The following is a 288358-nucleotide window of genomic DNA, read 5'->3' as shown; positions in this document are numbered from 1 at the left end:
TTTATAACTCTGTGTGTGTGTGTGTGTGTGTGTGTGTGTGTGTGTGTGTGTGTGTGTGTGTTTCTAGTGGACTTTACTAGATTTTCGAAGTTTGGGGTGATGCTAAAGCATGTGGATTTAAAATTTCTTTAAACATGAACTAGGAGCGATTGATATTAAAATTATTAATCCTATACACTGTAGCAAGAATCTTAAAAGTTCTTATTAATGAAAACAAACCTGAGGCCAGTTATTGGGTGAATGCTGGAAGATCAGAGAAGCAGAACAAGCCACAGCTATCTCACTTTGCCAGTTCCTCAGCTGATCCTGTTTCTTCAGACTGGAAGCTTCTGAGTCCTCACTCAGAATGAATCTCAGCTGAACTGTGCTGCTCAAAAGCCTGAATGCTTAACCAGCCAAATGCTTCTAGTTTCTGGTCTCCACGCCTTATATATCTTTCTGTTTTTGCCATCACTCCCTGGGATTAAAGGCTCACTTCTTGGGATTAAAGGCGTGTGTCACCATGCCTGGCTGTTTCCAATGTGGCCTTGAACTCACAGAGATCCAGAAGGATTTCTACCTCTGGAATGCTAGGATTAAAGGTGTGAGTGCCACCATTTTCTAGCCTTTGTATCTAGTGGCTGTTCTGTCTCTGACCCCAGATAAGTTTATTAGGGTGCACAATATTTTGGGGAACACAATACCACCACAATATACCAAGCACACAATGATTATAGAAGATTCCAGTGGCCTTTATAATGTAGCCTTTCACTTCACATATGTGTTGGAGTTACTAGGAATAGAATAATATCTGCAGAACTGAGACAATAATGTTTAAAAGAAGCAGAGAGTAATAGTCAAGAGCAGGGGATATTTGCAATTCCCCAAGGACACATTTACACCCCCTTTGTTAAGAATACAACCTTCAGCCTCGAAGATCACTCCAGCTCCAGATGTGAATTTTAGATACATCTTTATAAGAATCTGAGTTCAAAGCTACTGTCCTGACAGTAAAATAAGAGGGGAAGTTTAGAGAAAATATTTTAGAAAGTTTTTGCTACAAAACTCTTCAAGGTTTCTGGAAACGAGTTTCAATTAAGGAGCAGGAAGGATGGATTCTTTGTGGAGGGTCGATGAGGTTCTCCTTTAACCTAAATGTGGTGACAAACTCCAGGACCAGCAGCAGTCATGGTGTCCACAGGGAGAGTGAGCAGGAAGACCATCACTCTGTTCAGCCATGTCTCCCCGTGTCTCTGTCTCCTCCAATCCTTTGCCACCTGCCTTGCTGAAATGAGCACAGGAAAGAAAGCGAACATGTCAAGAAAACCCAAACCCTGCAAAATATAGAATCAGCCTCATTATGTGTCTTTTATGACATACACCCATGCAGGAGTCATCTAAGAGATGCCTTTGAATATTCAAAAGTTTCAGCATAAGAAGAGGTTTTATGGTATTCTGTTCTCTCTTGGAACGTGATAGTTCTTTGCATATGTTTTATTTAAGAAAAGAAATACTAAAATGGAAAGTCATCCAACTGTGGAAGGGAAAGAGTGAGTCTTGGAATTGATTTTGGAACACAATTTGGAGAGGGTTAAGACAGTTTTGTTGCTTGGTAATTAACACCATTTTAAAAGAAAAAATTTACATGTGTAAATATTAATACATTTTGAAGGAGTAGTTACTTGACTATGAAGAGGTCAACAAAACATTCTACTCATCAGTTGTTCAGTTGTTTTAGATATTTCCTATTTCTTTTGAGCTTAAGCTGTGGGCTAAAGCCACTGATTTTTCTCTTTGTCATTATAGTTAGTGTGATTTTTGTGACATGTGATTCTGATGTAGCCCATATGTCACATAAGATATATTTAAAGCAGTTAGCATCTATCATATATTAAATGGCAGCAATGTTAAAAGGATTAAAGTACAATGAAGAACACCATTAGGAGCATCATGACTTAAACACAAACATGTGAGCTGCCCTCCACAAAATACAGAAATTGGGTTGGCACAATTATCTATTCATAAGGTCAAAGACAGAAAGGGCATGCATACAAACTGTATTCCAATTTCCCCTCAGCCATATGAGGTCTGTCTTACTGACTACATGACAGCCCATGTGAGAATGTGGATGGTATAGCATTCCCACTGTCACAGAATTAACAATATGTATCTTCAACTCCTTAGGGCTGAGATTTAGCAAATAGCAAACATCCTCCATAAGACCATGTCATCCATTCTGATCATATCAGAATTAATACTGTCAGTGATGAGAAAGTTGAAAGATTTTTTTAAATGAGAGATGTATGAGTAGTATGCTGTGTGGGTTGGGACTGGGTCTGGAAGGTGGAAAAGCAATTTACAGTCCATTGTTACTGTTAATTTAATATATATAATTATGTATGGAACTACAGCAATGAAAATGATATTTGGAAATTATTATTGTACAGCTATAGTCTTAAACCCATGGGAGTAATGCGTTTAATTGGGAAATGAATTCCATAGGGTGTAAATACTGTTTCAGCAAACTTTCTGATGCAGTATTCTTCTATAATAAGGATGAGGCTTCATAAGTCAATAGAGACTTCCTCAACATGAAATGCTATTGTTCTCTTAATTTGGAAGATGTGGAGAAAAGAGAAAAACTTAAAACTACTGTAAGATAATGGCATTTTTCTCAACAAAGTAGATTATTATTGGTCTCTATTTCCAACAAGAGCTTGATGTCTTAGTTAATTTTCTACTGTTGTGTTAAGATACCATAACCAAGGCAACTTATAAAAGAAGTGTTTATTTTAGGATTAGTGTTTTAAAGCAATGGTTTTCTACCTGAGAGTCACAAGCTCTTTAGAGGTTGAATGACCCTTTCATAGGAGTCCCCTAAGACCTTTGGAAAACACAGATATTCACATTATGATGCATAACAGTAGCAAAATTACCATTGTAAAGTAGCAACAAAAATAATTTTATGGTTAAGGGTCACCACTATATGAAGAACTGTAGTAAAGTGTCATAGCATTAGGAAGGTTGAGAACCACTGTTTTAATGGATTAGTTAGAGTCCATGATAGCAGAGCAAAGGCATGTTGGCAGGAACAATTGAGAGATTACATCATAATCCACAAGTACAAGGCAGAGAAAGACACTGAGAAGACCCCACCCAGTGTCACATCTCTTCCAACCAGGCCACACCTTCTAATCTTTCCTAAATAGTAGTACCAAACTAAGGATCAAGTATTCAAACATATGAGCCTATAAGGGCCATTCTCCCTCAACTACCACATTGGCTGGGGTGGTTCCAGAATGTCTCAGGAAAGTATTGCACACTAATATGAAATAATAGTATGACTTTAGGCTGCCATGTGGCACCACATGCCATATGATCTCTGCTCTGTGGATGGCTACTGAAGCCAAATGTCTGAGCTATATTTACCAACTTCACAAAAGTATAAATACTGCTTATGTATCAGGTTTAACCCTCATATCCTTAATACTCGTCTACTGGGAAATTCATGAAGCCTTGACATAAGGAAATGTAGACTTGATCAACACTTCACTCATAGCAATGTAGACTATGACATAAGTTTTTATATTTCTGTAGTTAATATTTTAAAAGAACAAATCTAAAAATTAGGATATTGTAATAGGGAAATTAGCAAAATAAATGTGACAGATATAATGTGGAAATGTAGATGTAGTGAGAATGATTATAAACACATAAAAGTTGATAGATTTTTCTTTCTAAGATGATTGGTTAAAGAAGAGGAAAACCCGAGCAATTCCACTAAAATCAGAAGCAAGACAAGGCTGTCCACTCTCTCCACATCTGTTCAATATCATAATTGAAGTTCTAGGGGGAGCGATAAGACAACAAAAGGAGGTCAAGGGGATACAAATTGGAAACGAAGAAGTCAAAGTATCATTATTTGCAGATGATGTGATAGTATACATAAGCTATTCCCAAAATTCTACCATGAACTTCTACAGCTGATAAAGACATTTAGTGAAGTGGATGAATACAAGATTAACTCAAAAGAAAATCAGTAGCCCTCCTATACACAAATGACAAACAGACTGAGGAAGAAATCAGGGAAAAGACACACTTCACAATAGCTGCAAGTAAAATAAAATATCTTGGGGTAACTCTAACCAGGCAAGTGAAAAACTTGTATGTCAAAAACTTCAAGTCTTTGAAGAAAGAAATAGAAGAAGATTAAAAGAAGATGGAAAGATCTCCCATGTTCATGGATTGGTAGGATTAATGTAGTAAAAATGGCCATACTACCAAAAACAATTCAATGCAATCCCTATAAAAATTAAAACACAATTCTTTACAGAACCTTGAAAGAACAATACTCAACTTCACATAGAAAAACAAATGAAAAAACCCAGAATAGCAAAACAATTTTGTACAATAAAAGAACTTCTGGAGGTATCACTATCCCTCATTTGAAGCTCTACTACAGAGATATTGTAATTAAAAACTGCATGGTACTGTCATAAAAATAAACAGGAATAAAATGGAATTGAAGACCCAGATGTAAATCCACACACCTATGGACACCTGGTTTTTGATAAAGAGGTGAGATACGTGATGGAAAAAGGAAAGCATCTTCAATAAATGGTGCTTGTCTAAGTGGATGTCAATGTGTAGAAGAATGCAAATAGATCCATGCACAAAACTCAAGTTTAAGTGGATCAAAAACCTCAACACAAAACCAGATACAATGAACCTAATAAAAAGAAAGTGGGAAATAGCTTTGAACGCATTGGCACAGGTGAACAGAATACTGACAGCACAGGCACTAAGAACAACAATCAATAAATGGGCCCTCATGAAACAGAAGCTTCTGTAAGGCAAAGAACACTGTCAATAGTACAAAACAACAGCCTAAGGAATGGAAAAAGATTTTCACCAACTCCACATCTGACAGAGAGCTAATATTCAAAATATATAAAGAACTCAAGAAACTAGACACCAACAAATCAAATAATCAAATTAAAAAATGAGGTCCAGATCTAAACAGAATTCTCAACAGAGGAATCTCAAATGGCTGAGAAACACTTAAAAAAATGTTCAACATACTTAGCTATCAGGGAAATGCAAATCCAAACTTAGTTTGAGATTCTATCTTACACTTGTCAGAATGGCTAGGATCAAAAACACCAGTGACAGTTTATGCTGGTGAACAAGGGATGTGAAACAAGGGGAACCCTCCTCCATTGCTGGTAAAAGTACAAAGTAGTACAGTTACTATGGAAATCAACATGGCGATTCCTCAGAAAGTTGGGAATTGATCTACCTCAAGACCCTACTATACCACTCTTGAGTATAAATCCAAAGGATGTTCTATCTTACCACAAGGACACTTGGTCAGCCATGTTCACTGAAACTTTATTCATAATAGCCAGAAATTGGAGACAACCTAGATGACCCTCAACCAAAGAATGGATAAAGATAATGTGATACATTTACACAATTACTCAGCTGTTAAAAACAATGACAGCATGAAATTTGCAGGCAAATGGATGGAATTAGAAAAGATCATCCTGAGAGAGGTAACCCAGACCCAGAAAGACAAACATAGATCTCCCTGGGAAGGGGAAATAGAATAGATTTTGTGGGTACACTGGGGGAAGGTAGGGATGGGAAGAGAAGGGATCAGATGGGAAGTGGTAGAGGCGGAGGGAAAGAGTACTGGAGTGATGACAGGAATTAGGGGGGTGATGTAGAAACCCATGGCAGTGGAACCTCCCTGGAATCTATGAGAGTGACCCTGTAGAGGTCTCCTAGTAATGAGGGCCCGAACTGGCCATCTTCTATAACCAGGCAAGGCTTCTAGTGGTGGGACTGGGACATCAACCCAACCACAAAACCTTCAAACTACAATCTGTCCTGGCTGCCAGATGTGCTGGGGGAAAAGTGCTCAGAGCTTGTGGGAGTGGCCAACCCATGACTGATCCAACTTGGGACCCATGTCACAAGAGGGAGCCTACCACATGACACTGCTTAGATGACCAGGAACCAGAGACCTAGGATAGAACTAAACACAGCTGGTGTGTGTGTGGGGAGCTAATTAAATGATTCCTAATGATACTCTACTATCCTCCTAGATCTGTGCCTCACCCATTCATCAGAAGGGCACCAGCCAGCAACAGATAGGAGCAGATGCAGAGACTCACAGCTAAACACTAGGTGGAGCCAGGGGAACCCTGTAGAAGATGGGGGAGGAAGGATTGTAGGAGACAGAGGCGTCATGGACACCACGAGAACACAGGCCATAGAAGCAATTAAGCATGGCTCATAGGGGCTCACAGAGACTGAAGCAACAAGCATGGAAGAGTATGAGCTAGGTCCTCTGCACACGCCTTGTGAATGTGTCGGTTGGTCTTGTGGGAATCCCAGCAATAGGAGCAGGGACTGTCTCTGACTCTTTTGCCTGTGCTTGGGATTTCCTCCTACTGGGTTGCCATGTCCAGACATGGTGCGAGGGTTTGTACCCAGTCTTACTATATCTTGTTAGGCCGTGTTCTGCTGATATCTCTGGGAGGCCTGCTCTTTTTTTTTTTTTTTTAAAGGGAAACAGAAGAGGAGTTGCTCTGGAGGAGAGTGAAGGTTGGGGAGGGGCTAGGAGGAATGGAGGGAAGGGAAACTGTGGTCTGGATGTGATGTATGAGAGAAGAAGAAAAGTTTTATTTTTATAGATGATGGAATGAACAGTAGACCAGCATGTCTGGAGAGAGCTATGACATATATCACATTTGCAAGAGGTATTCCTCCCCTCTTACACAAACCAACGTAAATAAAGTAATAGTCAAATATAAGTTTGCAGACCTGGAAGAAGAGAGACGTAGGGAAGAGGAAAAGAGGCTCTTCCTAGAGAGGCATTAGCGATGAAGGCATTGTGTAAGGCCAGCAGCCTCATTCTGAGGAGGCCCCCACCCCATACATCTTAAGATTAAAAGGTATGTTTACATCACACACTTACAGCAAACGATCCCTCATAAAAAATTAGAAGCAAACTTGAACGTTGGGTTAGTAAATTTCAGCTCTTAAAGCATGTGAACTACGTCAACATCTAGAAATCAAACAAAGCAGACCCAAGTGGAGAAAAGAACACAAGTAGCATAATTGCGGAGAACAACACAAATTTGAAGCAGACACACATATCTATGATGGCGAAAGCAGATAATAAGCAGCTAAGCTAGTGTCTTAACCTTTTTGTTATGTTCCGTTTTGAGACCAGGACCTCAAGACTCTGTAGCCCAGATTGGTCTGGAATCCACCCTGTGTGTGGCCCAGGCTGGCTTGAAGTTTCTGTGATTGTCTTGATGTAGCCTCCTTACTGGTGGATTATGGACCCGAGTCACCACACCCATCTTAGATAATGTTTTAAAGCTAAAATATAGACAATGGTGTTCTTTAAGAGAAAAAAAAGAAGTTGAAAGAACTAATACAAAAGATTATTTACTAACAATTCTAAATTTAAGTTCCTTTCATATAGAACAGGAGTCATCTTAAGATAGGATATTATAAGATAGACAAGGTAGAACATTGAAGTGAATGGCCAGTTTAATCCATTGCCTGTTTTTGGTGTGTGGTATATGCGTGTGCATCTACACATGTGGTTGAGTAGTGGAGGCCAGAAGTTTGTTTTTGGGATCTTCCCCTGTCACCTTATTTTTTAGAGACAAGGTTTCTCACTGACCCAGAACTCATTGATTGGCTAGCTGGACTGGCCAGCAAGCTCCAAGGAACTTCGTGTTTCTCTTTCTCCAGCCCTAGGATTATAAATACACTATGCCTGGCGTCTTACACCAGTTTTGTGGATCCAAATGCAGGTCCTCATGTGGCAAGTACTTTACTGACTGAATTGTCTCCCCAATCCTACTTAATCAATGTAAGAGGCTTGGGGTCAAGGGTAAATGTAATGTTTTCAAAAAAACCTATAAAATCTATAGCAGGACAAGTATGTTTCGCTGGAAAGCCTTAATTAAGCCAATCTAGATTAGTTAATTATTGTCTCTCCTTCTCTTCTCCTCTAGCTTTTGACATTATTAGACAGTTAAGATTTTGGTTCTAACATTTATCATGCAATTAAATGTATCTTCAAAGAATAGGTTAGCCTCATCCATCCCCATCCCCCTAAATTGATCATGGTCATCTGTGTGTCAGATCCTACTAACTTCCTGAGAAGATTGTGGCAGACTTTCTCAGGAAGCTTGCCCCCTCCAATCTCCCTTCTGTCTTGTCTGTCCATGTGTCCTGCCACTGTCAGAGAGTTGCTTTTTAAATCTTTACAAAGTATTATTTTTATTTTTTATTTTTTTATTTTTATTTTATTTTATTTTTTTGTTTGTTTTTCGAGACAGGGTTTCTCTGTGTAGCTTTGCGCCTTTCCTGGATCTCGCTCTGTAGACCAGGCTGGCCTCGAACTCACAAAGATCCGCCTGGCTCTGCCTCTCAAGTGCTGGGATTAAAGGCGTGAGCCACCACCTTAAGTGCATGTATATTTTGCTGGTCCATATGTCTGTCTGTGTACCATATATCTGGTACCTGAAGAGGGCAGAGAGGGCCTCAGATCCCTGGAACTGGAGTTACAGATGACTATGAGTTGCCTTGTGGCTGCTTGGGAATTGAACTCAGGTCTTCTGGAAGAGCACTAAGAACTCTTAACCACTGAACCATTTCTCCACCTCTAGAAATTCTCTTTTTAGAAACACAAATTTGGTAACAGCTGACAGAGGACTCTCAGGGGCCACCACCCAAATGTTGCCAAGAAGTTGTATTTATTTTATTTTATTTTTGAGATGGTCTTGCCCTGTTGCCTGGGCTCACTTCAAACTCTCCAAGCCTTGCTCTGTCTCACAATGCTGTGATTATTGGCATAAGTCAGCACACCTAGCCCAAAGAAGAGGTATTTTGTTGGGTTTATAGTGTTTAATTTTCTCCCCCTGAACTCTGAATGTCAAAGCTTTGTTACTGTGTTTTTCAGTTCATGGCAGCCACAGCATATGCACAGTTGGGTACTGCATACTTCTGAGTTCATTGCTATCCCCTCTATCTCCAAACAGTTCCAAAGCATCCACATCCTCTTCCTCGGTGATCTCTGAAGTAGTATTTCTATCACGAACACTCAAGGTCATACATCTTCTGATTTTTCTTATGTTTATTAACATTTCACAGAAGCAGTCTTATTCCTTAAACTGTAACTCCTTGAGGTAGTGAGCACTTTGGCAGCTTTTCCTGGGGCAATGTGAACACATGTCTCTTCATCTCAAATAGGAAACCAATGACAGACCAAAAAAATGATTCCACTCTAGCCTGGCTTGATAAATCATCTCTCTGTGGTTGTTTACAGGAGCATTGGTGAGGGGCACCTTTCAGGAGGATGGGGAAGGTTACTCAGAGGACCGTGGGTGAGGAATTACTTACAGGAGAATGATGGAGGGGTACCTTTCAGGAGGATGGGGAAGGTTACTCACAGGACCATGGGTGAGGGGTACCTTACAGGAGGATGGGGAAGGCTACTCTTAGGAATATAGATGAGGGATTACTTACAGGACCATGGGTGGTTCAAAGGCAGCTGAGGCACTGAGAAGCCCACCCCAGCCTGGGGACTCAGGGCAAGTTCTGTCCCTGGATCGTCATGCCTGATTTGCACACTGTCCACCAGAGAGTCCCCTTCCCCTAGCAGTTGTTTATGGCCTTTATAAGCTTGGGGAAGGGCCCTGTGAGTTTTGTAATTTTTGTGAGCTTCCTTAGCCACACCAGCCTCCTTTTTCCCTCCAGGGAATGTTACAGTTCGGGGGAGAGAGCTAAACAACACAGAGGCAGGTCTTAAACAGCTTTCCAAATGTCTCATCAAATTCCTTTTGTCTAGGTGCCTCTGTGACTATGAAATGGCTCCCTAATGCATGACTGAAGGTGAGTGCAGATCCCAATGCCAGATGGAACAGTATGGTTCTGTGTCTGCAGGTTTGCAGAGCATCGGGGTGATATCATTTGATTCTTCTCATCTGCCCTAGGCAAGAGTGGAACAGCGAGACAGCACAGATACCTGCATCTGAAGAAGAGAGAGAAACTAGGAGCAAGCATGCACATGTTTCTCCAAATGCATCCCAAGTTAGTGATTTGACCCTACATTTTAAGGCAGAATTGCCAGTTTGCTATTAGAAGCAGAATTCAGGAAGCAGACACTACTACTGCTTCACTGTATTTACGGTTATCTTTTGCTCTAGATAGGAATGCACTTCCCTTGCGCTGTGAAATTGGGCTTGACCATGAGACTGACTGTGGACAGAAGAGAGTTGTTGTCCAAATACACTGAATCGACAATTCAAGATATTAATCCATCTGCTTTCTCTGGAGCTGTCTTGGTAGTACATTTGTTGTAAAGGTGATGTAGGATGCACCGGAGACTGTCTTGTCATCCCATGGAGAACTGTATCTTGGAGGGTTGCTTGAACACACAGTGACTTTTGAGAGAGAAAGATGAGATTCTGGCTGTGTTAAGCTGATGTTGTTTGGAGGGTCTTTGCTGCAGTGTGACCTTGACTCTCTTAACACACCTGTTGGTGCCAAGGTCACCTGCAGTTTGAAGACTTTTAGAGTGATTTCACAGTGCAGTTGTCAACAGTTCTAGAGGTGTTGTGCCTGGGTTCCTATCCAATCACCACTGCTCCTTGGACATGTTCCTTAAGCTCTTTGGTTTCTTTATCAATAACATGGGATGTGAATTTCTAGTTTCATCTTAGTTGCTATGATGCAGCACCTTCAAGTAAGTGACTCTGGGGTAGAAGAGTTGATTGTAGTTCATAATCCCAGGTTGCAGTTCATCATTAGGGGGACGTCAAGGCAGGATCCTCTAATAGCTAATCACATCACATCCACAGTCAAGATCAGAGAAAAATGAATACATGCGTGCTTGCTTGTACTCAGCTCAATTTCTCTACTCTTACACAGTGTAGGACCTCTTGCCTATGGAATGGTGCTGCCCATAGTGGGCTAGGTTGTCTGACATTATGAATTTTATTAAGGCAACCTTCCCACAGATTACATCCACAGTTCAACCCAATGTGGACAATCCCTCATTGAGACTTTCTTCCCAGGTGATTGTAGGCTGTGTCAAGATAACAATTAAACTGACCACCACAGAGGCTAATAATACCTATTTGTTATGGTTGGAATGTAAAATATAGCCCACAGGCTCATGTGTTTGAACACTTATTCCCCAGATAGTGGTGCTTTTGGGGAGATGCTATGGAACCTTTATGAGGTAGAGTATAGTTGAAGGAAGTGGGCCACAGGAGGAAGTGGAGCAGGCATTTATGCTTTATATCCCCTTTTCTGAAGGCTCTCAGTTTTCTGGTAGACTGAGATGTGAGCATGTGAGATGTCACATGCTCCTATTACCATATTGCTTCCTGCTGCCATGCCATCCCTACCATCATGGTCTGTATCATCTCCAGATCAGGAACCAAAATAAACTTTTCCTATCTTATGTTGCATTAGCAAGGTATTTTATCACAGAGTCAAACCAAGCAATGGGTACACTACCTCATAATGTTGTGTGGACAGGTCAGTTGATGCCTAAACAGTGCTAACACAGTGCTCTAGGACAGTGCACAGCTGAAGTTGGCCATTATTAGTATTATTGCTAGACAGAAAGCTTATTAAACTCAACATGCTTGGGTTTTTACTTCCAAACTTGCTCATCCTATGTATACTATCTTGAAAGCATTATCCCACTTTAGTTAGTTGCATTGAAAAATGAATCTTATCCCACTCCATCAGTAGTTGTATTCAGTCAGTTACTGTATCACAACAATTTTACTTTAGCAGTTTAAATAAACAAGACTATAATAACTGGTTATACTTCCTGGTCTATTTTCTCACTTCCCTTGTCAACTTCATTATTCTTTTCCATGAGTGATAGCTTCCTGATTTTTGTCTCCCTGTATCAATGTTTGGGAGACAGAACAGAGGTATTAAAAAGAGCACACTTTTTTTTGAGACAGGGCTTCACTATGTATACTTGGCTTGCTTAGGACTCATGCCATAGATCAGGTTAGCCTTGAACTAGCAGAGATCTACCTGTCTCTGCCTCCTAAGAGCTGAGATTAAAGATGCACACCACTACTGCCAAACATCTCATGTTTTTGTCATATAAACTGACCTTGAACCCTGGCTCTATCTCTTGACAGAGGTAGAGTTTGAGGACAGTTGCTTAATCTCTGTTTATTTACTTCACCTTTAAAGGGGATACCAATATGTACTTGCATGGCTGTTAAGAGTTTGTAAGAGATCAATGTAAGGCAATGCTTTCTCTCAACATGTAGCTGGAAATCAACCATTCGATTTGAGTACTCTTTCCTACATTGGATGTGGCCCATATTATTGCCAATTTTAATTACAGGGTTAGACTAGGTCCTCCTCTGCAATCATGGATGTACAAGGAGGCATGATCCTTCATCCTGTCTCCTGTTGTTGCACTAACATCTCTCTGGAGTAACACCACCTTTCTTTCTCTGTTTGGAATGCCTAACTGCCCTCCACCAAAAGTTCAGAAACAGTACCACTTCCTCTGAGATCTGAGCTTTCCCTTGGTCTTCAGTGTATTAGTCAGACAGTGCCATAAGATTGATGTACAATAGATGCCTCTACAGTGCAGTGGATCAAAACAGCGAGTATTTATTCTTAAAGATCTGTAGGAGGCAAAGGTTACCCACAGGACGGTGTGTTCACCTGGAATGACTCAATTTCTCTCTTCTTTCCTCCTGCTGAGGCTGAAAATAAGGATGTTTTCTTAATTAGTATGACTTTGGTGATCAGAAAGAGGGTCTCAAGGTAAACTACCTATTTTTGGCCGTCCACTGTGATATGTCAGGAATTACATGGGGAGGAAACCATCAGTATCAAGAATAACTTGAGGGGTTAGGTGTGGGGGTGCACACCTATAATCCCAGCACTCAGATGGGGGCAAAATAATCTTGCATTCAAGGCTAGCTGTTAGCTAGAAAAACAGACAGACAGACAGGAAATAATGAATGTTCCTGTTGTTTGCAGAACTGAAAAGCACCTCATGATTAGTAGACTGGTGTTAGATGTGTGTCACCTGATTAAGGTAGGAAGGCACACATCAGTCTGGAAATAACTACATCTGCTCATATAAATGACTCCTCAACCAGCATTCTGGCAAGAGAACAGACAAGAATCTTCCATCTTCTTGAGTCAACTTTTGGAGATGAAGCAAGTCATCTTCCTTGCTTCAACTTAACCTGGGCTCTTTGCTTCACTGGCCCATTGGATGGTAAGCCTCCAAACTGGCATCCATTCACACAAGGACCAGCAGAACAGCCTAGACATGGTCTTCTCAGGACCGTGGCAGAAATGTGAAATCTTGTGCAGACATAGGCAGGCTTCTTGTTTATAGATATGGAACTAATGCTTCATAATCTCTGCTTCATTCTACTGGAGAAAGTAAGTCATATGGCCAAACCCAAAGCCAAGGTGTAGGGAAAAACACCCCTCCCAAGATACAGCATGCACGTCATATAGAGTCACAGAGGCAAACGTGGTTGTAGGAAGACACAAAGAATTCAGACCCAAAATGAAACCTTCCAAACTCTTGTTAGAGTAGATAACTCTGCTGAGGTCTTAGACTTTTCCTTCTATCTCTATAATAAACTGTTGTGAGAATTTTTTCCTGGGTGAGAATAGATAACTTCTGCCTCTGTCCTTCTAAGGTTCCAACAACAAGCCGAAGTTTGAATCCATCAAAGCTCCCCCTTGGGGAATCAATGGGTTTATGGGTTTCACTTACAGAGTGTGTAAGAGGTTACTAATAGAAACATGGGTGACTGCAAACCAGCTCTACTGGGCAGTCTTCACCCTGCGTGGATGGCTTCCCCATAGCTACACAGAGGAAGGCCTGTTCCTTTTGTCTGTAAAAAGAAACGTGTGGAGTGTTTTTGTCAAAAGAAATTCATAAATTGTTCCTAAATAGTCGTAATAGAATTTTCCCCTCTAAATAATCACAAAATTATATGTAAATTAGCGCTCATAGCAATCAACCAACAGGTAAGAGAGAAATTTTAGCTAAGAAGGAACTTTGAAAGGATTTGTAAGAAATGCTCCAGTAAAAATAGATCAAGTGGAAGGAAGATTTATTTTTCAAGACAGGGTTTCTGTGTAGCTTTTGAGCCTATCCTGGAACTTGCTCTGTAGACCAGGCTGGCCTCAAACTCAAAGAGATCCTCCTGGCTCTGCCTCCTGAGTGCTGGGATTAAAGGTGTGCGCCACCACTGTCCCGCATGGAAGGAAGATTTTTATTTGTCGGACATGAGGGAATATTCATCTCATTGTTTTAAGACAGGGGATGACAATTTTGTAGGTTATAGATGAGGTTGCAAGTGTACCTTGCTGAAGTTCATCATCAAACACCCATTTATTAGTACTTAATGACAGTCAGCCATCACACGAGGAGCTGTAAAATGGTCCTTTTCTAATTCTTCCATTCTTCCATCAGACAGTGAATGGAACATTTGTGCAGAACAAGTCTTCTCCCCTTTGTTCACCCTTGGAAGTTTCCATATGGACTGATAGATTCATTTTCAATCTTAATGGTCATGTATGTAAATATTATAATAGTGTCAAACTGACCTATGAGACCCACTAATCCCAGTCTTCACTCTCCTTTGGCACATTAAAAATTTTATTTAATTAACATTTTTTTTCATTTATTTTACATACTGACCACAGTTTCCCCTCCCTTGTCTCCCTAACTATTGGTCCAGAGTCCATGTGCTCCCACCAGCTAAGGTCAGCTGTCTCTGTGGGTTCCTCTGTCACTTTGGCACATTGTTATTGGTCTAAGAGAATGTCCCTGAGTCAAACAAGGCAATCTGTTTTTAGCTTACTAGTGGTCTGAGATTTGTTACATCCCCAAACATTCCTTGTTTTTTGTTTGTTTTTCACCAGAACTGTTACTTAGAAACCAGGATCTAGGCAGTCAGTGTGCCTATTGTCGCTGGAATGTCATTGCTTGTCGGTCTTTTCACTTGTATGTATATGTATGTATAAAACTTTCAGTATTGCCCACAACCGCTGCTCTAATACGACCGCCAACAACAGACGTACAGTCTGAAGCTTCATATCTCAGTCATCTCTTTCCTCAAGTTATCAGGCAACCAGGAACGTAGAACGTGGCCTCAAATTGTCACCCAATAGATGACTTGTTAATGAAAGGAAGAGGATTCTTTACAGTGCTGACACCTGGCAGTCACCTCCAAATCACCGATTGAAATTGGCATCATTAGTCATGGGACTAGCTTTGTACAACACCTGAAATGATGCACCAGGGAAGTTGGCAATATCTCCTTGCCAGAAAATATTATCCTTAATCTATTCATGAGGAAAAGAAATCAGGCAGGTCTGCCATATCCCATAATGTTGGCTGTGATGATTAATCTTGCCAACTTGGTGGCATTTAAAATCACCATGGAAACAAACCTCTCAGTATGTCTGGGAGGGAGCTTCCAGATTGGGTTAATTGAGGTGAGAAGACCCACCTTAAATGTAGGTGGCACCATTCTATGGGCTGGGGGTCCTATACTGAATAAAAGGAGAAAGGCAGTTGAGCATCCGTGTCCATCGGTCTCTGCTTCCTGATTGTGGACGCCTCACGCTCTTGCCGCCATGACTCCCACCATGACAGACGACAGTACCACCACCCACCTGTGCACCAGAATAAATCCTTCCTTAAGTTACTTCTCGTCATGTTGATGACAGCAATAAGGAAGGTAACCAATGACAATGTCGCCAGCTGTTCTGCCACATGCCAGTGATCCCAGCACTTTGAAGATGCAGGCAGCAGGCTGCAGATTCAAGGCCAGTCTGGATTATATATTGAGACTGTCTCAATAAAGCAAAGCAAAACAAAAGTTAATGCCACACAAAGAGTAAACCAGAGAGGAACTATTCTAGATGAAAATGGACTAAGGGGACAAGATAACCAAATAAAATACATGATAAAGGATGCTTGTGAAATAGTTGGAAACTATGCATATTGGTTATGATTATGATATTGTGTATTAGAGAGCATTGAGATGGGGAGATGTGCTTATCAAATACATTGGTCTGAGACAGGAAGCAGACCCCTCTTTTTGTAGATGTCAGCAGATAAAGAAATGACCTAAGAAGTTAGGTGGTAACAGAGTGTGTCATTTTTCATTGTGGGGGAGTCTAGCAGAAATTCTGATAGAGTTGCAAGCAGCCCTTCTAGAGTAAAAATGGAGGTGGTGGGGAGGTTAGGGGTACTGATGCCCAATGGTTTCCATTACTTTAGACTCTTCACTTGCACAATTTTGATAATATTAAAACAAAATAAAAAACAGTCTAGAAACAAAATTGAAAAGTGCAAGTGAGACAGACGGGAACCACATTGGGATTAGACTCTGAAGACCATCCCATCCTGGGAGAATCAGAACCAAAGCGGGGGATCCTGTGGAGAAGTTCAAGTAGGGTCACCACACCGCAGCAGCCACAGCATCACAGGAAAGCCTTCTTTAGATATTTACCGACCTCCTTCTTCAGGCCTCTAACAAGTCCTTCACTTATTCATCTGGACACCACTGGAGATGCTCAGAAGGTTTCAGCCACTCGTGTGGAGTTTCCATCACTTCCCTCTCCCAGCACTGGGTCTGGGTTAACGTGCGTGGACTGGGGATATGGTCTTCCACCATTTCAGATGGAAACCTTAGAATTCTCCCAGAGCACCAGGTGATGTCCTCCTCACACTCCAGGCTTGTTCACGGCCTGTCAGTCTCCCCATAGCCCCTCTTTCCCCCAGACTCAAGCAGGAGATCCGGAAGCTGCTTTGTTTATATTTCCTTTAACAGAGCTTCACATGAGTTCTGGCTGTCCATTGAGACTGAATGGTCAGATTTCCAGAAGTGAGCAGACATCATTATCAACAAAAGCTACTCTTGAGATGGGTTGACTTACCAGTGAGAGTTTGAAAAAGAGATGGTGTCTCCTTGGAGGATGATGCCAACTACTTTGAGAGTGAAGATCCACTTGGGAGGAGACAAATATTAAAAATATGGAAAAAATATATTGGTGTCATTGATACCACTTGGGGAGAAAATCCTGAAACGAGAGAAGGGATTTGAGCGCAGAGGGAGAAGGGAACTGGGAAGAGTTGAGGAGTCTAGTCCATCTCCATTTTGTCTCACTGTTTGCATCATTATCTGACAGCTTCTGCTAAGATGTTTCACATTTGCCTTCAGATAGGGATGACATCTCTCATCCATATTGTTGATGATGGGGAAAAAATAGGCCACATATCCTAAGGAGCTTGACTAATGTGATAGTAAATTTCTTCTCTGTGTAGTTGTGACAGTGAGATTGTTTTTGTCTTTTGATCACACACACACACACACATGCACACATACACATACACAGATATTTAGAGAGATGAAAGTTAAGATTCTAAGGGATTTCTACAAACAAACAAACAAACAAACAAACAATCAATCAATCAAACAAATGGCAGGAGAGATGGCTCAGCAGTGAAGAACACTGCTGACTCTTCCAGATGAGCTGGGTTTGATGCCCAGCATCCATATGGCAGCTCACTACTGTCTCTAAACTCTATTTCCAGGGGATCCACCGCTCCCTTCTGGCCTCCTCAGTCACTGTACACACATGGTGTACATACATACATACAGATGAAACACTCATAAACATGAAATAATTTTAAAAATTAAAAAACCCGACTAGTTGGGGCCAAATAGAGTGTTGTGTCTTTGCTATGTTAAGGGGTGGGGGAAGCCAACAATAAACAAAACAACGACAACAACAACAATAACAACAAAACAAGTAAGGCAAGGCCAACTCTAACTGTGCTCAATAGGGGGATGTTTCCATTTTTTCTGCAGGAGGTGACTGATTGTAGAACGCCCAGTGTGAATTCCCCACTCCTGAGGTCCACTGGACCCTTCCCATCACGCTACATCTTCCTCCTCTCTAGAGTCTACCTTCCTCTCTTGGTCTTCTTTATTTCCCCAACTCTGCTCTCTTGTATAAGTTTTCATTAAGGAGCAGGGTGTCACAGCAAGGCTCCATAAGAGGCACTGGGAAAGGAGTAATGTCTTCATGGTTGCAGGACAAGCAAGCCTTCGGACAAGGGGTGAGAGTTGTTTAACTATCCTTCTGAAAACGATTGTCTGGGTTAAATAATTAATATCATTATGATAAGAGCAAAATAGAGATTCTTTGAAAAGAGTTCTGACGGGAGGGGCAGTTACTTAGCATGCTCGGGAGAGGCATTAAAACCGAATGCTGTTTTCTGTGCTCTCCGAGAACAGCAAGCAAAGGAAGATGTGTTGGATTTAGCACAAAGCTCTTCTATGCATGCTATCAACTGAGCCTTTAACGAATTACTTTCTAAAAGATTTAAAAAAATCATTCAAGTGTTTTCATCAGAAACAAGAAGGCTGCTGTTTATTAGGTTAAGGAGCAGGGGTAGACTGACATTGGAGTGAGTGTAGCTTCATATCTACAGCTCCTCGGAAGCCATCCACCTTGTGTTTTGAACAGTGTCTCTCTCTCTCCCTCTCACTGGGACCAGCAGCTTGCCAATTAACCTAAGATGGCTGGTCAAGGGATCGGTAGGGATCTGACTATGTTCCCCCTCCCCAGGGTTTAGAGTACAAGCATGCACCATAATGGCTATGCCTGGTTTACAAAGTATCTGCTTTAGATTTATTTACTTATTTATTTACTGTTTGTATGTGTGAGTCTGCTTAAGTTGATATGCATCATGTATGTGCAGGGCCCATACAAGTCAGAAGAAGGCATTGGATTTCCTGGAACTGGAGTTACAGGTGGTTTTGAGCTTCCATGTGTGCGCTGGGAATAGAACTCAGGTCCTCTGTACGAGGATATAAGTAAGCACCCTTAATCACTGAGCCATGTCTTCCTTCCTCAAAGTATCTATTTTAAACATACTCAACAAATTAGAATTTTGTTTAAGAATCTGTCTGCAATGTTTCCCATTTGAAAGAGTCTCAAAAGTTTCAGAATGGGCTCATCAACACTAAATTTCTAAAAATTTTTATAGGCTTGGAATAGAAATCCAAATAAAGAAAGTTGAGTGAAGTTCACTGAAAGAATTCAAAGACTGATTGTGTTACTTCAAATATGATTTTGAAAGACACTTTTATAATAAAACAAGTGAGGACTCCAAGACTGTTGCTCGTCGGGCCATACTGAAAGAGTCCCTCTTTCCATTAGCTACATTTGCTTATTAAAGAACCAAGAGAAAAACCAGATGGAAATGAACTGAAAACAAAAGAGCTTAAGCTGAACACTGACATCAGCAGAAATTAATCTGACACAAGGAGACACTGCAGCCCTCCTCCAACACCATCACATAGAAACTGTAGTTCTTTAAGAAGAAAAGAGAATTTTGAATAGAAATAATGAGCAGACTCTGGCATTAGTTGATAATCTAATTAATGAGGAGGAGTGACTCATACGGACACCTAGGAAAAAAGATTTCAATTCTGTCTGATTTGAGACAAAATACTGACACTGGCAATGATAATGTAAAACTTATAACCCATTAAAAACTGGTACATGTCTTCAGTTCAAGATAATTTAAGGTTAGTTAAGTAAAGTTGAAATTCTTATAGCATTACAACTATATAAAACTGAAATTTGATGCTTTTTCTCAAACTTGACAACTCCCAAAAAGTGTATCTCGTGCTTACCAATAAGAAAGCCATTATTCCCAATTATCCTAACAGTGAAAAACAGCTGCCTGCCAACTGGCCGTGCTGAAGAATAGATCAGATCTTTTTGTTATTTGATTACTTTCATAGACATGTTACTTTATACCATTATGCAAAGAGATGCTCAGAGATATGTATTTTAAACATGAAAGCAAGTACTGCAGAAGTGTCAGGCTATTCCCTTACAAGAATTGTTATTTAAATTTTTGTTTCATAACATTTATGAATATTAAAGAATTTTAAATTGTTGTGATTTATTTCCACATTTTAAGTATTCACTTTTATGCCATTATTTTAGTTCTTTCTTTTAAATAGGCACTCTAAATTGTATAAGCTCTAGGCCCATCTTTTATTACCAGTGTTTGATCTGAAAGACATTGAGATCGCTATATGGGTGTGTATGTATATATAGTCCTGCAAGGTATGGGCTTTATGTCTGCCCATTGGGTTAAGGACAAATGTTGGCAGCATTTCCGGGACCCTCTCTTTGAGTCCAGCCAGCTGGCAGAATACTTTCAACTATGTCCTTAGCAGCCTGAGGCAAGAGATTTTCCTCAATAAACAATGTTTCAAAGAGCAATCCACCATTTTCTCCTAGAATATTGCTTCCTGTGCAGACTGAATAGGAATAAGCAAATGTCTTCCTTGCAAAGCAGAGAAATAGCATCACAAATTCATGAGTCTGGGTTGTCCCCAAGGTAGTTCTTTGGAGACGTTCGTGGACTTTTGTGAGAAACCCAAATATGAATGGGAGAAGTGTGGCTGGTTGGCACAGGTGTGTGATTCCAGTTCTTCAGGAGGCCGAGGCAGGATGATAGCAAGTTCGAGGTTTTCTGTGGAGTTCAAGGGCAGCCTGGGTGACTCAGTGAGACTGTCTCAAAATAAAAGTAGGAACATGGCTCGGGGTATAGCTTAGTGGTGGAACATTTGCTTGGCAAGTGCAGAGCCCTGGGTTCAACCCAGTTCCAAAAGGAAAGGAAAGAAACAAAGAGTGGATGCCAGGAAGTCTGAGAATGAGAGGGAGCTAACCCTCGGGCCCAGTGATCGGATGCTTTGGGGAAGGGCCTAGCACTTTCCACTACATAAGCCCTGTGGTTTCTAGGATGACTTAGTCCTATCATCATCATCATAAAAAAAAAAAAAAAACTGCACAGGAAAGTGACCTCAGAAAGGCCCTTATAATTACTAAGCACACATGTTAGGGAGCCAAGCAACAGGGAGGGCTGGAAACGTTATAAAGTACAGTAAGAAATTCTCAGAACTATTAATTTTTTAAAAAAAGAATTAAGCAACTAGTTGAGAGGACAGGAAATATACTAAAGAATATAATTCTCAGGTGAGCCTCGTGAAATTGCCTTTTTAGTACAGGTCTGCAATGGTTACTTCATGTGATTGAGAGTGTCATGAATGAATTGCCAATAGTACTGTATGGCTCAACACAAACAGCTACAGGGCTATTGTTTTTCTTTCTGACTGGCCAGTTCTTCACCCAGTGTGGTATTATGAATATGTTACATACTTGGATGATACATGCAAGAGGTATCTCTCAGTCACCGTGATAACCAGTGGAGTCAACTGTGTTATGCATTTCCACACACGGCAGGTAGAATCGGAGTGTGATGTTAAGCAAATGCCCCCTCTCACTCACAAATCCCTCAAATTGTTACAGAAATCAGTTCAGGCTTGGATCACTAAAAAGTATGCCCAGACGAGGAAGACCTTGAATTAGACTTCCAAAGGAGAGAGTGGGCTGCGTCAGGGGCAGAGGGTATGCGTATTTGGTATTTGCCCTCCACTAGCAGAAGTGGACAGGCTAAAATGAAAATGTTGGGTTTGGGCAAAGAGGAGAATGAAAGCAAAATGGAGCAAGACACACGTTTTAGGAAGAGGGGTGGGAAGGGAAGGTGGCCTATGGGGTAAAAAGTAAAAGAAGAGGAAATTTAGAAAAGCAGATTGACAGTCAGCCCTCAAGAAGTGCTTAAGTGGGTGTGGATCCCATGCTGAGGGAAATGACCATTTCTGGAAGACCCAGGGCAGAGTGCTTCTGAAGGGTGCACAGAGAGAGGTTGGGTTGGCTCTTGTGTGCCGCCAGAGCAATTGCAGAATTCTACAACTTTCCAAAGGGGTAGACGACCAACCTCACTCTGCGGAGAGAATCAAAACTGTCACAGGGAGAGTAATCTGCTTGTGAACACATGACATTTGTGTTTTCATCTGTGTGTCTTAAAAACGAGAGATTCTGAGAACAAGACTGCCGAAGTCCAGGGAGCATGGTCGCATCGCTGTTGAGAAGCAGCCTTAGGTCTATAGGCCAGCACACCCTCCCTCATACCAGAGGTCCCTGGCTGCTCCTCACACAGCAGTGTTTCCTGCGTGTTCAGGTCACACCCTCCCAGGGCTGTGACAGAGAAACCCATGTTACCCTGCTGTAGAAGTTCAACACTGCTGTAATATTCTGGACCATTGAAGACACAATGGGTGAGGATAACAAGGATGTTATCTACAAGGATATTAATATTGAAAAATAAATAATACTACAAGTGGTCACAAGGACTCCTGAAACATTCAGCAACTTAAGAGGGAGAGGAATGGATGCTATTTTCCTTTTTGGAGAAACTGCGTTCGTCAGTCCTGTAAAACAATTATGTATGGGGAACATTTGTCTATCATTTTTTCTGAAGATCTTTTAAAAATGCCATATGCTTCAAAAAAGAACCCCGAAGTCCTCAAGTCTTCCCTAGCAGCCAGAAAAATCACACACACACACACACACACACACACACACACACACACCACACACACCACACACACACACAAACACCCCACACACTCTATACTGTACAATTCAGCCTTTAATTGCATTTACCTGGTTCCCTATTGTTTTATCTTCCTGCATTGAAGACAGACCTTAAGCTCCCTGAAGGCAAGAATTCAGCCTTCAAGTTGTGTCCAGTGCCCAGAACGCAGGTACCCAGCAAAGGCTGCTGAGAGGAACCACCGGGGAGGAGGGGTTTCAGTGTCTGTCTGCAGCGCGGCCTTTGAGCTGTTTTGCGCAGCTCTGCCTGACGGTCCACGGGGGCCAGTGTCTCATCCCCTCACCCCTAAACCGCCCTACATCGCTGCCATTCCTCGCTGCGGCCAGAAGGAGGCGCCACGGACTCGGGTTAAGCTTTTCCCACCCCCTTGCTACCCCACTTCCCCCAGCTCATGACGTGAGAAGCAGCCTCAGCCAAGAGTCTTAGCAGTAGGAGTGAGGGGGTGATGGAGGGGGTTTGGGGGTGGGGAGGGGTGGGGGGTGGAGAGCAAGAGGACGCGTGTGCACACACATCCTGCCTCTTAGATTTCTCCTCCTGAGCCTGAGTGTGAGAGGTAGGGTGTGTGTGTGTGTGTGTGTGTGTGTGTGTGTGTGTGTTTGTGTGCGCGCGCGAGCGCGCGCCTGTGTGGCACGTTCCTGGGTGTGAGACCCAAATCAAGACCAAGACCTTTGATGTCCCCGCCCTCCTAGCGTCGCCGGTGATTAATACCCATTTTTCTTACTCTCCCCCTCCTCCCGTGCTTTTCCTCTCCTGCTGCCGAACGCTTGACTTGCCCCCGCCCGCTTCCCCTCCCCCGGCTCCCATCATCACCAACTGGAATCTGGGCTCTCCTGCCTCTCCACCCCCCCTTTTTTTTTTGAGAAAGGAAGGTCCTCCCCCACCCCCTTTCCAGCACCACTTCCTTGGGCTCCTTCACCTCTAGGAAATCTCGGGGCTTGGCTCTATGGAGAAGCGCTCCTCCTCGGGTCAGGCTGCTTCTCCGAACCCGGCATCCAGCGGTGCTGGCGTCCAAATGCATTTCCTTCTGCTCTGCAAAGAGTCGTAGTGAACTTCCCAACCCTGGAGACTGATCCATCCATCCTGCCTTGCAGGAAAGGGAACCCCTCAGACCCTCGACACCCGCCACCCCTCTCCGGACACTGCCATCGCGGAGGCGCTCAGAGCCGGTACGTAAATGCTCGCTTTGGAGTCTGAATTTTGGGGGTTTGGGGAAATCAGGCAGATAAAGGGTCGAAACCTTGGCACCATTAACCAACCTGGTGTTGGGTACAGCTTTCCGATCCAGTAGCACCGGGCACTTGGTATTTTGGATAGGGCTTTTTTTTTTTTTTAAACAAAAGGATATTTTTGGGGAGGGGGGTAGGGCTGCCTTTGATCTTTCTGAGGGGGTTAATCCCTTCTAGCGGGGAGGCTGGGCAGCAGTGCTCGCGGCAGGAGCCACGCGCTGCGACCCTCCAGTCCAATCCACTGGCTGCAGGTGCAGCCCGGTGCGCTGCACATCAGCGCGGCGGCGGCGTGAGTGTGCGCGGGGGGTGAGTGTGAGTGCGCGCGGGGGCGCGTGCGCGTCGGGGGCGTGTGTGCGCGCGTGTCAGTGTGCCCCTTCCAAGAAATGCCCAGTGTGCGGCCGGTGCACAATCAGAGCCCATTGAGCACGAGCCCGGGGTGGGAGGAGGCTCTGCTGCCGGCGGAGAGGAGGAGAGCGAGTCCGACATGTCAGCAGCACTGCAGATGGGGCTGGGGGCCGCACTCGCTGGCGAGTTAAGTGGGGATGGTGTGCGTGTGCGCGCGCGCGCGTGTGAGTGTGAACTGCTGTGTGGATCCTCCTCTCCCTGCCTTCCTCCTTGCTTCCCATTTCCCCCTTTCCCTCTCTTCCATTCAGGTTGGCTTTTCCCACCTCTCATCCATGCCTGTCCCAGGAATGGTATAGGCAGACCTTTTCTGAATTATTTATAGATTGGTGCCAGCTGTTTTCAATTCCTCTCGCGTGCGCTCTGTGGGAAATGCAGGGTTTCCTCCCCCTTTTTCTTATAACGACTTGATATATACATATATATTTTTCCGGCATGCATTTTGCTCACCCTCCGGGGGACACTCGAATCAAACCCTGACCTCCTCTTTTTTCCCCTTAGGAAGGGGACGCTTTGGGAATGACCATGCTCCACGGAGGGACGGAGCCGGCCCCCAGCCTCTCCACACAGAGACTCCTCTGCTAAAGCTCCAAAAATAAAACAAAAAACAAAAAACCGTAATTGCCAGAAGACTCCTTAAATGTATATATTCGGGCCACTAACCTCACATGCACATGGAATAATGACTCTGGATTCTGCATTGTGAGCTGCTTTCCACACCCTGAGATTCCCTTTTGCATTAATTTTTTTCTTTGAATTTGCCATCTCTTCAAGACACAAGATTCAAACCAAATTTACGCTACATTGGATTTTAAATCTCTTCCGTTCCTTTATTCTCCGTCTTTCTTATGTGGATATGCAAGCGAGAAGAGGACCCTGGATATTCCCAACATGCTCTCTCCCTTAATCTGTCCGCCTAGAGGTTTGGCTTCTACAAACCAAGGTAGGGCACATTCTATTTTATTCTTTTTTTTTTTTCTCACCTGGGGTAGGGATTCCTCATTTTTATCTGTCTTTTCCAGTCCCCCAGACGGTGTTTTTTTCTGGAAGAAAAAAATAGCATGATATCAAAATAATGCTGTTTTTGGGGAAAAGGTTTCTGTGACAAAGAAGGGAATCTCTGGGTTGTTTCTTTGCCCTGTCATCAAACAGGTTTTTTGTTTATGTTTTTTTTTTTTTTTTTTCCGGGAAGGTGGTGGGGGTGGGTGTATGCAGGCACACAAGATGTTGGAGGGCGTAAGGGGTGTATGTCTATATGCAGACACAGCCAGCCAGGACCTGTATGCCTCCCTCACTTAAGCAGCATCCTATTCACCCAGAGCTAGTGTTAGATCTTGGTGGGCATCTAGAGATTTTTCTCCAAGCTGAGTTTTTTTTTTCTTGCCATCTCCATTTCTCTCTCCTTGTCTCCTGTCTTTTCCTTTCCATGCGCTGTAAAAATAAATGAATAAATAAATAAACAAATAATAAGTAAATAAAAATAATGGTTGGGATTACTGTGGCTAGTGCCCTGGAACCTACTTGGTGTCTAAAGAGAGGGTTGACACTGGGCCCACGGATCCCAGGAGGCCTATTGCAGAGGGGCAGGTGTAGAGGGGGACTGGCTGGTGTTAGAACACCTGGATTCTGCAGGTTGAAGACTTCAACCTTAAGCTTGAAAAGAAGGGATTCTCTGTCAATATTCTGCTTTTCATTGTATCTTTTCCCCGTGAGCTATTATTTTTGAGCTGTAAATTTCTCCTTCTGTCCACACATCTATTTATACCCACACATCCTCCAAGCAAACTGTTACTTCCACACTCTGGCAAAATGGCTATCTTGCAGAGTTCTAAAGCGCCGTGCATGTGGAAGGGGTGCAGAATCCGACACGTGAGTCTTTGTGTTAAACAAAGAGATGTGCTGCTTGCATGTGTTCATCCTGTACCCTAAAAAAAGAATTGATATTTTAATTTTTATCCTCTCATCCATTTTAGCAATATTTGAGATTGTTATATATGTGAAATATATATAGCATATATAATGCCTAAAATATAACAATATGTGAACTATGCCCAATCTGTTGGGCAGCATTTGAAAAGAGAAATAGAAAGAGAAATGGAAACGACTTAGCTAACAGCCTTTCTGCTGGCCACTCAGGCAAGGCAAGACAACTCTTGAGAAAATCAGATCATCCCTGGCTTGAGGGCCAAGATGGGGGTCTGGCTGCTCAGTGCCTTTCTACACTGACCACATACCCTCCAAACTCTAAAGATATTCTCAGGCAGGAATGAGTTTGGGAAAAGGTCTTCAAAAACATGGAGTTGAACCATGAGCATTCAATAGTCCTTCTCCAAATACCACCCCCCTCAAAGTCACTTAAAAAATAATCATCCTTTAAAACAATCTAAAAATACTAAAGAATTGTAGGGGAGGTAATGGAAGGTCCTTGCCAGTCACTCCAAATGACAGTAGGCGATAGTTCTTTATTGTCCAGAAAGGATGGATAAGGATGCCATCCAAATTTTCTGTTCCTCTCCCCTAGGCCTCATTCTTTGAGCTTTCACTGCTGAAATACCAGTCTGTAACCATGGTGTAATGAGAGTGAGAGGGTGGGATCCCAATTTGAATCCTGTTCTCACCATGTCTACAAATAGCTGAGGTTATCTGGTGTGTGCTCACCTTAGAGACACCTGAGCTGGTTCCCTATCTCCATCTCATCCTTCAGTTGGGAGGATGAACTCTTACTTTTACTTCAAGACAGAACAGAGGGATGGATGAGGATGTCAGCTCAATGTGCGGAGAGTTCATATGCGCTGATGGACAAAGAGAGGTGGGCATCTGTAGGGCCCGTGGCTTCTTTTGCATCCTGGTTGCCTGTGACAGTGCTCTGCAACTGAGTGGGACTTGGGGATGTTCCTTGGTGATAAGATCAATAGGGGGCTTTGGGCAGGGTCTCAGTCAATTCATTCATCATGCATGCTAATAAGATTAAGTCAAGTTCTAAGCTGTCATTAGTTGGCCCAGGGACGAGGCAAAGGAGAAGAGGTTAAAAGAGCAGAGTATTGAGGAAGAGAAGGCAAAGGGGTCGAGAAAGTTAGAAATAAATGAGAAGTGATCCAGTGGAAAAGACTTGTTAGGGGTCAAGGAAGCCCTGCCACAGGTGGCCTGAGGCTATATGGAACTCAAAGCCATTTTGGGGACTCTGGTGAGGAAGCTGTGTGTCCCATCATTGTAAGCAGTGCCCATGATGCTGTGACTCAGTGGCATCCTGGGTCTTCCTGGGGCCATTGTTCTGGCCCTCTCTTCCCTGCCCATCATGAAGAGCTGAATGGGTTTTCCTTTGTTCTGGCCTTTTGCCATCACCCCTGTGGCGTGGGTGACGTGGGAAGTTAGTGGGACCGCTGGTGGGAGGAAGGACAAAGTGTATTGCAATCAAAGAGCCTGTGATTGGTAACTAAGGAAAAATTAATAGGAAATAATGAGTTCTCAGGGATGCATGGTTAAGGATGCGGCTCTAACGGGAGGAACCACATGTGGTTCTGTCCCTGTGTTTCAGGTATGATGGTGTGTGATGCGCCAGGGAAAAGGGATGGTGTGGCAGATGCCGGTGTGCAGGGAAAGAAGCAGGGCATGCCACTGAATTGTCTAATTTATCTCTCCTGTTGGTTCCAGGTCTAGGAAGCCTGCCCATCTGCAGATTCTTGCTTTGCTACTGGTTGTGTGTGATCTTTGTCAGGGGTGGATTTAGGCAGGGAGAATAAGTAAGGAGAGAAAATGACAGGGGAGGAGGGGGGAGAGAGAGAGAATTCCTTTAGTCACTACTTTGCATACCAGGTACTGTTTTTTAAAAAGACAGGTTCAGAAGAGCGACTTCTTCTGGAGGGAGGGTGAACAGCAAGGGACCTTATCATTGCTTCTGTTTCATGTTCAGGAAGATGGCTTTAGAACTCTGGCCGTTTTCTCAGACCTTCAACCCCATCCAGTCATGTATGGGGATGGGCTATGGTCACCTTTAAGAGAAGCACATGGACAGAGGTTAGCTGATGCAGGGATAGAGAAGTGCATGGCTGCTGTTTGATGGGGAGGAGCAGGACAGAGTGGATACTGGGACACATCATCACCTTTGAAGTGGTTTGCCATCTCCTGCATGGCTGTGATGAATTCAGGGGCGGGATTTCTTTCCTCTAATTTCTTCTTCAAGAATCAAATGAAGGTAACATCTTCACCAGTATTGACAAGCTACTGCAAAAATTTTGTTACTGCTTGTGGACTTGAAACACAGAAGGAAGCAGGGGGAAAGGAAGTTGGATGTGAAGGAACAACAGTCTCAAATGAACATCTAGAACCAGAGAAGAGAAGGAATCCAGGGCTGACCTGACCGTGGTGGAGGCTGGAAGCAGGTGTTCCAAATGATGGGCCTCTTTCTCTAACAGTGAAGATAGGAATGACCTCCAGCTCATCTCTGCTGTCTTGATGGGAGTCAAGAGTAGAGGCTGCAGAAATTAAGATCTCCTTTTTCCTTGCCATTTTACATTCTCCTTAAGAATTACTTCCTTTCAGTGAACTCCATTTCCAATCACCGTGACCCTGCCCATAACTGAGTACTTCAGTACTGTTCCTCTGTAAACAAATATAGATCACAAGAGTTGCTGGTGTAATGAATTGTTTACATTTATTAAAGTGCCTCTCCTCATCAGAGCCATAGAAGAAAGCTCCAGGGAGAGAAGATTAGTGGTTGAATTGGCGTTATCTTCCAGGAGGCTGGTAATGGGAAGAACAGAGTGCAGTCAGTAGAGGGAGCACACAGAACTCAGAGGAGGTGGGTTTCTGAGGTCTAGATGCAAGTTGATGCAATGCTAGCTGTCTGTCTGTGACTGTTACCCCCATCCACTGGGTGGATGAACTTTTTGGGATTTGTAGACCAGAGAGGTGTGTCTTCAGGGGCCTTTCTTCTTTGCTTTGTGTTCTAGTATCTTATTTCCATATTGTCACTTCCTGGTCCCGTCAGCTGAGGTTGTCAGGGAAGAAACCTAATGTTTATGTTGGCTCCTTGTAGCAATATCCATAGCTGCCCCAAACACCGTGGTTGTTTGCTCTTTCTGTGTCTTACTAGCCTGCATTTGAGGTTCAGAAGGCACCTTTTCCTTCTCTTATTTATGTGCCCTTGTTCCTTTTCTGAGAAGTTCACCAGCTCCTCAGGGGTAGGGGGAAGATGTGTATTCATCTTGGAATCATTGGTACTCATTGCAGAGACAAGCATGTGACAAATACCTGGAAAACACTAGGAGAAGGAGCAGGAGAGGACTCACACTATCGGTCAATGCCATTATTTGTTATTTTTTTTGTTTGGTGGTATAAAATGGGGTGAGGGTATGCTATGAGATGTAATCAAGAACTTGAGGCTTAGTGGTCACCTATTCTGTCCCTCTTATTTCATAGATGAAGAAGCTGGGATCTGGGGATGTGATTGTCCCAATGTTACGGAGTTCCTTATTGCCGAGGCTTCCTGCAATACACCATGGATTGCAGTGAGAGGTGGTGATTGTCTGTGGATTTCAGATGTCCACATCATTACCTCTCAAACTTTATTGCATATACAAGTCATGGGGTGGGGTGCTATTAAAATGCACATTCTGATTTGATAGGTCTGTGGGAGAGACCTGATATTCTGAGTCTATAGAGTTCTGTATGACAGGCTCAGGTCCACACCATTTGTACATCTCAAGGCCATCATAGTTAATATTGAATTTCTCTATATCCATTTTGTGGCCTCATAGCATCTTTTTTTATTTAGTAAGAAAACAACTATATGTTTAAGTTTACCTGTTTCTTATATCTTTTTGTTTATAATTCTTCTACCCATTTACACCTTTGGTCTCGTCTTTCATCGTGTGTGCTTTCTGACAATGCTTTCTTCTCATTTTATTCTGCTTCTTAATTTTTTTATTAACACCCATTTGTCTCTTCTCACTCACACTGCTGTTGACTTTTAATTTAATTTATCTTTATGATTTTTGTTCTTGTTCAGTTATTCAATAAATACTTGGTAAAAACCAATACTAATCAAGCTATGAGAAAGAATTGTCTCTGCATTTTCCCGTAGCAGATAACCTATATCCTGGAGGTCTAGAAGGACACAGCACGAGGAAACCATCAATTGCTTAAGACCTTTAAAGGCAAGAGTGGGATGGGATGAGGTGCAGAGGGATTCATGGAGGGGTTGATAGTTGAATTATTTCTTGAAGGATAAACAGGAGTTTTGGAGGCGAGGAGGGAAAGGCCATTTGAGGAGGATGCATGGGGTAGGACCACTGGTGTAGATATTCATCCTCCTTGTCTTGCATCCCTGAAGACCAGCACAGGAGTGTGCTGCTTCTCCAGCTATGAATCTCTGATCACAAGTGACCAAGGTAGAGTGAGGGCTGAGGCTTTCTAATTTCTGCTTCGGTGAGTCTATAGTTAATGAATCCTCACCCGATTTGTTAGACTTGCCTCTAGAATGAGCAAATGATGTAGTTTTCATTTTAGACCACTGGATTGCAACTAACTTTATTGATGGCCATTACAAAGAAAGGGACAGCTGTTAGCTGATTTGTGTCCAAGGAGAGAGTTGGATACCAGCCCAGGCCAGACTACTTGGAATGAAGGACCAGCCCGGCCCCATGCGTTTCTCGAGTAGTGAGGTAGAGTGCTGCACCATTCATCCACTAGCTGCGTTCTGTACCAGCACAGAAGGGCATTGAGAACAGAGGAGCCCATTATTCCCAGGCACCTCACAACACATTTTAGTTGCCTTATTGGAGTGGCCTGATACTGTAGAAATTTTTAGTTTGTTCGATGTGGGTGTAGGAACTATGGGAGACATCCTGGTCACCCCTTGGTTAAGCTGCAGCATGGGTGTTTAAAGGCAGATGAATTTGAACGGATTGTTCCTTAAATTATTTTCCGTCTGTTTGTGTTCCCCATCCTTCCACCTTTGAAAACTCTCACCATCTCTCTATACTTGGTGAAGTATATTCATTTTATTAGGAAAAGCTTGTTATTAAGCTCGGTCTGGGGATTTTTATTTTTATATTTGCAGTATTGGGGATTGAACCTAGGACCTTGTGTATGCTAGGTAAGCACTTTAGCACTGACATAATCCCGTCTCCCCCACCCATTAAATGAACTCATGACCTTTCCCCTTTAACCTCCTGAGTGGCTCAGATTAACAGGTAGTTGCCACCAAGACTAGCTTTCAGCTTGGAGACCTTCAGAGGGTCCACTGCATGTAGAGAGTACTGTGGGAATGAAGATGCAGGGGTGGATACATGGCCTGACTGAAGCGCATGCATTCTGAGGTGACTGGAGGGGCAGAGCAATAGAAGCAGAGCAGTGAAGCCGCCTTTTCCTGGGCAGGGGAGAGTGGAGCAGAGCGGAGTCTAGGCTGAGCCCGCGGAGTGCCAGACCTGGGAGGAGAGAGAAGTGATGGACCCAGTCTTCCTCGGGGATGGGTGTTTAAGGGAGAGGGAATCACCAAGGACAGAGTGATGAGGACAGTGTGTGTGTGTGATTCCTTCTCTCTGGCCCTGTCTTCCCGGGTCTGTGTTCACTGGCTCACCAGGCTGCAAATTCATAATCCATTTTTTTTCCCCAGAAAGAAACATCAAGTTTCAAGTTCTCATCTGTCTTGATGTAGACTTGCTCCTGACTTTAAATGGTTGTATATCTTCGGAAATTAGGTCTTGTTTCTTTTGAGTTGTGTGGGGCTTAGTGAAATAATGTTGTTTAAAAGCATTATACTGTTAACAAAATAGTGAGGACCATTCCTATGGTTTACACGGCATGTTTAATCCTTCCTCCCACAGCTCGTTCTCCTCTGTGAAAGCAACCAGACTTTCTAAAGTAAGGTTCCCACTTTCTGATGCTATGGTCTGCTCATACATATAGAATCTGGTTTAGAGATCAGAACACATTCACATCCCTCCCCAACCCCTACTCCACGTACTTATGTGCATTTGCTGCTCATCCAGCGGCCCAAATCACCAAATGCATCAAATGTGAAATACATTGAATGATGAAATTCATATACAGTGATGCGTATGATTTGTGGATTTTTGTGTGCATACATGCTTTTGGGGGGGATGACACACACACACAATCCTGATAGTCACCCCTGAGTTGGTTTTAGCTTCCTCTCCCACAACCAGTTACCATTTTAAAACATAAAAGTGGTCCCAAGGTTAGCAACAGGAGGAAACCCCATGGGTCTGCCCATTGAGTCTTATTTGTGTGCTTTGCAGTCTGGGCAGTCCTTCTCCACCAGTCACCTTGGAATGGGTGTCCCTTGAGTTAGCCAGTGATGGGCACTCACTGTAGCACACATCTTCAGAACTCAGGGTTCCCTTTGTAAGTTAGGAATATTTGTAAGGTTCAGTTTCCATTATCCTGGAGATGACGGAAGCGGTGGTCTCAGGGGTCAGAAGCTTATGTTAGTATCTGTGGTGCTCTTAGCTTCATGACTGTGTGCAAAGCTTTGACTTTGGGCTTTACTTACTCAGTCACAGAGGTGATAGTGGAATGCAGCTCTCCTTAACCTTGGTTCAGCAGCGGAGCTTAAGTGAAAACAAGTTTTAAAAGCTATACAGCTAAAAAGGAATTGAATCAAAACTCTCAGGAAGGGGCTGGGGAGATGGCTTAGCCACTAAAGTGTGAGAACCTGGGCTCCAGCGCCAGAACTCAAGTAATTAAAAACAGAGCTGGATGTGGTGACATGTGCTTGTCATCCCAGCACTGGGGAGACACAGACAAGGGAGTCCTGGGGCTCACTGGCCAGACAGCCTAGCCTGCTTGGTCAAAGCCATTGAAAGATCCTGCCTTGAAAAACAGGATGAACCATGTATAAGGAATGATATCTGGAATTGTCCTCTCACCTCCACATGCACCCAAGAGCGCATGCGCGCGCGCACACACACACACACACACACACACACACACACACACACACACACACGCACATCTCAGGAAGAATTCAAGCAGTGGCCATTTTTGAAAGTCTCATAGGGGAGTCTAATGTGTTGCCATTTTATTTTATTTTATTTTATTTTATTTTATTTTATTTTATTTTATTTTATTTTATTTTATTTTATTTTATTTTTATATGAAGTCTCACTGTGTAGCCCAGGATGGTCTCAAACTTGTTGTGTAGCCTAGGCTGGCCTCAAACTTGTGATATGCCTGCCTCCTAGGTGCTGGATTACAGGTGTGCACTATGACTAGGCTATGTGAGAGGCCATATTTGAGGCAAGCATTATCTCTCATCATGACACAATCTAGCATTTTGATTGTATGGTGAGACCCTGTTATGTGACTGGGAGAAAGTCCCGGAGCCTGGGATCTGAAGCGATTTAATGTATAGAATGCACACAGAGGGTGAAACCTTGGTTGAATTGAGCTCAGCGCTCCATTGACTCCATGACTGAGCTCTCCCAACACTGACACAGGCCTGGTATTTAAAGTTAGGAAACACAAGGCAAATGCTTTCCCTGACACCCTGGGACAGGTGTGGCTGTGAAGTAGGGCGAGCAGCCTTAGCTTCTGCCAGCACGGTACCCTCTGCTCCACTTATTTGGTATTGAGGATGCCCCATTTCTTGTTTCAGAGAGAAAGCCTCATTTTACTCCTTTGTACCACTGTAAATGCAGGAAAACTATTAATAAATGGGGCTGGATAAGCAGCCCCTGATTGACTGGTGAGGGCCCTGAATGGTGCAATTATTCCGGAGCAGTTGGAATTCACTAGGCCCTGTTGCCCTCCCTCCCTGTGCCTGAAGTGGGATATTAAAGGCACGGATGGAAGGCAGAGGGTAGGAGGCATTAAGACGTCGCCCTTCTCTGACTGTAACTTTAATCACCGATTATTAAGCTGGCTGGGCTAATAGTTTTCTCACATCCTTCCTTTTCGGCTTCCTCCCTTCCCTGTTTTAAAATAAATGTGAACCTAAATGTACAGTGGCAAGAGCAGAATCCAGATTTATGGGTCTGTTTTCTTTTCAAAGACAAACCATTGTTCTCTTTTGGACATCTGCTAATAGCCATTGGGGATGAGAGAAGAAAGACTGGGATACTAGTGGAGTTCAGTGGGCACTAAATGTTTAGGGAAAAAACAGTCAAGAGTCTGAATTTCAAAATATCTGCTGGGTGGTCTTTTATAGGCAGAACATTCTGAACTTGAAGACACTACAGCCCTAGCCCTGGAATTGGCTACCATGGGTTCAGGTCTCCTTTCTGTGAGTTCTGTAGGGCCAGAGTGGATGGCTCATGGTTTGTGGCTCCTGTCACCTTATTGCAGACCCCAGGATTGTTTGCAACTTCCTGGGGGATGGAGGAAATGTCAGTCCTTTGAAGATTTTGCTCCAGTCTAGATCCTGGCTTTTTTCAAGATGGGATTCAGAAAGACTCCACCCTGGGCAATGCAAGCACACATTTGTGAGATCCTTTGGATTGTGTTGACCTTTTGGGTATTTAAAGAAAGGAACATTTAGAGCTGACATGGAGAAGTGAAATTAGGTTTGTTTCTGAGTTTGTCATCGTGCCCCACCCCCATTATGACAAGGATGCTCGATGTCACTTTGTGTCCATAGTACTCAGGACAGGGATATTTGTACATGGCCAACACTTGGAAAATGTTGGTAAAAATGGCATGGATGATTAAGGTGCCATGCCCACACCTGTTATGTGTTGTTTCTTTGCTGTTTAAGCTGCTTTGTTGGGGGTTTGGCTGAAGCTGAGTGGACAAAATCATGCTTAGATACAGCTTAGGCTGAAGGAATAAAACACCCCCCCCCAGCACTTCACATTCAACAGACATGACAGCTCTCTTTAATGGTAGTCTTTAAATCCTTCCTCCAGGTCCACCTCACAGGGAGTGTCCACCACAAAGCCTTGCTCGGTCTTCCTCAATGGAAATAAACTCTGCTAGGTTGCTTGTCCCCAGACTCTTCTGTTTGTCTCACTCTTTTAAGATGGCTCTGGGAACACACTTCTTCAGGGGTTCTCCATACTATCCCCTGACACTGTCACCTTTTCCAACCCTGGGCTTTCTGGAACCTGTGGGATCATTGTCACTCAAGCTGACAACCTCTCCTTTTTATTGGGTACCTGTTCACAGAGATTCTTTGATTTCAGGATGAAGGCTGGCACTGAGATTCACGAATGATCCTTCAGTGACCATAGCAAGGAATCCATGTGATTCTAGTAATGAAGCTTGCATTGATATGACTGAGACAGACATTACAGGAAAGGACTGAGAAAGTTCTAGAATTAGGCAGCCAGGAATGGTAGGGTGTTTATAGAGAAATGGTGGGTTGAAAATGCTAAGATTGATAGCTGTCTGCCCAAATATGACAGTCACACACAAGGTCTTTCCATGTCTTCTCTTGAGACAGCTGTCTATGGAGATGGGGTCTTGAGTTGGCCAGAGATCCTCATGCTGTGCCCACGACATTATGAGTTCTGTTGACCTGGCTAATCTCATTTCATCCTTGTTCTAAGACCAGTGTTATTATTTTGGTGTCTTAGACAAACAGAGTGGGGATTAAAGAGTTAGATGATACCCAACTGTAAGCTGCGGCCAGATTTCCAAATTACGTCTTCCGAGTTTAACTAACCCCTGGTACTTAAATTACAGGGAGAGCTTCTGCTGTGTAATGATACAGGATTATGTGGCATGTAGAGGAACTCATTAACATGATAGACTCTGGTGTGTGTGTGTGTGTGTGTGTGTGTGTGTGTGTGTGTATTCATGTGTACACATGCCCAGGGAGGTCAGAATGTCATAATCACTCTCCGCTTTATTTTTAAGGCGGGTTCTGTCCCTAACCCTGGAGCTCATTGACTCAGCTGGACTGGCTACCCAGCAAGCTCTAGGGTCCTTCTGTCTCCTCCCTGAGTTGGAGTGTGATTGCAGGTTTTCTATGGTCGCTAGGGATTTGAACTCAGGTCCCTGCACCTGAGAGGTAAGCACACAGCTGAGCTACCTCTCCAACCCCTCACGTGGTAGACTTTGACACTCCAGCTGAAGCAAATGTCTTAGAATTTCTCTCTTTGGGCCTTGTTCTTGGCAAAAGGCAAAGTTGTTTTTAAAATGAGAACAAGAATTCCTACAAAATAGCCAGTTTCTGGACCTTAATGTAATTTGATAAGAATGAAAGTGAGACATTCATGATGTGGTCAGTCAGCGCCTTCTTCTTTCATATATAGATAGGGCTGGGCAGACTGTTTTCAGTCTCTTTCTATTCTGTAAATATACTCTACTCTGAACTTGAAGACTCCGGTTTCCCCAGCATGGAGTTGTCTCCTTCTCCCTACTCCTTCAATCATGGACATATTAAAGGACTTCCGTTTTCATGGGTATCTTTTATTCTGAAGCCCATGTTAAACTGCGAGTGGAGATTAGCGTTAGAACCAGAGAATGACAGCCAGGGATATCACGTCCATGTCGGGTTCTGCCACAAGTGTAAACATATTACTGAGACCAGCTCCCATTGGGTCCCGCCAGGCTGATCTGTGTGATTCTGGAAAGCTTTGCAACCACACAGAACTTGCTTCTGTGTCTGTAAAATGGCATCTTTAGGGCATAGAATTGTATTGTAGATCAAATGAGAACAGTATAAAAATCCTTTCAAACCGCAGGCTCAATATCTATACATGCAGTATCATTATTAAGAACTGTGTCCTGTTCTGGGTTTTCGATGCATCCTGGGGCCTCCCATGCGGCACGTCCACTCCCAGTGGACAAGAGAACAGAACACATTTAATGGGGAAGACAGACAACAGAGTCGAAGAAACTGACATTCTGAACACAGAGCAACGGCACCCAGGCATTGTGACCCGAGCTTCTTACTCTTTCCTCGGTGTCTACTTCCCAGGTTCTCTTTCACAGTATTTATCTAGAAAACTAAGTAAATGCTTGTCAGAAAGGAGAGCAAGACTAATCGTTCCAGCTTTATGTATGGAACTTTTTTCCCAGGCTTATCTTTCATCTTTACATGATCCAAGAATGGAAATGGTGACAGAAGCCGAGGATAGTCTGAAAGGCAGCCTCACCCCCTAGGCTTGTCACTCTGTGTGAGGTGTCCTCCCATCTCACCTCCTGTGGCTTGTGCCTAATCCATCTTCATGATCTGCCTTCTGGGACTTCCTGCCCCACCCCGACACCCCAGCTGAATCACCATGCCCTCTGTGTTCCTCAGCCCCCACTCGGGTATGGAAGTACTGTGTTGTGTCTGCATCCCACACATGCCAACTTCTGAAGGGCAGGAACAGCATCCAGCCTGGGTCCCTGTGCCTAACACAGTGCTGGCTGGCACCGTGCACATCGACCAGTGTTGCTGGTATGATGTGGGGGCTTTAGGAATCACCTAACGTAAACCTTCCAATCACCCCAGGAGGACTATGAAATGAGTCTCGCACCTGCATCTTACAGATAAGGCTACCTAGACACCAAGAAGTTAAAAGCCTGCTTAGCATAAGTGGCAGAGCCAGGCTCAGGGTCCAGAGTCAGGCGGGAGACACCTACTTTAGGCTCTCTTCTCTACAGCTTTGCAGTAAACGTTTCTGGGTGACTTGCAGTCACAGACTTAGGAAGGACGTAGTGTGTGCTCAGCTCTACATAATGAGGACAGTGGAAAGAGGGAAGGACGCACCATGGACTTTAACAGCGATCAGGGTTTGTTTGGGTGTTTGCAGACTTCTTCTTCCTGTGTGCTCCTCAGCACACGCCCAGGGCAGCCTTCTAGAAATGCTGTAACTGTCATGGAGATGAGCAGAGGGTAAAGTGTGCTGTGTTCCCCAGGTTCTTGCTGCCTCCTTTGGGCTTCCAATGTTCATAGCCACCATCACCATCATCCCTTCTCATTGCACATTCAGAAAGCAGAGGATGAGAGCAAGGCCTGAGGATTCAGGCTGCCAGGCTGCCAAGGATGATACCCTCACTTTTTCTGCGATACTGAATTCTCTGTCCATCATTCTGGCTAATCTGCAATTCTGCTTATTTCACTTGGAGCAGACCTTGTTGAGAGTGAGTCTTCCATGAGTCCTAACTGCCATGGCCACCTCTGCTCCTCATCTGGTACCACTCTAATCTGATCCAGTTTGGGTGATGGAGGGGTGATGCTCAAATGCCTCATAGATGGAGTCTGCAGTTGCCGCTAGAGTCCACAGGCTTCCAGATCTAATCTAGTGTTGACTTTCTGAGGGTTTCATCAGATTTTACCTGGAAAAATAAAACATGATGCAAAGTGATGTATTTTTTTTTATATAATATTTGGAAGACATGTTCCTAGTGCAGAAAAATGCAGAAGATAGCCACAAATAGGGACACATAAATTGAGGATTTGAAGGTTGAAGTAAACCTTGGGCAAATTCACTATGAACTGGTCTACTATGAATAAAATAAGAATAACTAAATAATGAATGACTAAAGAAGACTAAAAACAAAGTGCTAGAAAAGAAGGTTTTTCTAAGAATAAGTTAACAGGAGAAGACCAAACACGTTGGGTAGAGCAGTAGAACTCACTTGTGTTTTTCTGTATGCTCTGCAGCTTATTGAGGGCTTTCTTATAAATTTATTTCTCTGCACATTTTTTTTTATTTATAAGGAACCCTGGACATTAACTACTATTCCCATTTTACCCATGAGGAAACCGAGGTATGAAATCATGTTTGTGAAAGCTCTGTAGCCAAGGAGGAGGAAAGGCTGGATTTCATCCTCAGCTCTTTTGAATCTCAGGGCTGGTCCCTCTGCTTTGTCTGAGCCTGCAGCTGGTTTAAGAGAGTACTGTGCCACCATAGAGCAATGTGCTCGGTGGTGTCCACTCAGATGAACAAAGAACCTACTGGTAAAAGAAAAGCAACACTCGTGGGCTGGTGGACAAAGTCGGAAACGGTGAAGGCCATAAAACCTGCAAAGACAAGGTTAACAGTCCAGATGAAAGCTATAAGGCATTGGCTGCTAATCCTGGTGACACCAGTTCAAACCCCAGGGCCTGCACAGTGGAAGGGGAGAACTTACCCTAGCAGACTGTTCTCTGACCTCCACCTGCATGAGCCCCTGCAGTACTTACAGAGAAATAGAAAATTTAAAAATGTAAAGGAAAATTTAAAAGACAGAAAGGGCTAGGAACTAGATAATTATCATTTTACCTCTTCGTGATTTTCTTTATTTTACAAAATTTCTACAATACAGGATTGTTATTTTCATATTCAGAAAAGATAATTAGGAAATAAAAAAATCCTGTTAGCAGCTAAATAAAGGCAAAAACAGCTAATTCTGTCTCCACAGAGCAAGGGCAAGAAATACGCTATTGTTAATTTCTTAGAGATCTAATGGGGGGCTGGTGAGATGGTTCAGTGGGGACAGGCACTCACTGCTACGCCTGATGTGTTGAGTTCAGTCCTTAGGATCTATAAAGCAGAAGGATGGAACTAACCTCATACAAGTTGTTCTCTGACAAATTAAATAAATAAAACATAATAAAAATTGAAAAAGAAGTATAATTGAGAACTGGTTGCTGATATATAATGATGCCAGTGTGTGTGTGTGTGTGTGTGTGTGTGTGTGATGGTAATTTGGATTCTAGTTTGAACTAAGGAACAAAAAACCAATTTGATATTAGAGAGAATTTTAAAATATTCATTAAAGAGAAAATAATAAACAGCCTCAGGTCTTAATGACAGATGCTAAAACGTCTTAACAAAGAAACAGTCATGGCAGGGCCAAAGGAAGTCACTGGAGAGTATTGTATAGGACAGAGAAAACATCCAAAGGCCAGCTTGTCCTCTTTCTAAAAAGAGGTGGTGGCTGGAAATTACAGAATCATTAGCATAAATGGCTACTTGAGAATCTATGGAGCTAAACAGTCAGTTACCAACACCTTGAAGAACCCAGGGCATGGCAGCCATCAAAATGGCTTTTTAAAGGACAATATCCAGATGGATCCATGGCTCTGCAAGGAGGATGGGCCTTGGCAGGCTGTAGGAAACTGATCTATGTAACTAAGGGAAATAATGGCAGTTAGGTCTGGCTTCCCCTGAGCTACCTCTTAAACAGAGACAATGGGGCGTGGGAGTTCAATAGCTCAGCTCAGAATGCTATGAATGACACCCAGTAATAGATTGGTTCTTATCTTGGGGTGATGGGTGTTGGAGCCCAACCTCTCCTAATGTCTGCAGTGATATGGAACCCCTGAAGCAGTGCTCTCTCTCTGAATAGAAAGCTGAGTCCCCAGAATGGGGGAGTGTTCTGCTAGCCAGTCACACTGCTTAGTATATAGCCTATATGGGCTATTCTACCACCCCCAAACCTACCCCCACTCTGTCTTTGGCACCCCTCACTTCTACCATTGCCTCTGAGTCACACATCCAGTTGATCAGCAGTTCCTCAAATGAACGTTCTGGATCGTTTTTCCAGAAAAAAGCCGCTTACCCACCAGGCTCAGAAATTTATCCAGTTGGAATATTAAGAGATTTGGAATCCTTGAGGTTCATCCTTAAAGCCAGTGTGTGAAGTGTGGTTCTAGAACATGTGACCAGAGCACACCTGGTAGCTATGCATCTGGCTATGTGGGTGTAGAAAGTGAGGAGGGTCTTGAGCGACAGTTTCCCTTGGGACCACGACTTTTTTTTTTTTTTTGAAGTAGAACTAAGCAGCCTTGTGGCTTCCTTTATGGAATGTGTATGAATAGTGGCTCTGTTGAGGCAGGGTGGCTGGGCTTAATAAGGATCCTTCCAAGAGCTGACGGACCAGGAATGAGACTTGGGCAGAAATATCTAGAGGAGGAGGCATAATGGAAGGTGTCTTTCCAGTGGTGTACACTGAAGGATGGGAGGAAGGATACTGAAAGGGGCTAGTGTGGTTCAGATAATATGGGAATACACAGAATATTGGCCTTACTTACTCTCTTCCTGATGTCAGTGTTTCTTGCCTGAGGGCTTGAGAGCAAATTCTTGTCACAGATGAAGATTCATTTGTCATTGGGACCCCAGAGAGCGGGATTTTAAAACTTCTGATATATGCTTCCTTCCCTCCCCAAACCCAATATGCAGTAAAAACCCCTTTGGGATCCCGGCTGCCTCCTCACAATGGGAAATGATATGCCTCTCTTCTGCTGGGCCAGGCTGTGCCTTCCAAGGACAGTTCTAGTCCATGTCCGCAGAGCTTGCAGGCTGGGACTGCTACAGCTTTGGCAGCAAGGCAGACCTGGAATCTTAGAAGCTGGGGTCTAGAGCGCAAGATGACAAGGGACTACTCCCCAGAGAGAGCATCCTGAGCAGTCAGGAGCAGGGATTTGATGCCAAGAGGACTTCAGTTGGAACTCTTAGATCTGCTTTTTTTTTGCCTGTGAGTGACATCGGTAGGGCACCTGGTTCTTTGGCTTCCAGCCAAAGCAGGTTAGGTGACGGTTAGATGAGGTCAAGGGAGGTTAAGCACCTGGAGCTTGGTTCTGTTACCTCTCTTGTCCACCTCCAGTGAGTAATACTGCTGGGCTCTTAGTAGGGCCGGATAAAGGAATAATGGCCATTAAGGTGTTCTGCATTTTCTTTTCTTTCTCCATGTAAATGTGTCTTCTTGCGTATGACAGAGATGGTAAAGCCACAGAACTCTATTGTGTCAGGTGATGATGGAAGTATCTGGTCCTGTGCAAAGAGACTTGAGGCCTTGAATTATTAGACTATGTCAGAAATAAGGAAAGAGGGGGTTAGTTTAGGATGTTATATTCTTTTGCTTTTTCACCTTTTTTGTGGTAAGGTGGAAAAAATTAGGGAAGGGGAGAGAAAAGATAGAAGCGAGGGGGAGGTAAAAAGGTGGAGGGTGACTGAGCTGTCAGGAAACGTCCTCTTCCTAGACATCTGGAGGAGACCCCAGTGGCTAGAACGCCTGGCCAGCTGTGTTCCCCAGGGAGGGGCCATGTTGCTTCCCTACTGCTCAGTCCTCCCCTAGCAGAGGACAAGTCAGTGGCAGTGTTGGCACACTTCTGGGGGAGAGTCGGAATGCGACAGCTGCTCTGCCACCCTGGGAAGTTCAGTCTGGACTCCAGGGAGTTTTTGTAACCTCTTTGTGGAGGTCAGGCAGCCTGCCTGCTGCCAGCCCCTCCCTCCTGGACTTGCTTGGGTGTTACAGTCACTGGGACAATCCAGGGCAGCACTCTCCAGAGCAGATATTTGCTATGTGTAAATTCCTTTGTCTTACTTCTGCCTGTAAGTGGTGGCAAACAGACATTTTAGCAAAGAACGAAAGCTGATTCTTTTGTAAATCACTGAATGTCAAATATTCAAATGGCACACATTAAATCAATTCTTGAATTAATGCTCTGTTTCAGTGTATCTGTACCAGAGCATCTACTAGGAACACAGGCACTTCCGGGCTTATTCTATACAAAGTGAGTGTAGTTAGTTACAATCTGAGTTTAATAACCAGAGGCTGGGGGAAAATATTGGATTTGATCAAATCCTTCAACCTTTCTCTTTCCACTAGAGAGCAGGTGTTTAAGGCAATGAGTCCAGATCTCCCTTCATATCCAAACCAGGGGTGGGATTGAGGAGGGTGAAGAGCCTCGCTGTTAGCTTCCTTCATGCCTGTGGGCTCCAGCCCAGATGCAGCTGGAGGGCAATGTTTAAATGAAGTCTTGTTCCCTGTAGCTCTCTGTGAAGGAGCCAGTTCTACGCATGTGTGAGAGTGTGCATATGTGTGTATGTGTGTGTATGAAGATAGAGACTATGAAAACATGAATGAGAAGCCCTTTCTTTGCAGGATATGGGAAACTTACAGGATGTTCATGAATCTCTATGATACCAGCATATGTGCACCAGTTCGGACACACAGTCAGACTTGAGAATGACTCTTTAGATCTTCTTTACCTGCTCCTTGTCCTGGTGTGGATAAGTCATGCGTCATCTCTGTGCACACACTTGCATGTCTGTGATGGAGGACAGTCTCTGAGCTCCTGTAACTACCAGCCATACTTGGGCTCCATTCCACTAGACTCCTGTTTCTTGAAGATTTTGTGGATTGATTAAATAAATGCTCTTAGCACTGTAATTTTATGCACACAACTCCTCATGCTGTGGAAATAACTGTTCTTAGATTTTTCATCCTAAGTGGCTCGCCCAGCTTGCCTGGAGGGAAGGACTTTGTCTGATCTTAATAGAATGGGTATTTACTCAGTTATTCAGATAAAATGGTCAACAGTGTTGCTCCTTAGCTTGTTTTCTGACCTCAAAGAAGCGTTTCAATATTTCCAGTTCTTGAGTTCTTTCACACTTCTTTTGCACACCAGCCCCTTGCTGGCAAAGAAGTGTCTTCTCCTCATTGTGTTGCATATCCCTTCAGCTTTCCACCTGGGGTCTTTCCCTGAATTAAGGCTTCTCTCACCCTCCCTAGACCCCCTGATGCAAGCTCAAATTCATTTTCTTTCCTCAGCCTGACCTTCCTTTCTGGAGTCCATGTTTCTTACACAGGACCCCTGCTGTCCCAGTTCCTCAGACATGATGCTTCTGGGATCTCTCACATCCACCCAACACTCCCTACTCAGCCACCCTGAGGACTCTAGAGCCTGTCTTCACCCTGTGTTTGCATTTGATCCCTACCTTCAAAGAAAAGGCAGTAGAGTTTTTTTGTTTTACAAACAAACAAACACCAAACCAAACCATAGGCCATGGAGACAAACTGCCTTGCATGGCCAGATCCTGGTCTTTGGAACTTTAAGAAAACTCCTAAGCTCCGCGTCTTGGTTACCTCATTTGGGAATAATGAGGAATAATAACAGTTAGGGCTGCTTCAACATGCTGTTTTGAGAATTAAATAAATGAATACCTCTGAAACACTCAGAACAGTGCCTGGTACAAATGAATGCCATAATCACCTCTCCGTCAGTACATCTTAGCTGGGGTCCATTTGGCAATATTTGGAGACAGTTTTGGTTGTCACAACTGAGAGAGAGAGAGAGGACCATCACCTGGCAGATAGAGGCTAAAGATGGGGACAAACATCCTACTCTGCCCAGGGCAGTACCCTGCAGGAAGAGCTAACTAGCCCCAAAGGGTTATGGTGGGGTCCAGGAAGCCAGCAATACCTCCTGGCTCTCCCTCCATTGTTTTCTCAAGGCAGAATCTAGTTCCCTCTTCCCATTTGCTCAGCCCCCATTCCTTCGAGGGCTCATTTTCTCACATGGTTTCAGTTACAAACTGATTTTGATGGTTCTGAAATCTGCATTTCCAGCATGTGATTATGCCTCCAGTGGTTTATAGAAAAATCTCCCCTGGCACGTTATCTTTGTACTGAAAAATAGTAAAGGAGAAAAAAGACCCAGCATTCTCCTCCCTCCTCTGTTTCAATGGCCACACGTTCCCCAGCAGTTCTGCTGTTTTCAAAGGCACACTGTCCTGGCACCCACTCCCACTGGCTCGGTCTCCAAAAGCCCCTACTTCCGATCCAACCAGTCTTGGCCAGTTCCTCCTCAAAATGGGCTCCTCTGCTTCTCATTTTCATTTCTATGGTGCCCTGCCTAGTACAGAGCCCTTGCTGGTTTCCCTGCCTGCCTCTGTCTTCCATACAGCTGCTGGAGTTGTCTCCACTAAACACTGTTTTCCTCTGCTCAAGAATCCATAGTGGCTCTCCATTACTGCTTGTTAGGAATGGGAAATGGCCCCACCAAGCCCTCCTGCTTGACCACGCTCGCACACCTGGGCTTCACCCCAGCAGCTACCTGCCTGTGTGTTACCCCTATCATCTCCCAGCATTCACCAGTCTGAACTCCTCCTTCTCTCCTCTACTCTCCACTTTGAAGTGCTGTCATTTCTTCCTCCCCTCTTGTTCTGTCAAACCATACCCATCACATCTTTCAAAATCGGGCTCCGTGTTCAGTTTCCCTGGGAAAGTGTCCTGAGTAACAAACCAGATCCCTGTTGTTCTTCGGGATTACACTGAACTCCACTTAGCTGAATTTACTCTTCCAGATCCATATGAAGAAGCTCCACGTCTGTTATTTGTGTATTTACTACGTTGGAGACTGGATCCAGAACCTTACCCATGCTAGTCAAGCACTCTACCATTAACCGGCATCTCCAACTCCCTAAATATTTTTTAAAAAATGTCTCCAAGTATGTACATTTTATTTCCTCTCCACTTTTTTCTACTACCTCTCTTTTAAAGAAAAAATTAAATACAGTGTTCTTTATTAAGAATAAATAAATTCTTTATTTATTTATAAATAAATTAAGAATAAATAAAATAAAACAGGACTGCAGTAAGTGATGTCCTTGTAATTGTCCCTTTCCCTTCTCAAAGCCCAGGAAGAAGCCGTGGCCATTTCTTGAGCATCTTTGTAGTGGTGTTGTTGGCGGTGGGAGGAAGAAGAGCAGAAGTGGGTAAAGATCCAGGTCTGTGGAGCACAGGCAACAAGAGGACTCTGTTGAAGGGGATGCCAGCAGGAGCAGAGATGTGACAGGAGAAAAACAGCAGAGCTCCATTGTGTGTGCCTGTGGAGGGAGCCTCTTAGGGATAGGAGAGGAGTGACCGACCTTAGGAGCCAGTGCACTCTGCATGCTCGACCTGTGAGGGTAATGCTCTCACATTGGCCACAAGCAGCAATTTGAAGTGGAGCAGCTTGATTTATGAGATGGATGTTCTGATTCCATAATACAACCGAGGAAAGGAAGATCAGGGGAGATTGGCTGACTTGCTTTTGCGCCCCAGGACTATGCTGTGTTTGACTCAGCTCATGTGAACTCAGGGCCCCTGCTTTCCCACTGGACCTAGCTGCCTCTTCCTACTTTATCACCTGTCTCCTTCAATGCCAGTGTTTACAGATAGGGCGTCATTATTAGACCATTATTAGTAATGCTGGCCTGAAATTAATCCCAATTATGTTCTCTTCCATTTATTGCGAGCACTCTATTTTAGTCCTAATCTAAGGTGCAACTAGATCTTGTTGGCATAATCTAGAGACCAGTGCTGTCCAAGAGAATTTGTGCCACGATGGAACTACCCACTTATCTCTGCAGTCCAGTGTAATAGTTAGTCTCTGGCCATGGGAGACTACAGAGACTGGAGGACTTGAACTGACTGAAATGTCAACATTCACATGTAGCTGGTGGCTTCCACACCACACATAGCCATTCTAGACTCCTAGGGTTGTGAGAAGTAATTATTGGAGTCAGAAAGTTGCCTAATCCGGGTTCCCACGTTTTCCTTCCTGCTGGGGGACTAGGAAGTATCAGGGGATCTAGCAGACCCTTGTCAAAGTCACATCATACTCAAGATGGGCATCCGCAGGGCCAGGATCATCATGAGGAGAGAGGCATTCATCAGTGTTGCAAAAGACAGGATTACCTCTCCTCTCTTCTCTTTTCCTCCCCACCACAGCCTCTCCCCTCCCTCCCCTCCTCTTCCCACTCTCCATTTCCCCTCCCTTCTCCTCTTTTATCTTCTCCCTATCCTTCCCTCCCTGACCCCTCCCCTTCCCTCCCTGCCCCAGTCCCGTTCTCTCCTTGACCCCCTCCCCTCCCCTCCCTGACCCAGTCCCCTTCTCTCCCTGACCCCCTCCCCTCCCCATCTCTCCCTGACCCCCTCCCCTCCCCTTCTCTCCCTGACCCCCTCCCCTTCCCTCCCTGACCCCTCCCCTCCCCTTCTCTCCCTGACCCCCTCCCCATCTCTCCCTGCCCCCCTCCCCTCTCCTCTCTTCCCTTTCTTCCTTTCTTTCCCCTTTCCTTGTCCCATTCCATCCCCCCCCCCCGCTTCCTTCTCTCCTTTCTTCTCTTCCTCTCTGTGTTGTAGGTTAAACTTAGGGATTTTTATGTGCTACGTAGGTGCTGTACCACCAAGTCACCCCCCCCCCCCCAGCACCACCCCCTTCAGATTGTACTTGTTACAGGAACAAGTCAGGTGTGGAAAAAGAAACACTACGCAATTTCTTGATCCTGCAGAAGTCGAGAGTAGAACGGTGGTTGGTGGGGAGATGCTGGCCAAGGACATAACATTTCAGTCAGATGAGAGGAATAGGTTCAAGAGCTCATCATTCAGTATGATTACTGTAATTAATAACAACATATTGTATTGAAAAATGCAGAGTGGATCTTAAGTGTTCTCACCACAAAAATGGTAACCCAATGAAGTAATTCATATGTCAATTAGCTTAATTTAGCCATTCCATAATGGGTATATGCGTCAGAATATCATGCTGCATACAAATAAATGCATACAATCTCATCTGTCAATTAAAAAGTAATAAACAGTAACAAAAGGAAGTAGGGAGAGCTATTGCCACCTTGGGGACTTGGCACTGTGGGGGGCATCTGTGGGGCAGAGAGGGCCAGCTCCAGCCTCTGCTCTGCTGGCCCTCTCAAAGAAGGTCAGTTCCTGCACCTGTGTATGGACATCACCTCCACCTTCCCCGGAGAGACTGGAGGAAGGAGCCTGGCCCTGAGAAGGTGTGGATCTGCTTCTCCTAAGTCCACCTGGAGGAGGGTCTATGGTAGTGGTGAGACAGACAGCCTTCTCCATGGCCACAGCGGACAGTTATTAGCGAGTGTGGCTGAGGTCATTGGTTCTCTTCCTTGAGTTTCTATGGGGAGGGAACTCAGAAGCACCTTGTGGATGAACACATTTGTTCCCCCATTTTTCTCCCTGTGTTTGTGTGTATCAATGTGTGTACATATACACACATGTAGTATGTACCTCACATGCCCTTCTTCCTGTAGCTTACATGACTTCAGAAGTACTAATTACTGTGTGAAGTGGGGCTAGCTCGTCAGGAGAGGCTCTCATTGAGCAACCTGTTGCTACGTCAGAAAAGCAACAGAATGCAAAAGCCATAACTGATGGCAGGAACGGTCTGATGGTGTGGTGTGAGGTGCTTGACCTTTGCCTTTTCGGGTTTCTTCTCCTTTTTGGTTCACATATTCTGCTCAGCTGGAATTTTAATCTAGTTCATTTTTTATGTCTTCTAAAAACAAGAGCTGCTGAACTCTCCTTTGCCTGTGGGATGTCTTTACCCTAGATAAATCAAGTTTCTTCACACGCAACAATATAAGGGTAGAGGGAAGACGTCTTGGAAACTCAATCTTTACTTATGATATTGGCAGGAAGATTCTGGATGATGATTCTGTAAGTTCAGGAAACCCCAGAAGAAGATAACCTTGAAACTACTGTTTAAAGGACATAGATGCAATCCCCCCCCCACTTAATCCTGTCTCCTTTTGATTTTCATTGTCATGTGTGGGTCTATGAACGCAGAAGTTGGGTGGTTTGTGAACATGCTGGCAGGCCCTCAGGAGACTTTTGATTTTCATTGTCATGTGTGGGTCTATCAATGCAGAAGTTGGGTGGTTTGTGAACATGCCGGCAGGCCCTCAGGAGGCTTTCTAGGGTTGCTCCTAATGATGCAGCTCATTTCTGGGCAGACAGATGTGCTAGCACACAGGGTATCCAGAGTCCAAATGGAGTGAACAGTTGGAGGCAGCAGCCTGGAGAATTAAAGCACTTGTTTTCATGCCGAGGCATTTTAAAACAGAGGAAGGCTGGGCACATCCAGGGCAGCTAGGACAGGGAGAGTTATTGCCCTATAAGAGATCTTCTTTTTCTGTCTTTTTTTGCAAAATTTTCTCTGAGGAATATGGATTTGAAGAACATAACTCAAAGTGCCATGAGTTGTCTTCTAAATCAGAGATCTAATCATAGCTGTCTTCTCGGAAATCTTTAATAGCTCATCATTGCGTGTGTAGTGAAGTCCTGCTTCCCTCTGAGAGGTGCCTGGGTATTGCATTATGGCTCTGAGAGGCCTTTGCAACTCCCTGCACAGCGCTATCCCACCTCCTGCATTCTAGCTCATCTGTGCACTGTGCCCATGACCTTGACAGGCTCCCTTGGCTTTGCTCATGCCTTCAGTCAGGTATAGCCATTGTCAGTGCCTCTTCCCTGGCCTTGTCAGAGTGCTAGCCACTCTCTAAGTTTCAGCTGGAATTCCACTTCCTCAAAGAAGTTTCCTGTGCCCTTCAAACAGGACATACATTCCCATCTTGGACCTTTACCTACAACTCTGTGTTGTTTTTGGTATGCATCACCCTTCAGTCTCCTTTCCAAGTTAATAATATAAGTGTCTGACTCTATCGTACAATTATGGGTCCCCTTGAATTGGGCGTTGTCTCCTTCATCTTCATATTATGTTGGAATCTCTAAAAGACCATGACACACAGTGAGTGAACTGGATGGAATTGTCCTCTGCAAACTGAGCCCACTGTACTATCTGGTTACCTTTATCCCTTTGCAGGCTCAAGGGTGGGATTGAGATGAATTCTGCCCAGTTTAACTCAATATCATCTAGATGCATATCTGATGTTAGCTAAGTAGAAAAAGTGTGTTTTACTTCAGTGGAAAACAACTCATCATGTTTCTCACTTTTCCCCATCATCAGAGGAAAGCTTGGGATTTTGATGCCTCATGGGTTCTACTCTGTGTACAGACTGCCAAGGTGACTTAGACAAGACTCAGGCAGGCCTGCTGCAGGTACACCGTGAGAATCCAGCCCTTTTGCTAGATTTCTGGCATCCTTAGTGCACCTTCAAGGTTTTGAAATAGGCTTTCCTTAATTCTGTAGCTGAACAGGAGCTATGGTGTCTTTATATACCCTTAAATAATATACAGTTGAACATAAATTTTGGTCTTTATTTTAATTGCTATTAGTGTGTGTGTGTGTGTGTGTGTGTGTGTGTGTGTGTGTATGTGTGTGTGAGCATGGGCATGGGCATATGTGTGCCACGGTGTATGTGTGGAAGTCAGAGGACAGCTTTTGGGAGTTAGTGCTCTCCTCCTCTGTAGGTTCTTGGGAATTGAGTTCAGATCAGTCTTATGCATCAAGTGCTTTTACCTGCTGAGGCATCTTTCTCCCCTCAAGCACAAGTTTTGCACTTTCAAGTATATGCTCATATTATTACTAGTTGTGATAGTATTTCCTTTCCTTCAAATATCTTAAGATGCCCTGTTAAACTCCACAGTCAGTCTACAACCTAGAATAGGAAGGAGTCATAGGCTTTGGGGGCATGGGTAATTTGGGCAACAAGTCTCTCTCTGTCTCTGTTTCTGTCTCTGTCTCTGTCTGTCTCTCTGTCTGTCTCTCTCTGTCTGTCTGTCTGTCTCTCTCTGTCTCTCTCTCTGTTTGTCTCTCTCTGTCTCTCTGTCTCTGTCTCTGTCTCTGTCTCTCTCTCTCTCTCTGTTTGTCTCTCTCTCTCTCTGTCTCTCTGTCTCTGTCTCTGTCTCTCTCTGTCTGTCTCTCTCTCTCTCTCTCTCTCTCTCTCTGTCTCTCTCTCAGAACAGAAAAGGGACGCCAACATGAATTTTCTTCTCTGCATGTTGCCTACCATGATGGAACGGGCTGGCTCAATCGCACGAGTTTATTCCTGTAACAAGCTATGCTCTTCTATGTCTTAAGTTTTTTTCTTCCTGTCAAGAAGTTCCTTTTTGGGTGTGGTGTGGCAGTGCCTCAGTGGCAATCCTGACCTTGGGTGAGTCTCCACTGCAGATGGCAGGCTTGCAGATCACGCTTTTATCTGGCTCTGAGGCAACAGAGATTTCCAGTGGGTGAACGGAACTCTCATATGCTGGCCCTGCCCTCAGCTTCCACCTCAGGTGAAACATCAGAGACTAGCCATACCTATGGACCTGGCTCCAGTTCTGCCTAGCTTTGCCAACACCCTTTGTGATATCATGTAGCCAATTATGTTTGCTTGTTAGTGCTAAATGACTTTGAAGGCCAAGATGAGCTGTTCAGAAGTAAGGTCATGTAGGTTGGACCTGTATCTGGTGGACAGATTATATCTGAAGGCAGTCAGAGTGTGTCAGTGCCCAGAGATTCAACTCACCAGGTGGTTCAGGACACAAAGGCAGGCCCACGGGCTAAGCAATATCAAAGCACGTAGCTAATGCCTGCTCTATAGCCAGAGCTCAGGAAACCCAACTCCTGTTCTAGGCCTCTTTAAATTACATTACAGATCTGTATAATTCTTTATTCACCTATAATTTTCAATAAAACATTTTGGACTATTTATTCCCCATATGTTTTTTTTTTTTTTTTAATTAGGCAGCCAGGAAAGTGTTGGGGGATTTGTTCAATAAGGGACAGAAGAGTTCAAAAGCTAATGGTCAACCACATATGCAACCCCAGATCTGCAAAGCAAGGAGCCGCTGTGAACTTTTGGGTCAGAGAGAATAAGGCAGAAGCTGTCCATGGGGAGCTGGAGCAGATGGTGGCTGTTGAGCAAAGATGGATTTCATGAGGAAGACACAGTCACTGGGAAGACACTGACCAATCAGAGGGAAAGGGTGGCTTGTGTTCTAGCTTCCTTTGTTCTGTATCTCCTCAGCCCTGTTGGAATCCATCTGTTATTTAACATTACCAAGAATCTATTTGGCAAGCGAGCCTGGCAATGTGGTCTTTAGGGCCTTTGCTACCTGAGGGACAGAGCGATGAAGAGAAAGGGTGGGGGAACAGAACTCGGAGCAGACAGGCAAATTGGGGGCAGATGCATTTGTGGAGACAACAGCAACAGCACATCTCACCCCACATTTTCTTCTGTAATGTTACTTGACACTCCTCATCCTTGCGGTTGGGCGGCCTTGAAACGGCTTTGACTAGGAAAGTATAGAGAAAGTGATACTAAGTGACTTCTGAGCTCATGTCTCAAGAGGCTATGAAGTTCCCACCTTGTTCTCTCCATTTACTTGCCTGAGGATATTTCCCTTGCAGTGCTGTGAGATTCCACTTAGATGATCCTGTAAAGGTCTATAGTTGGTCTTAGTTGGGGCCAGATGTCAACTGTGTAAGTTGAAAGGTTCCAGCCATGTGTGGTTGGTTGCACACACCTTTAATATCATTTGGGAGATGGAGACAGGAGGATCAGGAGTTCAAAGTAAGCCTTGGCTACCTTACAAGTTAAAGGACAGCCTGGGCTACATGATAGTCTGTTTTAGTTCTTACCTTCATCCCTCGAAATAGCAGCAGATAATTCAGAACCCAGTTCTTGGAGTTACTGTGTTTTCAGACACTAGCTTTTTTACTTAAGGAAAAGTCAGGAAACTAATCAAGTTCACTTGGCTGTGTCCTCATCCAGATCCTAACTGCAGAATTGGTGAGCAGAAGAAGCTGGTATTTCATGTCACTGTTTCAAGGTTTATTTTTTTATGCATCCTTACAGAATTGTAGCCCCAGTGACCAGGATATTTGTTCAATGCCTAATTTTATATGTATATTGCCTAATAGACTGTGCATGCTACAAAAGCACACACAAAACAGATATCAAAAATAGATGTGCTAAAATTGAAAGTGAACAGAAATTCTCATTTGCTCTCTTCCATGACTAGCTCCAGTCATACTGGAGAGCACACACTATACACGTGAAATTTGTGGTCCACACAATGTCAATCAGTCAAGGATTGCTCTAGCAATATATCAGGATGGAAGATGGGAGGCAATGTTGGGGAAAGGCACACTGGGGAGGTGCTTTGTGAAGGAATGCTTCAAGGACAGGAAGGTAAACGTAGAGGATGGGAAGTTCTGTGAGGCAGACCAGGGGCTCCTCAGGAGAGTGCAGACTTTCCCAGGCCTTGAGAGCATGTTGGCTTTATCCAATGGTACTGTTCATGGGAACCACGACCAGATCTTAAATTTCAGGGTTTTCCTGTGGACACTATAAAGGTGAATGTGTAAAGGTGTTGTGTTGCAATTTTATTAGCACAACAGGACTGTTATTAAAGCTGGTTCTTTGATTGAGTGCCTCAGAGATATGCATATTTTTGGAAAGAGATGATGCTGAACTTTTTCCTCGTATTTCTCATTTACTTTGAGGAAGCTGTAGTCTGTTTCGTGTGCGTACCTGACATACACTTGTGAGTCTATCTTTGGGGCCATATTCATGCTTTATTTATTTCTTTTTATTTATTTGTTTGTTTTTTTCATTTTTTGTTTTTGTTTTCCAAGATAGGATTTCTCTGTGTAGTCCTGACTGTCCTGGAACTTTCTCTGTAGGCTGGCTTCGAACCATGCTTTACTTTTATCCTGTGGCATACATTTGGGCCTCTTCCTTTACCTGCCCCTTGAAAGAAAAAGAAAACCCAGCAATGCTCTTTGATGGCTTTTTCTTTCTTTCTTTCTTTTTCTTGCTGTATAATCTACTATTGTCGTAAAGAACGCTTTGGAGGCTGGGAAGATGGGTCAATGGATAAAGAACTTGTCGCCCATGCCTAAGTGAAAAGCTAAGCATGGCAGTGTGCATCTGTAATCCCAGAACTGGGGCAGGGTGCGGATCAGGGCTCGCTGGTCAGCCAGTTGAGCTGAAACAAAGAACTACAGGCTTATTGAGTGATCCCATATGAGAAAAGTATGAAGAAATGGCTAAAGAAGACATCTTGACATCAACTTCACAGGTCCATACAAGGAAGCATACCTATAAACATACATGCATACATACACCATGTAACATAAACATATATACGTGTATACAGTTATACCATCTAAACATGCATACACATGTATACCATATACACATGCATGCACACATACATACATATACCATATATACATGTATATGCTGTATAAAACTTGTACAGATAAACATACCTAATCTATTGAGGGGAATGAGTGAGAATGAGGTGCTCTCTCTTACTTTAATATATATATATAACAATATAAATATATATATATATATATATATATATATATATATATATATATATAATTTTTTCTCATGTGACCTTTCCCCAGTAAAGTCAATCTGGCAGCTTCTCACTGATGGATTGTGTAACAGCAAGACACAGGTAGGCCTGGAGTTTCACCGACAGGTGAGACACTGTCTTTTTTCTTGAGTGGCTTATAGTCTAGAAAGCCAGATGGACAGACCACTATTGTATCTTGGGTGATGGTGCTGTGATGGTGTAGTTAGTGTTCTGGGGAGCATGTGGTGTGTTAACTTAGTTTTTGTGAAGTCTTCTAGAGTTGTGACAAATGAGGTCAATTATGGAAATCTACGAACCATGAACGGCATGTGCTCAGCTTTTGACTATAGTCAGCCTTCCACAAACAGACTGGATTATTTGACTTGGGTATCTTTCTAACAAGACAAACTAATTTGCCCAAGGAGACCTCTCTACCCCTTTATAGTCAGGATACATGTTTTTTTGTATTGGATTTTCTTATTCAGGCCCCAGGCTTCTCATCTTTCCTTGTGATGAGTTCTTTTAGCCTGTCTACCAGGCAGAGACATTTTGGGGCTCACTCTGTCTTTTTTTTTCCTCTCAATATTTCAGTTTTATTACTGATCTTAAACAGCCAGCATTGAGGTTGTTACCTACCCCACACAAAAGGTCACCAGACTTAGTGAATTAAAGCACTCAGTTAAAATTGAATTTCTAATGACACTTTTTTTGGGGGTATGAGTTCATTGCAAATTGTAGCTGAAGTTTTCTGGTCGGGAGCCGGGACCTTGGGAGCCAGGACCAGGGAAACCTCAGCTACAGCAAATACTCTAACATTTGCATACTCGTCCTGAAATCCTCATTGGTTGTTCTCGTGGAAATTCAAAATTCAACTGGTCCTGCAGTTTTAACTGGCATATCCTGCAACTGCTCCTCTTGCTGTGCTCAGAAGGGAGTGGAAAGTGTTTGAAATTATTATCTTCAGGAACTACTTCTAAAGCAGAAATTCTGCCCTTCATTTTCTCTTTCCTTGCCAAGTTTAGACCCTCCCTCCAATCTCAGAGGCGGCCAGGCCCGTCAGTCACAGCCACCGTGCCAAGCTTGTTTCTGGGATTGGATAATGATAATACTAAAAATCTGACTTTTGTTTGGACCCAAGTGGTGTTGTACCTAAAATTTCTTTCTGTCCATAAATTTGAAGGGGAACCGCTTTATAAGGAATGATGGCTGGTAGCTTTAGGGAACAAAGGCATTTACTGTTATACTGGAGTCTTGGCACCCTGCTCACATATTTCTTCATTGTTGATTAATCTGGCAACTGGATCTCTAGGCAAATAACTTCTAGATGGAAAAGGGGTCAAATATGGGCAACAATAGTAACAATGATTCATGGAGCAATTTCCAAACATTAGCACTGGGCTTGATTTTCTACTTAAATGTTCTCAGTTAATCCTCATATCAATTAAATGAGGTGATTACTATTATCTATTATCACCCTTGTTTTTCAAAAGGAAAAACAAGCTACAAAGAGGTCAGATAATGTGCCTGAAGATATAGTGTATAGTCTACAAATGGGCAAGGTAGGATTTGAACCCATGATGGTCTGACAAAACACCTCCAACTTTCACACTATACTATACTGCATGGGGTTAGGCTTGGACTGGAGCTTCAGAAAACACTCATGGGTTGATTTATCTAGTCCGTTTCAATAATTATTTTTAACAAGCTGAGATGCTTCACCATCTCATTAATTAGTAACTTTCGGTGTGTGATGCTCTATTTCACAATCTGCTTCTCACATTTAATTATAATATTTTCTTCTATAGTACAAAACACCCCTTAGCCTTATTAGAAATCACAAACTGATCAATATATTCCTTTAGGATGATAACACCTATTTTTTTCTCTTGAGCCACCACTCAAATTTTCCACTTGGGCTCTGAAATCAGCATCATGATCAAAGATAATTCAAGTGCCTACTTCTTAACAGTTAGTGCCCTTTGTTGCTGTCTTCTGAGTTTCTCCTCAATTAATATAAGAATCATATGCCTTTCATGTAGAGAGTTCATAATAAATATGGATTTGATTGCTTTGGCTGTTATAGGCTTTTGTATTCAAGCAGTGTAGCCGGAAAACATCTACAGCCGAGCTACTCTTGTTGATTTCCTTTAGGTTGTATCTTGTTTCAGTGCCTATCTGTAGTCACTAGGCTGGATGAAAGCTGGTAGTTTGTGATCCTCCCATATAACACTAGAAGATGCATATTGGATAAAGAAATGTTGTTACTCTTGTATCCATTATTGGATGTCTGATACCCTATATGTAAAGGCTAATGCAGAAGACTAATACCATACAGCCCCCGGTAACCCCCAGGCACCCCATGTCCAAAGTTCTTGATCAGGGGCTGATTGCAGAATGTCCTTGCAGCTTTGAGACATCATGGGATCCTTTTGTGCTTCCTGCTGAGCCCAGCTTGAGGCTCAGAAACCTGCAGTTGCCCTGGTAAGAGGACAGGAAAGGGGTGAGAAGTTGTGGTATTGTGTTCCCCAAAATATTGTGCACCCTAATAAACTTATCTGGGGTCAGAGACAGAACAGCCACTAGATACAAAGGCTAGAAAATGGTGGCACTCACACCTTTAATCTTGGCACTCCAGAGGTAGAAATCCCTCTGGATCTCTGTGAGTTCAAGGCCACATTGGAAACGGCCAGGCATGGTGACACACGCCTTTAATCCCAGAAAGCGAGCCTTTAATCCCAGGGAGTGGTGGTAGAAAGCAGGAAGGTATATAAGACGTGAGGACCAGAAACTAGAAGCATTTGGCTGGTTAAGCTTTTAGCTGGTTAAGCTTTTAGCTGGTTAAGCTTTTAGCTGGTTAAGCTTCAGGCTTTCAAGCAGCAGTTCAGCTGAGAGCCATTGGGATGAGGACACAGAAGCTTCTAGTCTGAGGAAACAAGACCAGCTGAGAAGTTGGCCAGGTGAGGTTAGCTGTGGCTTGTTCTGTCTCTCTGACCATCCAGCATTTCACCCCAATAACTGGCCCCAGGTTTGATTTAATTAATATTACTCTCTAAGATTCCTGCTACAAAAGGTCTATACCATCATCTCAGAAGATGGGGAAGAATTTAGGAGGCATGGCAGACAACTACAAACACTTGGAGATTCCTCTGTGGCTGTTGGGTGCTTGAATGGTGTCTCTGCTATGTCTTTTTACCTCGCTGAGATTTGCTTGCTGTCTGGGATAAGAGATGAACCAGTGTCTCCTCTCTGTGCCCTAGAAATCTTGGGTTCATTAGCCAATGGCCTCAGTCCTGATTTGTATCCTAGAAGGCTCTTAGTGTGGAAGTAAGGACTTCACAAAGTCCCTCCACCACATAGACTTTCCTGTCACACTGCCTGCTGCAGGGACTAGATGTGAATTCATGCTGGGACCCTGAGATAGAGGAAAGGTAGTGGGGGGTCTGGGAGCGCCCTTCGAGGAGTGAGTTCACTGAACTCTCCTTTCCTGATCACTTAGGTCTTCCAAAGAAAACTGTAGTCTGCATTGCTCTGGCCAGTGTGTGGTCCTGGTTTCTTTAGGCACTCTCCATGAGTTTAAAGGAACCGAAGATGGGTGACTCTAAACAGTCCATCTGCCCAAAGAATTCCTACTACTCACCAGCAGCCTTCTTTACATCCTGATGCCTGAGGACCATGGCTTTTGAGTCTAAACCTAAGTGCATCATCTTCGGTGTGGGTGTGATGTAACCTTCATTCAGGGTGGATTTTTAGAAGGGCTGTAACTAGAGGAGCAGGTCTCCTTGTTGAATCCGGGTCTTCTCCCTTCAGAAATGTGGCTTTGGAATAAACACACTTTGTTAAGTCACCAGTGTTGGCTCTGCTGCCACCAACGGTGTTAAAATCTTTGGCATCAGAGCAGAACCGGATGACTTTGGCAAAAATGAATCTATATATCCCCCAAGATCCAAATCAGTAGGGCTGTGCTTTGTCTGCACACAAAGGAAAGTAGGACTCCTTTGCTATTTAGGGTGTTGTCTCAGCAAGGCACACACTTCAGCATCTTTCTTCCCCGGAGGGTGAACAAAGGTTTGTTGTTCTTTCATCGAGGTACGCTTTTGAATTCAGCATTTAAACATGTGGGGCACAGTTGGATTGATCCTTGTGAAAAGAAAGCACTTCACCTCCAAGGGTCCCCCCCGGCAGAGACTTTCTTCAGTTTTTAAAAAATTTTCCCTCTATGAGGCAATGTGGCTATATTTGCCCCAGAACACTATCTTTTTTCTTTGGTTATGTCCATTCAACAACAATTTGGCATTGGGCATTGCATTTGTCCATGTGCTAGTTCTAAATACCACCTCATCCTTCCCTAACAGTGCTTCAATAAATAGATTTCCTTAAATTCTTTTACTCAACCACCTACAAGAGCTACCTCAATCATGACCCCTGGTTCAGTTCTGATGGGAATCATCTGCTTGAGGATCTGAGGAGTGAGAGCGGTTGGTCAGTGTGTCACATATGTGTCTGTAGACAGAAGGCACCTACACCTTACAACCTTCACTAGAATGCTCTTTTCTCCAGGTGACCCTGCAAGTCTTGGTGAACTCTTCATTCATAAGCTTTTCCTGTGTGCGCCTCTGATCAAGTCAGCACAGGTCTTCAGGGATCTGGCCTTTGAGGCTACTTTAGTGATACTGTTTTCCTTTCTTCCTTCCTTCCTTCCTTCCTTCCTTCCTTCCTTCCTTCCTTCCTTCCTTCCTTCCTTCTCTCCTTCCCTCCTTCCCTCTCCCTCTTTCCTTCCTTCCTTTCCTTTCTTCTCTCTCTTCCTCTTTCTCCATTTCTTCTCTCCCTTGTCCCTCTCTCCCTCCTTCTTTCTTTCTCTCTCTTCCTCCCTCCCTCCCCTCCCTCCCCTCCCTCCCTCCCTCCCTCTCTCTCTCTCTTTCTTTCTTTCTTTCTTTCTTTCTTTCTTTCTTTCTTTCTTTCTTTCTTTCTTTCTTTCTTTCTTTCATCTCTAAAGGAGATGGTTTTGCTGTCTCCAGGGAGACCCAATAGACACAAATCACAAGTGAGAATAGACAGCCAAAGCTTCTGTGACTACATTTTCTTCAAGAAGCTCAATCATGATTTTTCTATAGTTAACTGAAATTCACTTGGCTTGTGTGTGTACATGTCTGTGCAGCTATGCATGCAAGCTTGTAGTGTGCGGAGGCCAGAGGTTAACAGCAGGTGTTCTCCACCTTAGTTTTTGAGACAGGGTTTCTCACTTAAACTAGAGCTCACTAATTGGGCTAGATAGACTGGCCATAGAGTTCTGGTGATCCATCTGTCTCTACCTCCCCAGTGCTGAGGTTTCAGTTTGAGCTTCTGTGCCCCATTTTTATTGTATGGATTCTAGAATACTGAATACAGGTAGTCACACTCAGGTAGCAAACATTTTACTAACTGAGCCATCTCCCTAGACTACGTTTGGCTTTTGAATTCATTGAGATGCAGTACTTCTAGGGTCTGTGGGATGTATGCAATGCCACCTCTGCCCAGATTTCTTTGTGGAACATTCTGGAGGAGAGTAAAAGAATTTCAACTGAGAACTGTATTGCTTCCCCGACTTTGGAAAGACCATACAGCCCAGGGAGGGTAGATTTCAGGACTTTAGTATCATGAAGTTGATTTGGAGAACTCTTGCTTCATTCTCCACCATGCAAGGTACACCAATGATAGTTGCCATGGTGACGTGTTTGGTGTCATCAGCAGGGGGTTTAGTCTGTGAGTGGGAAATGGAAAGGTCCTCAGATAGGGTACTATTGGACCAAGTGCCACTGATTGAAAATGAAATTGAGATGAAATCGTACTTTATAGTTCAGGATGTTCTGAGATTCATTATATAGTCTAGACTGGCTCCAAATTCACAATTCCCCTGCCTCAGCCTCTTGAGTGCCGGGATTACAGGTGTGAACTACTGGGCTTCCTGTGTGGTAAATTTTCAAGCTGAAAAAGGAGAACTGAGAACTGTTGATCATCAGACATTGAGTGGACAAGGTTGGGGAGATGTTGAAATTATTTTTCTAAGGTACTCATGTAGGAGCTACCTATAGTAATTTCCTTTTTTTTTTTTTTTTAGACATGAGCTCTCTATGTAACTGTCTTTATAGACCAAGTTGACCTTGAACTCACAGAGATCTGCCTACCTCTGCCTCCTGAGTGCTGGGATTAAAGGTATGAGCCAGCACATTTGGCCTAAATTTACTTCTAAACCTTCTTTTCCTTGATTCTTCTTTTGACTGACCAGTATTTGAGCCTATTCTCTTCTTGGAGTGGTCCACAGCATCCTCTGGAATGACCCACAGTGCTGCTGTCCTCATTCTGAAATTAGTTTTGGACATCACTTCCTTTGTACTGATGCATTATTACAATATGGTGTGTGGTGTCCTGGGCTGCCCTGCTTTGTGACTGTACCATCATTCCTTAGAATTAAGTGTAGCGAGAGATGGTTAACATCCAAGTGTGAATGCATCCTTCTGTGTTTCTGAAATCATACAGGCAAAGAACTCATGGCTTCTGGTCCCTCATATCTGCGTCTTCAGTGATAGTAACTGTCCTGTTTCTGCTGCCAGCTCAGAAGTAGAAAGGATAGCCTGATGACTCCCAGACAGCACATCTGGGGCAGCTGTTCTGGTGTGCCTCCCGGGCTCTGTAAAAGGGCTAATTCTAGAGAGAGAAAAGCAGAAAGGATGTAGAGAAAAATCTGCTGCCTTTGTGTTCACAGGGACTTACCCTTTGTTCTAGCAGATCTGATGCAGATGCTGGCTTTAGCAGCTGGTGTTAGTTCCTAAAACAGCCTTGCCAGGGTCACCCAGGCAGAGCCAGACTCCAGAAGCCACATGCAGGAGTGTAACAGGAACCTGTAGTGATACGGGAAACAGCCTTTAGAAGGGAGTGTAGGTCAGTTAAGTTATTGTAACACCTCCTGAGGATGCTTGCCACCCCGCCACTTCTCACTCTTCCTGCTGTCATAGAAACGATACTTTCGATGGGTGAAGCAGCTCGAACAAGCAGAGTAGCAGGTGCTTAGCAAACTCTGTAGATCTATTTTGTTTTGTTGTTAGACTTCTCTCTTGCCCCTGTTTGTTTAAAACCCAGTATTTGACCTGGGAAACTAAACTAAATCACTCTGTTCTTTAACACACACACACACACACACACACACACACACACACACACACACACACACCTAATGAGCAATCTATTCATCTAGTCACAGCCATCAGAGAAATGAAGTGATTGTGGACAAAGAACTCACTAGTTTAAAGGTACCATGTGAATGAGTCTGACCAAGAGCCCAGAGGTCTGTAAAAAAAAAAAACACACACACACACACAAAAAAAAAAAAAAACCATTGAGAGCATGTGAGAAAACAGACAGGTAAATGGATGGCCCTATCCCTCCTTCTCATATACCCCTCCCATAGTCTAGCTTGCAGGCTGTTTTTTTTTTTTTTTTTTTTTTTTTTTTGTTGTTGTTGTTAACTTACCACAGATAGAGTCATCTGTGAAGTGGATCTTAAATTGGGAAACTATGTCCATCAGATTGGCCTGTAGGCAAGTCTATGGGCCATTTTCTTGATTAATGATTGATGTAGGAGGATTCAGCCTATTGGAGGTGGTACCACTCCTGGGCATGTGATTTTGAGTTGTGTTAAAAAGCAAGGCAACCAAGTCAGTAACTAGTGCTCCTCCATGGCCTCTGTTTCATTTTCTGCCTTCAGGTTTGTAGGCAGACTTTTCTATCCCATCAGCCAGTTCTCAAATAACCAAACAGAGACTTATTATTAATTATAAATGCTTGGCTGATAGCTTAGGCTTGTTTTAAGCTATCTCTTATAACTTAAGCTAACCCATTTCTATTAATCTATGTGCTGCCTTAAGGCTCATTGACCTCACATATGTACTTCCCATTTTTCTTGTTCTGTGTCTTATGACATCTCCTCTGACTTTACCCTTCTTCTCCCCATCATTCTCTCTGCCCTGAAAATCCTGCCTAGCCATCAGCCAATCAGCTTTTTATTAACCATGAGAGTAATACATGTTTACAGTACACAAAGATTGTTCCACAGCACAGGTTCCTGCTTTGAGTTTTTGCCCCAACTTTCCTCAATGATGGAGTGTGACCTGAAATTGGGATTTTGTTCATGGTGTTCATCACAGTAAGAGAAACCAAACTACAATACATGTCATGTCCTTAGGCTCGTGGTTAGTTTATGGAAAAAAAACCCAATTTAATTATGTTGTGGAATATTCCTTTACACTGTGTGAAGGTGTGTCACCGTGATTGGTTTAATAAAGAGCTGAATGGCCAAGAGCTAGGCAGGAACAGGTATAGGTGGGACTTCAAGTCAGAGAGAGACTTTGGAGAGAAGAAAGCAGAGTCTTCAGTAAGATGGAGAGGAAGCAGGATGGAGAGTACAGAGTAAAGGTAACCATGTCACATAAAAGAACATAAATTAAAATATATGGGTTAGTTTAAGTTATAAGAAATAGTTAGGAACAAGCCTAAGGAAGGTCAAGTTTTCATAATTAATAAGTATTCATGTTGTTTTTTGTGAGCTGGTGGTACAGAGCTACAGGATTAGGAGAAAGACTTCATGTTTGCCTAAGACCATAAAAAATGTTTCTTCCTTGGATTCAAGTTAGATCTGAGTTCACTTCACTGTGTCTAAGTGATATGATGGTCTTTAAGTTTTCTGAGACTCAACTGTTATCATTTGTAGAGTGAAGGCTAGAAAGCCATAGTGCGAAGTTGGGAGGACTAAGGGAGACAGGTGTGTAATGGACAAAGCTCAGGACCAGGTGCTATTGTTGCCCCTTCTCTCAAGGACATTTTAGTGTTTTCCTATAACAAAGCCATGCTAGAGTCCAGCTGTGAAAATAAGAGGGAAAACATAAGTCTCTGTAAGAGGGCCGTAGAGCTGACTTGGGGTAGGGCCAAGAATTCCACCTGTAGCAACACAACACTGGTCATTTGGTTAACCCAGGTTGTGAAATGTTGGCTTCTGTGACTAAGACAATGACCTTGATATAACCATCTCTCCTCAGCACTCTGATGTAGGGAAGGGTTTTAGGGACTTGCTGGAGGCACTTACGGATACATGTGAGTTTGGAGCAGAGAGTTTGGGTTTTAGAGAATGGCAGAAAACATAAACGTGTGGAGAAAATGAATAATATGGGTAATGAGTAGGCTTATCTGCACAAGTCTGAGGTTTTCCTTCATAGGTTTGTTTTGCAAATGAACATCATAGAAAAGTGGGAAAATGTGAATACTTCATCCATTCATTCATAATTCAGCAGATATTTATTGTGGTCTACTATGGCTATAACCTGTTGTAGCAGCAGGGATACATCAGTGAGCAGAAGTTCAGGCATGGTAGTTATGGAGCTTTCCCTTCTATAGGAGAGACAGTAAACAAAGTAGATGATGATATGACAGCCTGAGAGAGACTGTGAATAAACATGACATCAGGTGAGAGTAAGACAGGGATGGACGATTCAGTTTTCCATAGATTTGTTGGGAAAGGCCTTTTGGATTGAGCAGAGAGGCATTGATGATGTGAGGATGAATGTCATGTAGATAGTGGCCATGAGTAACTCAAACACAGAAAACAATACAGGCAAAGACCTAAGCAAGAATGATTTTTTTTTTTTTGAAAAGCAAGGAGATTGTGTGTGGAGGGGTGCTTATGGAGGCAGGGGTGGCATGGTTGAGGTCCCACTAGCCTATGGAGAATATTGTGGGTCATAATAAGAACTTGGGAGTTTGAGTGGGGGTATAGCACAGCTGAGTCAGTGATCCTTTATCTAATCAATATCCCCAAAGTGCCTTCTTATGTACTTCCGGATGATTTGCATGGCAAGCCTGATTGGTTGATTCTAACTTAAAGAATGAACAGAGGAGGAAGTTCAGTAGATAACAGCCTGGCCTTGCAGCTCACTCTAACTGGCATTTGGGTCCTGTCACACTTCTTTGGATTTTGCAACTTTGAGTGCAATACTTACATTTTGAGCTCTTCTTTTTCCCCATATTTCAAATAGTGGAGTGATAGGATCTACCCAAGCTGGGCATGATACAACCTACTCATAACCTCAGGATCTGGGAGATGGAGACCTGGTGACCATGAGCTCCAGGCCAGCCCCAACTACATACTGAGCTGGAGTCACTGATGATAGCTAGTAAGACCTTATCTCAAAAAATAAACCCCAGATAAATAAATAACTAGATATACATAAATAAAGTATTGTGCTGGCTGGTTTTATGTCAACTTGACATAAGCTTGAGTTATCTGAAAGGAGGGAACCTCAATTGAGAAAAAGCCTCCGTAGGATCCAACTGTAAGGCATTTTCTTAATTAGTGAGTAAATGCAGGAGGGCCCAGCCCATGGTGGGTGGGGCTACCCCTGGGCTGGTGCTGGTCCTGGGTTCTGTAAGAAAGCAGGCTGAGCAAGCCATGAGGAACAAGCCAGTAAGCAACACCCCTCCATGGCCTTTCCATCAGCTGCTGCCTCCAGGTTCCTCCCTGCTTGAGTTCCTGTTCTGACCTTCTTCAGTGATGGACTAGGATGTTGAAGTGCAAGCCAAATAAATCCTTTCCTCTCCAACTTGCTTTTGATCATGATGTTTCATCATAGTGATATTAACTCTAACTATTACTATTATCAAGTATCAAGCAAAAAAAAATGCCCTAAGAGCACTATCAGGTTGAAATGAATATTCTTGAAGTGCTGGAGGCCACTGATCTATCAGAGTGAGAGCAGAGTGACCACTCCAGGATGAGAAGTCAGGTCCCTCCCCATGGCATCCCTTGCTCCACCCAATCTCACATTACTTGCTACTAAGGGGGATTTTTTCCCCCCTACAAAACATGATGGGAAGATCTCTGTAGTGACCAGAGGGTTTAGGGGTGTGATGCTCACAGTGCAGTCCAGGCAAGGGGACTCTGACAGCGGCTCCTAGGATGCTTTGTGATTTATCCTCAGAGGGATACATATAATGAGACTGCATTCTGTTTTCAGGGATAGTACTGTGTACTCGGCAGGCCCTGAGTAAATATTTGTTGAGGATGAAAGATTCTTTCAAGTTCTTATTGTATTTGTGAAAGACACTGTATTATAAATCCTCATTCCTTTTCTTTAAATTATATAAAATTGTGCTTGAACTTTATACTTTGACTGAAATGAAGAATGGGAAATAACTAATTTAGGCATATCAGGGCATTGTTAATTAATTTGCTTCATTTTACTTTACTTAATACTCTCATGTGTCTCTGTTTAAAGTGCTATTTGTATAGCTATTAAAAGTCATAAGATAATTACTTCCTATAGAATTGAGTTTGCACCGATTTTGACAGCATGGTCTAGCTCTTGAATATTCAAATAACAAAAGAACAACCAGCAAACCAAATGATTTAAATTTGATTATAAACATTTAGTTGCAGAGGTGGGTTTTCAGACGGCAAGTGCACGGGGCTATGGCTGCAAGCATTGTTTTACATGGTGGACACAGCTTGGGAATTTTTTACTCAGACACAGACGGACCGTTACAGGCTGAGAAACAATGAAAAGGGATGCTACATAAAACAGTAACTCTGGGGGCTGTTTTGGTGTGTGGGGGTGTGTTTGGCGTGTTGTCTTGACATCCATCCTGTCCACTTTCCCAGTGGAAACTTCAGGCTTTTCCCCATTCACTGTCCATCTCTAAAGACTGTGGTGGCCGAAGCCAGAGGGGAGCTAAAATGGGGAGGAGGCAGGGAGAGAGGTTTGCAAAGAGAAGATAGGGAAGGCAGATTAAAGACTGACCGCCTCGGGGCTCACGATCTTGATTTAGTTATGACTCACACGTCTGCGGATTTGACCTCTCGCCCAGGAGAGGGCAGTAATATGCTAGTGTTTAAGCTTTGCTTCTTGCCCTTCACCGAGGCTGTGTTGTATGAGCTGGCACAGAATTAGTCACAGCTGGCTTCACGTTCTCACCTGGTCAGCATTCCCTGTCGCGCTTGGTTCAATCTCCAGTGATTGTGGTCTGCACGCCAGACTTAGAAGTGATGTTTTTCCTTGACTCATAGGTACTTACTGGCTGCAGATCTGCAGCACCCCACCCCCGCTGCCATATTGCTGGAAATACTGTATGCTTTGAGGGCTACCTCCCTCCCAGTGGGCCAACTATAAGGACAGAGTATGCTGCTTCATCTCAGCCATTGAGGCAGCAGTCCTACACCTAACTTTTCTAGCCAAACAAAACACGCCAAGAGTTCACATTCTTTCACCTCCTGTAGGGATTTATACTTTCAACTTAGAAATAGAAAATCATACCTGAGCTGGAGAAATGGCTTAGTGGTTAAGAGTACAGACTGCTCTTCCAGAGGACAGGAGTTTGATTTCCAGCACCCATTTCAGGTGGCTCATAGATATCTGTAATTCCAGATGATTGACACCCCTGGCCTCCACGTGCACCTGTGTGCACACACATGCAATTGAAAGTTTTAAAAAACTAGGCTGAGCATGGTGGATATCTGTGAGTTCAAGGCCAGCCTGGTCCACATAGCATGTTCCATGCCAGCCAAGGATACACAGAGAGACCCTGTCTTAAGGGGAAAACATTCACACCTAGGTTCTTCATAGCACCTGCTTCAGCCTTGGCATCCCTGTGACCGAGGCTTTCCATGTCATTACAGGCAGGTTTAGTTTTTGCCTAGGCCCAATGTAGGAAGGCAACATGTCCAAAGGCACTAAAATAAGGGGAGATATTGACATAGACAATCCTCACTATCTGGCAACACTGGATCATCTGTGTAAATGCTCAACTTCAAGTGCCAATTCCCTGCTTGCCCTTCTGGCTTCTGCCTGCCCACTTTGATGTGTGTGTCTGCTCTCCCTGTGGACAGTGCCACCCAAGGTGGGGCATCTTCAAGAACTCAGTGGTTAATGGAAAAACCACAGAAGTAGAGGGAAAGTGAGAGAGAGGGTGGGCAGGACCAGTGGAAGATGAGAGGTGAATGGGGTGGTGGGTGCTAGGGAGAGAAAGAATGTGGTGTGGAGCCTGAATCCCTGCAAGCTGTGTGGGTAGTCACTTAATCTAGTCGGGGGTGGTAGTGGTGGAGGGTGACTAGAGATTATGAATGGGTGTGTGTGTGTGTGTGTGTGTGTGTGTGTGTGTGAGAGAGAGAGAGAGAGAGAGAGAGAGAGAGAGAGAGAGAGACAGAGAGAGAGAGAGAGAGAGAGAGAGAGAGAGAGAGAGAGAGAGAGAGAGAGAGAGAGAATAAAGAGAAGGAACACTTACCTCACAGGACGAGTTACTTAGGCTGTTCTAGCACTGTTCTAGTAGAATGCACATATCACATCTGCTACCTTCTTCCACGCCTAGCCAGGCCACCATCCCTTCTTTCCCTCATTGTTGAGAGTTTAATGATTTCCAGCTATAATACTTCTGGGGTTTCTCCTGGGACCTTGCTTCACACTCGGGTAAGTTTCTTGACACTCAATCCTCATTCCCCCCTCACAGTTTCACCCCATTATGTCTTTATACACCTTGTACCACCCTCAATAATAAATCAATCTCTTCTACTGCATAATGTGGTAGTTCGGAACCTAATTTCTGTCCCCCTCGTTCCCTCCCTTCCTTTCTCTCTCTCTCTCTCTCTCTCTCTCTCTCTCTCTCTCTCTCTCTCTCTCTCTCTCTCTCTCTCTCTGTAAGGGATGGGCTAGAAGGTAAAAGGGGAGGCTAGGAGAAATCCTATTCACACATCTGTCTGTGCCAGGAGAGCTGTTTAAGGGTGAGGAAGTTTCTCCATTCGCTTCTATAAATCATAGTGATCTGAGGTAAACCTCATGACATCTGGCTGAGTGGCTGCCCTGCAGGTTCTGTGAGTGAGGTGTTATCCAGTTGTCAAGAGGTGAGCAGCTCTGAATGGCTTGGGTTCATTTGTAACGGGGAGATGATAAACATGTTAGAAACTGGTGAAATTTACTGCTAGAACATGCAGACTTCTCCACCAATGTGTGAGCCTAAAATACAGGTTGGAATCAACTGTGAGTCTAAGCTTGAGGGTTTCCCACCTGAACAGTAGCTTCCCAGTCCCACCTTGAGGGTACACCCAGCATAGAGGTCAAGGGACCCATCCCATGTTCATATTCTGTGTACCTGTGTGGGGAGGATTAAGAACACATTGTGAAAAAAAAAAAAAAAAAAAAAGAACACATTGTGGGCTTTTGAGGTTCCTGGGGTCTACATGAGAATTTTTGAACCTAGACTTTTGGATAATTAAACTCCACCAGTGATCAATAAAGTTAAAAAGTAACAACAATAATGGAGTTGGCTGATAATTACCAAATGCCTTCAAAGTAGATGGGAGTTGGGTAGTTACACTCAATTGGAGTGGTTCTGTCATTTTAATGTTCTGTCATTTAATGTTATCTATGGTAGATAATTCAATTCCTTCTTTCCTAAGTGGCCATGAGTTAAATATATTTTATGTGAGGACAAAAAGTTTAATTGCTTTCACATTTAAGAAAAATTAAATAATCTTTGTTGAAGTAGAATTTATATAGAATGAAAGTTACATATTTTTAGTGTATCAATGACTTTTGACAGGTGTATGTAACCATGCACCCACCATTCAAATCAAGACAGAGCCTCTGCATCCCCTCAGAGTGGTCCCCTCCTCTGCATCCCCTCAGAGTGGTCCCCTCCTCTGCATCCCCTCAGAGTGGTCCCCTCTGCATCCTCTCAGAGTGGTCCCCTCCTCTGCATCCCCTCAGAGTGGTCCCCTCCTCTGCATCCCCTCAGAGTGGTCCCCTCCTCTGCATCCCCTCAGAGTGGTCCCCTCCTCTGCATCTCCTCAGAGTGGTCCCCTCCTCTGCATCTCCTCAGAGTGGTCCCCTCCTCTGCATCTCCTCAGAGTGGTCCCCTCCTCTGCATCCCCTCAGAGTGGTCCCCTCCTCTGCATCCCCTCAGAGTGGTCCCCTCCTCTGCATCTCCTCAGAGTGGTCCCCTCCTCTGCATCTCCTCAGAGTGGTCCCCTCCTCTGCATCTCCTCAGAATGGTCCCCTCTTCTGCATCCCCTCAGAGTATTCCCCTGTATCCTGTTTCACTCTTGAGCCTCCAGCCCAATGCAACCATCAGCCAGTTTTGTATCCCCCACAGTCTAGATAATTCTAGAATTTCATATAAATGGAATTACAGCACATAAATTTTAAGTCTAGTTTTATCTTTTGCTTAGGAAAATGTTTACGAGGCTTTTCCATTTTCCATCCCAGTGTGGTCCTTTGTTATTGAATATTGACTTTATGAATATATCACAATGTGTGCATCCATTGACCTGCTTATGACAGATGAATTATTTCTAGTTTTACACACTACAAGTAATTCATGCTCAGATATTTTTCTGGAAGTGTCTGGGAGTAGACTTGCTGGTTTATATAGTTATAGAGCTTTTCCATTTTTTTCCTTTAGCCTGTTCATTCCTTTGTATTAAAAATGTTTTCCTGAGCCGGGCGGTGGTGGCGCACGCCTTTAATCCCAGCACTCGGGAGGCAGAGCCAGGCGGATCTCTGTGAGTTCGAGGCCAGCCTGGACTACCAAGTGAGTTCCAGGAAAGGCGCAAAGCTACACAGAGAAACCCTGTCTCGAAAAACCAAAAAAAAAAAAAAAAAAAAAAGTTTTCCTGATAAACAGAGTATAATTGCTTTCTTAATCTACATGACACTCTGCCCTTTAATTGGAAGGTTGGTATACTATTCTGATATTTTCAGTTTGATGTCTATTGTCTTGTTATATGGATTTTGTCTCATAATTTTTAAAACTAATTTATTTATTTGCTTTTTGAGAATTTAATATGTGGTACTGTATTACACCATCTCCGTCTCCCTCTCCTCTTTCCAACTCCTCCCATGTTTACCCTTCCCAGATCCCTCTCAAATACATGACCCTTTAAATTAGTGTGTGTGTGTGTGTGTGTGTGTGTGTGTGTGTGTGTGTGTGTGTACTTGGAAACATGTAAATACAGTCTGTGAGTCCATCTAGTTGCTCCTATATACATGTGTTTAGGGGCTGACTACTTGTTAGTGGATAACCAGGTAGGGGGCTGACTACTTGATAGTGGATAACCAGGTAAGGGGCTGACTACTTGATAGTGGATAACCAGGTAGGGGGCTGACTACTTGATAGTGGATAACCAGGTAAGGGGCTGACTACTTGTTAGTGGATAACCAGGTAGGGGGCTGACTACTTGATAGTGGATAACCAGGTAAGGGGCTGACTACTTGTTAGTGGATAACCAGGTGAGGGCTCATCGCCAGGGAAGATGGACCCGCCCTCTCTCAGCAGTCATTAATTGCCTGTAGCTCTTCATCTAGGGTAGAAACCTTGTGGGATGTCGTGTTGATTTTCTCTCTATTGCTTCTTTCTTTTTATATTTTAACTTAATAAAGTGTATTTTCTATTCTAAAATATTATTTATACTATTTCCATTTTGTTTCTTCTTCTGACTTTAGCTTTGGGCTATTTTTTTGTGGTTGCTCTGTGGATAAAAGTATGCTTTCATACTTAGGGCTGCATATTTAGAAGTAATATTTGATCTCTTTACTCTTCATTTATTACTCTGCATAGTTTTTGTGTCTTACTTCCAATTTCTGATTACTTCCTAATTTCCTTCCTGCGTCCTGTGTCTTCTTCACAAACATTGTCACCACCTGACAGTGTGATTTCATTCGACTGATTGTTGAGTTTTTTGTATGAGTCTTTACTGGTTCATAGTGATGTATGCTATAACTTCTGGTACGACTGGGCTTTCATGTGGCATTATTTCCCTTCATCTTGAAGGCCATTCTTTCACTAAAGTTTTATTTATCTTAGAATGTATTTTCTCTCATTCTTGAAGTGTTAAAAAAATTTTTTTTTAGCACTTTACAGGTGTGATTCCACTATCTTTTGGTCAGCATTCACTTTTATTTTATCTTTGGGGTGTGTGTGTGTGTGTGTGTGTGTGTGTGTGTGTGTGTGTGTGTATCTGTATGTGTCTGTCTGTGTGAGTGCAGCCACACAATGCACATCCATCAGAACACAACCTCAGGTGATGATCCTTGCCTTGTGCCTCATTTGAGACAGGGTGTCTTATTGGTCTAATGAGTGTCTGGGCATTCTCCTATTTCTGCCTTCCTGCTCCCAGTGAAGTGCTGGGACTCCGAATGGGCATTGACACTCCATACTTGTATGTGGTCTGTGGGTTTGAACTCGGGTCCTCATGCTTGTGGCAAACACTTTATCCAGCTTTCACTTTTATCTTTGATTCCCTGTATTTAGTTTTCTTTTTCTTGTGCTATTTAAGTTTTCCTCCTTATCCCCGGCACATATTATGCAAGTTCTTTGCCCTGAGCTTTGCCCTCAGGTACATCCTCAGGTCTGTGCTGGCTGCTTCTCAAAATCTGTTTGACCAGGCCTTCAAAGTTTCATGATATAGCTAATTAGGTCTGATTCCCTTTATATTAATATTTTTTGGGGGGTTGTAAGCATTTTATATCTTGAAGTCTGTGTTTTTCACCATATTTGAGATGCTTTGGGTTGTGATTTCCTCATGTGTCCCCTTCACCTCAATCATACTCTTCTTGGAACATCCATTATGAGTATGTGGCATTTCCAGTTTTCCTTACCCCACCCCCACTGCTGTGCTGTGCTTGAGCACCAGGTCTTTTTTTACTGTAGTCAAGAAATTCTCTAGGCAGAGAGCCAAGGCAAACAAAATGAAAGGATAGATCAATGATATTATTAATCTGTCTGCAAGTTCACCAACTCTCTGTCACCTCCAATTTGCTGCTAAGCTTACAGAATGTTTTTTAAAATTCACAGTTATTGTATCTTTATAAACTTCTAGAACTATATTTGCATCTTTTCCTTTGAAATTTCTGTTTTTATTAAGATTTTTCCTTCACTCACTCGTTAAGGCAATAACAGCTTCTAATGGTCTTTTAGTTTTCATAGATGAAGTGTAAACCTGGATTTAATTTTCTTTGTAAGCGATTTTTCAGCTGAATACTGGGAAATTAGGCAAAATGTAGAGAATCTGGATTCTGTTGTTTTCCTTGGGAAAATATTTACTGGTAGTTTATCTTGAAGTTTAAATGCTATACAATCACCTTGAACTTGTTTTGGCATGGTTTTATACTTCACTGTTGCGTATTTATGGAAAATACATACAATGATGCTCTCTGAACCCGTAAACTCTGACTTCTGTGGCTGACACAGGGTCTCCTGTGTCGCAGACTGACCAGTTAGAACTCACCATGTTGCTGGGGATGACCTTGAACTTCTGATCCTCCTGCCTCTACCTCCCCAGAGCCAGGATGACAGACACACACCACCTGTTTTATGTGATGCTGTTGTGGAACCCAGAGTTTCATATGTACTAGCCAAACATTTGTGGCTTCTATTGGAGTTTGGATTTAGTGTTCATTGGAGATCTTCCTTTTGAGTGTAATTCTTAATCCTAAAGGTTAGCATTTCTGGAAACTCAGACTTGATGCTAGAGATATGACAAGATGTGGAAAAAGGTCATTCTTCTCTGGATGCGTTGGAAGTCCAACAAGACCCAGGACTAAGCTTCACTTTCAAATAGACTGGCCATTATCAGGAAAATCTTATTAATTGAGTCTCCCTCAATCATGTGCAACCAGAATTCATCTTGGATTTAGGTACCTCCTTTTTTAGGCACATCCCTCTGATACTCGACCTGCAGGTCCTATCATTCTTAAGATTTCTTTTCAGTTTTTAAAATTTCAATTTTTAAGTGAGTCCACAAAGTGATGGGCTCCCTTATGATGTGTTCATACACATATGTCATCTTACTTTGTCTTTAGCTATCTCCTCCCCCACTATTCTTCACCTTCCAACCCCCCTACTTCTTGCTGCTCCCCTTTCCTCCTGGAAATAGTTTTCTTTTGCATTCATGTCGTATGTATTCCCTTACCCTCTCTTTTCCCTCTTCCACTTTAAGTACTTGTAGCTGGAAGTTTCTCCTGTCCCACTCGCCCTGAGGTCCCGCAGCTGCTTATAAAATAATCACTCAGAGGCTTAATATCAATTATAAATTGTATGGCCTATGATAGCTCAAGCTCCTTGAGCCATAGCTAGTTCTTATAACTTAACTCACCCCTTTTCTATGAAATTGCCACATGTTCTATGGCTTTACCTGTGCCCCACTGCATGTTGCTACTTGGACAATGGGCTAGCATCTCCTCTCCTCCTCCCTTCTTCTCCCTGAATCTCCACTTGGATCTCCCACCTGCCTCTAAGCTGCCTTGCCATAGGCCAAAGCCGTTTTATTTATTAGTCAATGGGAGCAACACATATTCACAGAGTACAGAAAGACATCCCACAGCAAGTACTCTTTCTCCTTTCTTATGGTTGCTTTTCTACTTTCATCCCCCCTCCATCACATTTAAATAAAGATTCTTCATCTGAAAGCAAACGAGTGGTATTTTCTTTTCTGAATTGGAGTTCTTTCAATTAACATGATGACTTCCAATTCTGTCCATTCTCTTGAAAATGGAAATAATTCCGTTTTTCTTTGTGGCTGAAAAATTTCCATAGTGTCATTGTGTATAAGCACTGTTTCATTAATTTGGACATCTTAGCTATTGTGAACAGTCAGCAGGAAACATGGAAGAGTACATGCTTCTCTGTGGTATGTTGACTTAGAGTCCCTTGAGTGCATACCTAGGTGTGGTACAGCCAGATTATCTGGGAGTTCAGCTTTCAGTTTTATGAACACCGTCCACATGGACTTCCATAGTGGATATACCATTCTCCATCCAAATCCATAGTGTGTAAGTGGTCCTCTTTCTCCACATCCTAGCCAACATTTACTGCCATTTATTTCCTTGATGGTAGCTATTCTCTCTGGGGTGAGACAGGATCTCAAGCAATTTCATTTGCACTCCCCTGATAATGAAGGATGCTGAACACTTTTCAAATATTTATTTACCATTTGTATTTCTCAGGTCTTACCTCCTTAGCTGCAGGAACTCTGACCTCTGCCTTCTCAGCATTGTGGGGCTTCTGTGCTGTGCTGTGCTGTGCTTAGACTCTGGTTTACTGTATTCCAGCCAGGGAATTGTGTCTAGGCAAAAGGCCAGAATGGTCAGCGGCTTAGCTCATGAGTTTCAATTTCCTCAGTACTCAAAGTCTTAGGCTGTGTGTTAGTCACTGCCTGTGATGTTACTTTACAGAGTTAGTTCTGTTTTACATTTGCTTCTAATAGGAGGACTGGTGTGAAACCAACCATTCCATCAAGGTAGATAGCCTGCCCTCATCAACCTTGTAATTGATGATACCTTGTGCAAGGTGTTTTTCTATTGATTTAATGAATCCCATTCCTTAATTATCACAGTAATACCATGAAATAAATACTGTAGTGATCATAGGTTGGGAAATAGTTGTTCTAGGTGGCTAACTCAGTGGCTAGAAATTCCACAAATTTATATCAGAGTCTGAACTCAAATCCAGTCCGTCTGTCTCGAGAGCCTGTCTTTAAGTATATTCCCTGACTTGCTGATATCTAGGGCCCTGTGAATTGCCTTGAACATTAAGTCAGCATGGATAGACTGCTTTCCTAGGAAAAGATCAAGTCCTCCCTGGTCACACACGCTGGTGCCTTGGATAGCGGAGGCGGAGCTGAGCTCATTCAATCAGCCACAATTCTTCGAAACTCCAACTTTACCTTATGTCTCCATCTTTCATCCATGCTTCTGTTCCTCTGTCATCTTGAAAGGGCTAGAGCTTCCTGCCTCTTCATCCTTAGATATGTTGAGTTCTTTTTTTTAACAGAGAAAGTGGGAGCATGTATCCTGTCTGTTCAGATGAGGCAAGGACAGTAGAGATGCTGAGCGTCTGCCCCTGGTGAGTGTTTAACTCGAGATAAGGAGGACTTCCAGAGAAGACACTGTTCTGGCTGTGTCAGGTGATCGGGAGTGGAGATACATGAGTATACAGGCTCTGGTCACATCACAGCTGAGCCGGTGCTTTCCGTAGATGGTGCTGGTGGGTGTTACTCCTGGGTGTGTGCACCAGCAAGTAGAAGCCCAGGTTCAGAACTCAGCTGTGTGTATGAGGGTTGATGAAGCTGTGATTTATAGCTAAGGTGTCCTGTCATGTCTTACTGGTGTTCTAGAGTGTTAATTTAGGCACAGGGGAAGAGGTGTGTTGTTGGAGATATGCTGTGGAGTTGAAGATAAACACCGTGGTTCTAAGTTGAGTTAAAATGTTCTATAATCCTGAGTTAATTACTTAATCATTCTGAGCCTTGATTTCATTAATTCTAAAATAGGGACAATCCAATCTAACAGATTATTTGAGAAAATGAAATAATACATGGGAAAAGTGGACTATCTAATCTTGTTTCAGATAGTTTTATAGAAGTAATCAATAAAGCATAACTTCTGAGCATTTAATTAGTGTGTAATTTCTGATTTTTGGAAAAGACTAGATGGAAACAGGTGGCTGGGGAGGTGTTGAACACGGAGGAAGGGTACAGGACCATTGTGCTGTGACTACGTTTGTCTTCTCTGAAACCTATCGTGGAATTTAAGCTCTTTGGGAGATAGTAGAAGGTGGGTTTAGACGGGGCACTCAGGGAGGTGAATCAGCCTCTGTACTCATGGATGGATTAATCCAAGAAACTGTTGAGATGAGTCTCTTTTGAAAGCCAGATTTGACCAGATTCTGTCCCCTCCAGGCTGGAGGCTCTCACATGGGGAGGCTGCTCCACACTGGGGTCTGGGGAGGCTGCTCCACACTGGGGTCTGGCAAAGTGTAGACTTGGGCTGTCCACTTGGAGCTTTGCCTTCAGTTCCTACAGTGAATTTCCACCAGGGAACTCTATTTTACTTTCTTGATTTGCTTTGCAAATTCTCTGCTGAGTCAGGAACCCACTAGTGAATCTTAGCTGTTTTGTTCAGTATTTGGTAGTCTTCCTTTAGAGGTACCAGCAACACATGGCCTGTGCCAGAGAGGAGATGCTGATTACCTTTGGGAAGGCAGGTGGAGAGGAGATGCTGGTTACCTTTGGGAAGGCAGGTAGAGAGTGAAGTTAGGTCAGAACTTTAAGTGTAAGGACATTTAGGTGAAGCTATTTCAAGTAGAAATCTATCGTGCCATAGATGATCTAAGAGATACGATGCTAGAAACAAAATCAGGTTGTTGGTAACCTAACCCATAGGTTCTGTGGTTCAGACAGTGATTAATGAGAGAGATATGTAGCAGTCCCGTTAAGTTGATAGGATGGTAAGTCCTGCCCCAGGGAAGGAATCTATCTTTCAAGTCTTTGTTAGGGTTGTAGCAAGCACCTGGCAGGAACATAGTAAGGCACTCACAAGGACCGAGTGGAGGAGGGGCTGATTAACAGACTACAGATGTGGGAATAAATAAGGGACTCAACATGAGCCTGATGATCTAACAGGCCAGCAAGTATCAGCTTCCGGGAGCCTTTATCGCCCCTGGATGGAGGAGTGGGCAGTGTGTTTCATGAGCTTGGTAAGGGCTGCAGCCATGGAGGAACTGCTTCCCAGCAGAAGCTGTAGCCAACTTCTTTCTTGCCAAAGCCTTTTGAAGGGCCAGCTCCATGACGGACATCATACAGCACCCAAGCACCCACAGACAGGCTATCAGCTTCCAAGGTTCTATATCTGTCACTGCATTCTTTTTTCTAAAATTTTATTAAATTTTAAAATTTATTTTACATACCAACCACAGTTTCCCCTCCCATTATTGGTGAAATTATTAAGGCCACTCCACGTAGTTAAAAGGAGATTTATTTAATGGTGTAACTTACAAGTTAAGGGATAGGTAGGTCGCGGAGTCTGGGGAAGGTGTATCACAGTCCAGCAGTGTTCTCTGGAGCTCTGCTTTGTCCACCTCCACCATCCAGGGTCCTAGTGTCCGCCGATCCAGATCTCGGGTCCCCAGGCGCCTCCCTTGGCCCCGCCTTGTAGGCGTGACAGTTGCCGAAGTCTCAATGGGGGTTGGAACTTCCAGATCAAAGCTGGAATGGCTACCCACTACATCCCATCTCTCCTCCCATTCCCTCCCCTCATCTCCTTTCTACACCCCCTCATCTACTCCTCAGAAAGGGTAAGGCCTCCCATGGGAGTCCACAAAGCATGGCACATCAAGTTGAGGCAGGACCAAGCTCCTCCTCTCTGCATCAAGGTTGAGCAAATAACCTTGGGAATAAGTTCCAAAAAGCCAGCTTATGCACTAGGAACAGATCCTGGTCCCACTGCCAGGGGCTCCACAAACAGACCAAGTTACACAACTGTTACCCACATGCAGAGGGCCTAGGTCAGTCCCATGCAGGCTCCCTAGCTGTTGGTCTAGAGTCCATGAGCTCCCATGAGCTTGGATCAGCTGTCTCAGTGGGTTTCCCTGTCATGATCTTGACCACTCCTTGCTCATATAATCCCTCTCCCCTTACTTCAATTGGACTCCAGGAGCTCAGCCCAGTGCTTGGCTGTAGATCTCTGTATCTGCTTTCATCAGTTACTGAATCTGTCACTGTATTCTTGAAGAGGGTAGCTGAGAAGATAGGTCCTTGTGCTCTGAGGGGAAATCACATCCTACCCCATCCTGTATTTTACTGCCAGGTCTAAAACCAGAATTAACCATGCTCTTGGTTTTTAACTCAATGATATTGTGGACTCCTTCCTAGTTCTAGAAATTTCCTTGAAGTAGTTTTATTCTTTCTAGAAGAAACTTAGGGCATGCAACCTAGAAAGGGAACTCTTTCTCTCTCTACAACATCTCTGCTATGCTCCCACCATTAAAACAACAACAACAACAACAACAACAACAACAACAACAACAACAACAACATATTACATCTGAAATAAGTGCTATTAAATCTAACTAGAACAAACAACAAATACCAACAAAAGCTTCTTAGAGATTCATGACTGGCACATTCCATCTCTTCCTTATCTAACACATACCTTCCCCAGGTTCTCTGTCTCAGAGCCTGGCCATTTTTGGGCTAATTCTGCTGCTGGGGATCATGCACATGCAGCAGTCCTCAGTCCGTGTTCCTTTGATACACTTTCTCACTTTGTGCTCAGCTCTTCCTCCAGCCTCCTCCCTCTGGCTGTTTCCAAACATGCTTACGTAACCTGCCGAGCCCCTGTGATGCCGAACCTTTCCTTGTGACCTACTATGTTCACTCTCTATTTTCTTTCATCATCAAATCCCTATTTTGGCTGTGCATATTTATCAGTGCACACTCACCCAATAACTACAACTGGCTACAGTGCCTATTGTTAAAAATTGGGTGTTCCAATGAAGGAGATATGTTGATAGAGGGAGATATGGGGATAAGGAGAAACCTGGTGTGAGGGAAGTTCCCAGGAATCCACAAGGATGACCCCAGCTTAGATTACCCCGGTAATCAGATTGGTGAATGCCCTGTCATCATAGATCTTTCATCCAGTAACTGATGGAAATAGATGCAAAGAGCCATGGCAAAGCACCAGGCTGAGCTCCGGAAGTCCAGTCAAAGAGAGAGAAGAGGGAGTCTATGAGCAAGGGGCATCAAGACCGTGATGAGGAAACTTATAGGTACAACTGAACCAAGCCAGTAGGAACTTATGAACTTTGGATCAACTGCTGTGGAGCCTTCATGGGACTGAACTGGGCCCTCTGCATGGGCAAGACAGTTGTGTATCTTGGTCTGTTTGAGGGGCCCCTGACAGTGGGAATAGGATCTATTCCTGATGCATGAACTGGCTTTTTGGAGCCCATTGCCTATGGTAGGACACCTTGCACAGCCTTGATGTAGGGAGAGGGGCTTGGATCTGCCTCTGCCGAATGTTCTGGGCTTTGATGACTCTCTATGGGAGGCCATACCTTTTCGGAGGAGGGGATAGGGATGGGCCGGGAGGAAGGATGGAGGGTAGTGGGAGGAAGGATAAGGGGGTGATCTGTGTTTGGTATAGCGGGAGGAAGGATAAGGGGGTGATCTGTGTTTGGTATGTGGAGAGGATAAAAAATTTCTTAATAAAAAAAGAAATAAAAAAATTGGGTGCTTTATCTCTGGTGTCCCCCAGACATCAGGAACATCTCCTTATTCTCACTACATGCTACAGAGAATGAAGGTGTAACATCCTGAATGTGAGATAGCATCTAGTCCAACCTTCCGTCTGATACACAGGTCTGTTGTTTACACCTCGGGTAACTTACCATTCACCCTACACTTGAATACTCCAGAGATGGCAAGATCACTATCAATGCAATAGTGGTAACTGTTTGAGAATTCTATTTTAGATGGAGCCCGGATAGGCTTCTTTCCAAATTTAGTTCCCTTTAATAAACACTGAATACCTGTTGGATATGATAATCTGTGCTCTAGAAAGAGCGTGATCACAATGAGTCCCAAGAGGATTTTAGAGAGTAGAAGAAAATGCAATAATGAAACAGTTGCCACAAAGTTCAGGTGTTTGAAATACTAGGAAGACATCAGATAAATGAATTTGATCTTCCAGTCTGTGAGCTGGCTGATTCCCCATTGTACGTTAGCCAGACGTTTACTGCTGCTTAGCTGGGGAAAAAAAACAGACAAGAGCCATGCTGCTGTAGAATTGACCAACATTAACACGATTTGCTGTTAGAAGTTCAAGTGAAATAAAGGAGGCTGGAGTTTTTTTCAGATGATATTGTCCTGGAATGTCTCTGGAAGGAGGTGGCATTTGTGTAGCTGCCTGACGGATTAAAAAGTGTGGGGCATGAGGGGACCTGCAGCCAGGGCAAACTCTTAAAGAAAGGAACAGGTTTGGTGTGTTCCAGGAGCTGTGAGAGGGTTATGGGACAAGAGGGCAGGAAGTATTCAACTAAAAGAAGTCAGAGAGCAAGACAGAGGCCAAGGCTGGTAGGGCTTTCCAGACAGGACAGTTCTTGGATTTTTGTGCTAAGTGTGATAGAGCCTGGAAGCCTATGCTCTGACTTAGTAAAACTAACTAGATTATGGCTAGTCTGTAGGGGCAAGAAAGAGCCAGCTGGCTATTTCATAGTCCAGGTGAGAAATAGGTTAGGGGTGTGTGGACGTGGAGAGTTTGGATTTTGAGATAAATATTTACTGCCTATTGAACTTAACTCATGAGTGATTGCATGTGGCTGGAGAGGATGGAGGAGGGAAGCTTGGGTTTCTATGAATTGGGAGCGGGGTGGTACCCAAAACTGAGAAAGTGAAGGCTGGGGTATTGAATTAGTTTCAGCTATTTCTGACTTAGAAATCAATCAGATCATTGAGGTTGGAAGACTTCTGGGACTAGATACCTATGTGTAAGAGCCATCACTAAAGATGGAATTTCAAGGTCGATTTGGATGTGATCGTTTCAGATTTGAATAGCTATACAAATTATTCACCTGGTGAGTTGTGGAGTATTCCACTTTAAGGAGTTATAAGAGGGAAGAGAGACAGAAGAACATTACCACTGAACAAAGAAGAAACCAAGACATGATGATATCACTGGAACTAGCCAAGAAACTTACAAATCAGGCTGTAGAAGATCTGCAGGCAGTAGAGGATGGTGGAATGGTCAACTGTCTATTGGCCTTTTTTTTTTTTTTTTTTTTTTTTTGGTTTTTCAAGATAGGGTTTCTCTGTATAGGTTTGATCCCTGTCCTGGATCTTGCTCTGTAGATCAGGCTGGCCTCAGACTCACAGAGATCTGCCTGGCTCTGCCTCCTGAGTGCTGAGATTAAAGCATGTGCCACCGCTGCCCGGCTAATTGTCAATCTTTAACAAATCTTTAGGTTATATGTATCTGATATATAAATATATATATTCGCAGACATGTAGCCTAGGATGGCTTCAAACTCACAACCCACCTGTCTCAGTCTTTTGGGTGCTGTTATATTATCATATAAAAGCAGGACTTTTAGCCTGGGAAGATGGTATAGTTGGTAAAATGCTTGCCTTGAAAGCATGCAGACCTGAGTTCAGTCCCTGTAACTCACATGAAAAAGCTAGGCACATTGGTGTTTACTTACAACCCAGTGCTGGGGTGATGGAGACAGGCAGATCCCTGTGGCTCACTGGCAGCCAGCCTAGACTACTTGGTAGGTTCAAAGCCAATGAAAGGCACACACACACACACACACACACACACACACACACACACACACACATACACACACACATTAAACAGGCAGATGGTGCCTGAAGAATGATATTTGGGGTTGTCCTTGGCCTCAACATATACTCACACACATGTACACCTGAACATACACTAACATGCACACATATATATGCTTCAACACTTACACACACACACACACACACACACACACACACAGAGATTAAGACATTTGTGCTTTACATCCTTGAGTTCAAGACTGAACTTTATCTTTACAAACTGAGAACTTAGACTAGAATTTTAATTCCTTAGAGACTCATCCACGAAATGGGAAAAATGCTAGTACTTCCATGTGCAGTATTGTTCTGAGGACTCAACTGCTTCATGATTATTGAAGGTCTAATCACACTGCCTAGTTCACTGTAAATTAAGTTTACAGCTGCCATTGCGGCTTGGTGATGGTCACTGTCTTGGGACAGTACTGATGTATTTGTTGAGGTGACTGCCTCGTCACTGTTCATTTTCCACAGAGGACTCCAGCATCATCATAGCCTTGTCTGCCTGCCCCCTCCAGTCCACAGACCAGTCTCTCTGGTGGACAGAGGAAGAGGCAGATGACAGCCAGGAATGCCTGCTTTCCCTGCCATCTTCAGTTTACGTCATCACACAGAGCTGGTTTTATCATTTCCTGGGTCATTTTCCTTTGAGCATACCTTTAAAAAATTTTTATTTTTAACTAATTCCCTCAAGCTCTGGTCAATTTCCTTACAAGTTTATCTCTATATTTTTATTACCATCCTTTTTTTAAATATTACAACTGCAACTTCATCTTCTGTATATATTATTACATAATCTGACTTAGTCACAGATTTTATATGACAACCTGAATGCAATTGCTTATAATAGTGCTCCTCTTTTGAATCCCATTGTTTTCTTACTAATTACATCTCTTATGCCCCAAAGCATCGACTCTCTTATGATAAACCCTAGTAAGGTGTGGTTGTTAGTACATTGGAATATCCTTACTCTCTATGGCAGGAGTTGGCTAACTGTAACCTTTAGGCAGACATGTTTGATGTTTTTTTTTTTTGTTTTTCAAGACAGGGTTTCTCTGTATAGCTTTGCACCTTTCCTGGATCTCACTCTGTAGACCAGGCTGGCCTTGAACTCACAAAGATCCGGCTGCCTCTGCCTCTCGAGTGCTGAGATTAAAGGCATGCACCACCACCGCCTGGCTGATGTTTTTTTTTGTAAATAAAGTTTTATTGGGACACAACAACAGTCATCTGTTGACATGTTGTCTATGGCTGCTTTTGCACTCCAAAGACAAAGCTGACTAGCTGCATAGAGGCAAGGACCACAGCGCTCACAAGTGTCAGGTATTTACTATCATCTGACACTTTATAGGAAAAAAAAATACCAGATCTGCTGCAAGGGCTTTCTTGAGGTGCAAAATTAAACCCCAGGTAGCAGTTCTCCTCAAAGATTTCTTATTGGGAATGATACTGTTGGGAGGAAAACTCAAATGACCTGTTTTAAAAGAACAACACTTCTAGTGTGTCTCCATGTAAAAATCTCAGATCCATGTCTCCATATGATACCACTGATGGATCCTGCCATTCCCATGGTTTCTTTTTGGGAATTATTTTCAACATCCCCTGTCTGACTCTCAGGCTTGATGGTCTGAATCACTGCTGTGATATTATTTTCTGCCTTATTTTATCTTTCACCCAAATACTTTCAGCTATATATCCCAGTTTGTGAGTTTCCATATATCCAGGACTCTTTACATGACTTCTCTGTGGGTTTATCCTTTAAATACACAGGCTGGGGATATCTCAGGCATAAAAGTGCTTGCCACAGAGCATTAGGACTTCATTTGATCCCCAGAAGCCAAGTAAAACAGCAACAAACAGGTAATATGGTCTGATTTGTAATACTGTGCTGGGGAGGTGGAGACTGGAGGATCATGTAGTTTTGGGCCAGTCAGCCTAGTTTCTTTGATGAGCTCCAGGCCAGTGAGACACTGGTCTCCAAAATACAAGGTCGATGGCATTGGAGAAACAACACTTGAGGTTGGCCTCTGGCTTCCACATGAGCGCGCGCGCGCACACACGCACACACGCGCACACACACACACACACACACACACACACACACATTTTTAAAAATACAGGCAGAGTCAAGTAGGAGGCAAAGACTTTTGACTGTTGACTTACAGACTTATTTTGCTCTTTCTGCTTAAATGTTGGACCTTTTTGCCTTCTCTGATCTGGCTACTGCCTGTGGGGCAGAGTGGTGTGAGGGAGATGTTTCTTGTCCCAGGTGCAAGCTGTTAGATGGAGAAGGACCATCTAGTCAAGATGGTCCCATAGAAGAAAGGAATTCACTCTTTGCTTGTGGATGGCAACTTAAAGGCATAAGGACCAGATAAGGCCCAGTTGCTCCAGGACTAAGCAATATGCACAGAAAGATGAACTTGGAGGCACTATGTACAAATAGGGCTGGATATTGCATACTTTTGGTTGGATATTTATTACTGCTATAAGAAAGTATCTAAGATGATGGTCTGAGAAGTTCCCTGGCCTGATTTCCCCTCATATCCACAACTTTCTCATTGTCTGAATTTGCATGCTGCCCATCGCTGTTGCTCATTTGAGTATGCTCCTGCTGGATTCATCGCCCTCTAGACCTCAGCCTTATATAGACAGGCCGCAGCCTTTGTCTCAGAATCTTTCATGCATTCTCGCCTCTTCCTTTTGCCACTCTGGCTGTCAGTCACGGATATGTATTCTTTTGTGCACCTCTGTTAGTTTCTTTACCCATTAACTGTTCAAATGGGAAGGAAGGAAATGTTTTGGTCTAGGAAGAATGAGGAGAGGAGAAGAGTTAATGGATTAATGTAAAAACCAGTCACTCTCTATTTCAACAATGGGTCATTCACAGTATGTGTTGAGAGAACCATTAAAATCATCAACAGGTCATTAGTACTGACTTTGAACCAGCTCATCAGAATCTCATTATTAATAGCTTTAAGGGCTTTGAAAATTGTTTCAGAATGCTCGCACTTTTAATGGTCAAGAGTAAAATTGGCACAAGATTACTGGGCTGGGGTGGTTTTCAGGCTGCTAGGGACCTTCAGAATGTTAGTGGTCCCTCCCATCAGGACGAGGCTAATGTGGGAGAGGAGCATGCCTTGGGTTTGCTCATAAAGCATCTCTGGGTGCCAAAGTCAGAGCAAGAGGCACAGCGGAGGGAGGATGGGTCTGACCTGCTGAGCCAGACACATGGTCCTTCTCGAAATGGTGGAAATCAGAGGCTGCTGCCCTTTGAAGATGCTGTCAGCAAACATCTTGGGTTCTGACAGCTGGCCTACTTCCTTTGTAGTTCTTTCATGACATAACAGCTCTCATTTGTTAGAGCCTCTTCCAAGTTCTAAATGACTCCCCAGTTTCTTGATGTTCTCCTTGCTCTGTCCTGCTCTATATAGCAGGACTTTGTGGGAACCAGTCCTGGGGCTTCTATAGGAGGCCTTGGGCTTAGCCAGAGGCCTGGAGGTGGAGCCAGGCAAAGTGGAAGTCAGTCCCTGAGTCAAAAGTGGCCCTGCTGTTTCAGGCATTTTTAAAAACGCTTCTTCGTGTGGGGACAGTTCTTGCTTCAAGGAACCGCTTAAGGAAGTCGTGCGCTTCACCTTTCACTTGCTGCAACACAGACTTCCTTTGTCCTTTGACGTATTTGGGGCAATCAGCTTGTTCACCATTTCCTTTTAGGATTGCAGCCTTGGGAAGGTTTGTTCCATGTTTATGACTGAGAAGATGCTGGGAAATGGGGAGTACCACTGCTGAACACAGCACTTGTGTAACTGTAAAAATGAAGAAAAATGTGGTCTGATGCTAAGTGATGACAAAAGTCTGACTCAGATCTACATGAACAGCCTGGACATGAGTGTGGGTAGTGAAGGACAAGGGTCGAGGGAAAGAGAGCTTGGGGGAGCGGGAGATCCCAGCTGGATCAACAACAGAGAGGGAGAACAAGGAATAGGAGACCATGGTAAATGAAGACCACATGAGAATAGGAAGAAGCAAAGTGCTAGAGAGGCCCACAGAAATCCACAAAGATACCCCCACAACAGACTGCTGGCAATGGTCGAGAGACAGTCCAAACTGACCTACTCTGGTGATGGGATGGCCAAACACCCTAATTGTCGTGCTAGAAACCTCATCCAACTACTGAGGGATCTGGATACAGAGATCCATGACTAGGCCCCGGGTGGTTCTCTGGGAGTCCAATTAGCAAGAATGAGGAGGGTTTATATGAGCGAGAATTGTTGAGACCAAGGTTGGATAAAGCACAGGGACAAATAGCCAAACGAACAGAAACACATGAAATATGAACCAATGGCTGAGGGGTCACCAACTGGATCAGGCCCTCTGAGTGGGTGAGACAGTTGATTGGCCTGATCTGTTTGGGAGGCATCCAGGCAGTGGGACCGGGTCCTGTGCTCATTGCATGAGTTGGCTGTTTAAAACCTGGGGCCTATGCAGGGTCCCTTGGCTCGGCCTGGGAGGAGGGGACTGGACCTACCTGGACTGAGTCTACCAGGTTGATCTCAGTCCTGGAGGAGGCTTTGCCCTGGAGGAGATGGGAATGAGGGGCGGGCTGGGGGGAAGGTGAGGGGGGCGGGAGGGGGGAGAACAAGGGAATCTGTGGCTGATATGTAGAATTGAATTGTATTGCAAAATAAAAATTTAAAAAAAAAGTCTGACTCAGAAATGAAAGTTAAAAAGGGCATCATGCTAGGTCTCCAGCCATTCAGGAGGGACACTGAGGCAGGGAGATCACAAGTTCAAGGCCTTCCTGGGTACCTTTGTAAGACTGTCTCAAACTTGAAATTTTATTTTCAAAGGGACTGGAGATATGGCTTAGTGATAATGTGCTTGGGTAGCCTGTGTGTAGCAGTAAGCTCAATCCCAAGCATCCAAAAACACAAAACAAAACTAAGTCCCACTTACTTTGGAGGACTGTGAAGAGTTACTCTGGTGCGAGAGATGGAGGAATGTGGATATAGAGACAGATCTCTCTCCCATTCCTCACATGCTGTCTCCATTTTCAGACTGAACTCTACAATCAGCACACCCACTACTCATGTGCTAGAACTGGCCAGAGGAAAGCCTGGTGGCAGAGAGCACTCAAGAGGACATGGCTGCTTGTCTGTTCCCTTAGCTCCCCACATCTCTGCTGTGCTGTGGGTGGCGAATGTCTAACTTTGCCTGCCAACAGTCACAGCACCTCTGGGGTGATCCTGCTCTCAGATGCAATTCTTTAAGTTCTCTCATCTTCCTTCCTTTGCCGGGGGTGGGGAGTGGGGAGTGGGGGGTGGGGAGTGGGGGTGGGGGTGGGCTGTGGTAGGTAATCTTAGTGGTCAACCAGATAGAATTTAGAATTACCATGGATGTTTTTATGTCTTTATGCGTGTGTTTCTAGAGGGTTTAAATAAACAAGAAAGACCTACTCTGAGTGAGAAACATGAACATGAGCCCTGGGCTGGGGTCCCAGACTCAAGAAAAAGGAGAAACGGAGCTGAGCAGTTACATTCATCTCTCTCTGCTTCTTGGTGGTGGATGCAGTGGGAGCAGCTGCTTCACCCTCCTGGCTGTGAAGACCTGTCCCCCCTTACACCACGATCCAGAAATAAAGCTTCGTTCCTTACCTGTCCCCTGTCAGGTATTTGGTCACAGCAATACAGAGGCCATGATGGTAACAGCTCCGACTTAGCTTGTCCGTGGCATTTCGGTCCTCCCCATTGGTTTTGCCCCAATTGCTTACACTCTTTGAAATAATCTCTGTGTTAGGCTCTCAATTTCTCCATTTATAGTTGCCATTTGTTTTCTGTTTAGACCATGATTGACATGACTCTAGGTAGCTCCTCTAGTATGTGATGTATCTACTGTTATGCACCCTTATGTATACAGTGTGCAGTGGGTACTTTAGATCTTTTCAAAGCACCAGCCATTCAGTGGCGAAGGTGGGTTCCCCCATTGGCAGAGATGTTGAGGAGACCACAACAGGGGTAAGGTTCCTAGGCTAGGAGTTGGATATTTATTCTACCCAATACTGAGAAAGAGTTCTTCTTTCCAAAGCCTTCCTGAAAGAGAATGACCGTTGTCACAGTTGGGAAGTAGTTTTCTTCTCCTGGCCCCCAAAGTAGAGTAGGTGGGTTGTCCCAGAGACGGTGTGGGACATTTGTTCAGCGATAGCATCCCATTGGGCTCAGGGGAAGTTGGCCTCAGCTTTGGTCCTCATGTCTCCTTTTAAACTGGAGTAGCTGAGGCATTTGTCATCGGGAGTCTTCAGCCGTCAAAGCAGCTCTTGACCCTTCACCTCCATTTCTCCCAAAAGGGCAGAGCTATTGGAATCAAAACTAGTGTGTTTCCAACACTCATCCTATCTCCTTGAATAACCTGACTCATCTTTAGTACATTTCTCCAAACTCCACTGGACTTACTGTCTTGCAACTTTTTCTTTAAAAAAAAAAAAAAAAACCATGTGCTTCATAACTCAGGCAATGTCCTGTAGAGGTCACTTACAGCCCATGTCCCTGGCTGATGACTGATGTGTTATACTTTAGGTAATAGAGAATTTAAGTGGCTTTTGAAAGGACCTCAGCCTGGTATACACCTATATTCCCAGCCTTTTGGGAAGCTGATGCAAGGAGTGGGGCATGTGTTGAACAACATAGCAAGACTCTGACTAAAAAATACAGTGCTTAAAAAAAAAAAAAAAGTGTCTTAGCTCATTGCAGTCCTGTGCTGGATTCTCTGACTTTTTGACACTGATTCTATTGTGTAACTATGAAAATCCTTATCCCTACTACACATGCCCTGAAAACACCCATAGTAATGTTTTTCAAGTTAAAGGTAAATACTGATTTTTAAAAAAGTTTTCTTTATATACATAGCGGTTCTAAATTTTAAAGTCTGAGGTATTTTGGGGGGTTGTTTAGGGCTAGATAAATGTACTTATGCCTAGGTGTAGAAGCTATGTCTCTATTAGAATTGGTATTTATTTGTGTATGTACATATATATTGCCCTCCACACAATATGGCTTTTAATGACTTTTTTTCTTCTTCAAAGATAAACTGCTAGTTTAAGATTGTTGTGTGGAAACACTCTTGGTGAATGTGTGCTTGCGATCCAAATTTTAGTAACTTTTTTGACCCAACATGGGTCACTTTCCCATCCTCTGCAGAGAGATGGGGGTTGGACAACTTATTTAACTGTCCTAGGTAGATTTTATCCACCAAGCAAGAGCTGTGTCCCTAAGTACCACTGGACACCCACAGGAAGCATGATGACTGGCAGACAAAGCCAACAGATGCTCATTTCAGCATCTGTCTTCAGTCTTCTGTTTATCCCTCTTCCAGGTCATTAACTAAGATGTTAAATGAAACAGGGCTTACCATGGGTGCCCCAGGCTTCGCAGCAGGCATCCCTCTGCCTCCGTACATTAGCACTGATAATTGTCATTTGCCTTCCATCAGCTTTCAGCCTCTGTGATGTACTTCACACTCCTGCCAGCTTGCATTTCACGTAAAGGGTAGGATTCCATGAGCTATGGTGTCAGGTTCTTTCTTTCTTTTTTTTCATAGCCAGAATGTATTATTCCATTGGCTCTGTGCTCCTTGTTACTAATCTTGTAATCCTAACCCAGATAGCAGTTCTAGTTGGAAGCATGCCACGTGGCCCAAACCTTGTTTTCTTCTAGCCAACTTCCCCCGTGTCAATGAGGGCTTCCACTAGGACAAACAGGGGCACCCTGCTACCCACCATTCTAGCTAATGAACTGGAGATGCAATTTCTATGGTAAATGACCTGCCGAAGTACTTTAGTGCTCTCTGAACCATTGAGGAAAGATTGAATTAGATGCCCTCTAATTGCATAGCCTGAGCATATTTTAGACTATTCAAATCTAGTGAGCACTGGCAATGATAATAGCCGATATTTATGGGGAGCTTGCTATGGGCAGGGCACCTTGTTGAATAATCTGTCTCCCCATGTCACCCTAACTCTAAAAACCCTACAAAGTCAGTCCAATGATTGTTCTCAATTTCCTGGCAGAACCTAAGGCTTGGAGGCAAATGTAAATTGGCCACATTTACCCAGTTAACATCTGTACATATGTCATATGTTTTAGGCTCTATTCTACATGACTTCTCTGTGGACCTCTGTTAGATGTCCCCCACTTCACACAGTGTGAGCTCTGTGCTGCTTGTGCTTGTGACTGCTGTTCCCTTTTCCAGCTACCCCCTGACTCCTGACGGTGTACATAAGGTACATATTGAGTACTTACATTGGGTTGGGCACTGTTCCAAGTATTCAGAGTGGAGCACCTGACTGGCTAGGCCTGGTGTCTTCCCCGCCACAGAGGATCTGGCACTTTGGTGGGTAAGATAAGATGTACACAGAAATGTTCATTTAATTAAACCCTACCTGCTCCGTTACTAGAGAACGTACTGACTTTCAACCTGTTGGATATTGCTGTGCCGCCTAAAATCCCTTGTGAGTTTGAGCTTAGCTGAAAAGCTGAGAAGTGAGTAAAATCCCTTCGGGATTAGGGACACAGGAGAAACTTAGCTACAGAGATACAGTGACAGACAGGCATGTAGTGTGTCTCCAACTCTTTCACCAAGGCACAGAGGAGGGTGGAAACATCTCCTTCAGTGGCAAGAATGTGATGCAAAGTAGCCTTCTGCAAGAGAGCTTTTCTCGTGATACATATTTTAGCCCAGGGATTTATTTAAAGTGCCTTTATCCCCATAATGTTTTGCTGTCATCTTATTCTTTGGCAGTTTCCTAAATGTATGTAATAAACTTAAGTGATGTTCACCCCTTTCCCCCTTTCCTACTGAAGTTCTTTCTCCCCCAACAAATCCTCCTCCTCCTCTTTTCATGTCTTTTCACTTTAATGATTACTTAAATATCAAAATAAATTCCTGAAATTATCCGTTGTTGAGGAGAAAGGCTCAAGAACATGTATTATAAAGTATTTATGATTTTGCATACCCTTGAGAGGCATGAAAGATGAATATGCTAAGACTGATAGAAGCTACCATAGGTATTTTGAATGGGATGTAGTTTAATACTGGGGATTTGAGCCTTGGGAAACCCTTGGAAGTCTTGGAAGAGGAGAAGAAGAAAAGACCTATTCTGGAAGTGTGTAAGTGAAGGACTACAGTGAAGCCAGTGTGTGGCTCTGGGGAGGTACATGAGTCACTGGCAAAGTGACTATCTTTGTCACATGCTCCTGGGACGTACTGGCATCTTTTCTTCTGCCTTTCATATCTAACTCCAGTGTCCCTCCCTAGTGGAACCTAGTCAATTACCCACTGGAAAGAGCCTCTTAGGAGGAAGTTTCTAGGCTAAGTGAACCTGACTTGCAAAAGATAACCAAGAGAGGTGAGGATGGTGATAAAGACTGATAGATGATGTCCTCTACACGTACAAAGGGAGACTTCGGCCTAAGATAAAATGAAGTACCATTTCTTCTTCTCTTACTCAAACCAAAGTACCAAGGACTGATGCTTGGCGGGGAACTAGGGAAACTGGGTATTCTCTTGATTCTACCTTCTCACGTCCCCTTCCTGTTCTCTACCTTCTTGGCTCTTTGGTTCCCTCTCATGAAGAGAAAGGCATCGGTCCCAGTACTGGGACTGATTTCCTGTGGGAACTTCTTATCATGGGCCTCCTCAAAGATAATTTCATTTAAAAACAGTAAGATCTATTTATTATTTGAATCTCTTACAATATATTTTGACTATACTCAACCCCAGCTCCTCCCTCAATGTCTCCTGGACCCTCTCAGCTTCGTGTCCCCTTTTTAATTAAAAAAGCCACCAAATCCAATTTCTCCTGCTAATGTACTCACGAGTGTGGGACCATCCACTGGGGTATGGTCAACCTATCAGGGGCCACACCCTCAGAAGAAAGTGGGGTCTCTCTCCTTAGAAACTATCGACTGTCAGTAGTTCCTCAGCCCCTGCACGTTGCTGTTTTTCACTAGCAGACCAGGTGAGTAAGTTAAAGTTGATAGACTGTCTTCTATGACACACGTAAGCTTTTCCTTATTTTTAGAGTTGATATGTAAGATATGAACAAATAAAGAAAAATCCATGTGGGGTCTGCCTGGGATTTTTCATGTCAGATAGGGCCATTGCTTCCAAGTGCTGGGGCCATCCAGAAATGTGTGTTAAGGAATGATGGTTTAAAAAAAAGGAATTTTTAGAAAACTCAGGAGACAAACAATTATTTCAATTCGTGTGGGTGTTTCTTAGAATAGAGTCCCAGAGGGACAGGAGTTTTAAAGGCTTTTATTCACATTGTTTTCTTCCTACATGAACTATATATGGTGACTCCTAGACCCACAAACTCTAAACTAGATTTAAAAAGCCACTGGATGGCAAAACGTGAACCTCTGCATTTTGACCTAGAAGATGAGGGGCAACGAAAGCCAGGTCTGCGTTCGTATTTAGGGAAGGCTTGGTCTTCCGTGGATGATACATTGAAATCAGCCAGAAAAATGTAGACGCTCTTCTGGGATCGACATGTGGATGACAAAACAGCTCAGGCCCATCCTGAGAGTTTCTCAGAACAGAGATTTAGAAGCCCCAACGATGGGGCTGAAGCTCTTTATTCCCTTTGAGAACAAGACAGGGAGCAAGCGAGAAAGAGTCCAGAGGGGGCAATTTTCAAGCTAATTGCTAGAAAAAGAGACCCCTGAGAGTGAGGGGCAAAGAAGTCCTCTCCCCGTGTCGTCCTTGACATACACATTTATTTTAGACTCATCTTTAAAGAGGAGACTCCCCACATTCACAAGAAACATGTTATGAGTCAGTTATTCACAAGATTTTAGGGGAGAAAGTAAATAATTAGACTTTTATATTTCTTTACCCTACTCAGTGGCTTGTACAGAGTTTGGAACACACAGAAAAAGAACAGGGTGGGCATGAACGTTGTTGGTGATTAAATAAATGACTAGCCATCAGGACTTCTAGGAACTGTGTGGGATATTTTACTTGACATATCCAGATTTCAGAACATCAAACTCTTTCTAATGAACAAATGCATGGCATTGGATATCAAATTCAAGTGAATGGGATTTATTTAAATATTTATTTATTGTGTGTGTTGGGGAGCTATATGCATGAATGTCATGGTGCCTGTGTGGAGGACAGCTTGCGGGAGTTGGTTCTTTCCTTTTTACCATGTGGGACCTGGGGAACTCCTTTATCTTCTAAGTCGGCTCACTAGCCCCATGTCCAGCTTGTACATGGATTCTGGGGATCCAAACTAAGGTCCTCACGCCTGTGCAGCAAGCACCGACCGAGCCATCTCCCCGGCTCCTGAAGCAAGATTTAGTGACAGCTAGCTTCCACACACTTTCTGGAAATCCCAGGAGGCTCTAGTATTTCCCTTGGACAGTTCAGGAAACTGAGGCCTGGGGATGGAAAGACACTTGTCTTTTACAAAACGCACACAAGGAGAAAAGGGCAGAGCAGCTACTGAAAACCAGACTTGATGTGTGTCTGACACCAGGCTCTTTGGTCACTGCTTCCCCACGTGGTTCCAGTTTCTGGGGACCTCACTTCTATCACTGATATTGCCAACTGACCACTGTGATGTCTTTATTTGGGAAAATCCACCCAGCATGTCCAAAATTCCTGGTGAGGTGACCTAATTTATTAAAGGATAGTGGAAAAAAACCTAGAAAAAAAAACCCTCTGATATTCTTCTAGCATGTGGAATAATGAGAAAGCAGAGATGCATCTTTGGATATTTTAAAACTGTCACGTGGAAGGACATCGCTTGGCAAATGTTATTCATCCAAAAATTATAAGCTGGTTTTTGAACATAATAATTTTATCCATTTTCCATGAATAACCTAGCTTCTTCCTGCACCTTGGGGTAAGCCGTCCTTCTTAAACTTGCTTCCTTAAGCACAGCTCAGATGGCCAGTATTTTAAAATCTAAAGGTAGGATTGGCTCAGAAATAGTCCCAGACTTGCCTTGGTCCCCATGGTCTCTGTTTTCTTCTGAGCCACCCAGTTGACTTGCGCTTTGTGGTCACTTTCAGCCTTCTGACATCCCTCTCATTAACTGTAATTTGGTGTCTCTTATCGTTTCTCTTAAATACAGCAACCCGTGTCCACACCGCCAGCTCACACTAACGGGGCTCCAATTCCTCTAAAGCCTTTTGACTGCCCTTGAGTGGCTAGCTGGCACCTTACCACCACAGTGTGGAGCCTTCGTCTAGGTGCAGTAAACCCACATCTGTGGTGGGTTTGCTGAGACGCTGTTGAAGCAAGATCACCAGGTTTTGTTGGTGGATCTCAGTTTAGAACCTTCTCATAACAGAGTGTGGCCAGAGGGCCACTGTATGTTTGGATTGGTGGCATGTGTTTGGAAGAGGACCAAGGGGGCCAAGAAGGCTGAAAGCACCAAGAGGCTGCAAAATGGAGACAGAGCCTGTGTGCCTGACTCCTCCCTACTGTAGAAGACACATCCCTCCTTTTTGCTTTCATCCTCTTCCCGTGTTCTCTGCACATTCCTGTTCCCATTCTTGCTTGGGATATTTCTATTTCTTTGTCAAGGTTCCTACTTACAAGATATCTTGGTAAAGCCCCTGGTAAGGTCTTTTTTGACCCTTCCTCCCTCCCTCCTCCTCTTTCCTTCTTGTTCTCTTTCCCTCTCCCGTTCTTTCTCTTCCTTTTTTTGCTTATTTGTTTTTGAGACAGAGTTTCACACTGTAGTGCAGCCTGGCCTTGAACTCATGGTAATCCTGTCTCAGATTCCAGTGTGCTGGGATTATGGGTGTGAACCACCATTCCTGATGCTTTCTTGACTTCCCTGTGTCAGGGGCTGCTTCTTCTTGTGTGTGCTTCCAAGCATCTTTTGTGTCTCATGTAATTTAGATATGGTGGTTGTTATAAATTTGTTCTGAAATTCACTGATGCCCCATTGTTCTCTGTGCCATCCGGACATACCATAAAGATTTGGTAGATGTTCATCAAATAGCAGGTATGGTGCTTTGAAAGATAATAGCCCCCAAAGGCTCATATGTTTGAATACTTGGTCCCCAGTTGATGGAACTATTTTGGAAGGATTAGAAGGTGTGGCCTTATTGGAGGAGGTGTGTCACTGGGGTTGGTTTAGAAGGTTTCAAAAGCCCATGACATTCCCAGTTATCTCTCTCTGCCTCCTGTTTGTGGATCAAAATGTGAGCTCTCAGCTATTGCCCCAGCAGCACGCCTGCCTGCCTGCTGCCATGCTCCCTGCCATGATGGCCATAGATCCCAACCCTCTGGAATTGTGAGCCCCAAATCAAATGCTTTTCTTTTATAAGTTGCCTTAGTCACCATGTTTTGAAGCAGCAATAGGCAAGTAACTAAGCCAACAGGTGAGTCTGCTCTTCTATCCCCAACTTTCTCATACTTATGTTGAGATGGTTCCATTTTGTGTTAGTTTTGTCCGGAACAACTTGCTGAGACTAATCCACGAAACACACTTTACACACTGGAATGAAAGCCAAAGGGCTACAGGCAGGCTCTCTTTTCAGATGAGAAGATGAGCCTCTCTCCCAGGGCCAGTCTCAGTTAGGCAAACAAGATAATTTGTTTATGTTTTCAAACCTAACAAACTTACCGATTTAAAATGAAAGCTAACTTAATATTCTTTATTGCTTCTTGGAATCTGATCTTGGCAAGATTAAGATAAAAAATATTGTGATGTCAGGTAATTCTCGTGGAATTTTTGACCTCAGTTAAATGGAAACCCCCAGGGTTTAATTGTAAGAAACAGCCCCTCAGCCTTCATCTTGGGTTGGTGCATAGGAGTTTTAGTTGGGGGCCTAAGTTCTCTGTCCTTTGCTGAAGTGTCCTTCATAATAATCCTTCCATATGGAAACCTCTGGGACTGGTGCAGGGACACTTCAATTTATGAACATTCCTCAAATATAGTAACTAGAGGAATGTACTGATTCTCTCTGCTGTGCGTGTGTGTGTGTGTGTGTGTGTGTGTGTGTGTGTGTGTATACATATGTGGGGTGGCCTAAGGAAGACATTGGCTTTCTACTTTATCACTACACACCTTGTCCTTCTGAGACAATGCCTCTTACTAAACCTGAAGCTAGGCTGGCAATCAACAAGTCTCAATAGTCTCAATGATGGTTCTGTTTCCACCTCTGCTCCAAGAAGTGGGGTTGCAGGCATGTGTGAAGCCGTGCCCAGGTCTTTAGTGTGAGTGCTGGGGATCTGATATTAGGTCCCCTTGCTTCGCAGTAAATATTCTTACCCACTGAGCCATTTTTCTACCTCCTTGCATTTTAACAAACAGTTTTTCTAGTTGCTCAGGGATAGGAAATAGCCACGGAATGACTTTTCTTTTTCCTTTTGTGCTAACAGGCCAGTCTTGATAAGTATGCAAAGGCCATGTAGAGCAGACACAGGGTTGAAAGGTTCAGATGAATTGCTTGGGGTATATTGCCAGCACTGTGGCTGTAACTGGAGGCATCTCTAAAGCTTTGCTGTCCCATACAGTCACCACTGATCATAGATGGCTATTTTACATTTAAGTGTATTAAAATGAAATGGAATAAAATAATGAAAGTTGTGATTCTAAGTCACTAGACTACATCTCAGGTGCTCAGTGGCCACATGGCCACATCTGGGCACAGCAGATGAAAGTCCCATCCCTGCTGAAAGTCTTGTTGGACTTTCTCTGGCTGATTACTGGAAGCCTAAATGTTGCATCTTTAACAAAGATGCCTGACTTTCCCAGAATGGCCAGAAGCAGCCCCCGGGAAGTGCAGCTTAAAATAGAGAAGAAGATCAGCAGATAACTGTGGTCTGCCTGTGGCCAGGAGGGGGTGATACCCATGGGTACAACTAGCAGGCTTGAAACCCAGTAGACAGGGAAGACATGCAGTGACTTAGACTCAAATTTAGAATTTAATGAAGTACTGTGCTACAAACAAATGCCAGGAACTGTGCAGATTACCCTGGTCTCCATTATCCTGTGTGACAGTGAGGCAGAGTTTAAAAAAATATTTTTGTGTAATTTTTGAAAATTTCATACATTTATAAAATGCATTTTGATCACATGCATCCTTTACTACCTTTCTCCAGGGCCCACGAATGCTTCCCACCCTGTGTGCTTCACATCTCTGTGTCCTCTTTTATGTTTAAATTGTTATTAATAACCTCACAAGTCTCGTCAACACTCTAATACGTGCATGAGTTTGGGCCATCCATTGGCGCATGGACAACTAGCTTAGAAGGCTGAGATGCAGAGCATCAAGTAACATGTAAAAGGTCACACAGGGACGTTGGCTCTTAATTTGTATTTTTCTGGCTTTAAGAGGGGAAGGACATGGCGGGCAGGTGGGCACAGGGCACTAGTTCTAAGCTGAACCATTTCTGTAGACTCTGGCTGGTGTTCAGCTACCTGCTTAGGACCCGTTGTCAATTGCTGTCGTGTAAGGAGAGGATGTTTCAACAAGTGGCTTCATAAGGGGAGTGAGCATCAGGAACCAGAGGTTTAAATAAATGTGAGAGTGAAGATTGTTTGCTGTGTGTCAAGTCATTTCCTAAGCATTTTAACTCAGTTAACTCGTCTCATCCTCACAACTGACCTGGGAATGAATTAGACCCTGTCTTTGATGTTTGTTTGAGACAGGGTCTCACTTAGCAGCCTAGACTTGCCTGAAATTCTCTTTGAAGCTCTGGCTGTCTTTGAACTCCACATCCTCCTGCTTCGGAATCCTGAGTGCTGGAATTACAGGCACACACCACAGCATCTCGTCTGCTGGTGTAGTTTATAGACAAGAACCATATTTGGAGAGAGAAGTTGCCTAAGTTCACATGATACACGGAACGGTCCCTGAGGTGTTATCTCAGCTGACCCTGGATCAAGGTAGGCGATGCAGATATGTGAGGTACCTGAATGTTATCCCACAGGGAACAGAGGAACATGTGTCAACTCCATTGCTTCTGTATTCACCACAAACCACAGACACACCTTAAATAAAAACCTAGAAAAATAAAACTCACTTACAAGTGGCGTACTGTAGACTAGCAGAGAGTTTGCAAGTATTTGATTTTGAGATGGTGAACTGGAGGCCGAAGAGATGGAATGACTCACTCTGTTCTTCTCAGACAGCAGCCCCAGCAACCCATTACCTTTTATGATACCTTTCCTAACTTCCAGTGTTACAGTTGGAGCACCTCCGTGGAGTAGCTGCTGCTTGAAGGGAACAGCATTTGGAAACTTCTGGAGGCTCTCCTGTGTGAACTGGCAGCACATGAACTCCTGCCTGTCATTTTGCTTTGTGCATTCTGTGGGTGCATTGGGCTGGTCGCTGGGGTTGATACAGAGGAGGCATTGGGGCTTTGAGAACAGTCTTGCAATCAGGCTTCTCTTCTTCCTGTTTGCTTGTGATGGAGGCTCACACTATAGGCCCAGCTGGCCCATAGTTCACTGTGTAGCCCAGAGTTACCTCAACCTCAACAGAAATCCTCCCAGCTCAGCCTCCTGAATGCTGGGGTTACAGTGTGAGCTGCCACAGGTGGATGACTAAGGCTGTGCTTCATTGCTAACTCCATCCTATGCTTGCACAAGCCTTTTATTTCAGCCAAGAAAATCAAATGTGGTAAAGGTGACTCAAGGCAGTAAAGATACAAGAAGCTTCTCCATCCACACCACATGTCTTTTCCACATGGGATCAGAGATTCCCAGAGCCCCTGGACTCTATGATCAAGGGGAGCGTTTTCATTGCTTCCTGTGAGAAGGGAGGTGAGATATGTCTAACCCACTGGGGTCCAGAGCTACAAGCCTGGCTAGAAGGATGAGGAGTCTGTTTGCTCACCCCTCTTCTGTACAGAGACTGAGAGTGACCATAGAAATTTGTAATACACACCTCCATTCCCCAGCTCTTCTGTCTCTTGTATATTTATGAGTATGGTCTATGTGCATGTTTATGTAGGTATCCACAGGTGTCCAAGCACATATGTGCATGTGTATGCCTTGGGGTTTGAGACAGCACCTTCCATGGAATATGGAGATCATCTAACAGGCTAGTGTGGCTGGCCAATGAGTTCCAGTGATCCACCGGTCTCCACCCTGCAATTCCATTTTTGGGGTTATAGATGCATACCACCTTGTTTGTATTTTGTGTGGGTCCCTCAGATTCAAACTCTGCTCCTCATGCTTGTGTGGCAGTCATGTTATTAATTGAGTCATCTTTCCAGATCCTTCTTTGGCCTCTTGCTTCTCCAGGTTGAGAAGCACCAAAAGCTGATACTGTTTGTAGTTCAGCATTTGCACAGATGGGACATCTCCCCAAACAAATTTGTGAAGGCTATTACACTCACTTCTACTTTATATTGGGGATACCCATATTCCAGAATGCATATTAAATGGACTGGATGTGGTGGTACATGCCTAGAATCTCAGCCTTCTTGAATCTGTGGCAAGTGGATCTGGAGTTCAAGGCCAGACAGAGCTACATAAGCTATCCTGGGCTGTACAATGAGACCCTGTCCCAAACAAATAGACAGACAGACAGGCAGACAGACAGACATCTATGACATCAACTACCTCATAGGTTATTCATAAAGATTAATGGCTTGGAGAACAAGGGACCCTCGAGAAAGGCAGAAGATGGCATTTTGATATAATACCCAAGGTGAGCAGAAGCCAAGGACAACTGTGCAAAGCGTAATAAATATTGATAGAAATTGCACGAAGGCTGGGGGCTGGCTGCGGTTGCCCAGGATGTGAGAACAGAGCCTGCAGATGGAACTCAGCACCTCTAAATCCTAAGGCCATGCTCCTCTGTCCTGCAGCGGCTTTGGCTGTTGTAGAGGCCACTTAAGTTCAGACAGATCTAGGCCACCTCCTTACTCTGTGCCCAGGGTACAGAGCTCTGTACAGGAAGTGGGGCAGGGGTGTTTCTCATAGACCCAATATGCTCAGTCATAGTAAATTTGTAGCTCTGGTGGGATATTAATTCCTTATAATGTTGTTCATGCATTGTTTCCTCTAAATGCTAAACATTTGAAAAGTGATTCATTTTGCACCTCGGTTTCTATATCCCCAATTTCTTCTGTTCTTCTCTAACGTTGGCCTGCCTCCTCTTGAGTTTGCTCTTGATCCTGTTTCTCTGAGTGGTGACAGAACCCTCTTGGTTATCATTCACTGCATGTGGTTGATAAATGGTACCCAGAGGCATGTCAGCCTTCTGTGGAGCCGCAGCAGCATCACCTCCATCCTAAGGAATAGCCTGTGCTTCCAGGTTGGGAAGTACTGCCGACCTCATCATGACCAAATGCCTTCTTGGGGCAGCATCACCTTCCTGTTTGAGGGTGGCTGCAGAAGAGAAAGTGGATAGTGGGTCGAAGAAGGCTGGGTTAATTCCTGCTCATTCTCACTCCTTCATCTCTGTCTCCTGCACCAGCCAGCATAGCAGAGCTGCACTATGCTGACGGCATGGGCAGTCAAGCCTGCTGCTTTCCAGCTAAAAGAAGTTTTTGTTTTCATGGAGGAAATAGAGTGAAGAGATGGAAAAACCGAGGAGGAGATTGGAAGAATGTGACGCAAACAGGTCCTTGCATATCTTCCCAGGAGTATCTGTGACTCTGTTGCCTTCTGCAATGGACCAGCCTCTGTGACTGACTGGCAGTGATTTCCAGGACATCTCCCTCACTGAGCACTCATTCTGAGGTTCCCATGTGTATGCTAGGGTGAAGAGACAGCCTGAGGTCTAGATGGGGGGTCATGACAAGAGGGACAGGGAGAAATTGCCTTCCTTCCAAGACTCTGGAAAGGAAGAACATGGCAATTCAATCTACTGCTTGGTGGTGAGCAGGAAGCAAAGGAGAGCCATGGGAAACATAAAAAATATTGGCACATACTGCACAAGGGTTAGAGGATCTGAGCATCTTCTGGGTTCATGTGCTCATGGCTACTTGCTTCCTCAGACTCCACACAAGGCATTGCAGTCCGAGCTCTGACCTATACCCTTTGGTGGTCTCTCTTGGCTAAACACCTGGGGTGATCACTCACTTATGCATTCCTTTATTTAAAAATACCTCATCATTCCTTAGGCTCATTAGCTTTTGATTTTTCTTATGCATTCTGTGCCAAATGTCAGAAATACAAAAAAACAAATGGGTGCAATTGTTTCCCAAAAGGGACAGAGAAGACTCACTATGGAGTTAAGTGTCATAGCAGAGGTGTTTAATGGGTCTCATGGAGACACAGAATGACTTGGGGTCAGCTCCAGGAACAAAGAAAGACCTTTTGTATAATAACAACACATAGTGATTTGATGGCTGGGTGAGAAGGGAGGGGAAGAACGTCCCAACCGCCCTTCAGCATGACAGTTAGCAGAGGAACAAACAACCATGACAAACTTTGGAAGTCTTCAAGGAAAGAGAAATTCAATTGGGATAAATAGGATCCCAAGGGAGACTGTGAGATGAAAATAAAAATCTACAAAAGATGCAAATTGCAAAGAGCACTTTCTGTCATGCCAAGAGATTAATCTGACTTGTAGACCGAGAACTTTGAGAATCAACTGAGAAATTTATAAGCAGAAGAGTGACACAATGAGATGTATGTTTTATTCACATAAAAATTTCCTTGGACTTGGCATGGTGGTTCATGCCTGTAATCCCAGCACTAAATCCCAGAGCAACCTGAGTTCCAGACCAGCCTGGACTATAGAAAGATACTGTCTTAAGTAACAATCAAGCCAACAACATCAACTTTCCTTGAGAAATGTGCAAGAGAAAAACTTCCCCTGGGAAGCACAAAGGAGGGTCACTAAGACTGTTTGGAGCTGGTGGCAGAGTTCATTCAGAGGCCTCCAAATAATACAACCAGAAGAGACCCACGCCTGAGCCAGCACAGTGTCAGAGGTGATGAGGGAGGACTTATATGAAGGGATTAATTTTGGATGAGGTGACTGTGTGGTTCTGGGAGATGCAGGCTGCCACTAGCAAAGCTTAATCATAGCCAGGTCCATATGTTTTAACAAATTATTACTATTTTAAAATAATCCAAATTCAAAACTTTTTGTTTTATTTTATATGTTTGGGTGTTTACTGGCATGTTATGTCTGTGTACCATGTGCATGCAGTGCTCTTGAAGGCCAGAAAATGGCGACAGGTCCCTAGGACTGGAGTTACAGACGGTTGTCAGCTAGCATGTGGATGCTGGGAATTGAACCCTAGTCCTCTGGAAAAGCAGCCAGTGCTTTTACCTGCTGAGCCATCTCTTTAAGCACAAGGCTTTTTTAGTTTTTAATTTTATACAAACTGGTTCAATTTCCATTTCTGCAAAGCACTGAGACATCATTAAGACATGGACTCCTGTACACGTTCTTTGGAAAAAACTAAAGCGTGTAGACATGTGTATCCTGTGAGTTTTACCAGACTCTATACTCTCCAGCAGAGGGCATGCAGCATGTTTATCCATTACAATGTGTACTGTTTTCAGTACTCCAGGAATACTTACTAAGCATTTAAGAGTAATAAGATCCAACCCCCAGGATCACCATTTTAGTTGTCAGTAATGAAATAACTAGTTCTGGAAGTGGCTTGACTATGTTTAAATTTTATAAGAAAATCTTGATTTTTTTTCATCTTTTAAACATGGTGAAATCCTTTCTAAGCTAGAACAACAAAATGGCCTCTGCTCTCTGTTTCCCAAGTCAATATTTTAGTTGATTTAACTGGATATTTTAGTAAGTGGTGTTTCTTTACTGCTTATTCATCTCTGACAATCCATCAATCTTTTTAGAAACAGGAGTTTTATTATTGTTGTTGAAAATATGTTCTTCTTTCATACAATACATCCAGACCACAGTTCCCTCTCCCTCTACTCCTCCCAGCTCCCCTCCCTGCCAGACCCCCTCCCCCAACCTCCATTTCTCTTCAGAAAAGAGCAGGCCTCCAAGAGACAACAGCCAACCATGACAAAATAAGATACAATAAGATGAGGCAAAAGCCCTCGTATTGAGGCTGGATAAGGCCGCCCAGTTGGAGGAAAAGAGTCCCAAGAGCAAGCAAAGGAGTCAGGGATACACCCACTCCTCTTGTTAGGAGTCCCATGAAACAGCAAACTAACAACCATAACATATACAAAGAGGACCTAGTGTGGACCCATGCAGGTCCTGTGCTTGCTGCTTCAGTCTCTGTGATCTCATATTAACCATGCTTAGTTTATTCAGTAGACCCTGTTCTCCTGGTGTCCTCCATGCCCTCTGTCTCATATAATCTTTCTAAACCCTCTTCCACAAGATTCTCTGAGCTCCAAGGGAAGGAACCCAATGGTGACCTCCAACTTAGACTCTTTCTCTGCATAATGTCTGGCTGTGGGTTTCTGCACATGTTCCTATCTGCCGCCAGAGGAAGCCTCTCTGATGCCAATTGGACAAGGTACTGATCTATGAGTATAGCAGAACATCATTAGGAATCATTGCATTGATTTGGGGTGGGAGCGGGGGCGGAGGAGCAGTTGTTTTTGGTTCTACCCTAAGTCTGTGGACGATCCAGTCTCTGGTTTCTGACCATTCAGGCAATATAGGGCATGGGCTCCCTCTCAAGTTAAACTAGACATTGGTTGGCCAGTCCCACAAGTTCTGGGCCACCATTGCCCCAGCACACCTTGTAGGCAGTACAGATTGTAGGTGGAGAGTTTTGTGGCTAGGTTGGTGCCCAGGTTTCTCTTTCTGTAGTCTGCAAAGTGCCTTCCCATGCCAAAGAGACAAGAACGTAAGGTGAAGGCTCCATGTAGGCCCCAGCTTGACCTCTCCACATTCAATGAGCTGTGTGGATGTAGTCCTCACCAGTGAGGCCCCACTGTCAGTTTCTGGAGAGTGACTCTGTTCTGGCATCAGCCTGGGTTGTTTTGGGATCTCCATGGGACCCTCTCAGCCAACAACTCATCCGAATGCAATCCAGTCCCACCACTGGAAGCCTTGCCTGGCTACAAAAGATGACCAGTTCAGACTCCATATGCTCCTTTAAGAGGTCCTCACTAGAGTCACCCTCATAGATTCCAGGAAGTTTCCATTGCACTAGGCTTCCATATCACCCCCCAAGTGTCCCCCAATTCCAGTAGTCTCTCCCTTCCCCACCTGATCCTTCCTGCTCCTGTCCCCACAGGCCCCCAGTCCACCCATAAAATATTCTATTTCCCCTTTCCCAGAGAGATCCATACATTCCCATCTAGAGACTTCCTCTTTATATAACCTCATTGTGTCTGTGGATTATAGCTTGATTATCATTTACTTAACAGCTAGTATCTACTTATATGTGAATACATACCAGGTTTGTCTTTTTGGTTCTGGTTTACCTCACTCTGATTTTTTTTTCTCATTTTTTCATTTGCCTGCAAATTTCATGATGTCATTTTTTAATCAGCTGAGTAATACTCCGTTGTGTAAATGTACCACACTTTGTTTATCTATTTTTCTGTGGAGGGACCTCTAGGTTGTTTCCAGTTTCTGGCTATTATGAATAAAGCTGCTATGAACATAGAAGAGCGAGTGTCCTTGTGGTAGGATGGAGTGTCCTATGGGTATATGATCAAGAGCAGTTTTTCAGGTAGATCAATTCCTAATTTCCCGAGGAACCACCATATTGATTTCCACAGAAGCTATATCAGTTTGCACTCCCACCATCAGTGGGAGAGTGTTCCCCTTGATCTGTATCCTTGCCAGCATGAGCTGTCACTTGTAAATGGTGATGACTGATGCTTTCAGGTTTGGCTCCTTTTTCCCCTTTCTGGTACTTCTGTAAATCAGAATGGCTGCCACTAGTTTGTCACCTACTCCCAGCGCCCCTTTCTCCCTCCTATTTTGTTATTTGCATATTAATCTTTATCATTTGTAGGTATTTGTTTGCACCATTGGGTCCTTTATTCTTTCCCCTGCTGAATCTTACTAGTCTCTGTGACAATTTCAGAACAAGCAAACTATCAGCTTTCAGGCGTCTGTTACTTGAGGCAGTGTGCTTCCTGTGCATTAGGCATCACCCTGCCTTGCCCATGTCTGTGTCTGCTGTGGTCCATCCACTCGATGTCTTCCCCCAAGACTCAGAGGAGCCTGACCAAGAAGGTATTAATAACAGAGATCATTATTACCTGCTTAGCCACTCCACCTGCTGTCATGAGTGCCACGGTACATCTCTCTAATACTAACCATAGGGTGACTAGTAACCTTTGGATACTAACAATGGTTCTTGAGCTCTGTGTATTAGATGCAAGTATTCCTTAGCAAAGACAAGGGCCACCTAGGTGGTAGAGCTAATTGTGTCAACCTTGATTGCTCCACAGCCAATTCTGGGTTCCCAGCTGGACCTTTATACATCAAGTCTACTTAAAGTGATATTGTATTTAGCACGGTCTGCTTAGGCTATGGGATTTGGAGTTCTAATATGTTACCCTTTGCACTGTCCAAGGATCAGTGGCTTAGAAGAATGTGAGGAAGGCAATATTTATGTCAGTGTTTGAAACTTGCTTCTGTGACAGAGTGTGAACCAGTGGCTGTTTTTGCTGATATAGGGTGTACAGAGGGTCCCCGGGATCTTGTCACTCTGCTACTTACTGGGCACCTCTGAGCTCCACTGACACTCTAATGTAGTTGGTAAGTGTGCCACACAGAGCACACTCATGTTTCTCCACCCTAATGGAGTTTAGATGTTTAGGGAAGGAAGGTGTGTTGGGTCAAACACCGTGAGTTCAGAATAACGGGAGCAGGGAGAAGGCTGGGTGAGGATGCTCTACTGATTTGGTAAAAATTGAATAGTGTGTGTGTGTGTGTGTGTGTGTGTGTGTGTGTGTGTGTGTGTGTTTAAATAAAGAAACACTGTTTTAGGATTTTAAAATATTGTACACATTTCCAAGTGAGACTTTTGTGGTCAATAATAGGTTAAATAGGTTTTCCCTTTTCAAGAAAAAAAAGAATTACTTTATTTTGAATTTTATGAAGCAGTGAAAAAGTAAATCCATTAATTCCAGTTTCTTGAATCATTTCTACATTTCAAAAAGATACTTATGTCTTATGTATTTAGAAAGGTATACAAACCTTCTACACACAGCTCAGTGAATTTTTACATACAGACATGCACACATATATATATAAACATAAACATACATATATACCATATGACTGTACACATGTATACATACATGAGTACACATGAACATACATACACATACACACATATGAGTGTAACACACATACTCACACACACGCGTACGTATTCCTCCCTAACCAGAGACAATGATATAAAACACTTTCAATAACCCAGAGTGTTATTCCTCAGCTCTTCCAGTAAATGCCATTCCACATTCTGACAGAGCCGCCATGATTCAGACTCTGGTCAGCCTTAGATGACTTTTGTGTGTTCTTGAGCTTCATATAGAGGGAATCAGGCAAGGGCACCCTTGTGGATGAAGGAATTTGCTTAGCGTATTGCCTGTTTTTCCTGTTGTTTACATGACTAGTTTATGTGAGAGCTTCTTTCCAAACAAACGAAGTATCTGGTATTAAAGGGTATTGCTTAATTTGCACAGTTAACTACTGGGTGAGTGACATGGTGGATGGAGTGCAAAAATTGTCTTCTGTAAGAGTCATGTGCAGTGTCTGAATTAGACCCATAAGGTGAGTTGTTTGGAATCATAAATCACTATGATATTAGACAAGTTAATCCCATTCACTGGTGAATGGCTTTTTGTAGAATACACACGTTTTGACAATGCCATCTTTTGGATATGGAATCTTTAGTTATGGAATGCACTGTTACAATGCTCATTCACACAAGTCAGAAAAATGAAATACACACACACACACACACACACACACACACACACACACACACCCCACAAGCCCACAAGCACTACCTTTAATAGACCACATGAAAACTAACCTTTTGTTGGATCTAGCCAGTCACCCCTATGTTATCAAGTAGGCAGTTGTCTTTCTAAAGCCCTTTTCCCCTGGAATTCATAATTCAAAAGTTTTTTTGTTTTGTTTTGTTTTTTGTTTTTCGAGACAGGGTTTCTCTGTGTAGCTTTGCGCCTTTACTGGAACTCACTCTGTAACCCAGGTTGGCCTCGAACTCACAGAGATCTGCCTGGCTCTGCCTCCCGAGTGCTGGGATTAAAGGCGTGTGCCACCACCGCCTGGCTCAAAAGTTATTCTTGTAGTTGAGTGACAATTGCCAGGATCTGAGAGGAGATGGAAGAGTGCCCTTTGTGGCCAGCGCGCCATTTTGACACTAGAGATAAGGCTCTGACAGCTTGTGGGTATACGGACATTTTCCAGGCATAAAGGGGAATATATTAAGTGAAGGGAAAAAGGAAAGGCCATTTCACTTTTGGCCATACAGCTATTCAGTTTAACACTGGTAAAAATAAGTTAAAATACTGGATAAAAGGATGTTTTCTGAAAAACATCTAATCTTCATGCAATAACAAGGAATCCACGCGCAAGAGAACTATGAACTCTGCTTTCCTATGCCTTGGCTGGTGCTAAAAGTTCAACTGTAGTTTCATGACCTGAGTAAAGAGGTCAGAAATCAAGCTTGGGACTCAGCCCAAGTTGAGCCCAGAGGAACCCTCTATATCACGTTATAATCTCCGAGCGAGAAATGACCTGCAGTCACATCACCAGGCAACTTGGTGGAGAGTTGCCTGAGGCTGAACAGAAAGAGACCGAGAACAGGGAAGGGCAAGAAGCATCCCTCAGGAACTGTACTCATTCCCCCATTCAAGGGTAGTTTGCAGTCAGTCAGTCATAACTAGTACTTAAAAAACCCAGCAAGCCCTGCCTGAAATCATAAGCACAGAAGCAGAGTAGCCAAGTGTCCAGATGTCCAGATGTTAAAGACATCAGGAGTATCTTGCAAAGAAGAAACACACTTTAAAAGGAAAATATGAAAGTATTCTAGAATGTTTGTAAGGGAACCAGCTGTAACTGCTGGGAATGAAAATAAAGACCATTTTAGAAAAAGTTGTATGACTGATGGGTATATAGTTGAGGAGAGACTCTATGGACTGGAAGATTAGTCCTAAGAACTGTCCAGAAGGAAGTAGGGGGATACCTTTCCCCTATTCCTCCAGACACGTAGAGTTCTAAGACTTATACCAGAAAACACGCAAAACTACACTTGAAGAAATAATACCATAGAAATTTCCTTGACTACATCATGACTGGCAAGTTTTATTTGCCAGAAATACATGATCATTTTGAATTTATATGTGCTTAAATGCACGGCTTCAAAAATACCTATATCCATCTGGGTTGTATAGTTGTATTTATGAGTAGACATATCTATAAAAATAAAATCTATAGATCCAAAAATTCCAAGAATTACAAAGAAATAAATTTAGGAGTTATACCACAAAATTATTTCTACCTTAAAATTATATCAGACTATCATGTCTGAATATCAGCTAGATAGGCAACATCTTAATAGAAAGTAGAGAAAAAATATAATGAAATGGTGGAAAAAAATAAAAGAAACGGCAAGCAGAATGACTCTTGATGTCTCAATAGAAACACCAGAAGCCAGGTCGCAGAAACTATGTGAGGCAAACAGCTGGTATTCTAGAATTCATTACCAGTGAATATATTTGCTGAGCATGAATTAAACCTTGGAACTTTTCAGGGAAATGAAAAGCAAAATCTTCATCACCAGACTTTCACCAATGCATTTTTTTACTAGTCTGACTTAGGCAGAAGGAACCTAAGCCCAAGACACATCATCTGAGATACGAGACTGAGTGAAGAGTGGACAGAGACAGGTATGTGAGGGAACTTAATGTCAACCATTTTCAATACCAACAGAAATAACTGCTGAGAAACATGCATTAGAGATGGACATTTAAATGAGGCAAGGAAGTTCATGGACTATAAGTGCCCTACAATGCTTAGCATTCCTGAGATAAGGCTAATAGCATTTAGTCACTTTAAGATTTGATAAATTAAGCAGACATGTTTTAATTCACCATATAATCATTGAAACAATAGAAACCAAATATCTGATGTACATCTAGCAGATAGGAAATTAAAAATGATAAAAAGTATTCAGTCCCTCCAAAGAAAATGCTAAGAAAGACAGGATAAAAGGAAGAGAGAGGGGGCTCAAAGAGAAGACATGAGATAAAGGGGATAACTTTAATCCTTATAGTCACAGTAACTAAAACTGTTCAAGTTTAAAAAGTAATTACCAGACTAGCTTTATGAGAAAAACATCAAATGTTGTGTTATAGCTAAGTGACATATCTACAATGTGAAAGAATATTAAAGGAGTGAGCAAAAATATTTGGAGGGTCATGTATCAGTGGTTCTCCACCTGTGGGTTGTGACCCCACTGGAGTCACATATCAGACATCTGCATATCAGATATTTACATTACAATTCACAACAGTAGCAAAACTACACTTTAGAAGTAGCAACAAAGTAAATTTTATGTTGGGGATCACCTCAACATGAGGAACTGTGTTAAAGGGTCACAGCATTAGGAAGGGTGAGAACCACTGCAACAGCATTAAAATGCTAATCATAAATGTTGATATAAGTACACTAATATCAGACAAAGAATAATTTAGAGAGATGGGTCAATTCAAGTGGTCAGTGCTTTTAGGTTCCTAGAAAGATTTTAGACTATAGGAGTCTAGTAGCAAAATTGAAAATGCATGTCTAATAAATTGCCTTTATTCTTAACATACCTTGTTTTTAAAAAGGCTGAAAAATTAATGAACTGCATGTCTCCTCATAAAGTTAAAGGAAATTAAAATAACCTAAAAATGCAAAAGAGGAAATAATTAAAGAGTAGAAACTAAGTTGACGACAGACTATAAAGTAGAATGCTTTAGAAAAAGAAACACACTTTTATTTATAAGGCAGGGGAGCAGAAAGTAATATGAAACATAAATACTCCAAGGAATAAAAGGAGGCATCCTCATAAACAAGGAGATTAAAGATTATTGTAAATGTTTTTGCTGATATATTTAAAACAGTCAAAATGGCAAAACCCCACAAAAAACCAAAACAAAACTAGAAGATATGAATTGCCAACACCGATTCACAAATAAATAGAAAACCTAAACATTATGATAAAATCTTTAATTGCTAACAAAAGAAATTTCCCTTTAAAAACAAAGGCAGACATGATGACTTCATCAGCTGAAGTCGCCTAACATTAAAAGAAAGGACCTTTCATTTTAATACAGACTCATCAAGATAATAAAAAGAAAAGAAAATTTCTAGTGTTTGTTTTATTTCTTTATCTCTGAAGTGTTCAAGTAGCCTCGATACCAAAACTCAGGAAGAGCATATGAGAAAGAAAAATTATAGGCCAATTATACTCATAAATATAGATGGAGAAGTTCTTAGGAAAGTATCATAGCAAATGAAATCCAAAATCTTTGAAATTACTTATTTAGCATGACCAAGCATTTTCTCAGGAGCACAATCAAGGTTTCAAATATTAAAAAAATCAGATAGCATATTTCATCATGTTAAAAGTTTAAAAGACAAAATTATATTATTTCAATAGGTAAACTAAAGCATGGAAAGCATTAAAAATCTAATTATGAGTGACAAATTCTTTTTAAAAACCTTTGGGAAAGATTTTATTTTTTGTTTTTATCTTATGTGTGTTTTGCTTGCACCCATGTCCACGCACCACGTATGTATAGTACCCATGAAGACCAGAAGAGGGAGACAGATGCTTTGGGACTGGAGTGAAGTGTTGTTGTGCATTGATGTGGGTGTTGGGAACTGAACCCAGGTTGTGGGTGTTCTCTGTGTTTTCCTTACCATGAGGTAGAGAAATCCTTTACTACATAGTGGCACTGCAAAGATGCTCTGGCCAAGCTCATTGGGCCACTTAATTACAGGCTCAAACCTCAAGACTGAATGCCTGGTCAAACTTTACAATGGGTGTTTTGTCACAGTGATGGAGTCTGAGAAACACACACACACACACACACACACAAATGTGGGACTGGAGAGGTGGAGAGATTGTCACAACTAGACCTAACAGTGGTCTTTGAGTCTTTGGAGTTGGTTTCAGGAGGAAGTAGGAAAAGTTCAGAAGGTTAGAGAAGGCCTAGAATATGCCAAACAGAGGCGAATGGAATAATCTAACTGGGACTCCACTCAGAATGTTGGCAGGATGGGAATATGGACAGTCAGGACTGTGTTGATTGGCTTCAGATGAAGCAAGGACTTTTTTGGGAATGGGACCAGCAACTATTTGTGTAACACAAATTCCTAATAGGTCCTTTAATAAAAAACCCAGACCAGATATTGGGGTGAAAGCTGAAAGATCAGAGAGACAAAGGAAGAAGCCACCTCTTACCTCTAGGACTCCTCAGCCTGAAAAACCTTTAGTTCCTGTCTCCTCAAGCCTTATATACCTTTCTCTGCCCACCATAATACTTCCTTTTTAGTGCTGGGATTAAAGGCATGTGAATTCCCAAGCAAAGGCATGAGATCCCAAGTACCGGAATTAAAGGTGTGTACCACCACTGCCTGGCTCTGTTTATCTCCTAGACTGAGTCAATCTCATGTGGTCCAGGGTGGCTTTAAACTTACAGAGATCCAGATGGATCTGTGCCTCCCAAGTGCTAGGATTAAAGGTGTGTGTCACCACTGCCTGGCCTCTATGTTTAATCTAGTGGCTTGTGATCTTCAGGCAAATTTTACTAGGGTACACAATATATCACCACGTATTTGTGTTACAGTCAGGCAAGGAGCTTGCCTACATTTTGTTCATGTCTCACACTTTCTAAGGATGAGGTTAAAGGTGATGGACAAGTTAATTTTTCAGAAATTATTCTTTAAATAAATATTTTTATTAATTGAGAATTCCACACAATGTGTTTTGGTCATATCCACCTCAGCTCTGCCTCCCTTTCATTCTTCCTAGACTAATTCTCACCCCTACCAGACCTATTTTCTTTTTGTAAAATTTACAATTATCCATTGACTTTAATTTGCACTATTCATACACATCTGTTTGTGGGGCCTGGTCAACCAATCAGGAGTAACACCATTAAAGAAAACTGATTCTCTCTCTCCCTGAAGCTGTTAACTCTCCATAGCAGATCAATCAATGGTGGATGCTCAGGGCTCCTTGCCACTCCATGAGAGAATGTTAACAACTTGATCTTGTTCAGGTCTTGTGCAAGTAACCACGGCTACTCTGAGTTCATGAGTGCAGAAGACTCTATTCTGCTCTTGAATAAGAACTGTCTCACCAAGGAAGGCATCAGGCAGCAAAGCAAACACAGTCCAAGAAGATAGCAACTCCAAATGGCGTGGCATGGAAGGCAGGGCTTCCCAAGTGTTGTTAACAGTTTCCTGCAGGGAAGCTCTGTAAGCGAGTAGGTAAACAACTCAATAGCTTCAGGAAGTCCCTGAAATTGACCAGATTCACTAGGCTCCTCCTTCATAGAGGAAGTGATGAAAGCTGAAAGTCACTCTCAGATTAAGTCAAGTTGCGAAGAAGATAGACTCTGAGAACCGACTAGCTACCTGGAAGAAAGAGAAACCAGCTGATCTACCTGGAAGAGGTTTAGAGCAGTGAGGCACCTGGAAAGGACCCTCTCCAACCTGTTGAGCTTCCTGCAGCTGTGCAGTGTGCTCCAGGTTCCCAGCTTTGTGAGCTGTTACCAGTGCTGGGGTGGGCCTTGGTAATGCAACTAACTTTGAGTCATTTCTGCTCCTGTAAGTAGCCCCTAACCCATACTCTTGAAAGTAGCTTCCCAAACCTCATTGGTTCATCAAGTTGAAGTGTGGTAGTATCTGTGTTTGGTCTGTGATGTGATCCCTATCTGGGAGTGGGGTAGACCTGTGTATTACTTCTCCACAGGAAACATTTTGTCATATAACTCCAACTCCTTCAGAAGTCCCATCAAGCCACAAAATGCCCTACCTTCTGCTAGACATGAATCTAAAAGATTCAGTGTTTGCCCCACTTGCCTTGGATCTTGTTTTCATCTAATCTCTCTTACTGTTTCCCTTTGCAATGGAAATATTTACTTTGTGTAACTGTATCCTTGGAGTATGTAACTCTTTCTTGATTTTATGAAGGTTCATAGCTAAGAACTTGCTGTCACAGAGGGCCTTTAAACTGGGACTTTTGAAGACGACTGGAACAGTTAAGTCTATAGGAACTGTAGGTGTTGAGTTGAATGCACACTGCAATGTGAGATGGACATGCCCTTTGTGGGGCCCAGAAGGGGAGTATTATAGTTTAAATATATGTGTCTGAGTGTCAAGTGGACAACAGCTGATGTTTCATTTTGCTTGCCAATTTTATTGGATTGAGAAGTGCCTAGGAGATTTATAAAGCACACATTTGAGTGTGCTCATAAGGTTTTTTTTTTTCCAGAAAGGATTAGCTAAAAAGGAAGACACACCCTGAATGTGGACAATACAAACCCATACCTGAGGGTTCTGACGGACTAAAAAGGAAAGAAGAGAAAGCTCTTGTCACAGACTCCCTGTCTCCCTCCTCCTCTCTCCCTCTCTTTCTCCTGTTCCTAGCCATTATGAGGTGACCAACATTCTCTCTTGTACATTTCTACCACCATAAAATTCTGCCCAAGCTCATGGGGTCAAGCAGCCATAGACTAAGACCTCTGAAATTGTGACACCCCAATAAACCCTTCACCCTGTAGTTTGTTTCATCAGATATTTTGCCACAGTGGTAAAAAGTCTGACTAACAGAGTTCATTTGCCAATTAATTTCTTTATTATTCAATAAAGAAAATGAGAAGACAGATTTAAAAAAGGAAAATATATTTTAAATATATATAATAGACAGATTTAATATTTAATATTGTACTACTTGGCATGCTAGCCAGTAGCCACATGTAGCCATACAAATTTAAATAAATCTAATTTAACTTAAAGAAACAGTCCTTTATTTTCATTAACTGCATTTTAAGTGTTCCACTGGCCGCTGTGTTTGGACAGCATTGATTGGGTTTTATAAGCTAACATACATCCACAGTAAGTTGTGACTGCTCCTACTTTAGGTTAGTTTACATATATAATAAGTAACAATAATTACACGGAAATTGATATTCTTGTATAAGTAATAAGAATAAAGGAAGCAATTCTGTAGTAAAATGGCCAATAACTATATGAAAGGAACATTCAATCTCATTAGAAAGCAAAAAATTACAAATTAAAACTACCATACATTACTACTATACACTCAACTGATTGGATAAATTTTTAAAGTTTTAAGTTTATTTTTCATTGGGTGGGTCTGTATGTGGGTGTGTGCATGTGAGTGTAGTACCCTCTGAGGCCAGAAAAGGGCATCAGATTCTCTGAAGCTGCAGTTAAAGGTGGTTGTAAGTTGCCTAATGTGGGTGCTTAGAACTGAATTCAGGGCTTCTGAAGAACAGTATCTCTCTAGCCCCTAATTTTTTAAAATTAACAGTGCCAAGTTAAAAGATTGATTGAATGTATTTTGTTTTTACATTGTTGAGAATATAGAATTAGAAGACTACATCTACAGTGCTCTTGCAGGTATAATTGGACATATCAGAAGACCTCATATATTATTGTATGAGGGGTCTTGGACAAGAAATTGAGATGACATAATACACCCATCCTGGAGTCTGTCCATAGGTCTTATCTGCATTCTCATATAGATTCAGAAATTAAAGCACAACCTTAGAATGGAACAGAGTTTTGTAACAAAGGCAAATGAACTGTAACCAACAATGTGATCACCTCTCAGAAGTATAACATAGAGTAAGAGAAACCAAGAGGTGAAATAATACATGTGGTATGATTCTAGTCATGTAAGGTCATAAGACAAACAGTAAAGCATGCTACTTAGGCACATATCAGTTGTCTCTTAGTCTTTTGGCTAAGATGAAGTTTGGGGAATTATCATCAAGATAAAATTATGAAGAAAAGGAGAAAACAATAATTATAATATATGGTAGAAGAGGGATAGCATGAAAGACTTGAAGTTCCAGGATATGCTCTTTTGGGCCCTGGAGTAGTAGGAAGAGACCTTTTAGGAATTTGGTGGGAAATATGGCCTGTTGCCTGGCAAGTTTGTGGTATTTCATGTGAGGTCTTCAAAGGCTTGAAGACTGTTGTGAAATTATCCTTCAACTAAAACAAAAGCAAAAGAACTCTTGCTCTGGAGAGATGACCCAGTTAAGAGCATATAGTGCTCTTGCAGAGGACCCAGGTTCAGTTCACATCACCCACTTTTGGCAGCTCACAACCTGTAACTCCAGCTCTAAGGGATTTGATACCCATTTATAGACTCCATTGGCACACATCTCACGTGTACACATCCACACACATAGGTATACACATATACATATAACTAAAAATGAAATAAATCATTAAAATATATCTCTGTGGATGTTATCATCCACAAAGCATGTGTGTGGATTTCTTGAAAGAAAACATGATCACAGTTACATCTTTAGGTTTTTGGACTTAACAAAATAAGAAAAGTTTTCAACATCTTAGCAAGTGTGCTAGCCTTTTGTTTATATGCTCTAACAGGAAGTAGACAGTTAGAAATTTCCTCCTTTGACTTATTTAATTCCAGATGAATCATTTGGTTTAACTTATCATTTTGACATATAAAATAAGCAAATCTAATATTTATAGATTCCTTAATGTGTGTCTGGCACTTCTAACCACTACACTGTCTGCCTTCAAAGTACTCGGGACAAAGAAGAGACATTCCTTCGGACATCCCTGCCCATTTTCATTTTCATTTGGATTGAACATGGCTTATGTAAAGCACCTTCCTGATCGGCCTGTGATGAAAGTCTTCAGCTTGGCACTGACCCACTTACTTTGCCAAATCCTCATGTCTTGTCTTATTTCTGTTGAACCATACACAGTCCTTTTCGGTGAGGACCTTTTTACCAATTTAGGAAAGCTACTTTTCTTTTTGGCTTTGAGCAACTAGAGGTTCTTCATAAGTCAGTCTCCTACATCAGTTTTATTAATGTGGTCTTGATTCTAGTACCCAAATCTTTCCTGATGTATTTTGAGTTTATAATGCATTTTGATTCTATTGGCTTCTAGATTTGTTTCCACCTTATAAACTAGAACGACTTGAGGCAAACCACTGTGTTTTCTGAATTCTAAGTTTTCTCACATGTTAAATGGGGAAAATGATTCTTATATAAATTCAGTACAGTGTCTGATAAACCCAATTCCCAGTCAGTGGTTGTGGTGGCAGCATATTAAGTAATTATCGTTATCACTTTTATTTGCTTTTAGGAACATACCAGAAAGTATGAAAGACAGCCAAGAAAGGAACATCTTGGTTATATTCATTTCTTTAGGTGTATGTGTGTGTCAGTGTGAATGTATGTGTACATGGGCCTATGCACACATGCAGAGGTCCAAAGAGGGTATTGGGTATATTTATCACTCTCTGTCTATTCTTTTGAGGCAAGATCTCTTCTTGAACCCAAGGCTTAAATTTTCCTGGCTAGGCTGGAAAGTGAGAAAGTCCCCCTGTCTCTGTTTCCCTCAGATCTGAGTTACAGGTATTTGCTGGATTTCTGGCTTGTTACATGGGTGCTGGGTTCTGACTGCTTTCAACCACTGAGACATCTCTCCATCACTATAGCTTGCTTCTTAGGCACTCCTCACTTCTATAAGCAGAGTGTTCTGGCTACTATGGAAACCCAGAGAAGAGGTACACCTCTGCAGTTAAAAACCCCGTGCTGGGAGCTGGGTAATCCTGGGTTCAAATCCCTACTTTGCCATGAATGAGGGGTGTGGTGTTTGACAAGAAGTTTGACTTTGTAGTCAATTTTGAGTAGTAAATGAAAATATATGTATAAATGACATGGCATAGTGGCTTGTGTATAATTATTCAGCAAATTATATGATTTCCTCTAGTTCTATTTTGAATAATATTAGACTCTATCTTTAAAAATGAAGTAGAAAATGATACATTCCAGTATCAGATATTCATGGGTTCCGTTTGTTGATTGTGGATTTGATTAGCTCAAAAGGAAGGAGGGAAAATATTTAAGCTGTAGTATTTGTTGCCAGTGTTCTTTCTCTCTTGCCCCCCTCCCCATTTTCCCTCCTTTCCTCATCAATAAAAGCAACCCTTGTTGGTATAGCCAGTTTTGACTTAGGTAGTCTTTACTGTCAATATGATGGTATGAGGATGGAAGCAGAAAAGCATGATAAAGATCAAATTGCTAAGATAATCAAGTCCTGCAGCCTAATCCTTCAGCTGAACTGAAGAATTGAGTAATACTCATTTACTGTGGCCTTTTCAATAAAACTATGCTATCATTACGTATCTGTCATATACCCCTGTCTAAATACTTTTATCTATAAACCAGCTCTTTTTACGTTCTTAAGACACATATGTATATATTAAATAATCTTTAAAGACCTGTAGACTATTATTTCTGGCAGAAACTTTTGAGATTCTTATATGACATCCCAAGAGAAAAGCTCCTTGCTCAAGAGCCCATAGTTAATGATTTCCAAAGGTCCATGGGCTCTGGGCTCAGTTGGAGAGCCTGCCTCTTCTGTAGATTTAAACAGTTGGAATGCGTAAAGCCTCCGGAGATCTTTCTTGGGAAATGACAGGGAAAGAGGTTAACATTTTCATCTGCACTCCTTTCCAATGTTAAAGATTTGGGACTCTCCTGGTTGATCATCTCGAGCTCCTCTTATTGAGGTGTTTCTGTTTTGCACATGTTCCTTGGCAACTTTCATTTTGTGGTGCAATGGGAGTGAGACTGGGGAGCTTTTTAGTCAGGAGCTGCTCACTGGGTGGGCAACCCGTTAGGACAGATTCTCCAGGAAGCACCAGGTGTGCTTGGCCTCTGCTTCCCCTGCCTGTGCGAGGCCTGACTAAGACTCACTACAGGGAGGTGCACTGATAACGGGCTCAGCCGCTGAGAAACTTTCCCTAGTTCTGGTCCATTTCTTGGGATTGGATGAAGGAGGACAGGAGGGTAGAATGGTTGCCTCTTTAGAGTGATGGAAAAGCACCAGGAGAGAAGAGATTTACCTGTTGCCTTCATCATCATAACTGCGGTCATAACTAGTGTTTGCTATGAGCCATATGCTCTGGCCATATTTACATCTATCATCATTTAATTTTCACAAGGGCTCTGCAAGGTGGGTATTATCTCCATTTTACAGAGGAAAAAACTGTGACCCAAGACATTAAACAGCTTACTCAAGGTCACACTGATTCTGTATCAAAGTATTGGCAGACAGTAAAAAATCATGCATGTGTGTAAAATTAACTTGCTGAAGACATGTGGATCATCTCTGTGTTTAAAGACCAAATGCCCAGCCTCCCTGGTGCATTTTATATTCTGAACTTTGCTGAGGACGCCATCTGTCTACAGAGCTATGAGCTCACCATATGATGGGAATAAAAAAACAGCAGTTATTTTTTTTTAGCATGACTTACAGAAGTTATTACCATGTAGTGCACATTATATTCATTCTGGAGATGTATTTCAGAATTTCTAAATGTTACTGTGGCTTTAATAATCACACCCTTAAATTGTTCACATTTCCATAACTTCATCTAGATTGATGATTTCTATGGCCTCACTCATCGTGGTAATGCTGTAGACGTTTGTTCTTTTTGCTGGACACCCTATCCTCACCTTGATGCCGCTCCAAATATCTGCCCTGGTCTTTAATTACAATCCTCTAAGGGCTTGTCAGAGCCAAGCTCATCCTGCCCCTTAGCTTCCTCCGCTCTGCAGCCCGCTCCCCATCCACTATTACTCCTTGACCTGGTACTGCCCTGCGGCTCTCAGCTCTGAGCCCACTGCCAATTAAAAAAGCCTCCTCCTCGTCGGTAGCACCTTCTACTATCCTTACCCCTCCTCCCCTAAAAATCACACTATCATCTTTCATATGTGCACTTGATTCTTAATTCTATGATTATACTAAATTTCATAACTTACTAGTCAAAAACGTTAGCATATGAAGTGATAGGCTTTGTTGTGGCGTTTTCACACATGTGTGATTGTGTGTTGTTCTAATCTGCGCCCCTCCTCTATTGTCCTTTTCATTTTTCTGTCCCATTCTTGGTGACATCCTTCCTCTACCATATAGTTCACCCTAATCACCCTTCTGCTTTGATGACACATGTATTCTGTTACACCCCCTTCCCCTCTTTTCCTCCTCTCTTATGGTCTTCTTTCTATTTTACACACACACACACACACACACACACACACACACACACACACACACACGATTCCACATATGAGAGGAAACATGCAGGATTTTTCCCAAGTCTGGCTTAATGCATTTCACATAATGATCTTCAGTTCCATCCGTTTTCCTACAAATGCCGTGATTTCATTTTATTTATGGCTGAAAAATTCCACTGTAGAAAAGTATCATAGTTTCCTCATCAATTCATCTATTGATGGGCATATGGGCATGGGCTGGTTACATTTCTTAGTTATTGTGTATCACCTTGAGTTTCTGTATGCAGAAGATAATTGTATATTAAATTTTTAAGTAGTAATGACATAATATATAATTAATAGTGATATAATATACACATGTCCACGACAGTGCCCATTAGCTATAAAGGAAATTTAAGTATTACACCAATGTGTTTCAAGTCATGACTTAGTCAATTTATACTGTAGACAATATACCCACAAGGACTCTTAAGTCAACAGATACCTCCCAGGCTCCAAAGGTTAGAAGAATTATCTTAGAAAAAAAGGGGGAACTAAAGTTCTACATTTAAAATTTTTTCCTTCCTTCCTTCCTTCCTTCCTTTTCTCTCTCCGTTCACTTCTTCCTTTCCTCTCTCTCTTTCTTTCCCTCTCTCTCTGTGTCTGTCTCTTTCTTCCTTCCTTTTTTTTTTTTTTTTTTTTTGGAGGTAGGTTTTTCTGTATTCCTCAACTGGCCTCCAATTCACTATATAGTAGAGAATGACTTCAAACTTCTAATTCTCTTGCTTCCACCCCCAAGTGCTGGTGTTACAGATGTGTACCATAGTACCTAGTTTTATGTGGTGCTGGGATCAACCCATATATACTAAGCAAGCACACTCTCAACTGTGAACTTTATTCCCAGCCTACAAAACCTCTTTCCAAAGACCTCAGATCAAAAGCTTAACAAGTCATACTGTTAACCACAACAAGCAGAACTTAGAAAGCAGGTGGACACTTGTCAAGAGTTGGGTTTATGTTACTTATTTTTGTGTCATTTCTCCAGAGCTTCTGGAATTCTGGCCTTGCAAATTTTGGAAAGAGATATTCTTGTCTGGGAGTACCAGCAAAGTAGGCATTACTTTAGGCTTTGCTTTTAAATCTGCCTTTTCTCAATTTTGCTAATTGAGACCACTGACAACAGTTCCAAGCATTGAGGACAGCTCAGCCACAGAGTAGCTGGTCAAGTTCCTTTAATCAAGGGATATACAGCAATGTGTCAGTGAAGCTGCTTACTGGCTGGGGTAAGAACTGAGTATCATGGAGACATTACTTCAACTTCCCAGTTTCTCACAGTTACAGAACTCAGATGTAAATGTGATGTCTCTACCTCCAGATGGATAAGGGAGCTTGACAAAGCTTAGAGTTATGTAACTTCACTGGGATTCAATTTCTTCATGGGATGAGAGAGGGGGTATCTTAGTCAATGTTCTATTGCTGTGCAGAGACACCGTGGCCACAGCAACTCTTATAAAAGAAAGGATTTAATTGGGGCTGGCTTACAGTTTCAGAGGGTCATTCAATTATCCTCATGGCAGGAGCATGGCAGCATGCAGGCAGATATGGTAGGTGAGGATTCTACATCTGCATCCACAGGCAACAGGAAGAGAAAGACATTGGGCCTGGCTTGAGCATTTGAAATTCCAAAGTACACCCCCGGTGACACCCTTTCTCAAACACGGCCACACCTCCTAATCCCTGTCAAGTAGTACCTCTCTAATGACCAAGCATTCAAACATATGAGCCTTATGGGGGCCATTCCTATTCAAATCACCACAGGAGACTTGAATTAAGTCAAGCAGGACTACTCTTTAAATAAACTGGATAATCTAAATTTGGATCATGACTCTCATTCTACAGAGATGACTCTTGCCAACATGATCCATTGCATGACTCCTTTAAGTCATGAGTAGGAAATAGGAGACTCAAGACAGATTGATGAACTTAACTTAATTTTGCCCAGATAATGAGGTAAATATTTCATATGCTTGTAATTGCTAATCACAACATAGCCTTAAAAATTTAGTAGCATTACTGAAAGGGGGACAGAAATCTTCATTCATCTGGTTATTTGCCTCATTTCAACTTATCCTCCCTCTATTCTCTCTTTTCCTATTAAATGGCTGCTACACATACTTGAAATATGCATGATATATAACTAGCATTTTTTGTGATTATGAAGGTAACATATGTTCATTTGGGGATATTTTAGGGAGAAAAACAGAAAAGTTGGCAGAATGAAAACAAATCACTCAAGTTCTGACAAAGACAATTGGTATTGCCTTCTAGCACTTTCGTATGCAATTTTAAATAGATGAAACCACAGCATTTCTTCTGCTTCTGTTTTTTATTTAACTTCACAGCATAAACATAAGGATTATTCTGTGTTATTAAAAACTCCTGGTAAACATAATTTTTTAGGCTATTTAGCATTCTGTCATAGTGCTATAGCGTAATTTACTTAACCACCTTCTTAGTGTCAGCCTTTTAATTACTTTCAATTTTTCACTGTTATAAATGATGCTGCACCAAAGACTTCGGTGTATAAAGCTTTTCTGTCTGTATTTTGCATTATTTCCTTAGGAGACATTCCCAGAAACTGAATTATAGGGTCAGAGGTGTGAACATTTTTAAGGCTGCTTGGTCCATAATGCCAATTGGATTTTCCAAAATGATTTGTGTTCTTTTATGCTCCCTTGTGAAGATGTCATGTTTCATCTTACCCTTGTCTATTGCTCTTCACAAGTAAGTAATTTTTAGGGTAGTTAGGTAAAAATTGCATTTTAATGATGGGCTAATTTTTATTTCTGTAACTGATATTTTAATACTTTTCCATGTATGTTCATTATAATTTCTCTTGTGATATTTCTGTTCATATCTGAAGCAAATTTTAAATTACTTGGCATATCGGTAAACATAACATGCTATCAGTTAATAAGAAGAGAGATACAAACTCCGTTTTTCTCTTAAAAATGTTGGGTTGGCTTATGGCTAGTGAGATGACTCAATAGGTTTAGTTTTATTGCCAATTCCTGTGATAAAATACCCTGACAAAAGCAAATAAGAGAAGAAAAGGCTTATTGTGGTTCCTAGTTCCCAGTTATAGCCCATTATTGCAGGAAGTCACAGGGAGAGGCACTCAGGACAGCTGGTCACATCACACTCACAGTCAAGAGCCAGAGAGCAAGGAAAGCATACATGCTTGTACTCAGCTTGCTCTCTCCACTCTTACACAGTTCAGAATCCTTTGCCTAGGGAATGATGCCACCCATAGTGGGTCTTCTCACCTCAATTAACATACTCAAAATAGTCTCCCGTAGACAGGCCCATGGGCCAATCTGGTATAGAAAATCCTTGTTGAGACTACCTTCCCAGGTGATTCTAGATTGGGTCAAGTTGACAATTCAAAGAAACTACCACAAAAGGTAAAGATGCTTGCTGCCAAGCTTGAAAACCTGAGTTCTATTCCTAGGACCCACATGATAGAGAGAACTGATTTTTGCTTCTCTCTGACGTCTATGTGTCCCGTGATGCATATACCAACAAACACATAAATAAATGAATAAATAAATGTAATATCTTTTAAAAAAATTATTGGGCTGAGGTGAGAATTTGATGCACAATTAATTTCTAATATTTTATCTATATCTTCCTATTTTTTCCCAATGGAGTAGTTGATTTGAATGACAGTGGTTTATGATGTGTCTTTCCCTTGAAGTCACAGTTTGAAGACTTTCCTGTTACTAAAATTCTTCTGGGAATATTGTTAATGGTTCCTGTCACCCTTTGCCCCCCACCATCTGCCTTCCGCGTCATTCTCCACAGGCACAGGAGTAGCAGGAACACATATGGCCTCATCAAGTAGCCATGCAGTTAGAAATCAGTGTGTGTACACGTCCTATGAATATTTTATTGATAATATTGATGAAATAGTGTTTGCTGTTTTAAAATATGACTGTTTAGATGCAATTCAAAAGCTGTTCAGAATGACTTAATCAAATTTATTTGTACAGACGTACTTAGATACGGGCCAAGTGTGAGGCATTGATCAATGTTGATCAAGCCAATTTGAATATTGAACAAAGCCCAGAGCCAACAGAATGTTTCTCAAGGAAAATGGAGATGTTCCTGGTCAGAAACCCAGTCTGCCTCCAAGTCTTCCTTCCTACTCTCAGTTTGGAATCCTCCAGCTCCATCAATGAAAATATACCTGCAGGAGGTCAAGTGCATTATCATTTGTAACAAGTCTCAAGGCTCATTCTCTACAATTTCTGTTATTTCACATTGTCCTTGGGGGCTAGTTGAATACTGCTATTCCCCCAAAGTCTTCCAAAGAACTGAATCATATGGGCCATCATTGGTCCTTGGGATTCTTTTGGAAGTTTGGACCTTGCCATACAATGCTGGACTTTTGAGAATGTTTGGAATTTATGGAGAGAACTATTTTCATCCAGGGCGTCAATCTCTGCCTTACCTCTGTAACTTCTGATAAGCTAAAAGGAATAAATAAATCCTTGTAATTTAGAGAGAATGGCAGGTCCAGCTTTATTTTGTGCACAGTTCTAGTTCCAGGTTCTGGGAATCTGTGCCCCCTCCAGACTCTTGTGTCAATTAGGGAACTTCACTAACAGGGAGAAGATAGGTCTGTACAGTGTGATATATCATCGTAAGAACAAGGTAGTTTTAAAAGCAATATTCTTCACAAAGACAGTAGGGACAGAGAATGGTGTGAACATTTTATTGAACTTGATAAATAAGCATAAAATACAAATTAGAACTGGGCCATTGGGAGCTGGAGCTTGTAATTTCTTCCTTTTACTCTGTCATGATAACACTAGTGAAAACTATTTTTGAGAGTTAATTTGAGGGCTCTGTTGTTGAGGACACTCCTGTTAGCTCATGGAATCAGTTCTGTTCATCTCTACACTTCTATTTGCACAATCATGGGATGGTTTCATTGGTTTGGATCTAGCCTCTGCCATTTATTAATTATAGATCTTGGCAAGTATTGTTATCGTGAGGCTCAAATGAGAAACTGAGTGTGGTGCCTAGTGTAGAATAAGCGTTAATATTAGTTATCATCGTTATTTTTGGAAGCCTAGTTGAAGTTCATTAGAAGAGAAAGATTTTAAGAAATAGAGGTGTTTGGGAAGAAAGTGGTACACACCCAAGGATATGGGCGTGGGCTTCTCAAGGGACTGTCAATAGTTACCATCGCTTTATTTGACTCTTCACCACCAAAGAGCAAGGTAGCTCTTCACAGTTATACTTTTGATGATTTGGAAGAGCATTCTACACTCACTAGATTAATAATTATTGATTTGGTCAATTTCTTCAATAGTTTCTCTTGGGTCTATGTACCTCTTTGGTGTGGAAGGTAATGGGAGAGGTGACGGCATGGGCTGTCTGGATAAGATGCACGGAGTTCACTATCAAGGATAAATGGAGAATACAACTTTACAGTTGCCAGTCTGACACCTTTTCACCAGTGCCATTATAAATTTCACTTTAAAAGGCTTTGTAAACTGGTTTTTATTTCTTTAGAAGGGCGATGTAGCTCATCTGGATGGTAAGTGAGAACAGTTAAATTTAGAATCACTAAGGAGAATATCAACTTCCACAAGGTTAAGAATAAAATTCCAGATTGTCAGGGAAGTCGTGTGAACTCCATTTCATTTGTAACACACCTATTGAGAAGCACCTAGTAATGCCTTGAAATGGACATCATAGGTTTAAATGTAATTCATTGGACCCTATAATTCTTCCAGGGCTTAGTAACATTAACTCTGGTCAGGACCTTCATAGAAGGAGAGGGAGGGTACTGATGCAAGGGAGATGTTCTTCCTTCTTGAATTGGATTCACAGTCCCATCAGAAGAAAAATGCCAACATCTTGGCGGAAAACACCGATTTGCATATTATTCACAGACATTTGCATACCGAGTTCAAGAGGCTCTATCTTCAAGTATGTAAAATAAATAGTGTAATCTACTGCAATTGTGTTCCAATCCAGTATCCAGTGCATTCCACAAATGAAATACATAACACATTTAAAGATCACGTTCCAGAAGACGGAAGATGGCAATCAGAGGAAGGTGGTGGTGAATTGGTAATCCTGCCAGGGAGCCGGGCCTGTCTGGGGTGGCTGCAGTGTGAGATGGGTAAGCTGCTGCCTCAGATGTCCTCTGCAGAGGAAGTCTGCTTGGGTGGGTCTCACCCCTGCTGGAGTCTGCAGTGTCAGAGCGCTTGGTGCCAAGGTACTCCTCTGCCAAGGTGGAAAATATCACAGTCGTGTCTCAACAGTGCTGTCTTCTCTTAAATCCTCTGCGGGCTGGACAAAAGTCACACTGTGGCATCTGGGCATGGTGGTGCACACCTTTAATCCCAATGTGAGGAAGGCACAGGCAGGCGATGGCTATCAGTTTGAGGCCAGCCATGTCGACACAGTGAGTTCCAGGCCAGCAAGGGCTACATAGAGAGACCCTAACTCAAAAACAAAAAGAGTCACACTATGTGCAGGGAAAAGCCTGACACCTACATTCCATTACATCCTATGGATCTTCTGTGTCTGAGCCTAGAGCCCTAATTAACTGTGCTGGTACAGCATTGAGATAAGGGGTGACTGGGAGAAACCCAGTCAGTCCTAGCCTCACAGGCCTTCAAGAAGTACCCGTCTCCTCAATTCACATTGCACTACCAAAAATGGTTTTGCTCAGTAATGCTTCTTATAGTTAAGTCCCCTGGCTTCCTTCTGTAACTAGATCACCACCCTTAATCTTCTCCTAATGAAAATGCTTGAGCTGTTACTGGACAGGCTAATTATCAGGCTGTTCAGAGTACACTATCGCCTAACATAGTTTACTCCCTGAGAGATGATGTTAGGTGGGTAAACCTCATAGGATGTAAAAGCCTATGTCCCTCCAGTGTAGGGAGGATAGAGTTAGGTCAAGAAGACAATTTGAATGGTTCCTACTCATGTGAGGGTCCCACCCATTGCCTTGATCAAGCTTTAGGCATTTTTTCCCATTTTTCTTTTATTTTTGAGGTAATATAATTATGACATTTCTCCCTTCCCTTTCCTCCCTTGATAACTTTCCATATATCCCTCCTTGCTCTCTTAAAAATTCATTGTTTCTGCCAGGCGGTGGTGGTGCACGCCTTTAATCCCAGCACTTGGGAGGCAGAGCCGGGCGGATCTCTGTGAGTTTGAGGCCAGCCTGGGCTACCAAGTGAGTTCCAGGAAAAGGCGCAAAGCTACACAGAGAAACCCTGTCTCAAAAAACCAAAAAAAAAAATAAAATTCATTGTTTCTTTTTCATTAATTGTTGTTACATGCATATGTGCATGTACACATATATTCCTAAATCTAACCTACTCAGTCTGTATAAGGTTACTCGTATGTATATATTAGGGGCTGACCATTAGGTATTGGGTAACCAGTTCATGTACTTCCCTGGGGAAGATTTTCTCTCACTCTCTGTGTTCCTCAGTTGCCTGCAGTTCTTTGTATAGGGTTGAGATCTTGTGGGCTTTTCCCCGTCTACTTTGGCACACCCATTGGTGTGGTCCTTGTTCAGCTCATGTTTAAGCAGTCATGTTGCTAAGGCTTTTTAGGAGTAGTTTCTGACATTACTAGGAGACACAATCTCACAGCAAACTCCCCGATTCTTTAGCTCTTACAGTCTTTATTTCTTCTGAAATGTTCCCCAAGCCTTAGGTGTGGGAGTTTTTTGTAGACATCTCATTTGAGACTGGGCTCCACAACCCTGCATTTTGATTGACTGTGGTTTTCAGTAACAGTCTCTGTCTGTTGCAAAGAGAAGTCTCCTTGATGAGGGGTGAGGACTGAACTTACATCTGTAGCTAAGAGCTCAGATGAGAGAGAACACATAATGCTCACTTTTCTGAATCTGGGTTTCTTGACTCAATTTGCCTTGGTCAAGCTTTCCTTAGAGGCCTGAAGTAGACCAAGTCTTCTGATCCACCGCAACACTGACTGAAAGTGAGCTCTGTTCTGCTGATGGTATGTTTCTGTCTGCGACTGCCCAGTATCTTAGCTTCCTGGATTCAGATGTCCTTCTTCTTGTCACTTGAATGAAGGCCAGGTATATGCCAATCTTACCACTGCAAAAATGCAACCTTGGTGGCATCCCAGAAGAGCTTTGAGCTTGAGAGCTCAACTGTTTAGGAGGGTGGGGAATGGTTTGGCATAGTCTTGGGGAACAGATGGGCTTTACTGTGATTTTCATGCCAGCTCCCGCCACCCCCCATCTCTAGGTAAGTCACTTAACCTCCTGCACTTGCTTTTTCCATTTGCAAGATGGGTGTTTAATACGTACGTGCCTTGCAGAGGTTTTTGGAGAATTAATTAGGCAAAGGTTACAAAGTAGTTGGAAAATGAAGCACTAAATGTTATTAAGTTGGATAATTATTCTGTGCTAACTTAAAATTCCTTCAGCAGACTTGGATATAAAAGCAATTTTTGTGCCTTATCCCAGGCTAAATAGGTACATGACAATTTTGTTTTCTGTGCATCGATGTGTTATGTATATTAATTTAGTGGTTAATCACTGCCAATTGTCTCTTTTTTAAAATCTATATTTAAAAACAAAATGGGCGAGTTGGGGGAGGTGAAAACATGATTTTTTTTCAATAAAAAAACTCTTTGTATGCATCCACCAAAAAGATCTTTATTTTTATTTCATGTGTATGAGTGTTTGCCTACATGTATTATGTGCACTACATATATGCATGGTGCTTGTAGAGGCCAGAAGAACATGTTGGATAGCTTGGAACTGGAGTTGCAGACAGCTGTGAGCCACCATGTGGGCAGGGAATTGAACCTGGGTCCTTTGCAAGAGCCGTGAATGCTATTAAACGCTGAGCTATCTCTTCCACACTGAATTGACTCTCTTTAACGTTCTAATGATTTTACCAATTTCACCGTCTGCTTTCATTGTTTTTTACTTTCTATTTTTAATACCAACTCAGCTGTTTCATTGTTTGCTCAACTAAGTTGGATGTTCGTTTGTTCGTTTTGATGCTGGGGACCAACCCCGTGTGTGTGTGTGCTAAGCAAGTGTACTGCTATTGAGCTACACTACCCCAGCCTGCAGCTTACTTCTTACTGGGACAAAGGAGCCAGCAGATCTCTAGAATGGATGAAGGTGGTCTGGGCACCGTGTCAGGCCTGGGGGCTAGGCTCATGGCCATCATGACAGAGTCGATGTCATCATGTGTCAGAGGGTACAACACAGTTTTCCTTACACGTCCGAAAGAAGGTGGATGTACTCATGCCTGGCCATCAAAGCAGCTGCAGAAGTAAAAGACAGATCCAAGCCCAGTGAAGTATTTATTGGCCCTCTTCTCTTTCCAAGATGTGCCAAAGAAATAAAACCTATGAGATCCGCAACTTCCCATCCTTCGCTACTCATTTTCCATAATCGTTACTTGCCCTGGAAGACTGGCAAAGTGTGAGCCTGAAGAAAGTTCCCAAGTGCTCTGAAAGCAGGCCACACTGACTAAGCACAAGCCTGGCCTTTAGGGAGTCAGATTTCTTTTCCTGTTCCTATTCATGCTTTTGATGCTTTTTTTTTGGTAAGAGTTCCTTTGAATTCTCTGCCTTTCTCTCCCACCCTGACATATTAGTTTTCTTTTTTCTTTTTTTCTAAGCTTTGAGGAGAGACAGAACTTTTATTTCCATGAAGGTTTTATACCTATGAAGGTATTTAAAAACATCAATGGCAGTGTGTTTTATAAAATGTCTTTGAACTGTATGCTCACTTGTAAGGTATTTGTTTGTGTACATATTATCTGTTGCTGAAGAAAATTTCCAGAAGTCACTGATGCTATTCAAATGTTATAATCTATTATCTTTTTGTTTGTTTTTATTTTATGTGTCTTTGTGTGTGTGTGTGTGTGTGTGTGTGTGTGTGTGTGTTTCTAAGTTGTTTCTCCTCACCTTTGTAATTGTTTCCCAGATTGACAATTTACTTCCCAGTGCCTGCATTGCAGGAGTTGGGTAAATTGGTGATTAAAAAAGAACGAATCTGGAGATAGTTTTCCGGCTGTGTGTCTCAGCTCCTCCATCCAGTAGCTGTGCAGTCTGAGTTACCTTAAATCTTCTATACCTCAGTTTATTTTAATGTTAGATGGACTTGTAACCCAGCCTTACGCAATGAGTAACTGTATTACTGTGAAGAGCCCTTGAGGCATATCACATAATGAGTGATATGTATGTACCTAAGAGTAAGGGCTTGTCCTGTGGACCTCTGCTGTGCTGATGTCATAGGACATTTTCTTAGGAGACATTGAAGTCTGGAGCTGGCGTGTATCAGAAGATCAACGTTGGGGAAAGATGTGAGGGCATCTACTGCAGTGGTTCTCAACCTTCCCCCATCCTGCGATTTTTAATTCAGTTCCTCATGTTATAGTGACACCCCAGCCGTAAAATTATTTCATCGCTGCTTCATAACTATAGCTTTTTACTGTTATGAATCATAATGTAAATATTCTATATGTGGGGTATCTGCTATGCAACCCCAAAAGGGGTCTCACCCCACAGGTTGAGAACCACTGTTCTAGAGTTACCTGGTTTGAGTGGTGGATGAATAGTGGATAGCCAATGGGCAGCCAGCACCTGTTTTGATCAGGTTCTTCCCCTGGCCTGTGGGAAGGCTTGCCGCTCTGTCTCTATTTCTCCTTCACCTGGATGTCTATGCAAAAAAAAAAATCTATCACCCCAAACACCCACTCTAGTTTAGCCTCCCAAGTCCATTTTTTACAGTTGACTCCCTGTTAGCTTCTCTGCATTCTTATTTCTGTCCTCTTCATTGGTTGAGTAGGGTCTAGGACCCAACCTTGGTCCAGAGGCAGAACAAGTTGGGACATGTAGATCAGTAAAGAGGGTGACATAGAGGGTACTCCTTCTAAGGTAGCTTCTATATGACTTGTTTCAATTTTTAAATAAAATTTATAGTAAGAAATACATTTGAGCCGGGCGGTGGTGGTGCACGCCTTTAATCCCAGCACTTGGGAGGCAGAATCAGGCAGATCTCTGTGAGTTCGAGGCCATCCTTGTCTCCAAAGCGAGTTCCAGGAAAGGCGCAAAGCTACACAGAGAAACCCTGTCTCGAAAAAAACCAAAAAAAAAAAAAAAAAAGGAAATACATTTGATATCAAAATAGCACATACACCTATAAAAATAAAATTGAAAACAACTTTTAGCCTCTACCTTGTCAGGAACTGGGATATACTGATTTGTTCAATTAGAGAAAAATGCTACCTGTTACTGGCCTCAGGCTTATATGTGCTGGGATGGGGTGGAGTTCGTGGGTACCTCCACTTTTCTAATGAGGGCTTTTTTAGTGCATAATAGTGCCACCTTGAGCATCCATGAAAAGTACAGATTCCCCAATGTCATATCCAGTTACTGGGTGTCACCCGATTTAGGCCTAAGTATTGGCCAACTCTGCCCAGTATTCATGTACTTGTGGTTGAGGTTGACTACAATTATATTTTGGCAGTTCTGTGTTAGTTATGGACTTCTTCCTAAACGGTATACCTTACCCTCTTTTTTATCTTCCTTCATGCATAAGTGCTTTGTCTTATGAGTAGCTGGATTCCCAAAGGCAGTTCTTGAGACTTTAGGATTGAAAACAAGAACCAACTTTCAGGTTGTGAGAACTGAGATTCTTAGAGAAAAGCCGTGCACGTTTGTCAAATATTCCACAAGGTTGTGACTGATTAGAACTTTGTGATTATGGAATTGGAATGTTGCAGATACAGGGAAAATTATCTGGGCTATCTTTAGTCTCTTTAATAGCCATTCATTGCCCATATCTGTGTTTGACCTAATATCCTTTCCACTATCATGTAAAAGCTTTGACATGTACTAACCAATCAACCTCTACTAACCTGAAGAATGTCATCGGGTAATATCCAGACCTGTACCAGCCTTCCCTGCTTTGCTCTAATACAGCACAGTATTTGGAAAATGACCTAATTTATGACTTTCTTTTGTTCTGTATCTACAAAAAAAATTGTACAACCAATTCCATGTTAGAACATGTTATTCTGAGCAACTCAAACCCATGTTCCTGGGCCGTAGTGACTCATCTTTGACTCAGAACAAACAACCTCTTATTTCCTTTGAGGTGAGAGCTGTGTTTTGCTTTAGCAGTTGGTAGATTCCTAAAGCAGACTAAGGTTTCCTCCAGACACCCTCCCCTTCTCCACCTCTCAGACCTGGTGCTGGATGAATGATGTGGGATGAGGATGTGTGGTACAGGCAAGCATGGAAGATTCCACCCACAGAGTGGGAGACACCATTCACACAGAGGGTGAAGAAGAACAGAAGAACAAGGAGTGATGGTCATCCTGCTGATGTGGAGAAGTTTGCTGGGGAAGGATTCTAACTCACCTCGCTGGTGGCCAGTTCTTAGAGATGTACAGTAGTGCTCTGTACTTAGGGACAGGTGTCACGCCTGCGCCTTCTTTATTTGATTGAAACTCGGGTCACATTTTTGACTCCAGCTACTAGTTTTCTGTGGTTTACTATTTATATTTATAAAATATTTTCATTGTCCATTGGTTTTCCTATAATGCATTGGTGGCATCTAGAAATTGCTGTCAAAGGTACAGATCTTCTTCCCCATGTCAGGGATAATCACATCTCTTTTCTCTACATTGTGGTGCAGGGGACAGTTTTTAATGTGATTGTCCTCTTCCATCTTCTTACATGTTTTAGACCTATTATATGATTCTCTGCAAGACTTCTGTGGCTTGATGATGTTCTGTGGAAATAGACGTGACCTCCTCCAGGATGTCTTCTTGGTTTCTCTTAGCCAACTGTCACAAATCAGCTAAAATGACAGACTAGATAAACCTGAAGCTTATCTGTCTCAGTCAAGCTATACCCCCAGAACTCATGATTTATACATTTTTATCAAGCTAGAATGAGAAGAAATGCCCCCAGTTTGACAAAAGGCATCTGCAAAATCTCCCTGGATGGTATCTTAGCAGTGAAAGAGTAACTGCTCTAAGAACGGGACAAGGAGCTGGGTGGTGGTGTACACGCCTTTAATCCCAATACTCAGGAGGCAGAGGCAGGTGGAGTTCTGTGAGTTCAAGGCCAGCCTGGTGTACAGAGTGAATTCCAAGACAGCAAGAGCTACACAGAGGAACCCCATTTGAAAAACAAAACAAAACAAAACAAAAAAACAAAACAAAACAAAAAAATGGGACAAGGAAGTTCATCTGCGCACAGTTATCTTGGAGACCATTGCCAGGGCTGTAAACTGGAGAAGTAAAGAGAAAAGCAAACCTGTCTTTATTTACAGGCACCATAATTATAAAAAGGTTTAAAACACTGTGCCCAAGAAAGCCACAAAACAGAGTAGGTTAGTGTAGTGAGGTCACAAGGTGTAAGGTATTAATTCATAAATATATTAATACATTTATACAAAAAATTATATATTATTTACTACCAGTGGACAATTAGAAATTAGGACTAAATATAATATAAAATATACTTTACAGATATATTTTATGAAATTCTGCCTCAATAGACAACTTGTTTACTTTTTTCATATGTTTGCATAGATTTAACACTGCAAGTCCTGATAGACGTTCTCTGTAGAAATTAACGGTTAAAAGTTGTGTGAAAGATCAAAAAAGCCAAAATGATTTCAGCATAAAGGAATGAAGCTGTGGGCTGCACGTTGGCTATCAACAGGATTATCTCTACTGCAAAGCAGAGTAATGATGACAACGAAGGTGTGCTGTTGAATGAGGAGGGATGTAGGGGTGGATCCAAGTAGGAACCACTAGTAGACTCACATTCTCTCCATTCTGACAAAGACTCACATTCCTACCATTTTGACAACGCTGATGAGGTAGTGGAGGAAGAATCTTTTCAACAAATGGTGTGAGGACAGTAGTACATCCATGCACAGGGCACACAAACACTCATGAATCTTGATGCATTCCTTATGTAAACAATTAAAGTTTTAAACTTGATGATTATTATTGTAGAATTCTGAAACTAAATATGCTTTGGAAAAAGATCAGAGAAAAATCTCTCATGTTTTGATTGTAACAATGATTGCTTAGATACATGAAAAGTGCATGAACCATGCAAAATAATTGGCAAATTGAACTTCTAAAAAAAATAAGACTTCTGTTCTTGGAAGAGAATTGCTAAGGAAATTATAAGATAAATATGAAGTGGGAGAGAAATTTGAAAAATTCACATCATACATAAAGGTCTTATACCTAGACTATATAAATAACCTCAGTAAAACAAACACACAGAACACTTGAACATGGAGAAAAGACATGAGCAGACACTTTGCCAAAATAGAGAGACTAAGCTCTCGGGAAGAGCCTTGGCATCACTGGTTAGAAGAAAATTCAAATAAACACTACAAAGAGATACCACTAACTATGGGTGGTGGTGGTACATGTCTTTCATCCCAGCACTTTTTTGGGAGGCAAAGGCAGGGGGTTCTCTATGAGTTCAAGGCCAGCCTGGTCTACAGAGCCAGCTGCAGGACAACCAGGAATGTTACGCAGAGATACCACTAAATAAAGTAGACTTTTAAAAGGTAAAGGGGGTGGGGAGTAAGGAAGGAAGGGTGAAAGAAACGAGAGAAGGCAGAAAGAGAGAGGCAAAGAAGAGTCACAGACTTGGTAGGAGCACTCATGGGGGCTGAAGACATGGCTCAGCAGGTAACGTGCTTGCCACGCAAGAGTCAGGATGCAGTTTGGATCCTTAGAACCCACTTACAGCCAGATATGGTAGTGCGCTTCCATAGTTCCAGAATTCCCTGGGTGAGATATGAGAAACCCTGGAAACACGAAGGTCGCTGGTGTACACAATGTTGAAAAGCAAGGATTCTGTTTCAAATATGGTAGAAGGTAACAACAGACACCGGAAGTTGTCCTCATAAATCTTCACACATGTGTTGCAGGCTTATGCCTTCTTTCTTTCCTCTCTCTCTCTCTCTCTCTCTCTCTCTCTCTCTCTCTCTCTCTCTCACACACACACACACACACACACACACACACAGTCTTTTATAAAAAGAATAAGAACACAGAAGAGCAGTTGATAGGAACTCATAATGTTATAGCCACTTTGGAAAGATTTGCCTTTTTCTTGTAAAGGCTTAGCTTACCCAAAAACCTAGCTGTCACTCTGGCAGGACCTCCTTTTGAGGTATAAAAGCATTCATTTACACTAAGAACTGTATGTGAGTGTTCGGATAGCTCTATTCATGATCCCAGAAAGGGGAAATATTGAAATATCCATCAATAGTAAACTAGTAAACACATTGTGGTGTGTCTACACAAGGAACAAAAATCTTAATGTTTTAATACAGTAATATTGAAGAATATAAAAAGCCATTTTGTCAGATGATGAAGTTTAGACACAAAAAGGTGTCACACTGTTTTATTCTATGTATGGGGTGCTCTAGAATAGGAAAAATGTGAGAGAAATTAGATCAGTAGTTGCCAGGGGCAGCAGAGGGGTCAGGGACTGACCACAAGGAGCACAGGGTTCTCTTGAGGCCCTTCACTGTTATGGTCCTTACATCCTGCATACTTTTCTGTGTATGAATCTAAAAGGGTGAATTGTAATGTATGCAAATCATACCTCAGTAAACTGGACCTTAAAAAAAGATTTTGTTATTAGTCAAAATTTACATACTGAGATATGCATAAATGAATAATTTATTTGTCAGTTCCATTTAGCAATAATGAACCTGTACATTTGCATAGCACCTTCTTTTGATTTGTGAACTACTTTCTTATTTTTCCATGGACATCTTACAACCTCACAGAACAGGCAACATGCTCATGTTTCAATAATGATCTTTCCACTAAGGTTCGGAGTGGGGAAAGTGGTGTATTGAGGTCACATAGTAAATCTTTTTCAAATTGAGTTTTACCTCTTTATTTCAAGGAAGCAGAAAAAATGGAGACTGTTTGGGATGTGGAATGGGGCTGCGGACAAGTGCATGGGGTGAAAGAGGAATGGGGATTGATTAGGTGTGGGGTAGAGGCTCACCATCTCCTCGATTTACCTCCACAGAGCTGAGGTAGGCTCTCAGCTTCTTCTCTCAAGTTATGTGACGACATCTGCATATACATTAGGAGGGAAGACGAGAGGAGGAAAGATTCTGTGAGATGGTCAGGACTTTTTCCTCATTCTTATAGTGCAGGAGATGGAAACACCTTACACGTGTTAGCAAAGCTCTCTACCCTTGAGTGACAGCCCCGGCCACGAAGTTCAGCTTTAGGGGAATCAGAATGCAGTGTGGAAAGCATGAATGGGATCATTTTAACGGGGAATTTTGCTTTGGAATAAGAAAAGACCTCAGAGGAAACATGGTGGTAAAAACAATTCATGGCACTTTACCAGGCAATAATGGATTTGGTAGAAAAATGGAGAAAGCAGCCGGGTGGTGGTGGCGCACGCCTTTAATCCCAGCACTCCGGAAGCAGAGCCAGGCGGATCTCTGTGAGTTCGAGGCCAGCCTGGGCTACCAAGTGAGTTCCAGGAGAGGCGCAAAGCTACACAGAGAAACCCTGTCTCGAAAAACCAAAAAAAGAAAAAAAAAGAAAAGAAAAAGAAAAAAAAAGAAAAATGGAGAAAGCAACAAGGTTTGACTTACATCTGAACATAAATTAGACAAAGGAGCGGGATGTGGCAGCACACCTCTACTCCAGTACTCAAGAGGCGGGGTGAAGGGGAACGCGAGTTTCAGGACAGCCAGAGGTACATAGTGAGACCTATCTCAAAAATACCTAAATAAATAAGACAAAGACAAATGACCAGGACATGTGAAAGCATATGAAAATGTTTCAAACATGCTAGCCTTGAAGTGAGGCAGGTAACGCAACAAAGGTATGGAACTGTGCAACTAGACCTTTATGAGTTAAGAATGAGTAAGATCTGAGTCACCAGCTCGGCTGGGAGAGAGGAAGGCATGGGGGACATGGGTAAACCCCAGGTAGACATACAGTCCTGGAGATACAGAAAGACAAGAGAAGAGACAAGAATGGCCCAGAGAGGGTGAAAGAATAGAGGAGGGGGTGCCCACCGCCTGCCGGTAAGAGGATACCAGGAATGCAGAGGCTATACACAGAGAGATGCTACACACACAGCAGCAGGCCATTCATCCTGTCACTCACCACTGAGGAAACTTAGAACATCAAGAACAGAAGCAACTGCCGTGACTCTCACACATGTAGTAACAGGTGGTTTGGTAGAGCAGGATGCCTGAAAGGATGGAGACACGCAGAAAGAACTTCAATGAGGAAATTTTGTGACAGAGAACACAAGACGAGGAAGAGAAAAGACAGCTTGGAGTAAGACAGGCAGGCTACAAACAAGATTCTTCATGCACATGCACTTAACATGAAACACACACACACGGGCGCACACACACACACACACACACACACACACACACGCAGCCAAAATGAACCAAGAAAATCTAAAAACTGGAAAGTACTTGGTAAAACTGCAGGGTTTCAGGGACCCTGTAGAGAAGTCTATGTGGGTCAGGAGAAGCAATAGATGGAAATGGAGGTTTAGAAGGCACAGACCTAGGATGGAGGGAGGAAGGGAGAAGTCTCCAAACGTGGCCAGTTGGAAGCAGTAGCTCCGGGTCATTGTACTGATCTCATGTCACCACAAGGAAATGTTCGTGTTGAGAAGAAACTGCTTCCCTGCTGTTTATTATTTCAATCCAATCACCTCAGCGGATGTTCTCTCATAGGCACCTTGGTTTCTTAATCATTATAAAATTGGGATCTGAACTTTCCAACAGCAGTCGCTAGTGTCAGGAGGCCAGGAGGAACTGCCATTGCCAAAGTAAGCCAGTGCAGTTGGCCTTTGGAGCTCCTCTTAAAGGCAGATGCCGATCCCATTTGCCGTGGAGGCTGAGAATAGATGGGATTCCAGGGAGGCAGATACGATGCTTCCTCTCCGGTCCTTCCATCGGCCTGTGCCAGTCTCGCATGTCAAATCCTGGTTCCTTAGCTGAGCCCCATTTCTCCTCATCCCTTCACAGCTGTAGGTAACTGCTCTTCTTGAAAACCTGCTGCTGGCCAGGCTGCAGCCTCTGCCATGCCCGGACCGCCCCTGTGCCAGGCTGCAGCCTCTGCCATGCCCGGACCGCCCCTGTGCCAGGCTGCAGCCTCTGCCATGCCCGGACCGCCCCTGTGCCAGGCTGCAGCCTCTGCCATGCCCGGACCGCCCCTGTGCCAGGCTGCAGCCTCTGCCATGCCCGGACCGCCCCTGTGCCAGGCTGCAGCCTCTGCCATCCCCGGACCGCCCCTGTGCCAGGCTGCAGCCTCTGCCATGCCCGGACCGCCCCTGCGTCGGCTGCCTTTCCGACTCAACGCACCTTGCTGTAGTCTCACGGCTCAAACAAATGCCTCACCTTAGATCCACCAGATCTTCCTGACCTTAGCTCAAAGGCTGCTTCCTGGAGCTTGGCCGATGGCTCAGTTGGTGTAGTGCTTGAGGTACAATCCTGAGGATCTGCATTCCACCCCAGAGCCCATGTAAAAAACCTGGGCATGGTGGCATGGGCCTATCATCCTAGTACTGGGAAGGCAGAGAAAGTAGGCTCCCTGAGGCTCACAGACCAGCCATCTTAGCCTAATTAGTGAGCTCCAGGGCACAGTGAGAGACTGTCTCAAGATATGAGGTGGACAGTGCCTGAGTAACAGCTCCCACATTGGGCTCCTGACTCCACTCATACATAGATACAGTGCACATGTACTCACAGGCATGAACCACCCCAAAGCTGATTTCTGGTAGGTTCAGTATCTTCAGTACACAGTCCAAGAGCACTCTCCCCGATCCTTATTCTTATAACATATGCCCCTTTCGCACCACTCCAGTATTCTGCTAGGCCCTCCCGTATAGTGAAGTGTCCGTCCTGTGGTAGATGCCAAGCCTTGACCCTGACACATGCTGCTGAGCTCATGACCATGGGCACACAGCTAGAAACTGATGATGTTTTGGACTTCAGAGGAATTTTTGGTGTGTGAAGTTGTTTCTCAAGTTTTCTGTGCTCCGATTCTGGTTGACATGGGGAAATTGCATACCTCGATGGTACACCCTGGCCTAACAGAGGAGATTCCTGTCCATGGACTGTGGCACTCTGAGTGGCTGGGTCTGGTGAGGGAGTGAGGAGCTGAGTGTGGCCTCAGGAGTTTATGGGAAAGGAGGCATGGCCTGTGAAAGCCTGTTCTGTCCCCTTTCACTTCTGTGACGTTGGGTAGACATGGTAATCAGGCTCGAAGTACATACTGTCCCAACAGTGACAGAACATTGCATTTGGTGACAACAGCTTCTTGCCTTTTTGAAAAACAGTATGAAATGTTAGAGTGACCAGTTTGCAACTGTATTATTACTATGACATGAACAGATTCACATTTTCCCTTTTCTATTGATTTTAATTTGTTTTCTGTGTATTTAGAAAAATAGAGTCAATGTTATATGCTTCCTCGACACAGCACATCCATCCTTGCTTGTGTGGCTTTATTTCTTTCTGTGCACTGGTTTATCATTTGTGTCGTCTGGGACAATTAACTCCAAAGCCAGTTTTTCATGGAGTGTGTTCTAACCAAACTGTGGAGAAAAATGAAGAGAACGCTGGGTCCCAGGAAGCAGAGTGATTCTTAAGCAAGGGAAGTCCTACCCAGTGCTCACAAGTCTCTGAGTGAAAATGTCCTGCCTGCCCCTGGATTTTATCTTATAGCTATTTTGATAACTTCTGCATGCTTCCCTTGCCCCCGCTTTCCAGTGCTTTACATTTCTCATTCTCAAAATATTAGCTCCTAATGGCAATTCTCTGGGAATGTTCTTCAGAACTTTCTCCGTTCTTCACAGGGATCATGTACTCAGGGAACATTGCTGCTCAAAGCCTGCTGACCAGGGAGTGAGACGGCGCCTCAGGTATCATCAGGGGTCACTGTATCTTATTCTGTTATGGCTGATACCTGTGACATTCAGGCCTGGATTTTGCCAGTTTGAACTAGAGTCTTGTAGGCATGATTGTGGTGGCATGTATGTGGTTGATGGTTAGAGTAGGGAACAGATGGTACCTTCAATTTGTTTAATTGCAATAGCATCTAATAAAAGGATTTCTTGCCAAAGCATGGGCAATGTGCAGAGGCCACAAGAAATGGTGCACTGTGTTGGAGCAAGTAGGAGCTTCTTGAGTGATTAGCCTTGGGGATCCTGAAGGAGGATGGAGGGCATGATTCCTGGAATCCTGGGGTGGGGATGCGGCTGTATGGAACCCATGTGGAGATGATCTCTCAAGGGAAGCTGTGATCATCAGGGGAGGGATGCATGCAGCCAATGGTGAAGGATGGAGGAGGAGATAGGAGAGCCAGTACCTAGCCCTTGGGTTCCTTCCTTCTTTATTCTTCCCTATTGGAATAGGGGACACTGGGAAACTCTTTGAGCCAGTTCTTCTAGAGCTGTGGGGAGTGGAGAGCAGATCTTGAAGAGTGAGGGAAAGGAAGGCATTTAGAGCATATTCAGACTGGAAGAGGCTTTGAGGGGCCTATGGACATAACTCCTTCAACCTCCCCCCCCCCCCAGATCCCTGTGGTCTGGTGTATTGATGCATGTCTGTATCCCCAGCACTCTGGAGGCAGGAGGATCAAGTTCAAGGTCATCCTTGGCTACACATCTAATTTGAGGCCAGCCTGGGCTACATGAGATAAGACAAGCCTGGGCTGCAGGAGAACCTATCTCAAAACAAAAACAAAGTAATTTAAAAAGAAATACTGCAGGAGACTTTGAAGCAGCTAATTTCTATTTCACAGATGAGAAAACAGAGCCACGGGTCAGTTTGTGGCAGCACTGGAACAAGAGTAAAACCTCCTCATCCTCAGTCCTGTGCCTTCTACTCACACAGTAATGTGTAGGGAAGGAAAAAGAAGAGATACAGGGAAATTAGAGAGTTCAGTGCCAACTAACGATGGATGCTCTGATCCACATGACGTTAGAGGGATTTAAGCAAGCTCAGAACTTAATTATGATTGGCTGTGTGGTTAACAAATGTGTGTATTGATTGGAATAATAAAGACAGCATTTTATATTAGAGAGTGTCTGATTGTGCTTAGGCCTGACCCAGCCAGCTCTAATAGCATAGCTTCTATTTCTTATTGATTCTGGCCTGGCTGCTGGGCTCTCCGAGGTACAATCTCTGAGATTAATCATAAACGTAGGCTCTGTGGTGAAGACCATGTCATGTTTGGTTGCTGTGTTTCATTAGCACAGGCCAAGAAAGAGGTTTAATGTGTACACATACATATAATACTTATCTGGACATTGATTTACACATATGTGTACACATGTGCAAGTAACCCTAGATATACAGGTTTGTTATTGCCAGCAAAGAACATTGACCTTGGAATAATCCCCACATAATATCAAGAAGTCAGAAACAGTATTGATGCTTATTGTATTTCCTCTTCGTTTAAATACCTTGGGACATGAAGGTTCTAGACACTGCCTTTATTTGCTTGAGTATTGGTGGAGTTGGATTGTGGTGACTCATTATTTGTATTGTTCATTCATTCAATGCCATGAACAAGCACTTATTGAGCATTGATCTTATGTGTGTCACTTTGTGAAGTACTGGGGATGGAGAAAGGAGACAGATGTGGTCCATACGTCATTTCATTAGGGTTGGCACAAGAGTCATTTTAGTGACAAACACAGTGGGAACTAAGTCCTGCAGTACCGTATGCCCATCTCCTTTCCTGTGCAATTGATGACTGAAGATATGACTCTGAAATACGATGGATACCTATTTGGCTATACTTGAAGTTGTCTTATTACTTGGTATAAAATGCGGAGGCTATTTAGTGGCCGGTGAGGTGAGGAGGGAGCATTGCTGGTCAACTCTGAGATTTCGAGTCTATTTTCAATACAGCTCATGTTTGATTGTTCCTTGCAGACTTTAAAACAACCTATTTCTGAGGTCAGTGGAAATTGCACTCATGTTAGAGCAGGAGGAGGAGGGCAGAAACCCTTGGGTTGCTTTCTAAGTAATTTGAATCGAAAGAGACTCCTTATCTGCCTCTGAGCAGAGTAGATTCACATTCAATGAATAAATATCAGATGCCTGTTATTTGCTAGATGCTTTCAAGTAAATTGTTTAATATTCACAATGACCCTGTGAGAGAATGATAATCCCCCTTTTATAAGCAGGAAAATAAGGTCCAAGTGTTTTCTGTTTCTCCTGTTCTGTTCCTTTTCTCCCAAGATAAGCGAGTGTCTAAGCCAAGTTTCAACCCCAACTCCTTAGACCTTAGAGCATTGTTTGCTTCACTGTGTCTTAAAACCCTATTACATATTTCTATTTTGGTTGTATTAGTTAATTTTCTGTGACAAGTGCCCGACCAAAAGCTATGTGTGTTAATCGGGAAGGAGAGAGAGAGAGAGAGAGAGAGAGAGGGAGAGAGAGAGAGAGAGAAAGGAGAGAAAGAAATGTTCGTGTGTTCGTGTTTGGCCCTCTGTTTCCTTCCCCCTTTTTATTCAGCATAGGACCCCAGCCGATGGGATGAGGACATCTATATTCAGGTTGGATCTTCCATTCTCAGCTAATTCTGTCTGGAAACAACCTCATAGACACACCCAGGGGAGTGTCTCCTGGGTGATTCCAAATCCAGCCATGTTGACTATGAAAATGAGCTATCACATTTGTTTTCATTTCCTGATAGTCCCTGCTCACCTGTTAGCAGCAATATAGGAGTCCCACAACACACTGGGCATGCTCTTTGAGAGTCCTTAATATGTGACAGTGATTTCTGATTTGTCTGTCGTGGCTTCTGGAAGACTGGATCCCATTCCATGTTGGGTGTCCTCTGGCACGTAGAAAATTATGATTAATATTTGTCAGATAAGTCAATTTTCAGAGAAATTCTGACAAAGGGGGTTCGCTCACATTTTATGGATAAAAGAGCTGAGGAGTATAGAGCTAAAGAAAGTGATCCACTATCTTGCCATAGTTAAGAATGAAGGCTCTAGTGGCTTGGGATACATGCAGACCATAGAAACAGCCTTTCTCAAGGCTAGAGCTGGGAGAGGGTTTAGTTGGTAAAGTGCTTCTTCAAAAATATGGGCACTAGAGTTCAGATTCCCCAGCACCAATGTAAAAAGCCAAGCATGGCAGGATGTGCTGGAATCTCAGCACTGGGGAGGTGGGCACAGGGGGGTCCCTGGAGCCTGAGGGCCAGCCAGCCTTCCTGGATTGATAAGCTGTAGGCTCACTGAGCGACTCTAACTCCAAAAGTAAAGTGGCAAGTGATTGAGAGCAATACTTGTTATTGACCCCTGGTATGCATCTGCACCTGTACACATGCACACTTGCATGCACCCCTACACATGCATGCACATACATCTATGAACATGTACACACAAAAAAGAATAAGGGCTCAACACATGCCTATGAACTCTAAAGCTTTGTCCTTTCTGCTATAATCCAATGGTATGGGTTTTTCAGAGGTGCTCTGTTGGGGGCTTAGTGGCTTAGACTATACTCAGGCCATAGAAACAGCTATTCTCATCAATATCAATATTTTTGATTTAGTCCAGCACAGGCTGTTTATCTGCAGCCCAAAACTTAACTTTCTGAAAGATGCCTGAGGGTTGAATGATCCATCCCCTATCCTTGCTCTCTCTTGTCCTTCTAGAATCTTTGAGTTCCTTTCCAATTGAGTCTTTCCTGCTTCTCCACTCTTCTTTGATCATCCCATTTATTTTCCATACCCATCCCCCTCCTAATAGTCAGGCAGAAGCCAATAATTTTTATTAACACTTGAAAACGCCATTTGGCTGCTAAAGCACACAATTGCCTTAATCGGCTACAAAAGGGTAATAATCAGAATCAGGTTTCAAAAGGTTTGGCTTTCAGAGGGACTACCCACACTGTCCTTGGAGGCATATAAATTAATTATAATTAAGAACCATGTGCAGATGGTAGAAGAGAAACTTTGAACAATTTTTCTCTCTCTTCGTGCAGAATATTAAAGGGAAAAAATCATCAGTGGTTACTTACGGTGAGAATGCAGCTTGATCATCTGTGTTTGTCTTAAAACACAAGTGTGCAAAGTGATGTATGGTCCTTCATTAGTTATCTGTACAACTCTCTACTGAGAACTTGGGTACTGGCAGAATTGACACCTGTCTGTTCACAAAGCAGGGAAAGGCTCAGGTAGAAAACCCTTCATTTGGCTACTGGAAGTTCACGTAGTACAGGCTCCATGTGGTCAGATGAGCTGATGGAGTGAGGGCAAGAAGGCACTAACTCAGTAGAGCAAAGAAGGGCGTGGCAGAGATACCTCTGCAAACTCAGAGCCACTGTGTCCCTTGGCAGGGATGGGGCAGATTTTTGTGGGGTGTCTGAGGAGCTGGTGGCTCCTCTCCTGAAGTAGGAGGATTTGATTGTTTGCTTTCTGGGCATCTATTGCTTATATCTTTTCCTTCCTGTCCATCTTTGTTGCTGTTCTCCACCACATACTTCTCCAGAAGCAACTTGACTTAGGATCTGTTTTCACTTGTTTGCTAGTTCCATCGTTGGTATCTGTGGTGTCTGTGACCTGTTGACCCTCATTCCCCACAGGAGTATACCTATGTAAGTATGTTACCAGGCAGCAGTGAGTCCTGTTCATGGTCATGTAGGCCATACACTTTAAACACAGGTTTGGCATGTTTGTAAGATATCCGGGTCAACCTGGCATTCTCCACTGGCTTCAGAGGGGTTCAGTCTCAGTAGCTACCCACACTTCCCAGCTTCCCACCCTGTTACTCTCTGAAGACAAAGTAGGGTCAGGGAGTCCCAATCCCTAAAGAGAAATGGATGGTGGTAATACAGCAAGAAGAAAGAGACAGACAGAACTCAGACATAGCTCTGAAGGTTAGAGTCAACCCAAAACAAAAGTTGGCCCCCTTTATATCTTATTTGTGTATACTTAGCTGATTTTTAGTAGGCAGACGACCTAAGCACCTAACATTTTTACATCATCATCATCATCATCATCATCATCATCATCATCATCATCATCATCGTGTGAGTATGGGTTATGCATATATAATGGGCAGAGGACAACACTTTTGGTATGGGGCTCTCCCCATCATGGGTTCTGGAGATCAAACTCAGGTCATCAGGCTTGTATGGCAAGCACCTGTGCCCACTTAGCCATCTTGCTGGCCCCCTACATACATTTTAGAGACTGAAACTGAATTTGCAAACATGCAAAATATGTAGATGCCGTTGGAAATGGATGTTGGCCTTGTTCTTCATAATGGCATCTGACAGAGCAGGCTCACCATCTGTGCTACCCACACTGCCTGCTTCATATGCCTAGTGAACATATCTGTTGCCCAAACTGAGTATTCTGACTCATGAACATCAATTCATTGTCCTCTCTCTCTCTCTCTCTCTCTCTCTCTCTCTCTCTCTCTCTCTCTCTCTCTCTCTCTCTCTCTCTCTCTCACACACACACACACACACACACACACACACACACAGATGGGGAGGTCAATAGTTATTTTCATTGAAAGGCTCAGTTTTTGTTTGATTAGGTCGGTCCTTTGTTTCATACATTTTCTTTTTCAGTCTGGTCTCAAACTCACTAGGTAGTGGAGACTAACCTTGAACACCCGATCTTCTTGTACTATCTCCTCAATGTAAGGGATTATAGGTGTCTATCACCATGCCTGGTTTTACACTACTGAGGATTGAACCCAGATCTTCATGCATGCCAGACAAGCACTCTGCCAACTGAGCCACATCCCCATCCTTCTGGTCTAGATCCTTAAGATTTAAAATTCCAACTTAAGAAGCTGAAAGGAAGGCTCAGTGGTTAAGAGCACTTGTTGCTCTTGCATAGGACCACAGTTAAGTTTCCAACACACCACATGTTGGTACACAACTACCTATAACCCTAGTTTCAGGGGGATCCAGTGGCCTCTTCCCTCTGTGGATGCTACACGTATGTGGTGCATAGACATACATGCAAGCAAACACAAACATAGCAAAGATCTTCAAAAAAAATCTAACTTAAAACCCAAAATTAACTTGGAACTTAAAATTGCAGAAGTATGCTAATGAACAAATTCTTTTGGTTCCACTTTATAGACTTAGGTTAAAGATGCGTTGGGTCATGACTCACGTGAGTTATTGGTTCAGACAACAGTGTTTTCTGTCATCTTCTGCGACAGAATTTTCAAATTTTCTCTGTAGAGGTTTGCTTAGGACACTTCCTCATTAATTCTTAAAGAATTTACAGTTGTCTTTGCTGTTATGAATATTATGTTTTCTAGTTGGTTAGAAGAAAAGTATTGATTTTTTTTCTAATAGGACCATTTATCTACAAGCCCTGCTGAGCTCATAGTAATTCAAGTAATTCTTATGGTCTACCAGATTTTCTACGTAGATAACTATATTCTTAATGAAATGCCATTTTTCTTTTTTTTTCTCTCTTATTTTTGAAACCTAACCTTGTGATGCTGATGTGGGCACTGAGCATGATAGAGAAGCACTCTCCCACTGACCTACAGCTCTAGTGCTTTCAAAATCTTTTGAAACAGAGCCTCACTAAGTATCAGGCTGGCAATTGGATTTATGAAGTAGCCCAGACAAACCTTGAACTTGCAGTTCTCTGTAGTGGGCAGCCATTCCAGCTTTGATCTGGAATTTCCAACTCCCATTAAGGCTTTGGTAACTGTCATGCCTACAAGGGGGTGCCGAGAGAGGACCCTGAAGACCTGAGATCCGGATGCACCGGCTCTTTTGGCTCTTTTGGATGCTGGAGGTAGACCAAGCAGAGTTCTCCAGAGAACACTGCCGGACTGCACCACACCTTTACCAGACCCTGTAACCTATCCCTTCACTTGTGAGTTACCCCACAAAATAAACCTCCCTTTTAACTACGTGGGGTGGCCTTAATAATTTTACCAATAGTTCTCCTGCCTCAGGTTTCCAAGCAGCTGGAATTATAAGCTTGTACTGCCAGACCCAGCTAAACCTTTTGTTTTCTTGATTTATTTTATTGGTATTTCTAGTAACTCTAAAAAATTAACCTTGCACCTTCTCAGTGTCAAAGGGAAGGAGGTCAAAGGTTTTTGGTGTGTAGCTTTCAGGAGAAATCTTGGGATCTACTTTCTATCATCAAAGAATTTTCTTTGTTTAAATGTTTCATCTTTTCTGCTGTGGCTAGGTCTTCCAATTCATGTAATGTGCGTTCTTCATTGTTTTGAGATTATCATGTCTATGTCTTCTTTGATCTTTTAGTATAGAAATTGCTCTGATACGTAGTTCATGGTTAGTTGCCTCTTGTTATCAATCACATTTGATCATTGTTGTTATCATCATTGTTAGAAATACATCGTGTATTTGGCTAATATTTTATTTTTGCCTTTATGTTCATATGTGATAGATAGAAGCCTATAATCATCTTTCCTTTTTCTCTCTGAATCTTTAACTTTTTATCTTGGCAAGGGTGGAGTAGGGTTGGTAGAGGTTGCTGGGCTCAAACTGGAGGAGTTGGGATAAAGCTAGGTGTGATTTTGGTATGTTCTGATGTGGATCTCAATAACCAGTTGTTATTCTACTAAAAATATTCAGCATATTTTTGTACTCCTTTTCTCATTTGATATTTTATTAAATATTGTGCATTAAGTTTAAGAACAAGTAATTTTTCAGAATATTTTCTTTCATTATTTTATAATTTCTGCTTTATATCTTGTAATCACATTTTAAGATATATGTTTCCTTTATATTTTTTCATTTTTGTCTATTACTCATCTCACAACTTTGTCATTGTCATTTAAAGGTTCATTTTGGGTCTGGCTATGTCTGTGGCTATGTCTGGTTATGTCTGTGGTCATGTCTGTGGTTATGTCTGTGGTCATGTCTGTGGTCATGTCTGGTTATATCTTTGGTTATGTCTGTGGTCATGTCTGTGGTTATGTCTGTGGTTATGTCTGTGGTCATGTCTGTGGTTATGTCTGGTTATATTTATGGCTATGTCTGTGGTTATGTCTGTGGTCATGTCTGTGGTTATGTCTGTGGTCATGTCTGTGGTCATGTCTGTGGTTATGTCTGTGGTCATGTCTGTGGTTATGTCTGGTTATATCTTTGGTTATGTCTGTGGTCACGTCTGTGGTCATGTCTGTGGTTATGTCTGTGATCATGTCTGTGGTCATGTCTGTGGTTATGTCTGGTTATATCTTTGGTTATGTCTGTGGTCATGTCTGTGGTTATGTCTGTGGTCATGTCTGTGGTCATGTCTGTGGTTATGTCTGGTTATATTTATGGCTATGTCTGTGGTTATGTCTGTGATTATGTCTGTGGTTATGTCTGTCTTTTGTGCTGCATTTCATTAATTTTCTCATTCTTTCCTTTCTGTTGTCATTGGTTTTATTTTATTTTATTGAAAAATCATAAAATATATTCTGGTCATGGTTTCCCCTCCCACATCTCCTCCCATCTCCTCCCTACCCACCTGTCTGCCTCCATGCCTTCTTTCTCTCTCTAATTAGAAAACAAACAGGCAAAAAAAAGCAAACAAATCAGAATTTTAAAAGAATGAAAAAGCACAAGAAACACACACACAGTTGGAAATCATAATTTACAAGCAATATGAGACCAAAAAATCTACAAAAACCCATTTATTTGATTTATTCTTTGAGAATTTCATAGAATATATTTTGATGATATTCTTTGCTCTCTGTTAATTCCTTGGAGATCCTCTCCCACCTTCCTACCTACTCAACTTCATGCATGTTCTCTGTTCGAAGAAACAAACTTTAAGCCCAGGGAGCCCCATTTGTGTTGATGCTCCTGAGCACGAGGCCTGCCCTGGAGTGCAGTTCAAACACCTAGTGTCACTCCATTGAAGAAAGCTGAGCTCCTCCTCCCAGCAGCTGTAAACTGAAAATATGTTCATCCTAGGCATGGGACTTCATGCCCATGGCCCCTGCTCAGTGCTGGGAGTTTCTCTGGCCTGAACGTGTGTTCTATCACTGTCCCTGTGAGTTCACGTGTGTGTCTGCCCTGTGGTATCTCGAAAGGGCTGTTTCCTTGAAGTCATCCACCAACTCAGGCTCCCACAACTGTTCTTCTCAGGGTTAACTGAAATATTAGTTACAATTAATAACATTTTGTTTTCTTAGATATGTATTAAAACTATAGTTTTTTTCCAAATGCTCTTGAAATTTTGATACTCGGGATTTTCATTGTTATCCTGCCAAATGACTTGTATTTCAGTTTTCCTTTACTTTCTCTTTAACCTTAGTTAGTAAGTCTCTTTAAAAGTTTTAAATATGTGATTTAAAAAAGTATTTCAAAGCCAGGCATGGATAAATATCTGTGAGTTCAAGGCCAGTCTGGTCTAATGTAGTGAGTTCCAGGACAGCCAGGGCTATATAGAGAGCTCCTATCTCAAATAAATCAAATTAAAACATAACTTTATCTCTCATCGAAAAGCATTTTAAAAGTGACAATGTTACATTTTGATTCCATAGAATTTATTGGTGCATTGTAATTTAAGAATAGTATGTATTCTCTTAAGTACGTTTATAGATATTTGAATCAATTCAAGCTTTTTGCTCACACTTAAAAAATCTTTTATGTATTACTTAATAGGATATTTTATCTGTTGAATTTATGGTTTTTTCCTCATGGAAATTTTACCTGCACTTTTCTACATGTCAACTTGTATTTTTAGATTCATATGTACTCAGGATTGTGTATCATCCTGGTGCCCATGTGACAGTTATTATCTTTTGATGGTTTTTATTGTTGGCTTTTGTCTTGGTATCATAATGTTGAGATGCTCACATTGACCTTCAAAAAGGTTACACTCATGTTTTCCACAGTGAAGGCCACTATTTTTTTTTTTTTTTTTTTTTTTTTTTTGGTTTTTCGAGACAGGGTTTCTCTGTGTAGCTTTGCGCCTTTTCCTGGAACTCACTTGGTAGCCCAGGCTGGCCTCGAACTCACAGAGATTCGCCTGGCTCTGCCTCCCGAGTGCTGGGATTAAAGGCGTGCGCCACCACCGCCCGGCACTTTCCCTACCTTCTTAGGTGGTAGGTTTCAAAGCACCATAGCTCTTCAGCTTTATTCATAGCTTTGGAAGCATGGCTCTGATGCTCTTTTATTACACACAGTCTCCTTCTGTAGCCCAGGTTGGACTCGATCCTTTAGTCTTCCTATCTCAACTCCCTAAGTGCTGGGATGACAAGCATGTGCAATGACATCTGTCTAGTTCCCAAGCTTTTAATCCCTGGTTGACCACTGTCTGTCATATTCCCATCAAGGTCTCTTAACAGAGTGACTTCAGATAATATCCTGATTGGATAGTGCCTGGCAACTTTGGCTTAAATTTTCCTACAAAATCACATTTCATGCTTTCTATTAGAGTTATCCTGGGACTCAATTTTCTCTAAGGAAAATGTTGACCCATCTCCTCAACCAGATGTAGGTAGAGGCAGTTAGGAGCAAGTGTAGGCTGCCTCTTGTGAGCATCATGCACCGTAAAGCAGGAAGCCTTTGGCATGGCTCACCCAGACCAAATGCCAAGGAAGCAGAGGGCTGAAAGAGTGGATGGTCAATCTAATCCTGCTGCCTTCTTGCTGACTCTATTTGCACCTCTTTTATGCATGAATTTAAAACATGATTTGAGGACATTGAGCTTCAGGATATTCACTCATTATTGGCCCCTAGACTGAATGGCTCCTGAATTCAGCTATGTGACCAGGATGCTGTCAGTGAGGTCAGCTGTTACTCTGAGGACATGGTTTGACATCTTTTCAGAAAGTTGTATCTAAAGAGAGTGGATGTCTTTTGCCCCATGTACAGTCCCTCTGAACATTCCTCTTAGCCTCTGTCTGACATTCCCTCACCCGACCCCTCACATGCTCACTTTGTGCTGTCATAGTTAGGCTCCTTGAGCAGCTTCAAAAAGCGTCACAGTAACACCCTTTGCACCTGCAGAGTGAGTTCTTTATAGTCTTCAAAGGGCTTCCATATACACATTATCATTTGATCTTTGCAGCCCTTCCAGGGGTGTAGATTGGGCCCATTATCCTGATTTTACTAATGACAAAATAGACAACATCAGTTAGGTGACTATCTCACCCCAATGCACTTTGTTAATACGACACTAGTTTAAAGCCAGGTTAGTAATTTCATTCACTCACTCATTCATTTGTTCATTCTCTCTTTTATCTACCTGTACTGAGACACTCCCAGAATGGAAAAAGAAAGGCTTTTAGAGTCAGACAAACTTGGCTAGGAAGCTCAATTTGCTATATGATCTTGGTCATGTGTTTAACCTCTCCGGCCTCTTTTCTCACTTATAACTCACTTATAACATAAATTCTAACTTATGACTTACAGTATTTTTATAGGAATCAAGTAATGCATGAAAATCTTTTGTCAATCATAGTATCTGTCACACAGTAGGGTAACTATTTGAAATACAAACTGTTATATATGCCAGTTTTATGTATGATCTAATGAAATGGTAAAAGCCTATAATTGGCTATAATTGATAGAATCTATCCTGTTTATGGTATATGAGTCAGTGCTACATCCCAAGAATGTAAATAGAAATGAGACAAGACATTTCTTTTATGGCTGTAACTTCTCTTAGGTGATGAGGTACTCACTACAAGATGGCTAACCTCAGAGGTCTGTTTGTGAGGAGGTCACCTATTGGTTAAAATGGGCAGATGCACTGTCATATAAGTGTACTAAACCATCCCAAGCCTGAGGTAGACCTCATGGGCTTTGGTGAGAAGTCAAAGGAAGTGCTTTTCAGTTCTCCTTGGGAGGGTGAAATAAAATGGAGAAGAGGGAACAAACACCAAAGAGCAGGGCATTCAGTGTAGTCTTGGTCTGTCTGAAGACGAGCACGGCATTATTTATCTTGGACCACACACTTTCTCTCAACTGCCCCCCAACCCCTGTGTCTAAAATTGAGTTTGTATTCAGAGCTTTTTCTCTGTGCAGCTCCTGGTCTCTCTGTCACTGTTATCTCCCATAATGTATTACTTTGTAAAGAGCTCTGTTCTATCCCGAATATGAAGGAGACACTTGATAAAACTAGATCCTATTCACTGAATGTCACCACTAGCCATTGCGTAAAAGAATGTGAGAGAAAATGGAGGAACATGAGAGATGTTTAAAGAGAGCAAATAAAAGCATGAAACAGAAGAGCATCGGGTGCATTAAAGTTAATAAACTGTTGTGGCAGAGTGGGACACTTTTAAATGTGAAGAAATCTAATTTAGGGACTTGTAACTGTAGGATTAGGATCTCACTGGAATGAAGCTAGTGGATACATTTAGCCAAATTCTAAATGTCTGGGTTCTCATTGAAAATCAGCCCTTAGAATCGAGCATGTATATTTCCCATCTCTTTGAGATACTAAATCCAACTGTCTCCCACTGACTGTTTGGTGCTACTCAACCTCTGGATCCTATTGCCTTTCTTTAAACACTGAGAAGGAGGTGCTCAGTCCCCAGTTCTCCTGGCAGATCATCCGTAGCCCATCAGCATGGGCTTTCGGAACCTATGGAGTCATTCCTCATTTCTACAGGAACAGGGAGACCAGAAAGCTGTCAGGAGTGAGCTTTGGTGGGTGTGAACCATGGAGACACTCATATTATTTCTTTCGGGAGAAGCGAGGCAATCGACCCAGGTCTACTCTTGGCAACGCTGAAGGATGACTATAACAGCAAGAGTTCCAAAAGGTTTTCTGCCAAGAACTGGATTGGATTTTGTGCTTCCTCAGCCACAAAATGTCCCAGCATCTCACTCCCGAATCACTAACGCCCTTTGTGGTCAGTCTGCTCAGCTAGAATACTTCCTGATCTGTCTTTGTTCAATACCTTCATTATCATTTTTTTCTTTTTGTTAGCCAAATTCTCAAATTTTTAGGTGCCTAACATATCCCCTCCCTTTTTTTTTTCAGTCAAAAAAGCAGGAGAGATTAAACCATGTTTTCATGTTTGGTAGAGAAATAAGAGTCTCTTCTAGATCTGGGTACAACTGGTAAGCTGTTTCCTTGGAGAACAACGCTATATTAATCTATTTGCATTCTGGTATTGTAACATCATTGACCTTGGAGGATTATATAACCATCCTGAGCTTCAGTTTTTCCATTTGAGAAATGGGAATAAAATGTCTAATTTGTAGAATTTTCAGGAGAAGCAAAGAGATTGCACATGAGGAGAATGCCTTCCAGTGCACAGTGTCTAATACTGTACAATAAATGACCATTTAAAGCAAAGCAACACAGACAGAGCCCATTCTCGTAAAATAAGAGGCACTTAGAGCGAATGATGGGAAACATAAAGAGAAATGACCAGGCTTGTATTCTACAGAGTCCTGCATCTTTAGTCTGCTGTAGAATGTGTGATTTAGGAGCCTTTGTGGAAATAAAGAGGGAGGGGCTCTTTGTAGGAAGAAGGCAGTGAGTTGTACATAAACATATAGGCCATCCTTTCAGGAAGTTACAGCTACAGGCTGTCATCAGAAATAACATACAACTATCCTCAAGGTTGACACTCCGTGACTCTAACTGTGGGCAGTATTTGCTTGTTCGTGTATTTGGATGCATAAAAAGATGAGGATGATACTGTTTCTTGTAATACAGTAATCAATGATGCGGAAGGCAGTGTGGGGTGTATAGTGTCATAGAGTACAAGTCAGAACACGAATATCAGAAGATTGGGTTCAAGATTGCTTCAAGTGGGGCTAGAGACGTGGCTCAGCATTTATGGACACTTGCTGCTTTTGCAGAGGACTTGAGTTCAGTTTCCAGCACCCACATTGGCAGCTTACAATCATTTGTAGTAACTCCAGTTCCGTGAGATTTGATGCCTCTTCTGGACTCAGAGGGTACCTGTACACAAGTAGTATATACTCACAAAGACACACAGGCATACAGACACTCTCTCTTTCTCTCTCTCTCTTACACACACACATACACACACACACACACACACACACACACACAAAATGGAATCTAATTTTGTTAAGGGTTGCTTCACTTAATTTGTTAAGTCTTAGGTGGGTCCCTTAACTTCATTGACTCTTGGCATCAACATGTATAAAATGTGATACTAATATTCCTTTTATTTTTTCCCCGTTGGGTGATTGTGAAGATCAATTAAAATTGAGTACCCATGTGTTGCTTCTCTGATTTAATGTTAAGAAAGATTCTAAAAGGGAAACACTGAAGCGTTTCCAGGCTGTCACTCTCTGGGAAGCAAAGACGAGGTCCAGGCAACAAGAACACGGGGTCTCCATGCCTGGAACTTGCTGGATTCATCTTATCCAGGCCGTGTTTTGTGGCCAGCCTCTGTTGAGCCCCCTTTACAGATCACTTGGCCTGGTCTTTGCCAAGGGCAGCTCAAGGATGGTTATAACTAGAGTGCCAGGGGTCCCGGCAACAGCACGCCCCTCCTGCTGTCTCCAGTGTGCGTGTGCTTGGCTGGCCCCACACTCCTCAGCACATCCTCGTCTGCTTTATCGCTGTCTGTTGGCTGCCGATTTGTCTTGGTCAAAGATTTACTAGGCTTTTGAAAATTTCTTTTTCTCTCATCATGCCCAGAGAACATCAGAATTAAGAGACTGGGTTAGGGGAGAGAAATTGAGTTTCACGACCAGCAGATAGAGTTTCTTGACTCTCCAGCATTCAGATGCTGCAAAGGTGTATTCCGTAGCACACCTCATGGGTTAAACCATTCTCTCCTTTCTGTTTTCAGAAAGTGGACAAGCTGAAGATGAAGCCCAGCGCAGAGTGCTGTTCTCCCAAGTTCTGGTTGGTGTTGGCCGTCCTGGCCGTGTCCGGCAGCAAAGCTCGTTCCCAAAAGAGCCCCCCCAGCATCGGCATCGCGGTCATCCTCGTGGGCACTTCAGACGAAGTGGCCATAAAAGACGCCCACGAGAAAGATGACTTCCATCATCTCTCAGTAGTTCCCCGGGTGGAGCTGGTAGCCATGAACGAAACTGACCCAAAGAGCATCATCACCCGTATCTGCGATCTTATGTCCGACCGGAAGATCCAGGGGGTGGTGTTCGCTGACGACACTGACCAGGAAGCCATCGCCCAGATCCTCGATTTCATTTCTGCTCAGACTCTCACCCCTATCCTGGGCATCCATGGGGGCTCATCTATGATAATGGCAGATAAGGTAAAATGCGACTATTCTGAGGAGCAAATGATGCATTGTTTTTAAGGCAAAACTAAGTAGTTAAACATAGAAATTTACCAGGGCATCTAGAGTGAGTGAACAGATGAGAACTAGTCAGCTAGGCAACGAAAGTGGAAAAATGATCCTGGTTTAGAAGCGCCTAGAGCAGTGGTTCTCAACCTGGGGTCGAACAACACTCTCACAGGGGTTGCCTAAGACTGTCAGAAAACACAGATATTTGCATTATGATTCATAACAGCAACAAAATTACAGTTATGAAGTAGCAAAGAAAATAGTTTATGGAAGGCTGGGTTGAGGGTCACTACAACATGAGGAACTGTAGTAAAGGGTCGCAGCATTAGGAAGGTTGGGGACCACTGGTCTAGAGTTTAGGACAGGTTTATGTGTCTGTTCGTTTGTGACTGAGAGATATGAAAACTTGGAGTCTTGATAGATTTTTTTTTTCCAGATAGGTATGTGAGTAGATCCTCCAACACTATAAGGCATCTTCTGTTCTATCATGATTACTATGTTCTCCCCCACAATGGTCACAAGAATTTAAAAAGAAAAATGCCCAAAGCAGGTAGTTTCTGTCGTGAAGACCCAAATATCAGGAATAAGAAGGCATCCACTCACATCCACTCAGGATCTGCACAGTCAGAAGGATATTAGCCCCACAATGACAACATCCATGTTTTCTCCATTATTATGTTTGGAGGTAGTTTTAACTGTGGTTTCACACTGGAGTCACCTGGAGGGTTCTGAATGGCCCTGACGTCTGGTTCCATGATAGCCTGGGATTCTAGGGTCTGAAAACCTCCTCAGGTGATTCCAGAGTACAGTGAGAACGTTGCACCGGGCAGTGGTGGTGCATGGCTTTAATCGCAGCACTTGGGAGGCAGAGGCAGGTGGATCTCTGTGAGTTCAATGCCAGCCTGGTCTACAGAGCGAGTTCCAGAACAGGCTCCAAAGCTACGCAGAGAAACCCTGTCTCGAAAAAACCAAAAACCCAAAACAACAACAACAACAACGTCAATGAGAGAGAGAGAGAGAGAGAGAGAGAGAGAGAGAGAGAGAGAGAGAGAGAACATTACTTTGAAGCTTCTGAAAGGAAATGCCTGAACTCATGTTAGATTAAATGTCACGGACAGACAGTTTCCCACTTGACATTAGCACTGAGTCCGAAATCACAGAAAACATGATCTGCTTGGATTTTTGAGCTGTTGTTAGTTACTCAGTTGTTTTTGCCTCACTCCACTGACCCATGCTCACTGCTTAGCTTCCACAGCCCTCATACCTGTTCTTTCAGCCGTTCCTGTCTCACAGTGTTTCACCTTCCTGTGATACATGGAACACTTGCCATTTTTAGAATCATTTCCACCTTAGTATTGCCATCTTAAATCGTCATCACTTTCAGAACTGCCCTTAGGTTTCTATCTCGAGGTCATGCTGTGTGGTCATGTTTGTGAGCACCCCCAAACCTCACCTCACTACTCCAAGCACGTTGCTTGAGAACTTCCACAGCCCAGATTTAGCAGAGAACACCTTATGACCAGTGTCACCATCTGTTGGTGGCAGGGGGGATGACTACGGCTTCTGCCTCCCTTAGTTCAGTTCAGGGCAGGCTGGGCTGAGAGCAGTCAGTGGAGAAGCTTCAGAGTCGTGTGAGAAAGGTGTTCTTGTGTTCACGTGGACACCCAGATGACTATTAGACAACAGTGCTAGTAGGAGTCGCTTAGAATGAACTTACACACAATGAAAAGGGACCAACTGTGGCAAAACCCACTGAGTGTATGCTTCGGGTAGACACAATTTTAAAAGAGTGTTGTCCTTGGTAAATTATGTTTTATTTTATGCATGGTATTCTAGGGGTACAATATAGCATTGGAAGAGTGTTGACGTGATTAAGAGCCAGATTTTAAAATCATAAATAAGCGTGTGCTCCGTTCCAGAGTACAACAGATAAAAATGATTTTGCTATTGCTCATTTGAGTTATTGCAAACCTATGTTATTTCCCTTGAGTAAGGAGCTTCTGCATAAGCTGATTGGTTGCATCCCCCTGGTATCTCTTGCAAATTCTCAGCATGAATATAAAACCAGGAACTGAGATGCAGTCGGGGTGGAGATGGGCTTTCTTGCTCCCTGGTGCATTCTGGGTACTTTGAGCGTGTTCACTGTATGCTAGGCAGTTAGCCTGTTCATGCATTATTTTATTTAACACCACTGAGCTAAATGGCAGTGCCTGTCTTTCAGATGGGGAAACCAAGGCTCAAAGAGATTAAATACCACACCACCCAAAGTGCTGCTGTAGGAACTGGAAGCCATACTTTAACTGCAGCTGTCAACGGTATGCCCCGTTGCCCTCCAAGAAAAGGATGAGGCTGGTGGAGGCTTCATAAACTTTCTTACTTGTTCTTTTCTCCTTTGTCCTATGGCATTGTGGGAAATGTAATAGAATGGGCGGTAGTCTAGCACCTGGTTCAATGTCAGGCAATGCAGAAGACTCACTGCAGGAGAGAATGAACAAGAACCAGTGCAGCATAGTTCTATGGAGAACCTGCTGCCTACTGCCTCCTAGAGGTAAAAGGCAGAATTGATCTGGTAGTGCGGCTCTCAGGGGTTACTACCATGAGAACCACTCTTCTTCTGTGTCCATTGTTACTGCATTCACAAACCTCATCTCACCTTCTCCCCATTAGTAAAAGGAGGTGAGCCCGGATTGTTTTGGAAGAAGTCCTAACATAGAGTAAATAATGTCTAATTGGGTTTTGGCCCAAAGTCAGAAAGAGGAAGAAGGAGGAAGGTCCTGGTAGCCAGAGAGCTGGACGCTTGCTCATGGAAGGTAGGGGGTAGGGTTGATAGTGGCCCTAGAGGGGGTGTCACAGGGCCAGAGGCACTGAGGGGATAGAAGTGATTCCAGGCTGTGCTGAGGAAGGTGCATAGGCTTGGAGGATCTGCATGATATCAAATAGAGGCCCTCCAGGTCACAGGGAGAGAAGTTTTGGCCTCAAAGTCTGAGGTTAGGTTTGTTTGTTTTTAAATCAAAGTATACATTCAATTGCCATAGTCGCATACTGTACATGTAGAGTGGGGACATGTGATTTGACACCTGTGACAGACACTGGATCAACAGGATAAAGAACTTCAAAATGGAACTGATGAGGGAACTTTGAGGTATCCCGTGTCTGTGGCTGAAATGTTTAGTAAGCAACTGAAGAGTGATGGAGACACCTCCTGTTTTATTTGCCCTGTGGTTGCCATGCTATTTACTTTTCTCCCTCCTTTTCACTGAATAGAATTGAATGGCTCACTCCCTGTATTTGTGGAGCTTTTGGTGCCTGAAAGACACCACTGTTATAAGGACTTCTGATGACGCAGACGCAGCGCTGCCTCAGCATCTGGTCAAACGGTGTGCACTCATGTTTGCACATGCTAACTGATCAGTAAAAATGTCAAGTGTTCTGCTTTCAGTAAGGTAAATGCACATTGGACTATGGCGGAAGGAAGCACAGGAGGCCATAGAGCAGAGCTAGTGAGAACTCAGAAGCTGGAGTCTGAGCCACTTCAACCAACCACTTCCTGGATGTGGGACTCTGGTTTACTCATCAGCTTGTTATGGTTGACCTCAGTTTCCTGTGCTGGGCAGTGGGGACAAGAGGATCCATTAGTGAGTGGTTGAGGTTAAATGAGATCTGTAGCTTGTATCTTGCTAAGTGCCCAGATAACACTGAACGAGAAAACTCAGGAGAGAAATCTGGGAGAGGGCTCTGAAGACGGACACTGGAGTCTCTTGTCTCACCCAGGAGGTTGACATTCATTAGAGTATGGAAACCTGCTGTGGCCAAAAAGGGTACACCCTTGACAGAAAAAGCTCTAGCTAGCTGCCAAAGAACTTGTAGTGGAAACCTGTTGAGAGCAGTAAGAAGGAATGTTTAAAAATGTATGAGGTCCTTCTTGGCAGTCCCCCACCTGAGAATAAATAACGCGTTTTATTTTGTGTTGTTATAATTGCTTTTATTCTCCTTGAGATACTGGATTTAGGATGATGATCTGGAATAAGGCTAGAAGCATTTCTATTTCTTTCCAGGAGCTTTTTCTATTGATTGTGTTTTCACATTTTAGCTCGGAGATATTAAGTAACCAGTCCAGGACATCACAGCCTGCAGTTAGCAGTGAACTGGGATGATTCAACTCCCAGAAAAACATGTTTGGAAACCCATGCTTTTTGTGTACAATTTTGCTTCATAAGACACCGAATTAAGAATTATAAGTCACACATTTCAATCTCCATTCTGATGAGTTTTAGAAATTTAGGCAATCAGATCACTTAAGTGATATGAGACTCAGTAGACAGTTTGTAAGATATAAATTGGTTTCCTTCTACCCAATTTACATCATTTTGAAGATAAAAAGAAAATATGTGAAAAATGTTGGAATGGTACCGAGCAAACAGACACTTGATAAGAACACTGGAGTCCCTGAAAATTGTTCCACCTCTGGCATCAGTGACAATGAAAACGACTCGAGCAGGAGGTGGGACACAAAGTCCCAGGATGGAGATTGCCCCAAGATCAATCAAGATGAAATGAGATCCGAGCTCTACAGCTGCGTGGGTAGGAGAGGGAAGGGTGCGCTGAGTGAGAGCTGGGGTTCAGAACAGATGGGCTGATCAGAGTCAAAGCCTGACCCCAAAACTTGCACCTGCGCCTTTCTCCTCATTGACGGCTGTGCGCATGCTCACTGTGTTCTATGTGGCGCTGACTCCTTTTCTAAAGGGCGTGGTTGGGCAGTGATGCTCCAAACAGTATAGTCAGATTTTTCTGTTTTCTGATTTTTAATTTTTATTGTTGCGCTGTGTGTGTGTGTGTGTGTGTGCGCGCGCGTGTGTGCATGTGTGTGTGTGTATGTGTGTGTGTGTGTGTGTGTGTGTGTGTGTGTATGTGTGTGTGTAAGCCATTTTGGAGCATAATGGACAGGATGATGGCCTCTGCTTCTGCTCTCTTCCCTCTCCTTTTTGGCAGTTTCTTTGGAGAGAACAGATAAGTCCTCGGTGGTGGCCTTTCTTTCTCCCCCGCCCCATTTTCTCATGTGGATTTATTTAGCACCACCTTTAAACCAGGATAACGATATGTTATGCACACCTTTGCCCAATGTCTTCTCTGCAATTTTTGATGTCTCTTGGTTTTTCACCTCCTTTTGGTTGACTAGGACATGGTATTCTAGAAGCAAACTGGTATCTCAGCATTTCAGACGTAGGGGTAAAGCATGTGCCTGGTACATGTTAGTGAGCATTTTAATTTTTTATGCAGTCCTATGCCCTAGCATTTCCTTTCTGTTGATGGGGGAAAAAATTAAATGTATTTATGTACCTTTGTCAAAATCCAGTAGCTGGAAGACTCATCCAGCTGGATTCTGAACTCATGGATGCTTCCTCCCGGTTCATAGCCTGAGGAAAGAAGAAGTCATGGCAGAATGCCTGTCTGGAGTGTAGCTTCTCTCCAGCCTTCTCTCCTTTCTTGAGTTGTACTTTGGTGAAAGATGGGTAAGCATGTACTGGAAACTTCAGGTACATGCAGCTCTCAGCTTTATGTAGAGTCTAGATCTCTCTATCTTCTGTGGATTGTTTCTGGATGGTTTGCACATCATCTTTTTTAAAATTGGCCTTTGCAAAGACTGCCCACTTGATGTCCAGGGCCCATTTTTTTTGTGCTTTTAAAAATTGAAGACTTAAGCATGCTTTTCACAGAAAAGATAGAGTGTTAGGAAGTTATACATGAGTACCATTCCTCATCTGCCCTTCAGAAAAGTGGCTGTGTCTACTAGAGCACAGGGCACAGCAAGGAAAGGGTGCTGCCTTTGGAGCCAATAGATATGGGGTGTCCTCATTTCTAGTCTTGTGACCTTGGTCCTGCCCTTTGAACTTGCTGAGTGCCATGTTCTCCAAGGGGAGACAAAAACACTGGGTTCAGAGTGAGCCTTAGGAAGCAAAAGATGTTATACTTGGTAAAACTCAGACCTTTCGTATACGCTGTAATGTATTTGCACACAGCAGATCGTTCTTGAATCTCAAGGAAAATGGGATTATCGTTAACTGATTGAGAATCCCTTGGGACATTTGTTGTCTTCATCTGAGATCTGGTGACTTAATTATCATAAGTTGTTATGCAGTTATGATGAGAAAGACTGACATTGATAACCACTTATTTTTGTCAACCTCTGCGCCAGTCACCTGATTCCAGCTAGTTACCTCACACATATTATCTCATCTTATGTTTTTGTTTAATTTATGATACAGTTTGTCTCCATCTTACAGATGAGGAAGCTGTAGGTCAAAGAGGCTTAGTAATGCTCCCAGGACCTCTAAGTGGTGATCTGCTCATAATGGCTTAGACAAATGATATCTCAGCAAGGAGTCTGGAGGTGACCCACTCTAGAGGTGGGTCAATGGCCGAATGATGCCAGGACTGCTGTGTGGTGTCCTCTGGTATTTTTTGTCATAGTTTAGATGTGGCTGTTCTCACCATAGACATTATGTCCTTATTCGAGGAAGGGAAAACATTAGGGGAGTGTAAGATCAGGGAGTATCATTCATCCTCACTGCACTGTCCCAAATGATGTCAGTAACATGGCCAGCCCTTGGAGGTGTCCGGTCTCTGTGGTAGGGTGACAAGGGGACATGGGGGTGGGAATGGCTTTGAAATGACAATTATGAATTCAGCAAATATCCTCTTGATTCAAAGGCCCAAATATCTCTGATTTCTCCTGCCTCACCTCAAATGCTTCTCTGTGTCCTTGCTCCAATCTCTTTGAGTGTCCTCTAGAGCACAGCTTCCTGAGCTTTTTCCACTTGTGACCCCTTTTTGCCTGAGAAATTTTTGTGTGACACTAAGTATAAAGGCATATAAAATAAGTATGCAAATCAAACATTAACAATAGTAAATCACAAAGAAATTTATTTTAAAACAGTTATTTGGTATGTGTATAATTTTCCAGATAAGAACAAATTTGAATGTTAATTAGATGGTGGTGCTCATTTCATTTTACATAAAGAATTAAATCTTGGCTGAATATTTGATACTGCATGACACAGAGCATCTCCAGTGTTTCTCAGATTTGAATGATACTTCAAATTTATAATTGTTAATTCCAATACGAATTATCCCTTCACAGAAATACATAGTAAAAAATGACAGAAGTATGTTGGAGGCCATTTCAGAAATGTTTGAAATTCTGCCCTAATCCCAAATCCAAACTCATTTAATGATTTTTTTTTAAAAAAAAAATAAGACTCAATTCAGTAACTCAAATGATAATTTTAGAAATCAAGCATTTTTACATGATACAATCTTAGGATATACTAATTTGATCCTTGCACACTGAGGAATGATGGTCAAAAAGCATTAAATTTATTTTTCCCATAATTAAATTATTATGTTTTAGTAAAAACAGAGAACTTTATGTGCATAGTAAAAACACTGTGCTTTATTAACACACAACAGTCTCAAATCTGGGCTGTGTGTTTCAGGTGGAATCTCTTGGTGGTTCATGGCATGAAAGCATACACAGTGAAAAATATGCATGTTCTATGTTCAGAACTAAGGTCTCACAATTCAACACAATGAGCAATGCTGGAAACACCTTGATTTGTTAAATGTTGGATTTCAAATTAATTTGGGGTTATTACATGTTCAGAACTCTTTTGCTGATGGGGCCTGACCCCTGGCTTTGGACACTAGGCTCTAGAGCTAGGTCCTCAGTCACCAGTTGTTGGCTTTGATCTCCTTAGTTACCAGCTTAGTCTTTCTTCTTTCCATCTTTACTTTTAGGGATTCTTAGGAGACGTTTAAAAGTATATAGGGACTTGATTGGATGTCACAATAACTGTTATATGTGTTTGTTCATGTTTTCATATGCATCACAGGCACTTAAAATCCAGATACCAAGCACATAAAGTACTCCACATTATGTATTAGCACGCATGGTCAAGAACAGTTTCACTCAAAATATTAGTTGTATATCCATGGAAAAGTATCTCTGTGACCCACAAATGTACTCAAATCATATTCATATTAAATAAATATAAGCAATCATGAAAACTCCCTTGACCCTCATTCTCCCTTTTTGTTCTGACCTTGAAAGGTGGTCTCAAATCATGGTTTTCACTTTTTCAACATTCACTTTCTCCAGACTGCCAAAGTCAATAGATTTTCAAGTTGTTCTTGACCTTCTAAGGCACTGTTGACCTTTTTAATGCAAGTCACAAAAATTATGATGACAAGAGCAGTTATATGCATCAAAGATTGGTGACAGTGGGAAGGGAGTGATTAGGACTATGTTATGGGGAGGCCATAGAAGTGAAAATGTATAGTAAGCAGTTGGATTTGAGTTTCGAGGTAAAGATAGTTTTGTGGGCTGGGCATCTAGATTACTATATTAGTTAGATCATATAATCTTCTCGTTTGTAGGAAGAAGGTGGTTGAGGACATGAGCATGATAAAGCTCGGAGTGAATAGTGGAAAGATGGAGTGAGGGGGTCAGAGTGAAACATTGAGTGCCATGAGTGCATCAGGAGCAGAACTTTAGGCTCAGGGGTCAAGAGCAGATCCTGAAGTTTAGAGGTTTCAAGATAGAACAGCAGGTACATGTAATCAAGGACAGAACCCTTGGTTCTGACTCAAGCATAGAATTTTGCATCCTGGGGGTTAAGGACAGAGCCTTGGATATAGGGGGTCAAGGGCAGAAGTTTGACTGAAGCACAGTTTGTGGGGTGGCCGGGACATATGAAGAGCATAACGAAGGACAGATAGAATAACTGTGGTGACAATAAGAGAAGATGAGAAACAAGGGAGGAGAGGGAGGTTAGAAACCAAGAGGAAAAGGGTACTCAGGAGGGAACCCAAGAGAGAGTATACTCTCAAAGGAGGATAGTTACCAGTTGGCAATCAGCCCAGGGTACTCTCTCCCCTCAAGCAATAATCAGGTTCTGCTATCCCCACCTTCTTAGGTATCCCCAATGGCACTGGCTTTCCCTTGCTTGTACTACATAGGGAAGCTCACCTGAGAGTCTTTAGAGACTCAAATCTGATGGTCACAGTTTCCCTAAAACTCTACCCTGGCTTCCCACAGCTTGGAATATGACATCCTCTTTGATTAGGGCCCAGACTGCCTCACCATGAGTTCTCTTAGTCTTCCTGCCCTTGAACAGCAATGTCAAGCCACACTAAATTATTTACAGCTCCCCAAATGGTCTTGGCTGGTTTACATCTCTGTGCCATTGTCTATGCTTCTGCCACTCCTAAGAGCATCCTCGTCCTTGTCCCCCAGAACCACCAATCCACTGTTCAAGAAGAGTCATCCTCCTCCTTCAGCAAATCCTCTTCTGACTCCCACCTTTGGAATTTGTCATTTCTCTCTCATGTGTTGATCAGTGTCCTATTAATGCTTCTTCATAACTTGGTCACCTATCATCATTCTCCTGTGCTGTACATGGCTTGCTGTGGGACTTAGTAATTGTTTGTTCCTAGCACTAGGCATAGTGTGTCACATAGCAACATCGACCTTTAAAAATTGACAGTCATTGAACTGTGCACTCTATTGCACACTTATTGGGCTGAATGGTGACCCTCAAAAAGATACATCAATGTCCTAACTGCTAGAACTTATAAAGGTGACTATATTAGTTACTTTTCTCATCAATGTGACAATGTATCTGGTGGAAAAAGCTTGAGCAGGGTAAGGTTTGTTTAGGCTCACACTTTTAAAGATGGTAGTCCATCAGGTGGAGGAAGGCATGGCAGAGCATAGTGGTTCATGTCATGGTGAACCAAAAAGCCAATAATGGGATGCTAGGGCTACGATTCTTTCCCTTCCCTCCATGATACCACTCACACTGAGGGCGTATCTTCTTCCTTAGTTAATCTTCTCTAAAAACATCTTCACAGACACAGTGCCTCACCAGTCTCTTGGATGACTCAAGCTGCCTATAGAAACTGGCTGTTGCCATGAACTAATTTAGAAAAGGGTCTCTGCAAATGTAATAAAGATGTCATGATGATATCATCCTGGATTATTTGGATAGACCCTGAATTAAGTGACAAATATCCTTTTAAGACAGAAGAGAAGCTATAGACACAGAGATGCCTGTGTAAGAGGACAGGCAAGAAAGCCACTCAAAGCTGGAAAAAGCAAGGAAGGAACCTCCCCAAGTCTTTAAAAGAGATGGCCCTCATAACATTTCCATTTCAGGATTTTGTTCTCTAGAAGAATTCATTTCTAATTCATTTTGAGAGCATTCATTTCTATTTTTTTAAAGGCAAGCACGTGATGGTTTCTTGCAGTCTCCCTAGCACACTGATATGCAGGTCATAGTTAAGGGGGGAAGCACTAGAAGCCACTGTCTAGGCTGATTCCTGGCTTTCCTCTCCCGTTTCCTGTGTGGCACTGGGAATTTTTTAAAATATATTTCTCTGAGCCTTAGTTTCCTAATCTATAAGATAAAGATTCAAGGAGACTCGGATCCATATAGTATTAAATAGGATCTTCAAAGTCGAGAGTTCAGGGAGATGGTTCGGTTGGTCAGGTGCTGTAGCTAGAGTTTTCCTGCCTGGCCCACAGTCAGGATAAATCTCTATCACCTGCCAGTCCCACAGCCTCTCAGACCCGACCAAGTAAACACACACAGAGACTTATATTGCTTTCATACTGTATGGCCATGGCAGGCTTCTTGCTAACTGTTCTTATAGCTTAAATTAATCCATTTCCATTAATCTATGCCTTGCCACATGGCTCGTGGCTTACCGGCGGCATCTTCACATGCTGGTTGTCATCGTGGCGGCTGGCAGTGTCTCTCTGACTCAGCCTTCCACTTCCCAGCTTTATTCTCCTCCTTGCCTCGCCTATACTTCTTGCCTAGCCAATGGCCAATCAGTGTTTTATTGATTAATTAGCAACACATTTGCCATACATCCCACAGCACTTTCCCCCCTTTTTTTTTTCAAAAAGGAAGGATTTAACCTTAACAAAGTAAAATTACATATAATTTGGGAATTTGGGCGTAGCTTCTCTTACTACTTCCTGCTGGAAGGGGGCGCTGTATCTTATGGGGAAACAAAGAAAATTTTAGAATTATGGAATAGTCCATGAGGCTGTATAGTCTGAGCCAGATGCCTTCAAACCATTCTGGATGTTGGATCATCTGGGCCATGGTGTCATGGAGACCTTCAGGGGGTCTTGGCTGGTCAAACCTGATGTATCTTAATCTGGAACAATTCCACAGCCTTTGGCTTTCTGTGGGAACAAAAGCAGAGTCTCCTTTCCAAAGTAACATATCCTTATATCCAAATTTTGAAGTCAAGGTATCTTTAAAATATACATTTTGGCATAACTGAACAGCTTTCACAATCAAATGTTTTTCTGCAGTTAAAAGTCCCAAAGACAACACAATCCAGATTCTCTGTGTAATATCCATTTTTACGTGGCTTATTTTTTATACTACCTTTACTGTCCCTTTAAAGACTTTATTTTTAAAAACTGTTTATTTCTTTATATAACTGTATATATTCCTTTTTCTCTTTCAAGCCTACGTATATTTTACACACATTGTAAACTATTACACCTGAATCTGTCTTATTGTGAATCTATTGCTATGAATCTGCAGCAGCTGTGACTGCTGGCTCGGCCCACCTCAGCTTCCCAACATGGTGGTACGGTACAGTACGTTTACCGCCAGCTCTGGGAGCTATGATGGGTCTATGCTTTTGTCCAAGCAGCGTGCAGCCCAGAAACCTCTTCTGCTTTGTACTAGCAAAGGCTAAATCCACCATGCAGCTTAATGTGCCACTCACAGAGGCCTCATTCCTGCCATACAGCAGGTCAAGCACGCAGGCCAGGAACCCACAAGTAGCTCAAACCGGCAGCTGCAGCTCATTTGAGAGAGACAGTTAGGAACTGTTTTTAGCTCCATTTTAGAATCTTTTCTCAGGTTTTAGATGGAAACTCTTGCCACCACGTTGGGCGCCATTTGTAGCTAGAGTTTTCCTGCCTGGCCCACAGTCAGGATAAATCTCTATCACCTGCCAGTCCCACAGCCTCTCAGACCCGACCAAGTAAACACACACAGAGACTTATATTGCTTTCATACTGTATGGCCATGGCAGGCTTCTTGCTAACTGTTCTTATAGCTTAAATTAATCCATTTCCATTAATCTATGCCTTGCCACATGGCTCGTGGCTTACCGGCGGCATCTTCACATGCTGGTTGTCATCGTGGCGGCTGGCAGTGTCTCTCTGACTCAGCCTTCCACTTCCCAGCTTTATTCTCCTCCTTGCCCCGCCTATACTTCTTGCCTAGCCAATGGCCAATCAGTGTTTTATTGATTAATTAGCAACACATTTGCCATACATCCCACAGCAAGGTGCCTGTCTTCTGAACGTGGACATCTGAATTTGGATTCCTAGCACTCATGTATAACCTGGATATGGAAGAGTACGTCTACCACTCTAGCACTGGGGAAGGGCAGATGAGCAGATCCCTGAAGGTCATTGGCAAGACAGCCTGGCTGAATTGCTAAGCTTCAGGTTGAGTGAGAGACACTGTCTACAAAAAAAAAAAAAAAAAAAAAAAAAAATAACATGAAGAATGATTGGGGAGGATTCTCACTGTCTAACTCACTGTCACATATGATTGCACATGTGTACATACCTAGACAAACGTGTACCTATGACACACACACACAGTGACTAGGAAATACCTGGCAAATAGTGGTTAGTAAGATAAACAAAGAATAAGTCATTAACAGTGTGATTGGAACTCACCTAATCCTGTGGTGATTGGGTGTGCACTTTGGGTACTATGTCTGAAGGCAGTGTTCTTACTTCCTGGGCCTCTCCAGGCAAGGGTCAATGCTAGCAAGATACAATGTCTATGATCTCCTTAGCTGTTCTCCTATGGAGTCTCCTTGGTAGAAAAGTGCAAGACAGGTTTGTCTTTCAGGAATTGCTTCTCTTCTTGCACTCTGTTTTATTATTATCATTAATTTTCCTGTTTTCCATTCTCGGGTATGAGTGTGTGCATGGGTGTGTGCATGTGTGTGTGTGTGTGTGTGTGTGTGCGTGCGCGCGCGTGCGCGTGTGTGTGTTCAAGTGCAGTTGCTGATACCTTTGTACTTTCCGGCAGGCGGCTGTCTCCTTCACTAATGTCCTAGTGTCTCCGGGTGCTTTTCTTCTGAATAAGTTTTTTTTCTTCATCACTGTGACCAAAATACCTGACAGCTCCAACTTAAGAGGAGGAGTCTTAGCTAAGTCAGAGGTGTCTGTTCACTCACACCGTGGCAGATAAGAAAGCACTGGGAGCCATAATAGGAAGTGCCCAGGGCAAAATGCAGCCACCAAAGATACACCACCAGGGAGCTATTTTCTCTAACCAACTCCCATCTTCCACCGGTCTACCACCTCCTGTACTTAAAGCTTGAATCCAGGAGTGGAGTAGCCCAGGTTTTAGCTCAGGGTCCTTATGGTTTGTCTCTGGAAATGCCCTCACAGATGCAGACATGATCTACTAATTTCCTATGTGCTTCTCCACCCAGTCAGGATCAACAGCACATTTTCTCTACCGTTAAGTCAAAACTTTCAAAACTTTTCTCTTTTTTCCCCTCCATTACATGCTTTTTATAGTCACTGCTATGACTATATCTAATTGTCCTCCTTTTTTATTCCCTCTTCACCCTGCTAGAAGCCTGCAAGCTTTGCGAGGGCAGGGACTATGTCTTTTTCCTCCATGTATTCCCAGAACCTAGCTTACATTTAGCATACTGTAAGCCCTTAATACCTATTTAGTGGATGTATGTGTGAATTCATTATTTTAGGGCAGCAGATGTGAGTTGCAATTAAGAGCAAAGTGTTTTAAATCCAAATGAAAGTGGATAATAGGATTAATCTCTCTGGTTACTGGCAAAGCCATTCGTTCCTTATCTCTCTCTGGGCTGCTGGCTCTGTCGCCCTCCCCCCTTTACACCTAGCCAGGTACCAGCCTTCAGCTTGGCACTCAGGCCTGGAGTTAGTTATGCATTTCCCCTTTATTTCTAACACACATGGCCAAATGGGGTGACTCGGGTTAGGGGTTCTGTGCTAGGCAGCAGAGTAAATCTTTTATCCAACGAAGTACTTGAGTCCAGTCGGTCTTGGTTTATTAGTACACATTCAAAAGAGGAAACAGAATTTTATTTTTTAATCTTGAAAGATGAACATAGGCAGTTCCTATGACATGCTAAATTGCCCAGCAATCACCTGATTTTATTTAATCCAGGCAATGACATTTCCTAAGGTATTAGCCAGGATTTAGGAACTTCATTTAGCAAAAGCATCCTTTCTCTTCATTCATTCTCCATGAAAAAGAAAAAAGAATTTTACAGTCTCTACCACTGAAAGTCCCCAGCGACCAAGTCTGGAAGAAGGAAAGACTTCTTGTATGGAGTTGACTGACACTTAGCAGATACTCAGCTAGACGGTATTTTTCAAATGGGAGTTGCTCTGATTTGCATATGACTGTCTCTCAGAAGGGCTCCTTTTGGTTTCACAGCCAGCTGATAGGGTGTTTTGTAGGTGACTAGATTCTGAGGGTTTTGAGGTATCTGCAGCTTAATCCTTTGGTAGATTTAAAATCGAATTGATTGTTGGGAAGGGATGGCCACTGGAAGCTGGGGTCTGGATGGAGGAAGCTGGGGTCTGGATGGAGGAAGCTGGGGTCTGGATGGAGGAAGCTGGCTGAGGTCTGGATGGAGGAAGCTGGGGTCTGGATGGAGGAAGCAGTTATTTGCATCACGCCTTTTGGGGGTACATCTTGTCCCCACTGTGTTTCCTGTCTGTCTCCCTGTGTTTCCTAGCTGACATGAGGTGACCAACTTCTGCTTTCACATACCCCCTCGTTCATGGTGTTCCACCTCAGAGCACACAAACTGAAATCACACTGACCTACCTTAGATACAACTTCTGAAGCCATGGCTCAGAATAAATTTTCCCTCTGCTACATTATTTTTCTTGGGTATTTTGTCATGGAGAGAGAATCTTGACTAAAGCAGTGGTAAATGTTTTAATGAACTAGCTGAAAAGAATATCCTGGGCTATTTTAGTTAGACTTGTCACAGAAGATCCCAGAGGACCTGAATTATGTGTGAAGATGTCAGGGGTGGTATTTTGTCAGAGAGAAGAGCAGGTGTCAGGGCTTGAAGTAGGAACATGTTCTTTTATTTTTGCTTTTGTTGGGTTTTGATGAGTTGCAGAAGGTCAGTGTGACTTAGATTGATGAGGTACTCTGGGGCTAGATCTTATAGGGCCGGAGAACCCTAGCACGTAGTTGGGTATTTTTGTATTCTTCCTAGGCGTGGGAAGAGAATGATGCAAGCTGAGGTACTGTCCTTGCAGATAAACTCAGCATAGTCCAGTAGGTTGGAGCCAGTTTGAGTCTGGGCTCTAGCTTTCCTAGGCTAGGCACTATCTTGCTGTGTGTGATTTCTCTGCTTATGTTTTCTTACCTCTGTGATAGGGCTCAATACTTACCCATTTTGTCCCCAGATTCTTTTCACCTCCACACACTATGCTCTTGACCTGTCCGCCGTCCCCCTTTGCTTTTCCTCTCTTGAATCTTGACTCCCTCCGAAGTGTAAATAACCTTTCCTCCTTATTTGCTGGACACACACCTGAATGAGTAAATGGCTGGTCTTCCTTCTAGCAGAATTGAAGTACGAAATCTTCAAACCAGGCAACTTCTTCTGATATTTCTACAGGTTACATAGTGTTTGCTTTGTTCACAACATTTTTTTTTTTTTTTATAAACTTGAAGACAACAGTAAAAGTTCATAGACAGCTAGGAGCATGCTGTTCAACTTTGTTCTCACTAAATAGTTCTTGGAGTTTCCACGTCAAGGGTGTCCTTTGGCAGCTCGCAGATTTGTGTCGACCTAGTTGCAGCCTAGGGTCATTGCCTTTCTTCCTAAATGGAGTGATGGCCATCAGAAGAGACCCAGCAGCAATGGTGCATCCCGGGTGAGGTTTTTTGTTTGTTTTTTAAATAAATGTTGATGACATCAAGCATGGGAGACAGAGCAATGGTTTAGCCAGCCCAGATAGCCTGTCTTGAAGAGAAGGTTCCTGGCATACCCCCAAGTCCTCATAGCCTGTCACCATGTGTCTTGGATGCATTCTGTTGTCTTGGCAACATGTTCTCTGGAGTTGTAGGGAGCAGCGGCCTTTAACCTTTCAGTATCATGTTGCCAGGACAACAGACTTTGTGGGAAGCCAGGCTCACTGTCACTGCGTGTTGCCACCACCCACCCCTCCCTCCTACTCTGACTGCCTACCCCTATTTCCGCTGCCTTCCATCTGTACCCCTCCATTTCTGCTTTGATGGATCTGCTGGCTGCTTATTCTCTTCAGCTCACACCCCCCCACACTTATTATTATTATTATTATTTTACCATTCCTGGGATTTCACTGAAGTAAAGATTCAAAACTCAAAAACTAAAACTACATGGCTTAATTGGTTAAGGGAATTTGGGGCATTAAAATGAGGAAGTTAAAAATACAGCAAGAAGAAAGGGGCTTCACATAGTTTGTGTCATTTGGTTTAGGGCATGGTGGAGATTCTTTTTTTTTTAATTGCTCTAAAATTTGTTTATTATTTTTTCTTTTATTGAAGGTAGGTTTTTTCATATGATGTGTTCTGATTGCTGTTTTCCCACACCCTGCTCTTCCCAGTTCCTCTTCATGGTCCCTCCCATCTGGATCCACACCCTTTTGTTTCTCCTTAGGAAAAAAAAACAGGTATCTAAGGAGTAATAATGAAATAAAAAACAAACAAATCAGAATATGACAAAACAAGAAAAGGAACCAAAGAAAAAGCACAAGAAACATATATCGACACAGAGATACACATGTTGGCACATACAAGAATCCCATAAAAACACAAAACCAGAAGCTGTAATATATACACAAGGACCTATAAAGTCGAGAAACAAACAAATAAATAAGCACCCTGACTTAACATTAAGAGACAAAGAGCCTCCAAAGATGCCGTTGAGCTCATTTTGTGTTGGCCGTCCACTGCTGAGCATGAATCCTACCCTTAAGAGTGGTTTATTTTCCCAGTGAGACTCCATTGGAGAAAACTAATTTTTCATTTGCAAGTGGCTATTAGCTGGGGATAGCTTCTGGATTAGGAACTCGGGCATGGGTCCCTTCTCCTCCCACCTCCAGGACCCTATATGGTGCAGACCTGTTCAGGCTCTGTGCGTGCTGCCTCAGGCTCTGTGAATTCTATGTGATCCATTGTGCTGATTGTTGAAGGCTTTGTTTTCTTGGTGTCCTCTATCTCCTCTGGCTCTTACACTCTTTTTGCCTCCTCTTCAGCAGAGCTCCCTAAGGCCTGAGGGGAAGGATTTGATGGAAACATTCCTTTTAGGTCTTAGTGTTCCATGGTCTCTCACTCTCCACATATAGTCTGGCTGTGGGTCTCTATATTAGTTCCCATCTGCTGCAGGAGGAAGCCTCTCTGTGTAGCAGAATGTCATCAGGGGTCATTTTAGTGAGAGATTTTTTAACCTTTCCATCAGCAAGAAGGTTTTATTATTATCCTATGAAAGAATCTTTCTCTTTGTGGCCAAGACGTCTAACTTTAAAAGTTTGGGGTAAAAGTGCATTAATTGCTGTTTTCATAAAATTCTTCCCAAAGCATCCGAAGATAGAGGAAAATCTGCCTTCCGGTGGCTGATTTCCACTTTCTTACATTCCCAGTGCTTGCTGTCTTCTGTTTACTTTCCTCTCCTCATCCTCCCACTTCTTCCCCCATCTTCCTCTTTGTTAAGCAGCCACACAGACACCTTCACTGGACCATATGAAGAAGCTCAACAGCCAAGCCCCACCCATCACAGAACTTTATCACACAGTGTGGGCGTTCTACTCAGCCACCTGAAGGCAGGTTCAGGGGCTTTCTCTGGCTTCCGTTTCAGGGCTATCTCTGGCTTCTGGTTTCAGGGCTATCTCTGGCTTCTGGTTTCAGGGCTATCTCTGGCTTCCAGTTTCAGGGGCAGGCTGTTCAGGAGTGTGGCCTGCAGAGAATGAGCTCTTTGGTGTTTTAAATCCCGCAGTGGGTTAGATCTGGATTTTCAGAACAGATCTGTTTTATTCCATTCTGTGTTCAAAAAGCCAGGTAACTTCTACATGGCAGGGGCTGCACTTTGTGTAGTTGGTACTTTGCCTGCTTTTGGTCGGTTTAACCTTCAAAAGATATCTAGGCTTGAAGTAGAAGTATTATTTGCCTTCACTTACAGCTAATGAAACGGGATCGAAAGGGAAGTGGTCTCTAGTTTTACACTCGCTGTGGCAGTATGGAGATTGGAGTCGGTGACTGGGTGGCCAAAGCTTGCCGTTTTGCCAACATATTTTGCTTCTTCTTGAACACTTTCAGCGCCTCAGCCTTTTGGGGACAGCTAGCACTTAGCTGGGAGGAAGACACCCCAACTGCCCAAACAGTGCCCAGGTGGCACTTAGGTAAAGCTGATTCTGCTGTTAGTCAGTCTGGACTTGGATCTGTCAAAAATAAAAGTGAATTCAATGGGAAGAGCAGGGTTGGGGTGGAGGCAAGAAGCAGAAGATGGTTGGAGGGGAAGGGAAACAGAGCAGACATTTCCAGTCTCCCTGGGCCAGGCCAGCAGGGACCTGCATGGGAGCTCTCATCCCTTCAAGGTCTTCACCAGCAAGAGTGGACTTCAGACCCTTCAAAAACAGCTTTTGACACTTCCAAGCAGACCTGAAGGTTTGACTTTTGGGTTAGTTCTGGAGTTGGGAGATTTTTTTTTTCCTACCATGGTACGTGTTAGGAGAAAATAGACGCAAATAGACATCAGCTGAAGACCTAAGATTGCATCTTGAAGATGAGTTGTGAAGAAAGATAAGTGTCTTTACCTTGCATTTGAAATGGCTTTAGGTCTTGTCTTACAGGCTACACACTTCCTGCTCTTGAACAGCCCTAGAGAATCATTTGTAGCTGTTGTTATGTTGTTCTAGACAGTCCTAGCATTTGCTAGAGGTGCTACCCAGAGGCGTTTCCTCTGGCCTCCTCCATCAGCGCTTGCCTCTTTGCTAGGCTTCTCAGGACACACTCAGCTTGCTTGTTTCTCGGATGTTTAGAGGTCTGTTTATGGAGAAGGGTGGTATTCAGGGTGAAAAAAAAACTGTGTCAAGGGGGTGGGCCAGCTATCTGGATGTGCTTGGGCAATACGTGTGAAAGGCAAATTTACCACACAGTGTGAGAGCCCTTTTCAAAGGAAAGAGGCCTATCTTCTCCCCCTGCCTGAGATGAGGGAGAAGACACGTGGCTCACTCAGTACGTATTTGTTCATAATGATAGATCCTTTACAGACGGGAACAGACCATATGCTTTTGGACAGGAGCCTACATTGCAAGGTGGGATGGATGAGTGAGATGTGTTTTTGCGTGTTCTTTTCATCTCAAACATCTGTGATCCTATGAATAATTCTCTTCCCCCTGGCCCTAGGCTGGCTGCTTGCCTGGAGTCTCTGCCAGAGCCTAACCCCTAGTGCCCCTCTGAATGGAGATATCAGAGGATCCGCTGCTCTGGAGGGATGGCTCTGGATGCAGGCCTGGACTGAGAGTAGAAAAGGACCTAATCCTCAATCAGAGCCCAGGGTTGGGGATTCAGGCAGAAAGCCTGAGTGCCGTGATTCTCAGGACCCGTCGAGGCAGGGAACTGACCATCCAGACCATCAGCAGATGCCCAGTAGCAGGCCCTGTCGTTGGCATGCAGAGCTGTGGATGGGCGCAGGCTGGGCAGCAGGGCTCACAACAGGTGCTCTGCACAGTGGAGAGTGGTGGTCAATGTCCTGTTTCTCATCCTGCTTGCCTGCTGTGGTGTTTGTCCAGGAAGGCTAACCTGAGTATGTCAGACGGAGTGGAGAGGCAAGGCCACTCTTATGACCCTAGTCCCCGCTCAGTGCTCTTCTCTGAGATTACATCGACAGCTGCATGTTACCAGTGAAAGCCACACTGTTCTCTCTTCAGAATCCGCAATTTTTGGGGAACAACAGGAGGTTTTACTGGTCAAAGGGAGGGAAAGGCTGATGACAATGAGCAGGCTCTGGTGTGATGTCAGTTCCTCCTGAGGGGGGCCGGACCAGCCTGGTGATAATGAGAGAGGGTCAAGGACACAGTGGAGCTCTCTGGCCCTTTCTTTCCTGTTGATGTATCCCCTTTTGTGCTCTCCTTGACCCAAGAGACCTGCCCAGGCACTACGGTGGGGGCTTAGAGACTCTAGGAGTTGCCATTATCTACAGCTACTTCCTTGACTTTGAGGAAATAGTATCAAGGTGTTAATGGGACTCTTTTATATGTTCCCATCTAAGCAGTAACCACGGTCAGTTCTGCCACTCAGATGTCTGGATGCTTTGCCCTGGGAGAGATGCAATTGAAATGGAGTGGATTCTTAATCTGCCTTTCAAACTAGATTTTATTTCCCCTTTCATTTTTGACAACTCCCACCGCCCTTTTATCCAGTGCTTTTTCTGTCTCCTGGCTACCTCTTCCTCAGCCCCTGCCTTCCTTCCTAGTCCACGGATAGGGCTTCCCCGTCAAGTCCTAGCAGTTCAGTCCCAGCTCTGTTCTCCAGATAGCCGCAGCATTTTCACCTTGGGTGGGTCTTTGTCTTACACTAAGCTCAGGTCTATTGACTGATTCCTTGCCAGGGTCTAAATAAACAGATGCAGTGATCGTGTGACCCTTTCCATGGGTGTTTCTAGTTTGACTCAAGGAAGACATAAGTAATAGTGGGATTTCAGGTGCCTTATGGGCTCACTAGGGAGCTATGTATTTAAAACAGAAGATATTTTCGTGAGGCCTGCAAATTGCCTGACCACACATCATACTCTGCTTGCTGGGCTGCCTCGCAGGGGTGGGTCTGGCGTCTTTGGCCAAGGAGGGAAAAATTCAGAGCCCACCGGGAAGCTTGACACAGCAGTAACTCCACAGAGGCCCCTGGGTTTCTGGGGCTTCTTCAGGGAGGTGGGAATGAGAGAACAGGAGTGCAGCCCAGGTTGCTGAGTTGATTTGGGGTTGCTTTAATTTCCACTATATGGAGAAGGCATCAGTACCACTTCCTGCAATCGGCCCCAGATGCCTTTTATCGTCTCATAGACCAAGCTCTGGGCCTGTCAGATGCGGTCTCTCTTTGAGTCTTCCTTTTTTTTTTTTTTTTCTTCACATCACAGTCCCCCTTTTCTCTGCCCTCCTTCCTCTCTTTACTCAGTTACCTACTTCTCACCATTTCTTCTCATTTCTGGTTCATGTTTCTGCATCCTTCCCTCACCTTGCTTCTCCCTGTCTCCTGTGACCCACTCTTCCATATGACATCCTTTATGTGGTGCGCATAGCCATCTTCATGCTTCATTTTGTCAGTGGCCACGTCCCTCATGGCCTACCTTTGGACCTGGCATAGTTAAAAGTTCCCAGGTGGTCTGTCCTTGCCTGCTGGAGCTGTCACACACTAGTTTTAGAGTCTGTGGCAAGTTGATTGCACTGGTTAGGACTTGGTATTTAATGAGGCCATCCAAGGGCATATGTCTTCTCTCTGTAGGATCCTATTAACTCTCATCTGTGCCATAGCATAGGTGAGTTCCGGTGTCCACATTCACGCTCTCAAGTCACAGAGGTTGTCTCGGTCAATGCTGAGTTTTGATAAGTGATATCATTAATAGATTACAGATATCTGTAACACGAATCTTAAAAGGTCTTATTAATAAAAAACCTGGAGTCAGATATTGGGGTGAAAGCTGAAAGATCAGAGAAACAGAACAAGTCACAGCCAGCCTCACCTCGCCAGCTCCTCAGCCGATCCTGTTTCCACGAATCCTCAGACTGAAAGCCTCTTGAGTCCTCACCCCTGAGGGTCTCAGTTGAACAGCTGCTTAGTTCCTGTCTCCTCAGCCTTATATACCATTCTCTACCCAGCCATGTCACTTCCTGGGATTAAAGGCGTGTGTGCTTCCCAAGCAAAGACATGAGATCTCAAGTGCTGGAATTAAAAGTGTGTGCCACTATGCCTGATTCTGTTCCCAATGTGGCCTTGAATTCACAGAGATCCAGATGGATTTCTGCCTCCCAAGTGACAGGATTAAAGGTGTGTGCCACCACTGTCTGGCTTTGATGTCTAATCTAGTGGCTGGATCTGTCCTCTGATCCCCAGATAAGTTTATTAGGGTACACAATATATTGGGGTACACAATATATCACCACAGATACCTAGCTAAACTTTATGTTGAGATCCTTGCAGACATACCTTGTAATACAAATCTGAAAAGAATTCATGCTCAATACAGTGGATGGAATTTAGTCAGATTTTGGCAATTTTTCTAATTCATTCCATTTTGGGAGAATCAGGAGAAATGGGATCTCATATAGCCCAGGATGACCTTGAATACAAGCGCATCCTCAAATTCCCAATCTCTGCTCTCTCTGCCCCCCAAGTCCTGGAATTACAGGTGTACACCACCATATCTGGGTGTTTCTAGTTAGTTCTGAGAACTTTACCTACTTACGCTTTCCGTGCCTCAGTTTCCTTAGCTGTGCCGTGAGGAAAACCGAACTGCAACCAGTGTCTGACCGCCTTCAGCCTCCACTGCCTGCATTTCTCTCTCTCCTTTCTTGTTCCCAAGTCTGTTTGGCAATGTTTCCCACCTTACCTGCACTCTCCCTTTTTCATTAATGTTTCCCGGACTCCCCATGCTCCTATCTCAGTTTTGTGCTGATTCTTTCCCCCTTTGCTTAGCTTGTTCCTCATTGTCGGTTTCATTTTTTTCTTCATCACTTTGATTCCTCTGTTGAATTTAACTTCCCTTGCAAATACGTTTCCTAATGCATCCCCTCCTCCACTCACACCAGCTACTATTTCTGGGCCTTTTGTAGCTTCTGGGAGAATGCATGAGTTTTAATTATTTATAAGCATGAGAGAATAATTAAATAAATGATTTAATTACTTTTCACATAGATATTAGCAGCAGTGCCTGGAGTATAGGATACAGAAATTGAGATGTATCGGCAGGCACCCTGGACATGAGGAACGGTTGACTTGAGGTTGGAAAGAGAGAAAAGGAGACCTGGGCATTTAACTCTCACTTGTCAAGCAACTGGAAAACAATAGTCCATCATACTCAGCTAGGATTAAATTAAAGAAAGGATGTACGTGTTACCGATATTTAAAGTGAAGGGAGAAGGGGCAGGCTAATTACTATTATTTAAGAAACAGTGTATGTTGAGGTTGGAGACATAGCCCAGTAGGTCAGAGGACTTATTGTGCAAATACAAAGATCTGAGTTTAGCTCCCAGAACCCATGTAATAAAGCTGGCATAGCCATGGGGGCCTAAAACCCCCGCACTGTTGGAGTTAGAGACAGGAAGAGCACTTGGTCAGCCAGCTAGCTGGAAATACAACAGTAAGAGACACTGTCTCAAGGAAAATAAGGTGGAGAGTGGGCCAGCAAAATGCCTCCTAGACCTCTGAGCATGTGTACTGCACACATAAGTGTACCTATAACATACAAGCACACACACTCCACCACCACCATAAACACAGGTACACATACACACAAATAAGGAAATACGGTGTGTATATGGATGCAGTGCAGTAAAACAGGTACTAATTGGTTGCTGTTAGCTTTCAAGATACTTTATTCTCTTTTGAGTTGCTCCCTCTGGCTGACTGGGGACAGCCATTTAGTGGCGGTAGAGATCACAGGCAGAGTCTAAACTGACCTACCCAGCCAGGATTCCTTGCTTTATAACCACCCATGGCACCCATGGCTAGCTGCCTCTCGGAAGGTCCCTTAACCATGCTTAGGCCTCCTTTCTTAATCTGAAAATGAAGGCCTTGGGGTTTGTAATCCATTCAAGCTGATGTTTATACAGTATCTAAAAGCACATGGTACTGACTGAAAGGAAAGTAACACCTCTGTCACTACAGAGGAGGTCACTTAACTTGTGAAGCCAGGGAGAGCACATTGAAACTAGACAAAGCAAATAAAGATCTGTGGTACCGTGGGAAGATGTGTGGTCAAATTCTGAGGTTTTAGCTTACATTCTCACTGGCAGCTTTTAAGGCTGGGTGTTCTGAGTGTGGCAAAGAGAAAGGGAAGTGGACTCCTAGGAGGATACTCTATTTCCATTCCAAGTCTCTACCACTGCTCATGTGCAACATGAAGTCTAGACGGCATGTTGTCTTGCTGGCTTGTGTGAGAGGCTGTTCAGTGTGGACAGGATCATAGAAGTTAGTGCAACACTCTGATTTCACAGTGGAAGATGCTGAGCCAAGAAAGATGAAGTGACTTGCCTCAGATCTCTCCTGGAGTTGGCTTGATTTTCTAGATTACCAGCTCAAGCTCTGGTAGGGCTTTAACCTCCACAAGGTACCACTCCTCTCGATGGTAGTTATGACAGATGCCTTCTCTCCTCCTTCCTGCCTATAGCTGAGGATAAAGAAGACACAGTGAAACCAGGATCGGGGTGGGGAACCATGGCAATTCACTGTGACCCAAGGTAACCGATTGTATGGGATGAACATTCCAGATATTGAAAAAATGGCTACTTAGTATATTTTTGGTCTATGTTGAATAGAAAAACCTATATATCATGAGTTGTATGAATTTGTAATACTCACAAGCAGACGGATGGAAAGTGAATTGGGATAAAACAGACCATTTAGCAAAGACTCCTCATCAATCAAAGGATACCCCCGTCCCCAGTGTCTGTGTCTTGTCTACTTCTCGCAGGCCATAAATTGCACTGCTCATTTCTCCAAGGAGACTATTGTAGTATGAATGTGAAATGTCCCCTAAAGCTCACATGCTTGAACACTTGGCCCCCAGCAAGTGGTACCGTTTATGAAAGTTGTGGGCCTTGAAACTTTATAGACTGACCTACCTCCTGTCCGTGCTTGGCTTCCTGAACTCAGAAGTGATGTGACCAGCCCACTTCCTGTTTCTGCTACAGCTCACTTCCTGTTTTTGGAATAGTGTATCCCTCTGGAACAGTGACCCAAAATAAGCCCTTCCTCCCTTTAACCTGCTTTTGTCAGAGAGTTTTGTCTCAGCACCAGAAAGGTGGCTAAGCTAGGTACACTTCCCCTCCTCGTGTGGACAATTCCTCTAACTGAGTCACTTGGGAAAGAAGACTCGTGAATGGACTGACATGTATGTGCAGCTAAGAGGTTGTGCTGGAAGAGCAGTGTGGAGGAAACACCTGTGGATAGAGATAGAGGTTTCAAAAGATAACACGGGCATATTCTGTGATGCTTTGTAGTTTTCCAAGTGTAGGTTCAGGCTTTGTCTGAATTTAGTCCTCCCTGGTTGTGCCAAGTGGAACTCTGAGTCATAGTTCATCCCCATCACCCGCTAAGGTGCCAAGAAGTTAAATGAAGTAGCAGAGATGGAGAGATTCTACAATTAGGAATAGACCTGGGAACTGGTTCTTCTGGCCCTTTATTTACTGCTGCACTGAAGAGTGTTCAGATGTGTGGGAGGAGGTTTCAGGTGCCCACAAGAGTGTCACACAGGAAGGATGCTGGGGGTTTGGCTGAAGAAATTCATTATTGGCGTTGGCTGATGAGCTGGTTAAAAGAAAGAGAAAGAGAAAATCAAGAAGTTACTCCAGGAAAGCAAAGCAAGTAAACAAACAAAACTTTGTATGCATGGAGTCTACATTGTTTTTTTTTTTTTTTTTTTTTTTTTTTTTTTTTAAATAGGGTTTCTTTGTGTAGCGCTGTCTCTCCTGGTACTTGCTTTGTAGACCAGGCTGACCTTGAACTCGGGGATCCACCTGCGTTTGCCTCCTGAGTGTGGGATTAAAGGCGTTGCCCAGCTTTGGAGTCTACATTCTTAAGAGCTAAGACATATTGGAAAATTTGGGCAAATATATTGAGTGGGAATTCATGGGCAAAGGCCCATACAGACCGCGCCAGCCAAGGCTGGCGAACCAATTCCACACCTCTTTTTTTTTTTTTTTTTAAAATTTTTCAGGATGCAATGTTTATTGAGATTCTTACCCTACTCTTTTTTTTTTTAATTTTTATTTTACAATACAATTAAGTTCTACATACAGGCACAGATTCCCTTGTTCTCCCCCCTCCCCCCTCCCCACCCCTTCCCCCCAGCCCGCCCCCCATTCCCATCTCCTCCAGGGCAAAGCCTTCCCCACAGACTGAGATCAACCTGGTGGACTCAGTCCAGGTAGGTCCAGTCCCCTCCTCCCAGGCCAAGCCAAGGGACCCTGCATAGGCCCCAGGTTTCAAACAGCCGACTCATTCAATGAGCACAGGACCTGGTGCCACTGCCTGGATGCCTCCCAAACAGATCAGGCCAATCAACTGTCTCACCCACTCAGAGGGCCTGATCCAGTTGGTGACCCCTCAGCCATTGGTTCATATATAATTCCACACCTCTTTATCCATGTTGTCTTCTCTTAGGGGGCAAAATGAGCCATCTAGAAGGTTTTTTTCCCAGGATGCACCTGAACTTTTTCAGAACAAAGCCCATGATGGCCTGGGACATTTTGCCTTCATTAACACTTCATTAAGCTTTGTCAGATATGTGCTCTTAGCCAGAACCTGGCAAGGGACCCTTACTGAGGTGATAATGAGGAGAAAATGTACTAGATTTTTGGCCTACTCCAGAGTTGTTGAATGTAGGCTAAAATATATTTTGATAACATTGGCTTTGAAATGGCTATTAAGCATCGCTTTACACTGGGTGGTGTAAATAGAATACATAAGCACAAACAGAAAGAGATGCTCTCGCCAATGTAACATGACACATTTCAGAGCATGTCTGTGATTTGTTGCAAACAAATTATAAATATCTGAGTTGTGTTGGACTCTGCAACGATGGTATTTTGATAGCTTTTCAACTTGTACCTGCTCTTCTTTATGAATGCTCCTTTAAAAAATGTGCCTGACAATTTTGCATGGCTCCTGGTGCTTCTTATACTAACAGTTTTCTGGCTATCTAATATGTAGCTATGACCATATGTTCTTGGAACTAAACAATGCCACATCCTCTCCAGTGTTCCTAAATGTCCTGGCACCTGGATTTAATATACTGTGATGCCTGAAGGTACAGACATTTTATAAAAAGCAAACAAACATGTGTCTAATCTTTATTTTGAGGAAACTTTTAAAACTATCTCAAATTGAATGACCCCCTAGAAGAATTTTATGTAGATACAGCTGGCTGAAAGATCATATTTGTAGTAACCAGCAGTCAATACCACCCTGAAATCTGAAAGTGTGTGTGTATGTGTGTATGTGTGTGCACATATGCACTTGTGTGTGCATGTGTGCAAATGTGTATGTGTATGTGTGTTTTTGTGTGAGTGCATGCATGTGTGCACACATGCATGTATAGCCTTGTACTATGTATGTGGATCCTGCCTAATAAGGTGGGTGATATAATGGAATTTATAAACTGCTATTCCTTTTTCAGGTTTGGCACTGTAGTTTTTTTCTAATGCTATATTAGAATAACAGCAAAGCAGATTTTCTCTAAAGGAAAAATTCACTACCCCAAATTTCCAGTAATCAGCCAATCAGAAGAACAGTGGAAAAGGAAGATGGTAGCCTGCAGAACACCCACAGTGTGCCAGGACTTTGGTCAAGCTAGCTCACTCCAGTTCGCTCTGCTGTTTTGTGGATGGAAACTCATCACTTTTATCTTCTCTCTGTAATAAATGTAGATGTCATCTTTCTTTTCAGCCTCATTTTCACAAAAGTGTCAATATTTTGATAATGTTATCAAATTATCTTGTAATTAACTCCCAGGAAAGTGGCCTGAGATTAATTCATTCATTCAGTAAATCTAATTGGGTGTCCATTAAGGGTTACACGTGGTGCAACTCACTAAAGGCACAATGGTGATGTTAGAGGCAGAGATGAACAGAAGCAGGCTTGGAATCAGGGTTAATGTGCAGGACGCTGTACTGAAGGAGAAGATGGCGCAGAAGCCAAGTTTTGAGAAACTCAAGTCCAAAGGCCATCATTTAAAGATGGCACCAGTGTTGGACAAATGCCAGCCAGGCATGATCACCTTGGGCACTCTAAGGGCTCACCTCAGAACTCTAAGAAGAAAGCCTGTCTGGACCTCTGGTGAGGCTGACAGCACACGGCTCCCCACTAATGTGTGTTGAATGTGAGAAACAGAAGCCAAGAATTAAAACCAAATGCCCAGTATCACACAGTAGGTATCTTAGAAAATTTAATTCAAACATCCCCGAGTTGGGGGTTTGCATGTTGGAGTGTGAATTTGCAAAGTCTTACCCCTTCTTCTGTCCTCAAAGTCGCCTGGCCACCAGCAGTGACAGTCACTCCCTTTCATTGCTTTCCTGCGGGAAGTGTTTCAGTCTTGGTGGGGGCCTTTGCTGCCCGTGGGATACAGACCAGGTTTCCTGGCCTCCTAGCTCTCAAATTGCTTATTTTATAATGGTGGCTGGAGAATCATTAATCTTTATGTTGTCCAGTAGAGGTTTAAAAAAGTTCCTCCACCACACTGTGCCTTTCTTAACAAAAGGGTATTGAAAGTCGGCTCACAACAAAAAAGAGCATGGTATTCAGAATAAAGGATAGCCCGTTAAATTGAATACATCTCACTGTACCAACAAGATGCTATGCTGTCCTTATTATTTTCCTATCTCCACGGGCCAATGATAACTTTATCAGGGCTTGTCATTGATCTATGGCCCAGGGATTAGGAAGCACTGGCAAAGATATTATGGCCAGAGGCAGCATGTCTGTGCAAATTACTTCTAAAGGATGTTGCTCCAGATGTGCCCCCTGAACTGAGGGGGCTGCGCACATCTCCTGTGTCTGTGACAGAAATAACAGTGTGACAAAGAGTGTTGCACCGAGGTTCTCTGGTATATCATAATCTCCTTCGGTGACAACCTGATGAGGCACGAGAAAAAGGGGGATGTGATCGATGTACTGCTTCAGCCTTAACAAGCCTTTTATTTCTGGCGGCGATGACATATTCATCAATAATCTGAGAGGAGAAAATCTCAACACTCCTTCCTGGTGGGAAGGGGATTTCAAAAGTTTCTTGCAAAGGGAAGAAGGCTCTTGTGTGAGATTGCTGGCTTTGGGATGGCTGACGGAGCAATTTTGAACAAGTTTTGTCATTTACTGGGTCTCAGTTTCCTCGTCCATAAGAGGAGAATGGCATCCCCCGGAGCAGATCTAGTCATCCTCAGGATTAAAAAAGCCCAACAGTAGCTTTGCATCACCCACAGGTAGGCTGCTTAGGCTAAGAAAAATGGTACATTTCCTTGCTTTGAGTTAATATTGTAGCAGCTCATTGATGTACAGTTGTCTCATGTTGCCTATTTATAAAAAGGAAAACTATGATTACTTAATAGAGGTATGAATATAGGGCATTATTCATACCCAGAATGAGGAATATTTTTTCTTCTTCTTGCTTCTGGCCTCTAGAGAATCAAACTGAAAGAGCTCCTTTTACATTTATTTTTTAGAAATGTATAAAAAATAGTAGGGCAAAACAATTCAAAGCTTAGAGAAGACAAAAGCCCTACAGGCATTGCATTTTTTAAGAAGCAGCTATTTAGTGTCATTTTACAAAATCGATGAGGAAATATTTAGTGTATTTTGCATGTAATAGGTAGTAAGTGGCCTAACTTGAAATTTGCTGCATGCTTTATATTTTATTACAAGGATTGTGTTACTTGTATTCTGCTAATTGATATTACATCAATGAAACAGCTTGGTTTTCTTATAATCTTATGAAGTATAGCCATTTTATCGACGAGATACTGAAGTTCAGACACATTGAATGGTTGTCAAGGTTACCTATCAGGTAAGATGTGTAGCCAAGATTTAACTGAGTATCTTTGGTTTTCAATCACGAGCTTCCCCGTGTTTGTAGCTCACACATCTTCACTCCCTAACAGAGAGCAGGCATCCAAGGCCCTGCTCTCAGCCCTGGAGCTGACCTGTCCTACTCTGCTGTTATGCCTTCCACAAGTTGACCTTGGGTTGTTTTGCGGCTGCATGTCTGTGGAAAGCTTCGGTTTAGATCAAATGAATTGGTACCAGAGGGAGTGAAGCTGGCCCTGGTGATATGAAAGGATCCAGTGGTGCAGAACTGAGAGGTGCAGGATGAAACAGAGCGACACATCCTGCATTGTGGTGGCATGCATAATGTCCTCTTAGAGATGAGGAGAAGCCTGCCCTGCTACTTGAGATACAAGTGCTCTGGTCTTTCATTAGAGGATCTGTTCATCTTCTCCCAGCTACGCTGGGGAGAATCATTGCATTTTCTTCTGAAATATTCAAGTATAAATCTATCCTATAGTTTCTATAGAAAATAAATAAATATACGCATGCAGATTTCCTATGATGTTCTATTTTTTATTTTAAAATATATTCTTTGACAGTTTCATACATGTGTGTAATGTATTTTGGTTGTATTCACTCCCTCCTTAATCCGGATCTTTTCTTGGTGTTGCTTGCCTGGGCATAGGTATGGGCTGGAGTATGAGGAACTTGTCAGTTGCTGTACCACTAAAAAAACTGACACCCCCTTCCCCAGCAGCCGTTAACTGCCAGTTGGAGAGGGGTAGAGGGCTCATGAACCCCTTCCTTATGTGATAATATTTTCACTTGACTATATTGATCCATTAAAATTAGTGACTGGTTATTAGTGACTGAAGGTGAATTTTCAGTAGTGAATGGGTGCCATAGGATTGTTTTAATATGTAAATTATTCTTGGTTCTTTGGGGCTTGTGTTTGTCCTTGTTTCTCCGAGGACTGTACACCAACAGTGGCATAAATCTGAGGTGAAGTCACAAGACCATTATCTGACACCTGGGCCTTCCTTCACTTTGGCCATGCCTCTTGTTGGCTGCATAGCCTTGGCCAAAATCCTGGACTTTTCTGAGCCAAAGTTTCTTTGTCCATAAAATGATAATGGATGACATCATGATTAAAATGAGGTACACGAGAGGGCTTTGTTCAGCTATCAACATTGGTAAGTATTTAGGTTTTATTATGACTCTGGTTAAAAGGAATTGAAAAGGTTCAAAGATTTTCACCACAGTGATTGTGTGCTTAGTTCCTTTTAATCTGATTGGACTGTTTTCAAATTCCTTTCATTGGGAAAATGCGCAAGCCCAAATGTTGCCTTCTTGTAAGTGAGTCACTAAAGCCACTTCTGGGCTCCATGACCCTTACTCTGAGCATTTTCAGCCTCTGTTCTATGCACATCTTGCTTCATAACTCACTTTGGATGACAGAAAATCAGGAGCCCATGCTATAGCAGAGACCACTGTGGCTTCATTCACTGTTTTGCACAGGCATGCTCCCTATGCCAGGGCTGACTTAACTCGAGTGTGACCAATAAGTAGCAGACACTAGAGAGTCCTTGGTAGCACCTTATGGTCATGTGTTGGCAGAGTAAATGACAAAATGTGGGCTAGGAACTGGGTGCCTTGCTAAGTGACTGGTAATTTTATTTGCTCCCAGAAAAAGACTTCCCGGTGGGTCAGATTATCTGTGAATGTGAGGTTTGCAAGTGCCAGAGTCCTTGGGATAGCATTAACAGGGGCAGGAGACCCGCTTCATGCCATAGTGTGTCTGCAGGGGTGGGGGGTAGCGGGGTAGGAGAGCCTGCAATTCTCTCCGTGCAGCTGCCTTCAGCTACTCTCATCTCCTGAGCAGGACATCCCTCTCCAGTCACTTCTCTTCCTCTTCCCTGGCCCACATCTCCAAGGCCACATTAGAGCTTCTCTCATGCCGTTACCTGATCATCAGTGTCAACCAACCAGAGGGATAGGTGTCATGACCTAGTAACCCTTGAAGGGGTGATGGGAGAGGAAGTAATATGATCAGAGAAGACACAGACAGTGGAGGCCAAGCCCAAAAGCTTGGCATGATAGTCACAAGAGGTAAGTAATGTGCTGAAACATTGCATGGATAATTCCATTCTTCTTAAAATGCAGGTTAGTTCAACAGAGGAGCAGGAAAAAAGAAACTGAGGAGCTGAGAAAGGGATATTGGAGCTTACTGAGGAAAACAGTACCAGAGTCTGAGTCGAAGGGGCTAAAGATTTTTCAGAAATGAGGATTTTAGAAAAATTCTCTCCCTGGTGAATGAGACAGCCAAGGGCATCTTGGCAGCCAGAGGGGCCATTGCCACCTTCTCAGTGGGCACATTGGGTCCTGTTTGGCTGTGTTTTCAGAGTCAAGGTTTAACTATATAGCCTGGCTGGCCTGGAACTTGCCATATAGACTAAGCTGGCCTTGAATTCACAGAGACCTATCTGCTCTTGTCTCAACGGTGCTGGGACTGGAAGCTTGTGGCACCATGACTAGCCTGAGTAAAATTTTATTCCTGAGTCTGTTGCTTGTCATTTTTCTTACTTAAGCATTTATCTGTCCAATTTTTGTAATGTGACTTTCTGAGATGTAGATATTTGCTCATCTAATTTTAGTGAAAGTGAGTGATTTCACTTTTTCTCTTAATTTTCCCTCCTAAATCTCCACATCTCTGGCTGACTCAGAAACCTACCTAGAGACAGCCAGTAAGTATTACTCCTGAGGAATACATGGCATGATACATTCCATTAACCAAATGTTTTTGATCACATTTATTGGAAAGACAGTGGGCCACAGCAGCCCCATGAAAGGCTAGAGATGGAACCATTAACTAGTTCCCTGATTTCCATCAGATAGCTCTCCACCACAGGAGTGACCCACAAATAAAGACATGATCAATGCAGACATTATCTTGGCTTTGCAGAGTCGCTTCAGCACTCACCTGGAATTACCACCTTCCAGCCCCTCTGCCGACTCTGACTCCATGCTTCTGTGGGGTAATCCTGAGACCCCACTGAGAAGTGGGTAGAGATTCAAAGCAATGAATTTGAGCATCAAATTGGATTTTGGTGGTTCCTACATGTTTTGATTTAGGAAATTACATAATCTTTGATGACTGTGGGTTCCCGACTATTGAATCAGCCTGATAATGACAATCTCGCCCGGTTAACAGAAGCAGATGCCTGACCCCACATGGGCACTCAGTGCAGTGCTCGGTGAGACAGGGAGTCCTTCTCACTGCCAGGCACTAGCCTCACTCAGCGGATGGTTCATACGACCCTCACAGTGGTCTTGAGAGGTAGAGCCGATTGAAGGAGTGAAGAAGTTCGGGGTTTAGGGGTCCTTGCTCAAGCCTGGTCCCACATATGTGAAGTGGTGGATGGGGACATGATTTAGTGAAAGGTCTGTCCTAGGGAGCAGGGGACCAGACCCAGAAAAGGGGGCTCCCAGTGGGAAAGGCCTGATTTCCTTTATCTGGGATGTAGGAAAGCTTCCCATGGATCCTACAGTATCTGCCTTGAGTCATGACCATTAAGAGGGACAAGGTAGGCTTCTGGGCCGTGTTGGTGGTGTAGACGCTCTCCTACAGCAGAGAAGAACAAGGGAGAATTCAGCTGCACTGGCTGAGAATACACATCCAGAGCGAATGATGGAATGTAAGCTGATGTACAAGAAAGGGGGTGGTGAGTGTGGGCCTGGGGAAAAGCAGGGATACTTCTGTGTTTCTTACTGGTTTTGAGCCAAGAGGAAAATGGGCTCTCCATTCCGCCATTCCCAGTACCATCAAGAGTTTGTCAGGTTGCCTGGCCACCTGTGCACACACCACTCCATCCTTGGACGTCTGAGTGGGTGTGTGGCATGGCCCAGCTCACAGCTTTCCTCCTGGTCTGGGTTGATCCTATGTGCTGGAGTCACTTGGCTCCCCTGCCTCCCTCTTAGGGCCCTCCAGAGGATTAAAAGGAGATGACAGGGGAGGTAGGGAAAGAAAAACTATGTTTTTAGTGACAAAAGATCCGAAGTGCTTTGGTAGGTAATGAGGTTGAGAGCCTGTTTGCAAGGTAAAATAAAATGCTGAACATTAAGTGTGTGATTTGAGTAATTAATGTTCCAGATGGAAGAACAGTTTTATATGCTAATTCATATTTTCCAAAGGTCCAGAGCCACTTTGCAAACTATTTTCCAAATTGCTGTCATTGCTGCCTCCATCTGAAAGCATCCCACATGGTGCAGCTTCATGGAGGCATGTTTCCCTGATGGCTTTTACATTTTTTTTTATTCCAGTGAAACGTGTCTTCCCCCCATAGTCCAGAGTTCCCAGCCAGTGTGCCATGAATAGGTTATCGGTGCAGCCACATTATTGCCTTGCTCAGCTCTCTGTGGTCTCAGTACCCTTCCCCTTTATCGGCAGACCACAGTGCCCCTGTGGCTCTCGGAATGAGGTCTCAGAGTGATGTGCAGGTTTGGCTTAGGGCTGCTGTTCTGAGGGTAGTTCCATTGACTGGAGAACTCCTGGGTTAGCATCGGTGTGCCTTTGGGGGAGTCTTTCTTAAGATACAGGTTAACTGTATGCATACACAGTCCCCAACCTGCCCAGAGCAGAGAAAGAAGGTCCAGAGCAAAGCCCTCAGCTCCCCCGTTTGAATCTCCCTTGAAGACTAGCCAGGCCTGGAGAGCATCTCCTTTTGACCCTCTGAAGACTGCAGGCCTTTCTCTCTTTTTCGAACCCCTACCTTTTTTCTTTTCTTCTTCTTCATAGTTCAACTATTTAACTCAATGTTTAAAGCCACGCCTGGCTGCCTTGTGGCGATTTAAGGTTGCCATGGCAATGTGGCCTGGCTCTCCAAATTAGGACATGCTGCAGCTGCTTTCCTCCGTTCTTTCTGACGTGGTCCGTGTTCTCTCACATGCCTCCCTTGCTTTCTTAAGCCCTTGCCTGCTCTTCTCCCCCAGAAGGCTGATTTAAGTACATCTCCTCAGAGCTGGGTAGGTTCACATACCTGGAAGGTCCTTTCCTGATGCTCCGCCCACCGCATCCTTCAACCCTCTCCCCGTCAGTCTGCCCACGGAGATGACGTTCCTAAGACCTTCAGAGTCCTCTTTGCTAGCTTTGCACCTCATACCTGTGTGGTCTGGGTGACACCAACGGAATTTCGGTTTTTACCTAAAAGCTTTTGTGAGTGGAAAGAGGTGGGGAAGAGAGGTTACTTAGACTTCCAGTATTCCCTGCATTTCCCACAGGCTCTCAGGTACTTCAGGAGATGCCGGGGCAATAAACAGGACCCAGAATGAACGATGGAACAAGCATCTTTCCCACACAAGGCAGTTCAGGGCCAGCTTCAGTTGCTTTTCTCATTGCTGTGACAAAATTCCTTAAACTCAGTTTGAGGAAAGAAGAATTTGTGTTGCCTCAGAATTTGAAAGCATAGTCCAGTGTGGTGAGGAAATCATGGCGGCAGGATTATGAGGTGGCTGGTCATGTTGCGTCTGAGGTCAAGAAGCAGACAAGGTGAATACTGGTGCTCCACTTTCTCTTGATCTGTGGATCTGTGGATCAAGAGAACTCTAGCTTGTGGATGGCACTGCCCACATTCAAGGTGGGTCTTTTCTGCTCCTTTAAACCTTTCTGAGAATGCTCTTATAGATCCAGAAGTGTACTTCCATGGTAATTCTCAATCTCATCAGATAGACAATGAAAATTAACCATCACAGGGCCCCAGGAAAGCACAAACTTTAAGAAAGCTGGGTACTGTAAGAGTGATGCTTAGGGCGAATGGCCAACTTGACTGCAGGGATTGTCTCCATTGTGTTAATTGATGTGGGAAGCCCCATCTTAATTGTGGGTGGGGTCATTCCCTGACTGGAGAATCCTGGACTGTACATGGACAAAGGGCTGAACAGCACATGCTTGCATTGCTCTCTTATTCTTGATGGTGTGCCCAGCAGCTTCGAGCTCCAGATGCCTTCACTTTCCTATCGTGACAGACTGTACCTTGAACTGTGAACCAGAATAAACCCTTTCTCCTTTAAGTTGCTCCTATATTTTATCACAGCATCAGGAAAAGAAACGGAGGATGACTATAGAGGCTCATGGTGAAAATGAGGGAGGAAGGAAAGGAGGGCACCTGGGGCAAGATTGGAGAAAGATGGGAGAAAAGAGGACAGCAGGCTGGATCATGGTGCCCTTCCCTTTCCTCTGGATGGTTCTGGTTCCCAGAGAAGCTGTGCGAGCTACTTGGGTTGTGGTCTGGATGAGATGAGAAGGAGAAAGAGGATGAGGACAAGACAGACTTCACATCCTTTCTGCTTCCCTAGCATTACATTAAGGCCAACTAGAAAAGATTCTTTTGCCCACGTTCAAAGAAATGAATGAGCTCAGATGTGCTCTGAAATCTCTTACACATGCACACACACACACACACACACACACACACACAGAGAGAGAGAGAGAGAGAGAGAGAGAGAATGAGAGAGAGAGAGAGAGAGAGAGAGAGAGAGAGAGAGAGAGAGAGAGAGAGAGAGACACTAGGTCTCTGTTACTAAGAGTCTGAGGCAATCATTTGGTCACCAGATATCTTTAAAGCAAGTGATTTGATTTATAAATGTAGACAAGGAATAATTTTGGAAGGAAGTAGTCATGGCTTTCACCCTTTAATGTGTAAAGTAGCCATCTCTGAAACCAATGGATCAGAAGCACACTGTTCTCAATTCAGTGATTCGGGTCTTCCCCTCTTTCTGTTGCTTACCACTTTTAGTAAACCCAAGGTCGTTTACTTGATTGTATGGACATCACATTCCCTGACCTGCAAGAGGGGTGAAGGGAGAGCTCCAGCACAATTAGCTAGGTAAACAAGGAGGGTGCTGTCATAGGCCAAGGTTCACCAGCAGGGCAGCCATGACAGGATGAGCATCCAGGCAGGGTCAGGGTTGCTAATGTGTTTGCACTTAGGTTGAAAGATGAGCTCTTAGTCATGAGCTGGACTGGGCACTTTGATTTGCTTTTGGAGTTTGACCTAGTGCTGCTGATGAAACTTCCTGTAGATCTTCTATGATAGTTTTAGAAGGTAGCAAGTAGGCAGCCATGTTTTCAGCTTGTTGTCGCCTATTAGCAGTGTGTATGTTATGGTGAGAGGTATGAGCCTTCAATTTACAGACTTTCAATCACATTCAGAAAACATCTTTACAATGACCTTCAGTATAGGTGTTTGCTCTATGATTTCCATTAAGGAGCAGTCTGGAGTGTATCTGGGAGAACAGTTAGGATACTGGATCCTTCCTGGTTTTCACTAGTAATCCCTGATACTGTGAAGCCTCTTAGCCCCTGAGCATAACACTTCCCTGTGTGTGAAATGGGGTGGGAAAGGGGCAAGATGAAGCCATAGAGACCTCATCAGTTATGAAGTGGTTGTTACCTCATTGTTACCTATCAGCTGGCAACAAGGTGACATCCTTGTCTTAGGCCACTGTTGAAGACAGGGCAGACAAGACGTATTTCATATCTGCAGTATCATGGACTTAGTTATTACTTAGGAAAACCAATCAAAACATGCCAGGATTTATAGAAGAATGGTCTAGTCTATTCTCAACTTAAAGAACCAGACTGGAAATCAAGGGAAAACTAGAGAGCAAAATTAGAATAACACAACGATCAAGGTTCTGAAGGTCTGGAGAAGGTTATAAGGCCAACTGAAAATGTCTTAAGCAAGGTTCTAGAGTCCTCATGTGAGGACCAGGCCTGGACAGTGGACTCATATGCTGTAGAGTTCTTATAAGTCCCTATGGACCTCTGAATATTTGATTTCAATTATGATATGTCTCAACAGCCTGACATTTGCCAAGTGTAGATTGATGACATGCTCACATGTTAATATTGAGCCACAGCCTTTATTTATGTTCAATGCAAGGGAAAATAATTGAAAAAAATAACTTTCATATATCAAGCATTGTGCTAGGCACTGTTCTCAATAATCTCACAACCGTATTAAGAGCCATAAAACTTCAGCAGTGAGTGGGTGTGCACCAGACCACTTTTTTTTGTTATTTCTAATGTGTTTTATCCATCAGAGTAATGGGTTTTTCCCCCCACAAAGATTAAAGTACTTAAAGTTGGTGAAAGTTCAGGAGGGTTAGATACTCTTGTGAATTTGTAGTAAGAATTTAAATTGTGCAAGACAGTTTGGCAGTCTGGCATGCATACTCATTCAACTCTTCAACTCAGACCAACTGATCCTATGAGAGTGCAAAAGTAATCATTTAGAAGATAGTCACCATAGCATTATTTATAAAATAAGTAATGGGAAGCATTTTGTATATGTTCAGCAATGAAGGGATAGTTCAATTAAATTATAGAATAGATGATAAACAATCATTAAAATTACATTATAGTAAAAGGATATTTAATGAGATGGGAAAATGTCATTTCTATAAATACATGAAAAACAGCAGGCTGTAATAACAGCCAATAAATTCTGAGTCTATTGTGTTCAGAGACTGGTAACAAATAAAACAGATAGACCCCTGCTTAGGAAGTTAAATCCATTGTAGTGGTGGAGGTTATCCAGGGTGTGTGTGTGTGTGTGTGTGTGTGTGTGTGTGTGTGTGTGTCTATGTGTTCCAGAAAACAGAAGCAGGGTTCTATGGTGAGGATATTTGCATTTAAAGAGATTGACATGTAGATACCAAAACAATGATACTATCTCTGGACGGAAGTGGCATAGTTATCCAGATGTTTTGTCTGTTATTTATAATTCTTGAATGTCCCATGATTAATATGTATCACAATATTCTTATGATAAGAATATTTCTGCCTTTAAACATGTAAGTCTTAGTAACATTACACATTTTTTGCATTACTTTTCTATTGCTGTGATAAAATATTGTAATGAAGGCAACTTATAGAAAGAAGGATTTATTTGGCTTATGGGCCATCATGAGTTGGAAGCGAGACAGTGAGCAGTCTTTATGGTGGCAGGAGCAGCCGTCAAGAGAGCTCATATCTTAAACTGCAAGCAGGAGAGAAAGAGAGAGAGAGAGAGAGAGAGAGAGAGAGAGAGAGAGAGAGAGAGAGAGAGAGAGAACTCAAAATGATGCATGGCTTTAAACTTTCAGAACCCACCTCCACTGACATACTTCCTCCAACAAGGCCACACCTCCTGAGACTTTACACATAGTGCTGCCAACCAGGGACCAAGTATTCCAATGCCAGAGATGATAGGGGACATTTATCATTTTAAACAACAAAACTTTTCACAGACTCGGTTTTCACTTGTGGACTTCATTTTCACCTTGCTGCCTTTAAGTCCATCCGTCTGCTTTTATTGGTCAGTACCAATAAACAAAAGTAAATTAAGGAAAATACAACCTTATCACCATCAAAAAAAAATTCTACACGTAGATGTGTGGATTTCAGAGCAGCTGTGTGACGACCTCCCCTGGCAAACTCAGCTTTCCCTGAAGAGCTCCAAGTGCTGATGAAGTTTGCTGCTTCTTGTGCTCATCTTCGGCCTACTAGTCATTTCTCTTCATTCCAGTCAGATTAATCTTTGCTTCTTGATATGTCAGCCCACACTCTGTGTAAGTGTGAGTAAGAAGAGAGACTGAGACTGTGTTATGAAGGAGGGACATGCCTGGTAGTGACAGAGGGCAAGCAACATTGACGAGATGGAAAGAGCGAGAGAGAAATGTGTGTGGCAGGCTCCTGGCATGGCCTCTCCTCACTTCCTCCTGTCCTTGCCCAGTGCTTGTGCTTCCCTTTGCCCAGGAGCAATCTCAGTCCCTTTCAGCCTACCGTTTACCACTTGTTACTGTGCATCAGTGTGTGCTGACCTCATTCTCCACATCTTTGGGCTTCAGTGACCTCATCTGGTGTCCATGCCTGTTGGGCCTGAGCTGACATTTCCAATAGCCAAGCTGTGTGCTGGCTCCTGGCATGGAAGAGAGGATCACCAACAACTAGGAATCACTGAGAATCCTCCCAACTCTTCCACTCTCAGCAAAACAACTTAAAACACATTTGCTTTGGCTTGCATTTTTATTTTAACGTCTAGTGGTGATGGACGATGGGCTGGAGACGGGGAATAATCATGAGGCTACACATACTGGAACTTCCCATCTATGCCTCATTTATCCTCCACGTGGAGAAATGGGATTTTCTAAGAAGGGACACTCCAGCAAGAATGTTGCCTATGATTTAACGCTACTGCAGTACAGAGTAAGTTTTTGAGTGTGTATGTGGAATGCCACCCCATTGCATCATTTCTCAGCTGGAATGGAGAAAAGGAGATAATATGTGTGATGGTTAATACTGATTGTCATGTGATAGAATTCAGAGTCATAGAAGAGATAAACCTCTGTAAGGAATGATCTAGATTAGATTAGCTGAGATGAAAAGGCTCACCCTAAGTGCGGGGGGCACCATGCATGGGCTGAGGTTCTGGATTACATATAAAGGAGAAAGCTGAGCACTATCGTTTATCTCTGTCTGACTCCCAGTCGTACAATCAGTGTGATCATCACTCTACCTCCTGCCATCGTGACTCCTCTGCTATGATGGACAGTACCCTGCAACTGTGAGCCGAAGCAACCCATCCCCCACTTACGTTGTTATTATCGTGTGTTTTGTCCCCATAATACATAAAGTAACTAGTGGAATATATAAATAGTGAGTTTATGAACTGTAATCTATAAATACACAGCTTTGTTCCTCTGATAAGATATTTAAAGGCAAACTAGTGCATATGAGAGATGAATATGTGGGCTTGAGGCAGAGGAGACCAAGGCATTTGTTTTCTATCTTACAATAATTTCATCATTTCTTTATGGTTCCTATTTTCATTAAGAAATGAAAGACATGACATCTCTGGGTGTTTGTGGAGAACCACAAAACTAGATATCATCTGTTGGAAAAATCTTATTCCTCAAAGAAAATTCATGAATACACTTACTTTGTTTCCATTTCTCAATCCTGGTAGTTTTCTTATCAGAAGATCTGCATGGTGATGAGTCACATAAACAGCATTATTCCCTCTGAACACAAGGCGTGTGCATGGCTTTATGAACTTGATCTTGCCTTTGCTTTGGACTTCTTCCCAGGTTATATGGCCTCCTTCTTTAAGGCCCCTAGCTTTTGTTGTATACCTTGCTGGTAAGAGTCTGAAGGACTTAGCTGCAGACAGACCTCAAATGTCTTCTGATGAGGTGACAGAGATGCTTTCCCTGTTTCCCTGCTTCCAGAGAGTGGGGGACAGGTACTGTGTAAGGTACATTAGTCTAGAGTCTCATCTCCTGTTCCCTTCTGTAGCAGCTCATTCACCTCCTCACTTTTTACCTCTTTCCTTTTTCTAATGTGTTCCCAATATGAGAAGAGCATTTATCTTATCTTATTTTGAGGTGGCTCTTTTTTTCTGAGCCACTGTCAGAAGGCATCACTATGAGAGCCTGGGGCAAATGCATGGAACAGATACGGTATTCTGGACCATGAAACAGTCTTATAAATTTATGCTGATTGAAACCTTGAAAATTGCCTCTGTGACCACATCAGAATTCAACAAAACTATGTCTGGAAAATACCCAAAAACTTTAAAATTAAACAGTGAACTTTGAAGCAACATATGGGTCAAAAAAGAAATCAGAAGGTCATTAGGAAATATTTTGGATTTAATTGTAACAAGACCTAGCATATTAGAATTGGTCTAATACAGCTGATGTAGTAAGAGATACTTGAAGAGTTACAAGGTTAGATTAGAAAAGAAGAAAAGTCTTCAATGATTGAAACTTCCATGGGAAGAATATAGTAAGAACAACACAAGCCCAGAAAAAAATAGAAGGAATAAATAATAAAATAATGGTAAGTCAATAAAATGAGATTCAGACAAATGAAGAAGAAAAATCAGAGAAACCCAAAATCTAGATCTTAGGCAAGACCAGTGAAAATGAAAATACCTCTAGAAGTATTAAGAAAAGAGGTAAAACAGATTACTAATATACGAAAGGGTCAGATATGAAAGGGGCATGCCACTGTGGATCAGACCATAAGATCTGTAAAGGAATAATTACCCCATGCCAATAAATTTGACAGTTTAGGTGAATGAGAAAACTCTCTGAAAAGCACAAAACTGTAAAAGCTCACTCAAGCAGAAAAGATCACTCATATAACTCCAAATCTTTTCAAAAGATTGGATTTCTCCTTTAAAATGCATCTCACAAAGCTAAGAACAGAAGATTTCAATGGTGAATTCTATCTAATGTGTAAGGAAAGACCCCACACAGAACTTTCCAGAAAATATAACAAAGGAGAACATTTTAAAACTCATAAGCAGTATTCTCTTGGTGATAATCTGAGATAAGATTAAGGAAATATTCCTCATGAACATAGAAAGGACACTCTTCAATAAAATATTTATGATTAAAAATCCAAAAAGATGTAAGGAGAATATACTATCATCTCTAAGAAGTGTTTCACCTCAGCATTACTATATTGATAGAAATAAATCAATTTGAAAATAAATCAATGTATCTTACTATAAAATGAGGAAAAGAGACAGAATATATAATCATCATCATAGACACAAGAAATCAATTTAAACAGGTATTTGTAATAAAAAGTAAGAGTGATTTCTTCAACTTGATAAAATTGTCAATGAAAAACCTACAGCTAGGGATGGGAGGTGGAACTGTGGTTGGTATATAAAATGAAAAGAAGTTTTAAATAAAAAAAAGAAAAAAACCTACAGCTAGTATACTTGGTGGTGAAAACTGAATAGTTTGCCCTAAAATGGGGACAAAAGCAAGGATGTGTTGTCTTGACTGTTCCCACTCAGCATTACCCTAGCAATTGTAACACATGGAATAAGATAGGAAAAAGAATTAGAAGCATACTGATGGGAAAGGAAGAAGTAAAAGTACCTTCACATATGGCATGACCTTTCATTGTAGAACACTTTAAGGAATTTAAATAAATCATTAGCACTTACATGAACTTTAGGAAGGCCATGATAATCAGTTATAGCTCACGTATTAGCAGAGAATGATGACAATTTAAATAAATTATTATTTACAGTAACATCAAAACCATAAAATATTTAAAAATAAATATAACAACATATATGTAATACCCCTATCAGTAAACAAAAAGATACATTGTCCTCATGGATCAAAAGAATTGATGTTTTAATATTTAACTTCTCCTCAGCTTCACTTTGAGCTTCATCTCTAAGCCAGTAAAAGTCTTAATAAGAATTGGGCATGGTGGTGAACACCTTCATCCCAGAACTTGGAAGGCAGAGTAGACCACTGTGAGCCTGGTTTACATAGAGTTCTAGGGCAGCTGGGTTTAAATAACAAGACCTTGTCACCAAGCCCCCATGTGAAAAATTATCTAGGTAAAACTTTTTCTTTTAGAAAGTTAATTTATTATAAAAAGTTTTAGGGGACTTGTAGGGCTTCACATAATCAATGTAATTCTGAACATGAAAGAACAAAATCAGAGGACTTATATTACCTCATTTAAAACTTACGATGAAGCTACATTAATAAGGACAATGTGGTACTAGCATAAAGACAAACACATAGATAATGGGACATTATCTGAACAGGATTTAGGAAATATACTTCAAAATCACTTGATTTTCAGTGAAGAAACAAGAGTTATTCAATGAGAGGACATTCAAATGGTTCTAGAAACAGGATAGGAATATGGACCAAGAAGTGATCCAATGACGTGCCTATGAAAAACTGAAACTAGTAGCATAGTTATAAACTTGGGGTATCATTATATAAAAAAAGATAAATTCAATCACCAAATTAGTGATCACAGAAAAGGCTTTGTCTCTATATTGGAACAACATTTTTATATTCTGATTGAAAATAAAATCTGTAGGAATAAATATTCCTTTAGTTAAAATTTTTTGTTAAGTGTAGTCTTTACACCTCATCACAGAAACTTCTCTTTGCAACAGATAGAGACCAGAATAGAAAACCACAACCAATCAAAATGCAGAGTTGTGGAGCCCAGTCCCAATGGATACATATACAACCAATCAAAATGCAGAGTTGTGGATCCCAGTCCCAATGGATACATCTACAAAACACTCCTACACCCAAGTCTTAGGGAACATGGCAGAAAAGAGAACAGAAAGATTGTAATGGTGAGAAGATCAGGGAATTTGCTGTGAGATTGTCTCCTAGCAACGTCAGAAGCTACACCCATAAACTTTCACTGACATGACTGCCTAAACCTGAGCTGTACAAGGATGACCAAATGGACAATGCCAAAGCAGATGAATAAAAGCCCACAAGGCTTCAACCCCACACAAAGAACTACAGGCAACTGAGGAAGGCTGGGAGCAAGGGACATAGTCTTCTCCAGGGAAGAGCACTGTAATTGATTATCTAATACCATATGGTCAGCCCTGAAAACATACATAGAAGAGATATTATACAGACTATATACATATATGTGATATATATATATATGCAAATAATAATTAATGTAAAAAGAGACCATGAATTTGAAAGAAAGCAAGGAGGAGTATATGGGAAGGTTTGGGTTTGGATGGAGGAAAAGGAAGGGAAAAATGTAAAATTTTTAAAAAGTTAAAAAAATAAAAATATAAAACAATAAAAATGTTCTGTTTATCCCATCTTGTTAGATAAGAGAACCTCTATGATAGTGTTTTTGCTGTGATAGTTGTAGGTTTTAAGAGAGCTGTGATAAAGTATTTGACTTACTGAATCTTGTGGAAAAAATTTACCGGGAATTGTTAGTATAACTCCAAATTTTAAGTTTGTTTTTAAACTGCTTATCCTATTAGTCTTTTTCTTTTCCTTTTCTTCATGATCACACATTGTCTTACCAGATGGATCATATCTGGATGGACAGAGTCCTGTTTTTATTTGTAAGCCCCCAATCTGTATTCTAGGACTTGGTGTACTTACATCCTGACCATAGCATAGCTTGCTGAAGGGCTATAACTACCTCACAGATACTGTGGTGGTTTGAATAAGAATGCCCATGGCCTCATATGTTTGAATGCTTATGTTTGGTAGACTGTTCGGGAAGGATTGGGAGGTGTGGCCTTGTAGGAGGAAGTTCCCCTCCCCATCACTGGGTATAGGCTTTGAGGCTTCCCATTACCATGTAGCTTTCTTTACTTTCTGCTTGTGGATCAAAATGTGAGCTCTCAGCTGTTCCTGCCACCATGTATATGCTCCATTATTATGGAACTTTAAGCCCAATTAAATGCTTTCTTTTGTAAGTTGCCTTGGTCATGATTTCTTGTCATAGTGATAGGAAAGTAATCGATACAGATACTTTTAGAATTCTTTTTCCCTAGTGCTAAGGATTGAACCCTGGACTTTGTGCATGTAATACATGGAACTACATCCATAGCCCAGAATCCACTAGATTCTGTGACTGCTTTTAACCAAATTTACTAGACAAATAGCACCATTATTTTTAATCAAATATAAGCCCATCATCTTTACATAGTTCTTGCCCTTTTTTTGCACACCAAGTTCCCTTAGAAGCTGCTGTGTTAAAAATTATATTATTGTAAGCCCAGCTCTTGAAAGGATTTGTACAGTACAGAAAACAGAAGAGCAACACCAAGCAAATTCAATTATTCTCTGATATTTATTTGAATTGCTACCTTACTTATGCTAAAGTCAGAACATATTTCATGGCTGGCTTTGAGAATATTAAAGGCTAGCTCCTTAACAATTTATGGCCTCCTGTATTTATTCTGTACAATAAAGAAAGTTACTAATGTTTAGAAGCTTTAAAACTCCAACTCTATATTTTTCATCTTATGCTTGGTTTATTTTTTTTTAAGGCCCTGTATAGAGTAGCTGGCTTGAAATTCTTGGAATTCAAGAGTTTACTCAATTGTTGGCATATCAGAATAGTGACTGCATCTTATTCAATCATATGTGGCTTTGAAGGGATATTTCATAGGTCATTTCCGAATGACCAATTGATCAAGGTTATTATGTGAGTCTAGGGATGGTCCCAGGTGAACAGTGAAACAAGGGAAGCATGATGTTTTTCCCCCATTTGTTTATATGTAGCTTCTTTTCTACCTTATGTCTTCTTCCCCAGTACTAATACTTTACCATTTCCTAGCTGCCCATTCACTGACTCCTGACAACACCTACCTAGCCCTTGGGTTAACTCTTTGCATATGACACATCCTCCAGAAGCTTTCATTTTAATGACAGCTTCTTAAAGGCAAAGAACTGTATTTCATGGTTAATATCTGGGTACAAGAATGACCTCTTCTAAGTGTACAGTATATGAAGTATATGATGTATGTGAATTGTATGTTGTGCATTCAGAGCATGCAAATGAACCAATCCCTCAATCCTGGGACTCATCATCATTGCCTGGTTTTAAAGGAATGGAATGAATTCGCCCAGGGATTTGAAGAAATGCATGTAAGAAATGATTTTTGAAATAGTCTCAAATAAGCAGTGAAGTTCACTTCATTGGGATATAGTTGTGGTAGAAGACAGAGGAGCAGTAAGGAAGTGTTATAGAAAAATGGGACAGTAGTAGAGATGATGGAGTAGTGTAAATTTTAAGAATGTTGAGTAATCCTGGGTGCATAGAGCTGCATTGAATGGTACAAGTAGGAGATTGGAAAGAAAAGCACAAGTTGGGGTAGATTGTGAATGGTCACATATATGATGCCAAGGAGTCTGACCCTTGTCCCATGGGAACTTAAGAAGGTGCATTATAAAGCCTTTCTTGCTAGCAATGAGGAGGGCTGACTGTTGTGGATGGCAAGACCAGTTGCCTGGTTGTCACAAATGTCTAGACAAAGACTGTTGAAGGCATAGAAGCAGGATAAAGAGAATGGATTACCTTTTAGACAGTTCAAAGATGGACTAGACAGTATTTAGTAGCCAAGTTTTCCCTCATGTCAATTCATTTATCATTAATTCAATAAACATTTATCTGTGCTCCCTAATGAAGGCCAAACATTGTGCTAAGTACTTGAAGACATTGTAAGACATGGCTTTTCCCATAACAAGCTTTAAGTAGAATTAGGAAGACTGACATTTCACAATTAAAACGAAACAGAGTGGATCCTAGAGTAGGAGAGCAACCTGTGCTGTTGAAGTGGAGAGCTCAGAGGTTTCTAAGAGGCTCTGGGCATCACTCAGTGTTTTGCTTATAGTAGTATCCACAGCACTTAGTGAAGCACAAGGCAATGCATGTTTACCCAAGTAAGTGAAGCTTAGGTGGGTGGGTGTATGGGCAGGCAGCTGACAAATTCTTCCACACTTTGATGAAGGCTAAAGAAGAGACATCTCTTGGAGACTTAAAGGTGGAAAGGTATAGATATTGTTTCATGTCCCTAGGTGGTGGGGTTTGGGGTGCACTAGGTATTTGTAAGATCTAGTCTCTTCAGGGGCTCAAGAGAACTTTATCAGGGGCTTGGAAGCTTCAGAGCTAGCTAGCAAAGTAGGATCTAGATAGATGTTTATCTGCTGTTTTCTAGCACTTGGAATTCAATAAGGTCTTGTGGAAGCTTCTTTCATCTGAAATTGGGGATACTGGAGAAAAAGGATTTGAGAAAACAGAATCAATCTGGAGTCAGGACCAATGGGAGAATTCTGAGCACAATGGAGCCTCCAGACAGGGTGTTTGTAGGTTGTATCTTTTCACCAGAAGAGACTCCATCCAAACTGTTATCCTTGGAGGCTCTAGATCATGTCATTTTATTTTCCTTAGGAGCTAGACCAGAACCTTTATTGAGATCTTGAAATCTAACAGCTTTCTGTAACTTGGTTGATGTTAAAAATCTCATCTAGTATGAAGCTTCATTTGGCAATTATTTATCATCTTATGCTGATATTAATAGAGCTCATAGTTTTTGTGTTTTATGGAAGAAACATTTGTGTGATAGATCAAAGGGTCTTGCTCCAGACACCCATAGGATGGGGGTAGGAAATATTTGGCAGTGACACTTTATTACCTTATTAAAACCTGAAACTTTTGGCATCACAAAACATCCTACTGCTCTCATCTTCCATAAAGGATCATGGATTGTACTTTCTTTGGAGATGTGGAAGAATATTGGACAAGGTATGTATTGAATTTTGAATGTGTGCAGGACTTTTTCGTGGTTCTGGGAGGGGGTAGTATTGCCCCCCTCAATTAGTTTTCTACACCGCCATAACAAAATCCTTAAGACTAGGTGATTTAAACAACAAATGCCTATAATTCTCCTGCTCCCATATAAAGCCAGCAATGGCTTCTCTCTCCCTGGCTTGAAGATGACCACCTTTTACCCATGTACTCACACAGTCTTTCCTCTGTGTGCTCACACCTCTTCTAAGAACATCGGTTAGAGTAGGTGAGGGTCTAGACTAATGCGCTCTGGCCTCACTTGAAGTTTATCACCTTCAAGTGAAGTTTATCACCTTCAAGTGAAGTTTTAAGTTGGTGGCTGGCAATTTCTGTGTGTGTGCTTGTGTGTACATGTATGTGTGTATGTAAAGGCCAGAGGTTGACATTAGGTACCTTCCTCTTCAAAGGCTCTTAGTCCAAAACAATCCACAAACTGAGGTCGCTGGGCTTAAGGTGCCAACCTAGAAATCTTGGAGTCACATAGTTCCACTCATCAAACTCCCATAGGCTATTTAGAAATGTTTGAATATATTTTTTGAAGTTTGATAACTGCAGTTAATGGGCAACTGGGGGTGCTGACTAGCCTCTAGTGTGAGATACTTTCTGGGAGATGGAGGGGAGTGGTGGCACCACATGTCAATGTCAGAGTGAAACACTGGTGGAAGATTGAGAGAAAGGTTTGCACTGCCCTTTGGGAGAGGGATGTTAAGACAACCTGTGTCTAGTTTTAAGTTGGTGGCTGGCAATTTCTGTGTGTGTGCTTGTGTGTACATGTATGTACAAGGCCAGAGGTTGACATTAGGTACCTTCCTCAATCACTCTCTACCATCTTTTTAAACAGAGTCTCTCACTGGACCTGGAGCTCACTAGTTGTGCTAGACTGGCTGGTCCGTGAGCTCAGGGATCCCTGTCTCCTCTTCCCCAGAGTTAGAATTGCAGATGCATGTGGTAGGTCTGGCTTTTCAGGTGGGTTCTGGGAGATAGAGCTTAGGTTTTCATGCTTACACTGGCAAGCACTTTACTGCTGAGACATCCCCAGCCCCAGTGCCTGGCAATCATAATGTAATGACTGTTCTCGTCATAGAACTACTGAATCCCCTCCCCCCCACACACATACCTGTTCACTTGTTGCATTTTAGTTGCTTCCTTTAAGCAATGTGCATGGACCCTGTGAAACAGTATATGATGAACAAATGAATTTCATGATCTCAGGGTTGGACTGGTGTTTGGGCTCTTGATTCTCTTGGGTTACTGAGAGATTCATTTTCCTATCTTTCCCCAACTCACCTGTGACTACTGTTTAAGAGTAACTCCTTCGTGGCCTGCAGGCTTGCAGTAGTATGAAACACACTGGCATGCAGAGCTTAGCCGAGATGTTTAGACAACCAGATGTTGAATCAGTTGCTAGAGACATCCCCAGCCCCAGTGCATGGGTGGGCTCTGACACCCACCCCGGGAATGGCCTGGATTCAGCCATGCTCCCATCTCTAGGCCTCTTTCTTTCCTGCCCTTTGATAAGAATAAAGGAGGTTGGACCACTCAACTTTTTCTCTGAACACTGAAATGCTTTGCAAATATCATCATACTCATTAGGGCCTTTATAGGTTGTTAATTAAATTACAAACCAATGTATCATACAAATGTTCAGACTAAACACAGAACAAGCCTATTTCGCAAGCATTGGCTCTCCAGGCATGACTCTTTTATGATTTCTTGAGTCATGCTGAATTATTCAGTCTTCTTTTTACAATTTCAACATTGAGGAGAAACAACAAAAAGCGGCAACAATTGCCACTACGATACATAAATCAAAATGAATAATTCAGAACTCCTGTCTTATTTTATTCCCCCCCTCTGCCTACCTCTGACCGATCCTGGCTTTGCTTTCCATTTCACAGCACTCAGCAAGGCAGGCAGAGAAGAATTCTCAGCTTGAACAATAAAGATGTAGACACAGGGCTTCCCAGTGAGTTGCCCCAGAAGATCCATTCCTGAGCTGCTGGAGATACATAGTCTGACTTTAGCCCCTCTTTGCTTACACATATACATGCATGTATCACATACACACACACACACACACACACACACACACACACACACACACACACACACACGGAGGGAGAGAGGGAGGGAGGGAGGGAGGGAGGGAGGGAGGGAGAGAGAGAGAGAGAGAGAGAGAGAGAGAGAGAGAGAGAGAGAGAGAGAGAACCTCATACCCCATTGGAGGTTCAAATCCTGCCAGCATTTTTCCAATAAGCAGTGTTCAAAGCTTTTTATTCCTGTATTTCTCTCTGAATGATTTCACGTAGCGACTGATCTCCAAGTTCCTCTCAGCCATGGTGCCTTTGTGTATTTGTGCATTGCACACATATCCAGGTCAGCATCCCAAATTCATATTTAAAAGAGGAGAAAGACCAGAAGTCAGGAATGGGATTCCCAGGTCTCAAGAGCAATCCCCTGGCTAGTGTGCAGGCCAGTTAGCTGGATTGAGAGCCTTTCTTGTATGCTCTGTCAAGTTCCCAAGCATCTGCTGGCTAACAGGCTTCTTGGTCTTTGTTTTGCTCCAGGTCAGTGGGCATGGCTCCAGCTGGGCTGGAGTTCACTTTGCCCAGCCAGACTCCAGACCAGTGCACCACAAGCTTACTGTCGCTCATTTCCTCAGAGCCTCTGGAGGAAAAAGGACAGGGGATACAGAACTTGCTAAAGAGCCCATGCTTTTTTCTGTAGGACCTTTCTACCATATTCTAGAAGACCTAGTTTCATATTCACAACCAAGGGATAGCAACGGGGGGAGGGGGGGAGGATCCTACCAAACTCCAGTTAACTGTCAACAGTAAAGATTAGGGAGAGCCTCTTGGATGCTCTAAGTTAATTAAATCTTTCATATTCACATGCTGGCATGCCAGGCAGACAAGAGAAGATAAAGTACCCAATGGATGGGATTAGCATGCCCATGTCTTTAATACACGACTTGGCAAGATTTTTTCATTTTGCAATTTAAGTGCAGGGGTTCAGTGATTTGAGTTTTTATTTTTCTACTTTTTATCTTTCTCTTTGCAACAAAAAAGGAAGAAAGATGATTTCCCCCTCTTCTTCCAGTGACATTGATGCACATTAAGATTACCAGGTTAATGCTTGGTTGGGCCTCTGCTTTCCCAGCAATCTTTAATCATTTGTGAGGGGGCTGGAGGCATGGTGATACAGAGGTGGGTGTTGGAGAGAAAAGGGAGATGCTTTGGCTTTGGAGGGCCTGGAGGCAGAGTCACCGAGAGCTGTTTCCATGGTAGTGCTATGGAAACCAGGTTCTGTGCCTTTTTCCTTCCCAGAGCAGAATTTCCATACTTCATATAGCATGGGCTCTAACACAGTCTCTGGTGCCTGATCCAAACAGTGACTTTACCATCATAACCTTCTGTGACCTATTGTTCTGGCTTCCCAGAAGTGGGGTGGGGGGGAGTGGAAAGTATAAAAACGTAGACTGAAACACAGGGGGATATTCTGAATCTTAACATTTCTATCCCCTTTCTAGAGCAGGGTGGAAGATAAAAAGTTAGTTTTACTCTGTATTGTCCACTTTTCTGGTTACATCTTGAAGCATTGCTAAATCCCCTGGCATTACAGGGGTCAATGCTTTGCTTCCCCACTCCTTTCAGGCTATTGTATTAGTGTGTAAGGTCGACCTACTTAGGAACCTGCCATCACACACTGATCTCATGCTTCTCATGATTTGACACATGTGGGGCTAGGGTGCTGATATGGCTGAGTCATCGTGGGCTCTTCACTATGGTAATTCCTCCCTGATGTATACATGGCTGGCAGGGGTACAGTGGGAACCTTCCATACTTGGGGAACTGAATGGTGGGGGTTTGCACATGTGCATATGGGTGTTCAGTCTCCTGACATAGGAGGCTGATTACATTTGCAATTATCACCTACTTGTGTTCTTTTAATGGAAAGATTATTGTGTCAGGAATGACGTCAAATGTAGCTCATGAATACAAGTACCAGAAGGGAAAATTGGTAAAATTTACAGGCATGGTTTTGAGAATGGAAGGAAGAAAATGAATGAGGGTTTTAACCCTACCTTTCTACTTCAAAAATAGGCAAAATGGGCTTTTGTGAACACCAGACAAGATATTTTACAGTGAATGCTTATTCCGTTAGACTTTCAAAATTGGCAAGCTTTTAAATAACTCTGCTTGTCATTTTACAGAGAAACATTCCCAAAGGGCATTAGAATGTGAATCTTCATTTTCTTCAGTCTTTTCTGGTTTCTTTCTCTCTAAATATACACGCCTCTCTCTCTCTCTCTCTCTCTCTCTCTCTCTCTCTCTCTCTCTCTCTCTCTCTCTCTCTCTCTCTGTGTGTGTGTGTGTGTGTGTCTCTCTCTCATATGTATCTATCTCCCAAATCACTTTCATTAATCATCCCATTTCTTTTCTCAGTTAACAATAAACTCACATTTTGTTTTGTTTTGTTTTTCTTCTTTTCCCCAGTAATATGAATTGAACCTTGGGTTTCATACATGCTGGGCAAGTGCTGGACCCTGCAGCGTTAGTCTTTGTACTTTTTGTCTTGAGACAGAGTCTTGATAAGTCTCCAGGCTGGTGCTGAACTCCCCCTGTAGTCCAGGCAAACCTTGAGCATGTGGTTCTCCTGTCTCTGCCTTCTGAGTAGCTGAAATTAGCAGCCTATACATCATCAGACTTAACCTGAATTATTAAATTATTTTAAAATAATTTTCTGTTTAAGGAATTTGTGAATCCTTGGGTATTGTGTCACCAGTTCCTATATTTTATTGTCTTTTATTAATGTTTTATTGTGACTTTGTTCTTAAGATATCAGAATAATGCCTTCCAGTGCTGAAACATGTGTCATTATATATATATATGTATATATATATATATATATGAAAATACATATATAAAACATAAAACATATATATGTATATATATGTGAAAAGATGTTGCTGTTTAATATCAACATCCGTATATTGAGTTGGTCTGAGGAAAGCTTTCTCACTCATTTGACTAAGATTCAGGCCTTTAATTCTTTGGCCACAAACATTTGCCATCTACACAGCATCCTGCTGGACATTGATCCAGACAAGAAGCCTAATACACCTTGTGTACAGTTGAACTAAGAGGATGGTTGATAATGAACTTTTTTTTGACCTATCCAAGGGCAATTTTATGCTTTAACTGAAGATAAAAGTGCAGTATAAACAAAACCTAGAAAAACAAGACTGACATTTAAGGACAGATTTAAAAACTCAAAGAGATGAAGTTAAGGTGGAGGTTGAAAATAGCACTCACTGACAAGAAGACCCACAGAGGAAGAATCCAGCTTTCTCCATGCTTGGAAGCTGCTACAGTGGCTAACAGAGCAGCCATAAGCCACACGTGGCTATTTCAAGTTAAATCAACTAACAGGAAATAAAGCTGAAAATTGATTCTCACTTGTTCTGAGCTACAGCTGAAAGGCTTAATAGCCACACACAACCACTGGCTTCTTTGGTTGAATCACAGAGACACAGAATACTTCCCTTTTCTTGTGATGTTCTAATGGTCAGTACTATAATTTTGAGGAGAATTTGAGTGTGGAAGAAAAAATTAGGTCAAAGAAATGTCAGGTTTATGAGGAAAAGCTGCAGTAGTGGTTTAAGAGAGCCCTGGTTGTTCTCTGAGGTTCACCCGATGTCTTCTTCAGGACTGAGCCTCATGGCCACTGATGGTTGATGCCTTTCTAATTTGAATTCAGAGCATCCACTGAAGGTTCAGATTTTAAAGTCTTCGTCCCCAGTCCACAGTGCTGTGTTGCAGGTGATGGGACCTGTAGGAGATGGAGCCTGGTAGGAGCAATTTTGGTTATTTATCATAGTCCTTTGGAGGGGATATTGGGATCCTGGACCTCTGTAGTTTCTCTTTGCTTCCTAAATGCAATGAGGTGAGTTGTTCTTCCCTCTAGGCACTCCCGCATGAGGTACTGCCTTGCTACCAATTCAAAACCAATTACAGCTAACAGACTCCATGGACCAAAATCTCCAGAAATGTGATCCGACCAAACTTTTCCTCTTTTAAATTAGATTATCTCAGGTATTTTGTTACAATGGAACAGTGGCTGACACAGTGGCCCAGGGAAATTTGTCACAAAGCCTAGAATCCCCAAAGCAGATACCATACTAGACAAAGCACATTTCTTGTATGTGGACCATCTTTGCCAATGTTGATGGCCACATGTGACCTGGTGTCTTTTCTCCTTACAGTTATCCTCACTGAGTCCTAGTTCACTCTGAGAGCCTGGGAAGGAGAAAGAGGCTCATCTTCCTATTCACATCTTTGGAAAGGTTTTGTTTTCAGCTTTCAGCTTCCTAACCAAGAAGCCTTCTCAGCTCTGAAAAACCAAACCTTGATCCCAAATCTAAACAGCTGCTCTGTCCTTCCTTAAGATGTATCTTTGTTCACATTTCCATTTCTTCTGAATTGAGTCATTCTGGGGATCTCCCTCAATAGTGACACACTTGTTACTTTTTCCTTTGAGGCAATGTCCATGTTGACTTGAAGTCTCAATAGATGGTATATAACAATATATACAGAATCTTACTCATGAGACTCAAGTCTTCATATTCCTCTATGGGAAAGGCTGGCCACATTAGTTAACATGACATTGAGAAAAGAAACTAATGAAGGGTAATTTCATTACCTGTTTTGTGAGACTGAACACATGTATTTGTTACAACTAGCACATTATGTGCCATGAGGAAGGAGAGAGACAACACTTATGGGTTCCAAAAATTTTTATTGAATCACCACATAAGCGAGTCACTGATTGATCAGGGCTGTCAGGACAAGGACTCAGGAGCCTTGTCCTGATAGCCCTGAGCAGGGGCAGGAGTGGGGTTTATGAGCACAAAAATCGCAAACATTTGTTGCCAAGTTTTCACCATTTAGAGATTAGGGGCTTCTGTAGGTGTTTCCATCATTGTCAAGTGATATACAATGCAAGCCTCTTAGTCCAACCAATCAGATTCATTTGTTCCTTCTGTTGTTAGGAACAGCCATAATGTTTCTAAAGAACTAAAGATAGATAATGACAATTTCTATAGTTTAGTAAGGAGGTTGATCAGCCATTGGAAACTTCTCAACTCTCCTAGGGCTTGGGAACCTGAGCTTTATTTCACCCTACAGGTAAAATGGAATCTGAAGTCACAATGGCAGTACTCAGGCCAAGGTGCTTTTGCCTGCTCAGTCAGTATTGATAAGATTTTTTTTTAATGAAAAAGTTTATTTTGGCTTACAGTTTCAGAGGGAGAGTCCAAAATCAAAGACGAGTCATGGCAGTGGTAGTAAGAAGCAGTAAGAAGCCGAGAGATCATGTTTTTAGCTGCAAATACGTAGCAAAGAAAGGGAACTGGGGATCAAGTAAGACTATAAATTCTCAAGGTCCTCCTCCAGTGTTGCACTTCCTTCAGCAAGGCTGCCCCTCCTAAAGTTTCTATTACCTCCAAAAAAGCATCACCAGCTGGAGACCAAGGGTTCAAATTCATGGGTCTATGGGGGACATTTCTCATTCAAACTACCGTAGGACCAATCTAATAGCCCCACCTTAACTTTTTTTCTTTCTGATAATTTTTGTTTTTTGAGAATGTTACACTGACGATCTACATAACTATTGGCTTTCCTTCTTCCCCTCCAAAGACTATTTCTTAAAAAGAAATGATAATGTACTCTGAATTGTTCACTCTTTTTATTTTGCCTCTTACTGAGGGAATTTGCACTCTGGAGTTAGTCTAAATCTTGGGTAAATGACCTTATGCAAGTGTCTTCATGTTTCAGTTATCTGGCTTCCTTGTATGCTATAGAACCTTATAGAAGAGCCATTGAGAGAGGGAGAGGAGGACTGTTCAACATCATTGATGCATAGTGGTATCTTCTTAATGCTGCTGACTTCATTTTGCTCTTCCTGCTGTTATTGCTGGCACATGGCATTTTATTTTCATTTTGCTTCTGGTTGCTGGGACCTAGAGTCTAAGTGTAGGAATGCTTAGGACTCAAGCCATTTTCCACACTTTTTGCTCATGCTCTCTTATTACTCTGCCTGTATATTATGGTGCCTCTATTCAGTAGCAAAATGAAAAACTCTAAATAGTATCTTATTTGGTTTTTACTCTTATTGATTTTCAATTTTAAATAAAAAATTTCAAACTTCCCAATTACTTATCTTATTCTAGTAATCTGGATATTAGTTAGCTATGTTTCATGAGTAAATTACTGTTACATTCACTTGTTACTTCAATGGAAAGTCCATTACCTTTCCACCCCAAGTGCAAACAGTTTTGTGGCTTTAAATGGCTCATGTCTGCGGTAGACAACCTGATTAACATCTGTGCTTTTTCTGGTCATTGTACTGGTTTCCACTTCCATTGCTTACACACATTATGGTTTGCTCTCCTTCGATGCCTCAGGTTTAACAAAGTGAGAAAGCCTGAATTCTTTATTCCATTTATGTATTTTTTTAATTGGGTTTCTATACTATTCATTCTTTATTGAATACCACAGAATGTTGCTCCTGGAAATTTAAAAAATGGAAATAGATTCAGTTGAAGACAAGAAGAAGAAAAACGGAAAAAATAACATGTACCAACAAACATGGAGGCCAGAAAGAATAGTTATTGGGAAATGCTAATACCATAAGCAAACAAATTCATTTCAAATACTTGGTCACAGAAGTTATTTCAGTCCATATTTTGCTAATAATTTTTGTTCCTACATGGAAGAAATTCATCCTTACATTTTCTTACAGTTTCTTCTCTTGGGCATATACCTAAAACTGTTATGATATAGAGTCTTGGTCACAGTTGTAAGCTTTGTAAGTATCTGTTGAATTGATCCTTATTGAGGTCTACTTGATTTATTAACTTAAAATTCTAATTTTGAGCCTGTGAATACCATCATGCCTCAAAAGTCATGGGACATTGGTTCTTTGTCACTTTTGAGAGTTCTATATAACAGTGGCCATGGATCATGGAGCTCTTGAGAATCTAAACAAAGTGGTAGATCCCATTTTCAAAAAAGTATTCATTTTGCAAATTTCACATGTAGTTTGGGGGGTTAAGGGATCCCATAAGACTCATTCAACACCCCAGGTTTAGCACTCCTCACCTCACCATCTTCTATTTCCATATTATCTCCTTTACTCCTTATAAAAATTGATCTCTGTGCCAAGTTCCAGACCAGAAACCTTAATGTCCTTCTCCACTCTCAGCTCTCCCATAATTCTAGTCTGTTAGTTGGATCCTGTAAGTCTGTACATCAAGCCCAAAGAGTATTGCCTTTGAAAGAAAATGCCTGGTATAGCACTCAGGAAAGTAATATAGTACAAGTGTTACTACAAGCAAGACTAAGACCCTTGATGTTTCTGTAGTCATTGTGAACATATGCTTTACAAGACTAGGTTATTTGTAAGTGGCACCTGCCCCTTGCAGAATGGGACTTGATGATTAGAGTTCAATTTTATCTGTCAACTATATTTTGGCATCTTTCTGATATCCCCTTCTTGATCATTGATATGTGTCCAATTTCATTTCCCTGAGCTCAGGCCTCTGTGTTTGGCCAGCTTCTATAGCTGGCAATGGATTATTATCAGATAAATGAATATTGCTGCTAGATGCAATACATTAGTCTTCCTTGATGTGACATGTAGTATTTTATTGCAACATTGGTACCTAAATTTGGTCCATAGAGTTGTACTTTCAGACCCAGTGGTACAGAGTTATTTGTGGGAATTTATTAAGTGTGCTGGGATGAAGATGAGACAGGATTTTCTGTGATCAATACGAGCGACTGGCCCAGGCCTTGAATGTACTCAAGAGGCAAAGATGAGTTTTATTTTGTGTTCCTCTCATCCATATGTTAATCAAAAGAAACCAACATCCACGAGTGCCTACTGTGTGCCTGACAGTTCATAAGCATGAACTCTGCAAGCAGAGTGACATAGACTCTGTCTTTGGCTTGTACTAAGTCTAGAGTGTAACACAGACACGCAAACCCTTTGTTCCTTCAGTAGCAGTGGGAATTATTTTACTTCCTAGGATCTTCTACTGAGAGAAACAAGCTTCTAGGGAAAAAAGGCTACTTCAGCAGCCATAAAGCCCTTTAAATGATCATGTATTAATTCAATTACATTCATTCAGTAGATATTTATTAAGTACCCATTAGAGAATAGACCTTGGGGCTCCTGAGTGGGCAAGACAGGATCCCTGCTTTTATGAAGCTTGCCTTTCGGTGGCAAAGATGGCAAAGAAAATACATAAAATACAATTTGAGGTAGAATTAAGTACTTTGAAGCAAATGAGGAGGTTAAGGAGATTAAGCATGATGGAGGTGGTAAGCAAGATGTTAAATGAAGTTCATTGAGACAGTGTGGCAGGGAAAGTCTCTTGGGAGAGACAGCATCTCATCGAAGGCATGGAGGGTGGGAACTGGAGGTGGAGATGCCCCGAAGCAGGAAAGGTGTGACCTTTGAGATATGAAAAGATCTCCCATCTGGAAGAGAGGGAATTGGGATGAGGAGGTGAGATTAAGGAGCTTGACTGCCCTGATGAGGTACCCGGCTCCAACTCTCCTTGTACATAGCAGGGATGGAAGGCTGTATGGTTACAAAGAGGCTTCTGCTTGCTGGGTGGAGATTAGGTGGAGGGGTGGGAGCCCCACAGCAGAGCAAGAGGCCAATTTAGATAGATCCCTCCACACATTCCTTGTTCGTTTAGTTCTCCTGTGCCTCGCGTTTGTCTGTGAGAGATTCGTCTTCCAGTGGGTTTTGCTTACTCCATACTTCCTGTCCCTCCTTGAACTCTTATTAAACATTCATTCATGGCGGCCATCTCCGTGGCTAACATTTCAGTTTATGGGCTGACTTTGGCAAGTGGTTCTGTCCTAGATAATAATTTTAGCAATCAAAGAATAACTACTTTAAAAAAAAAAACATATCCAACATAGCCAGATATCAGGAATGTATTCTGTCTTTTAGTCTTCATGAAAACCCTTCCATCAGGAATATATTATTGTCATTTTACAATGAGAACACCTAACCTTGGAGATGTGAAGTCTCAGTTATGGCCACACACATTGTATGAAGTGGACTTGTTAATAGACCTTTGGATCTCTAAGGTCTTCCTGCTATACCATGGTCTCTTAAAAATGTAAGTCAACTGTGTGGGAGATGGCTCACTAGCATGAGAACCTGAGCTCGGATTCCCAGGACACGTGTAAAGCCAGATATTGTAGTGTGCATCTGTAGTCCTGACTCTCCTGTGGAGAGATAATAAACAGAGAAAGGACAATTCCTAGAAGCTCCTGGGCCAGTTAGCCCAGTGTACATACTGGTGAACAAGAAATCCTTTCTCAAGGGGGAAGGTGAGGTGTGAGCACACACACACACATACACACATACATTAGAAAACAAAAGACTCTTGAAGAACATGGTATAAGCTTATTTGGAAAGTAAGAAAACATTTTTTTTGGGACACTAGTATTTTTCAGTAGCAATGGTTCTCTCTCTCTCAGTGTGTATGGTGTGTGTGTGTGTGTGTCTGTGTGTCTGTCTGTCTGTCTGTGTGCATGCTCTGACTTTGTCCCCAGGTTGTCAATACCTGGTGACACCATTGATGATCACAGCTTGGGGTGGGATGCTACTGGTCTCTACCTGGTAGAAGTTGGGATGCTGTTTCAGGAGCCCACATTTATAACTAGTTTGCCAAAGTGTCAGTGGTTGCAAAGTTGAGCAATTCAGTTCCAGGACTGTTTTCTGCATGCCCAGTCTTCTTAAAAGTATAATTAGGACACATGGTAGTTTTCACTCTCCTTCTAAGGATGTGCTAGAGACCATGCTAGAAGATGGACTCCATCAGTACGCTAGTCATTGTTGAAGTCTGACCATTTTCTTGCACTGTCTTGTCTATGGCCTGCTAGTCTGAACTCTTATCAGAGAGAAGAGGAGCTCTAGCATTTGGATCCACTCAAATAGGTGCTGGGACTTCAGTCCTGAATGGCTTTATTGTCCCATGCTTGGCTTCCTCTGTGAAGGTACAGGCAAAGCTCTCAGCCCTGAAAAGGCTGAGAAAGTCTTGTGAATCACTGTCAAGCCATCCTTAATGTCCTGGCACCAGACTCAGAGTGACTGGAAAGCCTTGTGACATGGGCCTGGCACCCTTTCAGAGTTTAAATGTGCTCTGTGGATCTACAGAGAAGGACCAGAGTTCAGATCCCCACCAGCCTTATAAGAAGGTGGTGTGCTAGTGCATCCTATAATACTAGTGTAAAGAGGTAGAGACAGGAGGATCCTGGGCCTTTCTGGCCAGCCAGCCTACCCAATCAGTGAGTACCAGGTCTGTGAAACTCTATGTCAAATCATAATGTGAAGAGCAACAGAGGAAGGCATCTGACTTCAGTCCTCTACCCAGGCATGCACAAGCATGTGCATCCACACACCTGTGCACACACCTGCGTACACCACACACCCACCTCCCACACTAAATAAATAAGTAATTAAATATATCTTTAAAAATATACCCCGGTGGGAGAGATAATAGTCTCTACAAAGACATCTTCTCCAAGCCCTCAGGTTGCCTTCATCCGATAACGACTTTCTCAGCCTGGGCAGTGATAGAATTCAGAGCTGTGAGAACACATGACGCAGAGTAAGATTCTCCATGGACTAGTTTACAGGGAATTTTGTTATTTGTAGCCCTCATCTGTCCAGATCAAGTAGCTCATTCCACTACTGGAAAATAACAGATGAGACATCGTCTTTCTGCTTCTTAAAGTTGACTCAGGGGAGACATCTGCAGCTGTGTGGGAGGCTTGGGGTCCTTCTCCCATGTGCTCTTGCTGTGGGAGAGTAGGGATCTCTCAAAGCAGGCTAGGGTCCTTGACTTGGTGGCCTTCTTTTAGAAGCCTCTCTGTACCTTTACTTTCCCTCTGGCTTTCCTGACCATGTATATATATAAAGTGCCTTGTGCTTAATAAATGTCTGCTTGTAATATTCTGAAACAAGGAGGCTAATCAGAGGCCCAGTTCTGCAGAACAGGGCCGCTAAATGACAAGATTAATTTCCGTAATCAAGCAGCTTAATTTGGACATTTTCCCCCTCTGTGTTGCTGATTGAAATTGAGGCAAATTTCGCTGTGGTGAGATTCTATCCTTGCCTAGGAAAGCTTACTTACTGGCCCGGGAAGAGGGGAGGCAAGGTGACTAGTCAGAGTGATGAGGAAATGGGAGAGAGAGGAGCAAGACCCGGCATGAAGTCAACTGTGGACAAGGGGGCTAATGGCTGAGTGGCCGGGGCTTGTTAGGAAATGTGTTGTGAAGACCTTTACACTGTTGTCCACACAGCTGCACTCACTGCTCTAAAACATTTTCACAGGGAAACTGGAGCACACCCGTCACTTGCATTCACACAGCCATGGCATTTGGGCTGAAGGGAAGTTTAGGAAGTTGTCCTATCCAGTTACAGCAGCATTAAGAAATAAACCCTGTTTGTGACTACCATGCAAAACTTCAAGGCAGAAAGCCTAGAAGGTTAGCCAATCTGGTGGGATATGACAGAAAACAAACAGCAACCTGAAGATGGACGGGCCTTATTTTTGTATGAAGTATATTATTTGCAAGGCACGCTCAACACATTTAAGTGGCAGGTAATATTTCTCAAAGTAGAATTTGAACTAAACCCTTTTAACTCTTATCTCATCCCATATACAAAATTCTATCAAAGGATTTACAGATTCTATGTAAGGTCATAAACTGTAAATATACTAGAGGGAAATAGGGGAGGAAAGGGTTAGCACAGTAATCCATGCGAAGATTTCTTTCCCTTCCCTTTCCTCTGCCTTTTCTTTCTGACAGGGTTTTATATATTACTGGCTAGCCTCAAAGTCACTATGCAGCCCAGGCCACCCTGGAATTTGCTATCCTGCCTCTGTTTCCTAAAAGCTGGAATTGCAGGCATGCAACTCTACATCCGGCTGTAAAGATCTCTTTTAAAATGTGAGCCCTGGAGCACAAGTGATAACATTACAAAAGTGGGTAAATGGGTTGCATTGAACCAAAAGCTCTCTTCACAGCAAAGGAAATGGTGAACAAGAAGAAATCACCCACTAAATGGGAGAAAATATTTGCAAGCCATAGATTTGTGAAGGAGTTAATATCCAAACTATAAAGACTCAAACTCAACAAAAGCCCTCTGATGAAAACTGGAATTGAAGGGAGGGGCCATAGCTCATTTGATAACTTGCCCTGAAAACACATGGGTTCAATTCTGAGAACACACGTGAAGAAAGCTGAGTGTGACGGCACACTCTTGTAATGCACACACAGGTGGGGTAAAGAGGGGCAGGGCTCACTGGCCTGTCCTGCTTAGTAGGTTCTAGGCTAGTAAGAGACCTTGTCTCAAAAATCAAGCTGGATGGCTATCTGAATAGTGGCACCTGAGGCTGACCTCTTTCCTCCACATATATGTGTACACATGTGCATACACGCCCTCATACATGTGTACACCTATATAAACACAAATAAAGGACCCAAAAAGACATTTCTTAAAGTAGTGTATGCAAATAGTCAATAGGTAGATAGAAGAATATTCAGCACCTTAATTGTCAGAGAAATGCAAATCTAAGGCCCAGTAGGAGTAAGACATCATCTAACACGTCCTAGAATGGTTATCATCAAAAGATAAAAGATCCATGTGTTGAGGATGTGTAGAAAATGTACCCCTTATACAACATTCTTGGGTCGGTTAGTGCAGGGATTATGGAAGCACTGTAAAGATCAGGCACTTGGACAAACTAAACATGAAATTCTGTATGACCCAACAGTTCTCCTTGTGGATATAATGGGACTCAAATCAGATGTCACAAAGACACCTGCACCCCATGCTCACTTCAACATTGTTCTCCATAACTCTGGAGTCAGCCTGCAGGTGATTATCACAAACCAAAGGAGGTCAAGTGCAGTGTATCTACAGAGAGGAATATTACTTAGCCCTTAAAAGGAAGGCAATACTGCCCTCTCTAGAAACCTAAACCAGAGGGCAGCGTGCAAGTGATGCAAACTAAGCACCTGAGGACATGCTCTCCACTGTCACACTTTTCTGTGTAATCAAAAATGGTAGAACTTATAGTAACTGAGTACAGTGGTATTACCGGGCTTGAGATAAAGGTGGTGAGCCTCAAAACTCCCTTTAAATTGGAGGCACAAGCTCAAGAGAACTAGTGCCAACTTTGATGACTATCATTAACGACAACATGCTACATGCTTGAAAATTGTTAGAATACATTTTAAATATTCTCACCACATACAACAAGATATGGGAGACAACACACACACACACACACACACACACACACACACACACACACACACGCATGCATCATTTGTATACTATAAATGCATATTGTGTGTGTGTGTGTGTGTGTATACTTGCTACTTGTCAAGTAAAGACACAAAAAGAATTTGAAGTATTTTTGCACTTTCACTGACATAGATGATAATAGCATGAATATTTACTGCCCTACGAGAAACAAATACCTTGCTGTGGGGACCCAGTGTCTTCCTCTATGCTGTACTTCAGGGGCATAAATTTCAAGGGAAAAGGCAATTTCTCTCTTGCAATTGAGGATAAATATTTGAACTTTCAACTAGCCCCATTTTCCTAGTGCCAATCTCATTTATGTTCTGAGACTGTTTCATGCTGATCCAGGGGACCTTGTTTTAGTAGGAAATGTGCTGAGGTACACTTATCTATGTGAATGAAGGTTTTAATATGGGCTTTGTCTTTGTGCTTTCTTGGGTCACTGAAACATCCTAGGCTTCAGTTCCTTAATTGTAAAGCAGATAACAACACTGATCTGCATTACAGAAGAATAAGTAACTCATCAATGACCACAAAGCTCTGAGCAAGCATTGAGTACTAAATAAATACTAAAAGATGAAGTAAATTGACTCCTAAAAGTAAAATATATATATAGTAAGAAAAATCAGGTCTAAGCCAAAGCAGACTGGCATTATCAGAAAAGGGGCAGGGCGCAAGGCTTTGTGTGTCTCTGTGTGTGCTGGGGATACAACAGGAAGGTATCCAGTGGGCTGGGAAACTGATTTAGTATCTAAAGGTTCACAGGGATTGGAACACTATTGTGCACATTCATCTTTGCCCTCACGGCTAGGATTTTGGTGAACCCTGGTTGGATTCATTTGCTCATCCTCTTACAAATCTTAAGTGCCCATTGTGGACGTTATTGCTACCAGGCGCTTTGCTGAGACCTTACAGCGCCCAAGATTTATTGGAGGAAATAAGACATAACCAAGTGTATATAGTATAAATCTCTGTGAGAAGCACTGTAGGAGCTGTACAACTAAGTGTTATATATGAACTCAGAGGGAGGGTTTAATTAGGCCGAACAGAGGAAAGTGCACTGGAGGAGATGGTATTTGAAGGACAAGGACAAAGAGGAGGGCAGGGTATGGGAGCCATGGAGGGACTACTCAACTAGACGCAGAGACTGGAATATGAAATGTAAAATGTGAATTTTCGAGAATAGCCACTTTGGACCTTTTGCTATTTGGTACTGAAGATGTGTAGGAAGGAGTACTCCAGACTGTTTGGGGTGGATTATGAAGGACCTTAAATAATTCTGGAAAGACCAAAAGGCTAATACTACATAAAAAGAAAAAACCCAGAACATCAACTAAACAGTGATCTTCTTGGCGTGTTGGGAAGAGCAGTAAGTGGAGGGGGCGGGGAAGAAAACCCACAGGCTCTCAGGACTCCTTGTCTAACAGGAAGATCTCACGGAAAGAAAAGACTGCTCATATAATCCCTCCTCTCTCTCGCCAAATGGACTCCTGGAGCTTCACCTGGGACTTGGCCGTGGATCTCTGCATCTGCTATCATCAGTCCCTGGATGAGAGTTCTATCATGACAGCCAGGGTTTTCGGCCATCTGATCACCAGAGCAAGTCAGCTCAGGCACTCTCTCAACTATTGCCAGTAGTCTATTGTGGATGTATCTTTGTGGATTCTCTGGGGACCTCTTCTATGAACAAGAGCTATTGAGACCGTGATTGGAAAAAGCACAGGGACAAATAGCCAAACTAGTGGAAACACATGAACTGTGAACCAATAGCTGAGGAGCCTCCATGGAACTGGACCAGGCCCTCTGGATAAGTGAGACAGCCCATTAGCTTGAACTGTTTAGGAGGCCCCCAGGCAGTGGAACCAGGACCTGTCCTTAGCACATGAGCTGGCTTTTTGGAACCTAGGGCCTATGCTGAGACACTTTGCTCAGCCTTGGTGTAGGGAGGAGGGGACTGGACCTGCCTCAACTGAATCTACCAGGCTGGGCTGACTACCCAGGGGAAGACCTTGCCCTGGAGGAGATGGGAATGGGGGGTGGATTGGGAGGGAAGGCTGGGGGGTTGGAGGAGGAGGGAGGACAGGGGAATCTGTGGCTGATATATAAAATTAAATTAATTATAAAATAAAAATATTTTAAAAAATACTTTGAAAGCAGACCAAAAAAAAAGACTGTTGAAGCCACAAGAGATCCCAAAGAAGAGGTAAGAGCTCGCTCAACAGGTTTCAGTGCATCTCCCCAGGGCTACATATTCCAATGGAAAGATATAATTCGTGTGGTTCAGATAGAGATGAAAATGGGGTAAATAATGAGTAAAAACTAGGAACCTGACAGCTCTTATTGGACAGAGTATCCATCGGGGTAAAGCAATTTAAACAGACAGGAGGGGAGGCCCAGATGACTGGTTGACACCAAACAGAGTCCATGAGGCAGGGTCGACTGGGCTCAGCATGGCCCTGTGTGAGCTGTGTTTGCCGCTGAGTATGTCTTCAGTTTTGGCTCCCAGGGCACATGATGCTGTGTTGTATGTGTACAAATACAGCAGGGGTCTCTCCAGAAGGATGTTTTTGCACCTACTCACAATCTTCTAAACTTTATCATAGTGTTTAACCTTGGCTGAAAGAGGCTTTAGTTTTGCAAAATAAATGGTTTTTATAGTACATATCTTGGCTGAGCAGTTTTATGTGTAAACCTCAAGGGCAGGAGACAGAGAGGTGGGGTGTGGCTTCACTAGTATCCTGACCCAGTAAGTCATTCTATCTCAGCAGTCCTTGGCAGGGTATCATGTACAGAACGGAGCTCAATAACTGTCATATTTGTCACTTGACATTTTTTTTTTTAAGTTAAGCGTGGGCTGAGAGAAGGCTCAGTGGGTAAAGTACTTGTGTGAGGACTCGAGTTTGAATTCCCAGAACCCACCTGAAACCGGATGCGCAAACGTTCATCTATAATTCCACTGCTCCTATGGTGAGGCAGAAGGTGGGAGGCAGGAGAATTCCCAAAAGTTGCAGGCTAGCTAGCTTGGTACATGCAGCAGCAAGCAAGAGATACCCTGTCTCAAACAAGATGGAGGCATGACTGATGCTGGATGCTGTCTTCTGACATCCACAAACACACATACATACACATATTGAAACACTGTTTTAAGTATGACCTTACTTTTCTTGTTATCAAAGCAATGCATACACAATGGAGGAAGACTAGAAGACAAGGAAAAAGTTCACCCAGGCATCTTTTCCCTGGGTAGCAGTTAGCAATCTAAGCACCTCTCAATGTGCATTGTTTAAAATAAAAACCAGGCTGTACTGAACATATTGTTTTGTATCCATCCTTTGAAATTTTTCCATAAATAATGTTATTCTTCCAGTAAAAATGTTTGCACCATTTCTAATACTTCATAGAATTCTGCAACTTAAACAATTCATTGTTGTTAATATATTGTTATTATTTTAATTTAATTTAATGTGTATGGGTATTTTTGCCTGCATGCATGTCTGTGGACCACTTTTGTACCTGATGCCCCTGGAGACCAGGAGAGGGTGTTGGATCCCCTGGAACTAGAGTTACAGATGGCTGTGAACCACCACGTAGGTGCTGGGAATTGAACTCAGGTCCTCTGGAAGAGTAGTTAGTGTTCTTAAACTTTAAGCTATCTTTCCATATCCTAATATATTATTTTAAAACTCAATTTGTTTGTTTTACAAAACTGTGATGATTAATATCTTTGCAGATAAATTGTCTTGTCGATCTTAATTATTTCCTTATCACAGATTCATATAACTGGATTTCTTTGGTCAGTTGTGTCAGTAGCTTTGGAAGCACTTATCGAACTGACCTTCAGAAAATTTAAGCTGGCATCCACACTTACCAAAAACATGTGACAAAATCCACTTCTCTACCTTTGTAATAATGCGGAAAAAAATCTTTGCACAGTTAAGAAGCTAAAATATTACTGTTTAAATTTTATTTATCTGGAGCTTTTAAAATATACGTATCTGCCACATGATTTTTATTTTGATTTTGTGAGTTGTCTGTGATTTCAGTCGGTACTTTCAAGTGGAGGCTCTTTTTCCCTCGGAATCTGCCGCCCTGGCTTTGTTAGCATTATTCTTCATTGGCATGCTTGTTTCTCCGGCTGGATTTCAAACTTCTCCATAGTTTGTACTTGTCTTATGAGCATCTAGCTTGTACTTGTCTTATGAGCATCTAGCACCCAGTAAGCACCCAGTCAGCATCTGATGGAGCTATGGAGGCCTGGGTACCAAAGAGATGGAAGAACAGATGAGCCAAGGTGAGAGAGGGTCTCTTTCTACTCAGGCAGACTTCCAGGATTCTGTGCAGTGAGGTGACAACTCTTTATCTAAGCCATGTGTACAGAATTCAGGGACCTTCCTAAACCAGGGCAAAAGTCTCATGACATGTCAGAGTGAGTAAAGGAGACATCTGAAGATGGCCCCTGTGCTAAAAGTCCCGATGAAGCCTGAATGAAGGGCAGCTCATCATGGCTGCTTTCTTTTCTTTCTTTTTCTTTTTCTTTTTCTTTTTTTCTGCAGGATAACTTAGAATTGACCATCTGTCACCTCATGCAAAAGGAATTCTTTGTAGTCGTTACTATTATTATTGGTCAATTTTATTTGGCCAATGACATTGATGTCAGTAGCTTCATTTCTCCAGGCCTGCCTGGGATGTCCTCCCCAGGTCTTTTCTCTTCCCTTGGCCATTTGTAGATGGGTGTCATGGTCCTTACTGCCTACTTTGGAGGGCCTCCTTCTCTTCTTGCTCACTCTCTTTGGAAGTCTTTGGTAATATTTCTAGGGAAACATCCAGGAATGAAAAAGAAGGATAGATACTAACAGGAGATGGTAATTTATTTATAAATTAGTTTTGGTACAAGGGTCACAGACTATGATCTGAACACATGGCAGGGTGTTTTGTGGAGTCAATGTATGCAGATAATATTCATTAAGTAATTCTGCATAATATGCTCCCTGCATATTTATTGTCCTTATCATAGCAAACTTAATTCTAAATCCATATTTATAATCAGTAAGTATATATTGATATGGCAGAATTTGGTTGATTGTAAATTGTATGCACTATTTGTCTACTGTCTCTTTGGTAGGAACAGCTTTATAAATCTCCCATTTATAGGGCATTCAACCAGAAACAAAGGAAAAAGAAGATAGAGACTCTTGGAATTTATTTTTAATTTATATAAACCTTTTAATATTTACTGGTCTACTAGAATATTCTATTTGAAGCAAATGAAATTATTTATATGTATAATGTGTGTGCATATACCTTATACCTTGTATCACATATAATTTACATACATACATATCTACATTAGAGTATTTAAACTATATTTGTGTAATAGAAAGTAGAAAGTGAGGTTTTTTTTTTTTTTTTTTTTTTTTTTACATGTGGGTGGTTTATTGGAACATTGTGGACATTCAAGTCTCATGACCTATATTCAAAGTTAGCCCTTTAACATGGGGCATGCAATTTGGTCATCTGTAGAAGCAAGCAAATCAGTTAATGCATACCTTTTTTTTTTTTTTTCAGCTTAATACTGTGCTGCCCAGAGCAATGGTGCTCGTTTCCTTTTGTAACTCCTGTACCTGTGAATATTTGGTGATATATTAATGCTATAAAGAAGCCTCGAGGAGTAATGAGAGTAATCATTTGGAAAATAAATGGAGATTTAGATAGTGATTAATACCTAAATTTAACTAAACTTGTACATGAACAAGTTTCTCTCCCCTTTAAGAGGAAAAACAAAAATCAAACCAACCCCCCACCAAAAAAAAGCAACAAGACAAAAAATACCCAACCAAACCACACTAAAAAGCACACAAAAATATCGAGTTCTTTTGTGTTGGCTGACTACTCCTGGGCATGGGGCTTGCTTTGGAGTGTGGCTGATACACCTCTGCCACTCCGTTGGAGAAAACTGATTTTTTGAAGTCACTTTGATAAAGCGTGATGAAATGGTCAGGAGTTCTGATGTAACACTAAGGTTCATAAATGCTTGTGGTGGTGGTGGTGGTGGTGATGTCTGGGTTATGAAAAGGATTGTACCCTCTAGCTGACTGGACACTGTGAATATCCCACAGTACCTGTAAGACTTTGATTGGAGAAAATAAAAAGGATGTGAAAATCTGGTAAGAAAAGCAGACACAAAGGTGGTCTTGAACATCAAAGCCAGCCCATCATAATCTAAGGCAGTTCTAATAGGGACTGTTCTGTAAGGGAATGTAATCACCAAAGATCAGGATCTCCCACCGGTGAATTCTTGAATGCTGAATCAAGGGTTGAAATCGCCGGCATGTGTCCATCAGGTCCGTTACCAGGGCTCTTGCTGTCCTAGGCCGACCTTTCACTGATGCTGACTACCTGGCTATTGCTCAGTAGGGTACCAAGTGATGGGAGTAGTGTGGGGTTGTGACATGTTCCAGGTGGGCAGCAAAGTTTTAGGTCTAGTAGATTTTTTTTTTTTCACACGAGGATCCTAAGTTGCCTCCCTAGCTCTGCTTAACGTATTCTCCTAATGCATTCTCTCTCCCTCACTCTCACCCCGGGTGGCATCTTTAACAGGCCCTCTCCCCCTGTCATCTTTTGACAGTCAATTTTTCACAAGAAACAATCCAGGATGTTCCTGGCCACCTCCCCTCCTCCTTCCCTCCCTATCCCTCCTCCTCCCTCCTCCTCCCCCCTCTTGCCTCTCCTCCTTCTCTCCTGCTGATTTGTTATTATGTACTGCAGCTGCCTGGAGGATTTTAAATAGACCCATAAAGGCACAGCACTGCCTCTTGGAAGTTTAAATAGAACCTTCTTGTTAATCTTGTCTGTCCTGGTGGCAGGAAGAGCACCTGGAGAAGCAGGCATGGGCAAGGGGCATGGGCTTCCTTCCTCCCTGAGGTCACTCCTTAGCAATCTTTCAGGTGTCCTGTGATCTGAAAGCATTTCGATTCAGCCTCGTGGGTGGCTGTGCCTCAGCCTAAGGGGATTTGATGTTGGACTGATGGGCTATAGAACTGGAAATATAGTCCAATACTAGAGCAGAAGGCAAGAAGGAACTGCGGTGAAAACCAGAAATCCATCTCCATCCTCCTTTGATATATCACTCACCCTCTAGATGCTCAGAGGCAGAGTATGTTTGGTCTTGTTAGCCTTTAGCCCCGAGGAGGGCCTGGAGTGGAAGGACTAATTAGTGTCAATTGCACCGATGTCGTGATTCTTAAGGAACAGGTGTATAAGTCAAGGGACAGCATAAAGAGCTCAGATCAGCATTCAAGGAATGTGATGGGTGGTGGCCCTGAGAAAAGACAGTGTGCTTTTGATAGAGGGAAAGCAGTCTACAGAGTCTAGTACATAATCCCAACTTCTCAATTATCATTTCTTTAAATTTAGATTTAACAAATGTCAAATCATGGTATCAATTCAGCCATCCAATGAATATTGGACAAAGGTGATTGTGGGAAATGTTTTGAAATCAATGGGAGGAAAACACCACAGGAAATGAGGTCATTTGTTAAATTTAGGGTCTTTAATATCGGGCTAAGGGGTCATTCAGAAAAGAGATTTTCAAGTTATACTCAATACCTTGTAGGAATTTTCTAGGATGCACTGCTCATCCAAGGCTGGGAATAAAAGTAGGTAGACATCTAGTGAACAGAATTGAAATTCTGTAGAGTGTGAGCAACTGGGTGAACATAGTTTTGGTAGAAGGGACATAGATAATATCAGCACTTGGCACCATTAGATAATGTACAGTATGAAAGGAGCCAGAACAATAAGCATCCAACATCTTAAGATTTTGTGTTATGAGTTCATGTACATAGTTCTGTCCCATATTCACACCACCTTGTGAGGCAAGCAATGTTATCTTCATTTTATAGAAGAAAAAACCCGCTCTAGTGGATTACATGGTTCCTTCTAGGTCATTCAGCTGGTGAGTAGAGAGACAGAAAATAATTCAATGTAAGATCATGTTATTCATTTTGTATCCTTAGGGGATAGCACAATGCATTACAAGTGGATTTTTTTTTTCCTTAGTGGCTACCATGTGCTTTCCCCCCCATAATACTTATTTCCTCTTTTGAAAATATATTATTATTGTATATGTGTATGTGCATGTGCACATGTGTGTGCAAGCATACTGGAGTACCAGAGGACAGCTCTCAGGAATTGATTCTCCCCTTCCTTCTTGTTGAGACAGGGTCTCTCTTGTTTCTGCTACATTGTGTATTCCAGGCTAGCTGGCTCATGAGCTTCCAAGCAGTTCTACTGTCCACACCTCCCATCTTCTTATAGGACTGCTGGGATTACAGATGTGCACCACTGAATCTGGCTTTTTTATGTGAGTTCTGGGAATCTAATTCAAAATGTTAAGTTTGTACAGTAAGCATTCTTATCCACCGAGGCATCTTGTAAACCTACATAATACTCATTTTAAAGTAAACACACCTAAACCATTGTAAACATTTTAGAAAAAAAAAAAAGGCAGGGTGGGGGGGGGGGAGATGGTCTTGGTGACCTGAATAGAGTTGATCATGGGATATATCCTAGGGCTCTGGTATTCAAAGCATGGTCCGGGGACCAGCAGTAACAATGTTGTTTGTAAGTATTCTCCAGGGCATTGTCAGAGTTTGCATCCCCACCTCTGACCTTCCTAAACACAAACCAAAGAAGGGTTGAGTGTCATCGAGTGGGTGGGGAGCATCCTTTCAAGTGCAATTTGCAGTGTGCTAAAAGTGGGATGTAGGATCATAGTGAGGTGTCAACTGTGGCTGGATAGCACTTTAATAAGACCGTAGAAAGTCAGAGAACACAGAAAGTCACTGTCTCTGAACCGGAAATTAATCTTCGCTGCACAATGACTCTGCTAGTTTTTTGATCTTGGACTTCATATTTTCCACGAACTTAAACTTATTAAGACATGGGCTATAATCCCCCCTTAGACCATCAACTACTTAAAATAGGATAAAAGCATACAGGTTTCATATTTCTCCCTCACAGTAACACACTGATAATTACAAACACTGTCTTAGTGTGTGTTGAGATGAGGCATAACAAGGCAAGGTAATCCCGAAAGCCAGAATCTTGTATAATTCTTTCTTCCAAGTTTAGGTTCCTGGAAAATATGTTAATTTCTTACAGTCCCTGTGAATTCAGAGGAGGTGCTTAGGTTGGGTAGCATTTAGGGTCTTTCAATTCAAACTCCTGTGGCTGCAGGGGCATAGCCAGTCAAGTGTTAGGAACAGGTAAGTGAGTGATGGGCAGAAGGACTGGACATTTGGCCAGCCAGATGGACAGACTAGATGTGTTGCCAAAAGCTTGTTTGTCTCACAAAGGGTTTTAAACTTTGCTGGCTTTTCCCTGTCCCTTTAGTAAAGTAACTTCATATTTGACTGTTCGCTTTTGACGTTAATTTCAAGATCAATTTGAAACGATCCTAAAAGCATCCCCAAAGTGAGGAAGGACTTAGCTGACACTTTGTGATCCCAGCTATAGTTGACCATGACCGTACTCTGTGGTTCTTCTCTGGCCCCTTCCCTCCACCCTCACTGATGATCCCTCCATTCATCTTTCTTTGGTGATATCATAAGGAGACATACTGTTAAAAAGCTAACAGGTATTGGACGCTTACTGTGTATTACACAAATGCTTCATATACATTACCTCCTGGGGTTCTTAGAACATGGTCAAGGACAGGCTTGTGTGTTGTTCTTATGCCCGTTTTACAGGTGAGAAAAGAAGTTTGGGAAGTTAATGATACAGTGGGGGTGCCATGGTGAGGTTGAGTCCAAGTCTTCTAAGTAACACTTATATATGTATGTATGCATTTATTTATTTGTTTGTTTTCTCAGATCTGATCTACTATCTCACAATTTAGGATCTTCTTGTGATAGTCTTTCCCATCTTGATATATTACTAATTTAGCTGATTGTCCACTAAGTAACCTTTATTTTAGAACTTCTTTTTTTCCTATGAATACTTATCTGTTAGAGCGAACCTTTGTCTGTTAGGTTCTGACAGTATCATGATTGTGCACCAGTCCCTCAGAATTCTGGCGAGTAAGCAGAACTGGAATGATTGTCCCTTTAAGTCCTGAGACATAAGAGTGGCCTGAGGAATCCTAGGGCTCTTGGCTGCATGCTGCAACCCAGAAGTTGGCTCAAGGCATGTGGCAGCTCCTCTCCTGGCCAGGCTCGCTGGCAGCAGAAGCAGGGAGCTGAATTTTAGTGTCTACCTGCAGTGCAGTCTGGCTTAAATGCCCAGGAAGATGAAGTGGCTTGGTGTCCATCTGGACTCAGCGATCACCTCCTGGGAGAATGAAACCTGAATTAGATTGTCACAGCTGAATGGAATGGGGCATTGTGTGTTCTGAAGCTTGGTGACTGGAGAGGTACTTATCACATTTTGCTGAGTTCCCCATGCCACAGCTAACATTATTTTTAGTTCCATTTCTTCTGATTATTGAATTGTCCTAAAGATTTGTGTGTGTGTGAAAATGATGTCTTTGTCAGACAACTTAAAAGGGGTTTTTGCTAGTAATGAACTAGTATAAAATCTATATAATTTTTCTTAATGCCACAGAATCTCTGTGACCTCTTGCAGATTTTGTTAGTTTTTTGGAAGGTTGGAGTGTCACAGCGATGGAGGAGCTGAGGGGTGCTAGTGGGTTCCAGTGAGTGCTCATTGTCACTGAGCACTCTAGTGGAGAGGTGTGTCAGTGGACATACTGAGATGGATGTTCGGCTAAGAGGCAGCTCCTGGGGTGTTGCCATGGAAATGGAGCTGGTCCTTGGAAATGCAGAAGTGTGTAAACTGAGGACTTTTCCTTTGCTTTAACTTTCATTAATGAGTTAGACTTTTCAGACATTGAAAGCCTGCCTTCCTGCTCCCTCCTCTCCCAAAGTCTGAGTGTAGACAGAACTGCATAGTTACTCCCTGATGCTGAGACCGGGGTGCAGTGGACATATCATATAATTACTCTCTGATGCTGAGACCAGGGTGCAGTGGACTTATCATTCAAAGAAGGAGCCAAAGCATCAACAAACCAGCTTGAAGAGCCAAGACCAGAGAGGGCTTATCTGTCTTATGGTCTGTAGTGAGGAGAGGGGCTGGGGCCAAATTCCTGGTGAGGGGTTGGTTCAAATGAACAAGCAGAGACATTGGTGCAGTCAAGCATGCTCATTTCATCTGCTTCAGAAAGGAGGGATGGAGCTGAGCACACTCTTGGTTGGAAGGTAAGGGATACCTTGAAGACTAAAGATCTGTGCATTGTACAATTCTTCTGTGATTCAGATCTGCTTTGGGATTAGTCAGAATTACACCTATCGGAAATGGACTAGGGACATTACATGTGACACTGAAATCCCCAGACCTCACTGCTTTGGGAATGCATAATATCAATAATAGCTCCAATAGCATTCACTGATCCTTGCTTCCTCCTGCCCCTTTAAGTTCACAGTTTCCCCAGAGGTCATCATTCATGAAATGCTTTGGTGAAGTCTTGGGCTCAGTGTAAGTTCAAAATCAGTTATGCTGGGAATGGCCACCATTTTCCCTGCATGCCTGGTTGGTCCTAGCTACCACAGCTATTTGAAAATTGGCAGTGTGTGTGTGTGTGTGTGTGTGTGTGTGTGTGTGTGTGTGTATGTGTGTGTGTGTGTGTGTGTGCACTTGCACATGCGTGTGCACTCTTTGGCTTTGTTCTGGTTTTGAGATAAGGGGGTCTCACTATATAGCTCAGGCAGGCTTCAAATTTTGATCCTCTTGCCTTAGCCTCTCTCTTTCCAGGATTACAGGTACATGTCACCATGCCTGGCATATGTATTTCTCTCCATGTTAGGTGCTGCTGCTGATTCTTGCAGGAGATGCATTGGTATGCACAGCTTGTACCTTGCTTCATGGCCTCTATCAGATCCTGTTTCTTCTCCCTAATACCACAGTTTTCTGCTGATTATAGTCTTCAAGTGCATAGGAACCCTGGTGATACTACAATTTCACATGGTCTCTAAAGAAGTATGTCAGGAAAAAAGATCCTAAATACACAATCATGTTATATATCACTACTAATGTGTTCCATGGTCTTGCTTTAATGTTTTTATAAAAATTATAATAAAAATTTTTATTAGTCACACTTGTGTTTACTACTTTCATATTCCTTGAGGCCTGCAGGCCAGGTTGAAGAGAGGGTCCAATGATGACCTTCATAACTTATAACCACTCCCCCATCATGTGACCCTTAGACCTGTTAGTGTGTTAAACTTAATTCCTTCTTTGCTTAAGCTTATCCTTCCTCCTATAATAGTAGACAACAGGAAAGCCCTCTTGACATGCACAAGCTTTGAAAAGACTGTGCCAGCTGGTTGGGAACTTAACCTTTATGGGTCCTAGCCACTGGCGGCCTTTCAGGAAGCCAGAGAGGTGCCAGCAGTTATAGTGGGTACCTGAGGACTATGGCAGGCATATGAAGGTGGAGTCAGTGCATGAAGCAATTCCTTACCACGAAATCTGCCAGCTCTGTGCTCTTGTACAGGTCCCTCAGTATCTCTAAGCTTCATTTTTCTTACATGCGTGTTTGAGTTAAAAACTACCTCCGAAGAGATTCGGAAAAAATGGAAAAAGCTAACAAGAGGATGGTAACCACAAGATTGACTAAGAAAACTGTCCACCTATCAGGTGGATCAATATACTGCCTGTGGTTAATATTGTGGATCCTTTTTAACCAATAGAAATCTGCAAGAGATGGAATGGGAACTCCTTTGTCTTAGGTGGATTCCATTTAAGCCCCTTAATTTTCTATGGATATTATTATTTTTTACATGTTCTAAAATAAGAAAGGGCCATTCAGAGAGCATCCCCAAGCTTTCACCTTCTCTCTTTGCCGTTGGCTGCAGGCTCTCACCGCTATGTCCCTCTGGACCTAGTATTCTGTTCCCAGGGCAACATGTCAGCCTTGCCACTCCCACTGGAATTCCAGTCCCTGGCATGGCTCTGTCTACACTCTCAGCTCACTCCTGGGCTTCTTGTTCCCTTCAGTCCTGCACAGACCTATCTGCCCATCAGAGGCTCTGGTTTCAACCATGACTTGGGGTTTACTACAATCTTAATTTCATTCTCATGATGATGCAACAACAGCAACATTTCTATAGCCAATTTTATTTGTTTATTTATTTAGGGAGGATCTCACACCATAACTCAGGATTTCCTGGAACTCACAGCAGGCAATCTTCCTGCCTCCACCTTCAGAATGCTAGGGTTACAGACATGAACTACCACGCCCAGCCCTATTATCTATTCCCTGTCTTTGGGTGCACATGTATCTATTTGGGTCTCTCAGAAAAAATAAAGACATTCTCATCTGGGTCAGGCAGATAAATATATGATTAAGAAATAGTGGGTTTTAGAAGTGGGGGTCTTTCGTGTGTTTGCTTTTATTAAACACATGTAATAGTCAAGGAAATCAGAGAGTGATGAGTCATTTTGGAAGGAATTGAGGGTGAGTTGGATAGGGAGGCCTCAGGAGCCTTGATAGGAGGAGGTTGGAGGATGCAGCAAAGGTCAAGTGATAGAGATGGGGGTTCACTAAGAGGGGGGACCCTTCAGGGATTCTGTCAGAGGGAACAGAGGTCCCTGTTGGCAGAAGAGTCATAGCTGAGCGACTGTGTTTGTGATGGACAAGCTGGTGGAGGTAGACAGATGCAGTTCTGACCTGGACCAAAACATCCCCTGTTCTGTGTTAGATCAGAACTGATGCAGTGGGGCTGAGGGTCAAAGGAGCGATCTCCGGACGATGCCCCAAGACTCAGAGGCTATGAGGGGAGAGTGACGGTAGAGTATTCATGCTTTGATTCACCTCCTTTCCATGACCATCCATGTCCTGGGGCCCTTTTAGTCAAGACCATGTGTGCATGTGAACACATTAGCTGTGTGGCATAAAAAAGGACTGAGAATGTTGAAGAAGTGAAAGACTCTAACTTACATAGTCTCCATCTTCCACCGAAGCCCTCATTCCCTTTTGACTTGTGAAAAACGGGACAGTGAGGTAACTTTGGTTGCCACCAGTTTTCACTCACATTGAAAAAAAAATTAATACAAAACACTGAACACCTCCTTGTATTCATTGTTTTGTCAACTTTGAATGCATACCCTAAATAATTTTTGAAGATTTATCTTATTTTAATTATATGCATGTGTGTGCACGCATATGCCCTCTGAGTCTGGGGAAGGGAGTCAGATCCTCTGGAGATGGAGTTACAGGCAGTTGTGAGCCATCTGACATGGATTCTGTGAACCGAACTTGGTCTCTCTGCAAGAGCAATACATCCTCTAAACCACTGAGCTCTTTCCAGCCAGGCCCAGAATTGTCGCAGTAGACCTTGTAAGGGCACAGCTACTGTTATCCTCACAGTTGACTGAAGCTAAGGATAGTCAGGGTTACATGAATTTGCCAAATATTCAGAGAACTCACCTTGGACTGATGCTCAGTATTAGCACTGAGGTTCTTCCACCTGTAGGTCTTGTCCCATCAGATACAAGGCAGCTGGGGACCCTCATCTCTCTCCCTCTTTAAGCTTCTTCCATCTGGAACCTTTTTGCCCAAATGTGGAGGTCATGTAGACTTCGTTTAATGTGACATCTTTTGTAGACATTGCTTCTAAAGATCTAGGCCCCTAATGGGAGAGTGCTGTGGAGTCACTGGTATGTCATTTTGGAACTCTGGCATGAGTCCTAGTGAGACTGTTGTTGAGTGTAATAGCTTATAACCTCCAACACTCAAGGCTATGGATAGAACACTAGCTGGCTGCTTTAAGAACATTCCTTCCTACTTAATGAGGTTTTTAAGTGTCTATAGGGAAAATAAAGTCAGGACTTTTAACGACGCCTTTGGCAAGAAGCTGTACAAGTTTAGCCAGAGCTGAGTTGAAGTGTGGAGATACACTGTTAATCAGGTGGTCAGCAAATTAAGTGAGTGCCGCATTTGCAGAGGGTTCACTGTTAGCCTGCTCTTGCTCAGAAACAAGTGCTGAGGGCCTGAGGCTCTGGGCCTGGAATGGCCTTCCTTAGACAGAAGGGAAACATCTCTCTGGCTGCAAGGATGGTTGCATCTGAGCCATCAGCATTCAAAGAGGGCTGCTTGGAGTGAAGCTATTAATTCCTTCCCTCAGACACTTTGCTTTTAGGAGCAGAACTTACCCACAAAGAGCACCGATACAGAGAAACCGAAGGGTCTGTGGAGAGACGAAGTAGGAGTTCACAGAAGAGGCACACGAAATGGTGCTTCCTGTGGGTGCCAGGTGCCTTGTGTGCTTCAGTTACTGGAAATCATTTCATTTCCCTTCCCTTGGGGAGCTTTTTAAAATTTATTTAAAATAAAGATGATGGGGTAGATGACCCCTAAAAGAGCAAAAATTCTGTCTATGTCAGATACTAGGTAGGAACTGAGCATGTAAATTAGCCTTTTATTCTAGTTTTTGCTATGATGGTTCTAATCAGTATAAATAAGAGAAAGCTATCATTTTAATGGCTGTTTGCTGAACTTCATGCATGCCACTGCAGTAGCCTCAGAGAGTCCAGTATCACCCTCTGAATTCTGTGTCTTTTCGTAGGAACACAGTAGCAAGCTTTATCACACACAATCTACCACCCTTGAGTATCCACCTGCCTTCCAAAGACACAGAACATCTTTTTAGCTCTGCCCCTACACCTCCCAGCAGCTGCCTCAGGAACTACCCAGATAAAACTTCATATAGCTGGGCATGGTAGCACATGCCTTTAATTGCAACACTCAGGAATCAGAGGCAGACAGATGTCTGTGAGTTGGAGGCCAGCCTGAACCTGGTCTGCATGGTGTGCTCCAGGGCATCCGGGTCTATAGAGACAGACCCTATCTCAAAAAACCAAAACCCAAACTAAACCAAACCAAACCAAAAAAAAAAAAAAAAAAAAAAAAAAAAACCAAAACCAAAACAAAAAACAAAAACCAACAACAACAACAACAAAAAAAAACAGAACCCCCAAACAAAAACCAACTTAATATATTTTTTTCTTCTTTCTCTCCCTTGGCTCTGGGTGTCAAGGTACTAGTCCCAAAGGGCTTAATATTTGGTGGGGGTTCATAAGCTTATGGCCCAGGGAGGCACAGGGCTACTATGAAAATCTTCCCCATGTATTTGGGATAACTTGGTGTTTTCATGGTGGCTTGGGCTCACCGTCACCGTTTATTACACTGAATCAATGGGATTTCTAAGTCAATTCAGATTTCTCAGTTGCTAGCTTAGTAACCTTAGGGAACCGGTACGTTTGTACATTAGGGAGTGAACAACATCATCTATGAGATAAAGAAATTGAGATATTTATTTCTAGTTGTTTAAATGTTTATACAAGTATATATTGTGCATTGAACATATCCCCTCACCCTCACCCCTACCCTCCCATCCTACTCTTCCCTACTTCCCAGAGTCCTTTTTGTTCCCCAGGGAGTATCTTTTCTACTTTCATGTTATACACACACACTCCACATATGATTTAATCTATCCACACAGAACCTGGGAGGAAATTTGTCTTTCTGAGACTAGATCTTTATTCTTAGAAATGTGGGTCCTATGAAAGATTGCTTCTTAGGGAAGGTGTGATATATTCATATACACACTAGAGTCGTAACCAACACCCCATAGCAAAAGACAGGTTAACAAGAGAAAATTTTGCTTTCATTTACTTGATGTTCATGTGACATGGAAGCCTTCAGGATGAAGCCCTGAGGTCCAGAGCAACCGTGTTTTTATGCTCTTTTGGAAGAACAGACAATTCGTATCAATGTGCTTGGACTGAAAGGTGTGATCTAATGGAGAAGACTAAAGGGAGGGCTAAACTTGTTTATCAGAGTCTCCCTGCAGTCTCTGTTCAGCACTCCTTCTTGCTGGGTCCAGGACAAGACCTCCATGGAATGAGGGTGTTTGATCTCCTATCAGACCAGATAGATAAGAGGGTTTCTTTATGGCCGCCTCTTACACAGAGAGGCAGGCAAAAGCGACTTTGATGAAGATGGCTTCAGGATTCTATTTCCTGCGTAGGTGGAGAAAGGATTAGGAGACAGTGAGAGATGCTGCCTCTCTCAGTCTCGCAGTAACCCTTAGTTTGAGGTACTTGGCAGGACAGAATGCTTTGCTTTAGAGTGTTGAGCACCACCACCACCCCATTCTCATTTGAATTGTATCTCAAGATTTATTGATGACCTGTTACATGTGTTGGAATTAGTAGTCTTAGATGCCAGTCAAAACGAGTATAACAGGACATACAAAATCCTTAGTGTGTGGTATGAACATTCTTTTTTCCCCCCTCTTTTCCTTCATAAAATCTTTTTCTTGCTGGGATGGCTTTCATTTGTCTTTGCTTCTCCATATCACCTACCCTTGGGCATAGGCACTGACAATCTATCACCTTGCAAAAGGGGAGGGGTCCGGGAGACGCTATGGCTTAGTTAAACCAACCTTTGATTGGTTGGTGGAAACTATGGAGCAGATACACTGCTGTAGAACATCAATCCTCTTTCTGTTTAGGAGCATTTGTAGCAGCAAAGACCCATTTCGCCTGCCCTTTCTTTCCTCACTCCTAGATTGCATAAACAGGGTCTGCGCCCCTCCCGAGGACAAGTATGACAAGCCGTGAGTAAGTTCCGGGATCCAGCCTTCGTGCAGGGCCCCTCATAAATTCAAGAAAATGTTTCAGATAATGTTTGGTGGACTCTTTGTCTGACCACGTGTTTCATCCAATAACCCATTTATAGGTCTTGAGAAAAAGTAATTTAAATACTTCTTAGATGAGTCTGGGGAGGCAAGGGATGACCATAAAGCAGCAGGCAAGAACTGCCCATCAGAGCTTCCCTGGAGGGGGGGCGGTGGATCCCTCTGCACATTTTCCCTTCTTCGAAGTCTGCATTTGTTGCTTCTCTTCTGTGGAAAGCCTCAAACTGGGAGGATTGAACACTCTTGAGTAGACCCTTCCTGGATGCCTCCTTAGCCCTAGGAGGACTGAACACTCTTGAGTAGACCCTTCCTGGCTGCCTTCTTAGCTCTAGGAGGACTGAACACTCTTGAATAGACCCTTCCTGGCTGCCTTCTTAGCCCTAGGAGGACTGAACACTCTTGCGTAGACCCTTCCTAGATGCCTCCTTAGCCCTAGGAGGACTGAACACTCTTGAGTAGACCCTTCATGGATGCCTCCTTAGCCCTAGGAGGACTGAACACTCTTGAGTAGACCCTTCCTGGCTGCCCCTTTAGCCCCTGCCTCGCTCCATAGCAGCCCCATCTGCTGCATAGCTTCATCCACAGCACAGAGAAAGGTAGTGGGCAAGCTGAGCAGTAAAATGTCCTGATCCTGAGGCTCTTTCCTTTCATTCCCCTGTGAATTAGTGAAAGAGTGGTTTCCAAGCTTACATGGCTCATCTGGGTTCGTCATCAGCCCAGCCCTGTTCTTTTCAGTCCATTCTTCTCCTCAGCCCTGTACTTGGAGTCACTCCTGGCTCCTCAAGCCTGTATTGGCTGCTGGCCTTTGGACACTTGTCCCCTCAGGCTCACGTGTGAGTGTATCCACCAGGACTAGGGGTTGTTGTGGGTGATATAATTACAAGACAGTACAGGGCCAGGGAGGTGGCTCAGTGGGTAAATGCACTTAACTCCAAATCTGATGACCCAAGGACCTGAGTTTCATCCCTAAGACCTACGTGGTAGAAAGACAGAGCTGATTCCCACAAGTTGCTCTCTAACTTCCACGTGGCCCATGTACTCTAAATAAGTGAGTAAATGTAAATTTCAAACAGCAGTACAGTTCTTGAAGAACAGAAAGCATTGCTGTGTGATGTTCTTTGAGAGATCAATATGGGAAGGAGAGAATAACACTACCATGTTGAAGGCATTATTGGGATGTGTGTGTGAGTGCATACATCTATATGCATTTTCAGGATAGAGCAGAGCACAATTGGGATTATGAAGATATTGGCTCAGTCATGGATGAGTGGGTTAAGAAGATGGACTTTTTCTAACATTTTTATTCTAATTACCTCCGAATTATTATTTAAATGTAGCTTTAGACTTAATTTCTCCCTCTAGTCCTGGAACTCTGGCTGAAGAATGATTGAGACAAGTAAGAAAAAATAAAATTCACCTGCTGAGTTCAGTTTAGGAATTCTTACTAGAAAAAGAAATGGGCAAAGGCCAAACCTCTCAGACTCTGCTGGAGAAGTCAGGGAGCAATTATGTTTTCCTGGGGAGCAGAAAATTAGTGTGAGACTGGGGGATGAAAAATATTTTGATTCATGCTCGAGTCCTGCTGGTGAATGCGTCACCTTGGGCAAGTCACTTAATTCAGTTTAATTGACTCCAGCAAATATGGGAAATCCATATGAGGACATGGCATGTGTGTGCATATATGGACAGCTTGTTCTTCTGCAACATATAGAAAACAATGATGGTGACCATGTAACAGAATTTTTGTAATTAATAATACATATAGGATGTGTGTGTGTGTGTGTGTGTGTGTGTGTGTGTGTGTGTGTGTGTGTTTAATCACCATGGCTGTTGTTGGCATGCCTCTTTCATTACATAAAGAGAGTCAAGGTTGGGTAGCATTTCAGAGTGGGTGGCTTCCAGTGGGATTTTGTTGAGAAGGAGGTTACAAGAGAACATGACAAGGTGAACTAAACAATACAGGAGGGAAGGATGCATGTTTGGTGGATGATGGAGTGAGCCTAGCTTGGCTGCGAGGTAAGCCACCTGAGAGCTGACATGTGAGACCACAATGAAAGTGGATATTGGGCAAAACATGAGCGACCAGGTCACAGAAGCAGTTCTTTTTTGTTTCCTATTATGTACATGGTGTAAAGGAGTTGACCATTTTTTAGAGGTGAGTGACATGAACCCTGTATGTCTGTAGTGAGAACCCTAACACGGAAATGTATATTTGGAATAGAACTGAGTACAGCTAGGAATAGAGGAAATTTGACTCAGTTGTAGACCAGATGGCTTAAGAGGATGGACTTTTTCTGACGTGCTCATTGTAATTATGCCCCAAGTTATTTAAATTTGGCTTTAGGTAGGGTTAAAACTGAGATGGACGCCAGGGGACTAGCTAGAGGCTAATTTAAGTGAAGGCTGAGGCCCAAATGAGGATGGTAACGAGCAGTGGCAGGCAGAGGCTTGTGAGGATTCACGATTTACTGAATTAATAAGATCCTTTTTACCTTTTCTCTTAAACTGAATTAGTAAAACCTGAAATAGATCACAAACGTGAGCAGGCAAGGTCAGCAATAAGAGCACAAAACGCACTTGTAGAGGCTCTGTTCCTTCACGACTGTTGTAATACCCGTCCGAGAAGCAATGATTGAATGCCGCAACCACATCTTGCTCTCAGGAGGTTAGTAATCAAGGAGAGGCTTCCTCCGCTTTCCTCTGACCTCCCTCTGTGGTCTGTGGTCCACAGTGGGCCCAGAAGGCTTCTCTGCTAATTGTGGTTGAGTTCTCTTAAGTTCAAGTGCTTGAGGCCTAACCTTGGAGCTAGCACAGCAACAATTCATTCACCTCACCTTGGCAGAAATAAGTCACGATGTTAACTCAGTTGAAGAAGTGAGGAAATAGGCCTCTTTCTTTTTTTTATTAATTACATTTATTCATTTATCTTACACATCCCTACCTCAGTCTCTCTACCCCCCTCACTTCCATACCTCCCCCCACTTCCACCCCCTCCCCCCACTTCCATTCCCTCCCTCACTTTCATCCCTCCCCCACTTCCATCCCCTCCCCCTAATTCCATCCCTCCCCCCACTTCCATCCTTCCCCCCAATTCCATCCCTCCTCCAATTCCATCCCTCCCCCCACTTCCATCCCCTCCCCCACTTCCATTCCCTCCCCCCTCTTCCATCCCCTCCCCCCACTTCCCTCCCCCCCCATCTCCCCTCCCCCCATCTCCCTTCCACCTCCCACAATTGACTCCTCCTCTATTTCTGTTCAGAAAGGGGCAGGCCTCCCATGGGTATCAATAAAGCATGGCATATCAAGTTGTGGTAGGACTAAGCTCCTCCCCTTGCTGGGCAAGGCACCCCTGTAAGAGGAATAGTCTCCCAAAAGCCAGCAAAAGAGTAAGAAACAGCCCTGATCCCGCTGCTAGGAGTCTCATAAGAGGACCAAGCTGTACAACTGTCACACATGTGTAGAGTGCCTTGGTCGATTCCGTGCAGGATCCCTGACTGTTGGCCCAGATACTGTGAGCTCCTATGAGCCCAGGTTAGTTCTATCTCTGGGTACCCTTGTGATATCCTTGACTGTCCCTGGCTTGTACAATCCTTCCTCCCTCTCTTCAGTGGGATTCCCTGTGCTCAGCCCAATGCTTGGATGACCAATTTCCCTCATGAGCATTAATGCAAAAATACTCAATAATATACAAACTGAATCCAAGAATGCATTAAAAAAAATCATCCACCATGATCAAATAGGCTTCATCTTAGAGATGCAGGGATAGTTCAACATACAAAAAAAATCTATAAATGTAATCCACCACATAAACAAACTGAAAGAAAAAAGTCACATGGTCATCTCATTAGATGCTGAAAAGGTTTTTGACAAAATCCAATACCCCTTCATGGTAAAAGTCTTAGAGAGATCAGGGATATAAGGAACATATGAACATAATGAAAAAAATATACAGCAAGCCAACAGCCAACATCAAATTAAATGGGAGAAACTCAAAGCAATTCCATTAAAATCAGGAACAAGACAAGGCTGTGCACTCTCTCCATATCTATTTGATATAGTACTCAAGTTCTAGCTAAGCAATAAGACAGCAAAAGGAGATCAATGGGATACAAATTGGAAAGGAAGAAGTAGAAGTATCACTATTTGCAAATGATATGATGGTATACATATGTGACCCCAAAAGGCTTTATTTCTTAGTGGGTAAACTACAAATTCACACTCGCAAAGGGGTGACTACAGCAGATCACAGATGGGAGCCAGTGATACTCAGTCTATCACAGCAGCACAGATCAAATAGAGCTGGTGCATTAACATAGCAAATGTTTATTGACATCTTTGTATATTTTAGTCACCATTTCAAGCTTTTCCTGCCTTCAGAAGGTTTCTCTTTGTCATAGAGACAAACACGTAGCTAGCTATGGCACTAAGTGATATGTTCTATGTATTAGGTATCTGCTCATTTCTACCTTACCCTGATCTTGTAAGAGGCTAATTCAGAAACTAGCATATACCGTCTGGCCAGCAAGCAGGCTCTAGAATTTTACTATTTGAAATGGTGTTGCTTATTGGAAATGAAGTCATCTGTTTCATTATGATGAAACTTGTTTTAACCTCATGGAGGAGCCTGGAGACCTTGATCAATTTTTCTGGGTTTTCACAGACCTCAGTCAGTACCATTTGTCTGTATGACCCAGATTGTTGTACCTAAGTCAAGGCATCCTTGTTGCTGTGGCTTTTAGCTTTTGAAATATTTTTCTGTTGTCACCTACCTAACTCTGCCTGTTGCTTGGAATAAAGGGCTGCCTGCACTTACCTCATTGCGTCTCTGTGGCTCTCTGAAAGCCTGTTACTATTAGCAAATCCTCTTGCCCTACATTTTGGAGATCAGTAAATGTCCATAATGTACTATGGAGGGAATCTTAGTTGATCATAGAACACTAAGAGTCTCTCTCTCTCTCTCTCTCTCTCTCTCTCTCTCTCTCTCTCTCCCCCCCCCCCCCCGTGGTGCATCCTTTTGTCTTTTCAATGCTATTCCCCATGGTGTTATGGATGGGTGAGAGGTAAACTCTGCTGGAGGATCCTTGAGTAAATTTTCAGTAAAACCACTGAGTAAAATGAAGACTTTATTTTGGGTAGTATGTAATAAAATCACTCAATCTTAGTATTATTTAAATTTGATAGTGAACATACAAATTATAGATTTTAAAATTTTCCATTTGGTGTATGAGATAATGTTTTTTGAAGTAAAGGTATCCTGAATTAGGGCTGGAGAAGTGATGTAAGTGACAAGCCCTGGGTGCTCTTGCAGAGGACCCAGTTTTGGTTCCCAGAACCCACATGGCAGCTCACAAATGTCTGTAACTAAAATTCCAAAGGACATGGTGCCCTCTTCTGGCTTCCTTGGGGGACCGGGCATGCATGTGATTCACATGCATACATGCAGGCAAACAGTTGTACATGTATAACACAAATGATCAAATCTTTAACAGAGTAGCTTGAATTGAGATCATTGGCACCAGATGCCAACTGAGGTGGGACTGTGAACATCAAGAGTAGGTGGATTCACTCCTTATCTCCACAGATAAGAAGAGAAATCATGTCCACTTACCTTCATCATCCTTGCTTTTCTTCCAAGGGAAAGCAGTTGTGACCATTAGTGAGAAGGTCAAGTGAGTGTAGTGGGGAGATAAAATTGTGTGGGTGATACAGACTCTGAGCAAAGAGCCTCCTGGTATTGGATTTACATCACGAAAGACAGACAAAAAAGAAACACAAAATGGAACTATGAAATGTTAAAGAATTATTTGTTCAAAATCTGCAGGAAACTAGTCTCATGTTATCGTGCAAAGGGGGGACCATGTCGGATCATGGATCTTAAACCAGAGGCACTTGAGATATGGTCTAGAATCTTTGCTGTGTTTCACAGCAGCTAAAAACCAAATACAGAAGGAATATCTTAGAACCTGGCAAATGTAGTCCTTGTGTTGAACAAACACAAAAAAACCTCATCTTAGCTAAATGGTGAAGATACTCTGGATATCAAAGGGAAAAGTTGGCTTACAATCTGATTGGAAATACTGACAGACACAGAAGCCTGGTCTAGATGTTACCAGGAGAGAAAGTATGTCTATGTGTGTGCCCTTCTGTGCCTACAGGACCCACATAGGCTGGTGAAGTGAAAACCATCTTTGTCTGCATCCTGTATCTTTTCCTAGCTATGGCTACTTGTGGACCTATGCTTTCTAAATTCTGAGCCTGCTCTGTGTTCTAACTCACTAGCTCAAAGTCTAGCACCTAACTGTGCTCACATTGCTGGTCCACAGACACTGAAGAGTTGAAGTTTGTCTCTAGCAGTAACACGGATGCTCCATGTGCAGCGACCTTGTATTTATATGACAGTGCCAGACAGAATTGGAGCCATTTGTTCATGTTTTACTACATAGACACCACGTTAATGGAGTCTTACAAGGAGCATTAACGATCATTTAGTTCAACACCTCACTCAGCGCAGGAATCCCTGACAGCGTTTTCTTAGAATGTTCCTCATAGCAGGAAACTTAGTTGGATGATCAAGAGAATTTGTTCTGTTCAGAACGGGAGCATTTTCCTTTATTTTGAGAAATCTGCTGTGCTGCCGTGCCATTTGGGGGTCACATTTTGCTTCCTGGAGTTATTTTAAGACCTTTTTTCATGTGACCACTGCAGAGTACATCAGAACCCACAGGGTGGCTCCAGGTCTTCTCTTTCTCAAACTAAGCAATCTAAATTTCTGTGGAATATTCTCAAGGTAAATTCCAGCTGCTTCAGGCAAGGCACTTGATCAAGATACTGATGATCAGTTTATCAATGTGTTCTGTTTACTATCCAGTGTGATGAGCCTTCACGTACCCCATTTACAGGAGGATCTAGCTACTGAAGTAGCTGAGGACAGCTTTAGTGGTTCTGACAGACTGGTTTTGCAAGTTTATGGCGATCCGTCCATGTAATTGGTTTCAGAGTTAACCCAATGTGCTGTCATTTGATTAGACGCTTCTAGTCTTTCCAGCCTGCTCCAGTCATTTTGAAGTTTGAGTCTCCCAATGGACACCTCTGTTCTCATTTTCTTGACATGTACATATTTTACAGACTAACTCAGTATTCTCAAGGCCACCTCTGAGTGGGATGGGACTCAGTGAGCATCTCCCTCTCCATTATCTCTGCAATGATCTTATCAGAGTTTCCTATGGGTCTTACTGAGTCTCTTGCTGAAGTACTTGGCCACATCTGTGATTATAAAATCTCCCTTTTTGGAAAAAGTACCTTGTAGGATATAGGTTGGTACACTGCACAAAGCTTCTTTTCCCTTCTCTTCCTTTTCTTGCAAGTTCATAAACCATTATTCTTGCCTATGCAAACTCTCATGTTTCTCCCTGAAACTCCTCCAAGCCCTTTTATGAGCCCTGGAAAGAACCCATTTCCACTACAAATAATATCATATACTCTAGCTCTGCAATTTTTTTTTTTTGCTGTTAAATGATTTTTGACTCCCAACTTTTGGCTTTCTTCTCTGTAAGCTCTCTTGCCTCGTTCTGTTAATGAACTTGGCCCTTTATAGAACTAGACTCCAATTCACTTTCTGCAGTCTACATTCAGCCCATTCCACATGACCAACTCTCCATCACTAATGTTCCCAGGACTCCTGGCACCTACAAAGTTGTTTTGAAAGACATTTTGGGAACCAGCACACCTGCTGTTTCTTGTGGTTGTAATGAAGTCATCGCTGGGGATGGATGCGGCTCCTGCTTACAGGTCACAAAAATAATATCCTACAATATCTGGGAGGGTAAATCACACTGAGTGCTTTTTTCCTACAGAGCCATCATGAAATATTGTCTAGAATTCAAGCATAGAGATAGAAATTGCTTGTGTAAATGAGAAGACTGGTTTTTAAAATGACGTATGATAAATAAGGATCCAGGTCAATAAAGTTGGCACTTTGTGGTACCCCTGGGCCTGGGCTGTGCTTATGTAAGTCACCTCTGTGTGACCTTCAATTTGCCACCTCTGGGACAGCATTCTGTAACTAGTTAAAGATGCAACATTATTCTAGGGTATGAGTTTTCCAGATAAGAGAAAGAAGTGATGGGGAAATGATTTCCTAAAGGGAGAATTGCTTTGCTGTGGTGACACTGATTCTTTTGGATATTTTGAATAGGAAGCTGAAAAAGTGATCAGTAGTATAGAAAGGAAAGAGCATAGTAATGAAGGTTCTAACACTGGCATTTAATGCCGTCTTGCTCTGCTTCAGAATCCCAGCCTCCTGATTGAATTCTCATGTAATCTTCTGATGTGTATTTTGTATCATTATTGCTCTTGAAAGATGGGGACACAGGCAGGGAGGGGTTCTTACTTAAGACCAAGCTAAGAGGTGGCAGAACTGTCAGTGGCTGGGCGGGAAGTATGGCCCCAGCTCCAGTGTCCATACTGGGCCATCAGCCACATGTAGTAAGTGCACACTTGAAATATGGCTTCTCCAAATTGAGATGTATTATATGTGCAAAATATACACAAAGAATTGAATTCAAAGAACATGAATGAGCTCATTAATAATTTATATAGTGATTTGACATTGAAATATTTTATATATTTAGTTAACATGTGTCTACAAATCCTTAGTTCATTTATTTTATTTTATTTTTTTTGTTTGCAATGTGCCCAGGAGAAAACTTAAAATTGCATAAGCACTTCATATTATGTTTTGGTTCATGAGCTTCAAGACTGTTGTTTAACAGAAACTTAAGGCTAAGAAAAACATTGACTTTTAGTGAAATCCATAAAATTACAACTGAGTGAAGACAGATCCATGGCAGAGCAGTATGGGAAGCTGAGTTGGGCCTATTGCAGAGGAGGCTGTTTAAGTGAAAACTGGAGGCTGGAAAGGCCAGAATCATTTCAAGTGACTTAGAATGGGGTTAAGTTCCCCTTATCCTTAAAGGAAAATATTTGGTCAAAAGTGTATTTTGCAGACACCTCAGAACACTGATCCTTTACCAAACTATAAGTCCATAAAGGGGCAGGCCTACTTAAAACAACAAGTTCCAGGTAATTCTACACCAGAACAACTGACTAGGGAGGCAGGAAGCAATGTTTCCAGCCAAAGAAAGTGGGATCCTGTGATCACATTAGATAAATCACTGACTCAGATGAGCCACCCTGCTCATCCAGGGTAAGCTAGAGTTCAGCTGGCCAGCGCCCCTGTGCTTGTGCTGACATCAGTCCCTGAAGTGCAGCCAGACCTCTGTATCCACAAGTTCCACATCCACCAAGTCAAGCAACTATGCACCCAAAGTATTTTTGAAACACTTGAATCTGTACTGTAGACGGAAGTTTTTCCAGTCTTGCCTTGCCCAGCAGTCTGGACAAATCTCTTCCACCCACAGCTGCTTATAAAATAATCATTCAGAGGCTTATATTAATTACAAACTGTATGGTCTATGGCTCAAGCTTCTTGCTAGCTAGCTCTTTCATCTTAAATTAACCCATTTCTATTAATCTATATGTTGCCACATGGCCGTGGCATTACCGGTCTGCTGGCATCTTGTTGCTCCTTTGGTGGCAGGCTGGTGTCTCTCCCGATTCCACCCTTCTTCTTTTTGTATCTCAGCTTGAATTTCCCACCTGGCTGTAAGCTTTCTTGCCATAGGCCAAAACATCTTTACTTATTATCCAATGGGAGCCGCAGGTATTCAGAGAATACAGAAAGACATCCCACAGCACTGTATAGAAGTTTTCCTGTCATCATTTCCTATGTAACACAGTACTACAGCTATTTGCATAGCATTTACATGGTATTAGGAGTTATGCATCATCTAGAGATGATTTAAGTCTACTTGCTGGAGGACGCCCATAAGTCATATGCTAATCTTGTGCTGTCATTTCATATAAGGGACTTGAGTATCCTCAGAGTCTGGTATCCTCCAATCCACCAAGGACCTGGAGGGACAACTGTACTTCTATACCAGTTAGAAACTGGTCCTTCCGATTTTTACATAAGTCAGGACCTGGCAGGATCATGCTCTATGCCTAAATAAGACTGACTATTAAAGGTGTCATATCACTTGTTAAATGTTTTGAAAGTTACTCATGCTTGTGGGACACCATCTCCTAGTGTTGTGCAACTTGTATCATCCTGTGATCTTACTGGAGAAAGGTGTGTTTTCTGGAATTCTCTTCAAAGAATGTAATATATTCTTTAAAGTAAGTAGTTCAGGGGCTGGGAAGACGGCTCAGAGGCTAAATTGCTCACCACACAACATGAGGACTGGAGTTCAGATACCCACAACCCATGTAAATACTGGGTAAGCGTGGAAACCCACCTATAATTCCAGTCTTGGAAGGAAGAAGGTAGACAGGGATCTCCAGAACAAGATGGCTAGCAAGGCCAACCATCTTAGTGAGAACTGGGTTTCATTGAGAGAGCCTGCCTCAGTGAACAAGGTGGAAAAGCTGTTAAAGATGATGCCTGTTTTCTTGGATCTTCACATTCACAGGTATATATGTGTATGTGCACCTACACATACATGTGCTCACACACATACAAAAAACCCACCATGTACACACACACACACACACACACACACACATACACACACACACACACACACACGAAATGGAAACAAGATTTAAAAAATATCTAAAAATCCACTTGGAGGAGAAGCTAAAAGCTCAAAAGACTTCAAAGCAGTAGATGTTCTGCCTGAAAGAAAGAATCACATGAAAAAGATACAAATAAAACATATATATGCTGATGTAAAAACACAGCTTTCACTTCAAAGGGGATAAGAAACAATTTATTCTGAAGTCACCTATGAGTGAGCATGGCCCAGGAACACAGATTTAGGTTACCCTAAATTACATGTTCCAATATGGAAGCAGTTTCATGATGTTTTTATAGTAACAGAGCAAAGACAGTCATAAATCAAGACACTTTTGAAATACACTGGTGGAGACATTAGATAGGTTGGTTAGGCAGGACAGAGGAATCACTGCTATGGGCCTCAGATACTTCTGATGACATTTTAAGCTTTTTTGGCTGGTTGGAAACTAATTCTCCATCTGTACATTCCAAAGGATTTAAATAATTAGGCCAGGTAGAGAGGAGGGCAGTAAATGGCTGTTAAGGCAGCTAAAAGTGCCCCAAGATAATTTGGCTGTGGACCTGCAACATTCCAACCTCTCCACAGTCACTGAGGTTCTATCCCAGCAATCAGCTTTGCAAAAGGGTCAGTGGAAGCTGCTTGTTCCTTCCAGAAACTTCTGTTCACATATCTAATGCTCAAAAATAGGAGTTCCCTAGAGGAAGAACATGACAGAGGAGAGTGTAGTGGCCACAGTGCTGGGGAAGGTCATTTGGTCTGCAGCACTAGCCTTCCCAGATGTATTCAAGTACGTGATGTTTCTAAGCTCACAGATGGATGAAATATCTGGGAATCTCCTCCATGCAGAAGCAAGCCAAGGCTCAACTTCAGATTTCAGTTGATCTGGCCTGGACAGTAACAACCAGATATGAAAGTTCAGAGAGACCACTAAAAGGATGACACAGGAGTTGTGGGAAAAAAAATAGTAACTCAGGGGAGCATTTTGATGTTTGGACCCAAATCTGCAAAGCTTCCCGAGAATAGGGGCACCACCTGACACGTGGGCTACAAACAACCACAGAGTACCTAAAATACCTGAGGCACATTTGGGACATCCTCTTTCTTCATGGAAGGGGGACAAGGAAGCAGGCTATGAATCCTAAGACTCTGGAGGAGGAATTGTCCAGGTCTCCAGGCACCAGTGACAGATGTGTCCCCACACCCCCACACAAATTTTTTTTTTTTTTGAGATAGGGTCTCACTCTATAGCTCAGCCTGACTGGCACTGCCTTTGTAGGCTATGCTGGCCTTGAATTCTCCACAGTCCTCTTAGCCCAGCCTCCTGAGGGCTGAGATTTCAGGTGTGAGCCTTTGTGCAGGCATCTTCTTTGGCTTTGAGTCTTTGCCCAGGCATTACTTCTCTAGCCTATCTTCTCCTGAGCTCTTATTCTAGGGAAAGTTCTCTGCTTACTAGTACGATAGGAGGAGTGACCTTTTCTTTTTTATAACTTTTAAAGAATATATTTTATTTGGGTGACAACTTCATACATGTCTACAATGATTTTGATCATGTCCATCTCTAACTCTCTCCTGAGCTCCTTGGGACATGCCTGTCAGCACCTGCCCCCTCCACTTCCATGTCCTCTTTTCCCTCATCCTCCAAGTCCAATTAGTGGACTGTGCTAGACTGTTGGCTGACCTTGGACAGGTCTTGGGTAGATAACCATAGCTGCTGTGAGTCCATGAGTGCAGTAGACATGTTGTGTCCAGAAGATATCATGTCATAGCACTGTTCTCCATCCCCTGGCTCCTACATTCTTTCTGTTCCCTCTTTGACAATGTAACCTAAGCTTTGGGGAGGGTGATGATGTACAAGTATCTTTTAGGGTTGAGTGCTTACAAGCGCTCTCAGCTCTTTGACCAGTTATGAGTCTCTGCTTAGCGGCTGGTACCTCGGAAAAAAGCCTCTCTGGCCTGAGCAGTGACTCTCTTTAACTCTTCCATCGGCCTTCTTTCCTTTACCCAACCTGACTTGGCTTTACTGCAGATCCCTGGCACAAGTGAAGTAGACTGAACTTGACACAGACAAGAAGAGTCCATAGAGGGAGGAACTAGGTGTGAGTGGTCCTGATGTAGAGCTGAGTTGACCACATGACCAGTGCTCTGAAAACAAGAATTCTGCAGGAAGCCTGCAGGAAGAAGTGCTCTTGGCTGTGAGTCACTGCTCTGCTTGGCCCCCACTGCTGACTCTGTCTTCTCTGAGCTGTCCTTTCATTCTCAGCACCAAAAGGGGGCATTCCAAAGGGGCCTTGGCCTGAGGCATTCGGACTCAGAAGCTATTCTTGCTTGAGGTCGGAACATAGACAAGGCCACCAGGTTAATGGAATAGGGCTCTGGCTCGTCTTGGATTTGGTGCTGTGCGCCTCTGGGACTCCCATTAGTATGCCCTTGGCCCCCTGCACTATAATTACTCTTTCTCATTCCACAGCACGGCACTGTGACCAGTGCCACACTTGAGGACAGAAGGAGAATCTATTATGATGAACTGAATGTGTTCATTTTAGAGTTGGGGACTCCCGTTTTCATGCTCCCTCTTTCTTTGCTTGGCTTTGACAATCATTTTGAAGTTCAGTCTTTTCTTCTTTCCTTCATTTTCTTCCCTCTGAGCTGTAGACTACCTTTGCAGTTTTTGTCTGCTCTCATTCCTAGGGATTCTTGCTTAAAACCCCCACAGATTTTCACTGTCACTCTCTAGTTTATGCCTGTCCTTCCCCTGGAATACATACTAAATGACCCAGTACTGTTATAATGGAGTATAAGATAGTGTTAATTTGTTTCCCTGCTCAGTCACTTTTGAGAACTCCACATTTCTTTTCTTGTTAAACCCAAACTCTACAATGAAATCCCCAATGTAAAATAGGAATACCATTCTATGAAGAAAAATTAATGTGACTAGTAACATAAAAATGTTTGACTTCACTCTAACCAAAGACATCGAAATTAAAACCATAGCTCATTTTTAACTCACCAAATTAGCAAAAAAAAAAAAAAAAAATCAAAGAGCACATGTGTGTTATATATGCGTTCTTTTGAGAAAGGATGTCATGTAGACCAGGCTGACCTCAAACTCAACTACGTAGCCAAGGATGACATTGAACTCCTTCTGCTTCTCCCTCTGCCTCCCAAGTGCTGGGGTTACTGGCATATGTAAAGAACACATCAACTATAGGGTGAGAGTGCCTTTACACACTGCTTACATAAGTACGAAAGGACATAACATTTCTGATAAATAATATGTAAAAGCCTATTCCTGACTTTTGAAAAGTTAATGTATTTGACTGTGTCTTCCCTGGACCATCTTCTAAAAATTATCTTTATGGTGCACAGTAGAGTCAAAGATATGGAAACAAATCCATGCCTCCATGAATCACCTGCTGAGCTCTAATGCATGGGTCACACTATACCCAGTAGTCCACAGTCTCTGTCTCATTTACCCTGTTGGCTGAATACTTTCCTAACCCATTTGATAGGTTAAGAAGCTATAGAAAGACAGGCTAAGTAACTGCTTTAGGGTTGCAAGCAACCTGCTGATGGCTGGGTGTGCTCCAGACCAGGCCGACTCAGCAAAAAGCATTGCTCTTAGGCCCCATTCTGCAATGCTAGATGGCACTTTTGTTAAACGCCTTTTCCATTTGCTTATTGGTCCCTTACTGTGCTGTGCGAGCTTAGGTGGGAAGCTCCAGTCTTGACCTTCAGCCTCTAATCTAGTGTTGAGAGTGTTAGATCGATCCTCGAGCTGCCTTCTTTCCTGCCTAGAAATCAGGCCACAACCGACTACAGCTTCCTCTGGGATGGAAGCATTCTGTGCTGTGGGCTTGAACCCCTTTTGCTTTGCATCTGCAAGCTTAGTTCACGGACCTACCTAGTGCCTACCTCTGTGTCCCTTGACATATAGGACATGCCGGGGTGGATTATATGGTAAAAAGTTAATCTCCCGTCACGAAAAACTGTGAATTAGAACCTTCTTTTCCTCCAGATTTGAGGGAAGCTTCTCTGTCCCTTCAAGGCCTGGCCATGCTGCCATGGTTTGATGTTCTCTCTCTCCTAATGCTCTCCCACTTCAAGGCCAGGTCCTGCCATGGTGATGAGACTCTCTCCTAATCAAGCACATTTGACATGGTAATTTCATGTCAGCTCCTTTCCTGAATGTGTCCTTTCTCCTTTCTATTAGGTTGTAGCCAGGAGTTTATTAGGCATCTGATGAACGTCTGCCAAGGGGATGGCCTGATTACATATATTTACGAATCGTGTATGTGAATGTGTGTGGGTACATGGGTGTCCTGGTACCTGTATGGAGGTCAGAGGACAATTGGCAGAATTCAGTTCTCTCCTTCTGCTCTGTGGGTCAGTTTTTTTTGGAGGGTGTGTGTGTGGGGGTGTGGAGGTGACATTGAACTCAGGTCATCTGGTCTGTCAGCAAGTACCTTTACCCAATGATCCATCAATCAGCCCCTCATTTCTGTCCAAATCACAGCCTCCACTAGAAATGACCTCTCTCTCTTCCAATGAGTACCTTGTAATCATCTCTGCCACCTCCACCATCATCACCACCTCACCCTCCTCAAAAAGTGACAGCTCTCATGATTACTGGTCATGTGTGGTCCTTTCCTTCCTAAGCTCTGCAACGCCTGGTGATAATTGTCTTCTACTTTGCCCTGCTGTTACTTGTACATTACAGCAATCAGAGCTGTGAAGTCCAATACAAGGTCATTTCTAGCTAGGCATTGTGGCACATGTCTGTAATCCCAGAGGTCAGGGAGTTAAAGCAAGAGGCTTGTAGCACCAGCCTGAGGCTACATAGTGAGACCAAGTCTCAATGAAAAAAAACTCTCTTCTCTTGTTGGACGTTGGACCCTCACTTGTGCCTAAGGCAGGCCTGTGAATAGTATGTGCTCAGAAGTGATTGAAAGCATGTAAATATGCAGGGCTATATGAAAAACATGACCCCACTACAGCTCCTACAGAGAACAGCCTTAGCAGAGCATTGCTTCTATTATTACATCACATTTTAAGATGATATTTGTTCTTTCTTTCTTCATCTGACTCTCCAAGATTAGGGAAACAGTGTTGTTGAGTCCTTCCTGCTAAATCCTTCATTGCAATCATTATGAAATCTGTAAATCAGATTAAACGCATCTTTTGTACTCAACTATTTTAGTATTCACATTCTTATGACTCTGAATTTTCATTCCTGGAATGAGCTTTCTCTGATAAAGCCTCACCTCCTCTATATATAGGTATGTATGTATCAATCTTTTATCCTCTCTCTCTCCCACAGGTATCAGGCAAATGCTCTAGCCCAAGCTGCCCCCATTCCCCACCACATAGGTTTCTGAGTATTCGGCAGATTAACCACATTAATCATCTAGAGATTTGTCTCTTACTGTATCAGTTTTCTATTTTTTTCACCTTTTGAGGGGAAAAACATCTACTAGCAAATTGATGTAAATTAGACCCAAAGTGGTTTCCACTTCATTTTCTGTGTGACTGGTTTTTGTACTCGCCTGTACCAGTCATTGACTTAAGGAGAAATAGTAGTCACATGTTTATGTTCCAATTTATTGCTAAACCTCACTTTTGCCCATGTTAGCAAGAAACACTATCTGCACCAGATTGCTTCAGCACATCAGAAGCTCCCTTAGGTCAGCCTGATTCTAGACCCCAGATGAAGAGGGGACTGCACAGCACAGACAGTGGGGACAGGGTGTGGGAATTGTGTGTCCTCCAGAGAGCCCTGTGACAGAGGACTCGTTTCCAGTATGACAGTGTTGGGAGGGGTGGGCAGCTGCAGGTGATGGACTCAGAGTAGAATTGTTTAAGTCACTGGGTGTGGTCTCAAGAGGAAGTGATGTGATTGTTTGGGAAGTTAGTTCTTTCAAAGGGCTGCTGTAAAAGCATTGCTGGCTCCTTCCCATGTGATTTCCCATCTGACACACCTTCTTGCTATTGTTTTGACATCCACAAAGAAGTCCTCACCAGTGCAGTCACCATACTCTTAGGACTCAATACTTCCAAACTTGGGAGGGAGATAATAACATCTTTCTAAAGAATCAAGCTAGCCTTGGGCATTTTGTCATAGTAACAGAAAATGAACTAATACTTTCTGCTTGATTTATTTTTCTGAGATCTCTTTGGTTTGCAATGCTCATTTAATTAAATAATTGAAGTTTTTAATTAAATTAGTCAAATTAATTTAGTTAATTCATTTGTTCACTGTTCCCAAGACAAGGCCATTGTTTGAGAGTGATCATATCTGAAAAGACTTCCAGATTGTGACTTGTGCAGTAGGAAAACCGGTCCTTTTCTATGAACCTGTTAAAGCTTATGCTGTGCTGGTTCACTGCAGATCCCTGTGTCTGCGACAGTGCGGGCTACCATACTTCTTTGATTAGGAGCTCCAGTCTGAAGTGTATCATTCTGTACATGAATTTTTATGGTTTTGTTCTGTATTATTTACAGTGCTGAGACTTGAACCCAGGCTTCATGAATTCGAGAACGTGCCCCACCATTGAGCTGTGCTCCCTCTTCTCAGTGTCATTGATGGGATTTGGTGTATGAATCTGTCTTATCCCAACATATACTCTGGTCTTATTACTTTCTCCCACCTTTGCTCCTGATGTCAATATTAGCCATAGCAAGAAGAATCTTTGTATGATAGCCAAACATACTTTATTCTTCCTCCAGGAAGAGGCGTTTGCTTGTCTTGGAGCACTTCTAGGAAGATGTGGGCTTCTTCCAGGACCGTTTCCTAAGTATACCATAATGAGAAGGGCCAACAACTTCTTTTAACAAACAACATTCAGTCGTGTGTATGGGGCACAGAGCTATGTACTCTGTATGTATAGATCTTCCTATCACCCCAATTTTGTTTCACAAATGCACACACAACACTACAAGGATGGCATGCACAAACCCACAAGGTTACACTGACCATTTCAAACAATGAAAAATTTGGTTTGGAGAACAACAACCATAAGGAATATGTAGGTCTTTAGAGAAAAAAAAATCTCCTGAATAGAGTTCTTTGGTTCTCATGTGACTGGATAGGACTTGAGTCACTGGGTGGAAACATGGGCATTGGTGCTGCTGTAGTTTCAACCATCGTGAGTACCCCCATTGGGTAAAACTGCTGACAGTTCCTAGTACACTGATGTTTGAGATTCACCCATGGCCAGAATCAGTGACCCCTCTGGCCCCTCTTAGAGAGCGAACCTTACAGTCATGTCTTACTTTCGAGGTTATGGGTATAAGGGTTGTAGTTGAGACTTCCCTCTGGGGCCACTGACCCTATCCATTTTTCTTAATTTTCCTTGGGTTCATCAATCAAGGTGTATACATTAAAACATCCATCTAATTGAAATTTTATAGCATACAATTTTACAAGCACACATATAAAAATACAAACTAATAAATATACTTGCTATCAAGCAAGAAGTGATTTGATAATGATGAATAGTGTTGGAAAGTGTGATTACCTGCGGGCCTGTGAACAAGTTTAGAAATTCAATGATTTGTAAAAGAAAATAATTCTATTACAAAGATGCCGGGTTGAGCAATGGGACGTCTGTATCATACCACTCCCCTCAAAGGCTCAGCGATCAACACAGAAGGGGGAGCAGAAAGAGTGTAGGAGCCAGAGGGAGAGGACTTCTGCAATAAGACAGTGTTTGCCAGATGCAACAGGGCTGGTACACACATGAAGTCACAGCATCTGGGACTGAAGCCATGAGACCAGGACTGAGCAGGCCAGCCCAAGTCCCACCATGGAGATGGGAGGGGCACATGAATTCCCCCTCTGTCCGAGGTGTTATTGGCTATTTCTGTGTCAGGGGGAGGCAGGGACAAGGCTTCTGAGAGGCTACCCGTGCTCTAGTGGATGGTTCTATACCCATGCCCGTACTGGCAGTGCCAAATGAACTCAAAAGTGAGAGAGAGAGAGAGAGCAAGGACATGAAGCTGGGAGGGAAAAGCAGTGGGAGGAATAAATAAGGAATTAAAAGAGAGGGGACTTGGGATGGATTTGATTTAAAAAACATTAATATGCATGTATGGAATTTTCAAACAATAAAGAATAATATAAAGTTAATAATTAATTAATTATAAAAGATGGCAGGTTGCCTGTGCTGGAACTGTGTGATGAGTCCATTAGATATTAGAAACCCTATTTTCGTTTCTGCCTTCTCTCTCTTCCCACTCTTAATCCAGGTATTTATTCCATTCAGTCATGATTTAAGAGGCACTTCTTTGTTAGTGGGAATTATTTTGCATTATTTTGTGTGCATACCTTCATAATTTCACACTGTCAGATTTTGATTAGCTGATATTAGAAAGCTGTTTCAGTGCACGCACACCGTCTGATGAGTCATCAGAGAGAAGCAAGTGGAGCTAGTGGCCTAGCAGGGTCACAAATGAGAACAAGAAATGAGATGCTTAGGCTGTATGTGTTGAGCAAACAGGCCTGTGAGGAGATAGAAGCCAGTGGCTTTCCTCAAACTGGGAGAACTCAGAGTGGGTAAACAGGAAACCTCTGGTTTTTCCATGTGAAGACAAGGACCGTTTTTCACATGGTAGGAAAGGGCTGTCATGTGTGGCACAGAAGGGAAGCCTGGTAGTTGTCAAAATGGCGCCTGCTAACCCTACTTGATGGGAGCTGTCCCTCCTGAGTCCAGCTGGCAGCTGTGAGTAGTAGTTGAAGAAGATGACTATCGTGGGAGACCAGAACAGGGCTCCTCCATGGGCTGCTTGATCTTTTGATGTCTCACTGAACTGTAAGAGACAGGAGAGAGACAAAGTATACTTATTAGGCTAGAAATCATAGCAATCAAGCTACTGAGGGAATAGCCTGAGATTATGGGCAGAATCAATGTAAGGTGGGGTAGATGACTGAAAGTCTGCTCCAGAGTCAATGGTCCTCAGGGATACTCTGCAGGGCCAGTCAAACTTGGAATCTGTGTCTGGGCAAATATGAGTGCTCCTTGGGTGAGAGGACAATAGAGAAGTTGAAGAATTTTGCAAATTAACCAATTTATAAACATTCCAGAGATAACACTCTCCCACATTCGTAGTCTTCAATCCATTACTATTTCACTGAACCAGAAAATTTAACCATATACCAGAAACTGTTCAAAACATTCTGGTCTCGTGTAGGCCTATTTACTGATCTATTAATTAAGAATTAGTGCTTTCATCTTCTAGGGAAGATGAGGCTTGCATAAGTTGAATAACTTGCTTAAGATCCAAATTTCCCATTTTGATCTTTTTTTTTTTTTTTTTTTTTTTTTTAATATCAGCAGTTGCTGCTTTAAAAGAAAATGTTATACTTAACTGCTTTGGTGCCTCAGCTGCTTGGTGAAATCTTTCTTTAAAACCACATTGGCTTACAGTGCTAAACCATAAATTTTAGGTATTTGGAGTCATTATGAAGTGTGGGCCACAGGATGCCAGGTGCAAAATTCATGAAGAAGACTGAGATGATTGTAGGCAGAACACAGGAGGCAAAAGTTTGCAGGGGTCTCTTTGGGGAGGTCAGGGTCTTGTACCTGACAAGCAGAACCTGTCACAGAATAACTTAGGCCACTGATATTTGAAATAAACAACATCTGTCTTCTCTGTGTAGTCAAAGCGGGAGCGGTTTGCAGCTTGGGTTGAGATATCCATAAAAAGGGGTAACTTACAAGCTGAACATCCAACCTCAAGTCAATGCTAACACACAGTGGTCACCTCTTCCCACTCAAAAATTCTTAAGCATTTCAGAAACTAGATTTTTTTTTTGATAAATTGTCCAACCACCTTCTTATGTAGGGTAAACTACATATTTTTCACCTTGTTTTACTCTTACATCCTCAGAGTGAAATAAATTTGGTCAACATTAGTGAAACATTAAGTTCTTTTGAAATAGTCATGGATGGAGAGTGCAGTATGGCTTGCTTGATGATACCTAAAAAAAACAGCTATAACTGTGATGGAGAACTGGTGTTCTTATCCTAAGCTCATTCTCATGGGGAGGGGCATGGTTTAAGCAGTGTCAGATCTACTCTATATCTAGAGTGATCTTGGCTCCATTGAGAAGATGACATTTCTTCCGTCTGAGAGGTGCAGATAGAATTTTAAAAACCGAGAATTGTATTCAGATCAGTAGAAATCAAATAAAATAGAAATCCAGGTAAAATAAACAGCTCATTTTCCAAACTGCTTAATAACAAGCTGGCATTGCATGAGTAGCCTTCCCCAGAGCCTGATAATGGTGTGTATGGCCCCATTGCATTCTTTCTAACAGTGTGGAAACAAACACCTCATAGTGTGTCACAGGACTCTGATCAATGCTATAGAATATTATTTTAAGATGTGTTGCATTTGTTTTATGCTGTGGAACATTTAATGATGCAAAGATGTATTGCATTCTTTTATGTTGCATTTGTTTAACTCTGTGATGCTGTGTTAGTTTGCCTCTTTGAAACACCTGATGGTCTAAGAGCTGAGTGGCCAATGGTGAGGCAGGAGAAAGGATAGGGAGGGCTGGCCAGCAGAGAGAATAAATGGGAGATCTGGGAGGAAAGAAGAAAGAGGGAATGAGAAAAGAAGGCGGAGGACACCAGGGGCCAGCCACCCAGCTACACAGCAAGCCACAGAGTAAGAAACAATGAAAGATCTACAGAAACAGAGAAAGGTAAAAGCCCAAAGGGAGAAGGTAGGTGGGCTAATTTAAGTTAGGAAAAGCTGGCTAGAAATAAGAAAGAAGAAGCTTCTTTGTGTGATTTCTTTGGGATCTGGGTGGCAGGCCCACTACACTATAATTTGACTTTATCACCAAATAACATTGTCCTTGCCATGCCTAGTCTATGTTAGCCACATGTTACTTACTGAATAGACACCAATGGCTGCATAGATGAAAGAGAAAATGGAGAAATGCTGCCAGTGTGGGCTCTTGCTCTTCTAGGGGTATGCCTGAGAATTTGAGAGTGTGTGCATGTTGCTCTAGTATGAATACAGTGAAGGAGCCATCCATCTTTAGACCTGTATGACAAAAAGTCACACTTGAATGAATACCATAGCCAGCCAGTGGATGAGAGCAGAATGGGGAATGAGGAATGGGCTTTGGGTGGAGGTAGAAGGTTCATATGTGAATGACCTTGTGTTGCTGAGGGAACTGTCAAACCTACCCTTTGTGCTTCAGGAGCTTCCGACCTGGGGCCAAGACTGACTTCAGTAGCTCAGCTCTGCTGAAGTCTGAGCAAGGTGGAAGTCACCTGGGTAGACACTCGCCTCCAGAAAACTGAAAGCATATACAGTATTAGGAAACCAGAGCACTAACTACTGCAGTAGCCTTTTTATGTTGAGTTAGTGAAAATGAATGAGAACAATCATCAATGGAATGAGTGCAAAGCCAGAATCAAAACAAAAGACAGTGACCAGCAACTATGAGACTATTTGGAGAAGACTGGAAAGCTGGGAGGACAAAGTTCACTTCAGGACTGGCAGCTTACTGGTCCTCTCAGAGGCACAGGTCTGGTGTGTATGTGTGTGTGTGTGTGTGTGTGTGTGTGTGTGTGTGTGTGTGTGTGATGTATGGGTGCAGGTGAGTGTGTGCATGCCACAGGCCATGTACAGAGCTCAGAAGACAACTTCCAGCTTTGTTGGAGACATGGTCTTTTCACTGCTGCATAAGCCAGTCTAGCTGGGTGGTGGAGGTCTAGCAGTCCTTTATCTGTGCCCCCCATCTCCCTGTTGGGGCACAATGAGACTACAGACTCCTGTACGACTGCCTCCCACTCTGACATGGGTTCTGGGGATCTTAATGAGGTTGTCAGGCTCACATGATCAGTGCTTTAATCCAACATCGTCATCTCCCTAGCCATAAGGTCTGTATTTTATAGTCCCCCTGCTTCTCCTGTGTGCTTCATGCCACCTTCTAACCCAGCTGTTCTCTGTGCCCCAAGCTCCTGCTTCTTATGCTGTGACCTTGGTTTGACATGGCCTCTGCTCCCTTTTATGTCTTAAGTGAAAGACCCACTGTTCTTTCACAGTCCAAGGGTTTGATCCCAAGGGACACAGGATTCCATGGCTCCCACCAAGATGGATGACTTCAGTTCCGCCCAGTCTCTATTCTGAGTAGCACTGACTGTGTCATGCAAAGCAATGGCTGAGGCTGAGAGCCAGAGAGCTTCATCTCAAAGGAAGATTGGGCAATATAGAGTGGATTAATTCCTTAATGTAACGAGGAAGAGAGCTTAATTAGTTGGGATTCTAGAAGCCATTCCCTGAACAAAGTGCTAATCCCGCCCCCAGAACATGCTTAGTAAATAAGACCAATGTGATGTCTGCAGAGTCTCCTTGTGACTGGAGCAGGGAACTGCTTTCATATGGAGGGATAGACAGGAGAATTTGGGACTAATTCTAGAGGAGGGAAGAATTGAGAAGTTGACAGAACGAAGACTGAATGACCTTGTTCTTTGTTACGGAAGACCGCTAAGAGCACGAAGAACTTAGTGCAACTAGATTATTGATACAGTGCAATTCCTTGGTGGGAATTTTATTCCTATATTCAATCGATATTTTAGGTTGACATACAAAATTACAAGATATGTCATTTCATACATGTGTTACAGTTTGTTTTTTCCCCTCTGCCTCCCCCACTGCTCTCCCTTATTCCTTCCACCCCTCTCTTGCTGGTCCTCCTTTTCCACTCTCCCCAAATGGTCTGTCCTCCTGCTTTCATTTCATATGAGTTCTACCGCTCTCTCTTCTCTCCTCCCTATCCTTTAAGATCTCTTCCCTCACCCTTCACAGGTCCCTTTTATGCCTTTATGGCCTGTGAGCCTGACAACCTTGTTCAGATCCCCAGAACCCATGTCAGAGTGGGAGGCAGTCGTACAGGAGTCTGCAGCCTCAGTGTGCCCCAACAGGGAGATGGGGGGCAAAGGACAGCCAGACCTCCACTGCCCAGCTAGCCTGGCTTATGCAGCAGTGGAAATACCATGTCTCCAGCAGAACTGGAAGTTGTCTTCTGACCTCCACACATGGCCTGTGGCATGCACACACTCGCCTGCACCCATACATCATCTCTCTCTCTCTCTCTCTCTCTCTCTCTCTCTCTCTCTCTCTCTCTCTCTCTCTAACACACACACACACACACACACACACACACACACACACACACACACACACCACTAGATTCCACATATGAGAGAAAATATGGTGTTTGTCTTTCTGAACCTGGTTTATTTCACTTAGCACATTGATCCATGCAAATGTTGTGATTTTTTATGCCTGAATAAAATTCTATTGTGTATATGTGCCATATTTTTCTTTGTTCATCATCTGTTGATGAACATATAGGCTGATTCCACTTCCTACATATTGTGAATGGTGCAATAATAAAACAGGGATATAAATGGATATATCAGTCATATGTGAACTTAGAGTCCTTCTGATAGATACCCAGGAGTGGTATAGCTGGGTCATATGGTGATTCTAATTTTAGTTTTTGGAGGAAACTTCATACTTATTTCCACAGTGGCTGTAGCAGTTCACATTCCTTTAGTGGGGACTATTTTGGGAAATCTTGTCTAGATAATTCTGATAATCTTTGCATCATTGTGGAACACAGAAATATGAATAAAGTGAGTCATTTCCTTATGAGCCGGAGCCGAAGACATTTTCCTCTTTTCTTTGAAGCATAACTTGCAAACGGAACCTATGACTTTTCCTAACTCTGTTGAAAAATCGTTACATATGTCAACAGGTAGACAAGAATATTATGCCCCGTCTCTTTTGTTCTCGGAAGTGTCTCTAGCTCAGATTGTGGTGTTAGTAGGAAAAAGGTCAGAAACTGTGTTAGATCACGACTTCGTTTATTGTTATTATTATTATTAGTGTAGCAAGTGTAGCATTGTTTTTGGAGACAGTCTGGCTGTGCAGCCTCGAATGGCCCAAAATTCACTAGATAACCCAGGCTGAGCTTTAAATCAGGAGAGTCCTCCCCCTGGGAAACCCACGTGCTGGGATTACAGGCAGGCATCACCGCACCTGACTTCACCACACGTTCATTTAATTCCATTTAGCCAAGAATAAAAGCAGTTCTTTTAAAATTGAGTTTGGCTTAATCAGTAAGAAAACAGTCATTATATTTCTTTAATAAGCAGGTGGGCAGCTTTGAAAACTGATGGCGTTTGTGTATCCATCTATTGTCAAGTGGATGAAATGCAGGGGATAATAAATTGAATGGAGGAAGAATTTGGCACCAGGCTGCTTTTGCAAGTTGCTAGATATCAATTTGGAACTTAAGTCATCTCTATGCAGCACTTAAATAAGTGGTTGATCTGCTGGCCCATGTGTCTAATTAAAAGCTGTTGTATGTGCAGAGGAAAAGGGTGGCATAAAGGACCCGAACACACGGAAGGAGGGGAGGAGACCTGAAATGATGATTCCCCTAGGAGGACGAAAAGATACTAGAAACGGTCACACACACACCCTCAGCTTCTCCAAAGGAACACTGAAACGAAATCTCAACCAAACCAATTTGCAATCATTTGAAGGGAAGAAGCCCTTTTAAGCAGGAGCCTGACTTCATCACGGACAAGTCCTGTCATACGAGAATGAAAGGCTCCGAAGATCAAGGAAGAAGATTTATATGTAATTCATTTAGGCTGTAGATACGATTTGGATGTGTTGCTATGTAGCACGTCCATCATCTTCCACCTTGCCGTGTGAGATAGCGGACACCAGAGTCTCACTGTCTACCTGGGGACAAATGTAAGGCCAAGTTCGAAGCCCAGGGTTATCTGTTCTCCTGACTGCTGTCTGGCGCTTGAGTGGCAGCACACACATGCGGGTGTTGTTTGCTCACTGTACCTACTGGAGGGAAAGATGACAATTTTTTTTTAAAGGTATATAGAAAGAAGGTTAAAACTGATAGCTGTCCAGGGCAGTCAGTAAACTGCTTGCCATAGATCACAAAGACCTGTATGCATCCATAGCCCTAGCACTCATACAAAATGCCTGCATGCATCTATAGCCCTTGTCCTGGCTGGGGGAGTTGGGGAAGAGAGAAGCAGTTCTCTGAAGATCAGTGATCAGTTAGTCTAGCCTAATTGGAGAGTGTCTGGTTCAGTGAGAGACCATGCCTCAAAAGAAAAAAATGTGGAGAGTGACTGAGGGAGACACTACACATCAACCTTTGACCTCTACATATAACACACATGCGCACTCACAGGAACAGGAATACCTACACACACACACAACACACACACACACAGACACAGACACACACACACACACACACACACACACACACACACACACACACACTCACTCACAAAAAAGGAAATTATAGCTATCCACATATGCTGCTTTCTTTTCTCATCTTTCTTAGGACACATTCCAAAACTAATGTAATCATTTAAAGTAGATCCAATTGCTTTGTGTATATTGATGTTATCTTCCCTTCAACTCACTGGAGACAGAGGACATGTGCTTCATTTTTACCTCCCCGCAGCACTTAATACATGTGTGATTGATTGGCCAGTGGTAAGGTCTTAAAGAACCTGTTGTAAGGATCTGCAACAAAAGAATGCTACCAAGGCTATTGCTGGCTGGCAGAGGCCAGAAAGAGAAGCAGGGGAAGAAGGCTCAGGGAGTTTGTGAAACTAGCTCTTTAGTGTCATGGGGGTTCGACTTTGACTCTTCTTGCACGGCTGTGGACATTCTGAGCCGAAGTGGGAATGTATACATAGATGGTTCAGATAGGAGCTTCTGCGGTGATTGGAGTTAGCTCAAGCACATGTGTGCTGCAGTGGTTATGTGTACAAGCACCCCGAGTTGGATCTGTCTACCTCCTTTCCTATCAGCGACCTTGAGCAAGACATTTAACTTTCCCAAACTCACTGTCTCAATTGGTAAGGAAGAGAAAGTAATGGGGCTTACTGCAGAGGGATATGAGAATTCATTTGCATAATGCTTAGACAGCATAGAACACACTGTAAGCAGCTCAATAAATATTGTTATAAGAATTGTGAGAAATTAGCTGTGTGTAAGGACACATGCTTGCAATCCCAGCATTCAGAGGGAGGAGGATCAAGAATTCAAGGCTATCCTTAGCTACAAAGGGAGTTCCAGAGCAGCCTGAGCTACAAAGAACACTTTATGTAAAAACTCAAAGAATAGCAAGGACAGAGCCCTAAGAAATGAAAAAAGAAATCTAGGAAGAAAAAGGCTGAGTGGTTTAATAGTAGTCTTTGTGCATGACAAATCATGACCTGTCTGGATACCAGTTTGATTGTTGGATGACATTTCTTGCTGCTTTACTGTGCCTTCACCAAAGAAAATATGAGAATGAGAGGGCTTAATTAACTTCAGCATGATGGAATTGGGATAGATACAGGGCATATTACTGCTGGGCTCACTGGCCTGTACAGCTGGAGGAAATGGTGCCATTTTCTTTCAAGATGTAGTTTAGGAAATGATCTAGTTGCACCTCATACATCTTCCTTGTCTGTTTAGGAGGTCCTACACAGTGATGGACATGGACCTCTTAGGCCATGTTGCATGTTTGTTCTTTGGGAGTTGACAGTTTTGCCTGGATTGAAGCTGAACTCGTGAGCTGAAGCAGCACCAAAGTGAATGAAAATGCCATTGCAGAGCCAGTACGATGCTTCTGTTTGGTTTATCAGCAAAGACCAGTATCCATGGTGTGTTGATGTAAGCCTGAGGACTTCTGGTGAATTGTTGGAGTGCCAGGTCTACAGAGGAGATGTCATGTGAGCCTCAAGTTTGTCTGCTGAGTCATCTATGGACAGAGACCCAACTGTGAGGATACAGATTAGCAATTAGTGGACTCTAGTCAGTGTCTAATTATAATGCCAACTCTACTCTAGGGAACTTGAAAAGAGTGGACGAAAAAGCAAATTCCAAGTTTCTCTGTTCGAAATAACAATTGCTATTTTCTTTCCTCTTCTTTTATTCACTCATTCTTTCTTTCTTTCTCTTCTGTCTTCCCTTTCTCTCTCTTTCCTTTTCTTCCTTCTCCCTTTCTCCTCATCCTCTTCATATTCATCATCCACTCCATTTAGCAGTTAGATCTGTAGACTTTAAACATGGTGACAAAAATATAGATTACCACAGTGAAGTGAAGGGCTTGTTTGATGCCTCTTCAGCGATCCTCATTAATTTTCTGACCAAATGTTTACACGGGGATACGATGTAGATGTAGGGCATCTCTTATTCTTTTGGCCCAGACAGCTTTGTCGAGTCTAGTGTTGTTACATACATCTGGAGTCTCCATATCCTTCATGCAGATTTCCATATATTTTGAGTGACAGGTTTCTTGACACACACTCCAAGGAAGGGCTTGTGAATGATGATGATGTTTTCTCAGATCATCACTTTATGAACAACAAAATGGTCTTTAAGTTTCTCATCACCTTCTTTTATAGCAGCCATTCTGCTGGGCCCAAGTAGAAATGGAAGAGTATTATTTGGGGAAGCAACTAGTGTGTGTGTGTGTGTGTGGGGGGGGTATACAAGTGGACGGCAGAGGATAAGCCAGGTGTCATTCCTCGGGTGCTACCCGCCTTTTTATCTGTACTAGAAGCTCACTCATTGGCATGGAGTTTGCATGGTAGGCTAGACTGAATGACTGCTGAGCCTTTCTCTAGCACTGGGATTGCAAGGGAACCTGAGTTTGAGACTAGGCTAAGGCGGTGAGTGTGAGCTAGGGCAGTGAGTGTGCACTAAGGCAGTGAGTGTGAGCTAAGGCTGTGAGTGTGTGCCACCAGAACCAGAATTTTTATGTGGGCTTTTGGGATCAAACTCAGATCCTCTGACTTTTGAAGTAAGACTGTTACCAACTGAGCTATACTCTTACCTGCCTTTTTTTTTAAAGACTTCTTTGTCCTAGAGTATTAAGTGAATTGTGAAAATGCTGGAGACCACTGAAGCTGGTTTAAAAACAAATTTCAAGGAGCCTGGAGAGCTGGCACAGTCTTTAAGAATGCTTAATGCTGCCTCAAGAGGGGTTTTCTGTCGGATTCACTGTGTCACACTGCAACTTCCATGATGAGATTTTTCATTTTTTTCCCTTTTTACTCTTAAATTTGTTTTATTTTGGGGGAAGGGGCGCAGGGGCAGAGGGCAATGCAAAGGGATGGGAAAGTGAGCGGGATCAAGATACATGATGTATAAGACACATGGAATAAATAGAAAGAAAGAGAAAAAAAAGAATACTTAATGCTCTTGCAGAGGACAGGGTTTGTTTCCCAGCTCCACCTTGAACTTCACGACCTTGTGTAACTCTGTTTCCAGGAGATCTGGTACCTTCTTCTGGCCTCTGTGGGCATTGTACATGTGTGCTGTACATACAAACACACAGGCCAAATACACACAGACATAAAGTAAAAAGAAATAAATCTTTTATTTTTTAAAATAAAAACATGAGTTATTCTTTTATTCATCAAGTTCTTAATTCTAGGAAAGATTAGAACAACTTTGTTATCTTCTTGAGAGTTGCTGTTGCTGGTGCTTCCGCTATCCCCTGTCAATCTCCCACCATCCGGTGGAGATGATAAAGGTGTTTCCCAATGATGTCATGATCTGGGGAATGAGGAGTTTAAAAGGTAGCGAATGCAGAAGTCTGGGATCTGGGCTGCAGTGAGGTCACAGTAGCAAATGTGAAGCCTGGGAGGTTGGCAAGGTCTGTACTGGTAAGCCAGAGAGGACAGACTAAGCCATAAGAAGTGACTCTGTTTGAAGCTAATTCTGCAACATTCCCAATTAAATACTCCTTTGTATGGATAGATGGGAAGGCTAGCAAGTAGTTTTAGTGTGGGTCTCCCTGTGCTGAAAGCTGGCATCTGCCTGGCACATAGTCCCTGCTTACACTCTCTAGGTAGCCATTCCCATCAGAGTTAGAGGGATAGACAACAAAAGATAAAAAGTTAGAAATTCTGAAACCCTTTATTGCCTCAGTTTTCCAAGTGCTAGGATTTACAGGTATGCACGGCCAGTCTGGGAATCCTAAGCTAGTTCTTTTCTTTAAAATTAAAAAAAATTACTTATTAATTTATTTAATTTTATTTTGTGTATGTGTGATGTGTGTGTGTACATGTTCCATGGCACACATGTGAAGGTCAGAGAACAAGTTAGGAAAGTTGATTCTCTCTCTCTCTCTCTCTCTCTCTCTCTCTCTCTCTCTCTCTCTCTCTCTCTCTCTCTCTCTCTCTCCCAGGGAATCAAACTCAGGTTGTCAAGCTTACTGGCAAGTGCCTTTACCTACTGAACCATCTTACTGATCCATGGATCTCTGAACTCAGTTTTCAATGCTAACTTACACTAAAAATGAACCATAAAAAAGCATTAGATAATTCTGAAAAAGGAGAGAGGTTTTCTGTTGAAAGCAAACAGCAGTAACAATGAGAACAACACAATTCAGAGAAGCTTGTTAGCAGCTAACCCAACACATGATGTCAAACATGGGATGCCATCTTTATGCCACTGCAGACCATGATATCTACGGATCTGGACAATGGATTGAGGGACAGTCAGAGAGCTTTCCTACACCTAACTCTGACACAGGATTGCCTGATACAGGGCAGAGGTCACCAACTCTCAGCACCCTGTGCAAGATCAGGTAATCCTCGTGATGTCATTCAGCCTGGTGTGGGTACACAGGCTAGGGTCTTCAAAAGTCACAAATCAATGCAAACACATTGGCATCAGTAACTTGATGGTGGCCTCACTCACTGTACAACAGGAGTGTGAGCTGAGAGAGACCTCTGTAGCTGTAGGGAACTGGGTTTAGGCAGTTTGTCAGCAACCACGTAAAGTAGTTGGAGGTTCTGAATAGAGCTCTTCATCTGGCAGAGATGGGAATAAAAACCAGGACATGAGGAAACAACTTAGTCCTTTGGGCTGGGCACATGCACATGGAGGTACACTGGGAAACAGGCTTAATCTAGGCAGCCGAGAATACCCAGCCAAGCTCATGGCAAGCTTTAGGTGTTGTGAGGGTGGTTCTTGGCCAGTCCTGGTTTCAATATTATCAGGCAGCTACTTGTTGGTCAATGTTTTAGTCCTCTGAATGAGACTGGGCAGGCAGGTACCACCAAGTTGTTGCTGGCATTAAAAAACAATAACAACAAAACCAAACCAAAATCACTTTCCTGTATGCTATTTTATTTTGATTTCTAGAGCAGTTCAAAATGCTTTCCTTGAGTAAGACAGATGGCCAGATTGGGTTTAGGGACGTGGATAGATTCTAAGCCACTTTGATTGTGAATACCTGTACTTTAAAACTGTCTGCAATGAATGAGCAATCTCTTTTCCAAACCAGAGACACAGGGAAATTAATCACTGATGTTTAGTGAGGAAAAAAAAAAACTTTCTCAAAAAACTTCTTGCTGGGTTTAGCCATCGGAGACAATGGCTTGTTAATTGGTACCAACTGAGTGTGACTGAGCCACATTCAGAAGTCAGCCATGCTTAGTTGTTATGCTCTCTCCATATGGAGCAAGCAGAGGACAAAAAGAACCTTATTTTCCAGGGATCCTTAGAGATCCATGGGGACAAATACAGTCACTGTGTCTAGAACCAGGGCTTCTGTTGTATATGGCCTTACAAGAGGCACCAGCACTCAGCTTAATCAGATCACAAGGTGGAAGACCTTCGAGTTTGTCAAGGCCTTGTTCTCCTCTGTATAGGAACGTGATGTTCTGATCAAACACACATGAGGAGCTGGGAATGGTAATTTGTTTGAGACAAATGTCGACACATTTACTCTGAAAAATGTTGCTTGTACGTCAGGGATGTCGCTGGCTTGCACTTAACCCCATTCTTTAGCAGCAATCACAATTCTGTGGACTCTACCCTTTTGGCTTAAACTAAATGAAGAGATTTTGATAGCATAAGTGTTTGGGGTTTAGTGTTTCATATTTAATAAGAAGTGGTTTGTTTTCCTTCTTAGTAATTAGGTTTTGGTTATTATGATACCTTTCTTTATATCCTGTCTCTGTCCATATCTACACTGGAATAAGTATGGAACACATTTAATTTACATAGATTTCTCTAAATAAATTGATTCTGATTACTGATGACTTTATTATCTAATTAATGTTAGTTTAATATTTACACTATTTTTTACCCACTTCATTGGCTAAAACTACTTCTCTTCTTCTCCTGTTATATTCCACCCCCTCCTCATTCAGTTAAAAGTACATCTATTGCCGAATGCACGTCAGCTAGGGGCGGACTGAAGTTGGGAGGGGAAGCAGTAGAGAGGATGGGGGAGGAGCTGGAGAGAGGGAGTAGGAGTAGATTTGATCAAAACACATTATATGCATGTATGAAATTCCCAATTAAAAAATACATCTCTTCCATCACAGAACCTGGTTGTTGCTGAGACTCATCAGCTTGCTCTTTTGTAGAAAAGAGGCCTTTTAACAAAAATACAGCCCATCAGAGAACTGTTTTGATCTGTGGAATGGAGGCCACAGAGAGGGATTTTAATTTAAGATGAAATGGAATAGCCTTGTTAAGATTTTGACAGTCCTGGTACATCACTGAGCATGAGCACACTCCAGCAATTCTCTTTGTGTTTCTCAGCCCTCTCCTCTGATTCTGTGCAGGAGCTAAGCTGGGCATCTCAGTGGGGATGGAGATCAGAATCTGCATTCTCCCCTCTTATTCCTCACAGGCTTCTTCTGGGTATACATTTATCTGAGACCTAGGGTTTAAAAGTGGGGGAGACATTCTCAAAGTGAATATCTTCAAGTTGTTTTCTAGTGGCTTACCATTAGGGTCACAAAACAGAGAATGCTGATCAGGGAGGAGAATGAGGCAAAGTTCCAGGAGGAAGCAAACTTACCTTTGGAAGAACAAGAATGCTGGCTTCTATGGGAGGGAGTTAATTACCCAGAATGGCTCTTAAAGGAGCCTGACCAAACTGCTGGAATTTGTGTTTGTGGACCTTTGGATGCTCAGTGTTCCTTATGCCCTGAGCTTTAAAGAAAATGAGTCTGGCACTTGTCAGGTGGGAAAATTCCAGATCCTCCACCCAGAGCTTCTATTGTGTACTTAGGTTGTGACATTTCTAAGAAATGATGAGGCTGGAGAAGATCAGAGATATTCCCATATTGCAAGGCGTGGCACACAAAACTGGCACCATTCAAACTCATCCTAGGTAGCCGACTCCAGCCTTGGTGAGCTGAAAAGAAATAGTGGTGTGGTCTGCAGAGGAAGTGATCTCTTGCTGTTCAGGTAGAAAGTCTTCCCCTTAGTGTGGAAGCAAAGATTCTATCCCTTACGTCATGTCTACTCTGTTGAGAATGTAGACGAAAATTGAAAGGACACTCAGGAATTCTCTCAGAGCTGCGGAGGTAATCTGGATTCTTGTCCCATCATTTTATACTAGCTTTCTAAGTCTGGTGGAGTGAAGATTTATCAGTGGAATCCTAGCAGATCTAGACTTTCAGAGACATAGATTCCTCTCCAAGGGAACCCTTAAAGACTAATGTAAATTAGTGTAGCCCCTGTGGAAATCCATATGGAGGCTCCTTAGAAAACTACAATTAGAACTGCCCTGTGATCCAGATCTTCTGCCACCCCAGGATATGCATAGCTACTGGGCTCTCAAGTAAGACATGGACAACTGAACATCTGTGATTATTGTGGCACTGTTCATAATAGTCAGATGTGGGAACCAGCCTTGGTGTCATAAAGAAGAAGGAGATGTCACTGGCAGTGAATTGGACCTGGAGCTCATCATGTTAAGCAAGATAAGCCAGACTCAGAAAGACAATTAGCCCATGCTTCCTTTTCCATGTGGAATCTAAATGAAGATATATGATGAGACATGAAGGCAGAAGGGGGACAAGGAGCAGGAAAGGGACAGGGGGTGGGTGGAGAGTGAGGACTTGAAAGGGTAAGAAATGGTGGATATGAGTAAAGGATATGACACACATGAATGCAAATGTCATAATAAAACCCATCACCCTATACAATTAATATACATATATGTTTATGTAAATTGACCCAAATGCCCTAGCAGAGTCATTATCCCTATGATGTTATGAAATCTCAAGAATAATGCAAAAGATGTTAAGATACTAAAAAAAGTAACCAAGATAGTAAGCTTACAATAGATTTTAGAGTTGCAGCCTTTGAGAAAGCAAGATTTTATTTATTTACTTACTTTATAATTACCTACTATATGTTTGAGTGTGGTGTATGCATGTGTGAACAAGCAGGCACTTTATCCACTGAGCCATCTCCCCAGTCCAGAGAAAAAAAGGTTTTAGCAGAAAGATGCGCATGTTAACCCTGTGGATGCCTGGTCAGCTGGAGTGTTCCAGGCAGAGTGAGCAGATGGAATATGAGGACATGGGGTCTGGTGGATAAGGAGTTTCCAAATCAAGTGCATTGGCTGTTTCTTTCAGTGAATAGGGAAGCTATGGAGAGCTGGGGTAGAGAGCAGCATGATGGTTTAGTTCTAAAAAAATTACCCTGCTTCTTTTTGAATGGAGAATGAAGGGGGGTGGAGCAGAAGTAGCTGGGCCGTTGAGCAGCTCTTACGGTGATATGGTGATAGCACTTATGGTGAAGGAGATCATGTCGCACTAGTGGTAGGCAAGAACTGCACATTGACCTTGAAGTTGGCATGTCAAGGTCATCACTGCCTTTTACCCAGTTGAGAAAGAGTGAAAGGAAGGGGATTGGGGGTGAACAAAGATGATGCACTCTGAGTTTTCAACAAATGAGCGTGTGTTAAAGTGCTGGTAGCGTTCTCTGCCAGTGTGGCTGCCTACTACAGGGGTCTCCTCTTATGAAAGTGCAGCTTGAGTGTGACTTTTCATGCCTACCTTATTCCCATAAAACATGGAATTGCACCATCAGAATAGAAATAGGAAACTCAGTGATCAAGATCGTTTCTGTCAACTTTCCATTCCATTAATCAAATTTCTTTGTAACAGTATTGAAAAGAAACAGAGGTTTTTTTTGTGTGAGTGTGTGTGTGTGTGTGTGTGTGTGTGTGTGTGTGTGTGTGTGTGTTGTTTAAGATTTCCATAGGTAAATAAAGACTAGATCCTGCTCTTAAAAAAGCACACATTTGAGGGTCAGGGAGATGGCCCAGTCAGTAAGGCACCTGTGATGCAATCATAAGGACCTGGTTTTGAGTCCCACTACTCATGTAAAAATTTGGTCACAGGCCTCTGTAAACCTGGCACTGGGACATGGGTGAAGACAGGTGGATTCCTGAGGCCACTTAACCACTCTAGCCAATAGTGAGCTTTGGGTTCAGTGAAACACTGTCTCAGGAAAAAAAGAAAAAAGTGTGACTTCTATCTTACTCATTGTTCTATTGATGTGAAGAGACACCATGACCAAAGCAGCTATATAAAGCATTTAATTGGCATTTGCTTACAGTTTCAGAGGTTTAGTCCATTATCATCATGACAGGAAGCATGGCAGCATGCAGGCAGTCACTGGAGCAGTAGTTCAGAGCTACATCCTGATCTGTAGGCAGAGAGAAAGAGAGAGAGAGAGAGAGAGAGAGAGAGAGAGAGAGAGAGAGAGAGAGAGAGAGAGAGAGAGAGAGAGAGAGAGAGAGAGAGAGAGAGAGAGAGAGAGAGAGAGAGAGAGAGAGAGAGAGAGTCTGGGCTTTGGCATGGGCTTTTGAAATGTCAAAACCCACCCCCAGTGGCACACTTTGTCCAACAAGGCCGTACCTCTTAATCCTTCTAATCCATTTAAATAATGCCCCTCCTCAGTGACCAAGCATTCAAAAACATTAGCCTATAGGGGCCATTCTTAGTCACACTCCCACAGGAAGGTGATTGAAGAGGACACCTTTGGCCTGCACACTTACACAGATATACATGCATGTGCACTTACATGATGTGTGTAGGTACACACACACCATATACTATCTGTACACACATCACACATACAGAAAACCCACATTTGTAGGGAGAGGAGGTAAACTTGTCTGCTGTCATGTGATAGGTGTTATGATAGAGACATGAACGCACAGGTGAGAGAGCACTGAGAAGAGGCTAAGTCCACTCCTGGGAGTTAGAAAAGACCACATATATCAAACAATCAACCCGTGATCTAGGTCTTGAAGGTGAGAATGATGTTAGAGAAAGCACGGGGAAGGAGTCTTTCATCAGGTAAGAATGAAGCTCCTGTTTCTTATGGTGATGAAGAGCTAACTACCTTCTGAGGCTCATCCATCCCATTAAGAAATAACTGCCATCAATGCATTTCTGATATTCAGCTAACACCTTTTCACCCTAGTTTTGACATCTGCTGCCAATGGGCAGGGGATTATCTTTCTACTTGCATGAATCACCATGATATTTGAACATAAATATTATGTTAAAATATGCTTTATTTTTATTTATGTGTAGGGTATGTGTGTGTATGTATGCATGTAAGTATGTGTGTGTGTGTGTGTGTGTGTGTGTGTGTGTGTGTGTGTGTGTGCATCTGTGCATGTGAAGTCCACAGCTCTACATTGGTTGTCTTTCTCTATCAGTGTTTACCTTATCTGTTTAGAAAGGGTCTCTCACTGCACCTGATGTTCATTGATTGGCAAAATTGGCTGGCCAGTGAGCTCCAGGGATATGCTTGTCCCTACACCACTGAGCTAGGGTTACATTCAGGTGCAACCATGCTCAGCTTTTTTTTTTTTTTTATTTTTTTTTATTTTTTTTAAGCATGAGTGTTGGAGATCCAAACCCATGTCTCCCATGTTTATAAGGCAGGCACTTTACCAACTGAGCCATCTTCCCAGCCCTTTGGTTTAAATCATTTAAGACATCTCTTTCTATGTTTATAAAGGAGGGTAAGTGGAGTCAGGTTCCTGGGAGGCAGGCTGAAGGTGAAAGCAGGGTGCAGGTTGATTAAAGAAGGCTCTTGACATCAACACCAAGAAAGGGAAAGGAAGATAAAACTGGACTGAGCAGAAGGAGGACAGGTGATACAGTCATAATGGACACTCTTACTAACCTTGGGGAAATTCAGAAGCAAGACAGACCCTTCAGAGCTGTCTGGACTTAGAGCAAAGGGGCCAGGACTTCATACACCTTGACAGCCAATCCTGCAAGGCTCTGTATTCCAGAAAGAGGTTGTAATTGTAGATGAATAGCTCATTTCATTTGAGAGACAGTGGTTTGTGTGTTGGGGCAGGATACTGAGATGAAGTCTGTTGCCATGGGCACTGTGGTCACTGGGATGCTTAGTTATTTGTTTCAGAAGTGGATCAGTAGGGGATCTGGATGATGAAAAACTTCTTGTGCTGCTAATTCTTCAGGCAGTTGTTTTCTGAGGCAGATAATGGGATAAAAAAATACTTCTTTTTATTTCTTCTTATTAGCAAATAAACACTGTGAACATCAATGTAATGGAAGTACAGTATAAAGGTTGTAGACTGATGGGGTCTAATGTACAATTCTACCTCCCCTGTGCTAATTGCCCATCTCAGTTAAGGCAGCCTTTTATGCAGGAAGACTTTCAAGATGCTCTCAAGGCAAGTTGAAGTGCATTCATGCAATAAACTTATCTGAGAATTTTCACTGGGGGAGGTGGCTGCTCCAAGGACCCCTGAGTGTCAACATTTTGTAATATCATTAAGAGATAAAAATGTTCATGGGGAAGCAGAGTGAGCTGCAAACAGAATTATGTCTCTGTCCTTCATCCTTGATCGCTAGTGGGTGATCATAGTATATGCTGGATGCCTGCAAAGATGGATGTGTGGCCACCAGTACTTTCCACTCCATGCACATATGAATATTGTGCTCTGAATTGTGACAGAGGCTATAATTTGCAAAGCCTCTCACCATTTGCAACTTAGAGTTAGATCAAAGCTTCATTGGAAAAAAAAAAGAGCTATTCTATTATGGACCACTGTACACCAGCCTGATGTGTCAACTAAATAAGCAACATTATACTCCTCATTATATAAGAAACCTTTGCACAAGCCATGACTCTGCCTCTTGATTTCTATTTGGCTTCACCAAACTTGATTTGGTGGCAGATAAAATGGTTGTAGAAGACATCCTTGTTGAATAAGAAGGATTGGCAGTACAGGATGGGTAAGGTGGGCATGATGAGGGTTGTATAGAAAAGGGGTGATAGATGATGATAGGATTAGAAGGCGTGCTCAGAGTGCAACAGGCATGTGATACTACCATGTTAAATTTTCTTTTTTCACTATCATTATAGATTAGGGTTTTTTTTTTTTTCATAGTAGCTGGTAGTATCTTTACAAGTTCATTTGTAACTGTGGGGAGGCATGAAGAGAAGACCAGAAGAAGAGAGGGCCAAGTTGTTGTTTAACAGGTTTTTCATTCTCTAAGTTCAATATCATTAACACTGACCATCTGAGATGGACAACTATGAGTTTTCCGCAAAGCTTACACTTGCTGTGCATTTGCGCCAAATATGGCTTTACTGTATGTGGAACATTGTGTGCATTCAAGAGTCTTCTAGTGATTAAATTCTGTTCACCCATCACAGAACAGGTCGGTTTATTTCATTTGCACTTGGGATCTTCTCCCTTGGTCCTATATATCTTTAAGTATACTGGAAGTGTTTTCACTGTGCGTAACCATTGGGACTGTGGAAACTCACAGGATGAGATTTCCCACTTGAGAATCTCCAAGACGGTGTTTACAAGAAAATCAAGTCGATATCTCCTCAAAGCAGCATCTATTCTAGATGAGCTGTTCTGTCAATGGGCTTTCTTTTCTTTTTTCCCTTGAGGTTCTCTGTGGGTCCCTGACAAGTGTTGGAATAATTAAGCTTCATTGTCTTGAATACCCACTTGTCTTAGTCATTTTAAGCTGCTATAAAAATGTCATAAAGGAGACAGCTTATCAACAACAGTTTAGTTTTCATAATTCTGAAGGCCGAGAAGTCCAAGATCGTAGTGCTAGCGGATTTGGTATCTAGTGAGGACTTCCGCTTTGGCTCATCAAGACAGCTTCTCTGTGTCCACTCGTGGTGGATCAGTCAAGGCAGCTCTCCGGAGTTTCCTTTATAAGGATGCTAATCCCATTTGTGAGATCTCTGCCTGCGAGACCTGTCATCTCTCAAAGACAATACTTCCTACTCTCATCTTGGAGGTTAGAATTTATTAACAGAGATGGGCAACACTTACTCCACATCACAGCTGTAACCTACAGCTGAAGAACAGATCGTTTTCCCCTGAAGAATAGTCCTTGTGTTATAGGGGAAGTCCAAGGGCAGGGACTAGCCAGAGTTTAGAATAGGCACACAAGCTGCATTAATTATTCTAGTCAGAATGAATTCCCTTTTTTTCTAGCTATCTATTCTTGTTGCTTCATCCTCCCTACTTCTCAGACTATTGTAGCCTTTTGGAGCTCATCTCTGGCTGTATGTTTGAGCCCAGAGGAGACGGGCACAGTAAGGGTGAGCAGCATTGCACCTTTGGCAGGAAGACTCATCACTGCTGGGCAATCATCTCCTCCACTCTGGATAGGCTGGGGTCCATGTCACCAGTTCAAGCTTGGGAAGCACACATTACTCTGGCAAAGCCGAGGGGCTGGCAGCTCTCACTGCCCAACTAGGGTCTTGAGATAAAAGTAGGGTATTTTCCAGCCTGTATTTTTTCAATAGTTGGCACTCGAGAAATACTTGGCTGTTTCTTGACTGTTTATTCCTGAACTAAGAAATGGCTATATAATTTTGCTTAAAGGCCGAATTTCTTGGTCTCTCATAACTACACTTTAAAGCCCAGGTTGTTGGGAGTGGGGAGGAAATGTCCTTTGAAGAGAGAGGCAATTGTGTTAGCTATTTCAAAATGGACAGAAGCCCTCAGATGGAAGGTGGGGGCACGAACCGAGAAAAGTACTCCATTACCAGAAACAAATCAGGGAAATGGATTAGGGGACAGGCTGAGAGGGTATTCACTTTGTGCATTCAGATTCTTGTAGCTACAAGGTGGAGCTGAACTACAGGCTTTGACGTAGTAAAACTGCAGGTAAAGTGCAGCTTCAAATGGGAGGAATTTAAAATGGCTTCTCCCTCAAAAGGAAAGGGAGGAAAACAAGATGCTCAGAATGGGCTCCGTGTGTGTGTGTGTGTGTGTGTGTGTGTGTGTGTGTGTGTGTGTGTGTGTCTGTGTCTGTGTAGTACATAGATGAGTCTAAGACCTGTGGCATTATATGGGTTAGAAAACAATCCCTCTGCTATAGGTTGCTCTAAAATCAAGCACGCCACATGAAGAGTCTAGCTACCGGCATTTTAATATTTGGTCTAGAGGTGCTGTTTGAACCTTGCTCTAAGCTGTGGATCTTGTTATCAGAGCAACAGTTAGAGAATAAGCTAGGTTAATCGAGAATGCTAGTAGGCGTGCCCTGGTGATACAAACCTGTCATTTCAGCTATTCAGAAGACCAAAGCAGGAAGATTCTAAGTTCAAATCCTGCTGAGACTATAGAGTGAGTCTAGGTCCAGCCTGGGGAACCAAGTGAGAACCCATATCAGCCATTTTTTTTTTTTTGGTGGAAAGGAGGAGAGACTCAGTGGTAAAGCAGAGCATATGAGACCCTGGCTTCAATCTCAGTACTATAGGGCTTGTGTTACTAACAGCTTTATGCTCTCTTTGGTTTCTAATAGCCAAGTATCAGGTCCATTGTGTGTGAGTGTTACCTACACCAGCCATGTAGATAAGCCTAAGAGCAGACCCATGGTACCTTAGTTTATTCATTCTGGTGCTGAATAATATAAATCTGCACACCCAGAAATTTAAAGTCTTCGAGAAATGGTATGTGTGTGTGTGCATGTGTGTTTATGTGTGTCTGTCTGTGTCTGTGTGTATGTGGGCAATTCACCTGACTGGCATGAGGCCTTGGACTCTTCTTTCCACTTTTGGATTATTTGATGTTCTACTGTGTAAATATCAATGTGTTTCCTTCTGAGGAACTATCTTAAGCTAAGACCCTGAGGAGTTCAGACAAAAAGACTCATAGACTGATGCTGTTTCCTTTCCCAAATGCCAGGAAATACTCTTAGGAATGAATTTATTATAAATGTTTGGAATTCAAAAAACATTCAATTATTTTTTTACTGAAAAATTTGAAAATGAAAAATTCTATGAAAAAAAACAGTGAACCTGAACTTTTGTATCCCATTGATTCAGAATCCCCATGGCTATCTTTGTTTGATCTTTCTGTTTCTCTCTTTTTCTTCCACTTTGACTACTCTAGGATGAGTCCTCCATGTTCTTCCAGTTTGGCCCGTCCATTGAGCAGCAAGCTTCCGTCATGCTCAACATCATGGAAGAATACGACTGGTACATCTTTTCCATCGTCACCACCTACTTCCCTGGCTACCAGGACTTTGTGAACAAGATCCGCAGTACTATCGAGAACAGCTTCGTGGGCTGGGAGCTGGAGGAAGTCCTCTTGCTAGACATGTCTCTAGACGACGGCGACTCGAAGATCCAGAACCAGCTGAAGAAGCTCCAGAGCCCCATCATCCTCCTCTACTGCACGAAGGAAGAAGCCACGTACATATTTGAGGTAGCTAACTCGGTCGGGCTGACGGGCTATGGCTACACATGGATCGTGCCTAGTCTGGTGGCGGGGGATACAGACACGGTGCCCTCTGAGTTCCCCACCGGGCTTATCTCTGTGTCCTATGATGAGTGGGACTATGGCCTTCCTGCCAGAGTGCGAGATGGGATTGCCATCATCACCACTGCTGCTTCTGACATGCTGTCCGAACACAGCTTCATCCCTGAGCCCAAGAGCAGTTGTTACAACACCCACGAGAAGAGGATCTACCAATCTAACATGCTGAATAGGTAAGTGTGGAGCAGTGCTGCAGAGCACGTGGAGAGGACCAGGAGAGAGGGATGGAGGGGCAGGACCAGGGAAAGGCAGTTCAGGATGGCAGCAGACTGAAGGCTGGCCTTGAAACGGCACCTGGTCATGGTCGGAGAGCATTTCAATTAAACCCTGTTCTTTGTGTTCTTATCTTAGAAACAGCAAATCAGTTGTAGAGTGCTTGCCTGGCATATACAAAGCCCTGGGTTCCAGCCCCACCACCACATAAAACTTGGTGCGGTGGGACATAGGGCAAGAGGATCAGAAGTTCAAAGTTATCCTTAGTATGAAGCTAGCCAGCTTGGGCTACATAAAACCCTGTCTCTCTCTCTTTCTGTGTCTGTCTCTCTGTCTCTCTGTCTCTCTCTCTCCCTCCCTCCCCCCTCTGTCTCTCTCTATCTCTGTCTCTCTCTCACTCATGCACACCAACACACACACACACACACACACACACACACACACACACACACACACCTCTCATTTATTGAGCACTTACTGTGTGCTAGATGGTGGTATAAGAGTTTTCATATTTTACCTTATTTACTCTTGCAAATAATCCCATTAGTCAGATTTTTTAAAACTCATTTCCATTTTATACAATATGAGAATAAGGTTTATAGAAATAAATTTTCTTCCTTCAGAGTGTGAGTGGATCAGCTTGAAATTTAACCCAGGCATCTCTGATCCTTGAGTACTTGATCACTGGATTCAATAGACTCAGAAAAAGGGACAGCAGCGGAATCAGCTTCCCTGTGGCAAGATGCTGCATCAGGAGGGAGTGGAGAACATCCTCTGTGGGTCTATTAGCATATGAGGTGTTCTTCCCTTAAAGAACTAGACATGTTCTCCTCACCTTTGCTCCTGCACTGTCTCTCTTCATGGGCCAGCATGCTATGGTGGAGGCATCTTTCAGTCTGGTTTGTAGCAAGACCAAAAGAAAGGCCTCTGTTTTAGTTGCTTTAGTTTTGCTCATGTAAAATACCTGAAAGAAGCAACTTAAAAGGAGGGAAGAGATAGTTTGGGTCATGGTTTCAGAGACATCAATCCATGAGGGCTAGCTCCATGGCTTCCGGCCTGTAGTGTAGGAGGACCGCATGGTGAAGAACATGAAGAAGGAAATTACAATGACCTGAACTCCAACCAACCGTATATAATTGCTAAGTTAGTTAGGAACCATCCTGGACATCTTGCTAGACATCTGTATCTATATGAGTTTAAATACATAATTTCATACAAATGTAGCTATGACTGCTGTTCAATACCTGACTTTCTTTATTCACTAGTAGGCTTTGAACAATCCATTTAAAGATTTATTTTGAACTGTTTAAATAGGACATACAGAACATTCTCCATGAAACACTGCATCCTCAGGCACCTGCCATCCAGCTTGTGAAATAAAATACTAGAATACACCCTGAGAAAGTTAAATCACCTTTGCTGAAGGTTTGCGTGACTACCTGTATTTAACCTCTGGAGGGAAGTAGATCTACTATCTCAAAACAAAGCTTTTAATTTAGAGTTCAGATGAAAAGCAGCTGTAATGTGGCCATGACTGTGACCATTCAACCCCAATAACCTCTTGCTGTGAGTTCTGCTCTCCCACCATCCCTTGGTGGCACAGAGGGTCCTGGTTGACCCCGATTTCTCTCAGGTTTCCCCATCTTGGGCTCCTTGGTACATTCTTCTTTCATTCTGGGGCTTTGTTTGAAAGCTGCTCATTTCTATACTACTGGCCTTGGGCTCAATGTCTTCATATTCCCTGAGTTATGTCTCTGGTCACACCCTCACCCCAGGTTCATATTTTATACATTTTTTTTTTATGTACTAGGAATTGAACCTAGGGTCCTGTGTGAGGAAGTGTTGTACTACTGAGCTATAGCCTCAGCTCACACATACATTTTTTTCTTTTATTTTGAGTCGTGGTCTGACTAAGTTGCCTAGACTGGCTTTGGTTTCTGTCTGTAGCACAGACAGCGTTTGAAGTTGTTCACCCCTGAGTAGCTGGGATTATAGGCCTGTACCACCAGCCCTGAGTCTCAGCTTGCATTTTAAACTGGATAAGACATTTCTTTTGATACCATGGCTATTGGGAACTCATGTCTGCAAAGCTGAACTCTTCATCTCATTTTTCACTCTGTTTCAATCTTTTAACCAAATTTATACTATCTGGGATGTATCCTACTAGTAGATTAATGAAATTAACATTCCAAGTCTCCTTAGTGCTGTGTGTCGCTGGTCTCTCACGGCCAGGGTGCTGTTTCCCATGGACTGAAGTCTCCCCGCATCTCTGGAATGCCACTGCTGGGTCTCCCTCTTTCCTGCAGCACTCCAGCACACCTTCTTGGTGTTGCAGCAGCCGCCCCTGCACCCACTTCTGCTTCTTTGCAGTCTGTGTTGCAACCAGAGCAACTACAATGGAATGGGATTTCATCACCTGCCTGCTTAATGCTTTCCAATGGCTTTTTATTGCTGCTCTAATAAGGAACCATCTCCTTAATGTGGTTTATAAAGTTTTACACAGCATGGGCCCTGCCTGTCTCTGCAAAACTGTCTCATGCCTTCTCTCTCATCAACATGACCTTCCTAGAGTGCAGAAGACACTCTTTTTTTTTTTTTTTTTAAATAAAAACACTACAGTCTCTCTCACTTCCAAATCCCCTCTTTGTCATTGGGTTTCATCATGTACCCCAGGCTGGAATTTGTAATGTAGTCCAGGGATGATGATCTTAAACTCCCCATCACCCTGACTCCTTGCTTGGACTACAGCTGTACACCACCATATCCAGTTTATGTGTATGTGGTGCTGGGGATCAAGTCCAGGGCTTCAGGCATGCTCAGCAAACCCTCTGCCACCTGAACTATGACTCTAGGCCTCCTCACTCTGGAACACTCCCTAGCAAGCCCCCTGCCACCAGTAAACACATACACATGTCCTGCCCAGTGCTAGTCATTCTTGGGCTTCCGTGGTCATGACTTCCTCTGGGAAGATAATCTTAAGCCTTGGACTGACATCCCCATTACATGCCTCTACTAAATCTAATGCTTTCCTAATTAAGGTACCTTAAAAAAGCTCTAGGAGAGCAAGCAGCAGCTTTCTGCCTTTTCATTTCTCTGTCCTTGTTCCAACACAGCATGTGACACAGGGAAGGATGTGAGTTGGGTCCTCCAGGTCTGAGTACACATCCACTCTACAGAGAGGGGGTGGCGAGCTGGCTGTTCTTTCCAAGGTGAGAAACCTTCCTGTTGAGTCGGCTCCGTCGACCCATGCACTCTTCTGTTATTTTTAGTGTTCAATTCACACTGATTCACGTTAGCTTCCCAAGTATTTGCTGATTAAAAGCGAAGCTAAAGGCCAAGGACTACTGAGACCAAAACATCTGTCAAACAGCACAAATCAAGGGGACGTAATGGTAAGCCTGTAAATGCAGTTCAAGCTTGCCCACTTTTGTCTAAAACCTTCCCCCAGGGTAAACAGCAACCTTCAGTATATTATTTCTGGCTTAGTTCATCTTACACTAGAGTGTAAATGTCACCTCTGGAGCACGGACTCTGTCCGCACCCTGAGCCCACCATTGCTTTAACCTTTATTCAGCATCTCTTGGGTCTGGGAGGCCTTGCGTTATCTCCCCAGCTCTCAATTGCACTCTTTCCTTACAGCTAAGCCAGGATGAGCCAGTGTCACTCTGGAGGATGCTCTGAGTTCATGGTGCCGGTTGGAGGCCAGCCTTGGCTTCATAGTGGGTTCCAGACTAGCCTAGACTACAGTATAAGACAATCTTGTCTCAAAAATATCACCCCCTGAAAAACAACAACTAATGAGCCACAAATTGTCTTTCCATTGTCTCAAGTGTTGCTAACCCGAAGCAGCCAGGCAGGGACTGCACAGTGGAGATTGTTCACAAAGCTGCAGGCTCCAGGGAGGAGGAGAAAGCAGGAGGAGCAGAGCAGTCAGGGTCCACTGTCACCCGGTGTTCTCAATGTGTTACTCAGGCGGTGGCTTCAGCCTGCCCTCCCCGCTTGCTTCTCTGCTTGGTGGATATGTTCTCCTGCCTCAGTCTCCAATGCTCCTTCCCCTGTCTCCCTGCTGGCTAGACAGCTGTCCCCAGGTTCTCCCCATCCATACACTGAATCCTTTGCTCCTCTCCATGTCTTCACTTTTCCTTTCCGTGCAAGTATAGCTTTTGGTGGCTCTTAGCTCCAACTCGAAGTCTCTGCTAGGGATATTTTAGTAGATCATTTTAAACAAGTTCAGAAAGGCTTGGGTTAACTAGCTGGGACTTATAAAGAGGTATCCCCAGGCCTGAGGTACTGTCACCAGGCATGGATGTCTGGAGACCTCCTAGGGATTCAATTAGGCACTCTTTGTCTTAGCTCTTCTCACTGGCTGAACTAAGACTTGCTCCTCTTCAGAGCTCTGGCCTCATTAGGGTCACTCTTTTAAATAACAAACCAAGTGGCCTCACTGTTTAGCCACAGCAGGAAACCTTTGCAAATGAAATAGATGCAAATGGTTGGCTGTTTTGGGAGGAAGAAGGTCCCTTTGGCAGGCTGCTCCTTTCTCAACCACAGCCCAGGAAGGTAGGTTCCCCTGGAGGATCCTGGGAGGTAGGTTCATCCCAAATGCCAGAGGATGTTAGGAATGGAGACCAGGAACTTCTCACCTATAAGCTCTGTCCTCCTGAAGTATAAGAGGAAGCAGAGGTCTTGTTTATATCCGGCCAGATTGCGGCCTTCTTCCCATGTGTGGTAAGTTCCTCCATCCCGAGTTCTTGAGCCAGAATAAGAGAAGAGATGAGGGATGAGGGAGATGGCTCATTCAGTAGAGTGTTGGTTTGGATCCCTAACACCCATGAGGAAGACCAGACATGACAATGTGTGCCTGTAACCTTAACACTGGGGAGGCAGACAGGAGAATCCTGTGGCGTGTGGGACAGCTAGTCATGCCAAATCAGAGCCCCAGATCCACGGGAGTGATGGAGAGAGACTACTGATGTTGATATCTGGACTCTACACATGTCTATAAGTCTGTGCGGATGTTCCTGTATACACAGCACACATGCATGAACATGTGCACACACATACCACGTACTACAGAGGTGGGGGAGAGGGAAGGAGGGAGGGAGGATTATCTGATGGGCTTGAATCTCAAAGACAGATGCATACTTATGATTCACGTATTTCGAAATCCAAGAAGAGTTTTAAAAAATGATCCCCAGAGAGGACCCTTACATCATTTCAGATCACCATATAAATGGTATTTATCAAGTAGTAATTTAAACCCTTAAGATACTAGCTGGAGATCTGATGATTATTTCTGGAGAGGCTTTGGATTCATTGGAGAGTTTCACTATTTCTTTCTCTCTCTCTCTCTCTCTCTCTCTCTCTCTCTCTCTCTCTCTCTCTCTCTCTCTCTTCTTTCTCCTTCTCTCCCTTCCTCCATCTCCCATCTCCCTGCCTATCTACACACACAAACCAAGCATGGTGGGTCATGTCTTTAATCGCAGAACTGGGGAGGGTGAAACAGGACTATTTGAGGTCAACCTAGGTTATCTAGTGAGACCCTGTCTCAAAAATCACAAATGAAACAAAAAAGCAAAAGAGCTCAGTGAAATCTGAACAAACCAGGACCATATGATCTTGGTGTACGTCCATCTCAAATACCACACAGGATGTCCTTCTGCTGGAAGAACAGTTGTTATTTATATGAAATTCAAGTTTAACAGGCCTCCTGGCTTTTTACTTGCTAATCCAACAACTCTAATTTGTACATTAATAAGAACTAATTTTCTTTGGAACCATGTCACATCCATTTATGTCTTATTAGTAAATACAGTACAATACCCTGTCATAATGCAAGGCATGCTGAGAGGGATTTATTCCAACTGGGAAATTCATTTGATTGAAAGAGCTGGAGAATTTCTTGTGGCTAGTGATGGATCCTCTACTGAGAAAAGTCTGCAAATGTTTTGATACCAGGTCATCTGAAACATTTGGAAGAAAGTGACTAGCTTCATTGTTTCAATCCTATCTCGACATTCCTGAGCTAGAGAAGAATTGCCAGCTACTAGTAGGCATGGGTCTATATTTCTTCCTTTACCCTTCCCCAGGGAGAGTTCATGGCTAATACACTGATGGTCCGTTTCTATCACCCAAGTGATGGTGCACCTGCCATGTACTTCTGTGTTCTTTTTAAATCCCAAGAACCCAGTGTTTCTGCTCTCTCTGCTCAGCAGTGTGTGGATTGTGGAGAAAGAGCAGATGCTATTTGAGATAGATGGATCTTAATATAGCCATCCTCTTATGAATCTTGCCTAATGAATTTTCCCCAGTGTCTTCAGAGTTCCTATTCAACACTGGTTCTACACTCTTCCAACGTTGTTCCTTCTCAGTGAATGATGCCATAGCAAAAGGATTGGACTCTTCCTGGCCAGGCCATTGGGGAATGGAGGACAGTAACTTGAGTTAGAGATATGAAGAAAGGTGTACTGTTAGGTCCTTATTTACTGAGCTGTGATGAATAGAATCTTCCTGCAACCTTGAGGCAGATGCCCAGTTTTTTGGAATCACTGTGTTAGTTGGTTGTTCTCACGGGATGCCCACTTGACTCTCTTGGCCTGGAAAGTGCTGGGAAGTTAAGAAATAAACCAAGAGTTGAAACCATTAGATTTACACAGTATGAACAAGAGCTGATTGGTCATTTCCATTTTAGTTGCCATTAAGTGTTCACTGAGCATGAAGCATAGGCAGATTCGCAGTAAGGCAAATATATGTATTCAGTTTATACAGCTTAATCCAATCCACATGTTAACCAGGTGAAAGTTTATATGAATGTGTAGTTATAAGTGGAGGAACTGCTGTAGTGGTCCTTAACCTTGTCAAACAAAGGCACAAAGGAATCTAAAGAAAGCATTTTCATATGAAATGTTTTGAAAAGCAAGAGCTACCTGTGTATACCAGAAGGGAGACTATCTACTCAATGGTTTAAGAGGGCATATAAACTGGAGAACAGGACTGAAGGATCTATTAACTATTCTAAAGGATATATTCAATGCTTATATTGCAGGCACGACAAAGCAGATGTGAACAATAATTGGATGTAATGATTGTTTAAATTATTATTTTCTCTAGTCTGTTATTCCCCTAATCTTACATACATAAATGGTTATTCCAGTCAAGTAATTTTTTAAATTTAATTAGATGATTGCATGTGTGTCTGTCTATATGCGGGGTTTGTGCATGAGTGCAGGTACCTGCGGAAGCCAGAAGAGGGCATCAGATCCCTTAGAGCCGAAGTTACAGGATATTGTTAGCCACATGGCATCGATATTAGGAACCAAACTCCAGTTCTCTGCAAGAAAAGGAAATGCTCTTAACTACTGATCCATCTCTCCAGTCCAAAGTGATTGTTTGCTTTCTCCTAGGTATCCACTAATGCTTAATATCCAGGCCCTTACATACTTATTTCCTTGATCATTATTTCATTCTATGGTATATTTGTAAAATTTAAAATTTACTCCTGGCCTAGGTGGAATTTATTTCTCTCTTCCCATTCTATTTCTTGCCTTCATTCTGTCCTTTCTCTTTCTTTAAAAAAGTGACTTATAAGAGGGTCAAGGTGAAGAGGAAGGTAAGTAGGGCAAAGGTTCTACTTCACTGAGAACAATGGAGCAAGGACATTGTGTTCTATAAGAAGATACAATGCTACCCCATCTATGGGAAGGAATAGAACACTCTGGGAGAGGAACCAGAAGCAGAGAAAGGCAGTGTCTCTTGGTGGAATAAGCAGATCTCACTTAGCAGAGAGATTCTGTCTCTGAAAGTGCAGAGTTGGAACCCATGGGATGGACTAAGAGGGGAGGTATCCTGTGCACACTGAAATACAGTGTGCACCAGCCAGGCAACATAAGTGTTCTCATTGTGGACTTGGAATCATCTATTCGACTCATAGAACAGCCCTGAAGCCAATGTCCTCAAGAAATACCCACTGATCACTAAGTTTAAAAGTGTGTCCTGTCCTTCCCACCCTCCCTAGCATCTCCTGTCCCTTTCTACTGCTCTGTTTCCCTCCATGACACTTAACAGACAACCTGCCTACAGCTTGTCTTGAACAATTTTCCTAACTTTCGTTTTCTAGTCAATTTCAAATTCCTCATGTTTTGTCTTCAATTAATGCCTGTATTCCTAGAATAGTAGATGATAAGCAAGATGAATGCATATTAGGTAAGAGCATGAGTGAAGATAGGAACCGTTATCGAGAGAGAGAGAGAGAGAAAGAGAGAGAGATAGATAGATAGAGAGAGAGAGAGAGAGAGAGAGAGAGAGAGCACAAATAGCAAAAATAACTGGCCTAGAACTTACTATGTAGAACAGGCTGGCCTCAAACTCATAAGTGATCCACCTGCTTCTGCCTGCTGAGTGCTGGAATTTTTAACCATTATATATTTTTAAGAAACCTGAAACCCAGGGACCTCCAGCCATGGCAGGCCTGGGCTTCATCTGTCTGTTGACCTGCAGCACAGCCCCTTCTGTGAGGCACAGAATGAAGCTTTATGGAAAGCCTGCCTCCCTTTGCATGACTGGTGCTAATCTACTCCAACCTGTCTCCATCTGTGTCTTCTTGTGAATGGTGCAAAGATGCATCTTATGAACTGGAGAATAGATTCTAAGAGGTCATTCATTAACCATCAGAGGCTGGCAGGCCTGAACCTAGGGGTCTGGATGGCCAGGGCAGTGGCAATGTTAGCCCGTTACTTGCTTGACCCAGGATCCACGTTGACTGTTAACTTTTGCCCTGACCTGACTGCACCCCAATGACACCTTCTGTTCCTCTGCTTCTTAACCCAGACTAGGCACATATTCACATTTAATGAGAATGAAGCTGGCATTATTCAGAGATTGCGTGGGAGTTGTTTTTCTGTCTGCTCTCTCTTCCCACCAGAGGATAAAGATGGCTGGGTGGGGGTTTCTAGGAAACTAAGAGACTGTCATTTATAGCTACATGGGCTGGAAACCTGAGTGAGGGCTGGACCCCAGCAGGTCAAGGTTAGCTGGGCAAACATTTGAGAGTAGTGGTAGGCTTGTAGCCTTTGCAGCCATATGAGATCTTGTGTATTTTAGGTAAATAGTGATTTCAGACTTCCTCTTTGCCTCCTCTCTGATGGTACAGACAGTGGGGCATAGATGGTCATGTCCTAGAGATGGTTTACTAGTACCTGATGTGCCCGATATGGATTTGGAAAAAATGAACTGTCAGGATGGCTGCTAAGTGCTGCAGATACTGCTTGGGTAGAAACCAAGGAAGCAGTAGGTTGGTACAAGCTGCATGCAAGGAACCTTTCCTGGGCTTTCAAGGTTTTTTTTTCCTAGTGGCACACCATCTTCTGGCAGTGTCTGGAGGGTGAACACACCCGGCCTGGCACCAGTCCCCAAGCTGGGTAGGCTGGTCACACATGGAGGAACTGCTGGTGACAGATTAGAGCTCCCTGCTGCCCAAGTCTGTTCCCGCTTGTCCAGCTTCCAGCAGCAGCAGCCGGCCGGGGCTGCCCACAGCTCCCTCACTGCTCCGGCTGCCTCTCCTCATTCAGTATCACCTCACACCCACCCCCTTTCTTCCTTTATCCTCTCATCTTTTTTTTTTCTAGAGGGTGTGCTGTTCATTGATCTTTTACTGCCCTTCTATTCTTTTTTAGCTGTTTTTCATTGAAGGGCTTTGAAGGCTTTCTGTACTCATAACTGACCATTTGTGCAATTCTTGCATGCACACACCCAGAGTCATTATGTGACTATTGCATGTACAGTGAGCACGTGTGTGCATGTGTCAAATGAAGTTGAGCATCATTAAGAGAAGTAGGTAAAATAGTACTATTTACCTAGTTCTTCCTATTGCTAAGACTGTGTTGACTATGGAATAGACTTTGAAGGAACCCTTTAAGATAGAATTCACTCCCACTCCAATGAATCTCAACCGAGTAGCTCCTTTCTTATTTGATTCTAGTTTTTAAGTCTTGATGACTATAAGATGGTAGTCAGATGACCAAAGCCTTTTGGTGTTTGGTTAAAAAAGAAGATGCTTGGGCTGGGGATATATAGCTAAGTGGTAGAACATTTGCCTAGCATGCGCAAGGCTCTGGGTTCAGTCCCAGCGTTGGAAGAAGAAAGGGGTGCAGAGGAAACTCAGCGATCAAGTTGTTTTATACATTTCCAATAAAGCACAGATGTCTTGTTTTACTTCGTATTTCTCTTCCACCCACTTATTCTTTCTCTTCTTTTTCTCTTTGAACAAAAGTATGCCAGGTGCTTTGCTTAAGCCAGGTACATAGCACAATAGAAGGCTATCAGAGTTTGAGTAGTGAGATACATTCTTGCTTATTATTGTCTATGTAGGTAGGAAAATTAGAAAGTGTGTGTGTGTGTGTGTGTGTCATAGATGTGTGTGATATAGATTATTAGTGAAAATACTGACTCCACAGGATATATAGGACCATCATCTGCACCCCTCTGGTGCCACAACTCCTATGTCTTCACACACTGACCTGGTCCCTTATTTGGTGACAATGGGGGGGGGGGGTGTCACATATTCAACAACCTCTTCTGTCTAGAGATAACCAGTGAGGAAAGCAGAAACCACTTTGAACTAACATCACTGACAGCAAGTTGAAGCCTGTGTACAGTGTCCATAACCCAGTTTAAGCAAAACAATTATCATATTCAGGTATCTGTCCAGAACTGCATGGTAGCTTTGTGACTTCCCAGACCCAGTTCCTGCTAGTTCCCTTCTGGGTGTGCCTTTCATCCTTCTGCCCAAGATGGCTGCCAGAGCTCCAGACTCAGACAGTAGGTTAATGTGAGAAAGCAGAAAGACAAGTTCTTCTCCTTTTAGGGGATTCCTGGAATTACCACACTTCACTTGCAACTCATCATCCAGAAATCAGTCTGTAGTCTCAACCAGCTCCAAGGACAACTGAGTAGTTCAGTTGCTAACCAGGATAGCAATATGCTCAGGTTAAAGACAGCAATCAAAGTTCTGTGAACCTGAGAGCATCAAGAATACCTTTTTGCTAGGCAATGAGTCGTCTCTGACATGCCAGTTTACGTGACTTCCCAGAACACAGCAGTTTAGGAAAAACAGAAACAGTTCTGGGGATCAGGTAGGCCAGCTGACAGCATTAATAAAGGACTGTCAGAATGGGGAAGGTAATAGGGAAACCCAGCAAAAGACCTTGAAAAGCACAGTGGGAAGACCATTTGGAGGAAAGCTCAAATACATCCTGGAACTATAAATGATCTCCATGTAGCAAAATAGTAGAGTCATTGTGAAGTCATCAATGGGGACTTAAATTATATTGATTATTCTTGGTTTCAGGAGCCCAAGAGCTCTATCTTACTTTTATAAAATTTCCATTAAAAGACTTCCTATAATCAGCGGAAAAAAAAAAAGAAGCTTGGTACTTAAAAACACTGAGCTTCAGCAATTTAGAAAAATTACTTTTTATAAAAAAAAGGCTATTGAATGACTACTATGTGCCAAGTGCACTGTACAGAATCATTTAATCTGGAGAGTACTGCCCAAGGCCTTACTGCCTCCATTTTCTCAGGTAACATTGGAGATCCAGCGGAGTCGGCCACGTTCACACTTGACTTGCAGATGGAGTTTCAAACCCACATTGCACAAATGTCTAAGACACTAAGCCCTGGGTTGTCCATCTGCCCTGGACTACTTCCTTCCTGCAAGGCTGATTCAAATGTGAATGACTTTGATGTGGATGAACACAGCGTTAAACCACAGGACAGAGTAGCTTAGAATCAAGAATTTTCTCCCTTGTGCTGGGCAGATGGTTTGATGTGTAGAGTACTTGCTGTGCAGAGTTCAAATCCCAAGGACCTGTACAATGCTGGGGGCAGTAGTGAGTGTCTGAAATCCCAGCACTCCTTTGGTAGGATGGAAGGTGGGGACAGAAGAATCTCAGGAAATTCCCAGGCCAG

The 288358-nt window shown here is 42.8% G+C and overlaps 1 protein-coding gene across 1 annotated transcript; it reads left to right on the top strand.

Moving 5' to 3' along the window:
* The first annotated feature begins 153224 nt into the window (after positions 1-153224).
* Grin2b (glutamate ionotropic receptor NMDA type subunit 2B) lies at positions 153225-276358 on the top strand. Its single transcript, XM_059258714.1, has 2 exons — positions 153225-153635; positions 275756-276358. The coding sequence occupies exons 1-2, from the start codon at positions 153225-153227 to the stop codon at positions 276356-276358; spliced, it is 1014 nt and encodes a 337-aa protein (XP_059114697.1).
* The last annotated feature ends 12000 nt before the right edge of the window (positions 276359-288358 follow it).

The sequence above is a fragment of the Peromyscus eremicus genome, chromosome 3 (genome assembly GCF_949786415.1).
Source record: "Peromyscus eremicus chromosome 3, PerEre_H2_v1, whole genome shotgun sequence".
NCBI lineage: Eukaryota > Metazoa > Chordata > Mammalia > Rodentia > Cricetidae > Peromyscus > Peromyscus eremicus.
Note: the sequence above shows the minus strand (reverse complement) of the source record. Positions and strands in the feature narration are given on the sequence as shown.

Excerpts from the sequence above, each read along its gene's own strand:
- Grin2b (XM_059258714.1), top strand. The coding sequence starts at position 153,225 with ATGAAGCCCAGCGCAGAGTGCTGTTCTCCCAAGTTCTGGTTGGTGTTG. Across the intron at positions 153,636-275,755 it reads CTATGATAATGGCAGATAAG|GATGAGTCCTCCATGTTCTT; the intron begins GTAAAATGCGAC and ends TGACTACTCTAG.